The sequence below is a fragment of the Gorilla gorilla genome, chromosome 2, assembly GCF_029281585.2.
Source record: "Gorilla gorilla gorilla isolate KB3781 chromosome 2, NHGRI_mGorGor1-v2.1_pri, whole genome shotgun sequence".
Classification (NCBI taxonomy): Eukaryota; Metazoa; Chordata; class Mammalia; order Primates; family Hominidae; genus Gorilla; species Gorilla gorilla.
This window is the reverse complement of record NC_086017.1, coordinates 157,207,828-157,494,251: the sequence shown is the minus strand read 5'-3', so window position 1 is coordinate 157,494,251 and position 286,424 is coordinate 157,207,828. Positions and strand designations below refer to the sequence as shown.

Below are 286,424 nucleotides of genomic sequence, written 5' to 3'. Positions count from 1 at the left end.
CACTTATGAGTGAGAACATAGTGTTTGGTTTTCTGATCTTGTGATAACTTGCTGAGAATGATGGTTTCCAGCTTCATCCATGTCCCTGCAAAGGACATGAACTCATCCTTTTTATGGCTGCATAGTATTCTACAGTGTATATGTGCCACAATTTCTTAATCCAGTCTATCACTGATGGACATTTAGATTGGTTCCAAGTCTTTGCTATTGTGAATAGTGCCACAATAAACATACGTGTGCATGTGTCTTTATTGTAGAATGATTTATAGTCCTTTGGGTATATGCCCAGTAATGGGATTGCTGTGTTAAATGGTATTTCTAGTTCTAGATCCTTGAGGACTCACCACACAGTCTTCCACAATGGTTGAACTAATTTATACTCCCACCAACAGTGTAAAAGCACTCCTATTTTTCCACAACCTCTCCAGCATCTGTTGTTTCCTGACTTTTTAATGAACACCATTCCAGCTGGCATGAGATGATATGTAATTGTGGTTTTGATTTGCATTTCTCTAATGACCAGTGATGATGAGCATTTTTTCATATGTCTGTTGGCTGCATAAATGTCTTCTTTTGAGAAGCGTGTGTTCATATCCTTTGCCCATTTTTTGATGGGGTTGTTTTTTTCTGGTAAATTTGTTTAGGTTCTTTGTAGATTCTGGAAATTAGTCCTTTGTCAGATGGATAGATTGCAAAAATTTCCTCCCATTCTGTAGGTTGCCTGCTCACTCTGATGACAGTTTCTTTTCTTATGCAGAAGCTTTTTAGTTTAATTAGATCCCATTTGTCAATTTTGGCTTTTGTTGCCATTGTTTTTGGTGTTTTAGACATGAAGTCTTTGCCCATGCCTATGTCCTGAATGGTATTGTCCAGGTTTTCTTCTAGGATTTTTATGGTCCTATGTCTTACGTTTAAGTCTTTGATCCATCTTGAGTTGATTTTTGCATAAGGTGTAAGGAAGCGGTCCAGTTTCAGTTTTCTGCATATGGCTAGCCCTCTTAGCACAGCCGGCAGTGCATCAGTCTCATAATCCGAAGGAAAGAGATTTTATTGACTCACAGTTCTGCATGGCTGGTGAGGCCACAGGAAACTTACAATCATTGCAGAAGAAGAAACAAACACGTCCTTCTTCACATGATGGCAGCAAGGAGAAGTGCCAAGCAAAAGGAGAAAAAGTCCCTTATAAAACTACCAGATCTTGTGAGAACTCACTCACTATCATGAGAACATGAGGATAACCACCCTCATGATTAAATTACCTCCCACGGGGTGCCTCCCCCACAACTCATGGGGATTATGGGAACTACAATTCAAGATGAGATTTGGGTGGGGACACAGTCAATCCATATCATTACACCCTTGGCCCCTCCCAAATCTCATGTCCTCACATTTCAAAACACAGTCATCCCCTTCCAACAGTCCCCCAAAGTCTTAACTCATTCCAGCATTAACGAAAAGTCCAAGTCCAAAGTCTTATCTGAAATAAGGCAAGTTTATTCAGCCTATGAGCCTGTAAAATCAAAAGCAACTTAGTTACTTCCTAGATACAATGAGGGTACAGGCATTGGGTAAATATACCCATTCCACATGGGAGAAATTGGCCAAAACAAAGGGACTAGAGGTCCCATGCAAGTCTGAAATCCAATAGGGCAGTCATCAAACCTTAAAGTTCAAAAATGATCTCCTTTAACTCCATGACTCACATCCAGGTCACATTGATGAAAAAGGTTGGTTCCCATGGCCTTGGGCAGCTCTGCCTCATGGCTTTGCAGGGTACAGTCCCCCTCCTGGCTGCTTTCACCAGCCGGCATTGAGTGTCAGTGGCTTTTCCAGGCGCATGGTGCAAGCTGTCAATGGATCTACCATTCTGGGATCTGGAGGATGGTGGCATTCTTCTCACAGCTCCACTGTAAATTGACCCCTTTTAGCCACATCTGGATCTGAAGCAGCTGGGATGGAAGATACCATGTCCTGAGGCTTCATAGAGTTGGAGGGCCCCAGGCCTGGCCCACAAAACCATTTATCCCTCCTAGGGCCTGTGATGGGAGAGGCTGCTGTGAAGATCTCTGACTTGCCCTGAAGACATTTTCATCATTGTATTGGTAATTAACATTTGTCTTCTCATTACTTATGCCACTTCAGTAATTGGATTCCTGGATCAAGTGATAGTTCGGTTTTAAGTTATTTGAGAAATCTCCAAACTGCTTTCCACAGCAGCTGAACTAGTTTTCCATCTACCACCAGTGTATAAGCATTCCTTTTTCTCTGCAACCTTGCCAACATCTGTTATTTTTAGACTTTTTCATAATAGCCATTCTGACTGGTGTGAGATGGTATCTTATTGTAGTTTTGATTTACATCTGTCTATGATTAGTGATTTTGAGCATTTTTTATATGCATGTCAGTCACGTGTATCTCTATCTCATCTATGCATATGCTTGTTGACCACATGTATCTCTTCTATCTTGTTTGTTCATATATTTGGCCCATTTTTTAGTGTTTGTTTCTTTGCTTGTTAATTTGCTTAAGTTCCTTATACATTCTGGATATTGGACATTCATTGGGTGAACAGTTTGTGAATATTTTCTCCCATTCTGCAGGTTATTTGTTTACTCTGCTGATTGTTCCTTTTGCTGTGCAGAAGATCCTTAATATAATTGAGGCCCTTTCATTAATTTTTGGTTTTGTTGCAATTGCTTTTGGTGTCTTTGTCATGAGATCTTTGCCAGGGCTAATGTCCAGAATGGTATTTATTCAGTTTACTTCTAATGTTTTAATAGTTTTAGGTTTTACATTTAAGTTTTTCATCCATCTTGAGTTGAATTTTGTATATAGTAAAAGGAAGGGGTCCAATTTCAACCTTCTGCATATGGCCAGGCAATTATTTCAGCACCATTTATTGAATAAGACATATTTTCCACATTGCTTATTTTTGTTGAATTCATGAAAGATCAGATGTTTGTGGGTGTGTGGCTTTGTTTCTGGGTTCTCTAACCTGTTCCATTGGTCTCTTTGTCCATTTTGGGGCCAATATCATGCGGTTTTGGGTTACTATCACCTTGTAGTATAGTTTGAAGTTGGGTAGTGTGATGTCTCTGTCTTTGTTCTTTTTGCTTAGGATGGCTTTGGTGATTCTGGCTCTTTTTGGATTCCATCTGAATCTTAGAATAGTTTTTTCTAATTTGGTAAGAAATAACATCGGTATTTTGATAGAAATAGCACTAAATCTGTAAATTGCTTTGGGCAGTATGGCCATTTTAACAATATCAATTCTTCCTACCCATAAGCATGGAATATTTTTAGATTTGTTTGTATTTTCTCTGATGTCCTTCAGCAAAATTTTATAGATCTTGTTGTAGGTCTTTTACCTCCCTGGTAAGCTATTTTCCTAGGTATTTGTATATGGTGTGTGTGTGTGTGTGTGTGTGTGTGTGTGTGTGTGTGTGTGTGTGTATTGTATATGTGACTGCATTATTGATTCAGCTTTTAGCTTGGAAGTTATTGGTGTATATGAATGTTATTGATTTTTCTACATTGATTTTGTATTCTGAAACTTTGCTGAAGTCATTTGTTGGATTCAGGAGCTTTTTGCAGAGACTATGGGGTTTTTTAGGTATAAAATTACATCATCTACAAAGAGAGATAGCTTGAATCTCTCTCATTCTATTTGGATATATTTTATTACTTTTTCATGTTTGATTGCTCTGCCTAAGATTTTTCATACCATGTTAAATAGGGGTGGTGAGAGTAGACATTCTTCTCTTGTTCCAGTTCTCCAGGGGAATACTTCTAGTTTTTGCCCATCCAGTACAATGCTGGCTGTGGGTTTGTGATAGATGGCTCTTATTATTTTGAGGTACATTCTTTTGATTTCTACTTTGTTGAGGGTTTTTTAACATTAAGGGATGTTGAGTTTTAACAAAATATATTTTTTGCATTTGTTAAGATGATCATGTGTGGGTTTTTTAGTGGTTTATGTGATGATCTGATTAATCCCATCATTGATTTGATGTGATAATAAAGTTATCTTTTTTCCTAGGATGCAAGGTTTATTCAACATGCACCAATCAATAAATGTAATTTGATTCATCACATTTATTGATTGGTGCATGTTGAATGAACCTTCCATCCCAGGAATAAAGTCAACTTGTTTGTGGTAAATTAGCTTTCTGATGTGCTGCTGGATTCAGTTTGCTATTATTTCATTGAGGATTTTTGCATCTATATTCGATAAGGATATTGTTCTGAAGTTTTCTTATGGGATTTTCTTCATTGTGTCTCTGCCAGGTTTTGGTATAAGAATAATGTTGGCCTAATGGAATGAGTTATGCAGGAGACCCTCCTCCTCAACTTTTTGAAATAGTAACAGTGGAATTGATACCAGATCTTCTTTAAACATCTGATAGACTTCATCTGTGAACCCCTCTGGTCCAGTGTCTTTAGTGGTTGGAGGCTTTTTATTATAGAATCAATTTTGGAACTAATTATTGGTCTATTCAAGGTTTCTATTTCTTCCTGGCAAAACCTTGGGGAGATTCTGTTTCCAGGAATTTAGCTATTTCTTTTAGATTTCTAGTTTGTATGCATTCAGGTGTTCATACTAGTCTCTGGGTTTTTTTTTTTTTAATGTATTTCTGTGGGGCCAGTGATTTCTGATTGTGTTTATTTGTATCTTCTTTCCTTTTTTAAATTAGACTAGCTAATTGTATATAAATCTTATTTATTCTTTCAAAGAACCAAATTTTGGTTTTGTTTATATTTTGTGTGGATTTTTTGCATCTTAATTGCATTTAGTTCATCTCTAGTTATTTATTTTCTTCTGCTAGCTTCACAGTTGGTTTGCTCTTGTTTTTCTAGTTCCTCTAGGTGTGGTGTTAGGTTGTTAGTTTGAGTTCTTTCTAATTCGTTGATGTGGGTATTGAGTGCTATAAACTTTCCTCTTAATAAACTTAAGTTTATTATTATTAACTGCTTAATAAAGCAGTTAACTGTTTTAACTGTGTCCCAGAGATTCTGATCTTTGTTTTTATTAGTTTCAAAAAATTTCTTGATTTATACCGTAATTTTATTATTTACCCAAAAGTCATTCATGAGCCAGTTGTTTAATTTTTATGTAATAGTATAGTTTTGAGATATCTTCTTAGTATTTACTTCTATTTTTATTGTGCTGTGGTCCTAGATTGTGATAGGTATAATTTTAGTTTTGTTGAATATTTTGTGAATTATTTTATGGCCAATCATATGGTCAATTTTAGAGTATACTCCAAGTGCAGACGCAAAGAATGTATATTCTGTTGTTGTTGAGTGGACTGTTATGTAGATGTTTGTTATGTCAATTTGCTGAAATGTTGAGTTTAGGTCCTGAGTATCTTTGTTAGTTTTTCTGCTTCAAGGCATTCAAGTTCTTCTGTTTACTGTTTTGTTGTTTTTTTTCCCCAAACCAGGAAACAACAGCAGGGCAATGAGTTAGTTCTAGTGCCCTATTTTAGTTCTGGTACTCACTATAAATCTTTCTAGAAATAAATAGCAGATTAGACTCTAAGTTCTGATACTAAGTAGTGAAGGTTCAATGTCACCAAAGAACACTTGAAAGAACTGGAAGAGGTGGCTGTCTCCTTAGATGTGCGGCATCCACATAAAGATGCAAGGAATACAAAAACTTGGGGAAATATGACACCATCAAATATCCAGCATTGGAACCAGAAGAATTGAAGATCTATGAAATGTGAGACAGATAATTCAGAATCATCCTCTTAAAAAAGTTCATGGAGTCACAAGAAAATACAGATAGAAAACTAAGTAAAATTGAGAAAACAATCCAGGAACAATAAGAAATTTGCCCAAGTAAACTAGTTCAACCACTGTGGAACACAGTGTGGCTATTCCTCAGGGATCTAGAACTAGAAATACCATTTGACCCAGCCATCCCATTACTGGGTATGTACCCAAAGGATTATAAGTCATGCTGCTATAAAGACACATGCACACGTATGTTTATTGCAGCACTATTCACGATAGCAAAGTCTTGGAACCAAGCCAAATGTCCATCAATGATAGACTGGATTAAGAAAACATGGCACATATACATAATGGAATACTATGCAGCCATTAAAAATGATAAGTTCATGTCCTTTGTAGGGACATGGATGAAGCTGGAAACCATCATTCTCAGCAAACTATCGCAAGGACAAAAAAGCAAACACCGTGTGTTCTCACTCATAGGTGGGAATTGAACAATGAGAACACTTGGACACAGGAAGGGGAATATCACACACTGGGGCATGTTGTGGGGTTGGGGGAGGGGGGAGCGATAGCATTAGGAGATATACCTAATGTAAATGACAAGTTAATGGGTGCAGCACACCAACATGGCACATGTATACATATGTAACAAACCTGCACATTGTGCACATGTACCCTAGAACTTAAAGTATAATAATAAAAACATAAAATAAATGAATAAATAAAAATAAATCAAGAGAACAGTGAAAAAAAGAAAAAGAAATTTGCCCAATAGCTAAGTGCAATTTTCAAAAACCAAATAAAAATTTTAGGAACAAAAAATGCAATAACTGAACAGAAAGATTCATTAGAATTTCAACAGATGACTTGATAAAACAGAGAAAATAATTAACAAGCCTCAAAGTAAAATATAAAATTAATCAGAGGGGAAAAAAGAAAAAACATATAAAATAGAGTTAAGAAAACCTACAAGACTCATGGGACGCCATCAAGCAAACTGATAGGGTTTGGCTTTTGTCCCCAGCCAAATCTCATCTTGAATTGTAATTCCCAAATCCCCACATGTCATGGGAGGGATCTGGTGGGAAGTAATTGAATCATGGGGGTGGTTTTCACCATGTTATTCTTGTAACAGTGAGTGAGTTTTCACGAGATCTGATGGTTTTTTAACCAGCTTACCCCTTTGCTTGGCTTGCATTCTTCTCTCTTCTGACACCATGTGAAAAAGGATGTGTTTGCTTCCCCTCCTGCAATGATTGTAAGTTTCTTGAGGCTTCTCTAGCCATGCAGACCTGTGAGTTAATTAGACCTTTCTCCTTTATATATTACCTAGTCTCAGGTATGTCATTATAGCAGCATGAGAATGAACTAATACAATAAATTGGTACTGGTACCACAGAGAGTGGGGTGCTGCTGTAAAAATACAGGAAAATGTGGCAGTGACTTTGGAACTGGGTAACAGGCTCTGCCTCTGTTGGAACAGTTTGGAGGCCTCAGAAGAAGACAGGAAAATGTGGTAAAGTTTAGAACTTCCTAGAGACTTGTTGAATGGCTTTGACCAAAATGCCAATACTGATAGGAACAATCAAGTCCAGGCTGAGGTGATCTAGGATGCAAATGAGAAACTTGTTGAGAACTGGAGTAATGGTGACTCTTGCTATGCAAAGAGACTGGTGGCATTTTGACCCTACCCTAGAGATCCATGGAACTTTGAACTTGAGAGAGATAATTTAGGTGCATTCTGGTGAAAATTTCTAAGTGGCGTAGCATTCAAGAGGAAGTAGAGCGTTAAAGTTCGGAAAATTTGAAGCCTTATAATTTGATAGAAAACAAGACCACATTTTCTGGGGTTAAATTCAAGCCAGCTGCAGACATTTTTATAAGTAATGAGGAGCTGAATGCTAATTACCGAGACAATGGGGAAAATGTCTCAAGGCATGTCAGGGACCTTTACAGCAACCCCTCCCATCACATGCCCAGAGACTTAGAAGGGAAAAATGATTTTGTGGGCAGGCCCAGGATTCCCCAGCTCTATGCAGCCTTGGGACATGGTGCCCTGCATCCCAGCTGCTTCAGCTCCAGATGTGGCTAAAAGGGGCCAACATACAGCTCAGGTTGTTGCTTCAGAGGGTACAAGCTCCAAGCCTTGGCAGCTTACACGTGGTGTTGGGCCTGCAGGCACACAGAAGTCAAGAATTGAGGTTTGGAAACCTCCACTGTCCTCCAGAGCCCCAAATAGTAGATCCACTGACAGCTTGTACTGTGCCCCTGGAAAAGCCACAGACACTCAATGCCAGCACATGAAAGCAGCTGAGAGAGGGGCTATACTCTATAAAGCCAAAACGGTGGCACTGCCCAAGGCCATGGGAACCCACCTCTTGAATCAGTGTAACATGGAAGTGAGCCATGGAGACAAAGGAGATCATTTTGGAACTTTAAGATGTACTGACTACCCTTTAGGATTTCAGAATTGCATGGGGCATCTAGCCCCTTTGTTTTGTCCAATTTCTTCCGTTTGGATCAGGTGTATTTACCCAATGCCTGTAACCTCATTGTGTCTAGGAAGTAACTAAGTAGCTTTTGATTTTTTTTTTCTTTTTTTTTTTTTTTAGAAGGAGTCTCACTCTGTCACCAGGCTGGAGTGCAGTGGTGCGATCTCGGCTGACTGCAACCTCCCACTCCCTGGTTCAAGTGATTCTCCTGCCTCACCCTCCCGAGTAGCTGGGATTACAGGCATGTACCACCATGACCAGCTAATTTTTGTACTTTTAGTAGAGATGGAGTTTCACCATGTTGGCCAGGATGGTCTCCATCTCCTGACCTTGTGATCCACCCACCTTGGCCTCTCAAAGTGCTGGGATTACAGTCATGTGCCACCATGCCCAGTCAGTTGCTTTTGATTTTATAGGCTCATAGGTGGAAGGGACTTCCTCTGTCTCAGATGAGACTTTGGACTTGGAATTTTTGGTTAATGCTGGAATGGGCTAAGATTTTGGAGGATTGCTACAAATGGCATGATTGTGTTTTGAAATGTGAAGACATGAGATTAGCGATGGGCCAGGGTCAGAATACGGTTTGGCTGTGTCCCCACCCAGATCTCATCTTGATTCATAATTTCATAATTCCCACGTGTCATGGGAGGGATCTGGTAGAAGGTAATTTAATCATGGGGACAGTTTCCCCATGCTATTCTCATGATAGTAAGTTCTCACGAGATCCGATGGTTTTATAAGGGGATTCCCCCTTTGCTTGGCTCTCATTCTTTTCTTTCCTGCTGCCATGTGAAGAAGGACATATTTGCTTCCCATTCTGCCATGATTGCAAGTTTTCTGAAGCCTCACCAGCCATACAGAACTGTTTCCTTTATAAATTACCTAGTCCCAAGTATACCCTTATAGCAGCATGAGAATGGACCAATACACAGAATAACCTTCACATAATACAAATTTCTGAATGAGATGAGACAGAAAAGCATATTTAAGGAAATAATCGCTGAATATTTCCCAAATCTGGATAAAGATGACACTATTCGGGTACAGAAGGCTCGGAGGTCACCAATTAAATTCAACCCACACACAAATCTCTAAGACACATTATAATCAAATTAGCAAAAAATTAAAGACAAAAAAGAATACTTAAAGGAGCAAAGCAAAGGAACATCACATTTAATGGAACTCCAACAGAGTTTTCAGTGGATTTCTCAGAAGAAACCCAGTAGCTGAGAAGAAACTGTAATGTTATATTCAAAATATTAAAGAAAAAAAGTCAGTCAAAAATACTGTAGCCAGCAAAGCTAAGCTTCATACACAGACAGATAAAGCCTTTCCAAGACAAACAAAAGCTGAGGGAATTCATCAATACCAGACATGCCTTAGAAGAAATGCTAAAGGGAGTTCTTTAATCTGAAATAAATGGACACTAACATTTAGCAAGAAAACAACTGAAGGTATTAGATTTACTGACAAAAGAAAGAAGAAAGAAAAATTCAGAATATCTTATTATTGCAATTGGGTAAGTAAATCATATATATTTAAAGTATGAAGACTGAAAGAAAAACCCATCAAAATCAATAACTATACCAATTAGTCAAGAGAGAGGCAATATAAAAAGATATAAATTGAAATATCCATAAGTCAAAATGTTGGGGAGATAATGTTATAATGTACAGTTTGATTTTATTACTTTGATTTGTGATCAAAATTAAGCTGTTATCAGTTAAAAATAACCTGTTATAACTATATTTTTTGTAAGCCTTGTGTAACCACAAATCAAAAACTTCTAACAGATACACTTAAAATAAATAACATGAAATCAGAACATATGACTAGATGACATTGCTTAACACTAAAGAAGGTAGTAAGTGAGAAAAATAAAAGAAAGGATTTAAAAAACAAGTAACATAGTAGCAGTAGTACACCCTTACTTATCAATAACAACCTTGATTCTAAATCAAAGTTTGCTTGGATTAAATTTTCCAATTAACCGACAGAGTGACTGAATGAAAGTGAAAGACCAAATTAATGCTGTATTCAAGAAACTTGTAACACCAATAAAGATATGCATAAGCTGAAAGTGTAGAGATGTAAAAAGATATTGCATGCAAATTCAAACCAAAATAATCAGGCATAGCTATACTTAGAAAAAAGAGACTTTAAGTCAAGAATGGTAAAAAGAAAAGAAAAAGAATTCCATTACACAATTATAAAGAGATCAATATAGCAAGATAATATCACAATAGCTACAGAATACACATTTTTCTTAGCAGTACAATGAAACATTCTCCAAGACAGACCATATGTTCAGTGACAAAATAAGTCCTATCAAATTTGTTTTTTCTGAGATGAAGTCTCACTCTAATTATGACTCACTGCAGTCCTGAACTCCTGGACTCAAGCGAGCTTCCTGCTTCAGTTCCCAAGTAGCTGGGACTGCAGCATGCAGCACTACATGTGACTAATACATATTTTTAAAATTTTTGTACGGATGGGATCTCTCTTCATTGCCCAGGCTGGTCTCAAGCTTCTGACCTCAAGTGATTCTCCTAACTTGGCATCCCAAACTGTTGGGATTACAAGCATGAACCACCGCACCCAGCCCAAATTTCAAAGAACATTCCATCCAGTAGCTGCAGAATACACATTTTTCGTAACAGCACAATGGAACATACTCCAAGACAGATCAGATGTTCAGTCACAAAATAAGTCCTATTACATTTGTTTTTTTTTTTGTTCGTTTGTTTTGTTTTGTTTTGTTTGAGATGAGGTCTCACTCTGTTGTCCAGGCTGGAGCACAGTGGCATGATTATGGCTCATGGCAGTCCTGAATTACTGGGCTGGGATTACAAGCATGAGCTGCCACACCCAGCTCAAATTCTTTAAACATTGGAATTATGTCAAGTATCTGTTCTGACCACAATGGAATAAAACCAAAAATCAATAACAGAAGGAACGTTGGAAACTGTACAAATTCATAAAAATTAAATAACATGCTCCTGAACAATAAATGTGTCAACAAATAAATTAAAAATGAAATATAAAATTCTTTGAGACAAATGAAAGTGGAAATACAACATATCAAAACCTATGGGATAGAGCAAAGGTGATTCTAAGAGGAAAGTTTATAGCAAACAGAAACCTATATCAAAAAAGTAGAAAGACTTCAAATAAACAACATAACAATGCACTTCAAAGGATGAGAAAAGCAAGAATAAACCAAACCCAAAATTAGCAGAAGGAAAGCAAGTCTCAGTGGAACATATCTGTAGTCTCAGCTACTCAGGAGCCTGAGGCAGGAAGATTGTGAGTTCAAGCTAAGCCTAGGCAAAATAGCAAGAAACTGACTCAAAAAAAAAAAAAAAAAAAAAAAACAGATATCAGGATAGATATATAAATAAAAGAGAGACAAAAAAAGATAAATAAAACAAAGTTTATTTTTTAAAAGATAAACAAAATTGAAAACTTTTAGGTAGACTATGGAAAAAAAGAATAAATAAAATTAGACCCAAAAAAGGAGATATTACAACTGATACCCAGAAATACAAGGGATTTTTAGAGACTACTATGAACAACTATACACCAATGAATTGGAAAATCTAGAAAAAATGGACAAATTCCTGTATACCTACAACCTACCAAGACTCAATTATAAAATATAGAAAATCTGAATAGGCCAATAGTGAGAAGCAAGATTGGAATAGTAATAAAACATCTCTTCTCAGAGTAAAATACAGGAACTGATGGCTTCTGTATTAGTCTGTTTTCACACTGCTCTAAAGAACTACCTGAGACTGGGTAATTTATAAAGAAGAGTTTTAATTGAATCACAGTTCTGCATGACTGGGGATGCCTCAGGAAACTTACAATCATGGTGGAAGGCATAGGGGAAGCAAGGCACATCTTACATGGTGGCGGGAGAGAGAAAGAAATGGGAGAGCTACCATACACTTTTAAACCATCAGATCTCATGAGAACTCACTCACTATCATGAAAGTATCATGAGAAAAACTGCTGCCATAATCTAATCACCTCCGACCATGTCCCTCCTTTGATATGTGGGGATTACGATTCAAGAAGAGATTTGCAGTGGGGACAGACAACCAAACTATATAAGAGTCATTCATGAATGCTATCAAACATTTAAAGAACTAATATAAATTCTACTCAAACTATTTCAAAAAATTGAAGGAAGAGGAGAGAATATTTGCAAACTCATTCTACGAGGCCAATATTACCCTCATACCAAAACCAGATAAGGACACAACAACAACAACAACAAAAACTATGGGGAAAAATCTCTGATGAACATAAATGCAAAAATCATCAACAGAATACTAGAGAACTGAATTCAACAATACATTAAAAAGATCATTTCATCATAATCAAGTGGGGTACATCCCAGGGATGCAATATGTTTCAACAAATGCAAATCAATTAATGAAATACATCACATTAACTAATTAGAACCCAAAAACTATGTGATCATTTCAATAGATGCTGAAAATGTGTCCAATAAAATTCAACATATTTTTATGATAAAAACTCTCAACAGATTGCATATAGAAGGAACATACCTCAAAGCAACAAATGCCATACGTTACAAACCCACAGCTAACATCATATTGAATGGGGAAAAATTGAAAGCCTTTAAGATATGCAAAAAAATAAGGATGCCCACTTTTACCACTTTCATTCAGCATTGTGTGGGAAGTCTTAGCCAGAGCAATTGGGGAAGAGAAAGAAATAGAGGCATCCAAGTTGGAAAGAAGTCAAATTATCCCTATTTGCTGATGACATGATCCTATATTTAGAAAAACCTAAAGACTCCACCAAAAAAAAAGTTAGAATTGATAAACAAATTCAGTAAACATTCAGGATACAAAATCAACACGCAAAAATCAGCAGCATTTCTATATCCCAACAGTAAACAATCTGAACAACAAATCATGAAAGCGATTCCATTTATAACACTACAAAAATAAAATTAAATACCAAGGAATAAGCTTAACCAAAGAAATGAAAGAAATCTACAATAAAAAACTATAAAACAATAATGAAAAAAATTCAAGAGAACATAAAAAAGTGAAAAGATAAACTATGCTCATTGTTTAAAAGAATTAATATTGTTTAAATGTGCATAGTGCCCAAAGCAATCTACAGGTTTCATGCAATTCGTATCAAAATACAAATGGTATTTTTCACAGATGCAGGAAACAAATCCTAAAATTTTAATGGAACAAAAAGATCCTGAATAGCCAGAGGAAATCTTAGCAAAAAGAACAAATCTGGAGGAATCACACTACCAGACTTGAAATATACTACAGAGCTATAGTAACCAAAACAGCATGGTATTGGTACAGAAACAGACATATTGACTAATGGAGCAACATAGAGAACCCAGAAATAAATCCACAAATTTACAGCCAACTCATTTTCAACAAAGGCATCAAGAACATACATTGGGGAAAGGATAGTCTCTTTAATAAATGGTAGTGGGAAACTAGCTAGATATCTATATGCAGAAAAATGTAACTAGATCCCTATTTCTCACCATTTACAAAAATTAAATCAAAATGGATTAAAGACTTGAAATGAAACTCCTGGAAGAAAACATTAAGAAAGTATTTTAGGCAGTGGTCTGTTAAAAGACTATGTAAGTAAGGCTTCAAAAACACAGACAACAAAAGCAAAAATAGACAAATGGAATTATATCAAGTCAAAAATTTTCTATACAGCAAATGAAACAACTAACAGAATGAAGAGACAACCTACAGAATAGGAGAAAATATCTGCAAACTATTCTTCTGACAAGGCATTAATAAGAAGAATATATAACAAATTCAAACAACTCAATAGCAACAAAAATAAATAATCCAATAAAAATATGGTCAAGTAATCCAAATAGACATTTCACAAAAGAAAACATATATATTGCCAATGGGTATATGAAAAATGCTCAACATTACTAATCAGCAGAGAAATGAAAATCAAAACCACAATGAGATGTTGTCTCACACATGTTAAAATGGCTATTATCAAAAAGACAAGAGAAAAAGTACAAACAAGGATGTAGAATAAAGAAAACCTTATACACAATTGATGGGAAAGTAGATTGGTGCAGTCATTATAGAAATAAAATGGACACACTTACAAAAATTAAAAATAAAATTACTATATGTTCTAGCAACTCCACTTCTTGGTACATATCCAAGAAATGGAAGACAGAACTGCAAAAAGATATCTGCATTCCCCTGTTCTTTGCAGCATTATTCAGAGTACCCAACACATGGAAACAGCCTCAATGTCTTTTGATGAATGAATATATAAATAAATGTGGTAAATATACACAATGGAATGTTATTTAGCCTTTCAAAGGAAGAATATAGTGCCATTTGCAACAGCATGGATGGACATGTAGGACATTATGCTAAGTGAAATAAGCAAGATACAAAAAAGAATACAGCAAAATCTCACTTACATGTAGAATCTAAAATAGTTAAACTCATAATAGCATAGAGAAGAGTAGTAGTTTCCAGGGTCTGGGCGCAGGGAGAGGAAATGGGATAATGTTGATCAAAATGTACAAAGTTCCAGTTACGTAAGATTAGTAAGTTCTGGAGACCTAATGCACAGCATGATGACAATAGTTAATACAGTATTGTAAATTTGAAATTTGCTAAAAGAATAGATCTTAAATCTTGGCACACACAAATACACACACATATGGTAACTGTAGAGGTGACAGACACATTAATTAACTGGATTTTGGTGTTCATTTCACATTGTATCTGTATATCAAAGCATCAAGTTGTACATCTTAAATATATACAACTTTTTATATGTCAGTGATATCTCCATAGAGTTTTTTTTTTAAAATAATTTATTGGTCTATATGTTGATATTTGTTTAAAATGGATAAGTGGTACAAAGGGGTTCAGTACACAATTATCCAGATTTTGGTATATGCTTAACATTTTTCATAATAAAAAGATTGTTTGGAGATTTGCTTGGGATAGGAAAAGCATAGACCAAGATTTTAATAATAGATCTTCTGGAATGTAAAATTGAGTAAGTTCACCTTCATTTCAGAGGCATATGCATTGCTGGAATTTATTTCAATAAATGTTATCAATTTTATAGTTCAAAAAATGACAGATACACTTTAAATGTTGCCTATAATAGCTGGCTCCCTATAGGATGTGAGTTATTAGACTATAATTAAGGCTTTCTAACCCTGAGGACACACTTAAATTAATGAGGGCAACTTTCATACAACAGCAGTTCAAGTCCCCCTGACTTTCAAAGATTCATTTAATCGCTCTGGATGGAACTCAGACACGGCATTTTTTTAAGTCCCGGAGGTGTTCCTTATATGGAACATAGACTGGGAATCATTGGTTTGTGTTGTCAGTCACCAGCTCCTCATTGTACATTACAATCATGTGAAAAGCTTTGGAAAATCTCCATTCCCTGGCCCCAAAACAGAGCAGTGTCATGAGAAAGTTTGGAGTTCCTCCAGGAAAACTTTTGGTTTCCTGTGATTAAATAACTCAAATACTTTGCCTTCCAAATTTTTGCAATCTCACTTCCTGCAATGCATTCATTACTGTTTCCTGTGCTCCAGTTTAGATAAGGGATGATCCTTATTCCTGAACTTTCCTTCAGTTAGAATGTAGGACGACACATGGCCTGAGGGACAGAGGCCGCAAGAAGAAACAAGGTAAAATAGAGGCCGTGGGTGCAGAATTTAAAGCCCGAGTAAAATTAGGAAAAATAGCAAATGTAATGAGAGCTATTATTCCTGATCATTTACTATGTGCCAACACAGTTCTAAGTATGTTACATGTATTATGTTATTTCAACATATCAACAGTCTACAATGTAGGTATTTTTGTTATATCCATTTTAGAGATTAAAACACCAATGCATAAAGAAAGAAAAGTACTCATGATGGGGGTTGGACAGAGCTAGCAGTCTGGCTCTCGAATCCTGAGTCAAACTCTGAAGTTTGGCACCAGATCCTGCCTTCTTACCCACTAGACTACTATCTAGAGCAGAATCTGCAATGTCAGAACTGTACTCATAATAATATTAGCATGCTATTTGCCTTTTTCATTCTCATAAGTATACAGTGGAATTTTTCACTGTATATTTAGAAGGTTGACATAATTCAGTGAACCAATATATTCCCCATATCCAATGCACAATGTTACAAAATCACACTTGAGTGAAAGATGGATTCAAAGTGCAAGATAGACCAATGGATTTTATTGAAACAAAGTACAAAATTTCATTGATAAGAGTTGCAGATTCCACACTGCAATGAATCTTTAAGAATTTAGCATGCATTGAATTTTGGTGTGAGATTAAAGAATATCCACAATTAATTGAAACAACTATGGAAATGCTCTTTTCAATGTATTTAATTGTATGAGGAGATTTAATTTTTTTATCAAAAATATTCCCAGATATTATGCTGCATAGAGATAACAGAAGATTTTTAACTTGGACTTTCTTCTTTGGCCTTTAAAATAGCTAATGATAAAGATAAACATATTTTGCTACTTTGTTTATTCCAGGAGTACTTACTCTGAAAGTCTTGGAAATATATAAATCCTTCATCCTTTGTGATGATAAAACATAATTTATGCTGCATTCTTTAAGGGTTATACTTTATTCCTGCCCTTTGCTAGATTCCCTGTTAATGGGCTGATTGTGTGCTCCAGGTTCCTATGTGGAAGCCCTAAATTCCAGTATCTCAGAATGTGACTGCATTTGAAGATAGTGCCTTTAAAAAGGTGATTAATTTAAAATGAAGCCAGTAGAGTGGGCTCTAATCCAGTCCAACTGCTGAACTTATAAGCAGAGAAAATTTGGATGCAGAGATGAGGAGAGAGGCCTCAGAAGAAACCAAACCTGCCAAATCCTTGATCTTTGCTCCCAATCTCACCCATCACTGTAAGAAAAGAAATTCTGTTACTTAAGCCACCCAGTCTGTGGTATTTTGTTATGGCAGCCCTAGCAAATTAATATGCCAACCTAAAATATTTGATTGATATAAAATGTCTTATTTTCTAAAGAAAATTTGTGTGTGGTGGGGGGCGGGGTGGGGTGTACTTTCCACACTAGTATTCATGGCAGCTTTTATACTAGCATTTAATATCTCACAAGTTTACAACATGTTTTTATAAACACCCGGGTTCCCCATATCAGCTTAAAAGTTAAGATATTACAAATACAAATGAAGTGTTGAATGGCTTTGACCAAAATGCTGATAGTGATATGAATAATGAAGTCCAGGCTGAGGTGGTCTCAGATGGAAATGAGAAACTTGCTGGGAACTGAGGTGAAGGTCACTCTTGCTATGCAAAGAGACTGGCGACATTTTTCCCCTGCCCTAGAGATTTTTGGAACTTTGAACTTGAGAGAGATGATTTAGGGTATCTGGTGGAAGAAATTTCTAAGTGGCAAAGCATTCAAGAGAAAGCAGAGTATAAAAGTTTGGAAAATTTGAAACCTGATGATGTGATAGGAAAAAAAAAAAAAAAACGTTTTCTGGGGAGAAATTCAAGCTGGCTGCAGAAATTTGCGTAAGTAACAAGGAGCCAAATGTTAACCACCAAGACGATGGGTAAAATGTCTCCAGGGCATGTAAGAGACCTTTATGGCAACCCCTCCCATCACAGGCCCAGAGGCCTCGGAGTGAAAAATTGTTTCTTGGGCTGGGCCCAGGGCCCCCCTACTCTATGCAGCCTAGGCACATGGTTCCCTGCATCCCAGCTGCTTCAGCTCCAGCTGTGGATAAGAGGGGCCAATATACAGCTCAGGCCATTGCTTCAGCAGGAGCAAGTCCCAAACTTTGGTGGCGTACATGTGGTGCTGGGCCTGCAGGTACACGGAAGTCAAGAATTGAGATTTGGGTAACCTAGATTTCAGAGGGTGTGTGGAAATGCCTGAATGTCCAGGCAGAAGTTTGCTACAGAGGCAGGACCCTCATGGAGAACCTCTGCTATGGCAGTGTGCAAGGGAAAGGTAGGGTCAGAGTCCCCACGAAGAGCTCCCACTGGAGCACTGCCTACTGGGGCTGTGAGAAGAGGGCCACTGTCCTCCAGACCCCAGAATGGTAGATCCACTGATAGCTTGCACCATGCACCTGGAAAAGCTACAGTCAACGCCAGCCCATGAAAGCAGCTGAGAGGAAGGCTGTACCCTGCAAAGCAACAGGGGTAGAGCTGCCCAAGGCCATGAAAGTCCACCTCTTACATCAGTGTTACTTGGATGTGAGACATGGAGTCTAAAGAAATCATTTTGAAACTTTCAGGTTTAATGACTGCCCTATTGGATTTCAGACTTGCATAGGGCCGTAGCCTTTTTGTTTTTACCAATCTCTCCCATTTGGAACAGATGTATTTACCCAATGCCTGTAACCATTGTATCTAGGAAGTAATTAACTTACTCTTGATTTTACAGGCTCATAGGCCAAAGGGACTTGCTTTGTCTCAGATGAGACTTTGGACTTGGACTTTTGAGTTAATGCTGGAATGAGTTAAGGTTTTGGGGGACTGTTGGAAAGGCATGATTGTGTTTTGAAATGTGAAGACATGAGGTTTGGGAGGGTCCAGGGGCTGAATGATATGGTTTGACTATGTCCCCACCCAAATTTCATCTTGAATTGTAGTTCCCATAATCCCCACATGTCTTGGGAGGTACCCAGTGGGAGGTAATTTAATTATGGAGGTGATTACCCCCATGCTGTTCTCATGATAGTGACTGAGTTCTCACAAGATCTCATGGTGTTATAAGTGGCTTTCCCCCACCTTTGCTCGGCACTTCTCCTTCCTGCCATGATGTGAAAAACTACGTGTTTGCTTCCCATTCTGCCATTATTGTAAGTTTTCTGAGGCATCCCCAGCCATGCAGAACTGTGAGTCAATCAAACCTGTTTCCTTTATAAATTACCCAGTCTCGGGTAGTTCTTTACAGCAGCATGAGAACAGACTAATACAAATTTCCTGGAGTTTTTCCCAATGTTTTCTTGCAGCAGTTTCATAGTTTGAGGTGTTAGATTCAAGTCTTTACTCCATTTTGACTTGACTTTTGTATATGGTGGGAGATATGTGTCTAGTTTCATTTTTCTGCTATGAATATTCAGTTTTCCCAGCACCATTTATTGAAGGGACTATCTTTTCCCCAGTGTATATTCTTGGCACCTTTGTCAAAAATTAATTCACTGCAGGTGTGAAGATTTGCTTCTTGGTTCTTTATTGTGTTACATAAGTCTATGTATCTCTTTTTATGCCTCTACTGTGCTGTTTTGGTTACTATAACTCTGTAGTATAATTTGAAATCAGGTGATGTGATTCCTCCAATTTTTTTCTTTTTGCTCAAGATAGCTTTGGCTATTCTGGGTCTTTTGTCATTTCTGTAAACTTCAGGATTTCTTTTTTATATTTCTGCGAAGAATGTCATTGGTATTTTGATAGAGATTACATTGAATCTGTAGATTGATTGGGGTAGTATGAACATTTTAACAATATTTATTTTTCCAACTCATCAACATAAAATATTTTCTCATTTTTTCGTGTTTCTCTTCAGCTTCTTTCATCAGTGTTTTAGAGTTTTCATTGTTGAGATCTTTTACTTCTTTGGTTAACTCCTAGGTATTTAATTTTACATGTGGCTATTGTATATGGGATTACTTTTTGATTTCTTTTTCACATTGTACCCTGTTGCCATATAGAAATGCTACTGATTTTTGCACTTTGATTTTGTATCCTGCAACTTTACGCAGTTTGTTTATCAGTTCTAATAATTTTCCTGTGAAGTCTTATAGGTTTTTTCCTAAAATAAGATCATATCATCTGCAAACAAGGATAATTTGATCTTCCTTTCCATTTAGGATGCCCTTCCTGTCTTTATGTTGTCTGAATGCTCTAGCTAGGACTTTTATTGACTCTCTGGCCATTCAGAAGCATAGTTTAAAATTTCCATGTATTTGTATAGTTTCCAAAATTTCTCTTGCTATTAATTTCTAGTTTTATTCCATGGTGATCAGAGAAGTTGCTTGATATTATTTCATGTTTTTAAATGTTTTAAGACTTGCTTTGTGACCTGGTATACCATCTATCCTTGAAAATGATCCATGCGCTGAGGAAAATAATGTGTATTCTACAGGTCTTGGATGAAATGTTCCATAAATATCTATTAGATTCATTTGGTCTATAGTTCAGATCAAGTCTGATGTTTCTTTGTTGATTTTTTGTCTGGAAGATCTGTTCAATGTTAAATGTAAAATGTCTTCAGCTATTATTTTTGGGGGGCCTATGTTTCTCTTTAGCTCTAAAAATATTTCCTTTATATATCTGGGTGTTCCCATGTTGAGTGCATATATATTTAAAATTGCTATATCCTCTTGCTGAGTTGACCCCTTTGTCATTATATAGTGATGTTATTTGTATCTTCTTACATTTTTTGTCTTGAAATCTATTTTGTCCGATATATGTATAGTGACTCCTGCTCTCTTTTGGTTTCCATTGACATGGAATATGTTTTTCCATCCCTTTATTTTCAGTCTATGTGTGTCTTTATAGGTGAAGTGCTTTTCCTATAGGCAACAGATAAATAGGTCTTGTTTTTTCCATGCATTTAGCCAGTCTGTATCTTTTGTTTAAAGAGTTTAGTCCATTTACATTCCAGTTATTATTGATAAGAAGTACTCCTGCCATTTTGTTATTTGTTTTCTGGTTGTTGTGTGGTCTTCTCTTCCTTCTGTCTTTCCTTCGTATCTTCCTCTAGTGAAGGTAATTTTCTCTGGTAACATGATTTAGTTTCTTCCTCTTTATTTTTCCTGTATCCATTGTATGTTTTTTGGCTTTAGGTTACCATGAGACTTGCAAATACTATCTTATAACCCATTATTTTAATCTGATAACAACTTAATATTATTTGCATAAACAAGTAAAAAGAAAACTAATAAAAACTCTATGCCTTAACTTTATCCCCCAACTTTTTAACTTTTCATTATTTCTATTCATATCTTATTGTACTGACTATGTCTTGAAAAATGGTTGTAGCTCTTTATTACTATTGGTTCATGGTTTAGTCCTTCTACTTAGGATAAAAGTAGTTTATACACCACAGTTACAGTGTTATAATATGCTGTATTTTTCTGTGTACTTACTATTACTAATGAGTTTTGTAACTTCAGGTGATTGTTTATTGCTCATTAATATTCTTTTCTTTCTGTTTGAAATATTCCCTTTAGCATTTCTTGTAGGACAGGTCTGGCATTGATGAAATCCCTCAGCTTTTTGTCTGGAAAATTTTTATTTCTCCTTCATGTTTGAAGGATATTTTCACTGGATAAACTATTCTGGGGTAAAAGTTATTTTATTTTAATACTTTAAATATGTCATGCCACTCTCTCCTGGCCTGTAAGGTTCCCACTGAAAAGTCTGTTGTCAGACATATTGGAGCACCATCATATGTTATTTTTTTCTTCACTCTTGCTGTTTTTAGAACCCTTTCTTTATCCTTTACCTTTGGGAGTTTGATTATTAAATGCCTTGAGGTAGTCTTCTTCGAGTTTATTCTGCTCGGTGTTCTATAACCTTGTACTTGGATATTGATATCTTTTTCCATGTTTGGGAAGCTCTCTGTTGTTATCACTTTAAAGAAACTTTCCACCCCTGTCTCTTTCTCTACTTCCTCTTTTAGTCCAATAACTCTTAGATTTGCCCTTTTGAAGCTATTTTTTAGAAGCTGCAAGCAAACTTCATTGTTTTTCATTATTTTTTCTTTTGTCTTTGACTGTGTGTTTTCAGATAGCCTGTCTTCAAGCTCACTATTTTTTCTGCTTGATCCATTCTGCTAATAAAGGAATCTGAAGCATTTTTCAGTATGCCAGTTGTATTTTTCAGATCTAGAATTTATGATTGATTCTATTTCATTGTTTCAATCTCTTTGTTAAATTTATGTGATGGAATTCTGAATTCCTTCTCTATGTAATATTGAATTTCTTTGAGTTTCCTCAACACAGCTATTTTGAAATCTCTGTCTAAAAGGTGTCATATCTCTGTTTGTCCAGAATTGGTCCCTGGCAGCTTATTGAGTTCATTTGGTGAGGTCATGCTTTCCTGGGTGATGCTGATGCTAGTAGATGTTCTTCGGTGTCTGAGCATTGATGTTAGGTATTTACTGTAGCCTGCTCTATATGGGCTTATTTGTAGCCATCTTTCTTGGGAAGGCTTTCCAGATATTTAAAAGAACTTGGGTGTTATGATGTAAGCTGTGTCTTTAGGGAACACCACAAGCCCAGTAAAGTTGTGGTTCTTGCTGACTTGTGGAAGTACCACCCTGATGGTCTGGGAGATCCAGAAGAATTCCCTGGAAAATCAGGTAGAGACTCTTGTTCTCTTCTATTACTTTCTCCCAAACATATAGAGTCTCTACCTCTGTTCTCAGCCACCTAAGGCTGGGGATGGAGTGACACAAGCACCCCTGTGACCACCACTACTATGACTGTGCTGGGTCAGACTTGATGCCAGCACAGTGCTGGGCCTCACCCAAGGTCTGCTAAACTACTCTCTGACTAGGGCTCCACAATCCACAGGTGGGAATGTCAGTCAGGCCTGCGTTCTTCCCTTCAGGGCTGTGAGGTCCCCCAGGCTCTGGTTAGATTCAGAAGTGCTGCCCAGGAGTCAGGGACTATAGTCGAAATCCATATATGTAAGTCTACCTGGTGTTCTATTGTATTGCAGCTAAGCTGGCACTCAAACCACAAGACGCAGTCCTTCACACACTTCCCTTCCTTTTCCAAAGGCAGAGGAGACTTACCCCATAGCCACTGTGCTACCCCAGGCCCAGGACTACTGCCAGCCTACCACTAATGTTCTTTTAAGCCCCAAAGACTCTTAAGTCAGCTTGTCTTAAATGCTGCCTGGCCTGGGACTCACCCTTCAGGACAGTGGACTCCTCTCTGGCCCATGACTGGCCAGAAATGTCATCCAAGGGTCAAGTCCTGGAATTAGGGACCCCAAGTGCCCACTTGGCACTCTACCCTTCTGTGGCTGTGCTGGCACCTAACCCCCAAAAAACCTTTACTTTTTTTTTCTGCTTTTCTCAAGCAGAAGGAGTTTTTCCTCATAGCCACCACAGCTAGCAATGTGTGAGTCTCACCTGAAGCCAGCAAGTCTCAGAGGCTCACCCAAGGCCCTCGATGTAATACCTGGGCATAGCTACTGGTTATTCAGCATCCAAGGACCCTTCAGTTAGTAGGTGATTAATGCTGCCAGGACTGGGTCCTTTCCTTCATTGCAGTGGGTTCCCTTCTGGCCAGAGGGTGTCTACAAATGTCTAGGAGCTAGGGCCTGGAATCCGGGCTCATGACTCTGACTGGTACCCTATCCTGCTGTGGCTAGGCTGGTATCCTAGATGCAAGACAAAGCCCTCCACACTCTCTCCTCTGTTCTCCTCAAGCAGAAGGAAGGGGTCTGTTTTGGAGCCATGAGCTGTGCAGCCTGGGATTAGGGGAGGGGTGATGCCAGCACTCCCTTGGCTGCCCAAGCTGGTTAGTCACATGTCCCCTCAGTGCAGTCTCTCTGGGCCTAGTTCAGCACTGGGACTCACCTAAGAGTTGCAGTCCTTATGGCCTAGACTACCTTTCAAGTTTACTTGGAGGCACAGAGTGCTATAGTCCTTGGTGGTGAGGTCTGTGAGCACTCAAGTTCAGGCCATTGTGACTGGTAATTCCCATCTGACTAGGGCTGGTTTAAATGCTCCCTCCATGGGCCAGCATCAGCTGAGTTTAGTCTGGTTTTCCTTTCTGCTCTAACAAGACAACACTGAGTTCAATGCCTCACATTGCCATGTTCTCCCTCACCTGGAGCACAGAGATGCTCTCTGTACCACACCACTGCTGCCATGGGTAGGGGAAGAGGGTAGCACTGGAGATTTGGGGCTTTTTTCCTATCTCTTCAGTGCCTCTTTCAGCTATATGAAGTTAAAACCAGATACTGTGAATGCTCACCTGACTTTTGGTTCTTATGAAGATGTTGTTAACTTGGTGTCCTTGCAGCTGTGGATGATCTGTGGAGTTTTCTATTTTTCCATGTTGTTCTGCCTCTCCTGAGGCATATTTCTGTATCATTGAATATTCAAGCTTTTAGTAGAAAAAGGTTGGGAAAAAATTGGAGGAATTGATGAAGTATCTTTAATTTAAATAGGTCTAACAAATGTCTGATTCGTGGAACATGTTTTGTTTTAAAGTTATGTCCCATATAAACGGAGTCTAAAACATTAATATTTTACAAACAGTATTGGTATGCGGGTGAGATCTCTATTGTATAAGAGTTATTCATTTTCCTCAGGAGTAAAAAATATTAAATGAATTATTCACAAGAATGTAGAATGTGTTTGGTTAATGAAGGCTCCACCCTTATGAATGGATTAATGCCATTCTGAAAGGACTCGATTCTCCCAGCCTTTAGAAATGGAAGAAACAAATTTCTGATTATTATAAATTACCTTGTCTCAGGTATTGTATTATAGCAGTACAAATAGCCTGAGACAGGGGCAGAACCCAAGAAGGGTGTGTCCTAGATTTCATATCAGTTCAAGGTTAAGAATGTAGTGAGAGTATGGCCAATCTGGAGTAAGGTCTCAGTTATAGCTAAATCTATGCAAGCCCTGCTCCTACAGACCCTGCAATTGAGGCATCAACCACACCCTGCTGGTGTTATTATGGAAAATCTTTGAGAACTGAGACCAAGAGTATTTAGAGGTGTAGCCAAATATGAACTAATTGTTTCTCCTTGGGAGGAGTTTATTCCATGGATTAAGGGAGAAACAGCAAAGAAGGAATTTGCGATACATAAAGTTTTTTGACCTGCATACTCAAAAGAGTTTGTAAGCTTCTTGTTTCTCCTGCTGCTGACTCAAGTCGGAACCAGTGTAGTTAATAAATCATGTCATGCATGTTCATTCTAGCCTGTTCCACCAAGTGGGAAAAAGGAGACCTGGGAAAAGATGAAAGTTTATTTCCTGGTAACTGTGATTAGAGCAGCCATAGCAGCCTTTAATTAGATTGCTTTCCTTGTCCTTTCTGTTTACCAGGAGCTTCGGTCACCTATAGGTTAGGTGGAAGGGGAACAGAAGGTCTTAGTTAATGCAGGTCATTAAAGAGAAAAAAATAACTTGATTCTGATTTGGATAAATTGTGTTCATTGGGTCAATTTCCAATTTGAGGCTCAGTAGTAAGTATATACCCTGAAGATCTCATGTCTCAAGCAGCTCTGGCTGATTTCCTGCTTGTTTTTTAATTCACTATTATGTATACAATATCACCCTCTGCTTTCTTGAGAAAATAATATCAAGCTCCCACAGAGAAACTCCTCATGTGGGTAGGAGCCAAATTGGAATAAAGTAACCCCCATGCTAAATCTCCCATCTGTGTGCTTGTATATCTTTGAGAGCTTTGTTTTAGGACTCATATTAATTAGTGAACTGAACCAGTTAACTCAGGCTCATGACTTATCTGCCACCTGAGACTATGAAAGTAAGAAAAGTGCACAGGGCAGTGTAAGACATCAGGAAGTGATGGGGGAAGGCAGAGGAACTGACAGTGATGCCCAGTCTAATGTCTCTCAAAAACAATCAGACAAACAAACTACTTTGCTGGCCAAATCCTAAATTGTAGTTTGGCGTGATTAGACACAAAAGTCTCCATTTGCAGCCATATACAAATAGTGTTGTCTTCCCTATGCACTACTTTTTAGAGGCAAACATCTTCTTAATATAAATTAAGAACTTAAAACAATTTATTATAAGCAGAAGTATTTCACTGTGATCAAATTGGGGACTATGAAAACACTCAATTAGAGTTACATTCCAGCTCTGCCAATTATTAGCTCTGTACGTCATCTTTCTCTTACCAGGTCCATGTTTTGGGCAAGTTGTTTAACCTCCCTATACCGAGTTTTTCCATCTGTAAAATGGAAAAACTACTTACCTATATAAATTGTGAGAATTAAAAATTTATTATGTGTAAGGTGCTTAGAATTACACCTGGCATATAGAGAGCAAGCACTACAAATGTATTATTATTATATTACTTTTTCTTTTTAAATGAAAGTCTATTGTTAACTTGATATTTGAGATTTATATCAGACCTGTATGATTCAATTTTTCAGAAGCTATTCAATTGCATTGCCTTTTAAAAAAATACTTAAAACATAATTATATTTCAATTTTGAATTAACAGAAATAGAACAAACATATTCATTACAACTAACCCTTAAGCTAAGGATCTCCCACCGCAGTGATTGTCAAACTTAATTGTACATCAGAATCACCTGGAGCATTGTTCAACTACAAATTGCTGGGCCCATCCTCAGAGTTTCTCATGCAATATGCTGAGGGTAGAGCCCAAAATATTGTATTTCTAAGTATTTCAAATATAATATTAATGCTGCTGCTCTGAGGACCACTCTTGAAAACCATTGTCTTAGTAAATGAAATCTACTGTTTGTTGGGGAAATAATTTTGGAAATTTAAACAGTAAATTTATTCTGTGTATGCATGTCCATATACAAAGTGATTATTTAAAAGATGTGTAAAATTAATAATATGTAATTTGCTATATAGTTACAAGGTAAGATTTACCTTTACATAAATAAAAATTATGTAAATACAAATATGTAGGAGGTTGAATATCCATGTAACACTTTTAATTACATGTTAAGTGATTTTAAAGCAACCAACAGAAAAATGATTCAACAAGCAGTTACAAATTATCTTGAAACAGATGAAAAATAGCAAAACAGAAATAGAATTTAGTTAAAGGAAACAAATTGAAATGATAGATCTGAAAAATAACGTAAGATAAATTTTTAAAGCTTGCTAGATTGGCTCAGTCGTAGAACGCAGATGGCAGAGAATAGAATCGTTAAGTTCCAATCTGAATACTGATTTACAGATAGGAAGCAGTTATTCCAATCTGAATAAGAGAGAGAAAATAGACTGAAAAAAACAAATGAATGGAGCCTCAAGGGCCTGCAGAATAATAAACCATCCAACATTTATGTCATTAGAGAGGAGAAAGAGAGGTAGGTTGAAAAAGCATTAAAAAATAATGATGTTTAAAACTTTCCAAATCTGGCAAAATATATAAGCCCACAGATTCAAAACACTGACATGTGTCTACATGGAAAATCCCAAGAAATCTACAGACCAAATAAACAAAACTTCTAAAACTAGTAAATGAGGTTAGCCAGGCCACATGACACATATCAAGGCATGAAAATCAATAGCATTTCTACTAACAATGAGAATGTAGAAAACAAATTTTAAAGTGCCGTAACATTTATAATCACTCCAAAGAAAATTAAATACTTAGGTATTCATTAAAAAGTCTTAATTTTAGGTAGAATTGTTTCTCTTATTCACTTAAACATGTACAGAATCTGTACGCTGAAAATTATAAAATTCTGGTTAGAGGAATGAAGGAATAAAGGAATGAAGGAATAAAGGAATGAAGGAAGATAGAAATATAATAATAATTCTTCCCAAATTGATTTCTAAGTTTAATGTAATTCCTGTAAAATCCTCAAAATTGTTTTCTGTAGACCTAGAGCTTATCAGAAAATTTACTTATCATAGAATTATCATAAAATTTATTCTAGGGGCACAGGCCCTAGAATAATTTTAAAAAATGAAAAAAAAATTAAGAGAGATCTCAGTATACCCAACAGTAACATCTAAAAGTTACAATAATGAGCACTGTGTGATATTGATAGAGGCATAGACATAGAGGTCAATGGGAAAGAGTAGAAAAATAGACCTGCACAAACTTGTTCAACTGATTTTTGACAAAGGTACAAAAGCAATTCGATGAAGGAAAAATTGACTTTTCAACAAATGGTGTGGAAGTAATCAGACATCCAAGGCAAAATTATACATTGCTTAACCTCACACTTTACACAAAAAAGTTATATGCAAACACGTCAGATATATAAATGTAAAACATAAAATTATAACAATTTTAGAAAAAAATAGAAAATCTTCATGATCTAGGATTAAGCAAAGACTTTGTAAACTTGATAACAAAATCACAGTACATAAAAGGAAAAAATAATTTGACCTCAACAAAATTTAAAACTCTTTTTTACTCTGCAAAACGTCCTCTGATGTGAATGATAAGATAAGCTACAGATTAGGAGAAAATAATTGCCAATTGCATGTAAAAAGTACCCAGAATACAGAGATTATGGTCAAAATTCAATACCCAAACAAAGAACAACTGTGCATCTAGACTTCTTTACCAAGTGAAAATATGCTTAAACATTGAAGGTAATATAAAGATAATTTGAGGTAAATTAAAATAAAGAATTTGCCACCACCGTACCTGGACTACAAGTCATGCTAAAGAAAGCTTTTCAAGCTGAAGCAAAATTAAAGCAACTGCAAACTTGTATGCCTATGAAGAAATACTTTTTTTCTATCTTAATTCCTTTTAATTTTTAAAGCAAAAATTATAGTACAATTATAAACAACAGGGTTTATAACATGTAAAGATGTGCTATACATAAAAACTGTAACACAATGATTGTGCATAGAGTAAATGGACCCATATATTTCAGTCTTTCTACTTTTATAATAATTGGTATAATACTACCTCTAATATGCTGTAAAACATTAAGGATTTATACTATAATCCAGAAAAAAACCCGCTAAAAATTATGTAAGCAGTACTGTAGAACAAATGGACTCAATCAATATTTATATAACATTTTTTCCAAAGGCTGCAGAATACAGATTCTTCTCCTCAGCATATGGATTATTCTCAAGGATAGACTACATGTTACGTCACAAAACAGATCTTAAAACATTCAAAAAATTGAAATAATATCAAGCATCTTCTCTGAACACAATGCAATAAAACTAGAAATAGAAGAATACTGGAAACTATACGAACACAGGAAGATTAAATATGTTCCTGAATGACCAGTGGGTCAATGAATAAATTAAAAAGAAAACTGAAAAATTTCTTCAAACAAATAATAATGGAAACATACTATTCCAAACCTATGGGATACAGCAAAAGTAGTACCAAGAGGGAAATTTATAGCTATAAGTGACTACATAAAAAAGAAGAAAAACTTGATAAATAACGATGCATGTTAAAGAACTAGAAAAGCAAAAGCAAATTGATCATAAAATTAGTAGAAGAAAATAAATAATAAAGATTAGAGCAGAAATAAATGAATTTGAAATGAATAAAACAATACAAAATATCAGTGAAACAAAATAATTGTTTTTTTGAAAATATCAACAAAATTCACAAACCTTTTATAAGACTAATGAAGAAAATAAGGGAGAAGACCAAAATAAATAAAATAAGAGATGAAAAGGGAGACATTACATTTGATACTGCAGAAATACAAAGGATAATTGGTGGCTATTAAGAGCGACTATATGCCAATAAATTTGGAAAATGTGCAAGATATGGATACATTTCTAGACACATGCAACACACCAAGATTGAACCATGAAGAAATCCAAAACCTGAACAAACCAATAACAATTAATGAGATTAAAGCCATTAAATTAAAAAGTCTCTCAGTAAAGAAAAGCCTGAGACCCAACTGATTCACTGCTGAATTCTACCAAACATTTAAAGAACTAATACCAATCCTACCCAAACTATTTTTTAAAAAAAAGAGGATAAAAAAATACTTCCAAATTCATTTACAAGGCCATTGTTACCTTAATATTAAAACCAGACAGACATACCAAAAAAACAAAACTATAGGCTAATATATCTGATGAATATTAATGCAAAAGTTCTCAATAAAATACTAGCAAACCACATTGAACAATACATTATAAAGATCGTTCATCATGACCAAGTGGGATTTATCCCAGTGATGCAAGAATGGTTCAACAAAAACAAATCAATCAACATGATACATCATATCAGTAGAATGAAGGACAAAAGCCATATGATAATTTAAGTAGATGCTGAAAAGCATTTGATAAAATTCAACATCCCTTCATCATAAAAACCCTCAAAAAACTAGGTATAGAAGTGACATACCTCAACATAAAAAAAAAAAAAAAACCTGTATGACAGACCCACAGCTAGTATCATACTGAATGGGGGAAAACTGAAAACATTTCCTCTAAGCTCTTAGAAGATCTGAACATTATTAATGAACCTAAGCTAATAGATATTTATAGAACACCACACCCAAGAACTATAGAATACATTTTATTTTCAGTTACAAATGGTATGTTCACTAAGATAAACCACATACTAGGCATTAAAACAAGTTTTGATAAATTTAAAAGAATTTGAATCAAGAGGGAGGTTCCAAGATGGCCAAATAGGAAGAGCTCCAGTCTGCAGCTCCTAGCATGAGCAATGCAGAAGACGGGTGATTTCTGCATTTCCAACTGAGGTACTGGGTTCATCTCACCAGGACTTGTCAGGCAGTGGGTGCAGCCCACAGAGCAGGGCGGGGCATGACCTCACCTGGAAAGTGCAAGGGGTCAGGGAATTGCCTTTCCTAGTAAAGGGAAGCCATGACAGATGGTACCTGGAAAATCAGGACACTCCCACCCTAATATGCATTTTTCCAACAGCCTTAGAAAATGGCACACCAGGAGATTATATCCCATGCCTGGTTCAGAGGGTCCCATGCCCACAGAGCCTCACTCACTGCTGGCACAGCACTCTGAGATCGAACTGCAAGGTGGCAGCGAGGCTGGGGAAGGGGCGGCAGCGAGGCTGGGGAAGGGGTGGCAGCGAGGCTGGGGGAGGGGCGTCAGCCATTGCTGAGACTTGAGTAGGTAAACAAAGCAGCCAGGAAGCTCCAACTGGGTGGAACCTGGCGCAGCTCAAGGAGGCCTGCCTGCCTCTGTAGATGCCACCTCTGGGGTCAGGGCATAGCTGAACAAAATGCAGCAGAAACTTCTGCAAACTTAAACATCCCTGTCTGACAGCTTGGAAGAGAGTAGTGGTTCTGCCAGCACAGAGTTTGAGATCTGAGAACGGACAGACTGCCTCCTCAAATGGGTCCCTGACCCCCGAATAGCCTAATTGGGAGACACCTCCCAGTAGGGACTGACTGACACCTCATACAGCCGGGTGCCCCCTGAGAAGAAACTTCCAGAGGAAGGATCAGGCAGCAACATTTGCCGTTCTGCAATATTTGCTGTTCTGCAGCCTCTGCTGGTGATACCTAGGCAAACAGCATCTGGAGTGGACCTCCAGCAAACTCCGACAGACCTGCAGCTGAGGGTCCTGACTGTTAGAAGGAAAACTAACAAACAGAAAGGACATCCACACCAAAACCCCATCTGTATGTCACCATTATCAAAGATCAAAGGTAGATAAAACCACAAAGATGGGGAGAAAGCAGAGCAGAAAAGCTGAAAATTCTAAAAATCAGAACACCTCTTCACCTCCAAAGGAACGCAGCTCCTCGCCAGCAATGGAACAAAGCTGGATGGAGAATGACTTTGACAAGTTGGGAGAAGAAGGCTTCAGATGATCGGTAATAACAAACTTCTCCGAGCTAAAGGAGGATGTTCGAACCCATCGGAAAGAAGCTAAAATCCTTGAAAAAAGATTAGACGAATGGCTAACTAGAATAAACAGCATAGAGAAGTCCTTAAATGACCTGATGGGCTGAAAACCATGGCACAAGAACTATGTGACTCATGCACAAGCTTTGGTAGCCAATTTGATCAAGTGGAAGAAAAGGTATCAGTGATTGAAGATCAAATGAATGAAATGAAGCAAGAAGAGAGGTTTAGAGAAAAAAAGAGTAAAAAGAAATGAACAAAGCCTCCAAGAAATATGGGACTATGTGAAAAGACCAAATCTACATCTAATTGGTGTACCTGAAAGTGACGGGGGGAGTGGAACCAAGCTGAAAAACACTCTGCAGGATATTATCCAGGAGAACTTCCCCAACCTAGCAAGGCAGGCCAGCATTCAAATTCAGGAAATACAGAGAATTCCACAAAGATACTCCTCGAGAAGAGCAACTCCAAGATACATAGTTGTCAGATTCACCAAAGTTGAAATGAAGGAACAAAAGTTAAGGGCAGCCAGAGAGAAAGGTTAGGTTACCCACAAAGGGAAGCCCATCAGATTAACAGCAGATCTCTCGGCAGAAATTCTACAAGCCAGAAGAGAGTGGGGGCCAATATTCAACATTCTTAAAGAAAAGAATTTTCAACCCAGTAGTTCATATCCAGCCAAATTAAGCTTCATAAGTGAAGGAGAAATAAAATCCTTTACAGACAAACAAATGCTGAGAGATTTTGTCACCACCAGGCCTGCCTTACAAGAGCTCCTGCAGGAAGCACTAAACATGGAAAGGAACAACTGGTACCTGCCACTGCAAAAACATGACAAATTGTAAAGACCATCAATGCTAGGAAGAAACTGCATCAACTAACGAGCAAAATAACCAGCTAACATCATAATGACAGGATCAAATTCACACATAACAATATTAACCCTAAATGTAAATTGGCTAAATGCTCCAATTAAAAGACACAGACTGGCAAATTTGATAGAGAGTCAAGACCCATCAGTGTGCTGTATTCAGGAAACCCATCTCATGTGCAGGGACACACATAGGCTCAAAATAAAGGGATGGAGGAAGGTCTACCAAGCAAATGGAAAGCAAAACGAAGCAGGGGTTGGAATCCTACTCTCTGATAAAACAGACTTTAAACAAACAAAGATCAAAAGAGACAAAGAAGGCCATTATTAATGGTAAAGGGATCAATTCAACAAGAAGTGCTAACTATCCTAAATATATATGAACCCAATACAGGAGCACTCAGATGCATAGAGCAAGTCCTTGGAGACCTACAAAGAGACTTAGACTCCCACACAATAATAATGGGAGACTTTAACACCCCACTGTCAACATTAGACAGATCAACGAGACAGAAAGTTAACAAGCATACCCAGGAATTGAACTCAGCTCTGCACCAAGCAGACCTAATACACATCTACAGGACTCTCCACCCCAGATCAACAGAATATACTTTCTTCTCAGTACCACACCACACTTATTCCAAAATTGACCACATAGTTGGAAGTAAAGCACTCCTCAGCAAATGTAAAAGAACAGAAATTATAACAAACTGTCTCTCAGACCACAGTGCAATCAAACTAGAACACAGGATTAAGAAACACTCAAAACTGCTCAACTACATGGAAACTGAACAACCTGCTCCTGAATGACTACTGGGTACATAACGAAATGAAGGCAGAAATAAAGATGTTCTTTCAAACCAATGAGATCAAAGACACAACATACCAGAATCTCTGGGACACATTCAAAGCAGTGTGTAGAGGTAAATTTATAGCACTAAATGCCCACAAGAGAAAGCAGGAAAGATCTAAAATTGACACCCTAACATCACAATTAAAAGAACTAGAGAAGCAAGAGCAAACACATTCAATAGCTAGCAGAAGGCAAGAAATAATAAGATCAGAGAAGAAAAGAGAGAAGAATCAAATAGATGCAATAAAAAATGATAAAGGGGATATCACAATTGATCCCACAGAAATAAAAACTACCATCAGAAATACTGTAAACACCTCTGCGCAAATAAACTAGAAAATCTAGAAGAAATAGATTAATTCCTGGACACATACACCCTCCTAAGACTAAACCAGGAAGAAGTTGAATCCCTGAATAGAACGATAATAGGTTATGAAATTGAGGCAATAAGTAATAGCCTACCAACCAAAAAAAGTCCAGGACCAGATGGATTCACAGCCAAAGTCTACCACAGGTACAAAGAGGAGCTGCTACCATTCCTTCTGAAACTATTCCAATCAGTAGAGAAAGAGGGAATCCTCTCTAACTCATTTTATGAGGCCAACATCATCCTGATACCAAAGCCTGGCAGAGACACAACAAAAAAAGAGAATTTTACACCAATATCCCTGATGAACATCGATGCAAAAATCCTCAATAAAATACTGGCAAACCGAATCCAGCAGCACATCAAAAAGCTTATCCATCATGATCAAGTCAGCTTCATCCCTGGGATGCAAGGCTGGTTCAACATATGCAAATCAATAAACGTAATCCATCATATAAACAAAACCAAAGACAAAAACCACATGATTATCTCAATAGATGCAGAAAAGGCCTTTGACAAAATTCAACAGCGCTTCATGCTAAAAACTCTCAATAAACTAGATATTGATGGGACGTATCTCAAAATAATAAGAGCTATTTATGGTAAACCCACAGCCAATATCATACTGAATGGGCAAAAACTAGAAACATTCCCTTTGAAAACTGGCACAAGACAGGGATGTCCTCTCTCACCACTCCTATTCAACATAGTGTTGGAAGTTCTGGCCAGGGCAATCCAGCAAGAGAAAGAAATAAAGAGTATTAAATTAGGAAAAGAGGAAGTCAAATTGTCCGTGTTTGCAGATGACATGACTGTTCATTTAGAAAACCCCATGGTCTCAGCCCAAAATCTCCTTAAGCTGATAAGCAACTTCAGCAAAGTCTCAGAATACAAAATCAATGTGCAAAAATCACAAGCATTCCTATACACCAATAACAGACAAACAGAGAGCCAAATCATGGGTGAACTCCCATTCACAATTGCTTCAAAAAGAATAAAATACCTAGGAATTCAATTCACAAGAGATGTGAAGGACCTCTTCAAGGAGAACTACAAACCACTGCTCAACGAAATAAAAGAGGACACAAACAAATGGAAGAACATTCAATGCTCGTGGATAGGAAGAATCAATATCATGAAAATGGCCATACTGCCCAAGGTAATTTATAGATTAAATGCCATCCCCATCAAGCTACCAATGACTTTCTTCACAGAACTGGAAAAAACTACTTTAAAGTTCATATGGAACCAAAAAAGAGCCTGCATTGCCAAGACAATCCTAAGCCAAAAGAACAAAGCTGGAGGCATCACGCTACCTGTCTTCAAACTATACTACAAGGCTACAGTAACCAAAACAGCATGGTACTGGTACCAAAACAGACATATAGACCAATGGATCAGAATGGAGCCCTCGGAAATAATACCACACATCTACAACCATCTGCTCTTTGAGAAACCTGACAAAAACAAGAAATGGGGAAAGGATTCCCTATTAAATAAATGGTGCTGGGAAAACTGGCTAGCCGTATGTAGAAAGCTGAAACTGGATCCCTTCCTTACACCTTACACAAAAATTAATTAAAGATGCATTAAAGACATAAATGTTAGACCTAAAACCATAAAAACCCTAGAAGAAAACCTAGGCAATACCATTCAGGACATAGGCATGGGCAAGGACTTCATGACCAAAACACCAAAAGCAATGGCAACAAAAGCCAAAATTGACAAATGGGATCTAATTAAACTAAAGAGCTTCTGCACAACAAAAGAAACTACCATCAAAGTGAACAGGCAACCTACAGAATGGGAGAAAATTTTTACAATCTACTCATCTGACACAGGGCTAATATCCAGAATCTACAAAGAACTCAAACAAATTTACAAGAAAAAATCAAACAACCCCATCAAAAAATGGGCAAAGGATATGAACAGACACTTCTCAAAAGAAGACATTTATGCAGCCAACAGACATATGAAAAAATGCTCATAATCACTGGCCATCAGAGAAATGCAAATCAAAACCACAATGAGATACCATCTCACACCAGTTAGGAAGGCGATCATTAAAAAGTCAGGAAACAATAGGTGCTGGAGAGGATGTGGAGAAATAGGAACATTTTTACACTGTTGGTGGGACTGTAAACTAGTTCAACCATTGTGGAAGACAGTGTGGCGATTCCTCAAGGATCTAGAACTAGAAATACCATTTGACCCAACCATCCCATTACTGGGTATATACCCAAAGGATTATAAAAAAATCATGCTGCTATAAAGATACATGCACACGTATGTTTATTGCAGCACTCTTCACAATAGCAAAGACCTGGAACCAACCCAAATGTCCATCAACGATAGACTGGATTAAGAAAATGTGGCACATATACACCATGGAATACTATGCAGCCATAAAAAATGATGAGTTCCTGTCCTTTGAAGGGACATGGATGAAGCTAGAAACCATCATTCTGGGCAAACTATTGCAAGGATGGAAAACCAAACACATGTTCTCACTCATTGGTGGGAACTGAACAATTAGAACACTTGGACACAGGGTGGGGAACATCACACACCGGGGCCTGTCGTGGGTTGGGGTGGGGGGATGGAGGAGGGATAGCATTAAGAGATATACCTAATGTAAATGACGAGTTAATGGGTGCAGCACACCAACATGGCACATGTATACCTATGTACATATGTAACAAACCTGCACGTTGTACACATGTACCCTAAAACGTAAAGTATAAAAAAAAAAAAGAATTTGAATCATACAGAGTATGCTGTGTAATTACTATGGAATTAAGTTATAAATTAGTGATAATAAAATATTTTTAAATATTTGGAAATTAAACAACACATTTAATAATCTATGGACAAAATAAGATATCAAAAGAGAATTTGCAAAGAATAACAATGAAAGTACACAACATATCACAATTTGTGGCTGCATCTGAAGTAGTTCTTAAAGGAAAATTTCTTCCTTAAACCAAAGAAGAATAATGTTCTAAAATGAATCATTAGGGTTGCATCTAATAAATTATTAAAAAATCAAAATAAACCAAATGTATATATAAGAAAGAAAGTAAATATAAGCAAAGAACTCAATGAAATATAAACCTCTATACAAAACATCAATAAAATTAATAAGCCTAGCTAGACTTACCAAGAAGAAAAATGGAGAAAAAATAAATTATAGTTATTAGGAATTGAATAAATAAGATAAAATAAATAAATTTACTGAAAGCACAATATGCAACTTGCCAAAAATTGATGCAAGATAAAACAGAAAACTAAATGGTCCTGTATCTAACACACTATTCAGTTTGCTGTCAAAATCCTATCCATATGGAAATCTCCAGGCCAAGTTTATTAACTAACAAATGAAATAAATAAATAGTACCGATATTATGAAAACTCTTTGACAAAATATAGAAGGAAGATGCACTTTATAATTGGTTTTACGATGCCAGTATAACTTTAATTTCAAAACCTAACAAAGATATTACTAAAAAAGGAAAATTATATAAACAAAGGAACAAAAAAGACTTTAACACAATACTAGCAATTTTACTATATATAAAAGAAGAATACATCTCAATTAAAGGACTTATTCTAAGAATGCATGGCTGGTTTAACATTCACAAGCCAACCAATGTAAGTCACCATATTAACAAAATAAAAGACAGAAACAATGCAATCACTTAAAAAATTATGAAAATAACTTATAAAAATTTATTCATGATAACAATTCTCAGCAAACTAGGAATAGTAAGAAACTTTCTCAACCTGACAAAGGGCGTCTATGAAAAATCTGCTTAATGCAGAAACACTGAGAACTATTCCTCTGAGATCTGAAAAAAGCCAAGGATACCCACTTCTACCATTAAATTTTGAATATTCTACTGAAGGTCCTTGCTAATTGCAGTAAGGGATTAAAAATATTTAGAAGACTAAAGTTATAAAAGAAATGAATAAAACTATGTCTATATATAGATGACATAATTTTTAACAGAAAATTGTAAGGAAAATACAATAAAGATACTGAAAATAATAAATAAGTTCACAGGATACAAGATTAAAATTTAAAACTCAATTGTATTTTCATATATTGACAGAGAAAAATTTAAAACTCAAATTAGAGAAATAATTTTACTTATAATGGCATTAAAAACATAAAATATTTTGAAATAAATTTGACACAAAGATATAAACGACATTCACATTGAAAACTATAATATATTGATGAAATGTTAAATAAAAAAGACCTAAATACATGGGGTTCATTTGATAAAGTTCATCAATTTGAAGACCTAATATTTTTAAGACAAGAATCCACCCCAAATTGATCTACAGATACAATGCAATCCCAAACAGAATCCCAGCAGGCGATTTTGTAAAATTTGATTCTAAAATTTGTATGGAAATACAAAGGACCTAGAATATCTAAAGCAATTTTGAAAGAAAAAAAAGAACAAATTTGGAAGACTTACATTATCTAACCCTAATATTTACTGTAAAACTATAGTAATCAAGATAATATGGTACTGGCATAGGTATTGATAAACAGATCAGCACAATAGAATAAAGTCCAGAAATATAAGCACACATTGATGGTAAATCAAGTTTTGAAAAAGATGCCAAAGGAATCCAATGGAAATAGAAAGTTTTTTCAATAACAGTTCGAGAACAACTGGATAGCTTTATGGGAATCATTAACTTCAAACACTGTGTAATACTTTTAGCAAAATAAACATACAGACATAAACATTACAAACATACCTTTGTAATGAGGCTAAGCAAAAGTTTCCTAGACAGAATTAGAAAGCGGTAATCATAACAGAAAAAAGTCATAAATTGGACTTCACAAAATTAAAAATTTGTCATTGAAAGACAAAAAAAGAATGGAAAAACTAGCAAGAAGTATTTGCAAACATATATCTGACAAACGACTTCTATCCTCAGTATACATATAAAAACTTATCATAACCAAACAGTTAAAAGACAAAATTAATTAAAAGTGAGCAAAATATTTTTACAGATATCTGACAAAGGAAGAGATACAAATAGCCAATAAACTACACAAAAAACTGCTCAATGTCATTTGGTCAACACAAAAATTAAAGTTAGAAGAAGATACCCACATATGTCACCAGAATGGCTAAAATGAAAAACAATGACATCACTAAGCTTTGGGGAGAATGTAGACCAGTTCTAACTCTCCTACATTGCTGAAGGGAGTATAATATGGTACAACCACATTGGAAAAACTCTGGCAATTTCTTATCAAACCAAACATACATTAATTTTTGACATAGTAATTCAACTCCTAAGTATTCACTCAAGAGAAATGAAAATGCATATCCACAAAATCGTTTGTAGAAGAATGTTTATAGCCATTTTACACTCAAGAGAAATGAAAACACATTTCCACAAAATAACTTGTAGAAGAATGTTTATAGCCATTTTATTCATAATGGCAAAGCCTACAAACAGTTCATTTTTCTATCAACAGGACAATGGATTCTTTAAAACTGCAGTATGTCATTCAATGGAACATTTCATAGCAGTACAAGTTCTCCAAAGAGTTCCACAGCCTTCATAAGGATCATCATTCCTGATGCAAAGGGCAGTGCAATTGAACCAGTTGACATCTGTTTCACATGCAAAGCTTGCACGATAATTTTGAAAAATTGTCAATATTTCAAATAATATATAAACAGAGGAGTTTTCTTGTTTTGATTAGGTTCATTTAATTTAGATTCCATAGGTTTATAACCCACATGTCTCTTGAATCACTGTCCAAAGGTATTCCTTACTTCTAAGCAAGAGTCATCTTTGCTATTGTGCAGATGTTGGGAACACTAGAAAGGGAGTACTGCTTTCTTGGTTTTTATGCAAAAAAAAAAAAAAAAGAATGCTAAAATAAATGTGTTTACAACTGCACACACTTCCTGGTCGAATAGGTCCTGTTTACATATATTATCAGTGTGATAATGTATAGAGTGGTCTGGAATGTAATTTTGCCACCACATGAATAAATGTTGTAGATTATGACTTCATGACTATGTATGTATCAGATTTACTTGACCATTCTAGATCCCCAGTGTTAGCCTAAGATGTTTGAAATCATCTGTGCAGACCTTCCTTAACTTCCTGTTAATCCATCCACCAATAAACTTATTTGAATTTACATCCATACTTTCTTTTTTTACTTGTCACAAAGAAAAAAGTGTCTTCCTTTCTTCCTGTCACAAAGACAACCAAACCACTGGTGCACTGGTTGCTTCCAGCCTCCCAAAGGACATTGCCTATTCAATTATCCCCTTGTTTTCCTTTATCTCTTACCTCCCTTTCCAGAGCAGAGTGTTACTCAAATGTGGCTTTGAGTCAGTGACACTAACATCATCTGGGAACTTCTACAAAAGGCAAATTCATGGGTCCAACTCTAGACCTACTGGATCAGAAACTCTGGAAATGGGACATAGCAATCTGTGTTGGGAAAAAGGCTTATGGGGTACTTGTATAAACTGGCCATAAAAATATGGAACAATAAGTTGTGGTAAGCCACAGGAGGCCTCTGAGTAGGAAAGCCTCCTTATTGCCATCATGTTCCCATGATCAGAACGTGACCTGCTCTTATCTATAAACACTGTGCTCAAGGAGAAAGATACTCCTTTGAAGCATTGGAATGTGGCCAGACATACCAGCTCCTAGTTAAGCCCACTCCCCACAGCTGCTCTCCAATAAGTTAAAGAATAACCAACACCAATCTGTGTAATTTAAATTGTCACTGAAGTGTGAGAAACACTATAATTTAATGCAGTGATTCTCAAACTTAGCTGCACATTGGACCAGCTTTAAAAAAAACAATTGGGACATTTAAAAAACTATTGATGTTTTGTTGTAGGTGACAGGTGTATGGAGGTTAACTATAATGTATTTCAACTTTTCCATGTATTTGGGAAAAGTCAGTATATTGGTCTCATTAGTTATCATTTGCACATTTATTTCATTAGTCAAGTTGAGCACAATCTTCAAAGTAAATTTGATCAAAGAGAACACAGGAGATTTTATTTTTCTTGAGATTTCCAATTTTTTCTTTTTTTCAAACTTTTTCCCAAATTTTTAATATTGTCTCACTGAACTATAACTATATTTGTTGGCATTATAATTTGCTTAGTTCTGTTTGTTTTACAATGGTGGTTATTACATGTGAAATGCAGAGTTGGGAAGAGATATTTGTAATTGAATTTTGTTAGCCTGTGCAAACTGACTACAGCACACCCCTGTTCTGACCTCATAAAACAGGTTGGGAATCATGATTTTTCTTTGAAAATATTGGTGTAAGATTGGTATTACTGTTTCCTCTTTAAATTTTCTTTAGCATTCACAGGGTTTTCACTGATGGATTTGAACACTGGTGCTATTGCTCTTGAAACGTATATCCTCAACTAAAAAAAAAAAAAATCGTCTTTTTCTGTGAGAAGTAAGGCCCCAATCACATTGTCTTTCAAGAGACACTCTTATATAAAATGTGACATATTCCAGAAAAAATAAAATCCAACTAAAAAAAAAGAAAAAGAAAATCAAAAGGCAAAAAGAACCTCATGATTCTACTACCTGACAAGAATATTTGTAGTTGGCTAGATAATTAGCAGCAGTTTTGTCAAATGCTATTGAAGAAGGATTTATGCTAATAGTAGTTCACTTAATCTTCTACTAAAACATTAATTTAATCAGTGGCTTACTTTCTCTTTAGCTAAAACATTAGCTAAATTGCATTGGGAAAATAAAGCTTAGAGGCAGAAACTAATTGGAAACATTCCTTTTAGGTAATGAAGGACTTACGCATCTATTTTGGAGATTCATTTAGTTTTAGTTTTAGGAAGCTTCACGTAACTCACCTGAAAAGCACATAATTTTAATGGAAATGTATAAATGCCAAAGTCATTGAATATAGGCAGAGCTCTGTCATTTCACTTTGTTTAACTTCACCAAACACTTCATCAAAATTTTCCAAAATTTTGGTGGCCCAAGAAGATGATCAAGGCAATATTCCACTACTTAAAGAGGTTAGTAGAGGAGCAATACATATAAACCTCTACCAGGTGATGGGGAAATTAAACAACTTCATATACGCCATTATAGAAATGAAATGAGAGAGCAATACAATCTTTACAGGTAGGATATAAATACATTCTTTTTCTATAACAAAGTCTATAGACATTGTTATTCTCACTCCCTCTCCCTCTCTCTCTTTTTCTTCCTGGCTTCTTCATTCTCTCTCTTCTTCCCTTCTTCTATCAATTCCCACTTGTCTCTCATTTTGAAGATAAATTCTGAGAAGGTTCAAAGTATCCTTTCAGGATTTTAGAAGTCACATTTGTTCCATGTCCTGTGACTTGCTAGGAGGTGTGCTCAAGCCTAACAAAGAGCATTCTAGACAGCTACAGAAAGACCCAGTGGGGTATCTTCTTTTGAAGAACTCCAGAAGACATCACCATGGATGGAGAGCACTTCAGCAAGTGAGCATGCTGATCCCAGGGTTGTCCAGGAACAATTTTGCTAGTTGCTTACTCTATATTTTTATCACACTGATTACAAACACAGAGACTATTTAAAGAGTTGTCTGTATCTTTTCCAGAAACAGGACTGGCTACATAATTCAGTGAGCCCAGGGCAGACTAAAAATGCTGAGCCCCTTTTAAAAAAATATTAATATCTTCAAGATGATGTAACACATTAAGCCACATGCAACTGCACAACTCCTAGGCTCACAAAACCAGCCCTGTCCAGAAGGTAATGTCACTTTAAATATTGAAGCCAGCTAAATCTCTCCTATTCTGTCTAGTACTGGGTACCATAGGCATTAGAATATAGCAAGTTCAGGTCAGAATCCTAGCTCTATCACATATCAACTATTGGATTTGGGACAAGTTATTTTGAGTTTCATTACTGAAATATAGTTATGCAAATTAAACTTTCATTCACATGCCAACATCACATATAAATTATACCTGTAAGTTCTATTCTTATGAATTTACAAAAATGTTGTGTATTATAAAATAAGAATGTATAAAAATTTGTGGCTTTAAAATTTTGGTATTTGTTTTAGAGTATTAATTACAGATGGCCGTTCATATCCACGGGTTCCTCATCTGTGGATTCAACCAACCATGGATCGAAAATAATCAGAAAAATTAAAATGGATGATTGACTCTGTACTGAACATGTAGATTTTTTTGTCATGATTCCCTAATCAATACAGTAATACAACTATTTTTATATGGCATTTAAATTGTATTAGGCATTATAAATAATCTAGAGATGATTTAAAGTACATGGGAGGATGTGCATAGGTTATATGCAAGTACAGCATGAATGTTGTTTTGTTGTAACATTGAAGAGAAAAAAAATCAATTCTTGGCCTGGACCACGTCTGTGTTGAGTTTGCACGTTCTCTCCATGTCTGTGTGGGTTTTCTCCAGGCATTCTGATTTCCTCTCACATTCCAAAGATGTGCATGTTAGTTTAACTTGCATGTCAAAATGGTCCCATTCTAAGTGAGTGTGGGTGTGTGTGCCTAATTGCTCCCAGCAATGGAATGGTGTCAGCTTTGGCCCTGGGCTGCTGGGATAGGCTCCAGCTACCCGGGATCCTGAACTGGAATAGTTGGATAAACATTTATCTGATTTGTTTTTTTGAGCCTTTCTTAAAGGTATATATAGCTCACATTTATTTCACTGTTGAATATCAGAAGTGTTTTAGTCTTTAATTAGAAGTTTGGTGATGTTTTTATGACAAGAAATATGCCATAAGAACTTAATTCTTATTTATGTCAATTAGCCTATGATTAAATAGATTTTGTTATACATTGTTTTACTTAAAGTTGCAGTTTCCAAGAACTTATCAGTGATGATGAGAACTTATTGTGCTACAACTTTTTTATATGAGGAGCTTGAGCATCCATAGATTTTGGTAGGGATTCTGGAACCAATCACCCATGGATTCCAAGGGACAACTGTATACTAATTAAAACAGTCTTTTGGAGTTTTTTTTTCTTGCCCCCTTGGCTATCAATTTTATCGCATTCTCTGTTGTGAGCTACTAATCAAAAGTTTGATTCATGATTAAAAATATTTTTAGATGTTTTTAATATTTAAGTAAAAGTTATAAATTTAGGATTAAGAACATAATATAATGCATTATATATGTTGTATATTGTATTCTTCATTATAATCATTCAAAATTACTTTTTGATACTCACAGGTACATCCATTTAAATTACACCATGCTTAATAATTTTAAAGATTCATTTATTTATGTTTTGTCTTTTAGTCTTATACAGAAAAGCAGGAGTGCTAATTTTGGACTGTGAAGCTCTCTCTGGGTGGCTTGGCAACTTTTTTCATTGTCTCCCAGTGCTAGAGAACTGGCTTTTTAAAGTACATCATTAAGAAACTGGCCCCAAAACTGAAAGTGTCTATTTCCCTGAGCAAGATCATTGTTATGCTTATTCCATTAAAAAAAACAAAAAAGGCAGCGAGGGGCAGAATATCTTTGCCAGGACCCAGCTCCATGGTCCAATCACAATTCTCTAGCATATTACAAAAACAAGAGACCCTCATTCCTGCAGACCCTCTGCCTGTGAGTTCTTACCTACATTACGTGATGCTTGCTGCTGTGTGCTGCTCCCGGTCTTTGGAAGAGAAATCTTAGTAAGTCATTGTGGAATAACTGAGGCAAAATTGTAGCTTAAAAAAAAAAAAACTGTGGCAAGAATAGTTAATGAGATCTACCTTCTAAACAAATGTGTAAGTTTTAATACAGTATTGTTAACTTTAAGCACAATTTTGTACAGCAGATCTAACATCCATCTTACAAAATTGAAACGTTATGCCCATTGAATAGCAACTCCCTATTTCCCCCTCCATCTAGCCCCTGGCAACCATTCTAATCTCTGCTACTATGAGTTGACTATTTTAGTTACCTCATATAAGTGGAATCAAGTCATTGATCTTCTGTCACTGTCTTATTTCGCTTAGCAAAATGTCCTCAGGAATTCTTAATCTTATTTACCAGAGAGAAACATAAAGATGGGTGAAGTGAAATTACCAAGGTCACAAATCTAGTGATCAGCATTAATTGTCATTTGACTTTCCTATTCCAAGATAAATCATCAGTGATGCAGGCTTCTTGAGGGTGGAGGGGAAGCTAACATATCACTTACAGAGCCTCTCACAAGCACTTTTTATGTATTGACATATTTAATTCCATAACAAACCTCTAGGACAGGTACTAATATTACCCCTTTTTTACTGTAGGAGAAACTGAGGCAAAAGGAAGTTTGATAACTTCCTGGAAGTCATCTCCCCTTTAGTGAGTTGTGAAGCTCAAGTTCAAATCCAGATATCCTGGGGCCAGAGTCCGTTTTCTTACCCTCTAGCTGTATTGAAACTCACATATTGGCTCAGGAACCCTTTCCTACTGCTAGGAATGCTGTCCAAACATAGCCATTCTGGGTAAAATAACCAGTTCTTTCCCTGAGGCAGGGAAAGGGAAGAATCTCTCCACTGGGAGTCAGGTTGTTGTGCAGGGCATCCACAGGTAAGCAGAGCCAAGGTTGTGACCCAAGTCACTGGTTGGGGTAGGATAAGGCCAAAGGCAACAGAAATGCAGGGAGATGATGGGATAAATCAATAATCTTAAATCCATCAGATGACAGTTGATGACATATTTTTTCATGTCACCCATTAGGGATTCAAAATCATCAAAGTCACCAACACACTTTTTGTGCAGGACTGCTCTATGTATTGCAGGAGGCCTAATATCTCTGTACATTGTCCTTTCAATGCTAACAATGTCTGTATCAAAGTGGCACCTACAAATGCTCCCTCACACACATTCTCCCATTTCCAATATGAATTCTATGACTTGGTTTGTCCTATGCTGAGAATCGCCATGTGAAGCCCTGGGGGGCGATCTAGAATCAGGAGTCCCAGGCAAATTATCTGTACCCCACTGCTATGTACCTTGTCTTAATTTGCTTGGCTTTGCAGTAATTCCCAATTCCTGAGGACATGCCCTAAATTTCTCCCAAACGAGACCTCTACTTTTCCTTCATCTTCAAGAGAGAGTCTGAGTTCATCCATGTGTCTATAGCTTCATCAAGACTGAGTCCAAAGAAACAAAAATTGGAAGCAAAATGTTTGAATGACTTCCTGATGGGAAAACAATCATCTGACTAGAGTGGCAATATCCATGGGTAGATTCTTAGAGAACAAGTAAGGCAGAAGAACTTCCAGAGGTGACCAAAATGAAAGCTCTGGTGAACAACTCTAAGTCAAAGTCCTTAAAAGACTGTCATTAATTAGAGACAAGAGACAAATGCCAAGTCTCCAGGGCAGAAGCAAGTGTTAAATGAAAAATAAAAGATCAAAAGTCAGGGAACAGATGGAGATGGAATTTAAGAATTAGCAGGCCAGGAACATAAGAGTTGGAATGGTCTGGGATGACAGCCAGACTATTGTGTGTCTTGGGCCAGTTATTATTACTCAATGGTAAAGCTTGCACAATTCTGTGAATATAACAAAAACCACTGTATTTACAGTGTGAAAAGGTGAACTTTACACTATATAAATTATGTATCAATAAAGCTGTTATTTTTTACAAGTATATGGTTAGTTGAGATAAATGATAAATCAAGAAGACAGAATGTGGCAGTAATCTGTGAACCTAGTAGTCTCAAGACCTTTAAACTCAAAATCTTTGTGGATATATAGAACTGAGAGAAGCTGAAATACAAATCTCAGCCATGGCTATTAGCAGTCAAAAGCTGTGAGATTAAGATATCACAGATTTGAGAAAGTGACAGAGGGATTAAATTAGTTTTCTTGATCTGAACAGCATCCTCTGGTATGTGAATGTAAACTTATTTTCTATTCTGAGGTATTCGGAGTTACCGGGAATATAAAAGGCATTTCCAAAGTATTATATCTTATGAACTTATTAATAGGATTCATATAAAATATTTTCTTTAAACCTTTTTTTTTTTTTTTTTTTTAGAGACAAGATCTCAGTCTGTCTCTCAAGCCAGAGTGCAGTGGTACAATCATAGCAATCATAGCTCACTAAAACCTCAAACTCCTGGGCTAAAGCAATCCTCCTGTCTTAGCATCCCAAGTAACTGGGACTACAAACATGCGTAACCTTGCCTGGCTAATTTTTAACTTTTTTTTATATAGAGAGGGGTCTCCCTACATTGCCTAGGCTGGTCTCAAACTCTTGGCCTCAGGTGATACTTCTGCCTCAGACACCCAAAGCGCTGAGATTATAGGCATGAGCCACCATGTCAGGCCTTTCTTTAAATCTTTATTGAAAAGTATTCTTGTTTTATAATTATTTTTATATGTATATGTATTGTAGTTGACAATACATCTTTGTTTTCTTTTACCAATATGAAGCTCAGTCACATCTTGATTTATCCAAAGATTTAAATTAATCACTTAAGGCTTGGCTTACACCTAGCATAACAAAATAAATATTAAAATGTAAAATAAACATCTAATGGATATTATTAGACCATGTCTGGCTCATGGCTAATTTAGGGGTAGATGTAATAACATTTAACTTATTTGTTCCTATATCCAAAAACATTCTAATTTTGTTGAAAACCCCCTTAGTGCAAAGGATAGGAATGTATAAACATGGTTAAATAAAACAATAGTTTTACCTCCCTCTTTGGATGTGTACAATAGTAATGGGAAAAAAAATACTATACCAATTGCCACTGGAAGATTTAATTTAAGAAATATGTGTTTAGTGATTGTTAGCTTTCAGGATGTAATTAAAAATATTCTTGGATTTTAATATAATTAAAACAAGGTGAAAATTAGAAAAATGGAACAAACAATATGTCCTTGGCAACAATGTCTGTGCTACTTTTTATTTAATTAACACTTACTAAGTGAATCTTCCAGAATTCTAGTAAAAGATACAATGCCAAGATAGGTATTGAGGCTGGGCATGATTGCTCATGCCTGTAATCCCAGCACTTTGAGAGGCCGAGGTAGATCACTTGAGGCCAGGAGTTCAAGACCAGCCTGGGCAACACAGTGAGACCTTATCTTTATTTTCAAAAAGAAAAAGTTATATATTGAATTCAACCACTATATCTTAGCCATTATGCTAAGAACTGGGGTTTTATAGTTACCAACATAGATGTCATCTTTACTATAGTTTATAGGGAAGATAAACACATACATATACCTACAAAGCTGATTGTACATACCATGTGAGAATGATGATAGGGAGAGCCACTGGTGAACCCATAGAAATATTATTTAACCCAATGGGATGAAGGAAAGATAGTGTATTTATTGGTCCGTTTTCACACGGCTGATAAAGACATACTGAGATTGGGCAATTTACAAAAGAAAGGGGTTTAATTGGACTCACAGTTCCAGGTGGCTGGGAAGGCCTCACAATCATGGCGGAAGGCAAGCAGGAACAAGCCACATCTTACGTGGATGGTGGCAGGCTAAAAAAAAGAGTGTGCTTGTGCAGGGAAACTCCACCTTATAAAGTTATAAAACTCTGCCTTATGAGACTTATTCACGATCATGAGAACAGCACGGGAAAGACCTGCCTCCATGATTCAATTACCTCCCACCAGGTCCTTCCCACAACACGTGGGAATTCAAAATGAGATTTAGGTGGGGATATAGCCATACCATATCAGATAGTAAAAAAGAAAGGGTCAGAAAAGCTTTGGGAGCAAGGCCTAAGCCAAGTCTTATAATAGGAGTTACACAGGTAAAGGGCAGAAATAGGGACTACAAGTAGAAGGGGATTCGAGAAAGAGGAGATGACATGAGCAAAGAAAGAGATACGACAAACAGCATGGGGCATGGGGCATTTGCTAGCAACTGGGTTTTGATGAACACAGTATTAGGAAATGTTGAGAGAGAAGGTGACAGACAAGCAGAGGGGCCGCATAAACATTCTAAGAGGTTGGGCTTTATCCTGTAGGTGCCAGTGAGACACTGAAGGATTTATTCAGGGTACTAAGTGGTTAGAATTGTATTTTGATTATATCATTATGACTGTCTATAAGATGAAGACAGTTTAAATACCTTAGTGGTGTTAAGATGATAAAAGAGGAAAATAATTTGAGAAATATTTGGGAGACAAAATACATACATATATAATAATTGATTAGAAGTGGTTAGTAAAGTACAGAGAAGTTTTGGGGAAGAATCCTGGTTTCTAGCTAAGTGGATTACAGTGCTGCCAATCAAGACAAAGAACATACATTAATATATCTGGAATAAAATCAGTTTGTTTCTGAAACTGTTGAATTTAGAATGTCATGTGATAACCAGAAGGAAATGTCCAGTAGCTGGCTGGATTTGTGAGTCTGTAGCTGAGGACAGACATATATGTGGGAATGAGAGGTCTGGGAATTTTTAATATCTGGGTAATCACTGAAAACATTTAAAAAGATGAGATTATCCAGTAGGGGTTTGCCAAGTAATGCATCCTGGAGAACATAAACATTTAAGGGTTGTGTAGAAAAGATGTCATGAAAGAGGCAAAGAATTCCAAAAGTATGAGAACCAGAAGGGTATGATGTCAGGGAACAGAGAGCCAGGAAGAGTAAAATAAAGTCTGAATTGTTTCCACTGGGTTTGGAAATTTAGAGGTCACTGGAGAACTATGTCAGAATCATTTCCACAGAAAAATAAGAGAGCAAGCCAGACTGTAAATAGCTGAGAAATGAATGGGAGATTAAATACAATAATAATCTTAGTAGGGAAGAAGAGAAGAAATAAGATGAAATTTTGAATGTAGGGAGAAGTGGATACAATAGATGAATTATTTTGGATGGGAGAGACAGGCCTTAATTTTGGCTAAGGGAGGAAAACAAAAAAAAAAGGCAACAAGTTCAAGATACAGGAAGTAGACATTTCAAAGGGATAGAAGGGACAGAGGGACTGCCGGGACAAAAGAGAAGGGACATAGAAGGAAGCAGATACTTTCTTGTGCATGTTCTCAATCCACAAATGCAACATCTGTCTGCCCAGGGCCCAAAGGTTGGCACAATATGCTGGTACAGGGTGGTTAATTGAAATGGAGTCGACTCGACCAGGTTGTCATGTCCAACTTTCACATACTGCCAGAATGGACTTGTATGTTTTGTATTAGACAAATACAATCTTGAAATTAAGAAAAAACTGAACTTTCTATCATGTTCTATATTCAAGAAAAGGTTCAAGTGTGTGTGTTTTCACCTGGCAGACCAACTCCCTCTTTTCTGTGCTGTTTGAATTTTCATAAATCATTTTCACAATCAGGAAATATATTGAGTGCTTTGTTTAGTTGTGTTGTGTTTTTTGAGACAGAGTCTCACTCACTCTGTCGCTCATGCTAGAGTGCAGTGGCGCGATCTCAGCTTGCTGCAACCTCCGCCTCCCAGGCTCAATGAATTATCTTGCCTCACCCTCCCCAGCTGGGACTACAGGCGCATGCCACCACACTTGGCTAAATTTTTTTTGTAGTTTTAGTAGAGACGGAGTTTCACCATGTTGCCCAGACTGGTCTCAAATTCCTGACTTCAAGTGATCTGCCCTCCTTGGTCTCCCAAAATGCTGGGATTACAGGTGTGAACCATTATGCCCAGCTAGGAAAAATATTGATATTTTCATTGTGACCATAACAAGGTCAATGGGTTAGGTTAGGAAACAGCTGACTAAATTCAATGAATGGGAAATGAATGGAGGATTTTGTTTTGTTTTTTTGTTGTTTTTGTAACATTAGTCCAGAAATCATTACATTCAGAAGGTAATATTTATTTACTCAGAAAAAAAGATATACAAACATTGAAAACAAACTAATTCTATATATTCGCTGGAAGTAACAGACTTATTTTTTAAATGCTCTATAATTTTGCATTGTTTATTTTTGGGTCTGTAGACCAACAAATTTCTACTAGTCCTATTTCTCTAAGATTTTACATTCATCATAGTATAATTAGAAAAGGAAGAAATACTATGAAAGTCAGACGAGAAAAAGTAAAAAATAGTTTAACAAAACTTTTTTTTCACTCCTTATGTAGCTATTCATTACACAAATGTTTGAATTAAGAATATAGGTGTGTGGTACAAATAATTAATATTTAGGAAGAGGTTTCAAAACAACATACCTTGTTATATTTGTGATATTCTTCCATACCATTAATATTACATATCTACTCACTATAAATCTCCATTATTCTTATAGGGAGCTATGGACTATATGTGAAATAGAGGTAACAGCGGGAAACATCCTAATCATAGCAACGTGGATTAGCAAAACTTTTGATAATTTTCATATATTTGTAAGTATAGAGCACTAAGTTGCTGACAAAGAAATTAAGTTTTTAAAGCTAATGGACATGGTTTGCAAAATTATTTTTGTATTGAGTCATTGTAAAATAATATTTAGTGGCCCTGTTACTGTGTAAAAGGTAAAATTTTGTATGTAAAATTACACTTCCAATATTTTTTAATTATTCTTGGGCATTTATTTTCCCCCATACATTTGATGATCCTTTTAGTCAATTTTTTAAAAGTTAGGGGTTTTGCAGATTAAAGTAATATGTTAATTACTATGTATTGATTTTTAATATCTTGGGTATTCTCATCTAAAAGCATTGCCTACATGACCTAGATTTTACAGTATTCATTGATATTTTAGTCTCCTTCATGAAGGCCTAATACATTTTTTACTAAATTTATTTTTAAATTCTAAAATTGTCTCCGCTGTGGGTAGGTTTTTTTACTCTATTATTTTCTATGACTATTGAAGATAATATTGGTTGGGAGAAGCAGAAAATAAATTTAATAAATGCATTCATAAATATATGCATTTTAAATGAGAAAATCGCATATTATTTGAGAAAGAGGGTACAATAATTGCAGAGATCCTGAGATAGGTGAGTAGTCTTGAAGTTTAAGAAACAGAAAGATGCCAGTGTGGCTGGAGTAAAAGCAAGAGAATAAGAGAGGAATGGGAGATGAGGTCAGAGCTACCAAATCATGCAGGTTGATATGAGGACTTTGGGTTCTACTCTGAAAAGACTGATGATAGAATAAAAACAAGCAAGCCAGCTGTTTTTTTCAGAGATACCTGAAGAAAACTCCTCATGATGCAGTCAAATATGCAAATACTCCTATTCGCCTATGCTCTGTAGGAAGGATCTGTGTATGCTTCAGTTTCTTCTTGGCTTCAGTATGTGAATCCTGGCTTTCAGGGTCTCATCCAGTCTGAGTCCATGGTTCTGCATCAGTTGCTCACACCATAGCCACCAAAGAACACAGTGCCTCACTTGCACACAGACACCCATGGACATTAATATCCATTTTACTTAGGACTAGCGGACACATACGAGTTAGTGATGAAGGGCAGGGTGACCTTGCAGTCACCAGCTTTCTAAAGACTCCTGCTACAAAAACCAAAACTATACACACACAGACCTCTCCCTGCCCCACACACACATGTAAATATAGACATATATACATACACCTTGGTTTAATTCCACAGTGCTCTCTTCATTTCCACCTTCTCATATCTCAAAGAAAATAATAAAATAAAAAGTCACCAATTAAAATGAAGATATTTCTATATTCCAATGGATAACATTGATGATGTGTATTTATTTCATTTTTTTAAACAATGAACTTTGTGTGATGATGATATTCTTAAAGAAACCATAGTTTAATGTAGACAACTGGCAAAATAGCAATCCCGAAAGTCTTGACTGGGTACAAAGAAGCTGCAGTTGGGCTCTTTCACAGAGCTACCCTTGATTGTGGATTCACACTTGCTTGAAACAAGCAGCATACGTATAATTTTAAAAATCAACACTTAATATTTTTCCAGCACTTAATATTTACCATGTATTGTGCTAAACTCTTCATATATATATGGTTATCTCCATTCTCAGAACAACTGAGTGTAGTAAACGTTACTGATATTTTACTATTCCACAAGAGGACATATACAGGGGCACACACATGTCAAGGGAAAGAGCTGGTCTTGTCTGACTCCAAATCCAGGAGACCTAACATCTACTCTCTGTTTACAGAACCACCCCAAAGAGTGAAAATATCCAACCTAAAGAATATAAAGCCTTTGCAAAGATGTAAAGCTATGTTACAAAATCCCCAGTTCCAGTTGACCTGTTGAGCCATTGAAAATGTGCTTTAGTCAGCATCATAAGGGTTTCAGCAGAGAGAGTTGTGAATGAACAGCTGTCTATTCTAACCTGAATGCTGCAGGATAAGAGTTACAATTTTAGCTCCAGGTCACTCTCTCCCTTAAAGATGTGGCTTCTAAACTGAGGACATTAACTGAAAACTCTGCCTTTTAGACTGTCTCTTGAACACCAAAGGGTATTTTGAAATAACAAAATGTGTTATACTAATTTGAACTACTCAAAAAGAAGAGGGAGAAAGAGAATGAGAGTAAATGTACTGTACTCAGCCTCTCAAATGTGAAATTTCATGATTGATATAACTTACCTACATCATCATAACCATTTGTAGACAAGCTCTTTCCATGATTACGCTATAGGGTATGATCTCTTGCGCCAAAAACTGAACCCCTCCATTCTTCCCTTCTCCAGTTAAATTGCTGATGGCTGGGTAGGAACCATGCAGTCAGGAGCCTTCTGTACAATGCATTTCACAGGAGCACTTTGTGTCTGCATGAGGTAGCCATTTAAAGCTTCTGAAGAGTTCTAATAGTTAGAAAGTAGTATATTAAATGGAAACTGTTGTCCTCGCCTAAAAATGACATTCCTTGTTCTTAGCTCTGACACACTGACATGCAAAGTTACTTTCGAATAGTTCTTCAAGTACTTCATGACAACTAACCCACTCATCCTCCTTGCTGAATCTTTATTTTTCTGGGCTAAACATGTCCATATCCCCCGTTTCAGCTGTTTTTCAAATGAAGCCATATCCACATGCTCTCTTGCTAGAATCGCCATTCTTTAAGATATTTTTAACTTTTTACAACTTCATTTAAGACAAGGCCCAGGAACTAAATGATATTCCAGACACGTTCTTAGCATTGCAGAATATAGTAAAAATATGTGACCTTCTTTTCTTAGACACTAGACATTTACTAACATAGATTAAGTTGGCATCAATTTGTTTCACAGCTGCATGAGATAGCTGAATCATACTGGGCATGAAGCTAATGGACTCATTTTTATTTTTTTATTTATGTTTATTTTGCATGAACATTAGCAGTTTCCTATTTAAGGTGTTGTTCTTTTTAATGGACATCACATTATGTAGTGAAAAGGGAATTGGACTTAAAGTCAGAATATGTAGGTTGAATCTCTACAACAACATTCATAAATTCATTCAACAACATTCGACAAACTCATAAACTTATTTAACCTCTCACAATTTATGTTTACACATCTTTACTTGATAAAATTTGTTTACTTATGTTGGCCTTAATAAATATTAAAGATAAGTATGTCAAAAGGAGTCTGTAAAGGCCAGTGTGTTATCATTAATTATTGTTTTTTAATAAACCTAAATGAAAATGTTTTCATTAATTACTTTTAATAACATGTGAGATTTACCCAACTATTTCTGTGCCAAGACAGTTTTGCTAAGAAATAGAGTTAGAAATTTAATTTAAGATATACCAAATCAGTATGTGTGTGTATATACCAAATGGTTGGACTATATTAATTATGCTGATCACTAAAAAGTGATTGCGATGGTTAATACTGAGTGTCAACTTGATTGAATTGAGGGATGCAAAGTACTGATCCTGGGTGTGTCTGTGAGGGTGTTGCCAAAGGAGATTAACATTTGAGTCAGTGGTCTGGGGAAGGCAGACCCGCCCTTAATCTGGGTGGGCACCATCTAATCAGCTGCCAGCAAATATAAAGCACGCAGAAAAATGTGAAAAAGCTAGACTGGCCTAGACTCCTAGCCCACATCTTTCTCCCGTGCTGGATGCTTTCTGCTCTCAAACATTGGACTCCAAGTTCTTCAGTTTGGGACTCGGACTGGCTGTCCTTGCTCCTCAGCTTGCAGACAGCTCATTGTGGGACCTTGTGATCATGTGAGTTAATACTTAGTAAGCTCCCATTTATATATAATATATAAAATATATATATCCTGTTAATTCTGTCCCTCTAGAGAACCCTGACTAATACAGTGACTGATGTCTTTCTCATCAAGAAGTAAAGTTGCTTCTTTGTAAACTGTCATGATAATATAGTTTATTTCTATCCCAGTTGTGGAATAGAGCAATTATCCTGTTTTGGGGGGAAAGGTGGGACGGGTACCTGTTTTAATCTGGACTACTATAATACAGTACCATAGACTGAGAGGTTTAAAAAACCAACATTTATTTCTCACAACTCTTAAGGCTGGAAGTCCAAGATCAGGGTTTCGACATGGTCAGGTTCTTGGCGAAGGTTGTCTTCTTGGTTTACAGATGCTTGTCTTCTCTTTGTGTCCTCACATGGCAGAGAACAGAGGCAGAAGAAGTTTTCTTGTCTCTTCTTCTAAGGACACTAATCCCATTTCTGCGGCTCCACCCTCATGACCTCCCAAAGGCCCCAGCTCCTAACACCGCCATATTGGGAGTTGGAATTTCAACATATGAATTTGGGTGGGTTGAAAGGACACAAACATTAAGTCAATAACACTGACTTTTTAAACAAAAATGCTTCAAAAATAGTTGATGTTTCTTAAGTAAAAATTGATGGAGGGAGGAGTGAGTGAAGGTGTGCCAAACTTGCTCAAAGTTTCAAAGTGTTGTTATCTTCAAAGGGCTGTGATTCTTTTTACCAGTGCATACTGTTCATCATAGCGAAACCCAGTTGTTTTGAGAAGCAGGGACTTGCTGGGAGTGCTAATCTCCTGGGACATGACTACTGCTACCATATCTCAGCATAGGCCACACTGAAGCCAAGGTGAGCATTTTTCCAATGTTCTCAGGAAGCTGCAATTGTGAAAGGGATACTGCTAAAGCCCTCCCTTCTTTGACAAAGCCCGTTAGCAGCGGGATGAATGAAGAGATGTAGAGGACAAAGTTCTTGTGGTAGCAAAGAAAACCAGATTATTAATTTTTTCTAACTAGACAAGTTGTACCTTCAGAAGCCTTAAAAATAAAAACTTGACTGCATTTGTAATGATGGGTGAAAAATAAAGAAGAACTAGTTTCAAGAACATAGGGTGGAAGGGGATTAGATTCAGAGTCACAGAGACATCAATAACAAAGCTGATGAAATTCTTGCTTAAAAATTAGCAGGTCCACTCTTTGACCTTAGAAAAGATTTGGGCTTGGTCCATGCTGTACCAGGTCATCAGAAAAGAAAGTCATGTCTCTTTACCATCACCTAACACTCCCACGTCCCCTCCTCCCCACTCCTCTACTGCCTCCCCATGCCCTTCATCAGGCTATTCAACAGCCAAACAGGATCAGGAGCCTAATGCCTGGCACAGAGTGGTGGGTGTATGTGCATAGCAGAAGAAACAAATGTATTCATTAAAAATAATAAATACAATTTAGTCAGCTTAAAGATAAGAGTTTCATTAGTAAAAATTAGTAAAAATTCAGTTTACCTATCAAATCAAAAATGTAATTAGAGAAGTTTTGTTGAAGTGTTCTGTTTCACATGTCAACATAAGAAGTTAAAGATTCAAGATAGTTTCTCTATTACTGAACACTAATATTACCTTCTCTGAACCGTTTCTGGAAACTGGTGATCTACCATACCCTATATCTTTGTCTACATGTTACTACAAAAGCATTTATGCTTTTACAAGATGATCACCTTTTCTATACACAGTCAATTGGTTCATGGGTTCAGGGACTATTTTCTGTGATGTGAAATCCAAAGCAGAAAACAGGCTTTAATTAATGAACAAACAACAACAATAAAAAATGTGATATATAAAGGTAAGAGATGGAGAGAGATAATTAACTTGGTTGTTGCCAGATACTAGAGCTGGACCCAGTCTTTTGTTTTTGAGCCCCATGCTGTAGCAATTAAACCAGAATCTCTCAGTATGGAACTCACACACTAGTATTTTTCAAAATCTTGCCACATTAGTCTCCAGGACAGCCAGTTTTGAGAACCATGTTTCTAGATAGTTGCTGAGCCCCAAGTGCATTTGCAATGTGGGGCTTGAAAGACAATTTCAGTATCTATCCATTAAATTACTCTGGGTTAATGTAGTTTGTCTGCCAGAATTTTAGAACACATCATGAGTGTCACCCAGAGACATGGCAAAGCAAATCATATTTTAAAAAAGCAGAAATATACCAGTTTAATGCCATTTTACATTTTGATGAGATAGTTCAAAAAGAAATTCATAGCATATTCTTGAAATACAATTCTTTTTTACCAGAGTCGTCTTTAAAAAGAGGAAAAAAGGTAAAGGCCTTTAGTTCCACTGTTAAAATACGAAAGACCCTTGGTATCCATGGAAAATTGGTTCCAGAACCTCCTCCAGGTTTCACACATGCTCAAGTCCTTTATGTACAATGGCATAGTATTTGCACATAATGTACACACATCCTCCTGTGTACTTTAAATCATCTCTAAATTACTTATAATACCAAATACAATGTAATGCTATGTAAATAGTTATTATACTGTATTGTTTTGAGAATAATGACAATAGAAGAAAGTCTGTCCATGTTCAGTACAGATGCAATTTTTTAAAAGAATATTTTCAACCCAAAATTGGTTGATTCCACAGATGCAAAACCCATGGATACAGATGGCTGAGTGTATATGTAATGGCATGGGTTTAATAGCAGTGTCAGTTCCATGCTTTTCAACATTGAGTATAAGAAATTGAAATATTTCCCAGGCTTCTTCCATCAGAGATCAATGCCCACAGTTGCTTCCTAAATGGGATCAGCATTTCCAGATGTTCATGACATGATATTTCTAGCATCTCCATCTGTATTTTTAAAGTAGGAAAAACTGATAAATCTTCTATATTGGAAAGTAGACACGAGGAATTTATGAAATTTTTATCTTTTTTCTCATCAAAAGTACAATCTTCAAAGTGTTGATTTAGTCAGATTTTCTTGAAAACTTCTTTGGCTCCCTTCCCCCACATCCTTCAAACCCTGGGCCAAATTTGCATTGCTTTTCTCATTCTTGATGAGCTTTTGCATTTTTCTTCTGGCATTTGATCCAGATTTTTGACATACATTTCATAGCTAGAATATTCATCCTGGTTTTGACATAATTTATTTTTAATTTTATTTCTGTAAACCACCTTTATTTAACTTGTTACTTAATTCTCAATGTCCAAATTTAAAAAAAAAGCAGCTATATCACTCAGCTTTGTTATCTTATTGTCTTTCTAGATCTGCTGTTGAGGAAGAAATATATTTGTAAAAAGCATCTTCACATGGTTTAGATTGTGCTTGTTATGTCCAGAAATTTTCTTGGTCACAGAGTAAACATAGGTATAGGAAATCCAAATAATATAATCCAAACGATAATGAAATATCCAAACTATAATAAAATATCACTATGCTTCCATTCTGAGATGCTGTTGTCCATTTTCCTTATATTCACACAGGGTTCACTGTAGAGGCCCACTGTGACTGTGTTTCTGACCACCTGTGTAGCTTAGCAGGTGGTCAGATACACACTTACACATGCTTAGTACCTACTTAGCAGGTGGTCCTACATACTTGTTATACCTTGAAGTCAGAGTCACAGTTAGTGGCTTTCTTCTTGAAGTGTTATTTTTGCACTTCTTGTTGGTTTGCTAGATTGGTTGGTTGTTTTTGTACAGTATATATCAATTCTGTGTAATCTGCCATAATTATAGCAATCAAAATTTGTTCACTCAGATCCCAAGATTTGTTTAGAACTAAACAAGTATGGTTATACAAAATTTTACTTCTCTGACCAAAATGTTCTTTCAGTGTACCCTCCTTAGCCTTTGGGTTTTGCCAATATTGTGTCTATTTACCTCAACCTAATTGTTTGTATCACCACATTTATCTCATTTTTCTCTTCCCTCTCTCTTAACTCTGTCTTGCTCTCCATTAGCTGAAATTTTTCTTTTGATGCCATTTAATGTTACAGAAACTTTATAATTATTTGCAAAACTTTCGTTTTTTTTCTTCAAGAGATAGAGAACACGTTGTTGAAAAGGTGAATAATTCTTTCATTCTAGATTCACTGTTTACAAATAGCCTAGAAGAAGAATCTATTCAAAGTTTAGAGCAAAGAATGTTTTCATGTGCTTTCCTATTGGGAGAAATGTTTTGTGAAAATTTGCAGAAACTGTTGTTTCTATCAGTTCAGAAATGATGGCCAGGTATGAAAAAGTAAAACAAATCATTAATCAAACTGGCAAACTAGAAAGATCAAAGAAAAAAGTATTGTTTACAAAGTTATTAAGAAAGCTTCATTTGAATAAGTATTCACTTGCTCCATGTACAGTAAGTACTTATTAATCACCTACTGTGCCAGGACTGTAATAATCCTTGAGAATTCGGAAGTAAAGACTGCTACTCTCATGGAACTCAGTCTTATCTCTTTTGATCATCAAAAAGTTTCTTTGAAGCATTACAGTTGGCATTATTATGCCAACAGTAGATAAGAATGAAGATTCAATGCCTTGTCTTGGTTCAAACAGAAACTTGAATCTCTGTATTCCTTTTTTGTTTGTTTGTTTTTAAACTTGTAATAACTGTAATTTTAAAAAATATTATCAAGACAATACATAAAATTTAAGAGATAAATTTAAGAAAAAATTTAGGTAGTACCATTCACTTACTGTTCTTTTTAGCTCGAATACTTTATATAGTTGAAATTAATGTAACCTGGTTGCTTATTTCTTAGCAAACTCTACACAAACAAGAGGTCCCATTTTAGCTATGGCTGCTCCTCCTTACTTCTTTACTTGGATTCATTCCTTAATTCTGCACATAATTTAGGGCTAGTTATGTCTCAGGCACTATGCTTGGCTTTTCTCGAACTTCTTCCAAGTTAATGAAAAAAATCAGTACAGACTTTCTGGTGCACAATTTGTTATTTTTTCCATTAAACCTGCTGCCCTTGTTTTTATCTTTTGATGCATCTGACAGATGAAGTCCATTCTAACTGAGCTGAGTAGCATGAGCAATTTTGGATCTACTTTTACTAAACTGTTGTGTTTCTGCTTTTGTGGCATTGTTTTACTTCTCATGCATTAGAATATCTCAATTCTTTCTATTAATATACATTTCTTATCTCAGCTCCACTGTAAAATCATATTTTATTCCCTCCACAGTCTTTCTCACAAACTCCAATTAATACATCCATGCACTCACTTAAGTCTCATCAGTGAGACTTGCTTTCCTAAAATTGTGTTCTATAATTACATTTCTATGTAAACATAGCCCTGTAGACACTTAACAACTATATACAGCTGGAAAAACTTAAACATTCTTCAGGCTACCCTGTCTCACTCTGTCCCTCCATTCCTTGCCCTTCCTCTTTCCTTCTCTACCCAAAGTGTAGCAAGATTAAGGTATTACTGAGAAATGACAGGTAACAGTAATTACAACTCTTTTTTAGTTTTCCTTTCACAGGTCAAGGATCTCTTTGTTTCTAGTTATAATGTATTTTTTCAATTTCTGCATCCTAATAGGTAGGTGAAAAAGTATTAATATGGAAGAGATAAGATACTGGGACTGCTAATGAGTGTGAATAGCATCCTGTGATAGGTAGGCAGTAATTACATCATTAAGGTCATGAGGAGAATGTCTATCACCTGTACCCACCCCAGAGTTTCTTTTACACATGGCTTCACAGATATAAGACAGAGACCACAGGCTTCTGAGTCAGTTTATGTTATTCCTTTTGCTTTTTACAGATGCAAGTAAATAACATGTTTTTGGGGTTGTTTTGTGCTTTCAAATGGATGCTGTATTTCACTATTTGTTCCTTATTTTTATTCCCAAGGAATCCAAACAGATAGCTCAGGGTAGATAAGTACTTTAAAAATATCTGTTGAATGAAATAACATAATGCTGTTTTTGTGTGTGTTTCAACCCCCTCATCATGTTAAGCTCCAAAGCTAGAATTTACTAGCTTTCCAAATTATGAAAACTGGCTGATATTCTTCTCTGTATAAATTTAGCTTCAAACCTTATTCAAATTTGTTAGGTTTCTAGTTCTAGATTGTTCCTCCTTGCAAAACACCCTGCGGATGCAGCTGAAATTATTTGCATCTCTTATAATTGTATCATGGCCTTATTATGTGTAATAATAACATTTCAGAAAATATCTAGTTGAAATATATATTGAATATAAATCATTATATATCCAGACCCAGTTTAAATTTAAATATATAGGCCACAATTACAAAAGTAATCTGCAGAGAGTAATATCACTTTGGGAATTCCTATGCCAGCAATTAATTTTATGGGTAAATGCAACAGAATTAGGAAGGGCTGGGCAAGGAGTTGCATGGAGAAACATATAAAAGGGGTTGAAATAAAAATAAAATGAATTCATGAACTACATATTATTCTCATGCCACTCTCTCTCCTGCTCCAGCACCACCTATTTTTGTTTTGTATTGTTTTGTTCTGTCAGCATACAATATTCCTCCCTCAGGATCTCTATGCTAGTTGTTCTCTGTTTCTGGAATACTAGTAAACACCATATGTTTGCCTAGTTGTTTTTTTCTAATCATTTGGCATGAATGTCACTTTCTCCAGTGACCAAGATGCCTTTCCTGAACACTATTTGTAATGTAGTCCCACCTCACCATCTTCCATATCACCTTGCTTTATTACTTCCAAACTACTTTTCATGCTCTAAAATTATTTTGCAATCCACTTCCTTGTTTATTGGCTCTGATCTGACAAGAATGTAAGTTCTAGGAGGGCAGAAACCCTGTCTTATTTTCTACTGAATCTCCAGCACCCAGTATAGAACCAGCTCAAAGTACTCAGTAAATCAGAATGGACAGGTCATGGAAGGATTCCCAAAGTGGGTGATATTTAAAATGAGTCTGGGAGAATGAATGGAATGTAGCCAGATGGAGAAATGAGGATAAAGCAGTGGCAAAATATTTATGAAGTCATAAACCTCACAGTGTCATGAACCAACACAATACAATGGTGAATTTATATAGATATAGATATAGATATATGTATATAGATAGATAGATATAGTATCTAGCATATCACTAGAACATGGAAAACAGGGAAGTGCTACAAGGTGAAGGAAAAAAAAATTAAGCAAATGCAAGAAAATTAGGGCTTTATGTTCTACAATGCATATTAAGAGTTTTCTTGAAAACTGTAGGCTTTAAAATGAAAAGTCTTTCCTGAAAAATGAAAGACTTTAACCTGGAAGTGACATTATCAGCTTTGTATTTCAGAAGTCTTGAGCAATTCTGTAGAAAAAATAGACTCTTTTCATTACATGTTTAAGACTTTAGTAAATTTTTTAACATTCATTATTTTAAATCACTGACACATACTCGAATAACTCACATTCCTAAATATATACATAAAATGTCAGTAGATCTGATTCAGCCAAAATTCTTTAAATCAGCAAATAATTCACTTTGCATATGGACACTATACAAAAAGAATTCATTATTTATCGACATTTAAGGACAATGGCAAACTTGTATGTCTTTAATCACAACTTAAACATTCATACTATTGAATTAAATGCCCTGATGTTATAATAATTATGCAGATTGTGACATACGAGGCTGCTGTGTACAAAATTTGAATTTAAAATACTCTTTTCATCGATATATAGTTAAATTACTTGCCTGACTTCAAGAAATATTTCCTTTTTCTCATTTTTGCTTTTGGGAATGCCAGCCTCAAAAATTTTCTAGTTCCTCAAATTTTTGTTGAACTGCATTAACCATTTTAGGATTTTGTAAAAATATATAAATACGTAATGATCACATGGCCTAGCCATTAGTAAAGTAAGTATAAATACTCTAAATTTAAAATAGTTTTAGACATTTCACAGATATATTTGTATTAATCTGTCTGAAGTATACCTAAGATAAAATATTGTTAAATTAAAAAGTAAGATTTAAATATATCTCTATGAATAGACAGAAAAGTTGGTTAATATGCTTTGTGAAAGGAAAAAGGAGATACCCTATAATTAAATTTCAAGGAACAGAGCACGCTTTTGAAAAAGATTGTTTTACTGTCTCTTTCTACATTGAATTGAATATCATAACATTTTTAACAAAGTTTATGACAGTAAGCTTTAGATTCAATACAGACTTTGGTTCAGATCTCAGCTCCATCACTTGTTGGGTCAAGTTACTTATCCTCTCAAGCCACAGTTTTCTCATTTTTTTCCTCTTTCCACTACTGCCACACCCCTGATAACCCATATTTATAAAAGTAGTTTGTTCTTCCATTTTTCCCCATGCTTATGTAATCACATGTAAGCATATCTAGTGTATGCATACATATAAGCATGGCGTATATATCTATATCCATATATGTAAGTATGTATAAAGTTTTTTCCAACAAAATTTAACCATTGTGTTTTTAGAGCAATTTTACTTCAGAAAGATTTAAGATCCTTTTCCATTTTTAAGCAATCATTTCTAACTATGCTTCTCAATGTATTTAAATGATAATTGATAGAAGTTCCGTATGTTCCCCCAAATACTTCAGTTGCTCTTTTACATTCTTTATTCTTGTGTTCTTGGAGATGCAACTCACTTTCTACTCCATGTATCAAGGTCAATTTGACCCAGATAGCATAAATGAGTTCAAGCTTTTAAAATCATATAAACTATAGCCATGGGGACAAAAATCATGAAAATATTGTACTGAAATCACTCTCAATTTTCTTTTCAACATCACAGAATGTGTGAAGATTCAGAAAACTAGTAAAAAGCAAATTGTGTCCCAATTTTCAAGAAAAGAAAATATTGACTTGTAGAAATTACACACAGAAACACTCACACATTATGTAATAGTTTCCTAGTATTGCCTTAAAAAATTACCACACACGAGATCATTTAAAACAACGGAATTTTATTTTCTCTCAGTTGTGAAGGCCAGAAAACTGAAAATACATATATATATGTTGGTAGGGTTATTTCCTTCTTGCAGACTCAGAAAGAATTTGTGTCATGCCTCTCTCTTAGACTCTAGTGGTTGCTAGCAATCCTTGGTGCTCCTTATCTAGACGCATCACTCTAATCTCTGTCTTTATTGTCACATGGGTTCTCTCTGTGTGTCTGTCTCTGTATCCAAATTTCTCTCTTCTTATAAGGACACAGTTATTGGATTAGGGTGCACCCTAATATGGTATTGGTTTTCTTTTATTTTGATTACATCTATACAGACAATTTCTAAATAAAATCACATCAAAATATCTTTTTGGGGGACACAACTCAACTAACAACGCATTGTAATGTCAGTTTCAGGCAAATTTATAGTACAGAAGTTGTAAATAATAGCATTTGAGCATTTAACAAAGGCAATATTGTGTTCTCAATCAAAGCTTATAAAATGGACTCATTTCCCCTTCCCTCCTGACTGGTGGAGTAGAGAGATCATGAGCATGTCATAATAAACACTGTTTTTAACACATTAAGCAGAGATTTTAATATTCATTGCTGTGAGCAAGACATTTTAAAATGTGGATTATGTAAAAGGAAAGTCTAGATGGATTTTTAGCTGGTTGAACAATTACAGAAGGTATTGATTATTGAATTTCTGTCATCCTAGAGGTTAATCTCAGAAATGACCTAATGGATTCTTTATCTAACCCAACATTTGTTTCAGTGACATAAATTTAGACATAAAGAAAAAGATTATCAAATTCCATGTGACAAAATCTAAGAAAATGGCTAACATGATAGGTAAACATAATACAGATTCAATTATTAACCTTAATATGCTACATCTGATTTTAGTCACAAGGCTGAGAAGCCAAATGGGCTTAATAAGGAAGATAAAATTATATAGGCACAGTGTGAGTTTCTATTTCTAAAAAAAAAATCAGCTATCCACACAATAACCATATCTGCAGTTTTAAAAAGCTGGTTAGATGAGAGCCTCCTAAACATGGCTAATCTGATTGTGTTCTTAACTCCCTTAACATTTATGTCAAATCCATCTGTGAAGAGGATCTGATAATGAGAAACTATATCCTGAAACACATTGTTGCTGGTGTCCCGTTCCTATCTAATGCTGCACACAGATAGAAATGTTTCCCATTTTTCAAATATTTTTCTCACACTGATTGGTCAGAGGGCAAATTTATTATCTTGGCCTATGTGAAAAGGTATAAAAATTGTGAAACCAATGAAGCACTTTAAATCAAAAAATTATGAGGGTAGTATTGAAAACAGTGGACAATTTGCTTTATATTGTTTACTGGTAAAACCACCAAGCCGTTACTTCAGGTGCTAGAAAGAGCCTTTCTCTCACTATACTCCTCTACCCACAACATCAGCCGTGGGCTCATTTCTTAACACGTTTGCGTACTTTTTTATTAAAATTATTTGGTTTCCATATCTCTTATCCTTTGCATGTAGAACTTATTGGACTAAAGAATTGAGCTCAGGAAATAAAAGCTCATCTATCAGATATTAACAATGATAATATTCTTTCTAGTACACAATGAAAAGACTGACTCTAGGGTAATAATGTTAGGGTTTAATGAACCACAAATATAGTATTACTTATAATACTAGGAGTAAATAATATGCCAATAAAACTAATGCAATTAGGCCTCATTAATAGAGACCTATTGATATCTTATTGTATTATCTAAACATCAGATCAAATATTAGAAGGCAATGAATAAACCTAAGGAAGGTAGTCTCAATGTAAGGGATCTGCAATAATGACAAACAGACAGCAAAAGGAAATAAGGCTGTTTGGTCTTAGGAAGAAAATACTTAAGGAAAAGTTAATAGCTATTGACAACAATGTACAGTGTTATTATATTGAATAAGTAAGAAAAATATTCTGTTTTGGGATAAAGGATACATGTACATTTAGTTTAATAAAAAAATATCTAACAGTCTGGCATGTCTGAAAATAAATTGCTTTCAAAAGTTATGAATTTGTGAGAGTTGGAGCTCCAATGATGATAAGTTAGCTTGGATTGCAATAATCTTTCCCTAGATAACAATAATAAACTCTGGGAAAAATGTAAAATAAAAACTATTTGAAGGCACTGGAGAACAATCAAAAGCTGACAGAAATTGTAAGGCATCTGACTGGTAATATTGTCTGGATATCTGTCCTCTCCAAATCTCATGTTGAAATGCGATTCCCAATGTTGAAAGTAGGGCTTAGTCGGTGATGATTGGATCATGAGGGTGGGTCAAGGGTAGGTCTCACCTCCTCATGAATGGTTTAGCACCATCTCCTTGATAAGTGTGTACTTACTCAGTTATTTCACATGAGATCTGGTTGTTTAAAAGAGTACGGGACTTCCCCCTTCTCTCTCTTGTTCCCTCATTCACCATGTGATGTGTCTGCCCCTGCTTTGCCTTTTGCCATGAGAAAAGGCTCTGGAGGCCTCACCAGAAGCCAAGAAGATGCAGGCACCATGTTTCCTGTACAGCCTGCAGAACTATGAGCCAGTTAAATCTCTTTTCTTCATAATTCAGCCAGCTTCAGATATGTCTTTGGAGCAACACAAAAACATCATGTTGATACAGACTATTGGTCCCAGGAGTGCAGTGTTGCTATAAAGATACCTGAAAATGTGGAAATGGCTTTGGAACTAGGTAATGGGCAGACGCTGGAAGAGTTTAGAGGGTTCAGAACAAGACAGAAAGATGAGGGTGTTATGCCCAGACCGTTAGTTCCCCAAAGAAGACCACCAGAGTCCAGAGTCAAAGCCAAGCGGCAAGGATCTTTACTACAAGTTCGAACCTGGTCCCTCCATTCCACAGCATACAAGAGGGCCCTGAACAATGCCAGTGTTTGCTTTTTATAGCCTGAAAGTTACAGGGGAACAAAGGAATTCTTTTGGTTCCCGCTCTTTCAGTAAAACTTTGAACGGCTGTCCTCTTATCGGAGACTTTCCTGGTGGTGTTTGTACTGGGCTCAGGAAGTTTGAGAGATATATGGCGATATGTGGTGAGATGGGAGGATGGGATGTGTTTGTACTGGGCTTGTTTGTTTTGAGCCCGGGGCTGAGGAATGTGCCCAGCTCCTTTCATTCCCCCCCTTTCTTTTCAGGTATTTTTTAGAGCCAATCTTGGGTCTTATAAGTCTGATTCTGTTTCAGCGTTTACAGGTTGGTATTGGGCTCTGAGGACCATGAGTTGTACAGTGTTAAACCTTTCTTTAATGAACTGCAAAATTCTGTTAACAACACAAGGTCCTACGGTAAGCAGAAATAGTAGACTCAGCAGGGGACCAAGGAAGGGGGCTAACAGAGAAAACATAGATGAGTTCCACCATTGGTCTGCAGCTGAAGCAAACTGCCGTGTTCTTACTTCTGTGCTTAACTTGCGTAACTGTTGGACCCGGTCTTCCACGAGCCCTGATTCATTTATGTAGAAACAACAGTCTTCCTTTAGAAACATACACGTTCCCCCTTTTTCAGCAGTGAGTAGGTCTAAGGCCCTCCGGTTCTGCAAGGTTACCTGTGCTAGGGACGTGAGCTGTCGCTGGAGGGAGGCAAGGGACTCAGCTGACTCCTCCATAGCAACGGCAAATTGTTGGTACAGCTTGTTACTTTCTATGAGGGTGTGACCTAGGGCTCCCTCAGCCAGTCGGGCCGCCATGAAGGATGCGGTGAGGGAGATTCCTGCAATGAGGGGGAGAAATATGGCTCGTGCAGGTCTCGGTCTAGGGTCTGGGTGAATAACAGCACTAGTCCAGTTACCGGTATACCCTAGGAACTCGCCGGCAGTAAGTAGAGTTAACCGGGGAACTAATGTGACAGGAAGACACAGTAGGTTGGTAACAGAGGGGCTTGATAGGTTTTTAGATAATGTTCCATTACACCAGAAGAATATGCCTGACGGAGCCCTTAAGGTGATATTAGGGGGCGTTGCAGTGATGTTGCAGAGGCTGGAATTAGTTCCTGAGAAACAGTAGGGAAACTTTTCTTGACTGGGGTTTAGGTATAGTGGCACGTTAGGGATAGGGGCATATGAGAGGTTTCGGTGGTTGTTAGCTTGGGCAGAGGTGGAGGATCCCCATGGCAGGGGGACAGCGGTTAGCGTTGGACGCCCTAGAGTGGCACACAGAAAGCAGCCAGACAGGCTGTGAATTCCTGTAAGGTTGGCAAGTTCTAATCCTTCTTGCAATAATTTTAACCAGGAAAAAGGACGTAAATCTTGTGTCAGGCAGTTTTCTTGTCGCTGGATATTTCCATGGACGAGGGGCCGTACCTGCACTAGACCCCGCCACAGATAGAGGTGACTGCTAGGCCATGTGGAGGCGGAGGAGTAGTATACAGCCCCGTGTTGAGGCATGGTCCAGCGGGAGTTCCAGGGGTCTCTAACTATCCATGTATATGAAAGGTCTCTATCTCGTCTGCAATGGAAGGGCCATCTGGGATCTATCTGTTCTTCTCCACCCCACCATTGGTATTTATGGATGTTACAATAGTTATAAGGGCAGCCGGCACTTTGGTGCCACCAATAGTGCTTACAATTGTATTTAGTCTGATCATACTCGAAGCATATTATTGGTGCCACTGGTTTGGCTACTGGGAAATTGGTAAAATTTAGTAAAATTGGGCTATTGCACCCTGAGGAGGGGCAATCTGCACTGGCCACTAATTTCCCAGGCTTATGAGGTTGCCCAGGGTGGGTTTGGTTTTCATAAAGCCAGAATCTCCAGGCAAAGGGATTAGGAGCTGGCTTAATGTCTTCCCCAGCGGCCACTAGGGCGACTAATGTTAGAGTTAGACTACCTAACTGCATGTTTGCAGTGAGCTATGCTGCCGGTGCAGGGTGAGTTTTAAGGGGTTGTTCTTAGCTCTGTCCACAGTCCACGTGTCTGGTGCTTCAGCTGCCGCCGTGATTGGCCCCAGAAGGTCGGAGGTTGGGTCCACTGGCTTGACGTGGGTGTAGTGGATCCACGACGCAATGCCTTCTACCTTCAGGGCGGTGGGTGTGGTCAGGAGTACTTGGAGTGGTCCTTTCCACCTGGGCTCTAGGGTCTCTTGTCGGTGTCGCTTAACCAGGACCCAGTCTCCCGGCTGGTACGGATGGGGTGTCGGTGGGGGACTGGTCTCATATAGCTCTTTCAGCTTGGGCCAGATTTCTTGGTGAATTTTCTGTAAGGCTTGTAGGGAAAATAAGAATTCAGAGACATTTTCTGTTTCAGACTTAAGCAGGTCATCTTTTAAGCTAGGAACCAGGGGTGGAGGTCTGCCATACATGATTTCGTAAGGGGTAAGGCCCAGTTTGTAAGGGGTATTACGGGCCCAGAACAGAGCATAGGGGAGAAGGACTACCCAATTAGCGCCAGTCTCTATAGTCAATTTAGTTAAGGTCTCTTTTAAGGTCCGATTCATCCTTTCTACCTGTCCTGAACTCTGGGGCCTGTAAGTGCAATGTAGTTTCCAATTTGCCCCAAGGATGGAAGCCAAGTCCTGACTTACCTTAGCGACGAAAGCGGGCCCATTATCTGACCCTATCTGGATGGGGAAGCCATACCTGGGAAGGATATCTTCCAGAATTTTCTTTGCTACGACCTGAGCAGTTTCTCTTTTGGTTGGGAATGCTTCAGTCCACCCTGAAAAAGTATCTACAAAGACAAGTAAGTACCGGTACCCATACTTTCCTGGCTTTATTTCAGTAAAATCTACTTCCCAGTAGATACCGGGCCTGCTGCAGCTTGAGATTGGGGGTATGCGTTGTTAAGTTGGCAAACTTTGCAACTTGTCACGATACTGCTGGCCGTCTCAGCTATATGTCTGATTTTGAGCTTGGAGCGTCTGATCAGGTCTGTCATCCGCTGGGCCCCCAGGTGGGTGGTTCGGTGGATGTGTTCTAACACCTGTTGTCCTAATTTTTCTGGTAGGATGGTTTGGTCATTAGTATCAGTCCACCACCCATTCTGGATTTGTTTCAGGGGAAGTTTGTCAATACACTGGAGATCTTGTTCTGAATATTCAGGGAAATATGGCAAGTCCCCGGGGCCCGGGTCAGGGAGCTGGAGTGCAAGGAGTTGGCTGGGAGCCTTCGCCACATTCCTTGCAGTTTGGTCTGCCAGAAAGTTGCCTTGAGCAGTTGGAGTAGTTAGTTTCCGATGCCCTGGGCAATGTACAATGGCTAATTTTTCTGGCCTCCATAGGGCTGTTAGCAGGGCTAGGATCTCTCGCTTGTTTTTTATCTCTTTTCCTTCAGCCGTCAGTAACTCTCGCTCCCTGTAAATGGCCCCATGTATATGCGCCGTTGCAAAAGCATATCAGCTGTCTGTATATACTGTCAGCTTTTTCCCCGCCCCTAAGGTAAGAGCTTGGGTGAGCGCTATCAGTTCGGCCTTCTGGGCCGATGTCCCCGGGGGCAGGGGTTCCACCCAGATTACCTCAGTCTCTGAAGTTACTGCCGCTCCAGCGTACCTCTGGCCTTGATGCATGAAGCTGCTCCCATCAGTGAACCAGACGAGGTCGGCGTCAGGAAGTGGGTGGTCCTGCAGGTCTTCTCGAACTCCATGCACCTGAGCTAGTATCTTGGTGCAGTCATGGAGTGGGGCGTCCAGGTCCGGGTTGGGCAGCAGCGAGGCAGAGTTTAAGGTCGTTGGGGGCAGGAAAATTATCCTGAGAGGATTTAGTAGTAGTCCTTGGTAGTGGGTGAGCCAGGCGTTACTCATCTTCTAGGTTTATAGTCAGGACGGACACGGGTCGATTGTGGGAGTTGGTCACGACGGGCCCCTCAGGGAGGAAATGGATCTGTGCTCCCATTTTAGTTAGCAGGTCTCTCCCCAATAGGGGACAGGGGCTCTCAGCGATGACCAGGAAAGAGTGGGTTACATTCTTGGCTCCGAGGTTTACTGTTCTTTGTGTTGTCCATGGGTATTTCTTAACTCCTGTGGCCCCTTGTACCCACGAGGATTTGGAGGATAATTTCCCATTAGTTTTAACTAAGACCGAGTGCTGTGCTCCCGTATCGACTAAGAACTGGACTGGGGACCCCTCCACTTGCAAAGTTACCCTAGGTTCGGGGAGGGGGTCCAAACCCCATCTTCCCTAGTCTTCGTCTTGAGTGACTAGTACGGGTGTAGACCTAGGGGGTCCGGGTCCCTGTCCTCGTGGTTTCTTTTTGGGGCAGTCTCTTACCCAGTGGCCAGCCCCCTTACAGTAGGCACATTGGTCTTTGCTCAGATTATCATGCCGGGGGGGCCGCCTAGGTTGGGTGTACTCTGGCTGTAGATGCTCTTTCTGTACCACTGCTGCCAGGACCTTGGTCATTTTTTCAGTGGCCTTAAATTGCTTTTCCTCTGGAGTATCTCTGTTATTGTAAACCCGCTGGGCTATCTGAAGGAGGTCCTGAATCCGCTTTCCCTCCAAGTCTTCTAATTTCTGGAGTTTTCTCTTAATATCTGGGGCTGCCTGATTTACGAAAGACATTACAACAGCTGCCTGACTTCCTGGAGCCTCTGGATCTATGGGGGTGTACTGTCTAAAAGCTTCCATTAATCTTTCTAAGTAGGTAGCTGGGCTCTCTGTCTTCCCCTGCAGAATAGAATATACTTTAGCCAAATTAGTGGGCTTGCGAGCAGCTGCCCGGAGACCTGCCATTAGAGTCTGGCGATAAAGGTGTAGCCATCCCCTACCTTCTGCCGTGTTGTAGTCCCACGCCGGCCTGGTCAGAGGAAAGGTTGCGTTTATGAGGTCGGGGTTGGCAGTCGGTTGACCGTCGTCCCCCGGGACCAGCTTTCTAGCTTCTATCTGTATTCTCTCTCACTCTTCCGTGGTGAACAAGATTCGGAGGAGCTGCTGACAATCATCCCAAGTGGGCTGGTGGGTGAACATGACACTATCCAGTAAAGCCAGTAAATCTTTGGGGTTGTCTGAAAACCGAGCACTCTGAGTCTTCCAGTTATACAGATCACTGGTGGAGAATGGCCAGTACTGGAGCCTGGGGATTCCTGTGTCATCTGGGGGTCCTATTTCCTGAACGGGTAAAGCCACCGTGGAGTCAGGCGGCTGAGGGGGGCTAGTCCGCGAAGTGCACCCTCGCGTCTGCCCCGCTGGCCCTTCAAAGTTACTTTCCCTTTCAGCGGGCCCGTGTGTGCCGGCCACCTCCCGTCCGCCTGCTCCCTCCCGCAGCTCAGCCAGGGGGGCTGGGGCCTGGGGCCCGGAGGGGTACGGAGGGGGTTCTGTGAACAGTGGGTCCCCGCTGTCAGGTAGAACAGGATGGGGGGGCAGTTGGTTGCTTGGATTTTAGTGGTCGAGCAACCAGTGCCTTACAGGGTTCAGAGGCTAATTGGAAAGGGGACAGCCTAGGAGGCGGGTTCTCAACAAGGTCCTGCCATATGAGGATATATGGGATTTGATCTAAGTGGCCCGCACGCTCAGGTAGGAAAATCTTGGACTTTACCCTAGTGATGACAGCAAGTTGGAAGGTCCCTTCGGGCGGCCACCCCACATCAAAGGCAGGCCATTCAGAGTGACACAGAGTAATTAGCTTTCCTTTCCTGATTTCTATACCAAGATCATGGCCCCTTGCTCTAACTTCTTTGAAATTACTCATAAGGAGAGATAGAGGAGTGCTCTGGGTATTACCCATCCTGTAATAATTTGTAGTCTCTTCCTGTAAAGGAATGTGGGTTTGAATCCCTGTAAAGGAAATCTGATCTGACTTATTAATGATATCTAATCGCAGGCACACTTTGGCAGCCCTGGTCAGAGTTAGCTGCCTGGATCGCGATCGCGCTGGGGCAGCCCAGATCAGAGACAGCTGCTGCCCGCCAAACCGGGGCAGTTCAGATTGCAAGCGTGCACCAGAAGCCCGGGTCAGAGTTAGCTGCCTGGATCGCGATCGCGCTGGGGCAGCCCAGATCAGAGACAGCTGCTGCCCGCCAAACCGGGGCAGTTCAGATTGCAAGCACGCACCGGAAGCCCGGGTCAGAGTTAGCTGCCTGGATCGCGATCGCGCTGGGGCAGCCCAGATCAGAGACAGCTGCTGCCCGCCAAACCGGGGCAGTTCAGATTGCAAGCACGCACCGGAAGCCCGGGTCAGAGTTAGCTGCCTGGATTGCGATCGCGCTGGGGCAGCCCAGATCAGAGATAGCTGCTGCCCGCCAAACCGGGGCAGTTCAGATTGCAAGCGTGCACCGGAAGCCCGGGTCAGAGTTAGCTGCCTGGATTGCGATCACGCTGGGGCAGCCCAGATCAGAGACAGCTGCTGCCCGCCAAACCGGGGCAGCTCAGATTGCAATATAGATCAGATGAGAGCCAGGGGACGTCTCCCACCGGTCTCCGCTGGCCGTCCTATAGCGCGTCCGCCAGGACTGTGCCAGCTCCAGTTTCAGACCTCGCGAGTCACAGATTCAGATTCAGAACAGACACAGACAGACAAACGGAGACGAGCCAGCTCACCTATCAGTAGATCGATCCTAGCAGATCTGTTGACCAGGGGTCTGGTGGGCTTGGGGAATCCCGGACGAGCCCCCAGATGTTATGCCCAAACCGTTAGTTCCCCAAAGAACACCACCAGAGTCCAGAGTCAAAGCCAAGCGGCAAGGATCTTTACTACAAGTTCGAACCTTGTCCCTCCATTCCACAGCATACAAGAGGGCCCTGAACAATGCCAGTGTTTGCTTTTTATAGCCTGAAAGTTACAGGGGAACAAAGGAATTCTTTTGGTTCCCGCTCTTTCAGTAAAACTTTGAACGGCTGTCCTCTTATTGGAGACTTTCCTGGTGTGTTTGTACTGGGCTCAGGAAGTTTGAGAGATATATGGCGATATGTGGTGGGATGGGAGGATGGGATGTGTTTGTACTGGGCTTGTTTGTTTTGAGCCCGGGGCTGAGGAATGTGCCCGGCTCCTTTCAAGGGGAAGTTTGGAACTTCTTAAATGGTGAAATGGCTGTGATCAAAATGCTGATTAAAATATGGACAGTGAAGTCCAGACTGAGGAGGTCTCAGATGGAAATGAGGAATTTATTGGGAACAGGAGTGAAGGTAGCCCCTGTTATGCCCTCGCAAAGAATTTAGCTGCAGTGTGTCCATGACTTAGGGTTCGGTGGAAGTTTGAACTCAAGAGTAATGACCTAGGATACCTGGTGGAAGAAATTTCTAAGCAGCAAAGCATTCAAGATGTGGTCGGGCTGCTTCTAACAGTTTACCATCAGGTACTGGAGCAAAGAAGTGACTTAAAGTTGGAACTTAAATATAGAAGGGAAGCAAAGTTTAAAAATTTAGAAAATTCAGAACCTGGCCATGTGGCTAAAAAGGGAAACGCATTTTCAAGAGAGAAATATATGCAGGTTGCAGAGCAGCAACTTGTTAGAGAGATTAGCATGACTAAAAGGGAACCAAGTGCTAATATCCAAGACAATGAGGAAAAGATCTAGCAGGCATTTGAGAAATCTCTAAGGTAGACCCTCCCATCAACGGTTCAGAGGCCCAGGCAGAAAAAATTGTTTAGTGGAGCAGGCTCATGGCCCTGCTGCCCTGTGCAACCTCTGGACATTGTTCCCCAAATCCTGGCCTCTCCAGCTGCTGGAGTTCAAAGAGCCTCTGGCATAGCTTGAGCCACTGCTTTGGAGGGGATAAGCCATAAGTCTTGGCAGCATCCAAGTGGTGTTAAGTATGCAGGCCCATAGTATGCAAGTTTGAAGAAGACTTGGCAGCTTTCCACTCGATTTCAGAGGATGTATAAGAAAGCTTTGCTGCCCTGGCAGGAGACTGCTACAGGGGCAGAGTCCTCACAGAGAATCTCTACTAGGACAGCACAGAGGGGAAATGTGGGGTTGGAGCCCCAACACAGAGTCCCCATGAGGGCACTACCTAATGGAGCTGTGGGGAGGGGGCTGCCAGCCTTCAGACCCCAGAAAGGTAGAGCCACTGACAGCTTGCAACCTCATCCTGGAACCAAAACAAGCAACCAACTCCAACCTATGAGAGTAGCCATGGGGGCTACACCCTGGAATGCCACAGGGGTGGAGCTGCCCAAGGTGTTGGGAGTCCACTACTTGCATCAGTGTGCCCTGGATGTGGGACATGGAGTCAAAGGAGATTTTGGAGCTTTGAGATTCAATGACTGCTCTGTTGGGATGCAGACTTGTGTGGAGCCTATTGCCCCTTTCGTTTGGCCAATTTCTCCCTTTTGGAATGGGAATGTTTACCCAATGCCTGTACCACCACAGTATCTTGTAGGTAAATAACTTGATTTTAATCTCACTGTCATAGGTGGAAAAAAAAAAAAAAAACTCCGTATGAAACTTTGGACTTGTGACTGAATTTGGGACTTTTGAGTAATACTGGAAAAAGTTATAACTTTGGGGAACTATTGTGAAGGCAATATTGTATTTTAAAATTTGAAAAGGACATAAGTTTTGAGGGGCAAGGAGTAGAATGATATGGTTTGGATGTTTGTCCCCTCAAAATCTCCTGTTGAAATGTGATTCCCAATATTAGAGGTGGGGCCTGGTGGGAGGTGATTACATGATGAGGATGGATCCCTGATGAATGGTTTAGACCAGCCCCTTAGTGATAACTGAGTTTTTGCTCAATTAATTCATGTGAGATCTGAAAGACTTTAAGAGTCTGTGACCTTTCCCTTTTCCCTCTTGCTCTCTCTCTTCCCATGTGACATGCCTACTCCTCCTTTGCCTTCTTCCATGAGTAAGAACTCCCTGAGTCCTCCCCAGAAGCAGACCAGATTTAGGTGCTTCCTGTATAAGCTGCAGAACTGCGAGCCAACTAAATCACTATTGTTTTAAATTACCCAGCCTCAGGTATTTTTTTGTGGTGATGCAAAAATGTCTTAATTCAACTAGTAAAGAAGGGAATTACAATGACTGAGTGAGACCCATGCTTATAGACACTTTTCCGGTGGGTACTCCCAGTTCGCAGATGTAACATAGCTAGAACTCAAGTAGGATGCATCAGAATTACTGAGTTGTGATATCGGTGTAGAGATTTCAGGCTACCAGGGTGCTTATAAATGAAGAGTAATCCCAGAAAGTAGGGAGACACAGAGACAATAATATTAATATCTGCCAATTAAAAGTCCTCAAATCCTTGACTGACCGTGGAACTGTGTGTCTATTGGGGATGCTCCAATGATGCCAGCAGAAAGCAGAAGGCAGCAGCTGAAAGGACTGGACAGAGATTTCAATTGCTGTATACAGCAAGTGAAATACTGTTTGGAATCTGAGTAACACAAAGGATAGAGGAGCCTAGTAAAATCTTCAGGTATTCAATAGTCATGCCTTAAAGTATAAACCAATGGCTCCGGATGTTAAAGGTGATCAGCCCTCAAATGCCTGCCAGAGAATGCTTTCTCCTTAGAGGAAGAAGACATAACTCAGATATATTATTTGCAATGCCGTGTGCATAATAAAAAAGTAATATCCATTGTAAGAAAAAGAAAATCATGACTCATCATCCAAAAAAAAAAAAACCAGCCCATAGAAATACATGACAAGGTGAAACACATGTTGATATAAAGTAGTAAAACAGTATGTTAGGGTGTTCTTGCATTGCTATAAAGGAATACTTGAGACTGGGTAATTTATAAAGAAAAGAGGTTTAATTGGCTCTGCAGGCTGTACAGGAAGCACTTGAGACTGGGTAATTTATAAAGAAAAGAGGTTTAATTGGCTCTACAGGCTGTACAGGTTTAAATGGTTCTGCAGGCTGCACAGGAAGCACAGTGATACCATCTGCCTCTAGTGAGGCATCAAGAAGCTTACAATCATGGCAGAAAGCAAACGGGGAGCAGGTGTATTAATGGCAAGAGCTGGAGTGAGAGAGAGAGGGGAGAGGACACACTCTTTTAAATAACCAGATCTCACAGGAACTACCAGAGCAAGAACACACTCATTACTAAGGCAATGGCACTAAGCCATTCACAGGAGATTCTCCCTTATAATCCAAATACCTCCCAACAGGCCACCTTTAACACTGGGGATTACATTTCAACATGAAATTTGGGAGGGACACAGATCCAAACCTTATCAAACAGTTATTATAAGTTAAAAAGTTAAGAAAATGATGGTCTTAGTGAATGAACAGATGCGAAATCTCATCAAAAGACATGGAAGTTGCACAAATGAACCAAACAGAAATACTAGCACTGAAAAGTGTTAATACTGTAATGGACTTAACAGTAGATTGAAATAAGGGTCAGCATATTTTTGAGAGGGATCCATAGAAATTATTTAACTTAAAGAGAAAAAAATAAAAAAAATGTAAATAAAGTCTTGGTGAGCTGTGAGTCAGTATCATATGGTCCAACATACAATTAATTGAACTGAATTTCCAGAAGGAGAAGAGAGAGAAATGGGTATGGTGCAGTAAAGAAATAATGACTGAAAGTTTTTCAAATTTTGTGAATAATATCTACTTATGTATCTATGAAACTCAGAAAAGCACAGTAGAATACAGAAAGAAGCATACATCATAGACTAACTGCAGAAAAACCAATGATAAAAAGTTATTCTTAAAACCAACAATATGCATTCTGTCAGATAAAAATGGAGGTCAAAATTGTTGGGGAATAAAATAAAAAAAAATCTGTACACCCAGAATTCTATAACCAGTAAAAATATCATTACAAAATTCATACAAAATAAAAACATTTTTAGATTTAAAAATCTAAAAAGATTTTGTCTGTAGCTGTTCTGCACTACAAGAAATACTAAAGGGACTAGGTATAGTGGCTCACACCTGTATCCCAGCACTTTGGTAGGTCAAGGCAGGCAGACTGCTTGAATCCAGGAGTTTTAGACCAGTCCATGTAACAAAGCCAAATCTCGTCTCCCAGAAAAAAAAAAAAAAAAAAAATTAGCTGGGCATGGTGGCATGTGCCTGTAATCTCAGCTACTTGGGATGCTGAGGTGGAAGAATCACCTGAGCGCAGGAGTTCGAGGCTGCAGTGGGCTGAGGTTGTGCCACTGTACTCCAGCCTAGGCAACCAGAGTGAGACTCTGTCTCAAAAATAACAAGGACTACTAAAGGAAAGTCTCTAGCCTGAAGGTAAGTGATAATAGGTGAAACTAAGATCTACAAGAAAAAAAATGAGGAGCACAGGAAATTGTGTATATGTGGAAATATAGAAAAGCTATTTTCTTCTTTTAATTTCTGTAAAAGACAATGCACTAGTTAAGCAAAACTTAAAACATTTTGTTGTGTAAAGTCTATAATTAATGGGTGTGTAAAATCTGATAGCATTTGCACATACAATTGAGGAACTGTAAAGTAATTATAAATTTCTTAACTTTATGTGAAGTGGTACATTATTAACTCTAAGTAGACTGTGGTAACGTAAGAACAACCATTGAAAAGGAAGTAACACGAAGAAATACACTTGGAGCAACAGAGCAACTAAAATGGGATTAGTATAAAAAGTAGTTAATTTGTCATCCCTCGAAATGTCCAGGTTGGAAAGTCATCAGATCAGGAAATTTCAGAAAAACAGGAAATTGAGTTCTTCTTCTTCCCCTCGAAAGTTGTGATTTGGGGTATATGACATACTTGATTTTATTTTAATCCCTCAAAGCAATATGTTTCACAAGACATGTTTTGCTCTTGAAATTTTTGGTATCTTTCATGTGGCCACTGTGGATGTTTACATTCATAAGCTCAATTACTTGGCCTCTTTCATAAATTTTAAACAAAGGTAACATGCCGAGACCAGCTCAGTCGGGGAGACCCTAACCCAGCTGGGCTAGAGGAATTAACGACACCCACACAGAAATATAGAGGTGTGAAGTGGGAAATCAGGGGTGTCATAGCCTTCAGAGCTGACACCCCCCGAACAGAGATTTACCCACGTATTAACAGCAAAGCAGTCATTAGCATTGTTTCTATAGATGTTAAATTAACTAAAAGTATCCCTTAAGGGAAACAAAGGGATGGGCCGGATTAACTGCAGCAGGAACACGCCCTTAAGACACAGACAGCTCATGCTAATTGTTTGTGGCTTAACAATGCCTTTCAGCGGTTTTTGCCCTGAGCGGGCCAGGTGTTCCTCACCCTCATTCCCGTAAACCCACAACCTTCCAGCTTGGGCGTTAGGGCCATTATGAACACGTTACAGTGCTGCAGAGATTTTGTTTATGGCCAGTCTTGGGGCCAGTTTATGGCCAGATTTTGGGGGGCTTGCTCCCAACAGTAACACATGCTATTATAATTTAGTTTCACCACCAGTTTGTTTTATGCTTTCAGTAAAGCACTATGTCTGCATCTGAGAAATGTTCTGTGCAATTATTACTGAGAAGAACAGTATGAATTTTTTAATCTATTCTCACATGAATATTAACAAATAACACACATACAAAGAAAAATATAAAATTCTAGAACTCCACTCCCACATCCCTTCCCCTATCCAACCTTCTCCCACAATGGGGTTCTGCCAAGTACTCCTCAGAGCTTAATCAAACTTACTTCTGTCCAGTTCTGATTCTTTATAAGGTCAGAGGACCTTCAGTTCTCCCACTTCCTGTCAGTGTATCGTGCTTCTCTCCAAGCACCACCACAGAACTGAATCCCATTGGTCTGAAAGAAGTATTTGTGCCTAACAGTAATAAGCAAATGGCATTTTTCTCCCAATGTCAGAAAACATGGGCAACCTGCTCCCTTTCCCCTTTATTGGCGTCTCTCCCGCCTTCCCTCCAAGATCAAATTGGCCTCCCCCAATTCTGTGGAAAAGAAAACAGAATTTCTGGGCCCCATGCCCAAGTGTTACCAGCCAGCACGGCATTGCCAAGGCTAAATCACCAAGCCAAGGACCTGGGGGTGGGTGCAAATGCAAATCAAAAAGGCTCTTGAGGCCGGGTGCAGTGGCTCACGCCTGTAATCCCAGCACTTTTGGAGGCCGAGGCAGGCGGATCACGAGGTCAGGAGATCGAGACCATCCTGGCTAACACGGTGAAACCCCATCTCTAGTAAAAAATACAAAAAATTAGCCGGGCGTCGTGGCGGGCGCCTGTAGTCCCAGCTGCTAGGGAGGCTGAGGCAGGAGAATGGCGTGAACCTGGGAGGCAGAGCTTGCAGTGAGCCGAGATCGCGCCACTACACTCCAGCCTGGGCGACAGAGTGAGACTCCGTATCAAAAATAAAAATAAAAAAATAAAAAAGCCTCTTGAGAAAGAGGGGTTTCTTCATTTTCTCTCTAGGCGCAGTAATCTATGAACAAAGCTCCTTTTCCCAGGCCCTGCAACCTGCCCCTCTGATTGGAAGTGAGCGTGGGCTGGCTTTTATCTTTTCTTTCACCTCTTATTAGAGTAGTGACAACTTGTTTTCTTCATTTCTTCCTCCCCCTCGGCTTTTAGGTTTCAGCGGACTTCAGGGTGCCCCACCTCTTCCAGGAAGACGCTCCCCCGGGCTGGCGGCTCTCCCAGCGCGGGGCGGGGTCCGAGACGGGGCAGCCGCGAGCGGGGAAGGAGGGTCCAGGCGTGCCGGACCCGCCCCCAGACCCCGCGCCTAGCCCTCCCTTCCGCGCGCTTACTTTGTTTATAACTTGAAAAATCCTCTCCATCTCCCTTCCCTGCCTCCTCTCCTTTCCCTTTCCTCTGCCAGTACAACTAGACCCGGCGTCTGGCGTCGCCGGTGCCTAGCATTCTGCGGGGCAGGCGGTGAGTGGGGCTGGACAGGCGGGCGCAGAGCAGGACAGGGTGGCGCGGGCGCCCGGGCTGCGGGGCGGAGGGCGTCGTCAGGGAAGGCCCGAGGCCGCGGTGCCTGCGGGCAGGCGCGGAGGTTGCGCGGCGTCCTGCGCTAACAGTTCCCGGACACTGCGCTCGCGTCGCATCCTCAGGTGGTTGCAGAAGTTTGGTGGTGTCGGGCGCGCGTCAGCACTGCAGACGCAGAGGGTTTGGGAGCGAGCAGTTTCCTGCCCAGGGATGGGGGTCCTGGCTGCACTTCACGGGGGCGGCCCTTTCCTTTCGCTCTGCGTGACAGGTCTTGCTTGATTGGGTTTCTCATGGGTCTCTGACTGGCGTTTCTACGACGCGGCTCTCACGGACTCAGGCCAGGCCACTCGCAGGTAAAAACGCTATTTATAGTAACTTTTTAATTGCTCGGCGAGTGGAGGCGGTGACAGGAGAGAATCCCTCTCTCATGTTTTCAATTCTGGCAAACTGGGGCGATTTGGGGCTGTGCTTAATTTGTTTTTAAAAACGTTCGTATTTAAAGACTTAGGATTTTATTTTGTGGCCTTATCTTCTCTTAGGATCTACAATTTAGTTTTTAATTTTATACTGCATTTAGAATGGAGCCACCAAAATAAGTACTTGTGAAGATATAATGCACCAAACTTGATACTGCTTAAAGGGGAATAGATTGCCTAATTTAAATTGCATTCTCCTGTAATAGTAATAGAACACAACCTCCATCTGTCTATCTGCTCTCATGGATAGCTGTGAAATACTAGCAGCATTTCCATTAAATTTGAAAAAGACAAGAATGCTAATCATTACACTCTGTGACATGGTTGTGAATTCTATGGGCGAGTGACAACAGGTAGGGGAACATATTATCACTTTATGCATGATGTGAGTGTATACCGTAATGTCCATAGGAAACACTGAAATTTGATGGGAAGCATAAGTGAATTTATCAAAGTTTCCAATTGCATCATACTTAATTTATAGAAATCAATTGATGTTTATACATAAACTAGATAATACAGTAAAATAAAATTCAGTTTGGCATGAAATAACACACAATTGAGAAATTATTTTTAAGAAGATATAAAAAGGTATGTATGAGAATCCAATAAAATACATAACATTCTTCTAGGTAAAGATATCATTTCTCTAAAACAACGTGTAAGTAGAATCCTAACTGAATATTTTTGTTACTGTTTTTAACTGTACTGTTTAGCTCATGTGGAAGAACAAACATATTAATGTTATGTATAATATATTACAAATAATAAAATACAAAATATATAATTATGTCTTTTATATATTATATATGATTTTAACATTTAATATTATACATACACACATATATATAGTGGAGACTTCTTCATATAATAAAAGGTGTTACAAAACTGTGGTGATTAAAAGACAGTGCAGTAGACCTACTACCAGATGTGTAAATGAAACTGAAGAGACATGGAAGAATAAAAGGAAAGCTGGCATTTGATAAGCATACATTTTAAATCACTGGGTGGGAAGAAGAAATAATATTTAATTGAATGTGCTTGGACAAGCAGGAATTTGTTTGGGAAACCTAATAATAAAACTGGAACTTTTCCTCACTGTTAATAGACAAATGTAGTCTAGATGGCTTACTAGTTTAAATCTAAACATATGCAGCCTAAAAAGGGAAAAAGAAAGCCTGAATAGATATTTGTGCACATTGCATGTGGGAAAAGCATTTCTAAGCATAATACAAAAACCTAGACCCATTTAGGGACATGATTTTTATTAACATTTGCATCCCCCAAAAAAGATACAAACTGGGGACATTGTTAATAGAAAAAAAAAAAGATAATTTTGCTAATATACCTAGAAATCTTATTAATGACCTTCAAAATCAATGACCCAGTTAAGGATAAAAAGAGTCAACTCAAAGCAAAAGAAATGCAAATAATAAGCAGAGTGAATACTGTTAGCCACACTTATTATTCAAAACATATATGAAGTAAGACATCAATTTTTGCATTAATTTTACAAATTTTGGAAGTCTGATAACTTTAGGTGTTGTTGAAAATGCAATGAGGAAAATATAATTTTACAAACTTTTAGTGGAAATGTGAATTGGTGAAGCTGTTTTAGGGTTAAAGCTGTTCAAATTTACAAATGTTAATTTACTTAACTGGAATTTATCCAGCAAAACATGCTCCCAAGTGTACAAATAAAAATCTCTGTCAAAGATGTTTAAAGTAGGATTGTTTACAATGTAGAAAACATGGATACTGTTCTGTAGCCATTGATTGGGAATTGGTTACATAATGTATGGTATATTCAAAGGTGGAATAATATACAGTTTAAAACATTGTAGCTCTAAATGTTCTAACTTGGAAATATGTCCAAAACATAAGTTAAAGTTAAAACACAAAATGAAACAAGTTGAAACACTGTGTGTGTGTGTGTGTGTGTGTGTGTGTGTGTGTGTGTCTGTGTGTGTGTAGTGTAGTAATTATATTTTTGTAAATAATTTGGAATATAGGCTGAATTATATTATGAGTAGTGATGTTTTACACATGGCTGAATTATATTATTATGAGTAGTAATGTTGTTTTACACATTTCTATAATGTATGCGTGTGTATAAGGAAAAATTGATAGTGATTAGTAATTTATACAGAACATTGCCTTCTTGAATATATTAGCTGTCATTTACTACAGAAGAAATATATTTCACAAAACCTTTCATATTGTCTCATTTTTTTCTTTTATAAGTGTCCTCTTTCAGCTGCTTCCTTTAAAATCCCCTTCCTTAATATTGATGTTTATGATGTTTATTGCAAGCACAGCAGTGAAGAATTTTGCTTGAGGGATTTCACAACCAGTTAACTTTTATAAACAAAAAATACAGCAATGTTCATACTCATATGTTCACCAGCATTGTACTAAAATTCATTTTTATAGTACTCATTCTTCAGGATGAAAGAGATAGATATGCTAGTCCTTAAAAAGAAAAACATCTAAAGTTGGAAAAAAATTGTTTTTAATTGTATGGTAAGGCTGGGTGGCGGTGACTCATGCCCGTTATCACAGTACTTTGAGAGGCAGGGGTGGGCAGATTGTTTTAGCCCAGGAGTTTGAGAGCAGCCTGGGAAACATGGCGAAACCCCACCTCTAAAAATATTTAAAAATTAGCCAGGCATGGTGGCACCCACCTGTAGTGCCAGCTGCTCAGGAGGCTGAGGCAGGACAATTGATTGAGCCTGGGAGGTCAAGGCTGCAGTGAGCCATTATCATGCCATTGCACTCCAGCATGGGCAACAGAAAGAGACCCTGCCTCAAAAATAAAATTGCATGACAAAAATGCAGTGAAGACAAACGATAAGTTTTGAAAAGATAATTTTAATATAAAATGTTAATACCTTTCATATAAAGAAGACAAATGAAAAGCTAACAAAAATGAACAAATGACGAACAGGCAGTTCACAGAAAGAGAGTTGCAAATTGCTTTCAAACAAATAATAAAAGTGGCTCAGCCTCCTCATTATGAGATATATGGAAAATAAAACCAATTTTTTTTTTACATATCAGATTGACTACTACAAAAATGTTGATAAAATACTGTATTAGGAATGTAACTTTTTGTCTGGGGTCTAAATTGATTCAAATTCTTTAGAGCGCAGTTTGATAGTATCTTTAAAAATGTACAAAACTTTGATCCATCAATTCTGCTTCCAATAATTTAATGCACAGATCCACAGGAAGAAAATATTTTTTTCAGCATTTTTGGTAATAGCCTAAATTTGGAAACGATTTAACTTGTTGTCATTAGGCAGCCAGTTAAATACATTATGTTGCAGCCATTAAAAAGAATGAGGTTATATGGACTGAAATGTAATTAACATCAAGACATTTTAATAAATGAAAAGAAAAAGACACAGAAAAGTATATAGATGATTGCCATTTTATAAAAACTATGTGTATTAGTTTATATATGCTTAGAAAATCTCTTGGAAGAAAAAAATCTAATGTCTGTGGTTGCCTTTTCAAATGGGAAATGGGAATTGGAGTAGGTGGGATTTTTTTGTATAAATGTATTGTGTAAATGTATGCACTGCCGACTCCTTGAATTATATTTGTGTTTGTTTGCACATAACATCTGTTTTTTAAAAGTCTGTTTTCATAAATGTAAAGTTTCTGATCAAAGTGACTTAACTGTATGCAACATGACATCTTGTTTTACTACAATTTTAAATACTAAAAGACTAGCTGTAAAATGACACAATGAGGCGTTCTTGGTAATCATAGTTGGCGTGGTAATGTTTCCTTAATGTCTTATATAAACATCATGAGAATATTGTTCTGATATTTTTCTACTCTAAATAACAAAAACATTTCCCTCTTGAAAGCTAAAAAGGAGACAGCTGATATTCTCTTTAAACAATTTGAACTAAATTAATATATTTAATAAAGGTTATGTATGAACTGTGGCTATCAATTTGCTTTCATTTAATCTTATCTTTTATTTTATATTAAAGCCAAATAGCTAACCTCCAAGATCCTTCACACTTGCTAAAAAGAATGAAATATTCTACCGTACACTTTTTCTTTTGAAGGAGTCATGATGTTAATAAAATAATAAATATATTCATATAGGTTATAAAAACAACACAATAAAAATCTTAGGTTTTGCCCTTTTAATTTGTTGAACATTAATCACTCCCTAAGTTTCTTCTAGAATTGATTTTATGCAAAGATACAATTAAATACATATATGTTAACATGTAATTATAATGAAGATACTGTGTATCTATGGGGCATTCCTGCTGCAGCGTATTTTATCAACATGGACCTAGGTTTATCTTTTGTGCAAGCCTGGAATTCGTTTCTCTAATTTCAGCCCATGTGACAGAAACTTACTAAGTTTACAAGATGTCTACAGAAATGACTGAATCCTTCAGTCACTGGACTTTAATCCACTCATATTGAGCCCACTGAACTATCCAGTTCCCTATAGCCAAGAAACCCATAAAAGTAATTAACACAGTCCACCATAGGAGCCAAGAAATTTGGCTTAAAGTCTGTAAAGAGGATCGTACTTGGAAAGGTGTGCATAATATTTCATCTTTGATGAACATGCAGGTCTTTTTAGTTACAGATTCACTACAAGAGAGTACATTGTCAGGTTTTAAAAATTATTTTAAAAACTCAGTTTATGTAATCTATTCTACATTTATTGTAGAAAATTTAAAGAGGAAATGTTTATATCTTAGCATGTTTCCTCCAGTTTCCATATTTTTTAAAAACATTGCTATCATTATAATTATCCAGATTATATGTTTAACATTTGAATGTAAACATTTAATGATTTTTACAAAACTGTTACTATATTTTTAAAGGAAAATTATTTTATCATAATGTTTCACGATAATGTGTTTACTTAACAATTGTGCTTGATATTTATGTAGTTTACAATCACTACTATTTTCATTTTGCATTCCTTCTGTGAAAATGAGAATGTATCACTTAAAAATATTATATGGCATATTTTGGATTTATTTTGAATTTGGTATAGAGGAAATTTACTTGGGTTTACAAATGAGATTTGAGAAAAAATAGATATGTCTTGTATTGGTAAACTGAACATTTGATTGAATGTATTATGATTCCTACAGCAGATAGGTTTTTATCTGAATGGGGTAAAATTTCATAGATCTGTAACTGAGGGGGTGTGTGTTGGGGCCAGGAGGGGATATATTAAAATTATCTGGGAAATGGCTTCCATTTTCTTTCCTTATCCATAGAAGCAATGATCTTTTTAAGCTTTATCATGAGACTGCAACAATTCGGTAACGTCTTCATGCTTCACTTCTAACTCTTAGTTCTCTTGCTATTCTCTCACATCTGCAGGTACTTCATCCAATGAAGTCTTGAACCACGCAAAATCATCCAGGAGGGTTGGAATCAACTTCTTCCAAGCTCCTGTTAATATTTATATTTTGACTTCCTCCCATGAATAACAAAAGTTCTTAATGGTATCTAAAATGGTGAATCCTTTTTAGAAAGTTTTCAATTTACGTTGCCTAGATTCATCAGAGGAATCTAGGCCTAGCTTTTGGCCTGTCTTTGCTTTCAGCATGCCTTCCTCATTAAGCTTAATCTTTTCCAGCTTTTTGACTTAAAGTGAGAGATGCATGAACCTTCTTTTCACTTGAATATTTAGAGGCATTTGTAGGCTTATTAATTGGCCTAATTTCAATATTGTTTTATCTCAGGGAATAGGGAGGTCCTAGAATAAGGGGAGAGATGGGAGAATAGTTGCTCTGTGGAGCAGTCACAACAACACTTACTAAGTTCACCATCTTATATAGGCATGGTTCATGGGGTCCCAAAACAATTATAATAGTAACATCAAAGATCACTGATCATAGATCACCGTAACAGATTGTTATGAAAAAGTCTGAAATATTGTGAGAATTACCAAAATGTGACAGACAGAGAACTTGCTGTTCTACAAAATGGCACTGATAGACTCCTTGATACAAGGATGCCACAAACCCTCAATTTGTTTTAAAAAATGGAGTATCTGTGAATCACAGTATAGCAAAGCACAATAAAACAAGGCATGCATGTACATAATGAGGTATCTTGAGAATGGGACCCAAGTAAACATGAAATTCATGTTCCATTATGTTTTAAACACATAGCCTGAAGATAATTTTATACAATATTTTTGATAATGTTGTGTATGAAACATTTACGTACATTGAACCATCAGAAAGCAAAGGTATCAGTATCTCAATCACCCATGTGGACAATCTGTGGTTATTTGACGTCACCATCATTCCTGACTCTAAATTCATTATGCTACTGATAAGTAATCATTTTCTTACATTACTCACAAATAAGTGCTTAACAGTAAAAAATAGGATGTATCATTAGTACAGTGAAAAGAGAATGCGTTCAGGGTAACTAAGCAGCACAGTAGTATCTCCAGAATGCCTGTGTCAGAAAGCCACCAATAAGCAATGGCAGGCTTTCATTCTTTACCTACAATGCTGTATTTTGATTACAAGGTTATCGTTCACTGAATTTTATTATTTTAAGTGAGAAGAAATATCAGAAGTAGCCAAGTGACCAGCAAGTGTTTTCTCTACAAATGAGGAAGCATTCTGATGGATGACTTTTCAGAATGTTTCCTCTGGAGTCCTCTGTCTCATTAACAATGGTTTTTGTCTTAGAAGTCTCTGTTGATTTTACAAACTGACACAATTTCTTATTCTGTGATGAATGAATGCTCTTAGAGTCCTTCAGTAAACCCATCACATATTTTCACCATGTCATCTATAGGCACTTTGCAGTTTTAACAGTGTCCTCATCATCTTTCACTTGTGACATCATGTTGGTGCTGAAAGTTTTGGATTTTTGAGCATTTCAGATTTTGGACTTTTGGATTAGGGATGCTTAGTCTATACAGCATTTTATGTGCCTGAACTCTGCATGAATATTATAATCTTGTCTTAAAGTTAGAGATTGGTTCATCCTTTTTGTTCATTTCTTTGTTTTCAAGAATAAATGACAAAACAGTTTTTGTTTTGCTTTCTATTTTTTTGTTTTTCAAGAGTTTTGGAGCATAGTCAGGATCATGATGATAAGAAAGAGATGTATATATGTAACAAACCTGCATGTTGTGCACATGTACCCTAAAACTTAAAGTATAATAAAAAAAAAAAGAGATGTATACAGTTGGTAGAGCATATAGTTAGCAGGAGTTTGAGAAGAGGGGTTTCAGTCAATTGAGAGATTCCCGTGGAAGAAGCAGGATGAAATACAGATAACAGAACTAATTCTTACAAATTTTTTTTCTGAAGATGGTCCAAGTGTCAATTAGGAACTTTCCAGGTTTGATTTGAAACCCCCACCACAGAATTTGTTTTTCCTCCCTGAGAGATTGATGGGTTACTGTTTTGGGATTAAAGCCTTTGGGGGCTTCCTCTAGTGGATAAATAGTTCAGACAAAAGGTAGTGGATCCATTAGATGGCTAATATAAAAGTCGACAATGTATTTTCCAGTTGCATGAGTGTTTACCATAAAGGCAGACATCTTGGGGCATAGGGTTCTTTATTCTGGGGTCCTCTTGGGCCCTGTAGCCTTTACAACTGTAAAGACATAAACCTGTTTGCCTTTCGTAAGGAATTTTCCCACTGTAGCCATTCTAAGTTACTTTTGCTAAGGTTCTCCCATTCGTCTCGAAAAGCACAGGTTCTGGGTCTCTGGTTTTTATACATGAAGTTGGCTAGAATTCCAGAGGGTGAAGCTCTAGCAACCTTTGACCAGATAAACCCATGATTCCATGTCTTTTATTAACCTTTCCTACCTACTAACTGAGTTGAGTTTATGTCTGACCCAGTCAAATACCTGAGGCCTCCCTACTGGGCCCAGTCCCAGTCCTGTTTTTGTCATGACTTTGAAACCCAGTGTAGATCAAAAATGCTCAAACTCAGCTCAAATCAGAAGTTCATGAAGCTTAGATTCAAAAATCTCACCCATGACCCCAGTTGCTGCGAAAGAGCAGTGAGTACACTGGGCATGCTGGGTACCTTAACTTGGTCACTCAGTGCTCCTGGGATCACTGGAAGTTTGCTTCAAGATCTGACTTCTCATGTGAAACTCTTAAAAGAAAAACTTTAGGCAAATTCAGCAGAGTTTATCTGAGCGAAAAACGATTCATGAATCAGGCAGCCCTCAGAACCAGAAGAGTTTCAGAGAGCTCCACCGAGCAACATGGGCAGGCAGTATTCATAAACAGAGGAAAGAAGTGACGTACATAAATCAGTTGATTGGATCCAGCCTAGTATTTGCTTTATTTGGTCATGGTGTGATGAGGCATTTGCCTTCAACGGACATGGTCTGATCAGTTGACAGCCTGTGATTGGCTGAAGCTCCACTACCATCGTTGGCTGAGACTCAGCTACTTGTTACAAGAATACAACCTCAAATCAAGTTGCAGTCTGCTATTTACAGAGGCAGCTTTAGGCCCAATTTAATTTATCAGGTTATGATTTAGATTACTAGAAATGTGTTGTTTTATTTTTATGTGGTTAGAGAATTTCCTGTTATCTTGCGGTTAGTAATTCCTAGCTCATTACATTATGGTCGGAGAACAAGCTGTATGATTTTAATTTTTTTGTAATATTTTAAGATTTGTTTTATGAGCCAGAATGTGGTCTGTCTGGGTGAATGTTCTGTATGTTGAAAATAATGGTTATTCTAATGCTGTTGGGTGGGTGTCCTACAAATGTCAGTGTTGGTTGATGATGCTGTCTAGTTGTGCCAATATCATTGCTGATTTTTCCTCTGCTTGTTCTTGTAGATTACTAAGAATGGAGTGTAAAAGTCCTCAACTATAACTGTGGATTTCTCTTTATTTTTTTCAATTTTGCCAGTTTTTCCTTCACGTATTTTGAAGCTCCATTGTTAGGATCAGTCATGCTTAGGATTGCTGTATCTTGTTAAGAAATTGTCTCTTACTTTTAAGTGATAGCCCTTCTTATCTCTGGTAATTTTCTTTGCTCTGAAATCTACTTGTGATATATTAGTATAACCACTCCAGCTTTCTTTTTCTCTGTAATGACTTTGTTGAGACATAATGCACATACCATAAAATTCACCCATTCAAAGTGTACAGTTGAGTGAGTTTTAGTATATTCAGAGTTGTGAAGCTATCACCACAATCTAATGTTAGAATAATTTCATAATTCCAAAAAGAAACCCATGCCCAATAACAGTCATTTCCCATCTTCTTGAAACCACAAATCTACTTTATGCCTTTATAAACTTGCCTATTCTGGATAGTTCACATCAGTAGAATCATGTACTATATGGTTTTTTTGGTGACTGACTTCTTTCTAGTAGTGTAATGTTTTCAAGGTTCGTCCAGGATGTAGCATGTATAGCCATACAAAATTACTTTGTATGGCTGAGTCATATTTCATTGTAGGGATATTTAAAAATTGATCAGTTTACCAATTGATGGATATTTGAGTTGTTTCTATTTGTTGGCTATTATTTGTAATGCTATTATGAACATGTTTTTGTGAAGGCATTTATTTTCATTTCTCTTAGGTATATACCTAGAAAGAAATTACTAGAGGACATGGTTAACTGTATTAACCATAATGAAACTCTATGTTTAATCTTTTGAGGAACTGCCAGACTGATTTTCAAAACAGCTTTAACATTTTACATTCCTCAGCAACATATGAAGGTTTCGATATCTACATATCTTTCCTAAAACGTGTTGTTATATTTTTTATTATAGTCATCCTACTAGGTGTGAAGAGTATCTAATTGTAGTTTTGTTGTTATTTTTTAAGAGACAGGATCTTGCTCTGTCACCCAGGCCAGTGTGCAGACACAGTCATAGCTCAGTGCAGCCTCGAACTCCTGGTCTCAAGAAATCCTCCCACCTCAGCCTCTCCTGTAGCTGGGACTACGGGTACATGCCACCTTGCTCAGCTAATGTTTATTTTTTCATAGAGACGGGGTCTCATGATGTTAGCCAGGGTTTCTAACTCCTAACCTTAAGGAATCCTCCCACCTTGGCCTCCCAAAGTGTTGAGATTACAGGCATGAGCCACTATGCCCGGCCTTAATGCCTTAATTAGTTTTGATCCGCATTTTTTTAATGATCAGTAATATTGAGAATATTTTTATGTGCTTATTGGCTATTCATATATCTTTGGAGAAATGTGCAAATTCTTTGGCCACTTTTCAATTGAGATGTCTTTATTTTTGAGTTGGAGTATTCTTTATTCGGGACAAAAGTCTCTCAGATAAATGGTTTGAAAATATTTTATCTCATTCTGTGGGTTCTGTTTTCATTTTCTTGATGATGTCCTTTGAATTACAAACCTTTTAAATTTTTATGAGTCCAATTTATTTATTTATTTATTTTTGTTGCTTTTAGTATTGGTGTCATATCAATGAAACCATTGCCTAACCCAATGTCATGAAGATTTACTCCTGTGTTTTCTTCTAACATTTATTAGCTTTATCTTTTGCATTTAAGTATTTTTTTTTTCTTTTTTTGAGACAGAGTTTCACTTTTGTTGCCCAGGCTGGAGCGCAATGGTGCAATCTTGGCTCAGAGCAACCCCCACCTCCCGGGTTCAAGTGATTCTCCTGCCTCAGCCTCCCAAGTAGCTGGGATTACAGGCATGTGCCACCATGCCCTGCTGTTTTTGTATTTTTAGTAGAAGTGGGGTTTCTCCATGTTGGTCAGGCTGGTCTCGAACTCCCAACCTCAGGTGATCCTCCCGCCTTGGCCTCCCAAAGTGCTGGGATTACAGGCATTAGCCACCGCATCTGGCCTGCATTTAAGTTTATAATATACTTTGATTAATTATTTGTATTGGGTATTGTAGGTGTCCAAGTTTTTTTTTTTTTTTTTTTTTTTGGTATGTGGATGTACAGTTGTCTCAGCACTATTTGTTGAAAATACATTTCCTTCCCCTGTTGGTATCCTTGTCAAAAATCAATTACCCATAAATGCAAAGATTTGTTTCTGGATTCTCATTTCTGTTCCTTTGGTCTATATGTCTATTCTTTGGACCAATGCCATACTGTTTTGATTGCAGTACATTTCTAGTAAGTTTTGAAAGCAGGAAGTCTGAGTTTTCCATTTTTCATTTGCTTCCAAGATTGTTTTGGCCTTTCTGGGACCCTTTTATTTCTATAAGAACTTTGTATTCAGCTTGTTAGTTTCTGGAAAAAGGCAACTTGTATTTTGATAGTGATTTTGTTTCATCTGTAGATAAATTTGGGGAGTATTGCTATCTTAACAATATTAAGATGAACGGGATATCTTTTATTTAGATCTTCTTTAATTCTTTCAACGTTTCATGGTTTTCAGCGTACAAGTCTTGCACTTTTTAATTAAATTTATTTCTAGGTGTTTTATTATTTTTGATACTATTATAAATGTAATTGATTTCCTGCATTGTTCATTGCCAGGGTATAGAAATACAATTGATCTTTGTATAATGGTCTTGTATCCTGCTGCATTGATGAACTTGTTTATGCTTCCTTTTTAATGAATTCCTTAGAAGCTTTGATATGACTTTAAAAATGTCACATTTCTTTATTTCTATTTCAGATGGCTTTATTTCTTTTTTCTAACCTAATCACTCTGGCTAGAACATCCAGTACAATGTTGAAAAGAAATAGTAACAGCACATACTCTTGTCTTGTTTTGGTCTTAAGGGAAAGCATTTAGTCTTTCTCTGTTGAATATGACATTAGCTGTGGAGTGCTTCACAAGTTTCTTACCAGATTAAGAAAGTTCTATATTTCTAGATTGTTGAGTGTTTATTGTTTTTATCAATAAAGAGTACTGGATTCTTTTGAATATTTTTTCTGTCATCTATTGAGATTACATAGTTTTTGTCCTTTATTTTATTACCATGATATATTCATTGATTGAGGTTTTTTTTGTTTGATAAACCATTTTATTACTACAATAAATCCCACTTGGTCATGGTGTATTGTGGTATATTGTGGATTCAGTTTTCAGTATTTTGTTGAGAATTTTTGTGTCAGTATTCTTCATGGTTGTTAGTGTAGTTTTGTTGTGTTGTCTTTACCTGATTTTGATATAAGGGTCATACTGAAATAAAATAAGTTTTAGAAGAGTTTGCAAAGGGTTGATATTCATTCCTTATTAAGTATTTGGTAGAATGTACAAGTAAATCATCTGTACCTGGGTTTTTTTTTTTTTTTTGTGGGAAGTTTTTTTGGTTACTAATTTAGCCTCTTATTACAGTTCTATTCAGGTTTCCTGTTTCTTCTTGAGTCAGTTTTGGTAGTGTCTGTCTTCTAGGAATTTGTCCATTTCATCTACTGTATCTAATTGGCATATGGTAGTTTGTAGTATTCCCCTATAATCCTTTTTTCTTTTCAATGTAAGGTTAGTATTAATATGCCTCTTTTCATTCATTATTTTGGTAATTTGAATCTTTTCTCTTTTTCTTTATTAGTGTATCCAAAAGTTTGTCGGTTTTGATCTTTTCAAAGCAACAATTTTTAGCTTTTTTGATTTTCTTTTTTATTCTCTATTTTATTTATTCCTACTCTAATCTTTATTTCTTTCCTTTTTCTTGCTTTGGTTTTAATTTGCTCTTTAAGACATATTTTACAGAGGAAGATTACGTTATTTATTTAAGAGCTTTATTCTTTAAAATTATTTTTATTTACAACTATAAATTTGCCTCAAAACATTGCTTTGGCTGTACTCCATAAGTTTGTGGCCTTTTGTCTTTTCATTGTGAATTTTCATTGTGATTTTTTTGCCAACCCATTGCTTATTAAAGAGACTGTTGTTTATATTCACATATTTTGAATTTCCTCAACTTTTTTCTATTGTTGATTTATAATTTAGTTTTCCATTGTGTTCAGATAATATTTTATATGATTTCAGTTTTTAAAAATTTATTGAGGCTCATGTTATAGCCTAATGAATGTTATATCTTGGAGAATGTTTCATATGCACTGGAAAATAAGGTATTCTGCTATCGTCAGTTACAGTGTTACATAGATAATTATAGATCTAATTGGTTCATAATGTATGTGTATTTCCCATCAATTTCATCAGTTTTTGATTGTGTATTTTCAGGCTGTATTGTGATGTGCACATAAATGTATAATTGTTATATCTTCCTGATAGATTAATTTTTTCTTCTCTTTATGAAATATTCTTCTTAGTCTTCAGTAATAGTTTTTGTCTTAAAGTTTTATTTGTATAAGATTAGTATAGCCACTGCAGCTCTTCTTTGGTTAACACAAAGTACACCTCTTTCCTTTTTCGACCTGTTTGTCTTTATAAATTGTGTCTCTTGTATATGACATATAGTTGGATCATGTTTTCTCTCTTTTTTTTTCTTTTCTTTTTTCAATCCATTCTGCCAGTCTCTACCTTTTGATTGGATTGTTTAATCCATTTACATTTAAGGTAATTACTGGTAAGGTAGGAACTATATCAGATGTTTTGCTACTTGTTTTCTATATGTCTTACATTCTTTCTTCTTATTAGTGGATACATGGTATATCTTTCGTATCCTTTCTTCTTTAACCCTTTTCTCTTTCATCTTTTTCTACCTTATCATTTCATTTGAAGTTAGTTTCTTTTAGAGAGCATGTAATTGAGTCTGTATTAGTCCATTTTCATGCTGCTGATAAAGACATACCTGAGATGGGGCAATTTACAAAAGAAAGCGGTTTAACGGACTTACGGTTCCACATGACTGGGGAGACCTCACAATCATGGTGAAGGCAAGGAGGAGCAAGTCACATCTTATGTGGATGGTGGCAGGCGAAGAGAAGAGCTTGTGCAGGGAAACTTCCACTTATGAAACCATCAAATCTCATAAGACTTACTCATTATCAGAAAAGCAGCACAGAAAAGACCTGCCCCCACGATTTAGTTACCTCCCACTGGGTCCCTCCCACAACACCTGGGAATTCAAGATGAGATTTCGGTGGGGACACAGCCAAACAATATCAGAGTCATTTAAAAAAATATGCATTTAACTATTCTGTTAATCTCAGTCTCTTTGTTTATATGCTTAGTACATGATTTTAAATGTAAATATTGATATGTTTGAATTTTTGCATGCTTGCTCTCCTTTCTGTTCTTCTTTATCTCATTTTGATTTTATTGATGACTCTGGGGATCTCCTAAACCTCCAGTCCTATGATGGAAGGGGCTGCCTCAAAGGTCTCTGAGATGCCTTCAAGGCATTTTTTCCCATTGTCTTGGCTAGTAGCAATTTCCTTCCTTCTAGTTATGAAATTTCTCAAAATTGCTTGAATTCCTCCCCTGAAAATGGGGTTTTTTTTTTTCTATCACATGGCTGGGCTGCAAATTTTCCAAACTTTCATGCCCTGCTTCCCTTTTAAATATAAGTTCCAGTTTTAGGTCATTTCTTTGCTCACACATATGAGAACAGGTTATTACAAGCAGCCAGGCCACTTCATGATGTTTTGCTGCTTAGAAATTTCTTCTGCCAGTTACCCGAAATCATCATTCCCGAGTTCAAAGTCTCACAGATCTCTAGGGCAGGGGCACAGTGCAGCCAATTGCTTTGTTAAGGAACAGAAGTACCTTTGCTCTAGTTCCCAATTAGAAGTCTGTCATTTCCCTCTGAGACTGCATCATCCTGGACTTCATTGTCCATATCACTATCAACAATTTGGTCACAACAATTTAACAAGTCTCTAGGAAGTTTCAATATTTCCCTCATCTTCCTCTTTTCTTCTGAGCCCTCCAAGCTGTTTCAACCTCTGCCTGTTACCCAGTTCCAAAGCTGCTTACACATTTTCAGGTATCTTTATAGCAGTGCCCCACTCCTCGGTACCAATTTTCTGTATTAGTCCATTCTTGCACTGCTGTAAAAAAATACCGAGACTGGGTAATTTACAAAGAAAAAGAGTTTAATTGGTTCACACTTCCACAAGCTGTACAGGAAACATGATGCTGGCAATCTGCTTGTCTTCTGGGGAGGCCTCAGGAAACTTACAGGCATGGCAGAAGGCAAATGGGGAGCCAGAACTTCACATGGCTGGAGCAGGTGGAAAAGAGAGATGGGAGAGGTACCATACACTTTTAAACAACTAGATGTCACGAGAACTCATCACAAGAACAGCACTAGGGAGATGGTGCTAAACCATTAGAAAGCATCCCCATCACCCAATCACCTCCCACCAGGCCCAACCTCCAGCATTGAGGATGACATTTCAACATGAGATTTGGGTAGGGACACAGATCTGAACCATATCATCATCTTCGGATTTTCTTTTTCCACATCAGTGGAGGTTTTTCTGGTTCTTTTTGAACTATAATTTTATATTGTGTTGTAGTCATTTTGCATATTATTTTATGAGATTCTGAGTCTTACCGAAATGCCATGGAGCTAATTGATTTTCTTATTGTTTTGGCAGGCAGTTGATCCACTTGGATTGAGGCCAAAAGTTCTGGCCAGCCTTTTGTGAGTTATGATTTCAATGTCAGTTAGTTTAATATTCAAAGTCTTTGCCATGATATTTAGATCTCTTTAGTGTGTGCACAACCCTTGGCCAGTCTGAGACCTGAGCAGTCATCTCTTTTGTATCAGTTCTAAAGTCTTTGTTAGGATTAGATGCTTAGGATCAGATCCATGCATTCATTTCTCCTGGATTAGCTGAGGAGTTCATAAACAACTTTATAGGGAAAATCCCAAGCTGCATCTTCTCCATGACCTGCTTGCTACTTACCCATTTTCTGGGTCTCTCCTATTTTGTTTTTCAGCCAGAAAAAAAATGAGGTTTTATTTACCCTTTTCATCTCTGTGTGTCCCCCAAATTCATTTGCATTCAAGGCCAAGTCACAGGAAGGCAGAGAGAGAAAAAAGGGAACAGGGTGGACCCCATTCTTTTGGAGCCACAGCTCCTTGTGTCAAGAGGTAGATTTCTTTCCTTTAGTGTTTTCCACACCTGTGGGCCTTCTCTGATAAAATTACTGCTTTCTCCACAGTGAGACTTCCAGGATCTGGGACATGACAGAATGGAGAAAATAAAAAAAATTTTTAAAAAACTGTGAATTTTCCAACTGTTTTTGAGCTTTAGGGATGCTCATTCCCCTGCTCAAGCCAGAAGTAGGGGGCTTCTCCTGGAGCTGTCTCTGTATCTAGTGTCTACTACTATGTTTCAGGATGCCTTGAACCAGTATTGGGCCAGGGATACCAGAGAAAAATGTGAAGCTTACTCTGGTTTGATTGTACTTTCTCTGGTCTTCTGTTTCATGTTCTTTCTACTTTTTAATTTCCAGGGTCTTCAAATAGCTGTTCATTCATTCTGTTTAGGTTAATTAATTGTATTTAGTGGGAGAGACAAGTTGGTATCAGTTTACTGCATGTTATCCATAACTGGAACATATGACCTATTATGTTTTTTGGGTTTTTTAGTTCATGGGTAATTTCTCTTCAAACTATAAATATATTTCAAAACCCTTACCGCGTGGAATTTGAAAAAGAACACAGCAGAACAGCCTACTTTCCCATTATAGGGTATAGTAGTGAGGTGTGCTTGATAGTTTGAAAGCAACAGGAGGGTGATGGGGTATGAAGGAGAAGGCAGCAACTATATAGAAGGTAATTTTCAGTAGGGTTTGTTTTGTAGAATACTAAGTTGGCCTCTGATGCTGGTTTTTTGAACTGTAGTTTCCAGGTTATAGAGCTATAACCTTGAACAGGTTGCTTAAACTCTGTGGGCTTCTGTTTCCTGGCCTGTATAATGAAACCATAATATTCACCTCTGTCAGCATATATGAAGTTCCTGACACATCATAGATGTTTACTAATTCATATCTAAAACTTAAAGAAACTGAGAGTTTAAAATATAGCAGGTCATTTGGAGTCATAATCCATAGGTAATCCTTAACATCTTTATAGCCAGCTGCTCCTTTAAAAAATGCCTTAAAACTTCTCTAAAAAATATTAGAAATTTTCATTTATAAGAATCCCCATTTTCCGTTGGGCCCCATTCAAGTTAGCTTTAAATTGAAATGTAACAACAGTTATCTGTTCAAAAATTTTGAAATATGACTGTTTTACCTACCTTTTCTAGTGTTGTGGTTTGGTGATATGTTAAAAATAATTTAACATGCTAAATAACATTGTGATATGTTAAAAATAATTTAACATATCCAGTTGTTTCTACATAGCAGGGTTCCCAATATAGTATGTGCCTGAGAGAATTATATTTTGTAATCTGTATTATTAGCAGAACAATGAAATAATATAGATAAATGCAAAAGTGACAAAATTTGTAAATTCAAAGGAACTGTCTCCCATGTAAATTCACTAACGATAAAAAAGCTTTTAAATAATTGAAACTTAAAAATATAAAGCATTGTTTTTGTCAAAGAAATTGATGTATGTAAACTTCATCAGTCTTGTGGTACATCATCATCCAGAATTTATAGGTAGTCAAATACAGGGAAACAAAAGTATGTCCAGAGATGTGGAAGCATAATTCAAGCTTGTAATGTAGATTTTCTTAAAGGATGTAGCATAAGTTTGCACACAGTAAAAAACCTCATTAGGCAATGTTTATTGGGTACCTACCATATGCAGACATGACTCTATGTACTCCAGATTGGAAGAGAGGAAGTCAAACTATCTTCACAGATCATATGATTCTGTACCTAGAAACTGCCACGGTCTTTGCCCAAAGGCTCCTAGAACTGATAAACAACTTCAGTAAAGTTTCAGGATACAAAATCAGTGTAAAACAATCAGTAGCATTTCTATACACCAGTAATGGCCAAACCAGGAACCAAATCAAGAATGCAATACCATTCACAATAGCTACAAAAAGAACAAAATATCTAGGAATACAGCTAACCGCGGAGGTGAAAGATTTCTACAGTGAGAATTACAAAACACTGCTGAAAGAAATCAGAGATAACATAAAAACATGGAGAAACATTCCATACCCATGGATAGGAAGAATCAATACCATTAAAATGGCCCTACTGCCCAAAGCAATGTACAGATTCAATGGTATTCCTATCAAACTACCAATGTCATTTTTCACAGAATTAGAAAGATATGATTCTGAAATTCATATGGAACAAAAGGAGTGCAAATAGCCAAAGCGATCCTAAACAAAAAGAAGAAAGCCAGAGGCGTCACACTATCTGACTTCAAACTGTATTATAAAGCCACAGTAACTAAAACGACATGGTACTAGTACAAAAACAGACATATAGAACAACAGAATAGAAATAAAGCTGCACACTTACAACCATCTGATTTTTAACAAAGTCAACAATACCAAGCAATGGGGAAAGACTTCCTGTTCAATAAAAGGTGCAGGGATAACTGGCTAGCCATATGCAGAAGACTGTAACTGGACACCGTCCTTTCATCATATACAAAAATCAACTCAAAATGGATTAAAGACTTAAATGTAAGACCTAAAACTATAAAATCCCTAGAAGAAAACCTAGGACATACCATTCTGGACGTAGGCCTTGGCAAACATTTTGTGATCAAGTCTCCAAAAGCAATTGCAACTAAAACAAAAATAGACAAGTGGCACCTAATTAAACTAAAGAGCTTTCACAGAGTAAAATAAATTATCAACAGAGTAAATAGACAACCTACAGAATAGGAGAAAATATTCACAAACTGCACATCTGACAAAGGTTGAATATTTGGAATCTGTAAGGAATTTAAACAAATCAACAAGTGAAAAACAACCCCATTAAAAAATGGGCAAAGGTTATGAATAGACATTTTTTAAAAGAAGACATAAACGTGGTCAACAGGCATAAGAAAACAGGGTCAACATCAGTAATCATCAGAGAAATGCAAATCAAAACCACAATGATATACGATCTCATAGCAGTCAGAATGGCTATTATTAAAATGTCAGAAAATAATAGATGTTGGTGAAGTTACAGAGAAAAAGGAATGCTTATATACTGCTGGTGGGAATGTCAATTAGTTCATCCACTATGGAAAGCAGTTTGGAGATTCTAATAGAATTGAAAACAGAACTAGCATTTGACCCAGAAGTCCCATTACTGGGTACATACCAAAAGGAATGTAAATTGTTCTACCAAAAAGATACATACACTTCTATATTCATTGCAGCACAATAGCAACAACATGAAATCAACCTACTTGCCCATCAGTGATGTACTGGATAAAGAATATATGGTACATATACTCCATGGAATACTATGCAGCCTTAAAAAGGAAGGGAATCATGTCCTATATAGCAACATGGATGCAGTTGGAGGCCATCATCCTAAGGGAATTAACACAAGAACAGAAAACCAAATACTGTATCTTCTCATTTATAGTGGGAGCTAAACATTGAGTACACATGGATACAATGAGGAGAACAATAGACATCAATGCCTTCTTGAGGGCAGAAGGTGGGAGGAGGGTAAGGGTTAAAAAACTACCTGTCAGTTACTGTGCTCATTACACGGGTGATGAAGTCATTTGTACACCAAACCCTATTGACACGTAATTTAGCCATGTTACAAACCTGCACTTGTTCACCCTGAACCTAAAATAAAAGTTAAAAAAGGAAAAATAATAACAAAAGACTACACCATTAAAACATGTCTTAAATTTCTTCCTTTATGGAGCTTATCTTCTAGCTGAAGCGTCCATCCAATTTAATTCTCTTTAAGGTTCTTACCTCTTTAAAACTGTTTACTCTTTTACTGCTGCGAATTTTCTTCCTCCTGTCCCTCTCCTTTCCCTCTCTCATTGTCCTTACTAGGAGGCTCCCTCTCCACTTTCCCACCTCTTCTGCTCCTCCTCGCTCTCTCTGTTACACAGCAACATGTCCAAGCAACAAAGAGATAATAGTATTTCCTTTTTGGTCCAGTGACTTTGTTGCGCCATAGTAGGATGGCAAAGACCCCAACACTCCCTTTCATAAATATGATCTCCCATTGAGCCACTTTCCAGGGAGGAATGTGATCAGTTCACAATATGTTTTTAAGAATTTTTATTATCATCCCTGCATGCATACACATAGAAACGCAAACCTGCACAGACACACATAGGAAATCCACCAAAATTTTAAGAATAGTTATTTTGAGAAAGTTGAATTAAGGGTATAGTCACATTTTTATACTTTTATTTCTTGATTTTCTAAAAAGGAAAACATACTACTTTTGTAATCAGAAATATGTATGTATGTGTGTGTACCATTGTAACCATTACACAATTACTATTATTATTATTTTTTAGCAATCTAAGTACAGTATTGCAATTCAGTCTGACTCTAAACACCCAGAATTTGCAACTCCACAGGCTTAGGGGCCTACTTCCTAACAAGACTGCCTTCACTTCAGACAGGTTTGAGGATTTCCAGGCCACCCACGCTTCTGACCAACTAGCTGCAAATTCAGATGTTCTCATCAACCCCTCAGGTATGATCATTTCCTAGAATGACTCACAGAACTCAAGAAAGTGCTCTCCTTACAATTAACATTTTATTATAAAGGATAAAAATTGGCTAGGCGCAGTGGCTCATGCCTGTAATCCCAGCACTTTGGGAGGCTGAGGCGGGTGGATCATGAGGTCAGGAGATCGAGACCATCCTGGCTAACATGGTGAAACCCCATCTCTACTAAATATGCAAAAAATTAGCCGGGCATGGTGGCGGGCGCCTGTAGTCCCAGCTACTTGGGAGGCTGAGGCAGGAGAATGGTGTGGACCTGGGAGGCGGAGCTTGCAGTGAGCCAAGATTGCGCCACTGCACTCCAGCCTGGGTGACAGAGCGAGACTCCATCTCAAAAATAAATAAATAAATAAATGAAAAATAAAAATAAAATGATAAAAATCAGGACCAGTCAGTTGTGGAGATCCATGGGATGAGGCCTAGGAGGGTCATGAACACAAAGCTTTCATGCCTTCTCTCTGTGGGGTTAGGATTCATCACATTCCCCGCACATTGATGTGTTTACCAACCAGGAAGCTAACTAGAGTCAGGGTTTTTATTGGGATTTCATTACACTGGCATGACTACTTGAATTATTGGCTTCATGGATTGAACTCAGTCTCAAGGCCCCCACATCCCTGGAGGTCAGGCAAATATGATGTTACTCAAAGCTCCAATTCTCTAATCACATCATGATTCTTTCTGGCATGATCGGCCTCCCTATTATGTTGTCACCTTAGCAAAATCTCAGGTACAGTCCAAGGGCCCACCAAGGAAAACAGAAACACTGCTATTACTTGCAAATTCTAAGAGTTTAGAAATTGCTTTCCCGGAACCCAGGGCAAAGACCAGAATAATTCTCTTTTATGCAATACTAAGTTATATGTAACAACTAAAATTGATTAGCTTTCACTTTCTATGGAGATAGAAGAAAATAATTAATACATCAGACATTTAGGAACATCTAGTAGATAACTCTTTTTAAAGCAAGGTGTATATATTTTCTTAGACCTATTAGCACTTATATTCACCCAGCCTAGGTACTTGTGATATATTAGAGGGTTTATAAAATTTAAACATTTAAAGAATATTTATATTTTTATTTAATTTCATAAAGACTTTCTTATAAATAAAATGTTTTATTCTAATCACTTACACATATATTAGTTCAGTTGCATCTTATACCATGAAGTACTGTACTAATATAGACAAATAATTTTTGTAGTACAAAATTATGAAAAAACCTCAATATTTATGTTGATAGAATGAACACTATATTCTTTTAATTTTTGGAATATGTCATTAATATAATCTTAATTTTCTGATCTTTTTATTTTTTTATTTATTTATTTTTTTGAGACGGAGTCTCGCTCTGTCGCCCAGGCTGGAGTGCAGTGGTGCAATCTCGGCTCACTGCAAGCTCCGCCTCCCGGGTTCACGCCATTCTCCTGCCTCAGCCTCCCGAGTAGCTGGGACTACAGGCGCCCGCCACTGCGCCCGGCTAATTTTTTGTATTTTTAGTAGAGATGGGGTTTCACCGTGGTCTCGATCTCCTGACCTCGTGATCCACCCACCTCGGCCTCCCAAAGTGCTGGGATTACAGGCGTGAGCCACCGCGCCCGGCCTGATCTTTTTAAAGTTTACTACAAGATACATCCATCATCTGAATAATATAAGTAATGTCACTATCCTGAACTGAAAGCAAATTTTTTAGCCTCTTAAGGCGTACCCCAGCTTATTTGTCTTTCATTTAGCTGCAAATAGGAAAAGCCCTTTGGCGATGTCTCCATTTTTTTTTTCTCCCCACTCCTTCCACTTTGAAATTCATACAAACAATGCTCATGAAATCCCATTTGCTAGAACATTACTGGGTATAGAAGATGGGAATTAGTGGTGTCAGCTCAGAACCCAGAGTAGAATCTTACATATGGATGCTCAGTAATACATGCTGAGTTGCTGACTGGCAGACAGCTTTTTAAAAATATTGCTGTTAAACACACACATTTATTCTTGGTCTCTTCATCAGTTAGTATGTCTTACTAGTGAAATAGTAGTAATAATGCAAGTTTATTGAGGATTTTTTATATGGCAGGCACTGTTTTAAGTGCCATACAAATGTAATTGTTTTAGTCTTCACAGTATTTCTATGAGGTTGATCCAGCCATCATCATCCCCATGATTAACAGGATAACCTAAGAACAGACCAGTCATTCAGGATTACACAGCCATCAGAGAAAGACCTGAGATTTGAACCCACACTCTGGACCACTGTCCATACTGTCTGAAGTGTGTCAGAATACACTATTTAATAGTCACACAATCTTATGCTTTTCTCCAGGTATTCTTAAAGGAAGATTAAGATGGACAAAGAATATAATCTCCTATCAGTTACATAATAAACACAAAAGGGATATCATGGTAGCTGGTATAGGACTTTGCAGGAGCGAGCTATTTTTCTTGTCCCTGCTAAGAAGCAGAAGGAATTGTTCATTGACCTGCTTTCTGTTCTCTTCTCTCAGGGTTAAAGGCACTGGAGACAGACAGGACCCAGATTTTAGAATGCATATGCTGCTTCCAAGCCTTGTGCTTGGAGATTCTCACTGCCCAGAGCCTCCCTTGTGGAGAGGCCAGGATAGCTTCCAGTAAATACTCTACTGTAAGGAGCTAATCCTCTTGAGTTTTGTGATTGAATATCCAAATATCCCTGGTGTGAGTTCTAGAATTTATGGTTTTATCAGGTTCTGAGAGTTTGTCACTGTTTACAGTGGTGAAATTGAAAAGCTTGCATATAACACAGCTGCGCTTGTTGGGTGCTGTGGTGATATCCATATAATAGCATATAATAAGATACAGCACTCTTGCTGTAGGATGCAATTTAAGATAACAGGGCTGCCTTGCAAGGCAGCAAACCTCAATCTCAGCAACCTTGTCCTGTCTAGCCCATGTCTCCTTTCTCTCTTAATTATATTCCAGGCAGCCCAGATTCCCCTGTATGCATGTCATGCCCCCAAAATACCAAGGCCTCTGCAATTAACAGCTCTCCAGACTTTGTAATACTAACCTGTTATGGAGACACAGCTCAGTTTTCCAATCTGGTTTCTGACAGATATGAAGCCAAAAATCAATTTTTTCAAGATAAGGCACTTTTTGCTGTTGCTAAGTGATAGGGAAATCTGAAGCAGTTCACTGAATATTAAAGGAGGATTAAGTTAACAACATTCATGCTTCTACTAACTGGAAATTATCCTGCCTTGCACAATATTTTGGCTAAAACTGTATTGTAAAATTTTATAAGAAAGGGAATAGAATATAGGGTGGTGAGAAAAAAATACTAGCAGCTCAAAGGAGATGGAAGGTAAACAGACTTCGAGTATCTGAAACTTGTGAGGCAATATGTAGCTAGTTTTCTTTAAACTCATTGAGATTAGTTGCTTTGTAATACTTTAAATATTTCTAAAATTTTATTTATTTATTTTTTCAAGTTATCATTCAATTACTTGAATTAGATTTGAACACTTAATAATGCCTGGCATGGTTGAGAACTGTTACTTTTCTTTACATTGAATTAGTCTCAGACATGCCTGATCATAAGGATCACCTGGAACTGTGTTAAAAGTAGAGATTTCCAGGCCTGGACCCCAGAGGTGCTACTTCAGGTTTGGAGTCCAGAATTCTGTATTTTTTCCAAGTTTTATTTTGAAATTAAATATTTAAAAATTAATATTCAAATTTATTTCTGCACTGAGATTCAGCAGTTGTTAAAAGTTTGCCACTATAGATAGCTAGATAGATGATAGGTGGACAGACAGATAGATATAATAATTTGGCCTCTTTTCACTAAGACATTTAATAATCTGTTGTAATTAGTTTCCACTGTGGCTCCTTGATAGTTTGCAATCCCGAGAACTTAACATATAGTCTAACAACAGACCATTAGTTAGAAGAAGGTCACACTCAACATATAACTGTCAAATGGTTCTTGTTTATTGTGAAATAATGCCATGCATATAAATATGCATATTTAAACATGTACATACCCTTTAAAAACTAATGACAAGACATTAGCCTTGTTCTTATCACCCTAATAGAATTTTAATGTTGGCAGGAACTTAGGGTTCCTTGTGGGCCATAGCTAAACAGCCACCCCTCATCACTTCTTTACACGTAACCCTTTTCTGAAATTTTGTGTTTTTAATTCCCTAGCATTTCTTTAAAGCTTTCCTCTGTATATTTATCAGATAAAGTATTTTGTTTAGAATTCCTGCTACTGAACATTCTTACGTGGAATCATACCGAGAGGTGACAGCGTGCTGGCAGTCGTCAGAGCCCTCGCTTGCTCTCGGCACCTCCTCTGCCTGGGCTCCCACTTTGGCGGCATTTGAGGAGCCCTTCAGCCCACCACTGCACTGTGGGAGCCCCTTTCTGGGCTGGCCAAGGCTGGAGCCCACTCCCTCAGCTTGCAGGGAGGTGTGGAGGGAGAGGCGCCAGCGGCAACCGCGTGCAGCGCTTGCGGGCCAGCTGGAGTTCCCGGTGGGCGTTGGCTTGGCGGGCCCCGCACTCGGAGCAGTCGGCCAGCCCTGCTGGCCCCAGGCAATGAGGGACTTAGCACCCGGGCCAGTGGCTGCGGAGGGTGTACTGAGTCCTCCAGCAGTGCCAGCCCACCGGCGCTGCGCTCGATTTCTCACCGAGCCTTAGCTGCCTTCCCGCGGGGTAGGGCTCGGAACCCGCCATGCCTGAGCCTCCCACCCCCTCCATGGGCTCCTGTGCCGCCGGAGCCTCCCCGAGGAGCACCACCCCCTGCTCCACGGCGCCCAGTCCCATCGACCACCCAAGGGCTGAGGAGTGCGAGCGCGAGCGCATGGCGCGGGACTGGCAGGCAGCTCCACCTGCAGCCCTGCTGCGGGATCCACTAGGTGAAGCCAGCTGGGTTCCTGAGTCTGGTGGGGAGGTGGAGAGTCTTTATGTCTAGCTCAGGGATTATAAATACACCCATCAGCACCCTGTGTTTAGCTCAAGGTTTGTGAGTGCACCAATCTACACTGTATCTAGCTGCTCTGGTGGGGCCTTGGATAACCTTTATGTCTAGCTCAGGGATTGTAAATACACCAATCGGCACTCTGTATCTAGCTCAAGGTTTGTAAATACACCAATCAGCACCCTGTGTTTAGCTCAAGGTTTGTGACTGCACCAATCGACACTCTGTATCTAGCTGCTCTGGTGGGGCCTTGGAGAACCTTTGTGTGGATACTCTGTATCTAACTAATCTGATGGGGACAGAGAACCTTTGTATCTAGCTCAGGGATTGTAAATGCACCAATCAGTACCCTGTCAAAACAGGCCACTGGGCTCTACCAATCAGCAGGGTGTGGGTGGGGCCAGATAAGAGAATAAAAGCAGGCTGCCCGAGCCAGCATTGGCAACGTGTTCGGGTCCCCTTCCACATTGTGGAAGCTTTGTTCTTTCGCTGTTTGCAATAAATCTTGCTGCTGCTCACTGTTTGGGTCCACACTGCTTTTATGAGCTGTAACACTCACCGCGAAAGTCTGCAGCCTCACTCCTGAGCCAGCTAGCCCATGAGCACACTGGGAAGAATGAAGAACTCCAGACGTGCCGCCTTAAGAGCTGTAACATCGCGAAGGTCTGCAGCTTCATTCCTGAGCCAGCGAGACCACGAACCCACCAGAAGGAAGAAACTCTGAATACATCGGAACATAAGAAGGAAAAATACTCCAGATGCGCCACCTTAAGAGCTGTAACACTCACCGTGAGGGTCCGCGGCTTCATTCTTGAAGTCAGTGAGACCAAGAACCCACCAATTCTGGACACAATACTACATGTATTCTCCAGTGATTTGCTTTTTCTGTTGTGCTGTAATTTTGAGATACATCTCTGTCCACGTGCACAGCTATAATTTGTTTTCACTACGGGATATTATTGTATCATGTGAATGTACCAGAATTTATTGATTCAGTGTACCATTGATGGACATTAGGCAAGTTTTCATTCTTTTTAATATGAATAGTGTTATCAAGAACATTCTTGTCTATATCCTGTGTGCATGTGTAAGAGTCACTTCCAGGTGTATAACTAGGAGTGTCTAAAGTTCTAGAAAGCTGTAGTCATTTTCCTTAACAACAGGGATTACCATCATTAAGGAATATGACTAATCCCTTGAACTCCTTTGACTGGCCTAGAATTGGGTCTGACTTTTTGGTATGCCCCAGAATAAATAAATAAATATATATTTATTATTTATAATTATTATATATTTGTATTTTATATTTAAATATTAATATATTTAAAATATAAATGTAAAAATATATTATATATTAAATATATAAAACATTTTTACATAATATATATTATATAAAAATATATATGTTTTAAAATATATATATTTTTTAAGCTTCGAGACACATAGGGCACCGTACAACAAACTCCAGCTCCAGAGGTGAGTGGAGATGGTCCAAGACTGGTTAAACTTTCACCCGTCTTGGCAAGACAATCATTTCAGCTGGGAATCTGCATACTGGCTCGTACCATGGCAGTTTTCATTGAGTCAGCTCAGTGTCCATATTGATGACTCACTAATACATTGTTTGAATGCTTTTTTGACCTACTCTACCTTGATACTTTTTTACTCCACTTGGACAACGCAAATGACTGTATTCTTATGAACATGATCACATATTGAAAAGTACATAGGCTTAGGATTTAGAAGCACTTGCCTTTAGCAGGGTTGGCCATTTACACATTAGAGAGTTGTTATAATCAGAGATATATGAAAAGCATTGGGCCCTTTGCCTAACACTTGATAAGCATTCAGTAAATTATAGCCTTTGTTGATACTCTTTTTGTTATTTGTCATTACTCAGAACTCAGAAATTCAGATATATTGAAATTCCCTTCTCAAATAATAGCCTTTTCTTTGCCTGACTGAATTCAGAAAATTTTACCTTCACCCTCATTCCTTGTTTCAAATCTCATCTCAACTTCTAGTCTCCTTCTCTGAGTTATTCTCATAATGTTCCCTTACATATTTTTAATTTAAATATTTAACTTCTTTTAGTCTCTTCTTAAACATAACATGCCCCAGTCTAAACTTTCAATTCTTACCCTCCTTCATCCCCACTATTCCCCCACTATCCTCCTCTCTAGTTTTGTTAATAGGATCACCATCAACTCAGTTACCTTGGGCTATGACTCAGAACCCTCTTCCACTCCTCTCTTTACCTTAGTCCATCAGCGACTCCTGGAGGCCCTGCTTCCAACCCGTATCATGCCTCTGAACACTCCTAACCTGCAGTGTCACCTCTCCCATCTAAGCTGGTGTCAGCTCTCACCTGGATTGCTGCTGCCATCCCTCACTGTTCCCTGCTTCTACTCTTGCTCTCATTGTGTGATGTCGGTCAGATCTGATCACTCCACCGACTGAATCCTCCAGACTTCCCAGTTGCAAATACCAAAAATGCCAAACCCCTTGCCATGGCCTTCAGATGAGATCAGACCTTTATCTGCATGTCTTACCTCAGTTCACTTCACTCACTGTGGCCCAGTCACTCCTAAACCACTTTCTCTTTTCCTCCCTTCAGTATCCCAAGCTCACTGCCATCTCTGACCCTTTGCACTAATTTCCTACCTTCCTGGAACTCTCTTCCCACAATTGTAGTATGATGTTTATTTTTCATAGTTCAAACAGCTCAAAGGTCACTTCCCGAGACAGGCTTTCCCTGACTCTCCTAGAACTTACCATCCGTGTTTCTCTTAAGCTTGTTACATTGTTTTCCTCATAACTGTACTATCTAAAGTTAAACTTTAACATTTCTTGACTTTTTTTAAATCTCATTCTACTACAATATAAACTGCAGCACAGTAGGTGGCAGAGTGTCTGTCTGCTTCATTGCTGTACTCTCAACATCTGTATTAGTGCCTCGTACATAATAGGTGCTCAATAAGTATTTTTTTTAGTTAATGAAGGGACAAATGTAAGGTAACTGGAGGTTAAAAAATTACAGAAATCCTTACCTGTGTCACTGAGTACTAATACTATTTATTATGTATGTATTTTAAAGGCATTAATATTTTTTATTTTTCAGGATTAATTGGAATTCTTCAAAATGTCGGGTAAGTTTTTGTGAATAAATTTGAATATGCTTTATTTTCAAATGTGAATTTTGTGATTATTTTCCCTAAAGGGGGACTTTATTTCATTTTGATTTTTTTTTGTTTAACATTTGGCAAATATAAATATGTGTGTGTGTTTGCGTATATATATGTATGTATATATTTATTATTTATGTATATAGACATTCCTATCATTGTCAGAAAAAGATTAAAGAGGGACTTACAGTGGGACACATATCTACTGAATAATCTTTGAAGTTTGTGGGGAAAATTAGGTAATAAAAAAAGCAAGATTAGCAAAGCAGTTCTGCAAAGAGAGGTTGTAGTAATAAAGAGCCTGTGGCAAGGTCCTGCCTTGGTAGAGGAGGATGAAAGTAGGCCTTGTATTTTCTAGTAACTTACATAAAGAGAGAAAAACCACATTTATGGGATTTTTGTTTGCTAGGAGATAAAAGTCAACTGGTTGTTTAGGAAACTCAGCTTTTTTTTGTAGTAAGCACAGAGAGAAATTAGTCTCTAATCTCAATAAGAAGACAAGGTACAACATCATGAAACTGACTTCAGTACCTCCCTTGCAGCAATTACTGTGACCTAGATTGCTTTTAGAAAGAATACAGTGAAAATGTGAGTCACTGGAGATGTAGACTAAACTATTGCTAATTCAGTTGTGTGTGACACCACTGTTTATTAAACCATTATGTCTTTATGGTGTTATGTTGTGAATCCTTTAGACAGCACTTTCCAAAAATAATGAGGAAAAAAAATCAACTTCACTCTATAAATGCTTGTGTTCTCCATATTATGTAATGGGAAAAATAATTTTTGCTATTATGCCAGGAATTTACTTTGTAGATAAGAGTTAGCATCGGGGCAGTTGAACCACTAGTATGAAAGCTCATTACTTTGATCGCAAGCATAATATAATTGTTTAGTTCTATTTTTAAATCTATGTTCAGTTTGAAAATTCATGAAATTTATTAATAGTGTCTAATATATGATGAATTCTTTCTTTAAAAAATATAGGAGTGTATTTTCCAGTTGATTATATTTCTTGATGCATTCCAATAAGAAAGAAAAAAGAATACATTTTGTCATATTATTGTTTCCTTTGTAAGTCATGTTCCCTGTCTTCCCCTGAAGGTGTGGTACCCACAGCCCCTGAACAGCCTGCAGGTGAAATGGAAAATCAAACAAAACCACCAGATCCAAGGCCTGATGCTCCTCCTGAATACAATTCTCATTTTTTACCAGGTGGGTTAAATATTCATAAAAGATATTCTCCTTTCCTAAAAACCATACTAATGATTAAAATTGCTTTTTAAGTTAACAAATTAATTGACCAATTTAATAAGTAAATAAATATTGGATGCCGATAGGGTGCCACATAGTTTACTATATGTCAGTTAGAATATATTCCTGTAGCCATAGGATTTACAGGCTTTTAGATGGAAGTTGTGCAAATATTGATGACATTCTCTCCATTCTATATGGAGATATGAAGAGAGTGTTGTAAGGACACAGAAGACAGTATTTGACATTGCCAGGGATTTGAGGAAAGCCCTGACTAAGGTTAAGGTCAAGTTTTGCTGTCATGATAAAAATTTCACAAGCAAAGAAAAGGGGGAAAGGACTATCCTTAGCAGAAAGAATCATATGTCCATAAGTACAGGGTCATGAAAATCTGGTATGAGGCATGCATGAGACACATGGCAGATGTGCAGAGAAATGGAAGTGAATGGCCATGGGTGCTGATTAAGGAGCTTATCTTTCTGGCAAATATTTTTGTAAGTCTGAGTGCACTACTGGTGATGTCTTGGGAGAATGAATACTTTATACAGTGCTAGTGTGAATTTGAGATATGAAAACAATTTGGTCAAGTTTAAAATTTTAAAAATTAAAAGTGCCCTTACTTTTGGCCAAGGAAATAGTTAGTATTGTCTTTAAACACATTTTAATGACTTACATAATGATGTAGACACTGTAGTAATATTTTTTAAAAATACATATTTAAGCATATATTTAGAAGTAGAAACCATTGCGTTATGCTCTGAAGGGGGAAAAGAAACCCTGCTATGTACAAGATAATGGCAAAAGTTTTTTTTTTTTTTTTTTTTTTTGAGATGGAGTTTCGGTCTTGTTGCCCAGGCTGGAGTGCAATGGTGCGATCTCGGCTCACCACAACCTCCACCTCCCAGGTTCAAGTGATTCTCCTGCATCAGCTTTCGGAGTAGCTGGGATCACAGGCATGCACCACCACGCCCGGCTAATTTTTGTTTTTTATTTTTTGTTTTTTGTTTTTTTCAGTAGAGACAGGGTTTTTCCATGTTGGTCAGGCTGGTCTCGAAGTGCCGACCTCAGGTGATCCACCTGCCTCAGCCTCCCAAAGTGCTGGGATTATAGGTGTGAGCCACCGTGCCCGGCCAAAGGTTTTGTTTGGCTCTAGGCATATGATCCATACAGCTCAGGTGGCTTCTGCACCTACAGTGTTTTCTGAAAGCATCAGGATTTCCTTTTTTCTCTTTTCCTCATGTGTATGTGTGTTATGAGGATAAAATGCATTATAACATACTGCATTAATAGCGCAACCTTTCCTAAATCCAAGGTATTAAAAATTAAATTATTAAATATAATCATGCTTTATCTATAGTTTCTTTATATGTCACTTCAGTGACTTCCAACATGATATACAAGATCTATCTTATATTTCCAATTACTCTATATCCAAAAACCTAGACCCTACTAGAACAGAAACTTCACCATTTCTGAGAAAAACCTTGGTTATACATCATGTTCTCATCTGATAAAGCATGTGTCTATTCTTCTCTATATCAATAATTCAGCAAGAGAGTAGGCTACATCCTTCAAATTAAATGACAAGGTAAGTTGTAAAAATATTACAGTGCAGACCACACAACTAATGAATTTTCAGTTATAAAATATAGCAAAATTTCGCTCTGATCGCCACCTGGTGGCTGGACTATAAACTTACGCAGACTGACAAAAATTGTCGCTGTGAGTCAAATTAAGAATCTTGAAATCTGTACTTGAATTATGTAGTGTTAATGAATTTATCCAAATTTCTTTACATAATTTCAATTTGCATTATAGTGTTGGATATGTGTTCCCACAAAAAATAATTTTATCCACTATTCTTGTTTAAGAGAATAGTTAATAAAGAAACTTTTGTTATATTTAGTATATTTAAAGAGAAAATGGCATGATTTCCTGATGTTCAAAATAACTAAGAAAACTCAAATCCTATCAGACAGTGTTTCTTACAGCAGTATTGGTAGGACAACGCTCCATAACAGAGGTCTTTATTTACGTAAGTCTGAGATGCTATAGTTACACAAAGTTAAACATATTTTGTTTTGTTTTGCTTTGTTTTCCTGCAGAAGCAATCAGAACTCTTATGAAAACTTCAAAGCTTAGAAGAAAGTATAATATACCAATTTCCCACATATAATTTCATCATATGTTTTCCTTCTTTTATCTCTGGATAATACATACTTATAACAAAAATCGTTCAATTACATAAATATGTATTTAATTTTAAAATAAATATAAATTTAATTTTAAATAATATAATCTCTATAGGAATAGCCTCAAAATCTAAGTGGCAATTTTTTTCTGATTTATTGATCTTCAAGTTTTATAACATGAGGTGCTTTTATATTAAAAGTACATGGTAATAAATTAATCATTAACTCATTGAAGTGATATAATGATTAATATTCTTAAGATAATTCATATGATTTTTAGTTACATTGTTATTTTTAATAATAGTTAAAAAAAGAAGGTATGGATATCTGATTTCTAGTCCAATTCGGGTACTCTTAAATACAATTCTTAAAGGAATTAAAGTATATTCTTCATAACAAACTTAAATACATACTTACCTTCACTTTTTTCCAAATACGCTATACTTTTTTTCTCACTTAACTCTCATTTGACATTGCTTCCTGTTACCATTATTTTCCCTTTAGTCTGCTTACTCTCAGTTTCTGTCAAAAACTGTGTCCCTACTCTTAAAAAGTGCTGTTCTCAAAATTATTTGGTCTACTCCCCTGGTTTTCCCTGCCCTTCCCCATCTCCTTCTCTCTCCTCTCCCAGTCACCCTTCCTTTTACACACTCTTCTAAGTGATCTTGTTAATACTAAAGGTTTCCTTTTCCTTCATCACTTATGAAATACATATCCACAGATCATGTCAGTCTGATAGTCTCTAAACTTGCACTTCCAACCACCTATAGACTGCTTCTCATGAAAGACCATTGAATCTCAAACTCAGTGATCACCAGCCCAACTTTGTTATCTTGCTTCTAAACTCTATTTTCTTTCTCCATTCTTCCCATACACTGGAGGCCTGCCAAGCCAGAAACTTGAGAATCTTTTCTCATATCCAGTCCACTTCAAAGTCAATGTTGTATCTTAAATGTCAATTACCATTTCTCCACTCTCTGCTCCTTTCATCAAAATCAGCCTTCCTTGCCTTCTAGCCAGACCCTTGCAAGTACTTCCTGCCTAATCGGACCGCATATATAAAGAATTCTAAATGTAAAACGAATCACTTTACTTTCCATTTGATTGGCATAAAGTTCAAGGTCTTTCATAATCTTCATCCTATCTTTCTAGCCTTGTCTGCTAAATCTCCACACACAGCAGTTTGTCCTGCAGTAGTGAGCCTCCTCTATGCACCTGCTTGTTCTTGTCCGTTTGCCTGTAAAACCTTTCCCCATCATGGAGATGCTGGCTAGGTCTAGTGTGTTAGCATCTATATCGTAGTATACCTTCTCTGCATAGGTTAGGTACCCCTCCTGTCTAATCCCTTAACATGCTATGCATCTACCTATGATTATGTCAATTACTTGCTTCGTGACAACCATTCACCTTTTCTTATACATCTTTGTAGCCTCCACAGAACTTGCTGCCCTTGGAGACAGGCATGCATTTGAATGTCTTTCTGTCTTATATTTCTAGCAGCAAGCACAGAAGCTGGTCCTTGAAATGGGCTTGAGGAATATTTCATAGATAAAAGAATCTTTGATTTATCTCGTGGCCTTGTTTTCGGATAGTATTAGGAGAATTTCATGATTCATGACTATTATGAGTGGCATTTTTATGAGTAACCAAAATGTCTTAGACTTCATCACCTTCAAAGGCGACTGGCTTTTGCAGTATTGGTTGACCCCAGACCACTGCATTGTCCCATGATGTCCCATGGAGGTGAAAGGGTAGAACTTAAGGACTTAAAAATAGCTGCTAGCTAGAGATGCCAATCCAGTGTATAGGCCCAAAGCCCTCCATAGAGTCACGCCTGGGGTGCTCTTCTTCCTTGTCTCTGATCTAGGGGGAGTATTAGCATGATGTATTTAAGGACATTTCTGCAGTCAGAATGCTGGAATTCTAATTCTACTCCTGATACGTCAGCTAATGACTTTCACCAAGTTACTTAACCTCCTTATGCCTCAGTTTTCTTCTCTATAAATTAAGGATAATAATAGTATCTACTATATATGGTTGATGTAAAGATTATAAGATTTAGTACTTGTAACGTTGTTAGAGTAAGGGCTGGAATATGATGAGAGCTCAATAAGTTTTAGTTATTATCTTTCTTTTTTTTTTTTTTAATCAACATAGCTTTCTCTAACAGGACTTTCTTCCAGATCTGGGTGGTATCCAGGACCCGGTTATTTGGGGGCTCTGAGAAAGACCATAATCTCCACCTTATCAGATTTAAGTGAATTTTTCATTATGCAAGAGTGACCTTTTCAAAAACTGGCTGCCTATGGGACTGTCTACGTTTTTGTTTGTTTGTTTGTTTGTTTGTTTTTGAGACAGAATGCTGCTGTGTTGCCAGGCTGGAGTACAGTGGTGCAATCTCGGCTAACCGTAACCTCCGCTTCCCGGGTTCTAAATGATTCTCCTGCATCAGCCTTCAGAGTAGCTGGGATTACAGGCATGCACCACCACGCCCGGATAATTTTGTATTTTCGGTAGAGACGGGGTTTCACCATGTTGGCCAGGCTGGTCTCAAACTCCTGACCTCAGGTGATCCACTCACCTCAGCCTCCTAAAATGCTGGGATTACAGGCGTGAGCCACGGCGCCCAGCCGGGACTGTCTACATTTTTCAGGAGATGTCAATCCCTTCCCTACAAAGCTATGTGGCATTGCTCTTTGATTACAAAAGACAGAAAATTCGCTAGTCCTGTAGACCTAGAGTTCCCAAAACTGAGTTTACTTAGGGAGACATAACACCATTTGTGGAGCTTTAACAGCACAGCCCAAATTGGGCTTCTACTGTTCTAGCCTTGTTCATTTTTGCACACTTATGTGGACATGAGGTGAATCTCAGCTTCTAACATCTTTCAGCTGTCATCTGAACTGAAAATCCAACAATTTTTGGGCAGAGACACAAAAAAACACATATACATACATATACACACATTGCAAGGAAAAGCAGTAATTTCCAGAAAGAAACTACAGTTTAACCTATATTTAGGTAAAAATTATTTTTTTCTTCAAGGTGGAAATCTACAGAGAAAAATCTCCAACCATAGTAAAAACAAGAATTTATATGATTATACATTGCAGTGTTGCAACATTGATTCCATCTTTTTCATTTCAGAATAGAATCTTTGCTGTCCTTATATTAGTTAAATAAAAGGATCTTTAAATCATTGGCTTTCAAATATTCTTGATGATAATCTAATCTAACACATAGTGAATAATACATACATATATATTCAATATATTTATATATAAGTAACACGAGTTTCACCAGACAATACTGAATATAAAGTGAGTAGATGGTATACTAATAATACAGTTTCATATTTTCTATTTTATTCTTCTCTAGTTGACTATATTTTCTAAAATTAATATTTGAATTATTAAATTGATTTTAATACTCTATGAATATGTGTTCAGTTTGTAAAATGCTGTATCAAAACAGAGTTTCTCAAACTTAGTAGTTGATAAGAATTGATGAAATATCAGACAAAACATACTTTGAGGAAAAAATTATTACTAGAGATAATGGTCATTTTATAATAATAAAAATGTCAGTCATCAAGAAGACAGAATGAGTATATTCATATATACACATAAAAACAATGCTCCAAAATATATGAAGTAAAACTGGTAGAATTGAAGGGTGAAATAGATAATACAGTAAATAATAGTTGGAGACTGTTATACCCCACTTACAATAATAGATAGAACAACTAAGCAGAAGATCAAAAAGGAAGGATCTGAACAACACTATAAACCAAACTGGGCACAACAGACAATCTACAACAGACACTCTAGACATAATAGCATAATAGAACACTCTACCCAACAACAGCATAATACACATTCTTCTTGAAACATATGGCATTCTACAGTATTGTGGTTAGGTCATGAAACAAGTCTCAACAAATTTAAAACAATTAAAATCATGTAGAGTATATTTTTCTACCCCAGTGGTAGAAGAATACTTTTAAATGACAGTAGGGGCAAAAAAAAAATACACACAGGGAAATTAGAACATACTTTGAGATGAATGAAAACGAAACACAGTATGCCAAAACATATGAGCTAAAGAAGTGCTTAGAGGAAAATTTATAGCTATAAACACCTCCATTAAAAAAAAAGGAAGATATCAAATCAGTAATCAAACTTTCCACCTTAAGGGAAAACCAAGCCAAGAGGTAGGAAATAATAAAGATTAGAGCAGAAATAAATGAAATAGAAAAAAGAACAATAAACAAAATCAACAAAACCAAAAATTTGTTATTTGAGAGGATCAACAAAATTAAGAAACCTTAAGTCAAACTAACCAAAAATAAAAATAAAAATAAAACACCTCATATTACTAAAATCAGGAATGAAAGTGATTTTCAATTTCATAGAGAAATTGAAAAGTATCTTAAGGGAATAATATGAACAATTGTGTGTACAATTTATTGTATGCCAATAGGAAACCTAGACGAATGGACAAGTTCCTAGAAAGATACAAACAATTGAAATTGACTCAAGAAGAAACAGAAACCTTAACAGACTTATATAACAAGTAAAGAGATTAAATTCATCATTTAAAACTTTTCCACAAAATAAAGCTAAGGCCCAAATGGCTTCAATAGTGAATTTTGGCCGGGTGCTGTGGTTCACGCCTGTAATCCCAGCACTTTGGGAATCCGAGGTGGGTGGATCACCTGAGGTCAGGAATTTGAGACCAGCCTGACCAACAAGGCAAAATCCCATCTCTACTAAAAATACAAAAATTAGCTGACAGGTGCCTGTAATCCCAGCTACTTGGGAGGCTGAGACAGGAGAATGGCTTGATCCCAGGATGCAGAAGTTGCAGTAAGCAAAGATCACACCACGGTGCTCCAGCCTGGGTGACAGTTGAGACTACATCACAAAAAAAAAAAAAAAAAAGGAAATTTTACTAAATGCTGCATGAAGGTTTTAATACCAGTCATTTACAATGTCTTCCATAGAAATGAAAGAAGAGTGAATTCTTCCTAGCTAATTCTAGAGGCCAGTATTACCCAATTAGCAAAATCTGACATAGATGTTACAAGAAAAGAAAACTAAAGATCATATCCCTAATAAATATAGAATCAGACTTTCTCAAGAAATTACTAGCAAACCAGATTTAGGAACATAAAAAAGGATTAAACACCATGACCAAGTGGGATTTATCCCATGGATAAAAGATTGGTTTATCACATTAAATATCATATTAAAACACATCAATGTATGTACTTTATTAATAAAATATAGTACAAACACCACATGACCACATCAGTAAGCACAGAAATCACACTTGACAAAATACAACATCCTCCATGATAAAAACACTTAAGAAACTAGAAATAGGAGGAACTCCCTCAATCTGATAAAAGAGTACCTATGAAAAACTCACACCAAGCATTATGTTGAGGAGTAAAGACTGAAAACGTTCATTTCATCTAAGATCAAGAGTGAGACAGGGTATCTTTCTTGCCACTTCTATTCAGCATTGTACTGGAAGTTCTAGCCAGAGCAATTAGTCAAGAAAAAGAAAGAAAATTCATCCAGATTGAAAGAAAGAAACAAAACCATCTCCATTTGCAGAAGACATGATCCTACATATGTAAAAAGTCTAAGCTGGGTGCAGTGGTACACTCCTGTACTCCTGTAGTCCCAGTTACTTGGAGGCTAGGGTAGAAGGATCGATTGAGTCCAGGGATTTGAGACTGCAGTGAACTGTGATCATACTACTGCACTTCAGCCTGGGTGACAGACTGAGACCCTGTCTAAAAAAAAAAACCCAAAAAACAAAACAACAACAAAAAAACCCATATATACCCACAAACAGCACAATAAACAAGTTCAGCAGTGTGTTAGGATATAAGATCATAATACAGAAATCCAAAAGTATTTCTATATATTAACAATGAACAATGTAAAAAGAAATTAAAATTATAATTCCACATACAATAACATTAAAAATAACATACCCAGAAGTAACTTTAATAAAAGGAGTAAAATATCTTTCATATTGAAAACTATAAAACATTGTTGAAAGAAATTAAAGAAGACTACGTAAGTGGAAAGGCATTTTACAGATTTGAAAAGTAAATATTGTTAAATGGAAATGCTCCTTAAATTGATCTACAGATTCAACACAATTCTTATCACAGTGGAATTTTTAAATTGACAGGCTATTCCTCAAATACATATGGAAATGTAAAGGATTCAGAATAGCCTAAACAATCTTGAAAAAAAAATTGGAGGACTCACAATTCCCAATTTCCAATTTACTATAAAGCTACAGAAGTCAATACCGCAGTACTGGCATAAAGGTAGACATATAGACCAATGAAATAGAATTGAGAGTCCAAGAAATAAACCCAAACATGTGTGGCCAACTGATTTTTTACAAGCATGTCAAAATAATTCAATAGGGAAAGAATACTCTTTTCAACAAAGGATCTGAGACAAATGAATATCAACATACAAAAGAATGATTTGAAACTGTCTCACCCTAAACACAAAAACTGTAAATGAATCAAAGATCTATGTGTTTGAAAGACCTATGTCTAAGAGTGAAAACTATAAAACTTTTACAAGATATAGATGTAAGTATTTATGTCCTTGGATTAGGCAATAGTTTCTTAGATATGATATGACACTCTAAAGCACAAACAACCAACAAAAAATAAATTGGACTTCATAACAATTAAAAAGTTTTGTATATCTAAGGACACTATCAAAGAGAAAAGACCACCTACACAATGAGAGAAAACACTTGCAAACTATCTGGCAAGAGACTTTTATCTTGAATATATAAAGAACATTTATAATGCAACAATAAAAAGACAAATGATTCAGTTTTAAAGTAGGCAAAAATTTAATAGATAGTTCTCCAAAGGACATATACAAATGGCCAATAAGCACATGAAAAGATGCTGAACATCATTAGTAATCAGAAAAATGCAAATAAAAATCACAATAAGATACAACTTCATGCCCACTAAGATGACTAAAATAAAAACAGACAATAACAAGTATTGGTGGAGGATGTGGAGAAAGTAGAACTCTCATATTTGCAAGTGGACATGAAATTGTAAAGCCACTTTGGAAAACAGTTTGGCAGTTAATAATGGAGTTACCAAATATTTCAGCTAATTTCACTCTTAGCTAGAGAACTGAAAACATATGTCCACACTAAAACTTGTACATGGAGGATCACAGCAGTGTTATTTATAATAGCCCAGAGTGTAAACAACCTAAATGTCCATTGACTGATTAAAGAATACCTAAAATGTGATATATCCACAGAATAGAATACTACTCAGCCATAAAATGGAATTAAGTACTTATATGTGCTACAACATGGATGAACCTTGAAAACATGCCAAGTGTAAAAAAAAACAGACATAAAGGCCTATTGTATGTATTCATTTACATGAAAAGTGTAGATTAGGCAAATCCACAGATAGTAGTGGTTTTCAGGGACTGTGGGGAAGAGGAGATGGAGATTGCTGCTAATGGGTATGGGTGTTCTTTCTGGTATGATGAAAATTCTGGGTTTAGGTAGCAGTGATGGTTGCACAACTTTGAGAGTATACTTAAAACCACTACATTGTACATTTTAAAAAAGGATCAATGAAATAAAATGTTTTGTTAATCTGAAGTTTTGCCATAGAGATCCTGTTGCAATAGATTGGAATGAGGCCCAGAATCTGGAATTTTACTAAGAACTCCAGATTATTTTGAAGGACTTGGTATATTGAGCCACAATTTAAGAAACAATATGTTGAGGTGATTTTTTTCTCTAAATTTAAACATCTGCCTTTGAAAATCTGAAAAATCTAGTTCCGTTTTTAAAAATTGCCTTCATGTCTTGTCACTAAGGCTTCAGATTTTACAGTTCAAGTCTTAGCTGGTATTCCCTGCTCATAAAAAGTTGTTTTTATTTAATTTAAACTAAAATAGATCCACAGTTGGACCCCTATATTTGTGAATTCTTCATCCATGGATTCAAAAAAGTGTGGATTAAAAATATTTTAAAAGCACAATTAAAAATGACAATAAAAATTATACAATAAAAATAACACAAAAAATTTATATTAGCATTTACATTGTATTAGCTATTGTAAGTAATCTAGACATCATTTAAAGTATATGGGAGGCTGTGAGTAGGTTACATGTAAATACTACACCATTTTATATAAGGGACTTAAGCATTTGTAGGTTTTGGTATTTGAGGGAGTCCTGGAACCAATCCTTTATGAATATCAAGGGACGACTATACTGAAATCTTAACATAAAATATCTTGACTTACGTAATTTATTTTGTTTTCAACCACAGGACATTATTCCTTAAATTCTCTCTTAAAGGAGAAAAACCTTTCTTTATCTGAGCCTGGCCTTCCTGACAGTTCAGACAACATCACTTGTGGGCTGCTTGTGGCTCTACTACTCACAGGATTTCAGTTCGAGCTACAAGACCTTAGCAATAAGTTAGGGTCTGTTGCATATTTCTGGGTAGACAACCAAGACCCAGTTATTTATAAATTTTAATTAATTAATCTTAAAATCTTGGAAAGTGAAACAAAAATAAATTAGTAATGATCAAAGTTATTCAAAAAATTCCTGGTAACCAGACCTAGATAGATATGCAGTAATGGCATTTTCATACTTATTGTTGGCAATTCTTTGACTTTAAAAAAACATAGTGAAATGCAAAGTTACCACTGCTTATCTTAAGAGACCTTGATAAAAAAATTCCTAAAGTCAAACATTAGCTGTTGTGTACTTATTCATTTTTATGAGTACTCTTTTTTAAAAATATTTTATTTCCATAGGATTTTGGGGAACAGGTGGTATTTGGTTATATGAGTAAGTTCTTTAGTGGTGATTTTTTGTGAGATTCTAGTGCACCCACCACCCAAGCCATATACACTGAATCCAATTTGTAGCCTTTTGTCCCTCACCCCCTTCCCACCATTACCCCTGAGCCCCCAAAGTCCATTCCATTGTATCATTTCTATGCCTTTGCATCCTCATAGCTTAGCTCCCACTTACGTGTGAGAACATACAATGTTTGGTTTTCCATTCCTGAATTACTTCCCTTAGAATAATAGTCTCCAGTCGCTTCCAGGTTGCTGTGAATGCCATTAATTCATTCCTTTTCATGGCTGGGTAGTATTCCATCATATATATATGTAATCTCACATTTTTCTTTATCCATTCGTTGATTGATGGGCATTTGGGCTAGTTCCGTATTATAGCAGTGAATTGTGCTGCTATAAACATGCATATGCAAGTATCTTTTTTTGACTTCTTTTCCCCTGGATAAATACCCCAGTATTGGGATTGCTGGATCAAATGGTAGTTCTACTTTTAGTTCTTTAAGGAATTTCCACACTGTTTTCCATAGTGGCTATACTAGTTTACATTCCCACCAGCAGTGTAGAAGTGTTCCCTGTTCTCCGTATCCATGTCAACATCTGTTATTTTTTGAGTTTTTGATTATGGCCATTCTTGCAGGAATAAGGTGTTATTACATTGCGGTTTTGATTTACATTTCCCTGATCATTAGTGATGCTGAGTATTTTTTCATACGATCGTTGGCCATTTGTGTATCTTCTTTTGAGAATTGTCTATTCATGTCCTTATCCCACTTTTTGATGGGATTGTTTGTATTTTCTTGCTAATTTGTTTGAGTTCGTTACAGATTCTGGATATTAGTCCTTTGTCAGATGTATAGATTGTGAAGATTTTCTCACACTTTGGGTTGTCTGTTTACTCTGCTGACTGTTGTTTTTGCTGTGCAAAAGCTCTTTAGTTTAATTAAGTCCCACCTACTTATCATTGCTTTTGTTGCATTTGCTTTTGGGTTTTTGGTCATGAAGTCTTTGCCTAAGCCAATATCTAGAAGTGTTTTTCTGATATTATCTTCTAGAATTTTTATAGTTTCAGGTCTTAGATTTAAGTCCTTGATCCATCTTGCGTTGATTTTTGTATAAGGTGAGAGATGAGCATCCAGTTTCATTCTCATACATGTGGCTAGCCAATTATCCCAGTACCATTTGTTGAATAGGGTGTCCTTTCCCCACTTTGTGTTTTGTTTGCTTTGTCAAAGATCAGTTGGCTGTATTTGGGTTTATTTTTGGGTTCCCTATTCTGTTCCATTGGTCTATGTGCCTATTTTTATACCAGTACCATCTTGTTTTGGTGACTATGTCCTTATAGTATCATTTGAAATCAAGTAATGTGATGCCTCCAGATTTGTTCTTTTCACTTACTTAGTTTTGCTTTGGCTATGCAGGCTCTTTTTTGGTTGCATATGAATTTTAGGATTGTTTTTTCTAGTTCTGTGAAGAACGGTGATAGTATTTTGATGGGAATTGCATTGAATATGTAGACTGCTCTTAAAGCATGATAAAATCTTGTATCCATTTAAGGAAATCTAGGTTCCTTGATGGACTTATAATGACAAAGATAATTCATCAGATCTCTGATTGAAGGTGGAATGGGGAGAAATGATAGAGGGATAAGTGCTGTGGGCTGAATGTTTATATCCCTCCCAAATTCACATATTGAAGTCCCATTTCCCAATGTGATGTTACTTGGAAGTGGGGCCTTTCAGAGAAAATTAAATCAAAAGAGTGGAGCCCTCATGATGGCACTCATACCCTATAAGAGGAGACATGAGAGGGATTCTGTCTTTCTGTCTCTCTCTCTCCTCCTTCACTCTGTGAGCATATAGCAAGAAGGTGAACATCTGCAAACCAGGAAAGGCTCTCACGAGGTTTGACCATGCTAACATTTATCTTTGAACTTCCCAGCCTCCAGAACTATAAGAAAGAAATGCTTGTTGTTTAAGCCACTCAGTTTGTGGTATTTTGTTATAGCAGCACAACTACTAAGAAAATAACTTTAAGAAATTGAATCTAAAAGAGGTCAGGATTGGGGACCAGTCTGAGAACTCGATGATGAAGATATGTACAAGTGATTGGATCAAGGCAACCTAAAATATTCATTAAAAGCACTCCTTTGAAATGAAGTAGACATTATTTATATAACCATAAACAATAGCAATAGACATAATAACAAAAATTTTCAGGAGTAATTATATGTTAGTAATTAATACATTAGTAATTAATCCCACTACAACCTCATTAGGTAAGTTTATTATCTCCAAGGAGGAACCTAATTTATTAAGAAGCTAACATGTTTCTTCTAATGTTTCAAAACTTATTTTTGTACCATTGAAATGGGAATAATTATCTTATAAGGTTTAAGAGGATTAAATGAATTAATATGTAAATAAGTCTCCCTAATACATCATTGGGTCATATGCAACCATGATCTGCATAAAGTGTGAATCAAAAATGGAACAAGTTGTTATATTTAAGTGGATGTCATGTGATCTATTTCATCGCATGTAAAAAGTTATGCTAACTTATAGTGTTAATAATATATAACACTTTGATTTCTTTTGAACACAGGACCCCCTGGAACAGCTGTCCCTCCACCTACTGGCTACCCAGGAGGCTTCCCTATGGGATACTACAGTCCACAGCAACCCAGTACCTTCCCTTTGTACCAGCCAGTTGGTGGTACCCATCCTGTCCGTTATCAGCCTGGCAAATATCCTATGCCAAATCAGTCTGTTCCAATAACATGGATGCCAGGGCCAACTCCTATGGCAAACTGCCCTCCTGGTCTGGAATACTTAGTTCAGGTACTCCATGAAAATACAAATTATTTTCTTATGAAATGTGACCATAGGGATCCAACAAAAAGAGAAAAAAAGCAGAACAGAGTGAATAAAGGAGATGGGTCAGTGATGACAGATGCCATTTGTGAAACTATAAGAACAGTGATACCAGTTTCAGAAATATGAAGGGGAAACAGCAAGTACAAGGATGTTTATAGTGGGATGAGTATGTTTTTCGTAAGGATTTATGTTGAACTTCAAGGCATTCAAGATGTTTTCTTGAAAGAATTGTACAAATGGAAATAGAAAAACTATCATAGAGGATAGTTGTGTTATTTGCTTAGAAGTAAACAGTTAGCATCAAAAAAAGCACAAAAGAGAACAAAACACAATACAGTGGGTAAATTGCTGAGTGCCTTAGCCCATTGCTTTTTACCACCACCCATCATTTTCATTAGCTACTCTTGTCACCCCCAGAAACAAACAATATAAATAAAAATAATGGACCCTACAAAGAATATTGCTTCAGGCCAAGTTCCGGAGACCCCCTTCATACAACACAATAACTCCCTAATTAACATCTATATAGATATTCTGCTGCCACCAGGACATCCAGATCAAAAACTGGGGTAATATGGGAAGTTTGTGCACAAATAGTTTTGTTTAAAAACCCATGTCTGAAACTAAAAAACCTGCTTAATGAAAATAAGATAAAACTGGCAGAGTAGACGCCTTTTATTTGTGGCGTTGATTCCTACGGTTTCAGTTACCAATGGTCAACCAGGTTCCAAAAATATTAAATGGAAAATTCCAGAAATAAACCATTCATAAATTTTAAATTTATTCTGAGTAGCATGATGAAATCTTGCACAGTCCTGCTGTGTTCTGCCTGGCACATGTATCATTCCTTTGTCCAGTGTATCCACGCTGTAGATGTTATCCATAGTATACAGACCCAGAGTCACATAGTAGCCATCTTAGTTATCAGACTGACTTACAGTATCACAGTGCTTGCATTGAAGTAACTTATTTTATTTAATTATGTCTCCAAAGCACAAGAGTAGTAATGCTGGGAATTTGGATATGTCAAGGAAAGACCAAAGAGAGGCCATAAGGTCTTCCTTTCCATGTAAAGGTGAAGGTTTTTTACTTAATAATAAAAAAATTCCTATGCTAAGGTTACTAAGATCTATAGTAAAATTAATATGTCCATGAAATTGTAAAGAAGAAAAGAAAAATTTGTGCATAGTATATACAGGATTTGGTACAATCTGTGGTTTCAGGTATCCACTGGGGGCTTGGAAAGTATCCCCTGAGGATAAGAGGGAGACTACTTTATTGGAGATTCCATAGAACCTTCTGAATCTTTTTTGTTGTTGTTTATAGAAAAAGGGAGTGCTGAAATACATTATAAAGAAGAAACTTCCCAATTTAATACTTACCTCCCCAGGTCAACAGCCAAGCATTTCCTGGAGTTCTGTCATTTCTCTTTTCAATTCTGTATATTGACAGGGACCCTGATAATCTTGTGTGCTGAAAACTATTTGTATAATATTATAACATTGGTGTATAGAAGTCAATACAGTTGGATCAGGAAAATTTGGATTTTACAAAAGCCAACATTTATCCTAAATTATTATTTGGACAAAATTTTGACAAAATGCAAAGCCACTCATTCAGGTGAAGTGCTAGACTAAACATCTACATTATTTCAGAAGATAATAAAATGTTTGTAGCTTATCAAGTTTAGAAAGTCTCATTTCTATACTTGGTGATAAATACAGAAGTTGTTCTTGGGAATCTAACATCTTCTACAGTCAATTCTCTTTTCAAATTGTATAGCTTTGTTTATTTAAATATTAAAAACTTGTTTCTTAATTTCTTTTATGATTCTGACAGAGGTTAATTTAACGTATTTTATGAGTTTTCCCTTTTAGGAATATTTAGAGTTAAAGAAATAAGTGAAAAAATAAACAAAACACAGGTTTGGACCCAGGCAAACCTGGTTTTTTAATTCTGTCCTACTCTCTAGTAACTCAAAAACTTTGATAAAATTTCTAACCTCTTGCTGCTTGAATTTTATCATCTATAAAATAGTATTATCAATACCTACCTTATCAGATTGTTAGGAGAATTTTTAATGAGATAAGGGTCACAATGTGCCTAATATTTTTGACATAAAGGGCCGTCCCAATGGATGAAAGCTATGTGGCTGTTATTAGCTTAAATACCTTCTTATGTGTGAATGCAAGACATAGAGCCAATCTTTTTCCTCTATCTACCCTAGTCTTTTTGAGATCTCACATGAAGATTACATGAATCTTTATCAAGGTTACCAAGAGTCCTAAAACATCCAAATTAGCACGATTATATTATTTCCAGAGTCTTGGCTTTGCCAGTGACTTTACCAATTTGTCAAAGAACTGCCCCTTAACAGACACATATTATTGAGTTCCAGGGAGGGACACAATAACATTGAAATTAGGCCAGTTAATAATCCTGTGATGGCCTCTGAGTGTTCAAGTGAAATAAACAATTGCACATCTCTCACTGTAAATAAGAAAGCTGGAAATGATTTAGCTTAATGAGGAAGGCATGTTGAAAGTTGAGATAGGCCAAAAGCTAGTCTTCTAGCACCAGTTAGCCAAGCTGTGAATGCAAAGGAAAAGTTCTTGAAGGAAATTGAAAGTGATATTACTCCAATGAACATATGAATGGTGAAAAGTAAAAGAGCCTAATTGCTGATATGGAGAAAGTTTTAGTGGTCTAGAAAGAAGATCAAACCAGTCACAACATTTCCTTAAGCCAAAGCATAATTCAGAGCAAAGCCCTATCTCTCCTAAATTCTATGTAGGCTGAGAAAGGTGAGGAAGCTACAGAAAAAAAAAAGTTTGAAGCTGGCAGAGGTTGGCTCACAAGGCTTAAGGGGGGAAAAAAGGCACTTTTGTAACATAGAAGTGCAAGGTGAAGCAGCAAGTCCTGATGGAGAAGCTGCAGTAAGTTTTTCAGAAGATCCTAACTATAACAAGATCATTGATGAAGGTGACTCTACTAAACAACAGATTTTGAATATAGATGCAACAGCCTTCTGTTGGAAGAAGATGCCTTCTAGGACTTTCATAGCTAAAAAGTAGAAGTCAACGCCTGACGTGAGAACTTCAAAGGACAGACTGACTTCCCTGTTAGGGTCTCTTGCAAAACATTACTACTCACTGACAACACATCTGGTCACCCAAGAGCTCTGATGGAGATGTATAAGGAGATTAATGTTGTTTTAATGCCTGCTAACACAACATCCATTCTGCAGCCCATGGGTCAAAGTATAATTTCGACTTACAAGTCTTATTGTTAAAAAAATGAATTTTGTTAGGCTATAGTTGCCATAGATGGTGTCATTTATCAGACAGATCTGGGCAAAATAAATTGAAAACCATGTGGAAAGGATTCACCATTCTAGATGCCAATAAGGACATTCATGATTCATGGGAAGAGGTCAAAATATCAGCATTAACAGGTGTTTGGGAGAAGCTGATTGCCTCTTTTATGATGATTTTGAAGGGTTCAAGATTTCAGTGGAGGAAGTAATTTCAGATATGATGGAAACAGCAAGAGAACTAGAATTTGAAGTGGAACCTGCAGATGTGACTGAATTACTGCAACTCATGATACAACTTTAACAGATGAGCACTTGCTTCTTATGTATAAGCAAAGAAAGTGCTTCCTTGAGATGAAATTTACTCCTGATGAGAATTCTGTGAACACTGTTGAAATGACAAAGGTTTTAGAATACTACACAAATATAATTGATAAAGCAGTGGCAGTTTTTAGGTGGATTGACTCCAATTTTGAAGGAAGTTCTAGTGCGGTAAAATACTAAAAAGAACATCATGTGCTACAAGGAAATCTTTCATGCAGAGAAGAGTCAGTCAATTGATATGGCAAACTTCATTATCTTTTGTTAAGAAATTGCTGCCACCAACCTGGGCTTCAGCAATCACCACGCTGACCATTTAGCAGTCATTAACATAGAGACAAGACCCTCTACCAGCAAGAGGATTGTGACTAGCTGAAGTCTCAGATGATTGTTAGCGGTTTTTAGCAATAAAGTTTTTTAAAATTAAGATATATACTTCTTTTAGATTAATACTCTTACACACACTGTAGACTACATTATAGTGTAAACATAATTTTAGATTCAATAAGAAAATAAAACATTCATGTCACTCACTTTCTTACAATAATTGCTTTATTGCATTGGTCTGGAACCAAACTTGTAGTATCTTCAGAGTATGCCTGTAGTTTATATTTTTACTTTTCACTTCTAGATTTTAATACCCTACTTTTCTAAAATGGACTATAAACCATTTTAGTAGCCACTTTTGGTATTTTATGAGGCATATTTATGTCTCCTTATGTCATTGTGTTTTTATATAAGAAAAAGGTTTTAATTAAGCATGGATTGTGCCCTTTGTACCCTCCTGTAATTAATCACACCATAAAACATTCATGTTTAGGTACATTATTTTAATTTCGTGTATTACTGCATTCATATATTGTTCATTAATTAATGTACTTAACCAGTGTTTGGTGAAATATGGCACTTCAGGCAGTGTTCTGGGCTCAGGGATTAGGAATGGTCTAATGGTCTAAATGATGTAAGATTATACAAATATAATCAGGGTGTCCTCAAGAAGGTTTCTTTTCTTCTGCTAGAATGTTCTCACATGTAACAGATAATGTGCCCATCAAACTGCTCATCTTTAGAATGATTCCTAAGATAGAAATTTCTCTAATGGTATATACCCAGCCGTCCTTTTCATGGGTTGCCATCTAACAATGTTTCCTTTCTCTTCCCCTAATCCTATTCACATGCTTCCTGGTGTCATAGACCCTTCCCTTATTAAAGTGTGCACTTGGGGAAGACCCTGGCATTTGTAGATCAAGTGAATGCGAGTCAGTTTATACACCTCTGCTGGAGGTACCTGTAAAATAATATAAAATGGGGACACTCCATGTGAGGTTCACCCTGGCTTGTTTGTTCTCCTTAAGCCACTGAGAGACTTCCCTTCTCTATGGCTGGTCCATGTTAATCGTTCTGAACTTAACTAAACAACTACAGGCTATGGATGACATGTAGAGAGACCAGTGAATAGGGACTTATCTGGGAACAATCTATAAGCACAGCTTCTTCTGATGTGATTACTACAGCAAGTAGATGTTTTGTTTTTCTGATATAGCAGACAACTTTTTAAAAGTGGTACTGAAAGAAAGTGTTTTTCTAATATGGACAACTCTGCTAATATCCATCCGATCAGATGCAGATAAGCTAATTTCAGTTGGTAAAATTTTTTTGATTCTATTGACTTTCAAAAATATATTTTGGTGTCAATTGATGCATTTTAATATCTATTTCATCAGTTTATTTTACAGTGGTATTTTAGTTCTGTTATTTCTGTCTTCTAATTGCTTTGTTTTATCTCAACAGTTGGACAACATACATGTTCTTCAGCATTTTGAGCCTCTGGAAAGTATGTATAATTTTTATAGTGCTCAGCAGTATTTTAATCAGATGGAAATTTGCATTATCCAATATCTAGTTCCTTCTTTATATTGATCATGTTTTAGTGGCTCAAAGAAAAAAACCTGCTCTATTACCCTATCTTCAAGAAAGTAATAAAGTGAATTATTTTGTATAATTTTATCCTTCTATACATCATATAATCATAAGCTCTTAGATTTGAAAAGGGCTTACATTTTATGTGGTCAATAGCCCTACACTTTACCCATTGTTCCTACTCCACATTTACCTTTCAAAGATGAGTAAGAAAAGGAGCCAAGAGACTAAATGAGTTAGCCAGGGACACCACAGTCAGCTAATCACCTCCAGATCAGGAAATAGCATTTAAACCACAGTCAGCTAATCAGTGGCAGAGCTGGAAATAGAATCCAAATCTGCCAAATCATAGTCCAGTACCCTTTCTTTGGAATTAAGAAGAAAAGATCTCAGTGAAAATGATGCCTGTTCTCAGTTCATCCTACAAGAGTACTGACGCTCACTAAACCAGCTGTGCACATTCATTTGGCCACCACATAGGGCCTTTGACTTTTCTTGGTTTGTTCTCTTGTTTGTAATTAGTAATGACCCTACTCCTCCAAGCATGTTTCGTGAACTGATTAATTAATGGTCAAATGTATAATTTTTTAAAATGGTTTTATAATTAAAGTTTTCTGAATTCAGATACTCCAGGAATTGAAACAAAAGGGTTGTTTCAATCTTTTCTTTTATGTAAAATTTTTTTAATGTTTACACTGAACTTCTTAAAAGAAATGTTTTAAATTTTCACAATTGCTTAAATACTTTTAGATAATATGATTTTTGGAGTACTCTAATCAATTCTACATATTTCACCTGAAACTTTAAAAAAGCTATGTTGCTTTAAGCCCTTAAGAAATACTAAACAAGGACTTTCTGAGGCCCATTTTAAATGTTTCTAATATAGACTTACTCATTTTATTTTTTAGTGATGACACGTTTTGAAACTAATAATAGATATGATATTAAAAACAACTCAGACCAGATGGTTTACATTGTAACCGAAGACACAGATGACTTTACCAGGAATGCCTATCGGACACTAAGGCCGTTCGTCCTCCGGGTCACTGATTGTATGGGCCGAGAAATTATGACAATGCAGAGACCCTTCAGATGCACCTGCTGTTGCTTCTGTTGCCCCTCTGCCAGACAAGAGGTCAGAGAATGGAAGTCTGATCCACAGTTTGCTTCTGATCCAACTCTTCATGGCATAGTCTGCTCCTTCCACTACATAGGGAGGATATTCCCTGGCCCTGCCAGCCAGAATGGAAGACGATAGCGGGGAGGGAGGAAACCAAATTGTCTCGCCTAAGGAAAATCATAGAGGATTTTTTCTTTTTGGTTACTACTTTTTAGTGCTTAAATAAGTGGGTCAAGCACAATTGACATATGTGTAGTCAATAATTATGATTCCATCAGTTGCATCTACTTAATTAGAAATTTACCTACCACATTTATCTAAATGTACGTACCTATCACTAGATAAAGCAACGCTAAATGTAAACATATGCTTTTAGAATTGGAAGGGACTTAAATATGTTTAGAGTACCCATCACAACCCATACCTTGCCACAGATAAAGAGTGGCTCAAAATTACTAAATGGCTGAGGTGTTACATTTGGCTAAGGACAGGGCTGGAACTAGAATACAGATGTGCTGAGTTACAATGTGGTTACTCATTATCTTGCATTTCTAAGCAAGTTATTTTCTGTAGGGAAAAGAGAAACGGTTTTGGAGGGAAACCAAACAGAGTCTGAATTCTAGATATGTCACCTACTTAAATCTGTAAAATTTAATTACCCTGTTTGAGCCTTAGTGTTCTTATACATAAACTGGGTAGTATAATACATCATAGGATTACTGGAATACTTAAATGATCTGTTAAATAACATCCTTTACTAAATATTAATTTTTTACAACCATCTCCAGGCCTTATTTACCTGTAAAATGGAAATATTAATAGTACCTATCGAATAGGATGATCATTTTAGGGATTAAGTCAATTCCTCTGCACAGTTCCTAGGAAATAGTATAGTACTCAATGAATATTTTCTCTTTTCAGAAATCTTACTCCTTTGTTATTATTGTCTTTGTGATAACAGCCTTATATCTGAAGTGAATACCTATTATCCTTGATCCTTTTGGATATAGTAGGCATTTATCTTCATATTTATGAGTTAGATTTTTTTTTAATCAAAGCCTATAGATACAGCCTTCTGAAATTATAGGAAGACAGAATAAAGGAAAGCAAATCAAAATTACAGCTGGGCAGGATGGTTTACACCTGTAATTCCAACACTTTGAGAGGCTGAGGTGGGAGGATCACTTGAGGCCAGGAGGTTGAGATCAGCCTGGGCAACATGGTAAAACCCCATCTCTACAAAAATAAAAAATAAAAAAATTAGCCAGGCCTGGTGATGTGTGTCTGTGGTCCCAGCTACTTGGGTGACTAAGGTAGGAGGATCACTTGAGCCCAGGATATCGAGGCTGCAGTGACCTGTGATTACACCACTTCACTCCAGCCTGGGTGACAGAGAAAGACCCTTACTCCTAAAAAAAATTACAAGCCTAGTCCAATTTATGACACTTTTGTCTCATAACTTTACCCAGGTTTTTCTTCAGATTTCTCCAGTTTTACTTGTATTAATTTGTGTGTGTGTGTGTGTGTGTATACATTTAGTTTATGCAGTTTTATCATTTGTGTAGATTCCTGTTTCCATCAGCACAATACAAATCCCAAACAGTTCCATCATCACCAAAGTCCTCTTTTATTACCATATCCACCTTCCTCCCTCCTCTTTGTCCCTAGCCCTTCATAACCACTAATCTGTTCTCTATGTTTATAATCTTGTCATTTCGAGAGTGTTATTTTAACAGAATCATATAGTATGTAACTTTTCAGGATTGGTCTTTTTCATCCACAGTAATTAACTGGAGATTCATACAAGCTGTTACCACTAGTTCATTCCCTTTTATGGCTGAGTAGTATACCATGGTATGAATTTTTAAGGAATTTATTTTTGTACATTTTTATTTTTATCTCATAGGTTTAAACTTATATGAGAGCTCTATGATACTCTCAAATTTATATATTTGTATATAGGTGCGAATTTATACATATGAACAATAATACCTTAATTTAATAATTTATGAAGCTGTGCAGTCCTGTTCCATGTCCTGGGTAATCCTTTCCCCAAATTCTTATGAAAGTACATGTAACACCAGAGAAATAGTCAATAAAATTTTCCCTTTGGGCTTTTACCAAATAATTTAATCTTTATGACTCATTATTATTAAACAGGAAGATCTTAATTATTCACAAAATAATATTGTTGAAGATAAATAGCTAAAAACAAGGTAGTGGACAATATTTTAAAACTTTTAAAAAATGGCTTTATAAACCCATGTACACATTTTGTTGTTTTCACAATATATAATTTTCAAAATGCCTCTTTTTTGTTTTCTGTTATAATTTTCATGTCTGAGATTTGATTTTACCCAATTTCAAATCTAAAAAGTCAGCTTAACTGTTTAATAGACTGAGTCAGAAGAAATGAGACTCCCAGGAAGGAGACAGAGGACCGTTTTACAGCACAGCAAGCAGCATAAGTGTGTAGGTTCCCCTCATCTCCAAGTTCTGAGGTTGACTTGGAGAAGCCCATTGCTTCCTCATTGTAAGCCTTTTATTTTTTACTTATCCTGAGAAAATTGTTCTTTCTGATGGAGAAGCAGTGTAGTGTAGTATCAACAATAAGCCTTGAAACCAAGCCAACTTATCTCTGTGCCACTTCCTAGTTCCATGTTTTAGAAAGTGTTTAACACTTGCAAGCCTCAGTTTCCTCATCTGTAAAATGGAGATTAAAATACTTATATTTTTCAGAGTTATAAATATCAGCTGTTTATGCAGCTTGCCAACACTGAACTTGGACAACTGGCCATTATGTAACAAGCCCTAATTAAGCCTGCTGTCTATCCCAGAGGCAAACATGACCTCATCCGTTAAAGCTTTTCACTGAAATCCAACCTGAAGAATGGCCTGGGTGAGATGGAAGGCTGTCACTCCCAACAATAATTTCCCTAGTCTTTGAATGAGTGAGGACACATCTAGGTTGTGTATGTGCGTATGTGTAAGTGTATGTGTATGCATGTAGCATCCTAACTTCTGTCACTGTTTTGTTTGCAGCTGGAGGTGCAGTGTCCTCCTGGTGTCACCATTGGCTTTGTTGCGGAACATTGGAACCTGTGCAGGGCGGTGTACAGCATCCAAAATGAGAAGAAAGAAAATGTGATGAGAGTTCGTGGGCCATGCTCAACCTATGGCTGTGGTTCAGATTCTGTTTTTGAGGTGAAACTATGTAAAAATAGTGTTTCTGATATTTTTCCTACTCATATTAACAGACCATGGAAAGATCTGGTTGTAGACTTTTTTTAATGTGAATGAATAACATAGTGTTAGGAAAGAGTTAATTAACCAGTTGACATCAAAAGATTTTAAAGTTATTGTGAGTAGATTGAGGTTTTCCAAAATGAAAGCTTTTTTTATGACTTCAGTGCTTGATAAAAATAAAAAGAAATCATTTAATACATTAAATATTCTGAGAGTAAATAGCTTGACCTAATTCATCTATTCTATTGTTGGCTATATGTAATTAACCATTTTTTTCCCTAGATTTCTAGGCTGGGAATATAGGCTCTAAGTAATGCAAGTGCCCAACATATCACAGAACATACCAAGTACTCCTTAGGCTGTGGAAATACTTATTTGCAGGATACAAGTCTGTCAGCATCCTCAAGAAATCGGATAACACTAACAATATGGATAAAACTTATAATAGTTTTAACATTTTTTTCAATAAAAAGAAAAATTATTTTGTTTTGCCTTTATCTCACTGGCTACAAAATGCTGGTTCATTACCCTACGAGTCTGACACAGGAAATTCCTAGAAATATTTCCTAGGCTTCTTAAAGAATATTTTTTGAATGCCTTGCAATTAGGCAAGATTCATCATCTTCAAAACTGCTTGCTCATATGTTTCCTATGATACTCAAGAAACTTTCCTTAGTTCTTATTTTCTATTACTGTATCGTTAAGCATTGCTTATTTATTAAAAGAGCAATGTAGATAAGCCAGATTGCTAGGGCAGGGTGTGTGTGATCATTCCCATTGCCAAGTGACATTAGAAGTTAGTATTTGGATATTTTCCTGTGACAAGTGCCAGGTTTTCCCTTTTAGAAACTGAAGCTCGTTGGTATCTGGCCGTATATTAAGAAGGCAAGGTGAATTTCGCTCACAAAAACTTAAGTGATGTGAAGTGCACAGTACTTGTTTCCCGGTTTTTGCTCATAGGTTTCCCTAGATTGGAAGTGACTCTCTCCCAATTCCCACCCTTTACTATGTTGAGAAGAATTTCATAATCAGTTCAAATCATACCTCTTCTTAAAAGGTCCCTTAATAACTCATTTGAAGATGAAGAAAGAGCAGCAGTCTGAGACTTTTAAGAATACCCTAGCTCAGTTATTAACCAGTTGCAAGGCAGTTAACCCTTTTTGGCCATTATTTTCTCATTTCAAATTATATAATTACATAGTCTTTTTCTGCATTGTATTTATGTTATCTGAACATAAGCAGAACATTAAAACGTGCTTCAATGCGTTTCAATCATCATAAAGGCACATTCTCATCATTCCAGGTCAAATCCCTTGATGGTGTATCCAACATCGGCAGTATTATCCGGAAGTGGAATGGTTTGTTATCAGCAATGGCAGATGCTGACCATTTTGACATTCACTTCCCACTAGACCTGGATGTGAAGATGAAAGCCATGATTTTTGGAGCTTGCTTCCTCATTGTAAGCCTTCTATTTTTGAGTTATCCTGAGAGAGTTGTTCTTTCTGATGGAGAAGCAGTATAGTGTAGTATAAAGAATAAGCCTTGAAACCAATCCAACTTATCTCTGTGCCACTTACTAGTTACATGTTTTAGAAAGTGTTTACACTTGAAAGCCTCAGTTTCCTCATCTGTAAAGTGGAGATTAAAATACTTATAATTTTCAGGGTTATGAATGTTAGCTATCATGGTAAAATGACCAGGGGAGTACTTAGATAACATTAGATATCCATTGGGTATAATTATCATCATTTCATGTTATTTGTCATTGTCACTACTTAAAAATGCCTAGCCTATGATTTCTTAGTGAAATAACTCTAAAGTAGATGTCCCATTCCTCCTTCCTTTCTGCCTGTCACTGTACTCTTTGGGGTTGTCCAATCCTGAGATTATGAAGTTTTTCCTCTTTTTAATGATGAGATTCAGTTAATTGGCACTTCAAATGGAAAACTAACAGTTCCAAATTTGTAACTGCTGCTCTTCACAGTAGGTGCTCTTCATAAATATTTCCCTAAATTTATGTATTTTAACTGGAATGGGGGAATCCCCTAATAAATTACAAAGGATAATACCGCATGCATTATACCTAATTATCTATATATCTACATATAATTCTTTTTCCAATTTCAGGACTTCATGTATTTTGAAAGATCTCCACCACAACGTTCACGATAGAGAGACACAGCAAGCCATCAACTATGGTTAATTTTGAAAAATGGAAAAGTTGGATTGGGCTTACAGTCAGCACTCAGTTATTTGCAAGTGTATTTCTTTGCTTTGTAGAGTATTTTTATTGGGTGTTAACTTTGACAGCTGAGAGTGGGCTTGCAAGAACACAATCTAAAAGTGTGTTTCAATTGAGTATCTCTCTAGTAGAATAGGAGTTCATCCTGAAAAGCTGTGACTCATTAACCCAGTAAACATATACAAAATAAGCTTAAAACACTGTAAACATGAGATAAGGGAAAATGAATCCAGAGTTCTCATATTAATAGGTAGTGAAACAATAAGGCTTTTTAGAGCAGACTTTGTTGGCATAAAATAACCTGGCTTCTATCCCTAACCCTTTCCTACCTTTCCTCTCCATCAACATGTCCTCATACTGAAGACAAACTTGTTTCAATGATAGTCTTCATTTTTAAAAACAAAAAGGCAGGCAGACAGAAATAATGATGTTTTCTTGCACTAAGAAGGTACTACTTGTACACATATATCAAAACCTCATTCTGCAAAGTTTTTGAAGGTTTCAATGGGAAATTTGATTTTATTACAAAATAAAACATTTTTTAATGTTAAAGTTTATATATTCCATGCTTGTTTTCTCATTCACTGGCATGGATGATCAGGAGCTGCCTATATATGAAGGCAGAATCAGACTATCAGGAAAGGAGCTGGCCAGGGCCACAGCCAGTCAAGATCTCTGAGCAACTTAGAGACATTGGTGTCATTATATGAAGCTTGCATTTAATACATTTATACATAATACATTTGTACATTTAATTCATAACGTCTCTTGGTCACAGATGCCTTATATATAAAATAAGTTGCCAGATCTCTAAGATTGCCTAGTACACCTTTGTATCTCATTTGATGTGATACCCAGAAGAGATCATTGTTTTTTGTTTTTGTTTTTGTTTTTTTCAAGAAGATCCTTCGTGATCACCATGCTGTTCTCATGGTAAGAACTGGAGTTATGTTTTTAAATTTGGAAATATGACATTTTATGTAGCACTTTATAAAAAGTGAAAGCGACAAATTCCACCGCTGCTTAATACTGCTTTGCTTCTTTTTATTGACATGATAGATAAATATGTATCTACACAGAGTAATAATAATAAAACACAGTAAACATTCTATTTCTCTATGGTCTACAGCATGCCAGTAAATAATATGTAGGACCAATAATAAATTATCAATTACACATTTTTTTTTAACTAATTAAAAGCATAGTGTATAAGTGAGTACACCCTAATTAATTTGCTTCTGTTGCACTTTAGTTTTCTACCTGCATATGGACTGCATTTTTTTTTAACACAGTCAGTATGTAGAATGGGATGTATTCTGCTGCTGCTGCTTATTAAATAAAGAAAGCCTGAGTGTTCTTAGATGGGGTTATTCTGAGATGAGGGTCTTAGCCTACAGTTCTTTTTGAAATGAAAGGTGCTTTGTTTTTTAATTATATTCATCTTTTCAGGGTAAATTTGTTTTTCTGAGTTTCTCATAATGCTCATTTTTACATGCTGCTACTAGCTTTTTTTTTTTTAAAAAGTAAAAGTTGCTGCTTTCTAAAATATTAATTGCCTTATATTTGAAAGTGCGATTGCAATCGTAAGTAGACTATGTATTTCCTATAATGATGTCTGATATTTAAATAGGAAATCAGACAAACAATATTCAGAAAGTTTAAGCATATAAACTTTTTATTTTTAACTTGCCTAAATCCCTGTATTCCAAAACCTGCTGCATCATAATAAATATATCTATATATATTTAGCATAAGACGTGATATTTTTAATTTCTTTTTTAAAAAATTATATTTGTGTCTCTTAGAGTTAAAATTTTCTTTATATAATATTGTCATATGTCATAGTTTTAATACAATTCACATGATTTCTATGTTTCTTAATGATATTTTGTTGTGTAAAATTGATCGGCTTGATTAAAAAACAAATTCTCTGGAATTTGTGCGTTCATGCTTTTTCGTATTCTTTATGGCTTTTAAATAAGTATACAATGGTTAATAGTAAAACACTGTTTTATTTTTTGACTTTGAATCTTCAAATACTTTTTTCACAAGGATTTTGAAGTAATTTTTATTGATTATTAGGTTTATTCAAGGCCCTTGCTTTCTAATATAAATTTTAAATTATTTTTAATTTATATATTTATATATATATATAATTTATATATATCTATATATTTTTATAACATATAAAAATATATAAAAATATAATTTATATATTTTTAATTTAATAAATTTTAAATTATTAAAGTCAGCCGGGCACGGTGGCTCACACCTGTAATCCCAGCACTTTGGGAGGCCGAGGCGGGCGGATCACGAGGGCAGGAGATCGAGACCACGGTGAAACCCCGTCTCTACTAAAAAAATACAAAAAAAAAATTAGCCGGGCGCGGTGGCGGGCGCCTGTAGTCCCAGCTACTCGGGAGGCTGAGGCAGGAGAATGGCGTGAACCCAGGAGGCGGAGCTTGCAGTGAGCCGAGATCGCGCCACTGCACTCCAGCCTGGGCGACAGAGCAAGACTCCGTCTCAAAAAAAAAAAAATATATATATATATATACATATATATATATATATTATTAAAGTCATTTCTGTAGTGTTGCTTAGTGGTAACTAGCTTTCTTATATGACCAAGTTATTTGTAAATGCTTATTTCTAATCCTCCTAAGATACATTTAAATTTCAAGTATAATTTCAATGTCAGTATATCATGAAGGAAAATTGCTAGAATTTGTAACCATCAGTGAAGAATGCATTTTAAACATTTTTTCTAAATGACCATTTTTTCCAGAAATTATACAAAAATCAGGTTACAAGACTTATTTTTTCTGACCAACTAGATATTAAATCAAATTCAGGTATAGAATAATCAGAGTGATTCTAGAGTATGGTATATTGATCCTGTTGGAGCGGCTGGCTGCTTTTCAGTCTTTTTTTTCCCCACTGTTCAAAGTCGGATTTAATATATATTGAAAGAAGCAAGCTTGGAAAACCCATAAGAAGTCTGGATTTAATAAACTAATATCAAACTCATCTGTTTGGCTAGTGATAGCTAATGTTAAAAATGGATCTTTTTCCATAACTTCACAGAATGCATTTCCCATTTTCCTCTAGGCCTCTTAAACTGTAAATCTCAAAAAAGAGAAAAGCAGAGTGATACACTCCAAATCAGTCCAAGTGAGGCAGAATAATATACTATGTGATAATACGTGGCATGGTTAATAATAGCACATGGTAGGTATTTACTCAGTGTCTGCTAAATGAATTAAAATATAGTAAGTAGATATATATTTGAAATATTTGCTATAGTTGTCAGTAAAACTTCTTGTCATCCTTACCACTATTTCATTCCATCAATACTTTACTGAACATTTACTAAATTCAGACACTGAGCTATTTCTTAAGGCAGAGAGAAATACAAAGGTTAAAATATATAATTAATACTCTCAGGGGCTCACAGGCTAGTGGGCAAGATAGACTTTTAACTTTTTTTTTTTTTTTTAGACGAAATCTAGCTCTCGTCCCCCAGGCTGGAGTGCAATGGTGCAATCTCAGCTCACTGCAACCTCCGCCTCCCGGGTTCAAGCGATTCTCCTGCCTCAGCCTCCTGAGTAGCTGGTATTACAAGGGCCCGCCCCACGCCCAGCTAATTTTTGTATTTTTAGTACAGACAGGGTTTCACCATGTTGGCCAGGCTGGTCTCGAACTCCTGACCTCAGGTGGTCTTCCCGCTTCGGCCTCCCAAAGTGTTGGGATTACAGGCGTGAGCCACCGCGCCGGGCCAGGATAGGCTTTAAAACAAACAAAACACACACTTTTTAGGACAACAATGAACACATACTCAGTGGAATGTTGGCACACTCAATAAAGGCCATGTCATTAGCACCATCTCAAGTGCTGCATAATATATTTTTGTCCCATTTAATGAGACAGTTAAGGCAGGCTGTTTGTGCCATATGCCCAGCGGAACTTCCTGTTCCTGCTGGAGGTAAGTAAGATGCACTTTATAGCTATGTCTGCAAGCTGAATGCATGGTGGGTGTAACTGAAAATGTCAGTCTTTCTAATTTCATCAAGCAAAGCAGGGATCGATTGCTTATTATGGTAAACCATGAGTACAGGGCAGTGTCTGGTATATCTAAGATGCTCAATAAATATTGGTGAATGAATGAAAAAAATTCAAATATGTGTATGACACGGTGCTAGGTGTTCAGGAAGATAGAAAGGAACATGCAGTCTATCCCTCAGCGAGGATAAAGCAAGTAGATAAATAATTGTAGCACAAAGCTAAGTAATTATTACATAAAATAAATAGTGTTTTTTTTTAAATGTGTATTACTGGATTCTCACAACTGTATCATGAGGTAAATATCAATCTCATTTTTCAGAGGAAGAGCAAACCTCATCAAGAGGTGATAGTACCAAGAAGATGAAATGCTATAAGGAGTCCCTGCTATAATTGTAATGAAAGAAAACCAAAGGGTTGGATAAAAGGTGAGATACACGAAATCTCCTAGAGCTAGAGGAGCTACTTCCACCTAGCGGTGGAACTTAGTTAATGCAAGAATTTCTAGAGCTGCGCAGTCTCAAGGTTCCAACCAGAAATCTGATGAGGCCAATCGTCCTAATCCTGTGTCCCAGCTGCCCAGAGCAGTTTCGTGGTGAATGTTCACTAGTGTGTGTAATGAGGGTGGGGAAGGTGCTAGAGCTGGGGAGATGGTAATGCCTTTGCACATAGTATCTAAACAAAAAACTTAAATTGCAAATTCTGAAAACATGTACTGCCATTAGCTAGCTTAATAGTTGCCTATTACATTTCTTGCCGTTCTTACTTGTACTGCTCCTCAGCAAAGAAGCCAGTTGTGAAATCATGTAATTTGGGGATATATAATTGCTATCTTTACCCAAAGATTTAATTCTAGGCCAGATGTTGGACATTCATCTGGGGCACATGGAGAAAAAGCAACCTAATCATGAGATAGGTGGGATGATGCAACTACCTATAATAACAATAGTGAAAATGATGAAGACTATGAAGCCAGCCAGCTCTATTTAATGCTTCCTACAAACCAGACACTGTTCTAGTTCTAAAGACTTTCCATATATTAACCCATTTAATTCTCGTAACCCTATGAGTTAGATTACTATAATGATTCCCATTTTAGAAAATAGAAAATGAAGATTTAGGTATCTTGCACAAGGCCACTCAGCTAGCTGTATATCCACAAAGCCGTTATTTGACTGCCCAAAGCACTGAGAAACAAAAAGAATAAAGCTGGAGGCATTACATAACCTGACTTCAAATATTACAAAGCGTAGTAACCAAAACATCATAGTACCGGTATAAACATCCAGAGGCTACACTCCAAATTTTTATGCCCTGTTTTTCTTTCATCTCTGTGTAATATTTGGTTTCTTTGTCTGTTAACCCAGAAATACAGGGAAACAGAAATAGAGGAGAAAGGTGGCATGCTACTTCATGTGTTTTAAAATTTAGGACTATGACCGGGAAACGCAAGAGACTCAGAAGTCTTGTCTGAGGGTAGCTGTCTCCAGAGAGGCTTACCTTTGCTCCTGTTGGTGCCTCAGTGGTGTTGCCAGCTGGTGACCATTTTTTTATATTATTTCTTCAGTTTGATGTTTCCCAAGTCAAGTATGTATTTCAAATATGAACCCCTAAATGATGTGGACATATCCTGGTTTATGAATTCTCAGGGAACAAATTTTCCCTACCTGTAGCAGAGGTCAAAACAATCAAGCTTTCTCTTAATTTCTATTTGCCAATTTTTCTATTTCACTTTTTACACTGGAGTGTGTCCCTTTGAGACTTTCCACTTTACTGGGGGTCTCTCTTCTAATATCAACCCTTGCCTAAGCCCAAGACCTCACTTCCAGCCTCACGGTGGTGGGTAAAATTAAAGCCCCTTCCTAATAAACATTGGTGACTCCTTCCATTTGAGAAGCCAAAGAAAATGCCAGACTAAGCTTAATAGTCAGACGTTTCCAATTATTCTTTATTTTTAACTTCTGCTAAAATCTTGCACTCTCCCAAAATCTACACTTTGCATCTAAATGCCCTTTGGTTATATTTCAGCCACACTTTATATATTCTATGGAAAGAGGGGTTTTAAGATTATCTAGTTTGCAACATTGCTAGCAATGTGAGTGACCTATTTTTTTAAACTGCACATGATTTTTACGTGAAATATTCAGAGGAAAATTCTTTAACATAAATATAATCATATAATATTGAAACTTGCAACTTATTACTATTTGTTATACCTAACTTACAACTAAATATTTTCTCTTTGAGATGAGTTATCTATCATCATATTATTGAGTTCCAGATTCTCTTAAAATGTTTAATATTTCTAGTACTACTGTTAAGTAAAAGACATTTATTTAAAATTGTGTCAGCTCTTCTATGACCCAGGCTTAGGCAAATTTATTTTAGGAAATTATAGGAGCAATCTTTTCCTTAAACAGTTTTGAAAACATGTTGCTCAAATTGTCTTAGTTAACAATCACTAAACATAGTTTACATGAGTTTTAACTTTTTTCATTATAACAGATAAAAGATAACATAGTTAGAAATCAAACCATTTTAAAACCTCTTGATTTTACAGAAATAAACAAGTAGAGAGTGCCAGGGAGAAGCAAGTAGAGTGACAAAATATTTATCTGGCTTTGCTGCCTTTCCCCGCTCCATGTCAGAAAGCTGAATAAAACAAGCTACAATAGGGGGCAGCACCAGCTCATGGATTTTTTTGTTAAACTATGCTCATTTTTTAATCCAAGAATTTATCAGTACCAATCTATAAATTTTAATGAATAGTATCAGTGGATTTTAAAATCAGAAGAAGTATTAAGGACCATCTGCTCTACATTCTAATATACAAATGAAGGAAGTGGGAGAGGCCCAGATTATGTGTCTAAAATTACATTGAGAATTAACTAGTAATCAAACCAGAACTAAAAACACAGATCGCCATTTTTATTCCAGTTTCCGTGCCGCCACAGCAAAAATTTAGCAGAGATTTAAAACATTTTAAAGCAACATCTTTCATAACACTGAGATTTTAAGCATGAAAAAAATAAAACCCAGTTTCAAATTATTCTAATGTTCAAAATCTTTTTTAAGCACATACTCATGGTGTCTACCTCAATAAATCAGATTAATTTCAGAGGTTTTCTAACTGTAAAGGAGAAATGAAATTACTACGTTATGAAAACAACAACAAAACATTTAAAATGTGTATGTCCTAGGTAACATAGAGTATTTTTTATTTATTCCTCCACTCATACACTGATATACCTTTATCTTCTTCCGTAGTCACCGTGCACATCTGAGTTCAATTTCTTTATTAAAATATGTATTTTTACATTTTTTGTTAAAAACTATTGATAGATTTTCCTGCTTTGAAGAGATGTAATTGTTAGTTAAAATGAGAATGTCAGATGGGCACAGACAGAATCAAGCCATTATTTGAATAGGAAAAGGAAAATATGGCTAATGGGCATGGAATACAATCTGCCCACATAAGACCCAGGCTGCCTACTGGCCTGATAGATGATATCGAATGGACAATATGGCTGGGGATGTGGGGATATTTTTTCAAAAGTCTGGCAAATCAGATGACAGCCATGAAGATTTTTCCTGGCCATGTTCAGGGTTCATTTTATTCCTTTGAATTACTTAGATATTACTGTTTTTTCTAATATTTATAACATTTCTATTTTTTTTTCTGTTTGTTGTGTTTGTGTATCTCTCTTAATTCTATATGGCTTTACGCATTTCTGTTTACAAAGTATTCATGCTACCTGTTTGAGTTACAATCAGAGGGCCTGCCTGGACATAGAAATCAGGGAGAGATTATATCGTTTACTTCAATGATAGCTCTGTAACTTTCAAAAGGAAACTATGTTTATATTGCTGGTATTTTGAGAGATTACTTTGTCAGTGAAATCCATTGAGAAATAGGTATCGGAGGAAAACAGATCATTTTTATCCTGATAAGGCTGTTTTAAGGATATGCCATATATTCTGGCAACAATAGGTTTGCAGAATGATATAGAATCAGTTACCCTCCCTGTCTCAGGCAGAGGTGGAAAAACAGAGGGGTTCCTGGTAGAGGCTTGTCTCTCTAATACTACCCCATGGAGTAGGTAGTACTATGTGTGCCCTTCAGACAGGCTGCCTCCCCAAAGAGAGACAAAAAGAAGGAATTGAACTACTCATGCTCAGTTTTTTCTTTCAGAGGGCAGAGAATGGTCAGGAGTGTTCTGTAATGTCACTATCTCACATGGGAATGTCAGGAGTGGGGAATGATTGTGGGAGAGGTGTGCTTGTCTGTTGAAGTCTTCCCTAATGTTATAGCTTCTGATTTCATTGATTCGCATTGAAGCCTGGAATAAACACAGTATTTCCTTTCAGCTAGGTGTGGAAACATGGCAAAGTTCTGGCCCATTAAAAGTGAAGTGTGGCAACTTCTTTAAAAGATAAGTGGTGTGTATCTTTTGCTGCTATTTATTCCTTCCTGCTTCTTGTGGACTCCAGTGTCAATGTGAAGGCTGGCAGCAAAACACCTTTCTTGGACCATGAGCTGATCTTGGGAATGTGAACCATGAATAGTAGAACAACAAGATAGAAGAAACTTGGGTTGCTGAGGATTTCTTAGATAAAGTAATGTCACTACAGAGCTGCCGTATGATTCCTAGACTGTTTTCACTTAAGAAATAAAATGTTTAAATAAAATTTTTTGGAGGGGCCTCTTATCTGCATCTAAACCCAATAATAAAATACTTATCTCCCAACATACAAGCTTTTGAAATATGTAAGCCCTAAGTCAGATGTTCATTTTAAAAAATATATCTAAGGGTTGATAAATTTAACCTAATTGATTGTTACAATTTTTCTATCTATGACACATTCTTTTCAGAGTATAAGCATATAATTCTCCATATTTTGGTAAATGATTAAAAATTTTGGTAAATGATTAAAAATAATTAAAAAGTTAAAAATAGATCAAGGTTTTAATAGCAGATACCTCTAGAAAGTAGATTTGGGAGTTCATATTTATTTTAGATTTTTCCACGTTGCTTGAATTTATAAGAAAAATATTAATTTCATAATTTAAAAAATTAAGCTTTTTGAGATATATTATAACTAGAAATGACATTTCTATACCTGGAAAGGGCATGGGATGCCATTTTTAGGCTACAATTTAGGTCTCTCTAGTGAAGAAACATTAAAATTTACTGAAAACTTTATAGTAATAGCAATACGAGGGTCTTGCCTGTAGACATTGATTTAATTGTTCTTGGTGGGATCTGGGCATGGGTATACTTAAAAGTTCCCAAGATGTTTGTTACATGTAGGGAAAGTGAAGAAGCACTGGACATCAGTCACCAGCTCCTCACTGTTGTACATGAGTCACCTGGAATACTTTGAAAAAAATCCCACACCCTGGCAGAATTCCAGAGCCACTGCACTGGCATCTGGAGTTCTTCAGGTGATTCTGATGTTGAGACAAGTTTGGGAACAGCTGTTACTGCCTGAAAGCCTCCAGGAAACTTTCCCTCAATTTGCATGTAAGCCAATAAAATAAACTCCCTTGCTTTTATCTGTGTGTTTAGCCAAGTTGCTAGATAAAATACAGGTCCTATTAAATGTGAATTTCAGACATCAATTTTTAGTAAAAGAATGTCATATTTTTAAGACACACAGAATTTAAGACACACAGAAAAATTATTCATTGTTTATCTGAATGTCCTTGAATGCGATCAAATTTAATTGGGGTGGGTACTTCCTGTATTTCCCAATATTTTTATGTGTCAAATCTGGCAACCCTACAAACAAAACACAGCAGTACTCTAAAAATCACTAAAGATCAATGTAAATTTTCTCTGTATGTAAAGGAGTGTTAAGGAGACTGAACACTGAGGAGAAAGCAAAGAGGAATCACCTTGCTAATGCCCAGTAACACCTCCTAGAAGTCTTCATTCATCTCCTTTCCTGAATAGTCTTAAGCTTTATAACAACTGGCTTAGTTTCTTTGCTGTATGCCCTCACTCAACTCAATAAGTAGGCAACTCCCAAACTCCACTTTTATTACTTCCATCCCTACCTTCACACCTTCCTCCTTTTGATCAATTCAACCTATTACAGTTTTTGCTAATATTTTTTTCCTGAACCACTCAAAAAGGTTGCAAATCAAGAAAATGCACATATAGGCTAGCTGGTATGGGTTTGCAGAACTATTGTGACCCCTTTTCCATGTATCATACCACTTTTATTGATGTGGAAATGTAAGCTTTAGAGGATAGTGAAATTCAAGTAAATTTATCTCCTATGCAGAAGCTCTTTAGTTTAATTAGATCCCATTTGTCAATTTTGGCTTTTGTTGCCATTGCTTTTGGTGTTTTAGACATGAAGTCCTTGCCCATGCCTATGTCCTGAATGGTATTGCCTAGGTTTTCTTCTAGGGTTTTTATGGTTTTAGGTCTAACATGTAAGTCTTTAATCCATCTTGAATTAATTTTTGTATAAGGAGTAAGGAAGGGATCCAGTTTCAGCTTTCTACATATGGCTAGCCAGTTTTCTCAGCACCATTTATTAAATAGGGAATCCTTTCCCCATTTCTTGTGTTTGTCAGGTTTGTCAAAGATCAGATGGTCGTAGATAAGCGGCATTATTTCTGAGGGCTCTGTTCTGTTCCATTGATCTATATCTCTGTTTTGGTACCAGTACCATGCTGTTTTGGTTACTGTAGCCTTGTAATATAGTTTGAAGTCAGGTAGCATGATGCCTCCGGCTTTGTTCTTTGGGCTTAGGATTGACTTGGTGATGTGGGCTCTGTTTTGGTTCCATATGAACTTTAGTTTTTTCCAATTCTGTGAAGAAAGTCATTGGTAGCTTGATGGGGATGGCATTGAATCTACAAATTACCTTGGGCAGTATGGCCATTTTCACGATATTGATTCTTCCTACCCATGAGCATGGAATGTTCTTCCATTTGTTTGTATCCTCTTTTATTTCATTGAGCAGTGGTTTGTAGTTCTCCTTGAAGAGGTCCTTCACATGCCTTATAAGTTGGATTCCTAGGTAAGAGCTTCTGCACAGCAAAAGAAACTACCATCAGAGTGAACAGGCAACCTACAAGATGGGAGAAAATGTTTGCAACCTACTCATCTGACAAAGGGCTAATAACCAGAATCTACAATGAACTCAAACAAATTTACAAGAAAAAAACAACCCCATCAAAAAGTGGGCGAAGGATATGAACAGACACTTCTCAAAAGAAGACATTTATGCAGCCAAAAGACACAGGAAAAAATGTTCATCATCACTGGCCATCAGAGAAATGCAAATCAAAACCACAATGAGATACCATCTCACACCAGTTAGAATGGTGATCATTAAAAAGTCAGGAAACAACAGGTGCTGGAGAGGATGTGGAGAAATAGGAACATTTTTACACTGTTGGTGGGACTGTAAACTAGTTCAACCATTGTGGAAGTCAGTGTGGCGATTCCTCAGGGATCTAGGACTAGAAATACCATTTGACCCAGCCATCCCGTTACTGGGTATATACCCAAAGGATTATAAATCATGCTGCTATAAAGACACATGCACACGTATGTTTATTGCGGCACTATTCACAATAGCAAAGACTTGGAACCAACCCAAATGTCCAGCAACGATAGACTGCATTAAGAAAATGTGGCACATATACACCATGGAATACTATGCAGCCATAAAAAATGATGACTTCATGTCCTTTGTAGGGACATGGATGAAACTGGAAATCATCATTCTCAGCAAACTATCGCAAGGACAAAAAACCAAACACTGCATGTTCTCAGTCATAGGTGGGAATTGAACAATGAGAACACATGGACACAGGAAGGGGAACATCACACTCTGGGGACTGTTGTGGGGTCGGGGGAGGGGGGAGGGATAGCATTAGGAGATATGCCTAATGCTAAATGATGAGTTAATGGGTGCAGCACACCAACATGGCACATGTATACATATGTAACAAACCTGCACATTGTGCACATGTACCCTTAAAGTATAATAATAATAAAATAAAATAAATTTATCTCCTGACTGCTGTTTTCAGTGCCATTTTCAAATATGAACCACAGAGTCTCTTTCCATAATGGTCTAGAGAGAAAAGGAAGGACTATTATCTCCAACAACTGTTACACTTCATTTTCTGGAATTCTCTATCAACCACACAAACTGTGATGATAGATAACAAATATACAATAAGAGCACGTCAAACTCTTAAGTTATAGGTGTCTAATACTCATCTGGGGGTAGGAAATAATATATAAAGTTTGGGATGTGTTCTACGGAAACATTGTGATGTATTAAACTGTACTAAATTTTGTGGGGCCCAGACGTTGGCTTGAGTATAGCAGCCAGCCTTACTAATAACCTTAGGCAGGACACGAAGCTCTGTGCTCTTCCACTTTTGCATCTGTAAATTAAAGCCATAATGCCTGAATTGTTTTGATAACAGTGTGATTGTGAGAACTAAAATGAGACAATATATGTGGATAAGGCTGGCCCTTGGAAACATTAGCATTTTTACTAAGTAAAAGCAAAGAAGGAAGTGTAGGAACTGGTCTAGTTTTCCTCTATACAAGGTACCTTAGGCTCTTGGATAGGCTTTTATGAGCTATCAAGGCAAATGGACCCAGAAATATCCTCAAGGGATAAAAGAAATGTTTGGTTAGCAGGCCACATGTAAGCAATAATGTTTTTTTTTTTTAAGTAAAAAGAAAAGATGAAAAATGCCAGGCCACAAGATTAGCCCTCTTAGAGGCTCCTGGCATCCTAACTGGGGATCATGGATATGTTAAATAATCATGTTCGCTTCCCTTGATTAGATGGAAGCATTAAGTCATCTGAAACTAAAACTGAGTCACAGACAAACTTACGGGAAGATACCCAAAGTCGGAGTGGTAAAGTAAGGTAAATGAAATGGTGAAAAAAATGTGTATGGATTCTATGTTTTCGTATGTCCATGTTAGCAAGACTTCCCCTAGTGAATCATGACTCATTTCTGTTTTTAGAGTTCAGGTGACTGCCTTACCTTGGGCCCCTCTGTTCGAATGTGATCATTTGGACAAACTCTAGACTCTATATGCCATTAAAGTTTTCATGAGGAATTTTTTAAAAAATCAAACATCATATTTAACCCTCCAAGAAAGAAAAGAAAAGCAATGTGAGTAGCCAAGTTATCTAGCTACAGATAACTCATTTGTTTGGTTTTTAAACACACTAAATTGTTTGCAAACCTATCTGCCCTCGTGTGTGTGTAACAAAATATTCTTTGTCAGGACTTTAGTTGTGGTGAGAGCCTGGTGAGCATAATTTCCTAAGGTCTCTTTTGTTAACACAGTTTTGGAAATCATCTTTTAGAAATGACCCCCTATTCTGCAAACTACAAAACTGAATTCGTGTCATAAACTCTATGCTTCAGTTGAAAGACTCACCATATTCACTCACTTATGTTAAAGCCATCTTTACCAAAATAAATTACTCCCTTCTGAAAACCACCAGTGGCTTTCCATTTACTCACAAAGCTTTGTTTCCCAGAAGGGTCCTAGATCATTCTTATGTCTTAAGGTAGCTTACCCCTTTTCTTCGTGTCACCACCTCTGGAAGACATGCCCAGACCCATCCAGTCCCTCACGTCATTCTCTCTTCTTAGCAGGTAACACCATCAGAAATATTCTTGTTCTACTTTTAGTTCTTTAAGGAATTGCCAAACTGTTTTCCGCAGTGGCTGTACTAGTTTACATTCCCACCAGCAGTAACGTGTTCCCTGTTGGCTGTCTCCACGCCAATATCTACTGTTTTTTATTTTTTGATTATGGCCATTCTTGCAAGAGTAAGGTGGTATCACATTGTGGTTTGATTTGCATTTCCCTGATCATTAGTGATGTTGAGCATTTTTTCATATGTTTGTCAGCCATTTGTATATCTTATTTTCAGAATTGTCTATTTATGTCCTTAGTCAACTTTTTGATGGGATTGCTTCTTTCTTTCTTACTGATTTGTTTGATCCAGCAATCCCACTACTGGGTATCTACCCAGAAGAAAGTAAGTCATTATTCAAAAAAGATACTTGCACATGCATGTTTATAGCAGCACAATTCACAATTGCAAAATTGTGGAACCAACCCAAATACCCATCAGTCAACGAGTGGATAAAGAAACCATGGTATGTATATACCATGGAATACTACACAGCCATAAAAAGAATGAATTAACAGCATTCGTGGTGACCTGGGTGAGATTGGAGACTATTATTCTAAGTGATGTAACTCAGGAATGGGAAGCCAAATATCGTATATTCTCACTGATATGTGGGAGCTAAGCTATAAGGACACAAAGGCATAAGAATGATACGATGGACTTTAGGGACTTGGGGGGAAGAGTGGGAGGGGACGAGGGATAAAAGACTGCAAATATGGTACACTGTACACTGCTTGGGTGATGGGTGCACCAAAATCTCACAAATCACCAATAAAGAATTTACTCATGTAACCAAATGCCACCTGTACCCCAATAACTTATGGAAAAAAAGAAATATAATTTGTTCGCTTGTTTATAAGTTCTGAAAAGGCAGAGATACTGTGTGTTATGTTTACCCTATATCCTCACTGCCTATAACAGTAACTAACAAGAAGTAGGGACTAAATAAATGTTGAATAAATCCCATTGAGTATAAGCAAAATAATATGATCATCTCTACAAAGATAACTTCACATGACACATTTAAAAGGCTGTGGATAAGAATAGCATCATTAGAATTATTTTAAAGCAGACACTAGTTATTTGGAAATATCCATTGGCCAAAAGAAAAAAAAGGCATTTTTGTTTAAAAATGCAACACGTTCTATATTCAGCTTGACTCTCTCTTCTTATGCTCTTCTAAGCCTTTTAGCAAGAGACATTTAACACCTGGCTAAAGTGTTGTCCTCTGATAAAAATCTAGGAATAATTTTTCTCCTCACTAAATTGCTCTGCAGTTCCTGCTTTCAGAAGGGGTTAGGAGGTTAGGGATGGAGCAAGTGTTAGGAATAGAGCAGGGGGTTCGGAGGTTAGGAATGGAGCGAGTGTCTCAGAAGTCAACACAGGAAGCTTGGGAGCTGTTAATTGGCCTTGTTTCTATCTCATAACAACCGGTTGCTGGTAAATGAGGGTACCAGTTGAGGGGATGGGAGTCAATTATATTGTTTTAGGCATTTGTTACAAGAAGAAAACCACCTAAGACCTTAGGTGGCCAAATATGTAACCTGGGTTCTTCTCAATATTTCTGGAAGCGATGAGCAATGGTTGTAGTAGCAGTTTGGTTTGTGTTTGTTTATTTGTTTGTAATCTTTGCTGTTGCTGTTGCTTCTGCACCAGGAATGGTGCATTGGTGCAAGATGGCAGAGTCTGCTTTATAGGGCAGGAACTTTGTTATTTAATATATTAGAGGCTTTGGCCCTTAGGTTTATGGACAGGAGTAATTAATGACTTTGTTCCTTTCTTGGTTGGAAAGTCTTTTTCAAATTGGTAAATACTTACAACACCAATAACAACAAAAACTCAGTGGCAAGTTGTTGGCAATGGACAGAGAAACTTAGGCACACAGGAACTCTATCAAGACGAACTTAGCTGATTTAGCAGAAGTGAACAGAACTGAAATGTAAATCTGTTCAGGGTGGGATGCGAATGAGAAGTAAGCCAAATCTTGAGTTGAAAGATGGGACATAAAATTGTTTATATGGTATGATTGCAATGTTGCTTCACATGCATGTTCTTTCTTGCTTACATACACACAACATAAATCATAAATATACATATATTGCAGACACAACACTAAAAGAAACACATCAGAATGTAAAGACCAGTTACTTCTGGGGAGTTGGATTCTGAGTGATTTTGTTTTCTTTATTCTCTGTTCTCCCATTTTCCTTGCCAAGCTTCCACATTCGGTCTCTTCATATCCAGCTCTGCTACCAAAGAAACTCTGATGCTTCTCCAGCCCAAGCCAGCCAAGTCCTGAAGTATCCAAGCTAACCTCTGACTTCCTGGGCTCAGAAATGTTTTGTTGCTTCTGTTTCTTCTCCGTCCCTGGGTCCACGCTCACAGGATTAAATTGTTCTTCACATTAAACTCCACTTAATAGTTTCCTTGTCTAGCACTCAGGTAGTTTTAAAACGTGGCCAAAAATTATTTGACACTACTCCTAGCGAGAGATGGGGTCTTTGTCCCCTCCCCTTGAATATGGGTAGTCTTGTGATTGTGAATGTTTCAACCAGGTGAGTGTGGTGGGAATGACACTGTGTGGCTTATGAAGCTGGGACATGAGGGGAAGTGCAGTTTCGAGCTTGTTTCTGGAACACTCACTCTTGGAGGTCTAAGCCACCATATAAAGTCTGACTACCTTGAAGCTGTCTGCTGTGAATTAGCTCAGGCTCCCTGGAGAGACTGTGCGTAGGCACTGAGCCCAATAGTGAGTGAATGAGCCTTCAGATGATTCCAGCTCTTTCAGTTTTCTCTCAGCCTTTGAATCTTCCTGGCTGACACCACAGACAAGGAGAAGCAGGGTGAAGCTGTTTTTACTGTGCATTTTCTGAATTTCTGAGGCCAGAATCTGTGAGCTTAATAAAATGGTGGTTGTAAGTGGCACTGCCAGATTTTGGGGTGATTTGTTACACAGCAATTGTAACCAGAACAGGGAATTTGAATCCAACTTGAGCCAGACTTCTTACAAAGGACTGAAGTCAGCTATTTTCTTTCTATGGCCCAGGAGCTAAATGCAACTATTCTCCCATGCTAACATCATGCTCTTCCCAAATGTTCCATTAACTCAAGCAGCCTGAAAGAGAAACTCTGCTTCCTATCACAAATATGTCCAGGGAGCCCCTATACATAGTTAGAGATTTCTCTTAATAAGTCATATCCTTCCCTTAGTAAGTCATATCCTTCACCTGTGAAACTTCTGGATCCTGGGATTAAATGACTCAATTTGCTTTGCTTTCCACGTTCTAGAAATTGTCTCACTTCCTAAAAAGCATGAATGAAGTTGTCTTCTGGTCCAATTTGGATTTAGCTGAAGATTCTAACCTGAACGTTTTCTTCAGTCAGGACCTAAGGACACATTTACCCTGAATGTCAGATCCCAGAAGAGAGGACAAAGTAAAGGTATAGAGAACATGAATATAAATTGAAAGCACAGGAGAAAATCAGAACTAAAAGGACATTTTAAAAAACAAAGCAAAACTGTCATTCTTGGTCATTTACTGTGTGCCATTATGTTACATGTATTATGTCATCTCAACATAACAACAGTTCTAATGATGTAGATATTTTATTATACCCATGATAAATGGAGGCATGTATCTTTCCTAAGGTGGGCAGAGCTTATAGTTGTACATATTAGTCTGACACCAGATCCTGCTCTCTTAATCACTAGGCCCTACAGTCTGGAAACAATCAACTTTATTTTTATACTAATATTAAAGTGTTATTTGCCTTTTTTCACTTTCATTATCTCATGAGTATGTGGGGGAATTTTCCAATGTATATTTGGAAGCTCTGTATAACTAAGTGAGCCAATATATTGGAAACATTTGATGCACAAAGTTACAAAATCATACATGGGTAAAAGATCCATTCAAATAGCAAGATACATGAATTGATTTTAATTTTTAATATAACAGAATACCAAACAAAGATTTCACATCACAACCAACCTTTCAGAAATTGCCATTTTTCAAATTTTGGTAAGTCATCAAAGAAGACTATCCACACTTATCTGAAAAGGCTATTAAGATAATCTTGTCTTTTTTTTTTTTTGCTACATATTTGTATGAGGCTAGATTTCTTCATGTACTTCAAAAACCCCATGAGGAATTAAATGCAGAAGATATGAGTATAGCTGTGTCCTCTTAACCCAAGTATTAAAGAAATTTGCCATTCTTTTAACTAAATGTTTTGTTATAAAATATAGTTATTTTTGATATGTTATTGATGTTACCTAGTTAACATTGTTATTTTAAAATGAATAAATATTATTTAAATATCTGTTTTAACTTTGAATACAGTACTTTGAATACAGTAACTTTGAATACAGTAAATATCAATGAATATAACCCTTACAAATAAAAGGTCTTTGGGGCCTTTAATAATTTTTAGGGATGGAAAGTATTTCTGAGACCAAAATGTTTGAGAATCTCTGGCCTAGAAATTTGGTAGATGAATATGTAGGGCCAAAGAAATGAACCTATTACTTTTATTATGATAGAGTCTGTATTGTATTTAAGTGCTTCTAAATGTAAAGAGAGAGAGGTGAGTGTGTAGGAGAGAGGGCCACTGATAAGGTACAGTGTGTGAGGAAGTGAGTGGATCCAGAGCAAAATTGGAGAGACTTTCCCGGGAGAGTCAGCAATGACAATAAATGCAAGTCCATCTATGGTTGGAGCAACAGAAGTAGGAGGGGAAGTTAGTTCAAAATCTTTATACTGATGGCCTCTGCTTTTTCTGTAAAGTAAACGGTAAGAATTATTTTAAGAATGACACTGTGGGTTGGATGCTGAGGAAAGAGGTAGATAGTTGTACAAGCCATTCAATTAACAGAGAAAGCTTCCAAGGATCAGATAGCCTTACGTTGGCAAATGATCAAAAATGAATTCTTGCATTCCTGAAATGCCTCATGGAAAAAGTTAATGGTTTTCTGTTGTTATTTAATATTGTTTACTCAGATTGTACTTAGCTCTTGCAAAGAGCAAAAATTGAGAAAAAGGTTATCTTATAAAAAAGATAATAATAACAACTTGGAGTTAGGCATCTTAGGTACATCTCATTAAATTGAACAGCAAATTAAACAGTTTTTAAAATTTTATTTTAGGAAAGGTTGTTACATTCTTCTTTATGCCCACTACAGAGTAAAAACAATGTGACTATTTCTAATGTAGTATATGGCTTGCAAGTACAGAGCAAGAGTTATTTCATTTGTGAGGTTGGAAACTAATACTTGATCAAAAATCATTTGTCAAACTAACTTCCAAAGTTTCCTAAAACAGAATCGCATTGATGTAACTTTAAAAATAAATATTGGGCTTTACCCTGTTTCTGATTCAACCAAAGAAGACATAACCCTCTCAAGCAATTCGATGAAAATATCAAACAATGCTATATCAAATTAATTCATAATTCAGGTTGATAAGACATATTTTCCTGGGAGTTCACACTGTGAGGTTGGTAGAAAGCCTTGGTGTAGCTCTGGGCCTGCTATCTGTCAGGGGCCCAGGAGGTAAGAGAAGGCACTTTCTGATAAGAACTCATTGGAGAAGCAGAAGATCTCCATGCATAGCGACCTTACACAACATCTTCCTTTTTACAATTACTACATTCCTTTGAAAGAGGCTAAATGTTTTATCTCTGAAATGCACACAGTGATTACTGGCACTATGAATGATGCCAAATTGTATTAGCAGATCCTTGTGGCAACTCAGGGAAATGTAAAACCTATGCCTCATGTTCCATAGCTACCTCTTCACACTGTCATGAGACCAAGACCAAACTTTCTTCAAATGATGCACTAAAAAAGTCAATAAAGTTCCTTTTGTAGGTGGGCATATGAAAGCCTCAGCAACATTTGATATAAAGGGAACAATGTTGATTTAGATTGTCTTGATGGTGACCTTAGTATCTATGAGTACTTGATTCTCAGAGTTATGTTACTCTAGTACTGCAGATCATCCACAGATTTATTTTATAATTTGAATACAATTGGTTTCTTAGTTACGTTGAAAACTGAACTTTGTTTAATTTTTGAATGTATTTTCTCAAATTACTGCAAAGAACAAATTAATGCAAAATAAAATAGCAGATGTTTTGTGGACCTTCTCTCTTGCATTAGTGCTTAAAATCATTACAGGAAAAACACTGGATTGAGTTTAGAAAAATGAAAACTAATTTGTCTTGGTTGTAAAGATTATATGTTTTGAGAGTTTTTATTAAAACTGATATTGAATTTGAACTACTTTGATAGTTTTACCTTTCGTTTAAATTTTTTTGACTTAATGCTAAACTGAATTTATATTTAAAATAATTTAAATATACTACAAAGGTTTCAGAATATACAAATGCAGTTACAAATCATGTGCTGTCTAGAAAGCTTGCTAGGCATATTGCTTTACATGTTTACATATTGTTCATGTTTTACATGAACAATTGGAGGTTCCAGTTTGTTTATGGAAGTTTTTGAAAGGATTTAAATTATTTCATAATCAAGCTTTTAAATTTTACTTTATGCAAAATCTTATTAAAAGCAATCTTAACAGGGCTATAGTTCAATTTAAAATCTTTCTAGTTTTTATGTGTATAATACTTAATTATTTCTTTTTTGTTTTGTTTTTTTGAGACAGAGTATGGCTGTGTTGACCAGGCTAGAATGAAGTGGCACGATCTTGGCTCACTGCAACCTCCACCTTCTGGATTCAAGTGATTCTCCTGTCTCAGCCTCCCAAGTAGCTGGGATTACAGGTGCCTGCAATCACGCCCAGCTAATTTTTGTATTTTTAGTAGAGACAGGGTTTTGCCATGTTGGCCAGGCTGGTCTCGAACTCCTGACCTCAGGTGTTATTTTAATTCTATTCGCTTTATGGAAAAAAAAAAAGGATGAAATTGAGCTCTCTTTGGACCATACCCAAAAGGTAGAGTCGCCTCCAATCCATTTTTTACATGGCAGTTGGAAAGATATTTTTCAACAGCAAATCTGATTATGTTTCCCTTGCATTTCAAACTCTTCAACAACTTCCAATTGACATTCCCATAAAAGCCAACTCTCTTCCACCAAACGTTCTTCCAACTCCACCCTGCCTCTTTAGTTCCACCTCCTCTCACACACCTTGCTCACTACTGGTGAGCAATTTGTGTTTGTCTTCATGCTTTATGATTTTCAAATCCCTAGAATACTCTCTCCCTAACTCCTCCTTCATCTAGTGAGTCTTACAATTTCGGTCTTCATTTAAACATTTTCTTATGAAACCCTTCCCTGACTATGTTAACCCTCCGTACCAGCCCACATCCACACACTTTGTACTTCTTCCTTTCATCACATTTACAACACTTTTAATTATTTTTTCATCATCATTCCCTATGATAGATTGCAGGTTCCCAAAGGACTGGAAATGCTTCTGTTCCCAACACACTCTATTCCCAGTGCACATGATGTACACGGTGCCCAAAGTTCTACAGATGAATCAATACATTTTTTATTTAATAAAGCATCAAGATAGTTTCATAAAAGACATTTTCATCCAGTCCCTGAGAGCTGCATCTATTGATTTAAAGCACCTAACTTAGCACATTTTATTTCTTCAAACAGAAGCATGAATAAAGCAGAGTAGTTTAGTTGGAATCACAAGTATGTCCTTATCAGCAGATGAAACAAACACAGACTTTCTACAAAGAACCCTTAAAACATTTTCCTCCAGATCACCTCATTCCCACAGGTCAAGTTCAAATTTTATTGAGGTGTAATTATATAGATACAGTAAAATAAATATATGTTATGGAATGTTGACACCATCAAGCTCACTCTTTAGTGATTAAGTTCATTTTGATGATACAGTTTTTAAAGAATATATGTTTAATATGTTGATCATTCAGACTTTATATACAAGTTTCAAGAAGCTGAAATTTGTATGCCTTCAGATGAAAATTTCAGTAAGAAACAGAGCAGTTCTTGTTAGAAAAAGATTCATAATTTGGAGCCAGTATGTATGTTGGAATGTGAAGTTATGTGATAGGGCCACAAGCCAAATATAAAGTCTTTATAGGAAGTCTCTGCACCTCAGATCTTCTGTCTCTCCTGGCATAGACAGAAAACTATTCCTCCTTTGACTCCACCTCTTCAGTGAAATGGGGAATTATTGTCTGCAGTATGTAGAATAGAGGGAATTGACTAAGGAACTCACCTAAGATGATTATAACATAAAGTAACACACTAAAATTATGGCAGCTAAATGAATCTCTACATTCTGAGTAGTAAGACCCACATGATTATTTTAGCCCACCCTATTCAAGAACTAGAATATAACAGCCAAACTTAAAGGCCATACCTCCCCTACATTCAGGAGATCGAAGTTTTCTTCTATAGAGAAGTTGCATCAAGGCCGGGCGCAGTGGCTCATGCCTGTAATCCCAGCACTTTGGGAGGCCAAGGTGGGCAGATCACCTGAGGTCAGGAGTTCAAGACCAGCCTGGCCAACATGGTGTAACCCCCTTCTACTAAAAATACAAAAATTAGCTGGGTGTGGTGGTGCATGCTTGTAGTCCCAGCTACTAAGGAGGCTGAGACAGGAGGACTGCTTGAACCCAGGAAGCAGAGGTTGCAGTGAGCTGAGATCACGCCACTGCACTCCAGCCTGAGTGACAGAGACTCTGACTCAAAAAAAAAAAAAAAAAAAAAAAGGTAGCATCAAAAGATACTGACATTGGGAGCCTTCCCCAAACAAAATGTTTAGATGTTCTCTTCTCTCATCACCTTACAAAATGTATGCCAGTTGACAAACCCCACCTTTGCACATAGAGCTGTCATCTTTTAAACACCTTTTCTGACTAGAAAGTCAAGGATAAGTGGACCATATGAAGCAAGCTTTCACATAAATATAGTGGCCAAAACAAATGAACTGAAGAAAACAGAGCGCAGGCATGAAATTGAAGAAAACGATTAAAAAAACCACTCTATTTGAAGAATTAAAAGACAGTGTATTCATAAAACAATAATGGACTGACATTTAAAGATGAACATTCAGAAAATAAGAAACGCCTTCTAAAATTTAAATTATGAAATAAAAATTTGAAAGAGGCAAATACATTTAAATAATACTCTAAATAGAATAAAAAGGCAAATAAATGAAAAATCAGAGAAGGTAAGGAAATTAGAGGATCAATATAGGAGAGAGAATAGAGAAAATGGAGTGGAAAATTTTTCAAAAAATGGTTCACTGAATACACAAAACAATGAATGACAGAAGATTTACCCCAAAATGCATCATTATGTCACTGTGAATTTTAGAACACTGTGAATACAAAAGATTATAGAGGGAGGGAGGGAGACAGAGAGAGAGAGAAGAGATACAGGTTGTAAACACAAGCTTGACCAGAAGTCATTGTAACAATGAAACAATCTGAAATACTGAAGGAAAGTGAAAACCAATCTAAAGTTCTATATTCGCTGAAACTAGCATTTAACTTATAGAGTGGAATGAGTAGATTTTTAGGCATGAAAAGTTTCAAAACATTTACATTTCATGAACTTTTTCTCAGAAAGTTACTGGAGGATGTGTTCCACCAAAACAATGGAATGAATCACAGGAATGAGGATCCAATAAAGGAGAGAAGTTAAGGGATTCCAATGATTACAATGATGAGAAATCCCATGGGAATTTCAGCTCCATCAATCCAGGTAGGAGAAGGATGAAGGTTTCCTCTAGGAGAGTCATCTCTAAGAAAAAAGACAAAGAAATTCCTGGATGTGACTGACCACATTGGTTGAAGTTTTACAGCTCATCCCAAAGAATTAAAATGTAGTGATGGCACATAGAAAACTAAGCAACTGAATAAAGAATTTAATGATAGTTTATTACACAGTAAATAAATTTAAAAGGCAATTATTAATTCCAGGAAAAGCAGAAAACATACAAGAAAGGAAATTGAATTATGGTAGATTACTTAGCTTAACAATAAATATTATTTATACAACCACAATGATGCAAACACTAAATATTAATCTAAAATTGTGACACACATGCAGAGGATTGGCGATGGTATGTTTGTGAGTGCGAATGTGTGTATGTATGTGTGTGTGTGTGTGTGTGTGCGTGTGTGTGTGAGGGGGAGAGAGAGACAGAGAGAGAGAGATAGAGAAACAGAAAGAGACAGAGAGAGAAGAGAGACTTCTACCAATCTACCATCTTCCTTGGTAGGCAGTCAACTAATAATAGGTAATGGACTATGTTGGTTACCCAACCATTCATAATTCTTGCTCATGGGGCCTAAATTTTGTTTAAGTTTCCAAATCAAACTGTCTCCTGTGTGATTCAGAGAGAGCTGACATCATCTACAGCTCTAGGGATAGATATGAAGCTAAACATGAATGGCAATCATTTTCCTCTGGCACGATTGGCCACATGACCTAATTCTGGCCAGTGACACAAGGGGATGTCTTCTAGGCAGTTTCTGGGTAAAGACAGAAATAACAGCACTTCTTTTTCTTTTTCTGGGTAACTTCCTGTCAACATAATGCCCAGGACTTCTGCAAACATGTTGTTACCAGTACAAGAACCATAGGAGGGCAGGCCAATAACATCAGAGAGAAAGAGAGGCAGAGACCTAATAGACTGTGCCTGGGGACTTCCCTGTCTCTGGACAACTTCATATGTGCAATAATAAGTTTTATTTAATTTCAGCCAAATCAAGAGGCTAAGAAACAGCCCAGGGTTTCATAGATGATAAGTGGCAAAATCAGGATTGGAACCCAGATTGGCCTGAGTCAAAGACTTGAGGTCAACATAATTTCATACTGTCATTGTTGAGCAGTCTTTAAAGCATCCTCTTAAAAATGGAAATCAAATTTGTGATAGAGAAAGAAATTAGTGCGTGTGAAAGTGAGGGGATGTGCCCTATTGTCAACAATAAAGACTACAAATAAACTCTAATAACTTACCTTCTATTGATTTATTCTCACAATAAAAGTGGCATTTTTGGTTTTAGGTGGCTGCAATATCAAAATTGATTAGTTTCTTGACTATGAAATAATTATGTAACTTTAATTACTTAATTATAGACCATTGTCAAATACACCTTAGCAATATCAACAACAAATGACAACAAACTATTACCTTAAAAAGATAATTCAAATTATTATTTTATCTGGGACACTGTAATATATTCAAAATAATCCTGTTTCCCAAATTCAGAAAATTTATTTTTCCTTAATACGTTTTAATTTTGATATATTACAGACTAAATCAAGTTATAACAATTTATTATTTAGCAGAGTGATTTGCTTTTGTATGTAGGTATTCAAAGAGAAAGCAGGATCTAATTCATTTTGAAAGCCGAAAGACAAAGAGCAGTGTCTGGAATGTGGTCCCTGCACTAAAACTATTTGTTGAATGAAAAACTGCATCTACTTTAAGAAAATCATGAGTGGAATAAAGATAAAATGAGATTTTTTACTTTTGGGATTGATTTTGGCCAAATTTGCTGTGTGGCTACTAATCGTATCATTTATTTATTTTGATTTAGGCAATAAATTATAATTATTGAAAAACTGAAGAATTCAAAGAAGGCATTAAAGTAGTTGATTTGATAATATTTCTCATTTCTTGAAATTTAAAATGTTTAAGGAAAAAATTTTTATTTAATAACTTGTTCAAATAAGTATTTGTCTTTTATTATAGCTAAAATCTTTTTTGGTAAATACTGATAATCCTTTGCACTTACATAATGTTTTTAGGATAAAATTGGTGTCAATAGTCTCTGAATTCCAATTTTTAAGAACCATATTAACAGCTGGAAAAAAAAAAAAGAGGGCCTGCAGACATTAACAAAGTAACACTGCAACAGTAATTAAGAAAAATACTGTGGTTGAAGTAAAAGATAAATTAGAGGGCAGTAACCAAATGGTTACCTTTCAATATCAGAGTGGCGTGATGTAATGTTAGAGAACTTTGCAAAATAAGATGTCTGCAGGGAGTTCACCGACCATTTCACATGCATTCAGCAAATGGGCTGCATGATCATTATAGTGATCTTCAAAAAGGATGAAGTGGCTCTGTGCATTGTGATCTGTGCCTATAATACAGAAAATTATACCTGATGTAAACCATCCCTTTTAGAAATGTGTAATGAAAAAATACTCTTAAAGAAGACAACACTTATAATTCTAAGGTGCTGCAGTGAGACTGGGCATGGTGTGGCACACTGGCCAATGCCATGCTTTTCTCTATTGGTATATGCTTTAAAGTAAATTCTCCTTTCAGTTCTATTGCAAAAATGTTTCCTTTTTTGGAAAAAAAAAGCCACATAATGCATTACCCAGATTTTAAGAATGGCAGATTAGGAATACCATTTGTACTTGTATGCCATATTTCTGAAGGATATCCACTTCCCTAAGACCAAAGTTTTATAATTTTCTATGATTTTATCCTCTCTGTTCTTTATATAACATCTAATATTAGAGTTATTTACATCTTTAACAAAATAACATCTAATATTAGAGTGTTAACAACTGTTTCTATTACATAATAGATCTCAATATTTTCTTAGGTACACTATACTTCATTTCAAGATAGCATCTTTAGAGATCTCACCAAGTAGAATTATAATACAATTATTCAACTGAAAGTTTCTGGTTGAATCAAACACTTGTAATCAATGTATGTTAATCTCATGTCTGTCATAAAAAGCCTTGCCAGAATAGGGATGATCAGAACCAGCAGACTAAGAGCCATGGGAAAGACAGGTAAAGAAATACCTAATAGCAGATGGTAAGACAATGCAGGCAGGAGGCCTTGAGGAGGTTCAGAGATTCAATTAAGTGACAGAACTCCATTTTCTGGAAAACTTAGAAGAAGATCAGGAAAGATCTCAGTCTGAGATGAATTAGGCAATCAGACAGGGATCCAAAATAGTGACTAAAATACTTGAACCAAGGTATATAAGGGCATGCTTAATCATAGAGGAATAAAGTAACAATATCATTATCAGAAATTGAGTATAGCATACAATCAGAACTGACTTAGAAAGATTCAATTGCAGGCTGAGCCCAAGAATTATTGATCATAGACTCCTTGTATTCTCAATTCTTATGGAAAGGGTTGGTTTTAGATTCTAGGGGTAGGACAAGAAGCCAGTCAAAATTTATGGGGGTCTAAAACATTAGAGATCTTTTTAAAAAAGATTATGTGAGTTACAAGTATAAAATAAAATAAAGAAGTGAGTACTTATTTAGAATAAGAAAAGAAAGCCCAATAATTTAGAGAATCCTTGGAGCTCAGGGCCCTTTTTTCTAAGATTTCCCCAGGCAGTTTCCAAGAAGTGTTTTCTTAGTGAGTGTTCCTGATTACAGCCTGGCTTCCCTTCCAGCCTAGCATATCGTACAACTCCCAGACACTCCTAGCACTTACAGGGGCCTTTGCAAGTGAGGGGCATTGACATTTAAGCTTCAATAGTTTCAGGGTAAATCTGCCTCTGGGCAGAGCAGATGTCAGAGAAAGGAGCTAAATGGTCCCGAGAAGCAGGAGAATGAGAGATTATAAGGGCAGAGAGTCAGTTAAAAAAAAAAAAAAATCATTATAAACTACTGTTGAACAAGAAAATGTTGACTATACACGGTGATTGATCATAATTAATGCTAATCTGGTGTTACCTATGCCAACACGCAGGTCATCGTGTGGAACTTTGGTCAAACATATTTGGAAGACTGAATGTGAATGCCACAATGATTGCTGACCCTGAAGGATGATTCATGGCCTAGACAGTTCTGCCCAATCATTTTGACTAGTCACAAACATCTGCTAGAATCATCTTCAAAATACTTGTGTTTGCTGGCATTCTTTCCTATCCTGGCATGCTCTTCTTACTTTGAACTTGGCTGAGCTTAGTTTTACATCTGACATCATTTTGCTAGGTACAAGGGTTTCACAACTCATATCCACAGAAAGAAGATTCCAGATAAGCACACTAAGATGACTAAAATGTAGAATTAGTGTTATTTAAAAAATATACTTTAAAGTGTCCTTATCTTCTCTTGAAGACAAATAAGAAATGAAAGAAATAAAACACCTCAGAAAGTAAACCATGCTCATTTTCCCTGTGATAAATTACTGTTTTTGTTGCACGAGGAAACCTGTTTTACTTTTGTGTTAAGCAGGTCATTTATTGTTTAAGTCTAGCTCCTAGGAAATTCTTCCCTTTACTATTTTTGTTTGGTTCTTTTTATTTTTAACTTCTTAAAATGTAGTTGGTCTCATATAGGCTTTGTTTGAAAGGACGTTCAGCCTTGAAAAAGTCACCTGGTAAATCATTCCTGTCAAATTACAGCTTAAAGAATTAAAAGGGAAAACTGCTGGGGCCCACGGACTATACTGCAAACCTCTCATATATAAAGGGGAGCTTCAGATTTGTGGCAACTTGATCATCCTAAAATTAGAGAGGTCATCCCCTGACATCTGCAGCAGAGACCTGATTTAGAATGAAGAGTCACAGCACAAAAGTTCTGCTTCATGGTGTTCTCTAAGCCCTCATCTCCAGTTTATATCTTATATTCACTGTAGTTTCTACTCCCATCTAAGTTCTGATCTTAAACTTGTGTTTCCCAATGCTATAATCAATGACCTCTCTGAGGCTTCCTCCTATTCCCCAGTGTCTCTTCTGTAATACTTTTCCTATTTATCTGACTTTAACAGTCTCCTTTGCTGATTTCTTTTTTTCCTCTTTCCTCAAAAGGGTCCGCCTTCTCTGAGTTTCAGCTCTTGGATGTCTGGTGGTTTTTCTTTGTCCTCTAATTCATTTAACATCCCCCTTCCTCTGTACCTCCAGGGTTATTACGCGAATTCCCAAAGCTTTACTTCTTATTCACTCCACAAATATTCATTGAATAAATATTCGTTGACTCCTTTTTCTCTCTTATGTCCACATTCAGACATCAAATTTTGTTGACTCTACATTCAAATCTATCTGGAAATTGACCTTCATTTACTGCTACTGACTTGCTTAAAGCCTCCGTCATCTCTCTCCTGGACCACTGCATTAGCTTTCAAGTTGGTCTACAGGTCTACAGACTTTCTGTTTTATTTCTCCACTCACTCTCCCTTATCTTCCTCTAATGTGGCAGCTGTGGACTCTGTGATCCTTTTTAAATCCTACTTCAGATCATGTCACTGCTCTGCTTAGAACCATCCAAATGGCTTTTCAATTCATCCAGGGTAAAGGACAAAGCTGTTACTAGGTTCTACCCTTATCACACTGACTGTTTATCTGCTTGCCTCCACCCTGCTTGTTACCTTCTCAGGCTTCATCTCCTACTATTCTTATGCACAGTCACTGAACATTCAATTGCCCTCTTGCTTCCTCACAACACTCCAGGTATTTCTGGTCTCACAGTCCTTGCACTTCCTGTTTCTTCTGCCTGGAACACAGGTCCCCTGTACATCCTGGCCCCCTCTTTTTCTCACCACTTTCAGATCTTTGCTCAAGAATCGTCTTCTCGGTGGGGCTTTCCCAGGATCCCTTACTAAGGTTTTGGTATACCTCCCCTCCTTATTGGTCCTTCCCAGTTACCTTTCCTGATTTACTTTCTACCACTTATTACCTTATATGTTTATCTCTGTTTCACCTGAAACTAAAGCACAGTAGATTTTTGTTTTTTCTGTCACTAATAAATTTGTTTTTACCAATATCTATCTAGAACAATGCCTGAGATATAGTAGTCATGGAATATTTTTTGAATGAATCAATGAATAAACAAATGTGCTACTATGGTACTTACTCTTCGATGATGAAAAATAATTGAATCCTGACCTTAACAGATACACTGTCTAATAATAATTCTAAGAAAAGACCCTGTCACAAATGAGAGAGGTTTGCTTCAGAAGTTAGAAATCATGGAACAGGGACATCTAAACCCATCCTGAGGTAGGGTAAGGTACCCCAGTTGGGCTTCCTGTAGGAGGTGGCACTTGAGCTTGACAGACGTTAGCCCAATGAAGGAAGGAGGACAGGTTTTGTCATCCTTTTTTTTTAGATATAGGGATAACATGAACAAAGGTATGGTTGCTGAGCAAATGCTGCTTCTCTCATTTCTCCTCAAATTTCCTTACCATTTCTGAGCATGTCACCCTGACTTCTTATGATCAAGAGTTACATCATCAGAGTGGCTGCTACCATAGCAGGTTGGGAATGCCTGGGAATTAATGAGTGTCCCTCAGCCCTTAAGTCAATGACTGATAGGTGTTGGGAATATATATCCCAGTTCTCTGACCCATTGACCAGGATATTTTTGAGTGATATATAGTACATCAATTTTGTGGGATTAAGCTCCCATTACCCACTGTGGTTGATTTAATTGGATATTTTCCCTTTCCTGTGTCATTTTAGCTTCATCTATCTGGTTTTCTCAAAACTCTCCACAAACCGCTAGTCACTGAATTTGGGCTCATGCTTGGGCTTCAGAGGAACCCAAATGATTCCTACCTAAACTTTAGAGAATTAAAGTGACAAAGTATTTGGTCTGCTTTAGGAGATAATAAAGCAAACTACGTTGGTTGGGTTTAGTTTGGCATGAAGGAATCTGAATACTAGGTTAGGGAATGTGGATTGTTTCCAAATCTGTTATGAAATCTGTTTGGGGATGAGGCAATCAAAAGGATATCTGAGTATGATTAATCTAGTTGTGGTATATAGTGGTATTACACTGGTGGTAGGGAAAGTCTACGGGAAATGGCATAGGATACACTCAAGAGTGCATTAGTGAGGTAGTAGTGAGAATGGAAAGGAATAGATGAAGAGAGAACATGAAGGGAAAAAATGACAAGATTTGGAGTCCAGCTCTGTGAGTTGGCAGGTGTGGGGGATGGAAAGAGAGAAGTAAAAATGTCTGAGGCCATATGAGTTAGAGAGCAGTAGTATCAACAGAGATGAGGGAGCTGAGTGGGATCTGGATTTGATGAGTTAAAAGACATATCGGGCCGGGCTTGGTGACTCACACCTGTAATCCCAACACTTTGGGAGGCCGAGGCGGGCGGATCACGAGGTCAGGAGATCGAGACCATCCTGGCTAACATGGTGAAACCCCGTTTCTACTAAAAATACAAAAAAAAAAAAAAATTAGCCAGGCCTGGTGGCGAGCGCCTGTAGTCCCAGCTACTCAGGAGGCTGAGGCAGGAGAATGGTGTGAACCCGGGAGGCAGAGGGAGCTTGCAGTGAGGGGATATCGCACCACCGCACTCCAGCCTAGGCAACAGAGCGAGACTGTCTCAAAAAAAAAAAAGACATATCGAGTTTTTGCCAATGGAACATCCAAGTAGAAATGTTCAGCAGATGGCTGGAAATGTAAGAAAGCAGGAAGGATTTGGTTTGAGAATTGGGGCTCTTTCAGACTGTTAGAAATGTCTAGGTATTTGAAAATCCCAACACTTGCTTTATACGAGTCTCACAGCACAGACGTTGTGACTCTTAACAGAGAAGGAAGAATGTCAATATAACCTGAAATTATTAGTGGACTTTTGGAGTTTAAACACACACACACACCTGTGATGCAGAGAAGCCGTTAAGCATTCATGAGGGGAACGGGGGTTTGGGAGGGCAGGAAGCCAGGTTGTAGCTCTCCAAGTTCTTAAAGATACTGGAGAACCAAGGAAGCAAGAAGTCAGATTCAAGGAGTTTGGCAATTGCAGGTTTGGCTTTCTGGAGACAGATCTGGCCAAAACACCAGCCATTCCTAGTAGAGTCCTTGGACTCAGAGGACTGATGCTGTTTGCTTTGTGCCTAGTTTTATGAAGCTGTACTTGCCACACATGAAAGGCTGTTATTAAGGAATCCATCTTTTAGCTTTTTTTTCCCCTTCAGACTAAATAAACCTTATTTCATTCTTCTCACAGGTCATAGTTTCCACTTCTTTAATTATTTGTTACTCTTCTCAGAACTTTCTCCAGTTTTCCTCTTCTTTTAAAAAACTGAGACAAAACCTTCAAAACAGAGTAATAACTGGCTTAGTTCTGGGCACAGGAAATGATTCTTTCTAAAATGTCACATCCCAGGCAAGATTTCTTTGCAGGGTTTTCCACCTGTTTTTAATACTATCAAGATAAGATGAAAGCATTAAGTTCATGTTATCTTGATATGTTAATTTTAGACAAAACGTGATCATAATGGAACACATTTTTCCATAATTTTCTGTCTTAATTTCAAAGGCCCAGATTTATAACGGGTGTTGTCTCGATTCTGTTTTTTTCTAATTTCATGAAAATTTAGGCAGGAGATTCCAGAATGGTAGCAGTTTGGTTCTCTTTCTCCTATAAAATAGCTTATGTCATTAAATGTATGAGGCAAAACTGTCAAGCTTTTTTCTTAATTGTGCTTTTGCTCCCACTCATTCCAACAAGTTAAACCCTTGGCTAGTTAAAATGTGAGAACAGAAAAAAGGGAATTTTCTTAGACAACAGTCAAAAGTGGAAGCAGTGGGGGCCAAGGCTCAGAGATCTCGACCTCTCCGACCACGTCTTTGGGAGTAATTTTCCATGCGGACTGGAGCACGATCTTGTAAGGACAGCCCCGGCATTACACACGTTGGGCTCCGATTCCGCAGGATTTACAAGCCTCATTACTGGAAAGAGTCTAAGGCTCTCTTGGCACAAGCGGCGGAGCAAGAAATGTTCACTGGACAATAAAACTTTCGGTTTACGGAGTAAAATAAAAGCACGGCCTTCCTTTTACAGGGTGATGAACCTGCCCCTGAATTAATGAGGGGCGATCCATTTCCATGGCTTAAGAGTCTGGCGAGGTCCCAGTCAGCCAAGATTGCCGCAGATTTGCAGTCACTTCAGACTGGGTGGAGTATCCAAGTCCATAGAAGAGCAAATTCTCACCCTTCGAGGCTGCTGTGGAAGCTACCGGGGCTGGGACAGCAGAGAGGAACCCAGACGGGAACACCGCCCTCCCGCCAGACTCCCGGCGGCTCCTCCTCCCTCTCCCAAACCCACTCCCAAAGCTAAGTGCAGGCTTCCCCGTTCCAGCCAGAAGCGCTGCGTGAGCCTCCACACGTAGCCGCAGGCAGCTCCTTAAATAGCGTCCGCGCTGAGCAAACAGTCCAGACGTGGGGCCCAGGAGGGCGAGCTGAGGCGACCGCACCGGGCGCGCAGCGGCGGCGGGTCAGCGGGCGGCCAATAGCCAGGGCGCGGCCCGCCCCGTCGCCTCCCCTCGGGGAGCCTATAAGGCCTCCGCAGCGCCCCGGGCGCCTGCTGCTCCGTGCCTCCACCGACGACCTCACTCTGCTGCGTTACGCGCCGCTCCGGCTGCCGGCCGCGCGCCTTGCCAGCCCGCTCCCGCCCGCAATCGGCGGCCCAGGGCGGACCCGGGTCTCTGCGTTCTCGCGAGAAGCGCGGCGCTGCGGGGCCGTGGGCGCCTGAGCCCGCGCGGCCCTCGAGGGCCGAATATGGGGGGATGCACGGTGAAGCCTCAGCTGCTGCTCCTGGCGCTCGTCCTCCACCCCTGGAATCCCTGTCTGGGTGCGGACTCGGAGAAGCCCTCGAGCATCCCCACAGGTGAGCACCCCGCGGTCCGCCGCTGTCCCGCGAGGCTCGGCCGGCGGGGGGGCAGTTCATTCATCCACCAGCCCTTCCGCGGGGCTGGCCAGGTGAGTAGTGGGGGCCTGTCCCTCCTCTCCAGGACCGCCGGGGTCTTCCCCAGAATTGCGGTCGGGCGGCGCTGGTCCCTGGGGAAGTGTACGGGCACCCGCCCTCGTTGACTCCTCGGAGTTCTCGGTGAACTCAGCGTGCCCGAATTTCCCTGCAGAACAAGTTGGAGTTTCCTTTTGGACTTGCAGGTCATGGGCACCAACACCTTTCCTGCAGCTCTCCTTTCCCCTCCTTTCCGAGAGTTGGCATGGATTTATCCTTGATGGACGAGGCAGTACTCCTTCTGTGACCTAAACACGGGGCTTAGTGTACTTTCTAATTGATGGTGACACATTCCTTCCAGCACCCCAGGAAGCAGCCGGTAACACCTCCCTCTTGCCAAAAACAACGCTCGTTCGAAAACCTGAGTTGTTTTCAGTAAGGCTGCCTGGCTACCCAGTACCTCCAGGCGGCAGCTTTCTTCCTTTGGGATCTGAAGGGGAAGCTGTGGACACACAGCTGCTCCCCTTACCTACCCTTTTCTTGAGCCCGGTGCTGTTTCTCGTTTTCAGAAGCTGTGTAAAACAAAACGTTTTATATTTAGCCAGATTAAAGAGAGTTTCACCACGTCTGTCTAAACATGCTTTGCTGCCTTTTGTGGCACATGAAAAATCCTTTGAGTTTTCCACATTTGTGCTCTTTGTGCTCAACTCTCTGAAATTAGATCTTGCATTTAAATGACCTTCTAATGTCCTTTTTGTTTTGTTTTGTTTTTTGTTAAGTCATCTTGGCACCATTTTTTCCCCCAAGTTTATAATAGAGTGCTTTTCTACTTGAACTTTTCTTAAGCCTAAGGACAGAAATTTCTATTTCAGAGTTACATTCAGAAAGTGACATTTGGTTTGCAGGCCAGCTAATCCATGTAGCGATAGTTTTGTCTTCATCTTTAAGTGTTTCAGAAAGCGTCAGCAGGCTGAACTGCCTATCTTTCTACAAAACAGTGCTTGCTTTGTTAGCTTGAGAAACCAGCATTCAGATGGATTTCTGTCAGTTACAGGATGCTTTTCTTTCTGTTAGGTATATGTGACCATTTAAAAATGGATTTCTGAACCCGTGTGATTCCTCTAAATTTGAACTAAACTTTTGCATAATTTAAAAATATTTCTTCTAACATAATATCTAGAAAGTAGAAAGTAAATACTTTCAGCAAATTTGGAAGTAGAGAAATTTAAAACGGAAAAACAGAACAAAAAGCCTTCCCCAGAAAAATGTCTTTCTTTGTTGAAACACCCAAGGAAACTTTAACTGGGAAATAAAATAACCTCTAAGGACTTTGTAATATTTAGAGAGGCCTCTTTGGCCTTTGTATATTTTATTCCACTTCATTGCCAACACCCCTAACTTTTTAATAGAGGACATCCCTTTGTATCTGCCTTTATATTTATAGTCAAAATCAAATTCCCTTCTCACTCTGGATTTTAAATTTCATGGAACTGGACAGTAAACTTTTAATGGATTGTGATATCAGAGAAAGAGAATTTTAGGTATGAAAGTTTCCTCAGGAAACGACCACATGAAACCCACTGTTTAAATCTGAGGACTGGTCACTTGGTAAGCAGGCATGGAGAATTCGGTTAGGGTCGAAATGTGGGAAAATACTAATTTGTGATAGGTGAAGCCAGCAGTAGTCAGTTTGATTACAAATTTTGGTGTAGGTAGGTGTTCTCATAGGTTATGTGATAAACTAATACATGTAGAGGTAAACTGCTTGATAAAGTGGGCAGAATCGTGGACTGTGGTCTATTTTATTCTTTACATATTTCAACTGAAAATTACTAAATAGAAGCTTATTCGTTGACATAAATATCAAGATCTTCTATAGGACCCTAAATTGTCTAGCTTAATAGTTCTTTAAGAAGAGTGCTTATCATCTCTAACCCTGTATATTTGTCAACATGTCCCAGCTAACCAAGAAGAAATGGTTTAGATCACAATTTCTTGGCCCTATTGACATTTTGAGCCAGATACTTCTTTGCTTTGAGGGACTATCCTGTGCATTGATGTTTAGCAGTATCCTTAACCTCTGTGCACTAGATGCCAGTAGTATAACCTTTCTAATCTGAGCACCAAAAAAAAAAAAAAAAGGCCTAATGTCCCCAGAGGGACAAAATTGCCCAGGGTTAAGAATCACTGGATTAGACTAATCTATTTGTATTTGAGGCAATATGGCATTATAGTGTTACTGGAATGATAACAGCAAATTATTTTTGAAAACAAATATTTATAGTGATTTTCAGTTTACCCACTGTAGTTGGGAATGTGATACACATTCATCAATTTTTGGAGTGTAATTTTTCCTAGCTCTGGTGCTTTGTTGACCAGAGTTGAGAACATAGATTTTTGTTAAATTTTTGAGAGTTCTGTGTGCTGTATTGATTCCTTTTGGTTGCCACTTTATTCTTAGCATGGAAAGACTAAATAAGATTTTGGCTAAAATAATCATTTTCTCTGAAAATAACGTATAGGAATTGTTACCTGAAAATTATATCCTTATGGGAGCTTTCAGAGGCAGAACCTTCTTAATCAGTGCCAGTAAATCAGGTTCACACCCAGATTTATCTTTCCTGCCCTTTCTGCCTTCTAGATGGGATAAGGAGAAGGTGGATGTATTCCTGCCAAGTCTTTGCCGTCATGTCTCCAGACCTGGATCAAATTTGTGTGTGTTTTCTGAGGCACCTTACTATTCTATGATCCAAACTGGGCAGAAACCAAGTTTTGGGCAAAAATAAAGGAAATGGTTTCAAATGTTTCTGTCAAGACCAGTATTTTTCTACCACATTCATTCATTTATAAACTCTCTAATTTACTGTGGTACATTCAAGGAAAAAAGGAAAGGTTTGTCCCTATCTACTGATGCAAACCAGCAATTTATGGGGTGGAGAGGAAAAGAGCAAGGGCCTGGAGAAACCTCTGGAAGAGAGAGGGTCTTGTCCTCTGTACTTTCTGTATTCTGTGCTTCAGCCACACAGAATGACATATCATCCGTAAACAGACTGTGCCTTTTATTTCACATGACAACAGACATATAAAACTACTATAGAGAATGTGAAGACAAGAAATGAAAATTAAATTGAGCTACCCTTTTCTGTCCATCACATGGGACAAAGCATCTTAAAATAAACTCTCATTGTACCAAATGTCAGGATGGGAATTGACCGTTGATGGAAGCACAGTGTCTTTGGAGAGCAATTTAATAATATCTACTGGAATTGAGAATCCGCATGTCCTGTAATCCTAGATATGTGCATGAATAGCACTCTCAAATTTCTGTTCCTTCCTTTTTAGTTTTTTGAAATCCTGTTTATTGTTTAAGTCTAGCTCCTAGGAAATTCTTCTCCTGGCTATTTTTGTTTGGTTCTTTTTATTTTTAACTTCTTAATGTAGTTGGTTTATACAAATCATATTTACTTTGTACTATAGGTCCTTATGTTTAATAAATTATAAACTCTTTAAAGTGAAGGGCTGAGTTTTATTCATTTTTATGCTCCTCAGTATCTACACTGTTGTTTTGCCACAGACATTCTCAGGTTTTGCTTACTGAGTTTCTGGCCTGTTCAGAGAATTATGAAAAGTAGCGTGCAGTCAATGAGGTTGCTAGTTTCTTCTTCCCCCAGAACTTTATCTGAATTCACGGAGCTTCCTTTCTCTGCTTGGGAACCCATACGCTACATGATTTAACAGCTTAGAAGTGAAATATCTGCTGCCTTGTTTCTGAACCATGTTTGGCAACCCTTCTCCACAGGTTGTATTTCCCACTTTACCTGCTTTACTCAGTACAAAGTGGCACCTTCACTATTACTTTCAGGTAGTTGGGTGCCATAATTTTTTTTATTGGTGGTGAAATGGAGATTTGGGATGGTTACATACCTTGCACAAGCTCACATAGCTGGAAAGCAGTAGAAGAGGGGCCTGTGCCCCTTCTTCAGGCTGTGCTTGTCTTTCCTGACCTCATAATTGTTCTCTTGGACTTTTGGGACCTATGAGAAAGAAACAGAAACTGGCCATCAGTGACTTAGAGAAACAAAAGGAAAGCTTTGCTAAAAGGGAAAAGACATAATTTGCAGGTTATGTAAAAGGAGGAGAAAGGAGTAGGCACAGGCTGAAGGAAAACTGGGCCCTAGGCCAGAGTGGTAAATTATGGCCCATAGGCCAAATCTAGCAGATCCCAAACAGCTACCTGTGTTTGTGTGGTCTGTGAACTAACAGAGATGTTTACATTTTTAAATGGTTGAAAAATATCAAAAGGAGAATAATATATTATGAAACATGAAAATTATATGAAATTAAAGTTTTATTGGCTCTCAGCCACATTCATTCGTTTACTTATTGTCTGGCTGCTTTGGTGCTACAAGGCAGAGCTGAGTAGTAGTTACAGAGACTATGAGGCCTGCAAAGTCTGAAATATTTACTAGCTGGTCCTGTACAGAAAAACTTTGTCGAACCTTGCCTTAGGAGATGACATTCCCACTTAAGTTGTGGCTCATGCCAATCTGCTGCTCTGTGGGAAGGAGCTGGCTTCTGGACAGTAGCAGCTGGCTCTGGGCATTTCAGAGACCTGTTTTTCATTTTAGAATTTGCCGGTGATTCCTGTGGTGTTTTGCGTTCAAACATAGGGTTTCTCTGTTACATCTTTTTAAACACAGCACTTGAAGCTATCAAGACATGTTCTTTGGTGTAAGTAGTGTTCTCATGATCAAAAATGAATAAAAACACTGATGGCTAGTTGGAAAGGAGATGCATATTTCTTCTTCAGAGCTTGAGTATATTCTAGAAATTTGTTCTAAAAACCTGGTTATGAATTTGTGGCTGAGCTCCTGGGAGGAAATAATTAGCATGTTTATCAATGAGTATTTTTATTTTTCTTTAATCATTGCTATAAATTAGGCTAAACTGAGAATTTGGTGGCTTTTAAAATGACATATTCTTTTTAATTTACATCTTACTCATTTGCATTTGCTGTAGAATGCTTGCCTCCCCAAACTGAACTGAACAGAACTAATTTTCTTTCTTTTTTTTTTTTTTTTTTTTTTTTTTGAGACGGAGTCTCGCTCTGTCGCCCAGGCTGGAGTGCAGTGGCGTGATCTCGGCTCACTGCAACCTCTGCCTCCCGGGTTCAAGCAATTGTCTGCCTCAGCCTCCTGAGAAGCTGGGATTACAGGCGCCCGCCACCATGCCCGGCGAATTTCTGTATTTTTTTTTTTTAGTAGAGATGGGGTTTCACCATCTTGGCTAGGCTGGTCTTGAACTCCTGACCTCGTGATCCAACCCCCTCGGCTTCCCAAACTGCTGAGATTACAGGTGTGAGCCACCGCGTCTGGCCAATGAAACTAATTTTCAAAGCTATTGAGGTTGCAGTTAAAAATAATTATCTAGAATAGTAGAATTATAGAGACTGTGTTATTTTGTTTATTTATTCATTTATTTATAGACAGGGTCTCACTCTGTAGGTCAGGCTAGAATGCAGTGATGCTATCATAGCTCACTACAGCCTGAAACTGCTGGGCTCAGATGATCCTGCTTATCACCTCAGCCTCCCAAGTAGCTGGGACTGCAACTCTGTTGTTGTTATCTTTATTCTGCTTACCACCTTAAAGCCTACATGTTGCAACCCATATTTGGTAATTACACTACTAAAGATGGTGCAGCAGTACAGAATTGATTACTGCTCGACTGTGTCACAAAGATACCTCTTCAAAAAATACTGTTTATAATTTAAAAATGTAGTATCTTCAAATAAGTTTTTGTTTTCAGAGTAACTTTACAAGCAATTCAAAGAGCAAAGATACATTGTTTTTATACACAAAGGAAGATTTTCATTACAGATTTTCTTTTGTGTATTAAAAGAGGGAAGTGTACTTTTGTTAATTTTAATTTGGTTTTCTTCAAAACAATACAATCAGGTTTATGCATTTACATACTTAGTTACTGATTGACTCATGCATTTTTTTCAGGCCTTGATTGTTTTAGTAGCACATTGTGGCAGATTTAGGAAAATAAAAATCATTTTAAAATTTCTATTACAATATGGATATACTCCCCCTTTCTTGAATTTATTTCTTAAAGGAGATGTGATTAAGTGAGAAAATGCTTAATTTGTTAGTGTGGAAATATGCTTCATGTTTACAATTTCTTTTCCGCTATAAGAAATTAGGTTTAAAGTTTAGTTTGTATAGGTTTGTAATTAAATTTTAACCAGGAAAAAATCTATAAATAGCAACTGGATAACCTTTGCTCTTCATTTCAAGAGCAATTAACACTAACTTTTTCTTTTATTTGCTGTTCTTTTTTATTATTAGTCTTCTCACAAGGGAGTATCAGTTTCTGTGCAAGTTCATGAGTGATGGGGATACTCCCCAGGCATTATCAATACAGAAGTGACAAGGTATACTACATTGGAGTGTCCTTTCCTTTTTTGGCTGAAGAACTACTGTATTTATAATAAAAATCTACACCAGAAGTTTAAAGAAAAAACCATATTTCAAGTTTGAATACAATAAAGAACATGATTATTACTGTAAATATACTCAATAGACTTTTAATACAAATAAAAGTCTTGGTGAACATATGGCTAAAATGAGGGGCTACTTGAGGCAGGGAAGTGGTCAGGAAAAGTGTTTCATATAAACATTGGTGAATTTTCAAAAATGGGCCAGAGTTGAAATTAAATATCATTTGTTATACTGATAGTTTATTGATTTTAATATTGCTTTTATTATCTTGTGTGCATAAGACATCCTGGTGCATTAACTAATCATCTGCTCATGTAATTTGGGGTTATATTCTCAAATTTTTACAAAGAACTTTCTCATTTGCTTTCTAGTTACTGCTAACCTATTTTAGGGTTCTTTCCAAACGGTAGGTGAGAGATAGGACTTTCCTCTGATTTAAATGCTGTTTTTCTTTTCTTTTTTTTTTTTGTGCTGTGGACAGGTAAAAATTCTTTATGGGACAAAGGAATTTTCAAGTACGCATAGTTTTTATTGTTCTTGACAGTACTCCTGGTCAGTCTCGGACACTCAAGTGCAGTAAGGAGATATTGAATATGCATCATGCTCCACAGCTTGACCCTCCCACAGGCACAGCAACAAGCGAAATAGATATGTGGATTTTGGCAACCTTGGCTTTCTGATGCTAGGGCATCGATCTGGCCTGGGAGAAGAAAAGCTCCAGAAGCTATACTTTATTCCAGAGCCCCAGCACACAGTGTCTCATAGGCAAGGCTGCTCTGTCATTGACTATTCTGTTTTAAATGGTTTGAAGCCACAACTTTTGTGGGCTTTCAGGTGCGAAATACTTAACAGATGCTGCACACAGGGCTAAGAAGGGGGCCAGTAACATTTAGGTCTTTTAAAATGCATTCTCTAACAGGTTCTTTAAACATTTAAATCTTTCCTTCCTGTTTCTAGCAATGTACTAAACACCAACAGCTATCTCATCTTTAAAAATTCTGCAAATACAGAATTTAAATTATTTCTTTTTGAAAAAAGGAACCAGCTAACAGTTTGCTGGTAGACTAAAATGATCTCCATAATGTGATCACCTGGGGAAGTCTTAGAGCACTGTTGTTATGAAGAGGGCGGATGGGTTCTTTGATGGGATTTTCCAGTCTTGTCCAAGCCAGCTCTGAGGCACCTTGTCTTCAGAGGCCTCTTCTCCTGCTCTGGCTATGCTGGTTCTTTCCTGGCCTCCAGCTGGCACCACAGTGGTGAGCAGAATGCCCTGCTGGTCCAGGGCCTCTGGAATTCCTGCCGGCCACGTCTAGAGAAGGACAATCCTCCTTTTCTTCTTAGTTTAGTTTAGACAAGGTTGGAATTTTTTAAACAGTGACTTTACTAAGTAACCAAGGGCAAAACAAAACAAAACCTCACACTGGAAAATCACTGAAGCAAAGAAATGAACAGACTTACGAAGTAGAGATTCAGAGTTCTTACTCTTCTCTGACTTTGGTATAGTTCTGTATTGAAATTCTAAGATTCTTGCAGGGAAAATAATGTATATATAAAACTGAGCAAATCAAAGAAGCACTTATGGGTAAGCAACCTGGATACCTGCACACCCAGCACATTTTGAGGGTTCATGAATTCTGTGTCGTTGCCCAGCGTTTCTTTCTCCCCTCTTCACTCTCATTCCTCACTTCTTCCTACCACTTTCTTTTACACAGACGACTCTTCTCCATGGTTGGAGTCCATGAGATCCATGGGTAGACAAGTGGTAATAGATGGTCTAGGTATATTTGTCATTTCTTAGGGACATATTACATTACATATTAGCATAACTGTAGACATTGGACACTTAATTTTCTTCACTAGGTAGAATTTTTTTTTTTTTTTTTTGAGACGGAGTCTTGCTCTGTCATCCAGACTGGAGTGGAGTGGTGCGATCTTGGCTCACTGCAACCTCTGCCTCCCGGGTTCAAGTGATGCTCCTGCCTCAGCCTCCTGAGTAGCTGGGATTACAGGTGCGTGCCACCGTGCCCAGGTAATTTTTGTATTTTTAGTAGAAACAGGGGTTTCACCATATTGGTCAGGCTGGTCTTGAACTCCTGACCTCAGATGATCCACCTGCCTCAGCCTCCCAAAGTGCTGGGATTACAGGCATGAGCCACTGCACCCGGCCAATAGGTAGAAATTTTTTATGCTGTTGCCCATGACTATTTTTGTATTGCTTTAATTCTTGATTTTAGTAGCAATTTGTGTATGCTTTTATAAACCTATATAATTTAGTAAATCTACATTAGTTTATTTAGCTAAGCTTTACAAATTCTCTCATAATACAACTTTTTTAGAGGTAACTAACAGCATTGTAAATTTTTAGATGCAAATGTATGCCAACAATAATTCCCATTGTGTAATACTGTGAAATTTGGGTAATTAATATTTTAAAAAATAATTGGAGTATTTATTGACTGGCTAGTCTGTGTTCTGTTGCTTTGTGTGAAGGAAAAACAGAAAAAACAAACCAGAATGAACAAACAAAAACCACACAAGGCTCAGTCCCTGTTCTGTATTGAAATTCTAAGATTCTTACAGGGAAAATAATGTATATATAAAATGGAGGAAATCAGAGAAGCACTTACGGGTAAGCAACCTGGGCTGCAGGGAAGAACACACACATCTGGCATCAGGAAACCTACATCTAAGTTCTCATCCTTCCACTCACCAACCTTGAGCCGATTCTTGAGCCTCGTCAGATTTTACTTGTAATTTGTGATCCTTATAGTGCTGTGATTTGATGTCTCTTGACTTTTTTTTTTTTTGAAACGGAGTTTCGTTCTTCTTGTCCAGGCTGGAGTGCAATGGTGCGATCTTGGCTCACTGCAACCTCCGCCTCTCGGGTTCAAGCGATTCTTCTGCCTCAGCCTCCTCAGTTGCTGGGATTACAGGCATGCGCTACTATGCCCTGCTAATTTTGTATTTTTAGAAGAGACCGGGTTTCTCCATGTTTGTCAGGCTGGCCTTGAACTCCCAACCTCAGGTGATCCGCCCACCTCAGCCTCTTGAAGTGCCGGGATTACAGGCGTGAGCCACCATGCTTGGCCAATGTCTCTTGACTTTTAAGTGTCAGAATGGTGGTAGAGACAGAGTGCTGCAGGAATCAGAAAAGAGGTCTCAAGAAAACTTACTATTATTTGTTAGGCCAAAGAAGGCATAGATATAAGGTTGTTTTGTGTTTTAAATTCTACTTTTTCTACTAGTTGTTGTATCAAGATCTGGACTTGGCCAGGACTTGGTGTTGCTTTTTTCTCTTAATTAGCTTTTGATTTAGATGCAGGACAGTAGGCCAAGAATTACTAGAATTAAATTTACATTTAAAAGGTTCCAAGTGTTTTTATATGAGAAGAGAAAACAAGTCTGGTGTTTTTATGAAGCTATTTTCTGTTTTCAGAGAGGAACCGTATCCTCTTCAGTACATTTAAATATTGTATGCTGTTAAAAAAATAAACTTATATTCATCTGTTTCAGTCCTGACCTTTAAGTCAAATAAATTAATAACAATTATGCTGGTAACTTTTTTTTTTAACTTTTATTTTGGGTTCAGGGGTACATGTGAAGGTTTGTTACACAGGTGAACTCATGTAATGGGAGTTTGTTGTACAGACTATTTCATCACCCAGGTATTAAGCCCAGTACCCAGTAGTTATCTTCTTTGCTCCTCTGTCTCCTCCCACTGTCACCCTTAAGTTGAACCCAGTATCTGTTGTTCCTTTCTTTGTGTTCATGAGTTCTCATCATTTAGCTTCCACATATAAGTGAGAATATTCGGTATTTGGATTTCTGTTCCTGTGTTAGTTTGCTAAGGATAATAGCCTCCAGCTCCATCCATATTCTCGCAAAAAACATGATCTCATTTTTTTTTAATGGCTACGTAGAAGTTAAAGCGAAGTTTTACGATATGTGCTACTTAAAAATTGGGGACCCTTTTCTAACTTGTTACATAAATAGTCATCAGAATACCTAGATTCAACTTTTAGATTCATTAATTATCTTTAAAATATGATTGCATTTAGTGAACTGAAAACATGGCAAATAAAAATGAAATCAGTTTGTGGGAGCAAAGTATTTATGTGCATACGTATATGTGTATATGTGTATGTACACATTTGTGTTTACTAGCCATGGAGGTTATTGTTGAGCCTTAAGAAAGGAATAGAAAGTATGAATACATTTTAATCTGGACTTCTTTGATATCTTGCTAGGTCATTGTCACAGCAGCATTTGTTCTACATGTCTTTGCATCTTTAGAATGGAGCATATCTAGTGAGTGGTACACTCTGAGACTTAATCCTTGGAGAAGATGGTGGTGTGCAGTGCTTTTTTTTCTGGCTATTTTTCCTACTGTTTCCAGGTGGATTTTATGTAAATTGAAGGAAGCAGTTCAAGCAGAACAATTGGAAGGGAAAGAGGGTGACTTAATTTTAAAAACATATATATAGTTACTTATACAGTTGTTTTTTAAGTGTAAGATTAGCAAATATTAACAGAAGTATTTAGCCTGGGTGTTGGTTTTGGAAATTAACTGTTATTTATTGAATAAGCAAATAAATACCAGTAGCTGAGTCTTTAGTACAGTATATTAGGTTGAAGAAAAATTTGGTTTATTAAAATGATTAACTTTTATCTTATTAATATCACTTGATATTTTATGTTCCTCAAGCATAAACATGTTTTTTTAAAAAATGAAGTATTACATTTTAAACAGCAAGTAAATATCCTAAAAAACCGGGCTCCTTCTCACTGAATGGCTGTGTTACACCAGTACTGTCAGCTCCATGGGTTATGGCAGAGTGGATAAGTGAGTTTTTTTTTCATGTTGAGATAAAAGATAAACTAAGAAGTCTACTTTTGAACCATAGACACAAACTTAAAAAATAACTATAATTGATAATTATATCTGATTTTCTATAACCAGATTTAAATTCTTTATTGATGCAAGGCGTGAATTTTTCTTAATAATTCTCAGAATATCCCACACTTAAATTAGTTTAAAAGCATATTGGGTTTGTAGAAACTTCTTTCGAAAAAGAGTCCTATTCAGTTTGAAGAGGTGATGGGAGTGAGAGGGTAAGTGAAATACAGGAAGGGAAGTTGCTTTTAAGTGTGGTACAAAATTACAAAATATGTGACTTGAATAAGTTCACAATTAATTCAGAAAAATCTGAACTAGAAGCCACTGCTGAGTGCTGGCAAGGGAAATTATGCTTATGTAAAATGTGACACTGAATTCTTCCCTGAACAGAAATATGGTTTGGGTAGTTTCATCCTTGGGATTTATTTATGTGGATTATGCTTATTGCGGTTGTAGCATTTCATATTAACTGTAACAAATGGAATATCCCAGCCATTCTTTGCATGCTGTGACTTTCAGCCTATGGTCCAGTGTGCATGGACCCTCTTGCAACATATACACTGAGACAGTGTATAGTGCTGAATTTGTTTTTTATTTGGTTTCAGGAAGTCAGCTGGTTACTTCAGTAATCAGCAGAGATTCAGAAATATAGATGTTGTAATATTATGATGCAACCATGGATGTGTTTCATATCACTTGGTATTTCTGATAAATTGAGGTACAAGTCTGTTGTGCTTTGAATTATTGGAGAGTTGTGTTATTTCCTCTTTTATTACGATTAAGTGTATTACAAAGAATTTGAGGATGGTGTTTTTAAAATACTAGGGTAAATGCAGAAACAGTACAGAGGAGTGTTTGCTTTCTTGATATAGCCAGAGGGCGCTCACTATACAAGGAGACTAGAGACCTCTAACTTTGAACTTCAAAACTTTGAAGTCATTTTTTTCTCATTCCTCTGATTTATTCTTGGTATTTAGGTATAGTGCTTTGCTCATTATTTTGTCTCTGTCTTTTTTTGTTTGTTTCATCTGTAGTGAAAAGTGTGTGTGTGTGTGTGTGTGTGTGTGTGTGTGTGTGTGCGTGCCTGCCTGCCTGCCTGTATAAATAATTAGATATCTATTAGATATTTGAAACGGGTAAAGATTATTTTTAACATGATCTTAATATTGTTATTGCATTCAACAGTGATTCCTTAATGTTATTTAATACCTATCCAAATTCACCTTTGCCTCTTTTTCTCAAATATGTCTTTTTATAGTTGGTTTGTTTGATCCAGATCCATAAATTTATCTTCCTAAACACCTTCCAAGCTGTCACTTATCTTAGTCTACACTGCAGGACTCTGGTAGCTTCAGGGTCAAATCTAGCCTAAATATTGTTTTTCAAAAGTCTCAAATTAAGTTCTATGTTTCAGGAAATTTTACTTAAAAATCAGAATCTTTCTTGTTTTGGAGGAGAAAAAAGGAAAAGAAGGCCTGGAAACCCTGGGTTTTCCTTCCCGTATGGCAACAACAGCTGGCTGACTCTGAGAAGTCCTCTCCTTGGATGGGGTGCTTGTACACTCCAGTCACCATAGCAGGTGGCTGGCCTCTTCACTGACGTGTTTGCAGCCCCCTCTCAGTATACATCACTGAATTAGATAATTATCATTGTTTCTGAAATTATTTTTCTTGTCTCATCTTTCTTAAGTCCAGTGACTCTTCGCATGCTATGACTTTCAGCCTATGGTCCAGTGGTTTTGTCCTCCCTGGAATATTTGGTAACGTCTAGAGACATTTTGTTTTGAGCAGTGGGTGCTACTTGCATCCTGTCAGTTGAGTCCAGGGACCCTGCCAAAGCGTCCTGCATTACACAGCATGACCCCATCACTCTCTCCCACCCCCACCCCAAGAAAGAATTATCTGGCCCCAAATGTCAATAGTGCTGAAGTTGGGAAACTCTGCTACAGTCTGATGGCACACTTCTAATTTCACTGCCCCGCTTCTAGTGTCTTCTCTATTTCCAAATGTATTTATTATCATTTCCCAATTTGCACTCTGTTCATACTGGATTCCTCACTATCCAGTCAAGAGATCATGCTTTTACACATCTTTTGGAGGAGGGGGGATTATATTTCCAGGTTCCTTGACTGTCAAAATACTGTCTGTCATTTTTTAAGGCCTGAACATAGATATATTAAGTCTTATATTCTAGTTTTTTTTGTAGATTTTTATTGTTCCTTCAATGTTGAACTCCTACAGTATTCTCTGCAAATATATAATCTGTGATTTAAATTAGTATTTAGTATGTTATTCTCAGTCTTTTCATATGAACTAACTTTACATTCTTAGTTGGATTTTAACCTGCAAGAGGATAGAGATCGTATCTCTTGAATTGCTGTGCCTTAGAACTCCCAACCTCGGAAGCTTCTCTGCCTATAGGCCTTACAGAGGGATAGTCCATTAACCCATGGCTTGCCCTAGTCACAACTAACAAGATAAGCAGGAAACCTATGTTGGTCAGGGTTCTATTCAAACGAAGAACCCATTTTAGATATCTTGAGCAAAAACAGATTCAACAAAAGCAATTACAGGCTTATACAATTACTGGAAAGCCTGGAAGAATGGGCTTTAGCAAAGCTTTCAGCAGTGACTTCTAGAATAGCAGAAATAGCTGACCAAACTAGGAGGCTACTACCTCTGTCCCAGCAGGGAATCAGGAGCCCACCATTGGAAGTATTGAATTCAGAAATAGGCTTCCATAAATGTAACCCAGGGATGGAGAAGCTGTCTCTGTTGATTCCTTATGCCCATGAGGCAGTGACTATACCAACAATGCAGAATTCAGCCACAGCCTTTGCTGCTGTCAATATGTCTGTCTATCTCTCTGCCTCTCTCTCTCTTTCTCTCCTCTCCGTCCACCCGCCCTCCTCCCCAGTTCCCACAAAGTGTGAGATTGACCCTAGAACACTGGTGTAGGGTAAACCGTATCCTTCTGACCATGCTTACCAATGGAAATGGCCAAAAGTGATAGGGATAGGACCATCTGTTTTTCAAATCTCACAGGAATACATCTTAGAGGAGGGGTATAATTTACATCCAAATGTTTAGCTCCAAAGAACTTGGAGAAATGCACCTTTAATATTTGATTTTCTCATGACTTTCTTCAGTAATTGTTCTTCTTGAAGCTTGGCAAAGCATTAAATTATTTTAAATTTTTATGGATGTTTTTGACAATAGGGAACCAAGTAAGGGCTTAGCATTACATGAAATACATGCTTTTTAACGTGGAGCTGTATTATAAAGTTCTAAGCACGTTGAATACTTTGTCAGCTTTTAAGAAGAGCAATTTCTAATAAAGTCATGGGAAAAAAAGAAACTTATGAAATAGAGGCAACTAAGTAATAGAAATTTATGTCCCCTCACCATCCTTATTGTTTTAAGGCCAGTGGATCGTAACTTTTATGGAAGAGACAGCATGGTACAACTTAATCCTAATTACAATTTTATGATATTTGTTTGACTTATTCATTCATTTCTTATTTACTAGTGCTCTTATTTTATACAGCACCCTATAACTTTCAGTAAATTCTTAGCTGACTAATGTCACTTTTCTGAGATAAAACCAGTGGGGCTTACTCACAGCTTCTGGATTTTGAGACTGTCAGTAATAAAATTCTGGCTCATTAAGGAAGGAAGGATTTAATTTGACTCAGCCTTTTAAAAATTCATGATAACAAAAGTACAAAAGAAAACTTTGTGGACTACCATAACTATACTTTCTAATTGTAAATTTATGTTTCACAATTTTTATTTGAAAGTTTGGTTTTTATGTAATTGTTTTTTACTTTTGTAGTTTCTTTGCTTGTAACAGTAACTGTAGTTAAGCTTATGGCTGAAACTCCTGCTGAACAAATCTACAGAGGAGTATCTTGCATTCAAATTAGAATGTTGATCTTCCTCACATTATTTGGAGTTGGGACACCCCAACTACACATGGTATTTATTTATTTTAAAATTTCATTTGTTTTGCTTATTGTGATAATTTCAGGTGGTAGGTAGATGTACCTTAGTGTTCAAATTAACACATAGACAAAACTAGATTGGGAATGGCTGGATTAGATTAATACATGCCTATCTAGGTTTATTATGTCACCATGGCAGTTTTAGTTTTTGGTTTTGTATGTGTGTGTTTAAAATGATACAGCTAAAAACATTTGCTTTTATTTTGATGAAGACAACAATATTTGGGGAATCTGGATTTATTTTGGTGATATGCCTAGGATGTAGTCAGTTTAGCCCTTTAAATGGCGTTTGTCATCTAAATTATTCTGAAAGCTCTAGTAAGAAATGACAGAGCTCCTATAAGAAATGTTGAAGCACCAGTAGAAATCAGTAAGAACTAGGATATGGTAGATCTAATGAAGATGGCATAACTTCGTTTAAGAGTTGTATTTTCGGTTACAATGACAATAAATGCTTGTAACTGAAAACAGATAGTTAAGAATAAATTTAAATTTGTCCATGAACACACTATCAATTAGTAAACAATGTAAAACACTGTGATAGTATTCATTTTTTTCTGTTTGTATATCTTCATGTATTTTCTTTATAAAATCAAGATATACATACATATTGATAAGCAATAAAGCCACAGTTTTGTATTTGTCTTATTTACAAAATAGTATATTTTAAGCATTTCCCATGGCATTGAATATTCTTCAAGCCATGATTTTTAAGTAACATTTTTATATCTGTCACGGGATTATACCGTAAGTTTTATAACCATTACCTTATTCGATATATAGCTTGTTTGCCATTTGACACTAACAAAAATAATATTGTAAGGGTATTATTGAAAATAAGTTTTGGTTTCCATTTTTACCTATTTTTATAGGAAAAGTTCAAGAAACAAAATATTTAAATAAAAAGATATGTACTCTTTCTGTCTCTTGTTACATATTGTGGAGTTGATTTCCAGAAGGTTTTATGGATTTTCACTTCCACGAGCAGTGTACAAAAGGGTATGGAAATCTTGGCAAGCATTACTTTTCAAAATACTTTCTTCAAGGTTTTAGGGGAAAATAGTCTCTGATTCTCTTTATCCTCCTTTTTTATTTCTTAAATTTATAGTGATTTATTTACTTGCTAAAATATTTTTTGCTACTTCTGTTTCTTATGTGAGTTGCATATTCGTATCAGTGGTGTGTACATTCTAGTGGAGTTAGAAAGGACGGTAAACAAATGTATTGGGAAGGTATAAATCTTAAAAAGAAAAATAAAATGAGATTAGAGTGATTAGATTGAAGAATACCATTATAAGTACTGTTTTCAGGAGATGCTTTTTATCTTTGGTTACATTTGAGCATAGAAGGGTGGAGGCTTTCTGAGAGAGGAGGATTACAGGCAGCAGGGACCACAGTATAAACGCTCTTAGCTGAGGATGTGTTTGATGTGTCTGCAGAGCAGCCAGGAGAACAGTGTGCCTGCATTAGGGACAAGGAGGGGATAGTGATGGAAGAGATCAGATTGACAGTCAAGACCAGATCTCTTAGGTACTTGGAGTGTGGACTAGGGTAAGGAGTTTGGATTTTATTGAGAACAAGAGGTAAACCCTTAAAAAAATTTGGAGAGAAACGCAAGATATGTGTGTGAATTAGAATAGGTTATCTTATCTGGACTTTTGGTTGGTGAATGTAGTACAGGCTGATTTCAGCCCCATTTTCCCCTTTAGCCTCTCTAAAGGGTGGCTGTATTATATAGTACGGTTGCTAAACTATATACATTGTGGCCCTGAATTGATAGAGTTACAGCTATATCATTCTGGCCAGTAGAAAGAAGAGATTGACAATGGCCAGGGTAGATACAGGGAAATTCTTTAAGAGATGATTTCAGTAGTCTAGAGAGAAGAGGATGGTGCCTAGATTTAGACTACTCACAGAAAAGATGGTTAGGAGAGGCTGGATCCTGTAATGCTGATAGAATTTGTGGTCAACTTAGATGGGGAATGTGAGAGAAAAACAGGAGTTAAGGATGACTCCAAATTTTATTCTTAAAATTTTGCATCTTAGAAGTTTTAATTTGTTTAAGTCTTAACACCGATTGAGTATATACTCTACATGCTTTTTTTTAATATTCTCACTCATGTTTACATAGATTGTAAACACGAGTTACTCTGGTGACTGCTTTACTCTTATTTTAATAATTACTATTAAAACTTACAGTCTTCTTTGTGTCTGTAATGTTATCTAAATGTTTATTCAGTAGAATGCTAGTGGTGGAGAACAGGACCCTAAAAATATTTTTACACGGGCGGTCGGAGTGTTTAACTCTAGGAAGTAGGCCAAAATAGCTGCTGTGATTCACTGAGCTGTGAGTTTGGGAAAAAGCATTCTGCAAAATGTCAGCCGATAGCGTTGAAAAATAGCAGAGCTGCTTGAAGCAGATTTTTCAGTTTACAGAAATTGTGTTATAACCAAAGCATGGAAGATGGGAACAAATGGCAGGGGAAATCTGGCTACATGACTCTGAGATCAGTGCTGCTGCAGAGAGTCCCTGAGTCAGCTTTGGTTTGTACCAAGGCATCAAGTGTATTTGGTTTGACAAGAGATTGGAATGTGCTGACAATGCCCCTTTCTTATAATCTTAGGCAGTATATTACAAAGCTTTATTTTGAATGTAGCTTTTATTGTTTGTTATTTATTGTACTGAAATTATGTTTAAAGGCAAGCACTGGGATATTTGTGTGCTTAAACTTTGTTTAAGGGCAAGAACTGGAGATCTGTGTGCCTGGAACAGACCCTACTCTGCCTCCACTTTCCATTTAGGTCAGTGGGCAATTAATCTTGTAATATGAAAGGTTTCAGGTTTGTAGTGTTTTTATTGACCAACCTTTACATAAAAGTACATCTACCATGTAGCTGGAAAAAGATCCCTGATAACTTTTCTATGTACCACCCTTAGTTTTCGGAAATAGGTAAAGGAAGAAAAACTGACAGACTGAGAATGAATAGGCAGAGAGATGGAAAAAACAGTAGAGAGAAGCACCAGGAGGGGTAGATTCATACAGCTGGATGGTGAATTTGGCACTGATTTGTTTTGCTAACTTAAAACTTGTTGGATTACATAAATTTCTATTAAAAAAGAAAACACTGCATTCATATTAATTTAGGCATTATTTTTCTTGATGACAAAAATCTGAATTAAAAAACTAGTTCCTTTTAATAAAGGACATTAAATATCAGTAGATAATAGCTTTACTTGTAGTTTATTTAGAAATACTTTCAAGGGATAAATACTTTTCTCATCTTTTTGAAAGTTATAATTTGGCAATTGTTTTCTGACAGGAACATTTGGTTAATGATACAGTAAATGATGTTTTTACCTATTTTCTAACTCTCTGGGAACAGAAATGGAGGATGTTGAATCCCATTCCCCTATTACACACATTTCTTCACCTGGTGAACTCATTTGTCCTCAGTTTTAGTGCGAATTCCTCACAATTTTTTTCATAAACTTCCAATTTAAAATAACTTTCTCTCTTAAAACCTTTCATCCTCTTCGTGTTGTTGAACTTAGTATTTACTGCAGTTTCCATTTTAAATTGTTTGTGGAATTATTTGCCACTGTCTCCCCTCACAACTGTATTGTAAGACCCATGAAGACAGGGATTGATTTTTCCAAAAAAGTTTATTGAGTGACTTCCTTCCAAAAATATTTATTGAGTGCCTACTGTGTATCAACTAGGATTTGGGGATCTATTAGGTTTACATTCTCTTCAATTCCAGCATTTACTTCGTTTACCATTATGTCTCCAACATGTAGCACAGTGCCTGATAAACAGTGAATGTCAATATCTGTTGAAAGAATAAAGATGAAAGCCCTTTGAGGAGTATTTGCAGGGCTCAAATGTGATGTGGAGTCAGGGGTTAAATCTGTAGTTGAGGAACATGAACTTCTCCTGAGGTTGGGGATTTCTTTCCCCATCTCAATCTGAAATTTCCAACTGTCCCTGTTCTAACTTTTCTTTCAATAAAAACGAGAACTTCCTTAGTGTTAGATCCATTTTGTAAACTGCGTCTGGGGAATGTATGCAGTTTAAGTAAACTGCAAGATAAATCACAGAAGAGTTAATGCAGTAGTGATCATTTTATTAGCGGTCCACATTAATAGAATACAGCAATTTAAATTGTAATGTCGTTAACTTTGTCTTTTTTTTGGGTTGTAATTAATCTAAACATCCAGCTATTTATGTTACTTTTAATTAAAGGTAGGAAAAGCCATTAGATAACTCATTTGTTCATACTGTGTATTAAATTATCTGATTTATTATTTATCTAGTTTATTATGTACTGAGAGTACATAATAAAACTTAATAAAACCTCATAATAAAACTTACTGGGGGCAGTAAATGAAGAAACATGTTGTGTTCTTGACAGAGCAGGTACATGGACACTCAGACATTAAAATGGAGACCAAGAAATTAAAGGTCAGAAGCAGCATGTGAAAAACATTCTGTCTGGGGCCACTTATTATAGGTATAAACAGCTCTGTAGATTTAGATGTTCTGGGGAAGTACCCTATCATTGGAAAATATGGTAAGTGATCATGAGTCCTCAAGAAGAGGTTATATTTGTTTGGTATGCTTTGCTTAATTATCACATTTGATAGAATGATTTGCATTATTAACATTATTAATAGAAAGTGTTTAGAGAAAGTTGAAAGGCACCATGGTTTAATTGACTGGAATGCTTTATGACTAAAAATGCAGAGAGTAGTTTGTGAATTTTCAGAAACTGATCCTATTCTTTATTAAAGCGTATCGTGTATTTCTGAAGAAGCACACATAGTATAGTTTAATTCAGACTCTTTGAGCTGTATATACTTCTAATTATATACTAGTTTATGAAATTATTGAGTTCCTTCTACTTTGAGAAATTCTGGAATTAAGAATGAGTGAGGATTGTTGGGGAGAGGTCATTGAAGCTGACAAAACACTGAATGCTTACCCTCGTTTCTAGGTCACAGTGAAATCAGACTTCACTGGGGAGCAGTTTTCTGATGAGGAATGTCATGAATCCTTTCAGAAATGGGAATGTCTCTGTGTTTGTCTCTGTAATGTAGAGGCATCTTGAAAGGCTGGACTTTTGATGAATTGTCATAAGAACTGGCCCCATATAGCATTGGCTCAGCTTTCTAACAAGGGGACTAACAAGGGGATTCTTATTTCCTGCTACATAAATTCCCCAAATGAAACATTGACTCTTTCAGACATAACCTGACCCAGTGCACTGGGTCATACTGGAGCATCCTGACCCTGTATGGATTTATACTGCTGAGAAAATTTAAATTGCATTCAAAAGAGAGCTATTTTATGAACATCTACCTTAAATATGCATCTTGCTTATGACTAATTAATGCCTTGCTATGTTTTTGTGGAGCAGTCTTGAAGAACCAGGTGGTGAACCATTCATTTCTAATGTGTTGTAGCTAGGAATTAGTTGAATTTGACTGTATACGAGGTGGGGAAAGAGAAAGGGAGGAAGGCAGGGAAGGACCAGCTTTTCCACAGTGACATTCTTCAACAATATTTTTTGCCAGCAGCTGATATTTCTTCCCTAGTGCTCTTTCAACGTATATATTCTAAGCCTTGTAATAAATTTCTTGCTAATGACTTATAAAGTGATGGCATTTGTACAGGAATGTGTAACTGTTGGCTTGATTTTATTTTACAAACTGGTTTGAAAAAGAGAGAAAATCCTCTGAATATTCATTTCTGCTTAAGTCCAGTGGAAATCTCAGTAAAATATTGGATGTGCAGAAAAGCTTTACACTTTAGGATGAGCTGCATTATTATCTTTTTCCTGCATCATAATAAAACCCTTAATCCAACATTTAGGTGTTTGATAGTTGGCATTTATAACGCTACCGGGGTGAGCATTTATCAAGATAAATTGTAGAGATTTGTGTTCCTTCAGGATAGGGAATGTGGCATTTAGAATTCTTATTGTTTAGAAAGTCACAGAAGATACTTTAAACATTTTCTTAAAATTTTATTTATGTAACAGACTCATCTTTTCAGGTTAGTTTTATGAGATAATTTGGAGTCCTTCACTACTTTAAACGTTTTCTTAAAATTTTATTGATGCAGGAGACTCATCTTTTAAGATTAGTCTTATGAAATAACTTGGAATCCTTCACTGCTCTTTTTCACAAACTCCGTTTAATCTGTCCATCAATGTTGTTTAGTCTGCCTTAGAAACATATTCAAATGGATGACTTTTTACCTCCTTTACTACCGTTCCTTGTCTGTATCACCGTGGTCTCTAACCTAGAACACTGTTCAAAACACTCTTCAACAGACTTCCTAATTTTGTCCTTGGCCTCTCTGTGATAGCAACCAGGGTAATCCTGTTAAACTTGAGTCAGATTATGAGATGCAGTATTGCATAGCAGTTAAGAGCACAGCCTCTGGAGCTAGTCTTTCTCGGTTCAAATATGAGCTCTGCCACTTACCATATATTTAAAGTTGGGCAACACAGTTAAATGTAATATTGGAAGAGCACTAATACTTGGATTAAATGAATTAATAATATCTATATGGTAGACATTGTTATTATTGTATTGTTATTACTGTTATTTTAGTAGCTATTATATCATCTCTTTACTCAGAATCCTCTACTAGCTTGCTATTACATTTGAAGTGAAAACCAGAATCTTTACAATGACCTCCTAGGCCCTGCACAATCTATTCATTCTGACTTCTGAACTCATCTCATTTTCCCTTGCATAGTCTCTTCTGGCCATTCTGGATGCCTGCTGTCCTCCCTTTTCTTCCACTGCCAATATATGAGGCCTGAACCCAGCTCAGTCATATTCTCTGTATTTGTTGTTTCCTTTTACTGGAAAGATGTCCCTCAAATATCTGCATAGCTCACTTCCTTTGCTTCAGGTCACCGTCTCAGTGAAACTTGGTTATGTCATCCAAGATAGCAACCCATTCAAGACTCCCTGCGACACTCTATGACACTTCGTTCTTTATCTTTAGCCCTGAAAGTTAAATGCAAATTTTTGTTTGTTTTTTTTTTTTGGTTCCCTGTATTGGAATATAAACTCCATGATGGCAGAGGCTTATTTTTGGTCTCTTGTCCTGTCTTGAATGCTGAGTCTCTAGAACAGTGGCACATAGTAGGCACACAGTAACATTGAAAGAATTAGTGAACTTATGGCACCTGGTTAATTCTCTGCTCAAAACCTCATGTGGTATCATCTTTCCCATGTATACCCAGTATTCTCTTAGCTGTGCCCTCTATGGCCTGTGATCTGCTCCATCTTGGCTTCCAGCTGTCCACTCTTAATTCTAAATGGTAATTTGCAATTAACCATTTCCTGTCTTTTGAATAATGAAAACACAAATCCTTCTCCATTTCTGACTAGCAAAATATTCTCATGTCTTCGAGACCCACTTAACTGTTTCTTCCCCCTGCGGTATTACCTCAACTTGTCTTGATTTCTTCCTCCTCTGATTTATCGTTGCCCTTCATTGTTTAACCTCCTCATAGGGCTGTTATCTAGAATCAGAAATACCAATTTTTTTTTATTATTTGGCATACCTAGGATGGTATTTTTTTTAGTGTGATCCCTGTTGAGCGTCATCCGCATCTCTTCATGATGATGCCTGGTACTCGGAATTTATTCCCCAGGAGCTCCCCATACAAACTGAATCAGAAACTCTTGGGGTGTGACCCAACAATCTCTTGTTTTTACAAGTCTTTGGGTAGTTGTTCTAGTCCATGCTAATGCTTGAAAAGCACTGAGCAAGGACATTGCCATGATGGTCCAGTTTCCAGACTGGGAATATCTGAGATTAAGGGTCCAGCTGGGGCCAGTGCTGTGGCTCATGTCTGTAATCCCAGCACTTGGGGAGCCCAAGGCAGGCAGATCACTTGAGACCAGGAGTTATAGACCAGCCTGATCAACATAGTAAAACCCTATGTCTACCAGAAATACAAATTTATTAGCGGGGTTTGGTGGTGAGCACCTGTAGTCCCAGCTACTCAGGAGGCTGAGGTGGGAGTATCACACTTAAACAGTGGGAGCTAATTGAATCAGAGGTCATTACATCTTAGGAGAGTTTTTGTGAATGTGGCAGATAGAGCTTCTTACTGAATCAAAATGGTGCTATAAAGCCAATTATTTAGAAGCAACATTATGGAGCTGTATTCCTGTTATTTTCAGAATTTTTATGCTTTGATATATAGAAAATACCTTTTAGTCAATTCCATCTTTTTTAAACAATTGCAGGTCATCTTGGAATCATAGTTGAAATAAATAGTATTTCTCATTAAAGCATTAACATGTCAGTTCATCATAAGTTTGGTAATTCAGAATGGAACCAAAGAACTTCATTGTTTGGAATACAGGTTGGATATCCCTTATGCAAAATGCTTGGGACCAGAGGTGTTTCAGATTTCCAGTTTTTACAGATTTTGGAATACAATCATCTGTTGCATAACGACAAAGATACCTTCTGAGAATTGAGTCATTAGGCGATTTCGTCATTGTAGAAACATCATAGAGTGTACCTATGTAAACCTAGATGGTGTAGCTTACCACACCTAGACAATACAGTTTACACTACTGTTTCTACACTACAAACCTGTAAGGAATGTTACTGTACCAAATATTTAGGTAGTTGTCACACAATGGTATTTGTGTATCTAAATATATCTAAACATAAAAAAGGCAACCCATTGTGCTATGACTGCTACTATATCACTAGACGACAGGAATTTTTCAGCTCCATTGTAATATTATGGGACCAGTGTTGTATATGTGGCTCATCATTGATGGGAACATCATGTGGCACATTGCTGTATTTATATACACATAATGAGATATCTTGGGGATGGGACCCAAGTCTCAACATGAAATTCGTGTATGTTTCATATATACCTTTTACATATAATGCAATATTATATAATGTTTTAAATAATTTTATGCAAGAAGTAAAGTTTTCGCTGTCCTCCTCACATTAGGTCAGGTGTGGAATTTTACACTTGTGGTCTTTCAGCACTCAAAAAGTTTTAGTTTGAATTTTGGATTTCTGGGCTAGGAATACTCAACCTGTAATATGAATTGGTAAAGTCTCATCAGGTTCAGTATTTCATTTATTCAGCACTATGCATATGACAAGATATCAGTGTAAAAAATGAAACTATAAAAGTACTGGAAGAAAATATGAATAATTATTTTATAATTGCAACATGTAGAAGGCATTTCTGAAGTGTGAGAAACAAAACCCAGAAGATGTAAGAATTAATGGCCGATTTTAAAAAGTCATAGAAAAATAAAAATTCTATCTGGAAAAAAAATCATACAGTCAAAACAAAGTTCAAAGATAAATGGTAAGTAGGGAGAAAATGTTCAACCCACAAGGTTTACTTGGAATTTATTGTAGAGATACAATCTTACATGTAAGAAATTACTTGTGACCATCTTTATCAATTGCAGTTTTTTAATATTTAATTTTTTTTTTTGGACAGCAGTGGAATGGAAACAGCTTAAATTTTTACCAGCACGCTGGTTAAATAATGGTTCATTCATACAACAGAATATTATATGTCTGTACTCTATTTGGAAATATCTCAAAGAAATACAAAAATTTTAAAAAGATGCAGAGTGGAATAGAGAGTATGCACATGTATGAGAAGTATTCACTTGTGCATGCATTAAAATATCTCTTAAAGCATACATCAGAACCAGTATTATTGATATTTTCTGAAGGGAAGTCAGTTAAATATCTGGTAAAGATTATCACTTTCTACATCACCTAGTCCAAAAGTTAAATTACAAATAAGGAAAGATCAGTCACATATATAAATATATTTTTTAGATCTCCAACTTGGCACGGTGAATGCTAGAATGTTTCTTGTATTTTCTGGGATATACTCCATAAAAAGATACCTCCTTACATAAAGATGAGAATTTATGACAGTTTTCAACACAGAGTGAATAATAAACTTTTTTGGAGTCTTGTGGTAATTCCATAGAAGATGATATTTGTAGTTGTCTTCATCAAATCATCATTTAATTTTATGTACTGAAAATACATAATATACAGATTCAATTTTCTAGTAATATATAGCAACTTCAACTCGTAGAACAATGTGGAGAACTTCAGCAACTTGTTAGGGGAGGATTCTGAGCTGCCAAAACTGATGCCATAAAACTTTCAAGACAGTATGAGGATGGGCTGCTCCTCAATTTAAATGTATTAATTTTATGCAAGGTAGATGCAATGGAAGATATAAAATCAATTATAAAAATCATATTATTATGTGTTCATGGCAATGTGGAGTAAAGTAAGCAAATATTTCACTATAATTGAAGACGGTAAATGAAAGTTATGACTTCTGTCCATTTTTGTTCCTGTTTCAGTCACACCACACTTTATCAGGTCTGCTTTTAATTTTGTGTAACTGATTCATTTATTTTCATTGCTTTAATTTCGGCAGACTTGTACATAAAGGCTGTTTTTTTTCCGTTATGAAGAATAAAATGTTATCTTGATTCAGGCACCTCACCCTTACAACTTTCTCTTAGAGCATGGCTTGCCTAAGCATAAGCCTAACTCAAGCTTTCTGCTCCAGGGCAACTCTCCTTATTCATATGTGAATTGGCAGGAATATATTACCTCAGCCTGCGCTGGTTTGTCCTGGTTCCTAACTTTACTATTGATCCCCTTTTCATATAAGCATTGGAAATATTTTTAGTGTCTGTGTAAAATATGAAATAAACAGTAACAGATCATATGTGTTTCAGCAAGCTACATAACCTTGGTATCAGATTTCTGGCAGGCAGTTCATATTCTCTAATAAAGCATTTGGCTAGCAGATGGGTTACCCCATCCCACTCAAAGAAGGTTTCTCATTCATTTGTGGAGGTTGCTGAAACCTTTGAACCCTTGGAATTCAGCAGATTAAAGTCCTCTCTATTTGTGAAGGGGCAGATCCATTTTCCTTTGACATTAAAATTATATCTAGTATATACATTTTTATAACATTTGAAGGGATCAGATGTGTTTTCCAAGTCATAAATTCTGGAAAATGGTCCTATACTCTTTGTTTTAATTTTTATAAAGATAGGAAACATATTGCTTTTCCAAGATAATCTTTTCATTTTGGATATTGTTTATTGTACTTTGTATGGATATGTAATCCACACTCCTCATTAATTCCCTTCTCTATTTCCACCCCAGCCAGTTCTTTCCACTAAAATCATATAGAGAAAATCTAGTATTGTTTTCTCTTCAAATGTAATGAGTTGGTGGGGAGGTAGTGCATCTTTCTTCTTTTTTTCATGTAGAAAAATTCTCAATCCCTCAACTATTCAGTAATGATGTGATTGCTAGACCCCTGAACCTACTGGTTAAACTCCTTATTTGTCAAAATTCTCCTTAATTTAGCATCCCAAGCTCTTATAATTTTCCACAGATGGGCTATACAGATTACAGTGTAATCATCACTTCTCTTGTTAAGATAGCTTTTGTTTTTGTTTGTTTGGTTTGGTCAGCCATCTCACATTTTGGCTCATTTTTGAGTTTGTATTCAAGTAAGGCCCATAACACACTTTTTTCCCCCAACTTTTTAAAGTCAAGTTTTACTCTGATTGAACCTCCTCCCCGCCATGTGTGATCATTCTTTGCTGTTTGAATTTTACTTTTCCCTTCTGAACTCTGGAAAGAATTTGCTGAAACTCAGTGTATAGTCCTTGGCTGCAATCCAGCCCTTTCATTTCATCTCTCTGTTTCTGGGAAGGGATTGGCATACATGTGGAGGAGCAGCTCCCCCCTTTTTTAATTGCTTATCATGTTTAGGTTGAGTTCTTAACATTTAGGTCATGGACAATTGTTGAGACGCAGAAGTAGAGAGGTATAGGGGTGATGAGGGCCTGTGGGATTTACTGAAGGGAGTTATTGCAAGCAGTTCTAAGTAAAGTGTTTTTTTGTACAGATTGGAAAAATTATATGGTTCATATGTATGTATTAATGACTTTCTGAAGTATATGGATACTTTTGAGATTGTGAGAATGTAAATTTATTTAAATGTCACTGTATTTATTTCAAGGTTTTCTCATAATTTTCTTGATCAGTTGTTGCTATAACATGGTTATAGAGTAGCCCACAATATTTTATATTAAAAATTACACCTCATACTAGGAAAATGGAGCTTTTTATTTTTATTTTTTTGAGACGGAGTCTCGCTCTGTCGCCCAGGCCGGAATGCAGTGGCGTGATCTCCGCTCACTGCAAGCTCCGCCTCCTGGGTTCACGCCATTCTCCTGCCTCAGCTTCCCAAGTAGCTGGGACTACAGGTGCCAGCCACCACACCCGGCTAATTTTTTTGTATTTTTAGTAGAGACCGGGTTTCACCATAGCCAGGATGGTCTCGATCTCCTGACCTCATGATCCGCCCACCTTGGCCTCCCAAAGTGCTGGGATTACAGGCATCAGCTACCGGATCCAGCCAGGCTTTTATTTTAAAATTCAAATCTTTATCTAATATTTATTCAAGTTTTATTGACCATAAATATACAAATTTTGATTTTTTTTTTGCAGTATAATCTGTATGTTTTAAAAAATGTCTTGAAGCCTTCATAGCATTTTGAAAGTAACTAGCTACTAGAAATTCTTGATCATAATATTCCTTTGAGTTCTGTCTTGAAATTTGTCAAACATTCACTATTGGGTTACCTAACAGACCAAAGCACACATGTGGGTATATCACTGGAAGAAATGAGTATCCAAAGGGATGATCAGGAAACTTAAAAAAAAAGTTCTTAATGTTGGCATGTATAAAATTTTTATTTGAAAAGAATGATAAAGATATATCATGGTTTGGTTTGAAGTATCTATAAAGGATGGGGATGGTCTCGGTGCACCTTGGTCTTTCACATATCTATTATCTCTGGAAGTCTTGATCTATCCTTCTACATTTGGTATCTAGTTAGTATTGGACCTTATGGTTCTAGAAGAGTTTATTTTTAACTTCATGACTCCTATCCAGGACCATTTGTCTTACAGCCTTTCTGTAAATAACTGGCGATACTTGCCCTCTCCATCCCACTGCACATACTGCTATGGTGACCAACTCATTCCAGTTTGCCTAGGACTTTTCCAGTTTTAAAACTGAAAGCCCTGTATTTCTGGAATCTCCTCAGCCCTGGGCATACTGGGATGGTGAGTCATTCTGCATACTACCCTCCACTTTTCAGCACTTCTCTTAATTTGTGGTTTGTCTGTTCATTGTCCAGAGTGGGCTGTGGAAGCCCAGGCATCCATCTGAAAGCTAATGTGTGTGAAGATGCCCTCTATGTAGCATTAGAGGTTGGAAGTGACTTTTTTCTGTAAGAATACCATTGCCCCTCTTTTTCTACAAAAATGGTAGGAAATCATTGGATGTCTCTTGACACATCCTTTTTAGGTTTTTTTTTTTCTTGTTGAAATTGTGACGTGAATTACTCTTGAGGAATTTTTGTCTTGAATTTTTTTCAACAGTTCTGCAAAATAAAATTAATTCTCTTCAACAATTCCACAAAATAAAATTAGACTTCGTGCCTTCAGTTTGTCATAGTTTTTGGTGACTCAGTACTTAACAAAGCAGCAAAATTGTGTGCAATGAAACCTAGGAAAACCAAGTTTTTTAGTAACTGTGAATCCTGAGTTGTCTTAGATTGGTTACCACTTAACTGCAGGGTCCTGGATAAGTCTTGTTTTCTCTTTAGATTATGGTTTCCTCCTTTATGAAAGAAGTGGGCTTTGCTAGACTGACCCTGAGGTCATAATTCACATTAAAGGAAATGACTTTCAGTCAGTGGAAGAGCAGGGTATGATTACTTTATGTACCAAATACTTATTTTCTGGAATCCATTTGGAGTCATTTTTATATCTCTCTAGCTTTGCCTCTGAGTACAGAACACAGCATAATGCACTATCCCCATAGTACCTCTTTCAGATAAGACTTTCTGACTGTAGCTAGGATAATCCCCAAGACCACCTGCGGGTTCAGTGATTCACCAGGAGGACCTACAGGATTCAGCATATGGTTGTACTCATGTCTATGACTTATTATTGTGAAAGGATACAAAGCAAAATCAGCAATGAGAAAAAACACGTGGGTGAGGTCCAGGGAAACCAGGAATAAGCTTCTAACAGTTCTTTTCCAGTGAAGTCACACAAGATCTGCTTAATTCTCCAAGCAACTAACTGGTTGTGACAACATGTGTGAAATGTTTACCTACCATGGAAGCTCATTAGAGATTCAGTGCCCATAACTTTTCTGGAGAATGGTCACATAGGCAGCCTCTGTACCAAAATTTCAAGCACCCAGAAGGAAGGCAGGTGTTCAGCATAAACTGCATTGTTTGTATAATTTAGCCACAGTGAGCCATCTTATCTAGGAATGATGGGAACCCTTCCCATTGGAAGACCATCTGGAAACCATATGGAATCCAACTTTTCAGATGCCTGCCAAGGACCAACCTTACAAGCAGACCTTTCTAAGGATAGAAGTCTTAAGTTGCTATCTCTTTTCTGAACATAATAAAACTCAATGATTGCTTCAGCCCTTAACCTGTTGTCACCAGGGGAGGCCACATGACATTGAGGAATAACTCTGAAGTTCTACTTCTGGCCCTACTAGTAATTTGTTAGGTGACTTTGGCTAAGTCGATTACTTTACTGGAGTTTAACCACCTGTGAATTTGAGATGATTATGCTAACTACATAGGGATTTTGTTAAATTATTTTATTCACACGTACATGCAAGACATATGATATTACTTGCCCCTGAGTCCACTCATTCTGAAATGTTTTTTAAGAACCTGCTGTGTGCTTAATATTGTGATAAGCTCTGGAGGTCTAATTGTGAGCAAAAGAATGTTCTCTGCCTTCCTGTAACTTACAGTCTCATTGGAGAGAGAGACTTTAATCTCACATAATTTGAGATTATTCATAATTTGAGATTATGCAAATTAATATGTAATTACAATTTGTGGTGAGTGCCCTGAAAGAGAGGTAGAAAGTGCGGTGAAAACATGGGTACTGGCCTATTCTAGTAGGTCAGAGAGGGTCTCTCTAAGGAAATAGCATATGGGTAAGAATCTCAAGTTTACCTAGGCAGTGGCCACATCAAGATGTCAGGGAGGAATATTAGATAATGGTCTTGAAAAGGCTCTTCTCTTTGAATGGGAGGGTGCAGGCATTATTAGAAAATAAAAAACAGGCCAATGTGGTTGGAGAAGAGAGAACAAAGGGGAGAGAGAAAGTGGATGAGATTGGAGAGGAGAGAAGTAACCTAGGACCACATTGTGGTAATGGAGTTTCTCTACTATCCTAAGAGGGTATTTACCAATGAAGTGACATGGTCAGATATCTAACTGTTTTGAAATGATCACTCTAGCTGCTTTGTAAACAGAGGTTTAGAGTGTACAAAGTTGGCCTAAGAGGCGATTGCAGAAGCCTGAGCTAGTGCTGATTATAACTTGAGTTAGAGTTATTATAGCTTGCTGGGAGATGGAGAGGAATGTAAAGATTTGAGAAGGCGTATCTAGAGTTACTTGCTAAACTGTTTGAATAAACAGCTTCACGACTATTTTTCCATAATTTTTAAAAACAATCTGTATAGCATCTCTGGTAGAGAAAGGGATGGGAGTTATAACTCGCTGAGTTTTGCACATCAGCTACAATCTGTCTTGCACATGCATCCTTTGAATATATGTGTAAGATGCTGCCTAACACATATGTAGGAGTTTGTGTCGACTGCTTTATATATACTAACTCATTTTACTCTCATGGAAATACTGTCAGGTAGATGCTATTATTACAGACATATTACAGTTGAGACACAGAGTTTAAATAACTGACCAAGTCAAAACCAAGAAGAAATAGTAGAGCTGGGATTTAAGCTTAACTACTTTGCCTTCAGATCCATATGGCCAGCTATATGGATAAGTAGCAAACTTATGACCCTTAGGCCAATTCTGGCCCTTGGCTGTTTTTGCACAGCCAGCCAGACAACTACAAATGTTTTTTACATTTTTAAAAGGTTGTAAAAAAATAAGGAAAAAATCAAATTGTATTAGACAGTGTATGTGGCCCATAAGGCCTGAAATATTTACTATTTGACCTTTTGCAGAAGTTTCTCAACATCTCTATTATGCTAACTTTTACTATGAAAACAATTTTTCTTTAGTAGAAAGTTGAGAAACAGTAATCTTTACAGATAAAAGACATGTCTGGTCATAAAATCAGTTAGTTGTAGAATGAGAACAGTGTACTCACAGTTACTTCTGTGGCACAATAATTTTTTTTTATTGTTGCCAGTTTAAAATTAAGAACTGTGTTTAAAGTTACTTGAGAAGATATGGATAAAAGGCAGCTGGGCTAGTGCTGAGTTATTTAACTGTGATGCCCTCATTAAGAAAATTGATTTCAGTGCCACTGAGACTCTGTCTCAAAAAAAAAAAAAAAAAGGATTTCAGATGGACTTCATAAGCTGCTTTAGCATTTGGTGACAGGATATATTAGCAAAAACACTTTCTGTTTTAAAACCATGGTTTGTTTTTGAATAGAAAAATTGTGTCACCACTGAATATTGGTAAATTGTGTTCAGATATCAACAGCTATTTGGAGAAAAAAATGACTCCAACAATGCATTTTTTTTTCTTCTAGAGCTTTGAGGACGTAGCATGTTTTGGCCTTTCTAAACAAATTGACATCTTGATTTTTGGGGAAATTATGAAATTCATCTGAATTTTCAGACAGAGCAAAATATTCAGCCATTTAACAAATATTTATTAAATCTTACTGTAGTGATAGACATTTTGGAGGATTATGTAAAGATGATTACATAGTCTGCCACTGATTTTCATTTGGTAAGTTGTTGTTCAAATCTACCACACTGTATAGATGCATCACCTGTTTCTTATTCATGGAAACTGTATTAATCTGTTATCTAATAGAGTCCGAAGGTGGCAATAGAGGTTACATTTGGCTACTGATGAGCTTCCATTTGCTTGTTTTTTTTAACCTCATGGTGCCAGGTATCTTGCTGAAACGAAGAAAATGAGATAGCTTTTGCTATTATAGATTGGTGGTATTAGTGGTTGGCAGGTGCCTGTTATTGAAGCACCATTCCTTAGTCATCTCACTGTATCATTCATTTGGCTTGTGGAGGGTGGATTGGAAAAGGTATTAATTATAGTTATTTAAATTATAATATTGTTTGGTTAAAGAACTCTGTATATTTTATCTTTCCTTATCCTTAGATGTGTCAGTCTGCTAAAAGATTTACATTGCATAATTTTCTATCTTTCTTTTGATTGGAAGTTTAGAGATTTTACATAAAGTTGTACTCTGTCTTTATAGGAATTCTATATTTTTAGTTATTTGATAACTTTCCATACTATTTTCCACAGAGGTTGAACTAATTTACATTCCCACAAGCAATGTGTAAGTGTTCCCTTTTCTTTGCATCCATGCCAACATCTGTTGTTTTTTGACCTGTTAACAATAGCCGTTCTGACTGGTGTGAAATGGCATCTCATTGTGGCTTTGATTTTCACTTCTCTGATGATTAGTGATGTTGAGCATTTGTTCATATATTTCTTGGCCACTCGTATTTCTTTGAGAAATATCTCTTCAGCCATCCCAGTACTGGGTATCTACTCAAAGGGAAAGAAGTCATTACATAAAAAAGACGCCTATACTCATAAGTTTATTGCAGCACTCTTCACAACAACAAAGTCATGGAACCAACCTAAAAGTCCATCAGTGGTTGACTGGATAAAGAAAATGTGATATATATATATATATATATAGACGATGGGATACGACACAGCTATAAAAAAGAATGAAATCCTGTCCTTTGCAGCAGGATGAATGGAGCTGGAGGCCATTATCCTATGTGAGCTAACTTGGAAAACCAAATACCACGTGTTCTCACTTATAAGTGGGAGCTAAACAATGGGTACACATGGACATAAAGATGGAAAAAATAGACACTGGGGACTCCAAAAAGCAGGAGTTTGGGAGAGGGTTGAAAAGGGTTGAAAAGTTACCTGTTGGGTACAGTGTTCACTATGTGGGTAATGGATATACTAGAAGCCAAATCCCCACCAATATGCAATATACCTATGTAACAAACACGCACCTGTATCGTCTGAATCTAAAATGAAATTTAAATAAATAATAAAAAGAACTATTCAGCTGAGCTCATATTGCTGAACCATACGAAAATAAAGTTTTATGTTTTTTAACACTGAATTTTGTGTTTGTATGCAACAATGAGTAACTGAACGAGGGACTTGGAAAATATGTGTTGACTCAATAAGTGAATGAATAGATGGAAAAATAGTAATTATAGGGATTTTTAAACATACAAAAAATGCAGTTTCAGTATTTATCACATATGGCCAGTCTTGTTTTAATCTATCTACCCCAATTAACTTTAAAACAGATTGCATGATATCATTTGATTGGGTATTACTTCAGTATGTGTCTCTAAATTATAAGGACTCGTTTTTAAAAAAAGTAAATGAAATTAGCATGCTAAAAAATTAACTAATTTCTCAACATCACCAAATACCTAATTAGTGTTTAAATTTCTCTAATTTTCTCACAAATGCTTTTTTATAGCTTTTACAAATCAGGTCCCAACTCAGGTCCATGACTAACATTTGTTTGAAATGTCTCTTATGTTAATATTCTATATATTTCCCTTCCCTTTTGTGCCTTTTGCCATCGATTACATAAATCATTTGTCCTATAGAATTTCTCATGTTCTGAATTTTATTGCTGACATCTCTTTCCTGTCACCATATCTTTGTCTCTTTATTTCTGGTAAATTTGTAGCATAAATGGTAGTGAAATCTGAAAAGTACGTATCCAGTTTAGGTTACATTTTCTAACAGTAATACTTCATAAATGGTGAGATGGTTGAATTCTTGAATTGGTTAAAAAAAAGCATGTGGGTGATACATGTCAACACTATTTTTTTTTCTCCAACTAAGATTTTTTTCTTATCATAGTCATGATACTGAATAGCAACTTAGAGGAAACAGCTGTTCATGTGTAATATTACTAACCAGACCTTTCTTTAACAAAATTACGTATTTGTGATTTGGTTGAGGTTATTTATAAAGAGCAACAGTACTGAAACAGTAGGAGTTCTTATTTGGCATAGGATTGCTGGACGTGGTCAGACTACACATGATTAAGCTTTGCCTTCTGAGTCATTGGATTTGGTAACATTTTTGTCTACTCAAGGGTCTGGCCAACTTTACTTTTCCTATTAAGGATGATGAAATCCTTGCTGTTAACTTTATACTGGAATTGTAAGTGTGAAAATCCATCCAGTAAAAACTGAAACTTGTAGTTAATTCTTATGATTTATATAGAAAAATTTAAGAAATGTAACTTTAAATAGAGTAATTTTATTACAGATAGACTTTAAAAAGCTCTTTGTTCTTATAAAATAAAATGTGGTATTCCCTATTTTGAAATTTACTCTGAATAATGTTAAATTTTCATAATCAGTTAAGCTTTGTTTGAAACTTTATAAATGAAAACTTTTTTAAATAGTTAATTTTAAAAAGTATTCTTAAAATACATTTACTAGGGCCTCATCACCTAGGCTGGAGTGCAGCCGTGTGATCTTGGCTCACTACCATCTCCACCTCCCGAGTTCAAGCGATTCTCCTGTCTCAGCCTCTTGAGTAGCTGGGATTACAAGCGTGTGCCACCATACCCGACTAATTTTTGTATTTTCAGTAGAGATGAGGTTTCACCATGTTGACCAGGCTGGTCTCAAACTGCTGCTCTCAAGTGATCTGCTCACCTCGGCCTCCCAAAGTGCTGGGATTAAAAGCATGACCTACCGTGCCTGGCCAAGAAATACCTTTTTCTTAGAAAAAAATCTAAGAATGTTGATGTTTATCTTCATGGAAATTATTTTTTTTTGGTTGACTATTGAATGTTTGAATTTAGTATTTCTTTGTATATTGTACTTACTTATATTTTATTGTAGTTACTTTCAAAATTTGACAGATAGATACATTGGTTCATCTGCTATAATTTTTAACTGATTCCTATAATGCATTATTGCCATGTTTGGTGATTGTTGCTTAGGGGATACTCAAAACCTGAATTCTTTTCTTATAAATAGAGGGCAGGTGAGAAACAAATGATGTTACTCAGAGAATATTGAAAAGATGTTAGTTTTGCTTTCTTAGTGTGAAGGTCCTTCTAAATCTTCAGTTAAAAAAAAAAATGTTCCAGCCCTTTTGGCATTTGTTGATGCACTTGTTTCTTTTGTGCATTTTCCAACATGCCTTTTCCTATTAAAAATGATCATTATCTGTAGTAGCTTATGTAGGTGTTTTGAGACAATTCCTTAAATCTATCTAATTTTACTAAAAAGAAGTGTTATGTTGGATTGAAAGTAATATTTCATTATAAAATGGTAGCTAATAGTTGTATATTTACTAGGGCAGTGATTATTTTGATTCCATTTATTCTTTAAAGAGAAACCAAAACACAGTAAATAATGTTGTTGCTTATAAGAATTTTCATGAAAAAGCAATCCCGGATAGGAGAAAAAAATTAAAATTTTGTTTTAAATATTTGCTCCCAGTTGTCACAATTTATTTTAGAAAATTAGAATCAGATTTAATGATTGTATCTGTTTTTTTGTGTATGTCATTATTTTGATGAATGTAATTTGCTGATCTCCTCACTGATGATGTCATAAATCAGGAATGATTTATAGATGATGGTGAAGTTTGTTGATTAGATAATGTCAGAGAATCTTAATCATGGATTATAAAAAAGTTCATTTTATGGAAGTTTTTCTCAATATTGAAATACTTTATTGATGGCATGATTTTTCTTAATCATCAATGTACTTTTTTGCATTGAAATAATTGTCATTTGAAGGTTCATCATTTGGCAGTAATACAACCAATTTGAGTCATCTGTTTTTTCGACAGCTCTTTGTTTAGTCTTGTGTAGATCGGTAAACCAAAATATTCCCACGGGTTTAGTGAGGTCTCAATTACTGTAGTGAGTTGTAAAATGTGAGCATTTGATATCTTGGTAAACCTTCTTTTGTTTCCTTTTGTCTTTGCAGATAAATTATTAGTTATAACTGTAGCAACAAAAGAAAGTGATGGATTCCATAGATTTATGCAGTCAGCCAAATATTTCAATTATACTGTGAAGGTATGGTATATCCTTTAACCTATGAAGATCCTATAATGTGTGCCTAAAGTATGTTTTTCATAACAGCAGTACAATCTGTAATCCTCACAAGGAAGATAGCATTTGGTTACATAATTGCTGTTAGTTCATGTAGTTTTTGGCTTTATTAATATTTCCTAACACAAAGAAATGGTGGTAAATGCTTGAGGTGAGGGGATAGCCAAAGTATTCTGATTTGATCATTACACATTATATGCCCGTATCAAAATATCACATGTACCCCATAAATATGCAACTATTATGCACCTGTAATAATTAAGATAAAATAATGCTGTGCCACTCAATAATTTCTGAATTTTTGCCAATGCTTTGTATAAATATACTCTATAAAACAGCAAAAAAAGTTAGTATGTATTTGCATATATATATATAATTTCTTTCTGGCAGGTCATGTACAAATACAATGTAAATAAGATTTGGCAGGGATTTTTTTCACTGATTGCATAATTTTTTCTGTAATGGGTTTTGCTATCGTAGGAAGATTCTTTGTTTACAGGGAATTAGAAACAAATGTGAAGAGGGTGCCTTTTCTGTCTATTATTGAGAATTGCTTTTGTTTTTGCTTTTTTTGTTTGTTTGTTTGTTTTCATTTAGAGGAATTTGGGAGGATTGTTAATGTATTTTTAACCAAAGCATTTTAGAAAACTTATCTCCAGGTGAACATCTCATTGACAAGTGATCAGAGGAAACTTGGGGAAATTGATAGAACTATTAAACTCAGCTATGAGAGGCCTGCCATTTTATTTACTTACTTGTTTTTTTTAATAGAAAGAAGGATCTGTCAGCCAAGTCTTTTCTACAAATAAGAGGAGAACAAGGAGATACCTAGGTAGGAACACAAAAAGCAAAAAACTTTTTTTAAAAAAAGAAGAAAGATTACTTTTTGGAGAAAAACTGATCCATTCGAGTATGTAGTATATTAAAAAGGTAGTTTTTATTAAATAACTACTGGAATACTAAGTATAGATGTAAATATAGAACAGCTAAGTGTTAATATAGAACAGCTAATAAACAGCTAAACTTTGCTGAAAAAGAGATGTAGTGGTAACAACTAGATGTTTAATATAGGATAAATGAAAAACATGTTAGAAATATGTTACTATGATAGATGGAAAATGTAGCAGTATGCACTGATAGGAGACACTGTGGAAATAAAATTAGGATAAAATAATGCTGAAATCTAGTTGGGGAATCATTAGGGTTCAGACTGGAGAGAGAGTAGAATGTTTCTTATGTGCAAGGCACCTTGTAAGGAACTTTATATATGATATGCTGTTAAGTCACTATATGAACCATGTAAGGTAGATACTACTTTATTTCTGGATGAGGAAAACTTGTCCCAAGGCAAATAACTATATAAAGTATAATATCACATCTTGGACCCCATCCCCACTTAACTTACTGGAGTTTATGATCCTTTTGCTCTCTCCTCATGTAATGCAGTGGTTCCCAAAGTGTGGACCCCAGACCACCAACATCTGCATTGCCTGGCTACTGATTAGAAAGAAAAAATAATCAGTCTCCACCTCAGACCGACTGAATTACAAATCCTGGGAGTGATAACCTGAATTCTGTGTTTGAACAAGGCTTCCATGAGATTCAGATGCACACTGAAATTTGACAACCACTAGTGTAGTGGAAAGAACATAGAGGGTGGTGTTTAACATGGTGTATTGCACAGAGTAGACTCTCAGATGTCGTTGGGTCCAATGTTGCTTTAGGATTAGGGATTCCAGATGGGTTGTGGAACAAATCTCAGGGCCAGAGGAGGCCAATTTTTAGAGCAAGTACTATTAATGCTTCTAGATTAGCCTAGTTTGAATCCAGATCCAAAACAGCTTGAGTTTTCTTGGGTTGTGTTTTTCCCTCAACCTGCCACATAGGAAGTGATAAGTTATAACAGGACATTTGAGGCTGGGAGCCCCACAGGCTTTGCCGGCAAGATTTATCTCCAGCTCAGTATTAAGTAAAGTTAGAACTAGTGGTATTTATTATTAAATTTTATTTTATCCTTTTCTTGTGTGTTTATTTTTAATTTCATTCTCCATTAATTTCCCAGATCTCTTAGTAGATCATTATAATGGCAACTTCAGACTTTGTTTTGATGAAATGAAGAGAAAAGGTGTGTGTTGTGTGGGGGAAGGGACGTGTATTGTACTTTCTGTTCCCTTAGAGTCAGTGTATCATCATGCATTTCCAATTCAGGGAGCAGCTGCTGAGGCTCAAGCAAATAGTGAAGAGAAAGGGTACAGGGTAATTAAAATCAAATTTAAATTAATCGTACTTAGGCAATATCTTGCATTGAAAAATCCTTATTAAGCTTTAGACAATTACATAAGTTTAAGATGTGTAAGGTAAAGGAGGTGATTTTTTTCTTGATGCCCTCTGCAATTCCCTGAAAAACCCATTTTGGTTCAGTAGGAAAATCACTTAAAGGCCCCTCATCAAGGAGTCACTGAGCGTCAATGTTGATCATAAAGATTTCCTGCCAGATTGAAAAAAAAGTGATATGGGAAATTTATTCATTTTTCTTCTTTATGGTCTAAACAAATAGGAATAAAATGATGCAATGTGAGAAATACTTTCTGGGTCTACTTCCTTGGATTAGACTCACAACTTTTGAGATGGTAAAAATTGAGAAGGGCATTTTGGGGATGGATAACATTGAAGAATTATGATCTGATTTAGGCACCTAGATTTTTTTTTTCTAGAATCATGATTTCATGAAACATTAGAAGAGTGGTTACGGTACAGTACTGTTCAAGTTGATGATATCTTTAAGTTTTTCATAGTACTTTCATAATTTGAGTTTTGCTCAGGAATGAAATGTTGATTTTGTTTATAGGTCCTTGGTCAAGGAGAAGAATGGAGAGGTGGTGATGGAATTAATAGTATTGGAGGGGGCCAGAAAGTGAGATTAATGAAAGAAGTCATGGAACACTATGCTGATCAAGATGATCTGGTTGTCATGTTTACTGAATGGTAAGAGAAACACCCTGTGGATTTTAAAATCTATATTCAATTACTTTTTAAAGAGCTGAGATTTATATTTGTAGATGATGTATTAAAATATGGTTGGGCACGGTGGCTCACGCCTGTAATCCTAGCACTTTGGGAGGCCTAGGCAGCTGGATCACAAGGTCAGGAGTTCAAGACCAGCCTGGCCAAGATGGTGAAACCCCGTCTCTACTAAAAATACAAAAAATTAGCCGGGCATGGTGGCAGGTGCCTGTAATCCCAGCTACTTGGGAGGCTGAGGCAGAGAATTGCTTGAACCCAGGAGGCAAGGTTGCAGTGAGCCGAGATTGCGCCACTGCACTCCATCCTGGCAACAGAGTGAGACTCCATTTCAAAAAAAAATTATTGACAAGGAATTATTGTTTTAAAAAGTAGACATTACTATTCTGTAGGTTGCCTGTTCACTCTGATGGTAGTTTCTTTTGCTGTGCAGAAGCTCTTTAGCTTAATTAGATCCCATTTGTCAATTTTGGCTTTTGTTGACATTACTTTTGGTGTTTTAGACATGAAGTCCTTGCCCATGCCTATGTCCTGAATGGTATTGCCTAGGTTTTCTTCTAGGGCTTTTATGGTTTCAGGTCTAACATTTAAGTCTTTAATCCATCCTGAATTAATTTTTGTATAAGGTGTAAGGAAGGGATCAAGTTTCAGCTTTCTACATATGGGTAGCCAGTTTTCCCAGCACCATACAGAATGGGAGAAAATTTTTGCAATCTACTTATCTGACAAAGGGCTAATATCCAGAATCTACAATGAACTCAAACAGATTTACAAGAAAAAAACAAACAAGGCCATCAAAAAGTGTGTGAAGGATGTGAACAGACACTTCTCAAAAGAAGACATTTATGCAGCCAAAAGACACATGAAAAAATGCTCATCATCACTGGCCATCAGAGAAATGCAAATCAAAACCACAATGAGATACCATCTCACACCAGTTAGAATGGCAGTCATTAAAAAGTCAGGAAACAACAGGTGCTGGAGAGGATGTGGAGAAATAGGAACACTTTTACACTGTTGATGGGACTGTAAACTAGTTCAACCATTGTGGAAGTCAGTGTGGCGATTCCTCAGGGATCTAGAACTAGAAATACCATTTGACCCAGCCATCCCGTTACTGGGTATATACCCAAAGGATTATAAATCATGCTGCTATAAAGACACATGCACACGTATGTTTATTGCGGCACTATTCACAATAGCAAAGACTTGGAACCAACCCAAATGTCCAACAATGATAGACTGGATTAAGAAAATGTGGCACATATACACCATGGAATACTATGCAGCCATAAAAAATGATGAGTTCCTGTCCTTTGTGGGGACATGGATGAAGCTGGAAACCATCATTCTCAGCAAACTATCACAAGGACAAAAAACCAAACACCGCATGTTCTCACTCATAGGTGGGAATTGAACAATGAGATCACATGGACACAGGAAGGGGAACATCACACACCGCGGCCTGTTGTGGAGTTGGGGAACGGTGGGGGGATAGCATTAGGAGATATACCTAATGTTAAATGACAAGTTACTGGGTGCAGCACACCAACATGGCACATGTATACATATATAACTAACCTGCACGTTGTGCACATGTACCCTAAAACTTAAGGTATAATAAAAAAAAAAGAGGCAAAAGTAGATATTACTAGTTATAAAACTATTGTAATAATCAGTTCTCGTGCTGCTACAAATTCCTGAGACTGCATAATTTATAAAGAAAAGAGGTTTAATTGGCTCACAATTTCACAGGCTGTACAGGAAACGTGATGCTGGCCAGCTGCTTGGCTTGTGGAGAGGCCTCAGGAAACTTAGGATCATGGCAGAAGGCAAAGGAGGAATGAAGGTCTCACATGATTGGAGCAGGAGGAAGTGAGGGGATGTGCTACATGCTTTTAAACAATCAGATCTCATGAGAACTCTATAATGAGAACATCACTAGGGGGATGGTGCTAAACCATTAGAAACTGCCCTCATGATCCAATCACCTCCCACCCAACCCCACCTCCAGCACTGAGGGTTACATTTCAACATGAGATGTGGGTGGGGACGTAGATTCAAATTATATCAACTATGGTCTGAGATGATGTAATGCCATTAAAGATGATGAATTAACATAAACACTAATGAGACAACATGGCAAGAGCTAACATTTTTGTGAAATTCATACTTTAGTCTTGAGTTAAGAATAAAGATCATAGTCAGCTTTACTATTGAGACGGGTAACTTAATGTATTCTGGTTAAACAGAAGAAAAAAGACCACGCAAAGTTACAAATACAAGTGAGACATTAGAAAGCCTGTGTTACTAAGAAAGAAGAACCTTTTTAATGTAAATGTATTTTGTGTAATATTTCCCTCTCCTAATTAAAATATCCACTCTTTTTTGCCATCTTCTTATAATTTTATAATAAAATCAAATTGTCATGAGTTATTAGTTACTACTTCCTTTCTTTTATTTTCTGTGTCTTATTTGTTTTTGTTATTGATTGCTCATTTTAAGTCCCCATGAATTTTCCCCTCTAACTTAGGAAAGTCTTTTTACATATTTTTTCTCAATTTGAAAATATAAAGACACAAATTGTTTGCAGATGAAAATAAGAGTAATATTTTTATGCATTAGTATAAATAAGAAAGTTGTAAATTATGAAATGAAAATAGATATTAATATAATGAAGTCCCAGTGCCGTACACACTTAAAAATTTTCAAAAGATACATAACACTTGCATCTGTAAAATTTTCCTGTTATATTTTACACAAAAAATTAAGTTCTGCTTGTGGTTACCTATTTTGCAAGATGAAGTATGGTAAGTCAAGTGTTAGCCATAGTGTCCTGGGAATTTTTCTACAGCATTTGTTATTTTTTTTACACTTAGAAAAAGAATACCAAGTTCATTAAAATAGCTCTGTAGAATAAATACTGAGTATGTTTTGGTTTAAAATTACCATGGATTTCAAACAACCATATTAGTCAGCTTAAACTTGCCACATGTACATTTTCACTTTGGCTCTGAGGCAGATTCTCCTTGTAGAGTTACTACATGTGAGTCAGAAATGATTTTACATCCTCAAGCTTCCTTTTGGGTTTTAGGAAGAACTTTTCTTTACCATCACTCTCGCATCACCATCCCCCACCTCCGGCCCCCTATCTAACATTTGTCCTTGTGGACAACTGGTATAGTGAGGGACCTATTTTTTTCTCATGAGAAGAAGGACACTGTAATATACCTAAAGCCTGCTTGAGGTTGAGTTTGTTGATTTAGATGATACTTTAGGACCCAGCTTGACAGAAAAGATAATAAAATTTTAATGGAAGACACAGTGTCTTCCAGGCACTGTTAGTGTTTGGGATATATCACGGAAACAAACAGAGAAAATTTCTGACATCTCCTGTGAGAACAGCCAGCTAACTGAAAACATGGGTGCCCACTCAGCCAAGTTGTTGTCTAAGAAGAGTCATTAACATTTTCTCCATCATTACCTACCATGACTATCCTGTGGAAAAAACCTAGGGGTCATGAGAAAGTAACCAGGAGGGTAAAGAGGGATGAGCAATTGAAGCCACATAAGAAATTTTTTTTACCCTTCTTATTTTTTAAAAACAACACCCTTTTTAAAAAGTTTATACAGAGTGATGAATCTAGTTGAAAATTGTAATCTAGGGCCTGGGAGAATGAATTAAACTGTTTGTAAATGGTTTGAAATATGATGCCCATTCTGTAACACAATTCCTAAACTCTTAATTAAGGTTAGCTCTGGTAAAGGGCCAGAATTCAGGATATATTCATTTTAATAAAGCAAGACATTCTTATTTTTTATGTGGTATTTTTAAGGACAACTCAACTTTTATGGAAGCATAGGTCACTAACATATGAAAATATACACAGATTTATATACTTAGTGGTTTAGATGAGCCTTTTAAGAAACACAGCTTTGTTAGGGCATAATTTATATAACATGCCATAAACATTTGTAAGTGTAAAATTCAATGAATTTAATTAAATTTACAGAGTCGTGCAGTCATCCCCATTATTCAATTTTAGAATGTTTCCAATACCCCATAATTATCCCGTATGCCATTTAGACATGCTAAAAAGCCTGAATTAATTTAGAAACAATTTTGTCGCATTCATTCCATGGAATATGTATTCTAAACTTACTTTTGGATGAACGTTTAAAATTAGAAACTGGCTTTTTATAATCTGTGGGGTAAGATTTACTATATTTAATTCAGATAAAAATAAATATTTGGCAAGGTTTTGGGTTATTCTCAGAACAAAAGGAAAACTGAAGATATCCATATATGAGTGAGACCATCTGATACTGCCTTTTTGTGCATGGCTTATATCATTAACCTAATAACCTCCAGTTCTAACCATTTTGTTGTTGCAAATAACAGGATTTCCTTCTTTTTTATGGGTGAATAATATTCCATTATGTATGTACTCCATATTTCCTTTATCCATTCATCTGTTGATACATACTTAGATTTGTTCCATATATTTACTATTATAAGTAGTGTTGCAGTAAACATGGAAGTATAGGTATCCTGTTGATATACTTATTTTCTTTCCAACAGCACAACAAAAATATCCCCCATGATCAAGTGGGATTTATCCCAGGAATGCCAGGATGGTTCAATATTTATCTGTTAAAATTGTATTCATTTTATGCCAACTAACTCCCTTTCCCTCCCTCCAAAATTTATAAAATAATTTTAATCATTTTATTGTGATTTTATCATAATCTGTTGTGCAAAGTCAACTGGGTATGTGGGTGTTTTTAACTGTGTGTGTGCGTGTGTGTGTGTGTGTGTGTGTGTGTGTGTGTGTCTGTGTCTGTGTGTTTTGAGGGTGGGTGGTTAAGAGTGGATCCATAGTATTGGTTTGTGATGTTAATTATCTCTGGAAATATAGACATATACTTCAGGTGAAGGTATGATGAAAGAATTATCAGGTGTGAAGCTACTTCTGTGCTGCTAATAGTTTGGATGATTATAATTTTTTGCTGAAGTTTATGCCAATAATGATAAAGGATTGGGGCTAAATGACAAGGTTAGGGAACACTTCTGTGGCTTTCTTTTTTGGCTATATGGGAGCTTTTGCTTCTTGTTGAGACTCAAGATGATGGATTCTGTGGCTTATACCACTGCCTGTTTTTGTAAAAAGTTTTATTGAAATGCAGCTGTGCTCATTTGTTTACATATTGTCTGTGGTGGCTTTTGCAACACAGTGACAGAGTTCAGTCACTGTGACAGACAATATGGTCATCAAGACCTAAAATATTTTCTGTAAAAGGCCAGAGAGTAAATATTTACTGACTCCCGCTTTAGGCCATAGTTGAGAACCATTGATACAGTCTGGGAACTGGCACAGAATCATTTTTAAAATAGTTTGTCAGACAGTCTTATTTATGAGTGAGGAAGAGATGGGTAATGTGGAGGTCTCTAGGGTTTTAAAATTAATCTAGCCTTGTGCCTTCTAGTGGGAGTGGAGAGGATTTGAATGCAAAATAAATTAAGTAGACGGAAACGATAGGATTAAGGAAAAGATTCCATGACATAGGCCATGGAAAGAGAGGAGTGAAGGGTGAATGAAAGATTTTCAACCTAGGTGACTATGTGGTTGATGGTGTCACAGAAGTAGGGAACACAGAAGGACAAAAAGGAAAAACATTTAGAAAATCTCAATCATCTATTGAGATAGAACACTGACATTTCTGGCAGGGGACTCAGTATGACCACATCAGGTAGAATCTTACAGTTTTTTCAGGACCCAGGCATACTTACCACAGTTATATGTGGAAAATTTTATTTTCTTCACATGTAGATGGACTCAATTTCTGTGAGAATAGTTTTATGACCTGTGTATCAGGGGAACCACCCCCAATATTTCAACGTAGGTTCTTTCCTATTTCCCTAAGTGTTGGCCGGTCTGAGAAAGAAAGGGAAAGAGTACAAAAGAGAGAAATTTTAAAGCTGGGTGTCCGGGGGAGACATCACATGTTGGCAGGTTCCGTGATGCCCCCCAAGCCGCAAAACCAGCAAGTTTTTATTAGTGATTTTCAAAGGGGAGGCAGTGTACGAATAGGGTGTGTGTCACAGAGATCACATGCTTCATAAGGCAATAAAATATCACAAGGCAAATGGGGGCAAAGCGAGATCACAGGACCGGGGCGAAATTAAAATTGCTAATGAAATTTCGGGTACGCATTGTCATTGATAACGTCTTATCAGGAGACAGGGTTTGAGAGCAGACAACTGGTCTGACTAAAATTTACTAGGCAGGAATTTCCTCGTCCTAATAGGCCTGGGAGTGCTACCGGAGACTGGGGCTTATTTCATCCCTTATCTGCAACCGTGTAAGACAGACATTCCTAGAGCGGCCATTTTAGAGACCTACCCCTAGGAAAGCATTTTCTTTCTCAGGGCTGTTCCTTACTGAGAAAAAGAATTCAGCGATATTTCTGCTATTCGCTTCTGTAAGAAGAGAAATATGGCTCTGTTCCGCCCGGCTCTCAGGCAGTCAGACCTGATGGTTATCTCCCTTGTTCCCTGAACATCGCTGTTATCCTGTTCTTTTTTCAAGGTGCCCAGATTTCATATTGTTTAAACACACATGATTTACTAACGATTTGCACAGTTAATGCAATCATCACAGGGTCCTAAGGCTACGCACATCCTCAGCTTATGAAGATGACGGGATTAAGAGATTAAAGTAAAGACAGGCATAGGAAATCATGAGTATTGATTAGGGAAGTGATAAATGTCCATGAAATCTTCACAATTTATGTTCAGAGATTGCAGTAAAGACAGGCATAAGAAATTATAAAAGTATTAATTTGGGGAACTAATAAATGTCCATGAAATCTTCACAATTTATGTTCTTCTGCCATGGCTTCAGCCGGTCCCTCCGTTCGGGGTCCCTGACTTCCCGCAACACCTGTGTGCATTTTTTTAAATTTGACAATTTTGACTTTTTACAGCCAAAATAAATTTAAGTAGGAAACCTTCCTTGCCCTTTGAGAAGTTTTAAGTAAGTTCAAATAACTTTTCTAAAGTATTTAAACACAGAAATAGCAGTGCTACTAGAATGAGATAGGAAAGGTTTCAGCAACGTGAAATTTTTCTTCAAAGGCAATTATGTGATAACTTTTGTCTTGACTTTTTGCTTTAAAATAATTGTGTTTTGTTATAAAGATAATACAGGCTTATAAAACGCTAAATTATAAAAGTTGCCATAACTCCTTTTCAAACAACTGACATTTATTAATAGTTTGAGCTATACTATTTATCCTATATAATCTGTATCCATCATTAGGGTTTCAAAGACAAAAAATATTCACTCACATTCCAAAAGTGCATTTATAACTTTTTTTAATTTTTAAATTTGATTATTATTTTACTTCAAGTTCTGGGATATATGTGCAGAACGTGCAGGTTTGTTACATAGGTATACATGTGCCATGGTGGTTTGCTGCACCTATTACCCCATCATCTAGAGTTTTTTTTTTTTTTTTTTGAGACCAAGTCTCACTCTGTCACCAGGCTGGAGTGCAGTGGCATGATCTCAGCTCACTGCAACCTCCACCTCTCGGGTTCAAGCAATTCTCCTGCCTTAGCCTCCCAAGTAGCTGGGATTACAGGCGCACATCACCACGCACAGCTAATTTTTGTATTTTTAGTAGAGATGGGTTTTCACTATGTTGGCCAGGATGGTCTTGATCTCTTGACCTCATGATCCGCCCGCCTTGACCTCCCAAAGTGCTGGGATTGCAGGTGTGAGCCACTGTGCCCGGCCTCATCTAGGTTTTAAGCCCTGCATGAATTAGGTATTTGTCCTAATGCTCTCCCTCTCCTTGCCCCCCCGCCCACCGACAAACTCCACTGTGTGATGTTCCCCTCTCTGTGTCCATGTATTCTCATTGTTCAGCTCCCACTTATGAGTGAGAACACGTGGTTTTTGGTTTTCTGTTTCTGTGCTAGTTTGCTGAGAATTATGGGATTCCGCCTTCATCCATGTCCCTGCAAAGGACATGAACTCATTCTTTTTATGGCTGAATAGTATTCCATGTTGTATATGTGTCACATTTTCTTTTTCCAGTTTATCATTGATGGGCATTTGGGTTGGTTCCAAGTCTTTGCTATTGTAAATAATGCTGCAGTAAACATATGTGTGCATGTAACTTTATAGAAGAATGATTTGTAATTGTTTGGGTTTATACCCAGCAATGGGATTTCTGGGTCAAATGGCATTTCTGATTCTAGATCCTTGAGGAATTGCCACACTGTATGCATGCTGCTACCTGCAAAATTTCAGACTCAGTTTAGTCAGAGTCTCCAATCGTAAGATGCTCTGACATCACAAGCTATTTTTCCCCATCTCCAGGCAATGCACAAAGGGTCTGTTTATCACTCGCGTGGTAGTCGCTCTTTCAGAGATTTTGGTTTATTTGCCTCACTTCTCATGGCCCAATTACCCATAAAACTGGTCTTATTTCCCAGTCTTCATTATTAAAAAAAATTATCAACAACTTATAGTCTTGAGGAAAATACCACCGTTAAATCAGGTTGAGGAAATCAGTTGTACTTAGCAGAAAAAGTACAGTGTTATATTTTGTAATGTCAGATTAATCAGTTTTTTTTTAATAAACAGGGCAAAGTTTGAGGTTTCAGTCAGAAAAATTTTATTGTAACTTAAAGTTCAGTTTCAAAAGTACAAGTATTTGGCTAAAAATAAAATTTTTTAACATACACATTTGTAAAAACTTTGAAGTGAGTTTTCCTCTGTCTCTCCCTTCACTGTAGTCCCTTTCATGTTAATTTTTAACTTTGTTCAGTGTTTACAGTGTGCCAGGAGTTATTTTTAATTTTTTTAAATTATAACTTGAGGATATAGATACTACTTTTCCCTCCATTTTATACTTTACACTTAAGTGTAAAGAGGTTAAGTGACTTGTCCTAAGGTTATTCTCATATCAAGTGGCAGAGGTGGGATTAGAAACCCACCTGGCAGACTTCAAATTGTATGCTGTGAGTGACTTTACAGTTATGCTGTTAGCTACCTGGGATGGCAAGTCATTAATTTATCATCATTGGAAACCTTTGGTCTTAAGGTGCACTGATGTAAAAAAATGCAAAATAATTTGTGATTGTAATGAATAAAGAACTTATTGCAGAGTAGAAACATTTTAGATAGTGGCTGTTATACTTCACATTTTGTTAAGTCATTGTGATTCTGTGAATGAACCATGAGGAAGAAAGTCATCAGAAAAATCAATGAAATTATAGATATTAAATTATAGTGTCAGTTTTTAGAAAAATTTTCTCCCAAGTGTATTGAGCTTTAAAAACCTGCAGTTGTCTGAACGCACTTATTTTAAGATTCCATGCTAAACAGTCATTCAGATATTAAACTACATTGATGACATTTAGCAGTTAAACACATTTTGTCAAAAATAATTCTTCAGAAACTAATGGACTGGTACAAATTTACTTGAAATATTAGGCAGTTATGGCAACTTCCGTAAATGATTCTATCTGTATTATAAAGTTATACAACAAGTAACTGCATTTCTAACATTTCAATACTGTTTTAGAATTTCAATTTGGGAATAAGTGATTATTGAAAAAAAAATTAAGGCTAACACTAAAAAAGCTGACTTTTATTTGGACTTCATTTGCTAATGTAAACTAATAATTCAATACAATTCATATAATTTTAAGTTGAGAGAAATTTTGTTTGGTGTTCTGTGTGAATAGTTGGCACAGGTATTAATCTTGCATTGTATTCTTGATTCTGACTTTTGTTAGAGAACTTTTCATGGTTTATGTGCCTAGATTCTGACAAGTGTATTTTAAAACACATTTTTCCTCATTGAACAGCTTTGATGTCATATTTGCTGGTGGTCCAGAAGAAGTTCTAAAAAAATTCCAAAAGGCAAACCACAAAGTGGTCTTTGCAGCAGATGGAATTTTGTGGCCAGATAAAAGACTAGCAGACAAGTATCCTGTTGTGCACATTGGGAAACGCTATCTGAATTCAGGAGGTGAGTTAGATACTGGAAGAAAAGTTTAATGCAAGTTATAAAGACTAATGAAACAACCATTTTTGTAGATGTAGTAACTTTAGATATGAAGTTTTAAATAACCCTTATTTTATTATTAGTATACTGACAAAGCATTTTCCCATGTATTATGTGAATTGGTGTTCCTAAAAACACTAGTTAATATAAATATTATAATTTCCAAATTATAAGTGAGGAAACTCATGTTTTTCAAATTTAAGTGACTTCTAGAGATATTCTGTTGTTAAAAGAAGAAAAGTATGGATCCAGTTCCTTTAATTATGACACATTGAGAATTTTCTTGCTCTAGGATAACAAGTTTAGTAAGCTTCCTTACTTGAAAAAAAATTATTCTCAGTCCGCAATCAAGTATCTTTTAAGAATAGGTATTACTTAATATTATCTGATTTTAAACATTATGGGATTAAATAAATGATTTGTCTTGAACCCAGTAGTGAAAAATATCTAACATTGAGTGACTGGGTATACTTAAAATATTGCATTAGCTGTGCTACCACGGATTAAAGGAACGAATTACCACATTCCTCAGTCCAGCCTTTAGAAAATTAAATAAAATTTGACTTTGGACATTATGATGGCTACAAATTTATTTTTACTAGTTTGAGATTAATGTAAACATAGGGACAAAAGACATAACCAAATAGGATGAAGGACATGTTAGAGAAACAAATTGGGTACAAATTGCAAACCACATTGGAAAAATGGATTTTGGGGGTGATCTGCGTGTATATAACCAGTACTATCCAGGCTAGTTAAAATAAGTGCTTCTTCAGGTAGGAGCATATCTGGGTTCTAGGCTTTGCTTAGCCACTAGGAAGTGATTTAGTTTCTTGGTAATGCCTCAATTTCAGCTCTTTGCACCTGCACTTCATTTTATCAACGTATTCCCACAGTTGTACCTTGGAACTTTGATAGCTCATATAGATTTTGTACTTTTGAAACCTTAAATTCCAATTTGCACTGCCTGGCTTGAAATCTCTTTTCCTCTTCGTCTCAATATTTCTACAGATAATGCTTTCTGGGATCTCTTGACCATTTTCTTTTCTCCAAATCTATCTACCACCTTTGGATTTAACTTCCATATTCAAGTGAGAACCCAAGGTTTATCATATTGGTTACTCTGTGCTTCTTGCCTTAGCAGTCTTTCTCTGTTGGATTTCCAGTTTGTGAACCGTCAAAGCCTGTCCCTAATACGGCTACCCACCTTCACTTCTCTGCTTGAGCATTCGGCTCATGGATGGGTGCTGCTTTCACATCATGGCCTCCATACTGTCAAGACCTCAGTAACATATGGCTAATCTTGCAACTTATTCTAAGTCCTCCATTGTTTAAAACCAATTTTTTAAAGGAAGTATGTAGCTATGGGACTCTGAGACATGTTTTATTTTATACTTGTTGAAATTTTTCTGAAGATGACTTGCATAGTGAAATCTCGTAAATTTATTTCAAATAGTGATGTATGTACTCAGGTGGTTAGGTTTCAGACAGACTCACAGTGCTTTGGAAGCAGCAAGAAATTAGCAAGCAAGTGCAGTTGTAAGTCAGTTTAATTAAGGAAAAGGTGTTTTAAGTGGGAAAGTAATCATAAAAGGACATCGAAGCATCATCCTTATGCTTTCTGTAGTCAAAATAATTAGAGAAGGGCAGAAAATATAAATATGTTTAATAAAAGTTTGAATAATTTCATAGATCACATATTTACAGTTATTTAAGGGACGTGAGTTGTTTGTGGGCATACTATTTAGTTTTTAAAAATAGTTTTTGGCCAGGCATGGTGTCTCAAACCTGTAATCCCAGCACTTTGGGAGGCCTAGACAGGAAGGTGACTTGAGCCCAGGAGTTAAGGCCAGGCTGTGCAACGTAGGGAAATCCCATTTCTACTAAAATTTTTTTTTTAATTATCTGGGCATGGTGGCACATGGCTGTGGTCCTAGCTCCTTTGGAGACTGAGGTGAGGAGATTGTTTGAGCCCAGGAGGTCGAGGCTGCAGTGAGCCATGAGTGCACCATTACACTCTAGCCTGGGTGGCAGAGTGAGAGCCCCATCTCCAAAAACAACAACAAAAAGAGTTTTTAATAGAAAAATATAAATCACATAAAATATGTAATGTGAAAATAGATTTTTTTTTCATTTATTGAGGACATTTGGGGTCTGTAAAATAAGGAAACAATTTTTGAAGAACAGTAATATAAACCATTGGAAAATGTTGAGTGTCTCTGTGTGGTACATTTTTCATCATAGAAAATTGGCCATGAGATTTAAAAAATGTATTGTCTCCTCCCTAGAATTTTTTTATTTGATGCCGGGCATGGTGCTCATGCCTGTAATCTCAGCACTTTGGGAGGCTGAGGCGGGCAGATCACCTGAGGTCAGGAGTTCGAGACCAGTCTGACCAACATGGTGAAACCCCATCTCTACTAAAAATACAAAAATTAGCCGGGCATGGTGATGGGTGCCTGTAATCCCAACTACTTGAGAGGCTGAGGCAGGAGGTGGAAGGCGGAGGGGAACTCGGGAGGCAGAGGTTGCAGTGAGCCAAGATTGTGCCTTTGCACTCCAGCCTGGGTGACAGAGCGAGACTCTGTCTCCAAAAAAAAAAAAAAAAAAATATATATATATATATATATGGCAAGAACCAAAAAATGAGCAACCATTGATTGGTTTTGGTCATGTTTTCATTTTGTCTTTTTTCTCCAGTAACAGTAATTTCCCTGGACCTATTTTTTTAATTCTTTTAAGAAAATTTTAATTTTGACAGTTAAAAAATGGATTTTTCTTCAACTCACAGGAGTAACATTGGTTCCTTTTTAAAAGTATTGAATGTCAATGAAACATAGCAGCTTGGCTGCGTTTCCATAATTCAGAGGAAGATTCAGACAGGAAAAATGATTCCGTTTGTGTCTTTAATAGACAAATGTTATTGGCGGTCTTAATGCTTATGCTTTAAGGCCAAGGAGAACAATCCAATTTTAGACTTCCTTTTTCCAGACTATGACACAAAAAACCTAGCCAGAAAATGGTTTAGCAGGCACAATAATGACTGGCCAAAGTAATGGAAACATTTCCAAAATGTCTTAGATATAAAATTTCTTTGGGATGTTTGCAGTTAGTGACAAATCCAGCGTTCCTTTGATTGCATTAGCATCTCTGGCACTGACAGTAAAAACCACTGTAGTAGAGATTTTATTCTGTAAGAAAGAGTGAGTTCTCCACAGAGAATCCAAGAAGAGCTTTTTAGAAGGTCAGAGAAAAGATTCTTGTCTCAGTCTATTCTTTTCCTAGTAAATCTGTTTCCCTTAGGAGCCTTGGAAAACATTAGTTCTCCCTCTTCTGTCAATTACTTTTGGAGACACATTTATTTAAAAAGAGTTTGGTTATTTTCTGTTTTGCAGTTGGTAGCAAACACTCTATTGGAGTTTATATATAAAACAAGGGGCACTCAATAATTCATATTTCTTTCATGGTGAGCTGTGAAATTCCAACCTAAGAATTAGGCTTCATGACTTCACAACTCTGTTTAACTTTAAGGTCAGTGAAATTAACATGACACCAGTTTTGGTCTTTGAATCCTAAATTATCTACTTTCTCTCTGCTGTGTTGCAGGATTTATTGGCTATGCTCCGTATGTCAACCGTATAGTTCAACAATGGAATCTCCAGGATAATGATGATGATCAGCTTTTTTACACTAAAATTTACATTGATCCACTGAAAAGGGTGTGTAACAGCTGCAATTTTTTTGTTTTATTGATTTGGTTGTTTTGTGTGTTATATTGTGTTAATGTGGAGTGGTCAGAAACAAAGGTTTTATGATAGTATGGCAAATGGTAAACTGAATTTCAAAATGTTGAAAACATATTTTTAATAGGTGAGATTGGTTTATGTCACCTGGCTGGATATCAGCACTAGCTTAGTGTGTCTTTATGGCTTCTCTTTTGTGGCCAAGTTGGCAAACTTGCCAGACTTGGTTGGATCAGGCAGAAGGAAAGAAGAACTATGTAATACAGTGCTATATGTATTGAAACACATATTGAAATGACTTGATACTAAAATGAAATGGCAGCCCTCACACCACTGTCATGGCCCTACCTCCACTGCATACTCACTTAGGCTGCCTTAAAATAACAGAATAGGTTACATTATCAAAACTTCTGAGCTTGGAGATTTAAAGAGACAATAATGAAATCCTAAAGGTTCTAGAGAATGTCTTCTTTCATATTCTTGAATAAATAGCTGTCATTTATTAACATAGAGCATTAGAAATGTGTATTCTTGTATTCACTCCATCTTGGCAGTTATAATTGTTTTCTCAAAAGCTACACCAAAGCCATTTGATACCAGAGTGAACTTTTGCAGTTTAAAAAAATGCAGTGTATTCTCATTTGTAGTCTTTAGCCTTGCAAAGCCCTTTGTACCTCTCTGAGCTTCTTTGATCCTAGATAGGCTAGAGGCTAGACTCTGTATCCACACTTTATCAGTAGAGAAACTGAGACCACATAGTCAGTGACATTGTAGGGACTGGATCCTTCGTTCCCTGAAAACCAAAATCTGGACTTTTTTTCTGTTTCATATGATGATAACATAGACTTTATGTGTTTAATTGGCTACAATTGTAAAAGAACACATTTTCTGGTATTTTGAAATGACATGTGAATAAAGCCACTCAAAAGACAGTTTTTAATTTGAAAATTACCTGTGATACCCTTGAGGACAGAGACCTTCCTCTGAGATTTGGAGCCTGGAGATTATGGGTGTTGAGAAAACATTGAAGCCAAAAGCCCTGGTCATTGTTCAAGTGTTTGGTGGCCCAGAGTGGATAGAGCCTGTAAGGATGGGTGTGATCCTTTTTAGGAGACTTTATACCCAATTTGTGGATTTCAAATATTTGAGAATATGGAGCCTGAAGATTCGAAGAGATGATAATGAAATCCCTAAGAGGTTAGAGCCTGAGGATCCACGGGACTGTGCTATAGACACAGGCTTTTGTCTTTTATTCATAAGAATACTTAAACTGTAATAAATAAAGCAACTCAAAATAGCAGTGGTCTAAATAAGAAAGATGTTTTATTTAAGTTTTTTTTTTTCCTTCTGTCACATTGAAAGTAATTAAGAAGTAGGGAGCACAAGGCTGTTAGGGAGGCTTTATGCTGTCAAGAGGGATAGCTCTTTTGTTGCTCTACCATTGGTCCATAGCTCCCAGTTTTAATCTTACTTCCTTGTCCAAAATTGCTACTTGAGTTTCAGTCGTTGCATTCATATTCTGGGCAGCTAAGAGAGGCACGGTAGTAAAAACAGGCCATCTCAGTTTCATCACTCTCTTTAAGTTGCCTTTCTAGAAGTCTTACCAAATAGTTTCTGGTACTTTGATCAGAACATATGTATGTGCCCACTCATAATACCCAAAGGAAAATCTGTTTTTTTATTTTAAGCAGATATATGCTTCTGAAATCTGAGTTCCCTTATTGGGGAGTTGAGGGAATGTTGGGTACAATAGGCAGTCTTCCATAGGCCCTAGAGAGAATATTCCTGAAATTGATGTGAGTGAAACTCTGGAGTACAGTAAAGCAAGATTTTCTAATTTGAGAATACTTTTATCATATTTACCAATATAAGTTGATATTTAATAAATTTACTGTATATATTGGATACAGATATAAAAGTTACTTGTGTGTTTGTAGTTGCTGTCATTAGGAAACAAGATTTTCTTTAAGTGTATTTTGCAATGAGTTGCAACTATCGCAGTTTCTACCTTTTAGCTAAATACTTTAGTCATCTAAATATTTTGATTAGACACTTAAGATATAAGAATATTAAACTTTAAATTCCCTCAAAGAACAAACTATATTAATATGATAGGAATGTTTGCTGTTTTTGTTGTCATTTTCAATATCATTTCTATTCTTATGTTTTAGGAAGCTATTAACATCACATTGGATCACAAATGCAAAATTTTCCAGACCTTAAATGGAGCTGTAGGTATGCTTCCTAAATACCAGATTGCTTAAGTATACAAATAAACACCTGTGTTTTCAACTATCTTTCCTTTGTTATGTCCATTTGGGGGCTGTGACTAAGGTCGACAGTGTAAATATTGTAATTATTGTAACTTAACAAAAATACTAGACTTGAACTTAACATCAGTACATTAAATTAAAATCATTTCCTATGACTAGTGTGAAAAAGATAAGCTTCTGGCTTTAGTTAACTTAAAATTTAGTGTCTCACCATTTGGGAACTTTAGATAAGTTTATAAATTAATTACACTTTATTATTACACATTTTCTAGTGAAATTCTTTGTATTACGAATTACCCAGAGTATTAGAGTAGATCCTTTTGACCCAGCTGAAAGATAACTGGTGACAACTAGACAGGTAGACTGGGGAAGAGTGTGCGTGTGTGTGTGTGTGTGTGTGTGTACACGCTCATGTGGATATGCATATGTGCCTGTGTATTATAGATACATATATCTTGATAAAACACATTAAAACTAATCAATACAGTAAAATTTAAAATATAATTTATTAACACATAAATACTTTAAAATATACATATAAAAATTGAGAATATATTGCAATTCAATCAATACTTCAAGTCAGTCCATTTAGTAAAAAGATTCTTAAAATCTAGTCAGGCATGGTGGTGCGTGCCTATAGTCCCAGCTATATGAGAGGCTGAGGATTGATTTGATCCCAGGAGTTCGAGGCTGCAATGACCTGTGATTGTGTCCTTGCACTCCAGCCTGGGCCAGAAAGTGAGACCCAGTCTCTAAAAAAAAAAAAAAATTCCCACAATGCAAAATGTTTAGTTTGGAATGCTCAGGAAATTTTAAGAAGATGGCTCTGCTCCCCTCTGACTTGAGTTTTATCTTGCTTAATGTGCTAAGTCTGATTTTTAAGAACTGGAAATATTATCATTGGTAGTCAATTGTAGAACCCTTGCTTATGCCAGACAATATTCTACTCACCATGCATATATTGTTATTATCTTCATAATAACCCTAAAAGACAGACGTGGATACCATTTGATAGATGACTAAACTGAGTTACTAATTTAACTTGGCAAGAATAACATTACTATGAAGGGGCAAAGGCAGGATTGCAAGATGAATTATTCTGACAGACAGCTCACTGGCTTAGCACCTCAATCACTTTACTGGTGCCAGGTTGGAGTGAGTTTGGTATCTGTATCTGTTGTCACTGTCATCCTTCATTTTGGGTATCTGCTGGCTTGGAGTAGATGAAGTTACTAGAAGTGTTGTAGCACTTGGAATATTACATCCATGAGAAATTTTGTAATGATGATACACACACATACACACACAGACACACGAATACAGACACACACACATGTATTTTAAATTACTAAAGCCTATTTTCTCTTTTTAACCCAGATGAAGTTGTTTTAAAATTTGAAAATGGCAAAGCCAGAGCTAAGAATACATTTTATGAAACATTACCAGTGGCAATTAATGGAAATGGACCCACCAAGGTAAGTAACAGTTACTTTTATTTGGCTATTTCTTGGAGATAGACTATGGACTGATATGTGGAATGTCATCTATTTTATTTTTAAAAATTTCTTTCAAAGACTTTATTTTGGTGCTAAAATAAAGACTTCACCTTTTACACAGTATATCATCTGGTTTTATACTAATTAATTAATCAAACTGATTTTTCCTCAGCAGAGTGGTAGCCTTTTATTTTATTTATAGCACATTTGGTGTTTTATTAAATAATAACTAACTTGGGAGTGAGCCACATTTCTCTCATACTGGGTATCCTTTCTCATTAGGAATTGCTCGGGACATTAAGAGATCATTTGTTTCACCTGACTTGCCGTTTTCTAAGTTAACAACACTGTTAAGATTGGGGTATTACAATATGGCCAGAAAGCTTCCTCTTTCTCTTATTTCATTAACTACAGTTAATGAAAGTGACATAATTTGACCAATAAAATTTTGGATGCCTTTCTGTTTCAAATGTATATAATTGAGCTTGCTAAAAATGTTATTGACTGCAAAATTTATAGATGAAAAGTTTGTTTTGCTTGGGTCCAATCAAGCTGGAACATAAATTGCATTGAAAAAATATAGTAATACTGTGCTTACAACAACCTTCTGACATGCTGAAATGCCTGGTTTAAGTACCTAGAAAAGGGATTAACAGATTTTTGTTGTGGGAAGAAAATACTGGGGGATGTGGGCTTCTGTTCCAGAGGAGTGAGTGATCTGAATTCCAGGAAAAGCTATGTGAATGGAAAGAAATGCAAGGAAAACCCATGCTGGCAACTTCTGCTCCATCAAACTGAAAGAAGTAGATTCCCGTCTCTTCTAGTTAATCTTTCCCCTTTGGTTTTCATCCCATTCCAGCCTTCCTACAAAGCAATCTCTATCTTGTGCCCTCCTTCAGTCTCGATAATCAGTTTCCCCAGCTCTGTCATCTCCTCATTAGCATTTTAAAGGCCAGTAAGTCTCCTCCATCTTACAAACGAAACCAAACCAAGCCAGCACAAGGGAGAACATCCTCTTCAATCCACACTGCCTTCCAGGCTGCACCTGGCTTTTCTCCTCCCCTTCACAGCCAAACTTTCTTAAAATATAGATTAACTCGCTGTCACTACTCCACCTCTTCCCATCACAGTAAGAAATGCTTCTGTTAAGGTCCGTTATGAAATCTTTGTTGAGTAGTGGACATTGTTCAGCCCTTATTTTTATTTCACCTAAAGACAGCATCTGACAATTTGTTGATCTCGTTTGGTCCTACTTGAATGCTCCTTCCCTTTGCTTCCACGATGCTCTGCTGCTTTGTCTGTTTATTTTCTGGGCTTTCCTCTTCAATCTCTATTGTTCTTCAAAATATTTATTTTTAAAATTTTACAGCTCAGTTTGTGTGCATGTAGTGACCCTCATCCTTACTGTTTTAGTAAATGTTCACAGGGGCCTGTCTGAGGCCTCTTCCTTTTCTTTTCCATATACATTGTTGGGTAATTTGAGTCATTTCCTCATCAATGAATTCTCTCAATGCTGGTGGTTTTCAAATCCTTGCTCTAACTCCTGTGTCTTTCTTAAGCTCCAGGTCAGAATACTCAAGTGGTAGATTTCTGTGTTACATATACCCAGAGATTAAGACTTGCAGCATTACCTCCCCTTATAACCCAGTGGTTAACCAGAACCTGGGTTTTGTTTTGGCTCTAGGCACTTCCCACTCCAAAAGCCCTCTGTTCTAACTCCTGTGCATGCTGGTTTTATCTGATTTTCTCAGTGGCCATAGCAACTTTCTTAGTTCAGGCCACCTGCAACCTCCTTCTAGTAGCAATCACACCCCCAGCAGCCTGGAACTAGAGTATTCTGCCAAAGCAGAAACCCTGTCACTCTACTCACCTATATAATGATTTTCTGTGAACTTAGGTATGAAGTTGAAAATCCTCAACTTGTCTTACAAGCCTCTTTATGTTGCTCCTGCTTTAGTGGCCACCAGTCTACCACCCCATTCACTCTCGCACTCCCAACCGTACACATGCACACCCTCTTCACATTCAATTTCTTCTCCTTTCTCCCTCTCCGCTCAGCAATACTACATTACTTTCAACTTTGCAGAAGTTTCATGTTGCTGTGTCTGCAAGTCTTCTGTACATACATGCTTTTTATATATCCTGGAATCCTCTCCTCCTAATTCCCACCTGCTGCATCTCTACCTGCTAAGTCCTTCTTATCTTTTAGGTGTCAGTGTAGTCTTTACTTTTCGGGTCTCTTGTATGCTTTTGTAATATCTGGAGCTACTTCTGTTACAGTATGTATCACACACTGGACAGGAATGGTATTTGCCTGTTTTCTGGTCTCTCTTACTAGGCCTTTGGTCTAGGAATTACAGAAATCTTATCTGTCTTGTTTACTTTTGTTTCCCTAGGGTCCAGCACATGTGTAGCGAATACTACGCTTTCAACAAATCTTAATTGAATGTTAGAGTCAATAATCTAATGACCTAGCATTATTCTTGGGAGTGGTAAGGCAGATTATTTTCTGGCAGGGCAAAAGCATTATCAAATTACTATTGGTTGGCTGGGCATGGTGGCTCACACCTGTAATCCCAGCACTTTGCAAGGCTTAGGTGGGTGGATCACTTGAGGGCAGGAGTTCAAGACCAGCCTGACCAACATGGTGAAACCCCGTCTCTACTAAAAATACAAAATTAGCCGGGGGTGGTGGCACATGCCTTTAATCCCAGCTACTGTAGAGGGCTGAGGCAGGAGAATCGCGTCAACCCGGGAGACAGAGGTTGCAGTGAGCCAAGATCACGCCATTACTCTCCGGCCTGGGCAACAAGAGCAAAACTCTGTCTCAAAAAAAAAATTGGTCACTATAACTTTCCCTAGGCAAATTTAATAGATGAATCCCTTTACTATGTGTGTGTAGTCACTGTTTTAGCTGTGTGTGATACTGTCAGTGCCAGTTAGTCAAGAGCTGGTAGAACCCCACTTTTCCCATAACTACATAGTGTTCTGTTCCTCCTTGGTAATATAATATTTTAATCAAATTTAGGCCAGTGCGGTGGTTCACACCTCATGTCACGTTAGGAGGCTGAGGCAGGCAGATCACTTGAGGCCAGGAGTTCGAGACTGGCCAGCATGGTGAAACCCTGTCTCTACTAAAAATACAAAGAGAAAAAAAAAAGAAAAAAAATTAGGCAGCTGCTTGTAATCTCAGCTACTTGGCAGGCTGAGGCACGAGAATCGCTTAAACCTGGGAGGCAGAGGTTGCAGTCGGCCAAGATCGGGCCATTGCACTCCAGCCTGGGCAACAAGCGAGATTGTGTCTCAAAAATTTAAATGTCTTTGAGGAGTGATTTTGGTCCTGAGAATTTAGTGATTATGGATAAGGCCTTATGTTCAGTGATTTCAACGTGATCACCAATTCCTTCCAAATTTCCAGGATGATGCTGACTGGAGCTTTAAAAAGTGACTAAAGGACATATCACAAGAAAAGGAGCACTAATCCTTAATCATTTAGAAAGACCTAGGTGTGCTAAGAAATATTAAGTCTTCTTGGAAACATTTTCAGTTTGCGCTATCACTGTTTCTGGCATTTCAAGCTATGTGATGCTCCTATTATGTTTTCTCTGATATGATCGTATCTAGTTCATTTTGTTATTCTATTAGACAATAAAATATGAAGTTTTATTATAGATATTATATTTGGTATAATACAAAAACTTGAGAAAATTTGAATATGTAAATATTTAACACTAGTACTTTATAATATTAGGTTAAAGTTAAATAAATTCAAATGAGTATGTCACATATTCTTCTTATCCAGGCTGATGGAGAAAGAAAGCTGATTATTACAAACATTTTTTAACCTTTATAAAAGGTGGAAGGATTTTTTGGTATGATTTTTTGTAAGTTAGTTTTACTTATTATTTTGTTTAGTAATGGATGTTTATAATGATAGTGGTTTTGAGCCATAATATTGAACTAAACATTTAAGCAATTTTTTCATTAAAAATATATATAATCTATAAGTGGTGAAGTGATTATAGTATGTTGATGATACTAAAGTATAAAAAATGAGCTTATTTCCTACTTTCTCCAAATTTTATGCCATTGGAAAAAATATTAACAATTTTAAGTAATTTTGAAAATCATTTATACTGCCCTCCCATATGGTTTTAATTTATAGCTGTTTTCAGTTTTTATGTCTCCTCAGTATATATCTGTGAACATTTATATTTTCCTTTGTTTTCATAGTAGTATATAAACAATTTTGTGTTTCTTAATTAACGTTTTATTTAAAACATATTTAGGTATTTTAAATAATTATTTTCATACTTGGTCTGTATAAATCTAATATGAATCAATTTTTAGATAGAAACTGGTTTCTAATTTGAAGGTTTACTTTTTCTTGAAACCCATTTATTGTTAGTAATGTATAAGATGCATATTTTAATGTTCAGCCTTTTCTTTTAAATATCAAACAATATACATCTTAATTATGAATTTGGTAGCTTTTTAAAATTTTACTTTAAGTTCGTGGATACATGTGCTGAACGTGCAGGTTTGTTGTACATAGGTATGCATGTGCTGTGGTGGTTTGCTGCACCTGTCAATCCGTCATCTAGGTTTTTAACTCTGCATGCATTATGTATTTGTCCTAATGCCCTCCCTCCCCTTTCCCTCCACCCCTCAACAGGCCCCAGTGTGTGATGTTCCCCTCCCTGTGTCCACGAGTTCTCATTGTTCAGCTCCCACTTATGAGTGAGAACATGCAGTGTTTGTTTCCCGTTTCTGTGTTAGTTTGGTGAGGATGATGGTTTCCAGCTTCATCCTTGTCCCTGCAAAGGACATGAACTCATTCTTTTTCATGGCTGCATAGTATTTCATGGTGTATATATGCCACATTTTCTTTATCCAGTCTATCACTGATGGGCATTTGGGTTGTTTCCAAGTCTTTGCTATTGTAAATAGTGCTGCAGTAAACATACATGTGCATATGTCTTTATAGTAGAATGACTTACAATCCTTTGGATATATACCCTGTAATGAGATTACTGGGTCAAATGGTATTTCTGGTTCTAGATCCTTGAGGAATCACTACACTGTCTTCCACAATGGTTGAAATAATTTACACTCCCACCAGCAGCGTAAAAGCGTTCCTATTTCTCCGTATCCTCACCAGCATCCGTTATTTCCAGACTTTAGTGATTGCCATTCTAACTGGCATGAGATGGTATCTCATTGTGGTTTTGATTTGCATTTCTCTGATGACCAGTGATGATGAGCTCTTTTTCATATGTTTGTTGGCCACATAAATGTCTTCTTTTGAGAAGTATCTGTTCATATCCTTCGACCACTTTTTGATGGAGTGGTTTGTTTTTTTTCTTGTAAATTTGTTTAAGTTCCTTGTAGATTCTGGATATTGGATGGATAGATAGCAAAATTTTTTTCCCATTCTGTAGGTTGCCTGTTCACTCTGATGATGGTTTCTTTTGCAGAGCAGAAGTTCTTTAGTTTAATTAGATCCCATTTGCCAATTTTGGCTTTTGTTGCAATTGCTTCTGGTGTTTTAGTCATGAAGTCTTTGCCCATGCCTATGTCCTGAATGATATTGCCTAGGTTTTCATGTAGGGTTTTTATAGTTTTAGGTTTATAAGGTGTAAGGAAGAGGTCCAGTTTCTGTTTTCTGCATATGGCTAGCCAGTTTTCCCAGCACTACTTATTAAATAGGGAATCCTTCCCCCATTGCTTGTTTTTGTCAGGTTTGTCGAAGATCAGATGGTTGTAGATGTGTGGTGTTATTTCTGAGGCCTCTGTTCTGTTCCATTGGTCTATATATCTGTATTGTTACCAGTACCTTGCTGTTTTGGTTACTCTAGCCTTGTAGTATAGTTTGAAGTCAGGTAGCATGATGCCTCCAGCTTTGTTCTTTTTACTTAGGATTGTCTTGGCTATACGGGCTCTTTTTTGGTTCCATATGAAATTTAAAGTAGTTTTTTCTAGTTTTGTGAATAAAGTCAATGGTAGCTTGATGGGAATAGCATTGAATCTATAAATTACTTTGGACAGTTTGGCCATTTTCACGATATTATGAGCATGGAATGTTTTTCCATTCGTTTGTGTTCTCTCTTATTTCCTTGAGCAGTGGTTTGTAATTCTCCTTGAAGAGATCCTTCACGTCCCTTGTACGTTGTATTCCTAGGTATTTTATTTTCTTTGTAGCAGTTGTGAATGGAAGTTCACTCATAATTTGGCTCTCTGTCTATTATTGGTATATAGAAATGCTTGCAATTTTTGCACATTGATTACAAAAGATAAACAGGGGAAGAGCTAATCACCTGATCTACACATGAACATAACTCATTTCTGAAACTAATTTGATTTGTAATAAAAATAGAGATGTGAATTTTGTGCATAAAAACTGTAGTACTTGGGTCACTGTGACCTTGAATAATTGGATATAATTTTTAAAAGGAAGAAAGAGGAAAGGATTTGGGCGGAAAAGTTTCTCTGTCAATGAAAATGACATCATACTTGGAAACATTTTGATATTGTGAAAGAAGAATCAGGAAAATACTATCACCTAGTAGTAGCCCAGGAGTGCCCAGAGCAGCCTAACTGCATAAACAGCCTTCTGCACCGTCTAGAGCTGCCAGCAAAAATGTCTCTAGTTTTCATGAGGAAAACAGATGTAAATGGGGGGTGATGATGGTGGATAACCTCTGCCTGTGTGGTGAGAGGTCCAAAAGAGGGAAGTTTCTAGTCAAAAGTAATGTTTCTAAAATATCTTAGTTATCTAGGAAACAAATTGAGATAAAAAGCAGAGGGTAGGAGAGTGACAAGTTTAATTCCGAAAACTAAAAGTGCTGTCTTTTATGCTCTAACATTTTAAAACTAGTGATCATTTTAATATTCATATAGGGATTCTAGTGGACTGATCAATAACTCATGAAATAAATTTTACATTTTTAATAAGATTTCTGAGATGGTGGAAATACCAGTCTTTATATATAATGGAGATTTTAGACATTGCCAAATATTTGGGAAATTTTTTCTGTCTTTTAAAAAAACTTTTTCTCAGGATATTTTAAATAAAACTATGCTTTTCACCCTTGCATATTCTTTATCTTTTTAAGAAATAATGCTAAATAGGGGATACATTTCCACATAGATATTTTTCCTTCAAAACCATATTTTTTAGAACACAAATGATTAACGTTTGCCTTTGTCATTTGACAACAGTAAAATATTTATTTCTGTTTTTTATTATCAAGACACATTAAAATGACCACATCGACTCTTGAAATGTCGTTAATATCATGACTACATCTTTCCTGCCTTGTAATTTGTTTCCTGAATTATCCTGTAGTCCAGAAGAAATGTGAATGGCTTACTTGTCCATGTCTTCTAATTTTGCTGTAGAGATTAAATGTAGCTATATCTATAATATCTGTACAACACAAAGTTTTTCCCATTTTAAAGTTCTTGTTTCAGCAGTATTTGTTTCAGTGTTTCAGTACAATAAGAATATTTGAACAGGATCCCAAATATTTGAGAGGAATCTGGCAAAATGGTACCCAACTACTTCATGTATTCCACACTTTAACATCCCCTTTAGGACTTTAAGAAGCTAGAAAACTCTAGTTGACACTTTTGTACATTTTTTGATCCTCATGTTTAACATGGACTTTTTTCTTTTGATTTCATTTTACCTTTCCAATGAAAAATTATTGATCATATAATGATAATAGGGATTTTAGGTGCTTTTAAATATCATGAGGCAAAATTATAGTTTGTGGAAAGAAAATTTAAAAAACCTATTAATATGAATGCTCATACCACTACTGGGTATTAAAATTGCAGAAGATGTAGTAATTTCACTTGCTATTTACTCAGCAGGATTTTCCCTAACATGTTCAAATTCTAGGGATATTAAAAATTTTGTTTGAGGGTTCAGAGCAAATCTAAGTGTGTCTACCTCCATCACCTATCCTTCTTCCCTCACACCACCCCTCCCCAAAACACACAGAAGAGCACAGAATTTTATTTTTTTACAGTTAAAATGAATGCCAATAGCTGTTTAAGAACAGATACCTCACAAAGGGGATACTCAGAGAGATCTGAAAGAAAATGGGTAGAGAAATAATATTGTACTTTAGCTTACTGTCACTAGGATTTGTCAGGTGACTGTTATTAGTGGTTGCCCTAGATCTATTTTGATCTGCAAGCTCTCTTTTCCTGAATCAGTACCCCTGAATCACTGCCCAGAAGCTTAGCTTATAGTAGCATAGTTTCCTGGAAGAGCTTAGTGTCTTTTGGTGACAAAGCTTACTTAGTATTTATTTTGTGTGGCGTTGTGTTAGTTAGAGGTCACATTACTACTGCCCCATTTACTGTAGGTGTCTGTGCTCAGCCTTTAAACAGGTTTATCTTATTACTAAATTACTATTCATGTGACTCTTATTTGTATTTTTCCTAATAAATCTCACTAGCCCATTTAAAACTCTATTTCATTGTTTGCTTTTTCTTTTTTGATCATCCTTTCCGGTATTATATCTAATATAATATGAAATAAAATGACCTTTATGATTTATAAGACTTTTTTTTGACATTTCTAGACATACTTTGTCCTGCTTTACAATTCGTATTCTGGAGAAAACTATTCAGTGTGCACCTACAGATGATATATTAGTAGAATTACTAAAGGAATATACCTGCTGCAGAAAACATGCTTTTAAATTAGATGATTATAGAATGAAACCACACCGATGAGAGGCCTGCTTTCATTAATAACCTTTTCCTTCATTTACAAGATTCTCCTGAATTATTTTGGAAACTATGTACCCAATTCATGGACACAGGATAATGGCTGCACTCTTTGTGAATTCGATACAGTCGACTTGTCTGCAGTAGATGTAAGTGGAATTGATTATGTGTGAAATGTAGTAATAGAAAGTACATTGTCATGAAATACTGTAATTTATAGGAAAAAAGGCAAAATGTTTTATAGTTTTGATTTTATGATAATGGGGATATAGTGTTAAAACATGATGATTCAGCCATTTGCTAGATTTGTGTTTCAGAACTGTTTTTTGACAGAAAAACCAGCTAATAATTGAACCTAATGAAAGAGTCCTGTGGTTAATATTTAATAGCTTACTACGATTGGGTGCTCTTGTGTTTATTCTGTTAGCTTAGTCAAAGCATTGAGAAAAAATCATTACAAGGCTTCAGCATTTTTACTGACTAATTTTATCTGTGCTGGATTTTCAAAATTGATATGTAAAAATTACTACTACCTGATTATATAACAAACGACTGTTCTAACTACTTTACATATAATAACTCATTTAAACTTCACAAAACTCCTAAAATAGGTAGTACAATTGACTCAGTTTTACAGACGAGAAAACTGAGGTGCATAAATGTAAGTAACGTGTTTAAGGGCACACAGTTTTAAGTGTTGGAGTTGGGATTTGAATATAGGGAGTCTGGCTCCAGACTACTGTATGTTCTTGACACTGTGCATTTTTACCTCTGTGATGTGTATATTCTAGGCATGTTGCTACTTGTATGTATTTCATAGATAGTTATATTTTATCATTCATGTTTTGAGGGTGAACAAAGAGTTGAAAATATTCATTATTAATCTATAAAACATTTTTATGTATCTTTGTTCTAACATCAGCCAGAGCTGATATCTTACAACAACATTTTTCTTCCAAAAAATTGCTGACATAACATGGAAGGTTATATGTATGAAGCATTGATTCTAGGGAGTTTTGTCATTAAGACTGATTTTTTCCTTCATTCACCGTAAGTTCATTGAGTATCTACAGCAGCCAGAAACGTAGAAGCAATATAGGCAAAAATAAAGCTCTTAGGAATATAGTACTACTAACTCCTGAACCCATGCAAATGCAAAATACTTTTACTGTAATACGTTCAAGCTCCTGAATTAAATAGTTTCTATTCTTATCATTGTCTGAAAGGAGTATAAAGAGTAACTTGTGTACATGTAGGAGCTTATGAATAGAGCCCTATTTTACTTGAAAGTAAGGTTTTTGGCCAGTCTCTCAGATAGCAAACTGTTTCCTATCTGCAAAGAATGCCAGAATATTTCTGAATGAAGCTGCATCATGAAGATGTTTAAAAATTTATCCTGATCTTTTTTTGCCGAAAGTAGTGTTGTCTTCTGGAGGGCGAGTTAATACTTTTTATCTGTTTCGTTTCCTTTTGTATAAACTTTCTGGTGCAAAGATAGAAAAATATTTATATTAACATTTTTTCTTTTTGCATGTAGGAGTATGTAATTTAATACTTAAGCTGTTTTGTCTTACAGCTTGTTAAAATGTGATAGAAAGGAAAACTATTCATTCCATTATGGACAATAAAATTACGTGCTATACACAGCTGTTTTTCAATAGGGATATAAAAATTAAAATTGTGTAGGTAGTTAAATCCCAAGCCTATCATAATGTTAGATGTGGGCCATAGGCAAGTTTCTTTATATGTAAAGTCATAGTGATTATCTCAGAGTGTTGGTAGGAATGTTAAATGAAATTTTACCCACATATATATATGAATATATATAACAAATATATAAATGATATTCTATTTGTATAAATTTAATATACGTATACAAACTGGTCAGTCTTCAATAAATGTTAACTGTTATAATGTTGTTGTTATATAAACATGAACTTAGGTTAATAATGGTGATGTAGTGGATTGAAACCCAGCACTTCACCCTCAAATATATGTGTTCTGGGTTACTTAAATTTCTCTAAATCTCGTTTTCCTCTTGTGCATATTTGGGAAAATAACCTCCAAGGCTTTTATGAAAATTAAATGAAATGCATCATCTCATTTGATAAAGGAGAGTTGTGACCTACTTTTAAAATTATTTTTCCTATTAAATCGAGAACTACTGGAGAGTAGATATGTTGTGTTCTTTGTATTTGTTTATTCATTTAATGATAAATATTTGGGCAAGTGAATGAATAGATGAAGAAATATGATAGTGTACAAGGTGTACTTTTATGTGAGCGTATGTTATTATACAGATAATGGAGGAATGTGTGAGGTACCATGTATGAAAAAATGGAAGAAGGTTGCTAATTCAGCACTTAATGTATAAGGTATTTAAAAATATTTGTAATTCTTTTGTTCAGACTTTAAGACATGGCTTTAGTAAGACATTATAAACAAGTCTTCCATAGATTTCTGGTCATGACACTGTTACATGGGTGTTTGCTTATGTTCCTGTCTTCCCCATCTACTTGTAAGTCTTTCAAGCCAGGAACTTTCATTCCTTTTGCCAAATATTGCCCATCATGTGGATTGGAATGTATAATGGCTATTTCAGAATTGTTTGTGCAATTAATGAAGGATAAACTCCACACCAAAACATATCTAAAGAGAACTTAAGAAAATATATTAAAATATATACATAAAGATATATTAATATTAATGAAAGAAAATAGCTCTCCTTATACATAATATAATAATGAAAGGAAATAAAAGGATAAAGTCTCAGGTCTCCCATGATTGCTTTTTATGTGCTCAAAATTAAGCCCTGAACTTTAAGCTGAGGAAACAAAAAGAGAAACACGATTAGTATTTGGTTTCTTAGACGAAACTTTCAAAATAGCTTTCAGATGTGAAGAAGTTTCTGCAAGGGCTATTTTAAAGGAAGCACTGACTAGTAGTGTAGGCAGTACCATGAATTACATTCATGTAATAAATAGGATAATTTCATCTTTAAACCTAACTCATAACCAAGATGGGATTCAGTAAAATCACTTTGATGGGGGGGGGGGGCCACAAAAATTTGTTTCAAGTGTTAGAGAACTGCCATGGAGCAATTCAAATTTAGCAGATTATGTTGAATTGATATTCTAGTATTTTTTATGTCATGCTGATTAACATTTGAATAAAATTTAAAACAAAAGCATACTAATGATAATTTTATTTTTATGTTTGGTGTAAAACAAAGGTCCATCCAAACGTATCAATAGGTGTTTTTATTGAGCAACCAACCCCTTTTCTACCTCGGTTTCTGGACATATTGTTGACACTGGATTACCCAAAAGAAGCACTTAAACTTTTTATTCATAACAAAGTAAGTATTTGAGAAATGAATATTTTATGTCAAAACTATTTTTGGTCTTTTTGGGAACTATTTGTTATTTATGTCTAATAAAATTCACTGGGTTAAGTTCAGTGGAGGATTTTTGGAGTAATTACAGCCCTGCCTTTTTAGGACCTAAGGATTTTAGATTCTAGAGACTAGCACCACAATATTGATATGAGCCACATGAAACTGCCAGTTTCTGTAGATCAAAAGTGGCTGAATATTAGCCATCATCATATAGCTTAAATTAATATATAATCAAGGAGATTCAAAGGGCCTTAAATCCCTTTGCCTTTGGGTTAGTTCTGGTACTTTCTTCTATAGAATTGGTCATTAAATTGTTTGTGATTTAAGACAATAACATATAAGAACTTGAAACAGTTTCCAGATAGAGTACTGTTTTGATTAATCACACAAGGGCATGCCATTCCCCAAAGGATTTTGATACTGTCATTTTCTTCAAAAATATTCAGAGCCCCCTACATACCTCCTACATATTATCCAAACTTGAAAATATTTTTCCTCAGTATTTTTACAGTTATTTCTTGTCTACTAAAACCACTGGTATTTAACATTGTCTAGAAAAACTCAATAGCTATGAAGTGTGCGATTTTCTCTCTTCTGTCCTAATACTGTTTGTTTACCATTGTTCTTTTTTCCTAATGTAAATGTCAGCTAACCATTCACATTGTCCAGAGAATATTTTAACTGCAGAAAACTAGCTTAAATGGATTTAAAATGGTGAAAAATTGAGCATTTGCTTTGTAAAATATGTTGTAATATATATACTTTCACTAAGGTATTTTGTTTTTATGTATTGTCTTTTATTTATATTTTCCCTGCTTTCATGGGGCCTTAAAATCCTTGATGGCGGAAGTTTTTGTCTTATCTTCGGTTATTTAGTATTAACTCTATGTTGCTTTTATGTGATAAGTTATTTTAAAAATCTGCAAAAAGCAACAGCTTTTCAGAAAACTTAGAGACTTGACAAATAAAAATCTCTGAAATGCTCTAATGATGGAGACAGATAATCTTATCTGAATTTTAGCACAGTCGAATCACACTAAAATTGGTAACTTTTATGTTGATGGTTTTCCCATTAATCTGTCCATAGAATTTTGTTAACTTTTTCCTTTTTTTGTTAAATAAAATTTTTATTATATATGACCATTTATTTTACTCTCTGGTTTCAAAGGGTATTTTGTAAAATGTGATTATTTAAGTTTATAACTCAGATTGGTGGCTATTATGCTTAGTAGACATTTTTTCTAGATATTTCACAACATATATCTAAGATTTCCAGGCTACAGGCCATGTTTTTCTTCTCCAGTTGGAAACATTTTATATTACTAAGGATTTAAGTATTTATGCAAACACCTATTAAAGATTTAAGTATTTATACAAAGACTTGTCTAGCAGTAGATATTGACAAAATTTTGAAGCATCTTCTCTTTAAGAATATTGATATATATGTATTTAAGATTATTCATGTGACATTTAAGTGATATTTAAATATACCATGTTTAATAGGGTTATTATTTTATATGTAATTGAATATCTGAATTGTAGAATTCATGACCTTGAATGTGAAGCACTCTCTAATATGAATACTTCAGTCATCTGATTGTCTTATTCTCTAATTTTTGATTTTTAAAATATGTTACAGGAAGTTTATCATGAAAAGGACATCAAGGTATTTTTTGATAAAGCTAAGCATGAAATCAAAACTATAAAAATAGTAGGACCAGAAGAAAATCTAAGTCAAGCAGAAGCCAGAAACATGGGAATGTATGTTTCAATAAATTAAAATTAAATTAAATTATTTTACTAAGGAAACTTTAAGAAAAAATAAACTTTTAAATTAAAATTGTTATGCCAAATTTGGGTGTCTCAAACTGTTTGTTTGCGTATGCCGTAGCCAACTTAGACTGTGTCTATGTTTGTACATATTTATACATAAAGGGCTGTAGAAGTTACTTATGTTTTTCTTTTAATGGCTACGAGTCAACATATTTAATCAAATGATGAATCAAGGTAAGATCAATTTTTTTTAAATGCGGATAAATGAATAGTATGACTTTCATAGCAGTGACTTAAATTTAAATGTACACTCTGAAGGTTGTATGTGGTAAAAGTGTGTTTTTAGACTGTGGGGGAAACAGGTGCTCTTACTCTCCAGTTACTCACTGAGCTAGATAATACTGTAATCCCAAGAAGGGGTATTGTAGGCCTTTTGTTTAGCCCTGTTGATGCTTCATTCTACTAATAAAACTCTAGTAATAGTAAAAAAAAAATCGTGTATTCAATGAATATTAATTGAATATGCCAGGAACTGTGTTAAGAGTAGCTGATAAAAAGGCGAAGACATGATCCATTCTCATCAGGAAATAATCTTATCTACTACGAACCCTCATGCCTGTGCTGCAGAAGCTGAGGTCCCAGAGGGATGGATTCTGACTAGATTAGGGGTCTAGGGATAGAGAGAAAAGAGGCCTCTGAAAAACCAAACTGATGTTATTACTAATGATTCCATAATGTATTCACTGGAGAATCCTCTGGGTCCACATTCAGAACATATTTTCTTTAATATTTTTCATGATTGTACCTAGTGCTCCTGTCTGGTATTTTGTTTGATAGTTGCTTCGAACAAATATGGTGTGGAGACACACACTGACAACAGCAAAAAGTGCTGACTGGGACCGACAGTGAGGGAGGGGAGCCCAGAGGGAAGTTGATAACCCAAATGTCATCTGGTATCTCCAGTTGTTCATTCCTTGATATTGCTGATGATAATGTTACAAACTGTACCAGGGAAAGCAAACATAGTCACTGCCCCTGGTAAGAAGGCAGGGGAATAACTATCTTAGAAAACTTGATGCAAATCAAGTTTGTAAAATATTAATACCTGAAAAGTCATATACTTACATCTCCAACATTCATTTAAAACTGAGTTTCGGGATATGTAAGTTGCATTTGTGTGCATGTGTACGTATGTATGTATGTATGCAGAAACATTTTGATTTGTGGATGTTTTATGCCTTAAAATATTTACTGGCTTGAAAATATATTTTAACTGGCCTAAAATTTTAGAGGTGAGCTCCCTGTGAATATCCGTGTTAAATTGACCATTTTGAAATTTAAGACAATATATATATCGTTTCAGATATTGTTTCACTATTTTGATCAGAAAAGTATGCTAGAGAACCATATTTTACGTATAAGAATATATATGTTAACATTTTTCAGTCAGCAGATATTTATTTTATCTCATGCCCATTTCATTTTCTTTTTCACTGTTAGGGACTTTTGCCGTCAGGATGAAAAGTGTGATTATTACTTTAGTGTGGATGCAGATGTTGTTTTGACAAATCCAAGGACTTTAAAAATTTTGATTGAACAAAACAGGTACTTTCTAAAATTTGATATCAATTTATTGTTAAAATGATTATATTTCATATTGATGTGAACATACTATAGTAATTGTGTATTTAGTAAATTGAGGGAACTTAGTTGTGTTCTACAGCTAATAAACTTTCAATTCAAGTTAATTATTTTTCATTTAAAGGAGTCATAGAAAACAACCTGAATACATCTGGAATTATTTAATATTAGTTATAATCACAAATACAGTTACTTGGTCCATTTTTCTGTTTAAAGCTAGGTGAAATTATGATATATCTGATACTAAAATTTAGAGTTGTTTTATTCTCTATAGATATTTTTAAAGTAGAATTTCACAAAACTTCTGACCAAAATAGTTATTGCATACAGAGTTGTAGTCCTTAGTATCAGAAGGAAATTTCAGAGGTACAAATCATCCCACAGACATATGTGTAGCTTTATTTACTGTTGAACTAGTTATCACTTCACAGTGTCTGTTTGCTCATTTAACTCAATTGAAATGGGAAAAAGACACCATGTATATCAGCTTACAATGATATTAAGTTTGTTTGTCAATACTACTGCTAATACTAATAATACCATTTTTACTACTCCTGCTAAGACCTCACCTTTAACAAGTGCTTATTAAGTGCCAGGTATTGTTGTAAGTACATGTATTAACACAATTATTTCTCATAATAAATAGAATGTTTAGCGGATGAAATGTTAGAATGATTGTTTTTATTTTGTTAAGTAAGATACATGGGAAATGTAGTATGCTTTATTAACCCACCCTATATATAATATCTATCTATATATATATATATCACTAGAATTTGTAAATTTCAGAATTTAGTTCTTACTTCAAAAATCTAAGACCTCTCTGTAGCAACCTGTATATACAGCCCAACTGTATAGCTGTGTTATAGATACTCAATATCTAAGTTAACGATCTATATACATTGTAGGTAATTTTCCAAAGCATATGAATGAGGTTTTGATCAGTTGGCAAGGAAAAACTGTTGTGATATCCTAGAGATATGAAATAGTGTATGATTTGTAACTCTTAAAACCTAGTTTAATTCAGTACTATTTTCTTGAATTTGCATTGTTTTCTCTTAATTTGATTGAAATGCTATAGTGTGTAATATCCATATGCTTTTTAATATTTAGATATTTTCATTTTATGAGTATAATTTATATATTTATTAATTATTCTCTTAGTGAACTATTTAATGAATTTACACTATGTATTTGATATATGTCCCTCTTAATATTAAACATTTTAAATCTTCTAAAAGAAAAAAAATTCCCGGCTGGGTGCGGTGGCTCACGCCTGTAATCCCAGCACTTTGGGAGGCCAAGGTGGGTGGATCACGAGGTCAGGAGATCGAGATCATCCTGGCTAACACAGTGAAACGCCGTCTCTACTAAAAATACAAAAAATTAGCCGGGCGTGGTGGCGGGCACCTGTAGTCCCAGCTACTTGGGAAGCTGAGGCAGGAGAATGGAGTGAACCCAGGAGGCGGAGCTGGCAGTGAGCCAAGATTGCGCCACTGCACTCTAGCCTGGGCAACACAGCGAGACTCCGTCTCAAAAAAAAAAAAGAAAGAAAAAAAACTTACCTGCCATCTGGGGCCCTTGCCCCTTAAAGAGTAAAACTCAGGCTATGTCTCCATGGAATTCTGTTAGTTAATCAAAGGTTTAAGTTTATGTAATACGTATGGTTCTTGCTTCTGTATCTAGACATGTGGTTTCTATAGTCTATTGACATATGCCAGGAATGTTGCAAGATTTAGTAGATTGGACTGAAGGGTAGAGAAAGAGATTTGACACATCTTGGGCATGTGGCTTTCTAGCTTCTCATCAGCTCTCTTTTTTCCTCTTCTCTCCCTATCTCTATTTGCTCCCTTGCTCTAAATTTTACTCCTTAAATTGTATAATAATATGAATCATTCCTCAGCTGCCATCCTTACATTTTTATTCACAAAAACATTGAGGTATACAGCAGATGAATTTTGGTTTCCCAAATTTGTTGGTTTAAACCTTTTCAGGAGGCAGCTGGGATTATAAATTACAAGTTCTTTTTAAATTAAATGTTTGATATTCATATTGAATTATTTCCCAAATTAATGTATGTAGATTCTAATTCATGTTATTATTTCCAATATTGTAGGTATTCAAAACAAAACAAAACATGTGTTTCTGATTAATAGTTTAGTAGGAATTTGGAAGAATAAACCAAAATTTATTATTTTGCATGATGTGTATTTATTTTTATTTATTTATTTTTTTTGAGATGGAGTCTTGCTCTGTCGCCCAGGCTGGAGTGCAGTGGCATGATCTTGGCTCACTGCAACCTCCGCCTCCCGGGTTCAAGCGATTCTCCTGTGTCAGCCTCTTGATTAGCTGGGATTATAGGTGCGTGCCACCATGCCTGGCTAACTTTTTTTGGTATTATTAGTAGAGATGGGATTTCACCATGTTGGTCAGGCTGGTCTCAAATTCCTGACCTTGTGATCCGCCCGCCTCGGCTTCCCAAAGTGCTGGGATTACAGGCATGAGCCACTGCGCCGGGCCCGATGTGTGTTTATTTATTTCACTTTTGTGCATGTAATAGAAAGGGCCTGGCTGGTCTTCACAAGATAGAGGTGAAATAGGTTTCCTTTTTTCATATAAAGAATAGTTGTTCCATAAATTTGCTTTCTAAAATAGTTAAAGGAAAGTGTTGCCAGGACTAGCTTACTGTAATCACAAGTCATTTTTTAAAGTCATGGAAAACTGGAAACATACTTAAGTAATTTGAGACTTAATTACAGGAAAACTTTGCCTGTTTACAAACATCTCAGTTCATCTTCATTCATTTTTTACAAATTCGACAAATATTAATTTAATATCTTAAATGCACCAGGGGTTGTTGTTCACCCAGTGACAATGAAAATATTTGGTTTCATTTAGTATAGGTTCCGAAATACTTTAATTAAACTTAAATATAATTAAATAACTAAAGTAGTTTCCCTCTGTTGGATGTAAGCAAGGCATTTTTAAAAGTCATTTTTATGTATTCATTAGCACTTTCAATTACTTTTTCCTTCTTTATTACTCTTTTTAAGAAATATGATTGAAAATTAGCAATATACTTAAGAAAAGATGTTGGGAAAGAAGATCCTTATTTTATTTTTATTAACTACAGGTTTGTTGAATGAGCTTTCTTGTGTTATATGTCATGCTAAGCCCAAAATACATAATTCTGTGGTAATTTAAAAATAAATAATTATATACGTTTCTCTCTCTCTCACACACTCTCTCTCTGTCTTTAGAAAGATCATTGCTCCTCTTGTAACTCGTCATGGAAAGCTGTGGTCCAATTTCTGGGGAGCATTGAGTCCTGATGGATACTATGCACGATCTGAAGATTATGTGGATATTGTTCAAGGGAATAGAGTGTAAGTTACTTGGTTTAATATTTTAATGTGAAATACCATAATCTAAAGATGTAGTCTTGTTAGTATTACTTGAAATTTTTTTTTGCATTTATCTCTTTTCTTTATAGTTAATGGGAATTTGAGAACCCAAGACCACTTGGAATCCTGAAATACCAGTATAAAACTAATATTTTTAAAAAATGTTTTTAAAGTCCCAAATCTTCAAAGGAACAAGCTCATTGCTGTGGGGAATACTAAGAGATAATATATGTTTACCATACTCACATTATGGTTGATAGAAGAGTAATACTCTTTATTTAAAAGTTTGGAAAGGGGATTTAGTTTACTAACTTTTTAATGGTTATAATTAAGGGTTGTTTTGATAGGTTTTAAAATTTATAATTAAGCCAACAATAACACTAACAGCCAGAACATTCCAGTATTCCTGATTGCATGAGTTTTTTTGTGTGAAATAGCTATTATTCTGCTTTAAATACAAGTTTTTTTCACCAATATTAGATTTTCACTTCTAGAGGTTGAAAAGAATATATTTGCTGAAAAGTGTGTGCATGATTTATATTTATTTCAGAGACAATGGTTGATTACTAAAAATAATCACAATTGAAATAGTTTTGCTAAGGTAATATTGGAGAAGAATGTCATTCTTTTTTTCATACATATGATGGACCAGAGTGACTAAGACATTACATGCTTTGCCTTAGTTCTCAAACATGTCAGCCTGATTAAAAAGGGGCAGTACACTCTCAGGACTAAAAGGATGTGCCCTTACATTTAGAAAAAAAAAAGGCACACGTTTCTGTTCAAACAGTTGAGTGGTAAAAAGATGTATTGCTTGTGGAAATAGTAATTGGTGTGGAAAGCTTCAATCTGAATGATGTAAATACAATAAAGGTTTTTGTTAGCTGCAATTAAAATGCACAGTGGAGGAGAAAAGACTATTAAGATCGTATTCTGTTGTTTCTATGCAGTTGTATTGACTCTGGGTGAGTTGTATGGACAGTATACCTGATTGTATCTTTGGGCACATCACAAATGAGGGTTTGTGAAAGTAGAATGGAAAATTCGTTTCAAGTTGCTTTAGGCATTGGTGATTTTCTGTCCAACCTCCTGTCATTCTTGTCTAAAGTATAAGGAAAAAAAATATGGCAGAAGCTTTTGATCTGGAATACACTTCATGTCCAAAAGCTACACGAAGGAGCAACTGCGTATGTGTGTGTGTGTGTGTGTGTATAAGTTGAAACACTGAATAATTCCCCAGAGATTAATTTCTGAATTTAGCTGACACGTTGTATACAGTAATTCCCCCTTATCTATGGTTTTGCTTTCCATGGTTTCAAGTCCACTGTGGATTGAAAATACGAAGATATGTTGAGATAGAGAAAGTGTAAACATTCATGTAACTTTTATTACAGCATATTGTTATAGTTGTTCTATTATTGTTGTTAGTCTTACTGTACTTTATGTATAAATTAAACTTTATTATAAGTATATATGTGTAGGAAAAAACGTAGTGTATGTGTAGTGTTTGTTACTATCTGCTTTCAAGCATCCACTGGGGTCATGGAATGTATCACCCTCACATAAGGCGGGGACTGCTGTACTCCTTAAGGCATTTTTCTTTGAGGCTAGTCTAGTAAGACATAATATCATATTTCCTTTACTATCTAACTACATTTCTTGGTCAAGATCTTGCCTTGATGTTCTCTAAAAGAAAGGCGCACAGTCTTAGGGGCAAAACTTGTTTTGCAGTTTTTATGAAATCAGTCATGTTCAGAGTGAGAATATAGATGTGGGAAAGGATGCAACGTTCATGTGCTGCCAGCTGTATTGCTTCATGTTTTCCTTTTTCTATAAAATATTTAAGATGGCTTAATGAATGGTAAGAGAATATAATTTTGGAGAATTTTAGGCTATATTCAGTGGTATGCTGGTAAATGTGTAACAACTGGCTTTTGGAGGTGGAGGATTCCCTGATTTAAAGTGCTTGCCCATTTGTTTGGTGTAAATACTTCTACCATGGCTGATTTCAAGTTTCCAGTGTGAAATTACTGAACGTGGACTTGGCAGAAAAAGTTAACTTTGGGGAGCCAGTATGAGCTGGGTCTAGTGCACCACTGGTTGTATGTTATGATTCATGCTATCAAATTCTTTAATTTTAAATAGAAACACCTTCTATACAATAGATTATAATAGTCTAATTGTAACAACTGATTGAGATATGATAGCTATAATACAAATGCCAAACAGATACCAACCCAAAATTGAAATGTATCCAAAGGGACAGTGGTTTATCTCCTAAATCTCATTAAATATAGTGTATACAATGTGATCTTATGTATATATCATTGAATATATTTGTATGTTGATTCAATAATTTATGTATACAAAATCTAAACACAAAGCATTTATTTTAAAAAGGTAAAAATGAAACTTAAAATTGTTTGTATTTGTGGCATATAAGAATATCTTCTCTTTACTTTCAGAGGAGTATGGAATGTCCCATATATGGCTAATGTGTACTTAATTAAAGGAAAGACGCTCCGATCAGAGATGAATGAAAGGAACTATTTTGTTCGTGATAAACTGGATCCTGATATGGCTCTTTGCCGAAATGCTAGAGAAATGGTAAGATATGCAGTGATGGCTTGCTTGAATGTTCTTATAAGATGGCTTGCTTTACCAGTTGGTGTGTCACTGTGTTTTGATACCCTTTGTCTTGCTAATTTGTAAGTACTAGCCAATTTTTTTGGTTCTGTGTTAAAAATTTGGGAGTAATTTTGGAGATAATTTAACATTTACGGTATGAAAAATGTTAGTTTTTGTGCTCGGGCTAATTCATAGGCAACCGAGTTGGATTTCAGTAATAAAGATGTATTTGTTACAAATCAGCTTTGCTCTTTTAAGAATACATCTTTAATTTGAAATTCTATAGTGAAAACTTGACCTAATTAAAATTAATTAGATAAGCTTCGATGAAACAGTATTTCCAGATTTAAGAATATTTTTGTTCTAAAATTAATGTCCACATTTTCTCTAACTAGGTAAAATTTTAAAATTATTATTAACTTCACATTCTTAGAAAGCAGGATTATTACCACCAAACTAGTAGAAGTGTTGAGATACATAGTGTATTTACTCTAAATAAAATACTAATGATACCTTGCTGCACTACAAATATACTTTTATTATAAAACTTAAAATGACTAGAAAATAATTTTTAAAAATGCATAAATATGGCTTAGAATATATTGATATGATTTTTGGTTTTAGAAATGATGGGGCTATTTTATTTCCGATTTCCAAATTTATAGCAATTGTGATTTGATGAAAAGTCAGAAAAGTTGGCAAGTATTTTTTTCTTAGTTTAACAAAGCATGTATTGTTTGAATATGTTTGTTTTCTCTACAAACCTGTGTGCATTATTATTGAATATCCTCAGTACTTGTGATTGTATTTTGTGCTCATGTTTGGCTAATTTGACTCAACAGCGCATCATGGAATGGCCTCTCTTACTCATTTTTTCCATTGTCTTATGTGTCTAATGAAAGTTCTGCTAAGGAATGAGCTTAGACTTATGTTTGACCCCACCACACCTCCCAAAAAGAAAAGAAAAGAAGGGCTGAAAGAGCTGGAGATGTTTCTTTGTGTGCGCTATAAGCTTTGCTTGTTCTGCATGTTGTCTATGAAGGACATTTCAGAATGTTAGCTTTTGATCAACAGCTGCTATTATTTTTATTTACCAAAGAATACCTGAGAGAGCGGGTGTACAGGTCAACTTACCCAATGCTTCTCTTCATTTTAGACTTTACAAAGGGAAAAAGACTCCCCTACTCCGGAAACATTCCAAATGCTCAGCCCCCCAAAGGTGTTATTTTTACTTATTTTATTTATTTTTGTTTATTTAATATTTGATATAGTATATTGCCTAGTAGTAAAGTTTCTTTAAGGGCCTTATTTGCGTTTAGCTTGGTAAAATGTTGATTTTCATCAGTCATCTGTGTATGTGTTTGCGTGTTTTGTGTGACTGGGGCATGGGTCTTGTGTGATAGTCAACTCTTGGTTCTTTGAGCTGATTTATATTTTATGGTTGACAGGTGAGAAAGTTAAACCTAAGTCCCTTTCATTCTTTTTTTAGGTTTTTATTTCTTTTTAAAGGGAGAGAAGAGGATAGAAGTAGGTATAAAATAGAATTTGATTACAGTAAGGTTTAGGTGCACCTTATTGAGTTATTAATCACTAACTCTTTTACTATTAAAACAGGTCCAAAAAGAAACACATTACCTCGTGGTGTTTGCCACATTTGTCTGGTTTGGGGCAAGAATATGAGACTGGTTTTCTTTATCTGCCTTTATAATGTATGACTCATTTGCATGTTAGCCTTTAAACGTTAGAAAAAGAAAGGAATGAAACAGACTGGTGAAATATGACTGGCAGTGAATTCTTGATTAAAAATGTGATGCTTTCTTTGAAAGAGAAAGAAGCCAAAAGAGGTATAATTCATTGCACTGTGTCTCAAAAATATTTCTGCTTTCAAACAGGAATTTTTTCCCCGATGTCTACATCTAGGATCAATGAGAAAGGGACAAAAACAGTCCATTCTTCTTTTTTTCAGTTGAGTGTCAGTGCTATCTACTAGTTTTGTGTGGTGTCTGAATTCATAATCAAAATTTGAGTTTTTTATTTTAAACTATGCACATTTTATATGAATACTAAAAATGCATGTTCATAAATGAAATATAAAGATAGAAATTAATATCTTCTATATATTTTTTCCTATGATTAAATTTACTTTTGTACCTACCTCTAAGATTAATACTGTTATTTTCTGGCATATAGGGTGTATTTATGTACATTTCTAATAGACATGAATTTGGAAGGCTATTATCCACTGCTAATTACAATACTTCTCATTATAACAATGACCTCTGGCAGATTTTTGAAAATCCTGTGGTATGTATTTCATACTCAACTTTATTATTTTTCTATAACTGTAAGTGGTTATAAATCAGTTGGTTAATAATATGAGATGTGGTTAGAGGCTTTTTAAAATGACATAAGGTGAAATGCACATCAAAACCACAATGAGATACTGTCTCACACCAGTCAGAATGGCTATTATTAAAAAGTCAAAAACAACAGATATGGGTGAGGCTACGGAGAAAAGGGAATGCTTGTACATTGTTGGTCGGAATGTAAATTAGTTTAGCAATTTGGAAAGCAGTTTGAAGATTTCTCAAAGATCTTAAAACAGAGCTACCATTTGACCCAGCAATTCCATTACTGGGTATATAGCCAAAAGAAAGTAAGTCATTTGACCAAAAACACACATGAACTTGTATCTGTTCGTTGCAGCACTATTCACAGTAGCAAAGACATGGACTCAAACTAGGTGTTCATTAATGGTGGATTGGATAAAGAAAATGTGTTACATGCACACCATAGAATACTATACAGCCATTAAAAAGAACAATATTATGTCATTTTCAGCAACATGGAGAGAGCTGGAGGCCATTACCCTAAGTGAATTAATGGAACAGAAAACCAAATACTGCATGTTCTCACTTATGAGTGGGAGCTAAACGTTGGGTACTTGTGAACATAAATATAGGAGCAGTAGACCCTGGGGATCACTAGAGGAGTGAGGGAGTAGGGAGGGGGACAAGGGTTGAAAAACCAACTAATGGGTACTGTGCTCACTACCTTGGTGATGGGATCAGTCATACCCTAAACCTTAGCATCATGCATTATACACTTGTAACAAACCTGCACATATACTCCCTGAATCCAAAAGCTGAAATTGTTTTTAAAAAGTAAATAAAAAGAAAAAAATTAAAACGACATAATTAATTGTATTTCATGATCTATAGAGTAGATCTAAACTTGACCAATAACTTGTTTTTATTAAGACACTTATTAGCTTTGGGGAAGGGAATTATCAATTTGTTCTCTTCCAATATTCTATTATTTTTGTTTTGTGTATTCAAAAGCACCATCCAGTTTTAATCATAATTTTAGAAACATGTTTACAAATAGCTCACATATTATAATAGTTTGATTTTTTAGAAGAAAATTCAAAAATTTTGTTTAGGAAAATACATTTTTAAAAATTATTTTTTGACAATTTTGTGAATGTACATCAAAGATAGCCAGAGAGAATTGCAGAGAAAGCTGATTCAGCATATGAAGAGTCTTAACTTGAAGAAACAATTTCCTCTTAAAATCTGTTTTCTTCTTCTTCTTCTTTTTTTTTTTTTTTTTTTACAGATTTGAGTGGTACAATAATTAGCTCCTTTTGTGTTTTACAGGGACATCTTTTCGTTAGGCAGGTGGCACACTTATTCAAGGGAAAATGCTGTCTTCAACAATCAAACCTGTAACTCTGCTGTAATGATTTTCCCCTTGCCAATAGTAAAAGTTTTAAATTGCAGACTCAATCCACCTGATGAGAATTGTCCTTTATTTTGTAGGAATAGTTGAGATTTGGGGATAGTAAATGTAGTAGTCTCTGAATATTCTGAATAGGAAAATATTATCTTTTGACATTTTGTTATTTTAAAAGTACTTTTGTTCCATTTTAGCCACATACCTTCCTCTTTCACAGAAATAAAGCTGAAAAGAGGTGTTTTCTAGTCGTGAGGGTAGAATTCCATATTTCATTTCACAATTGAATCTCTTGGTGTCTTGAGGGATAGAATTATTTGATTTCTTGGGTGACATTAGGTTCCTGGTCAAATATCCTGAATTATATCCTGAATTGTAGATATTTGTGTAAGAATTCAAGTCTTTGGAAAGTAAGCAATGAAAATATCAGAACTGAGTAGGAACAACTTTTCTTTCCATGGCTTTCTTTGTTCTCTGTTAAATCGGCCTGATTAATATGCCTTGTGAGGGATACCCCATAGCAAAATGCTTATTGATTATCCCATTATCAGAATTTCTAAGAAATGAATAAAGTCACAGTTTGCTCAGTGATTTGAAAGGTGATCTAAAATGAAATGTGAATACTAATGCCCTAAAATAAAATCTTAGGGGATTTTTTTTTTACTTGAAGAAAAATCAGTATTGATGCACAGGAAAAATGCTATAGGTAAAAGTTCTTAAATCTTATGGATGATTATTCAATTTCTTGCCATATTTTAGAATCAGAAAGCTAATTAATATTAGAGGGAATAATGAGATAATATAGAAATCTGATCCATATATACTATATAAACATGAAATTTATTAAAATTTTGAAGATACCTTTGTTTCCTCCACATAAAAAATGTTTGAGTTACATATAAACAGATATGCAAAACCAATGACATAAATTATGGTATAAATATTCAGCCCCTAAAATCTAGCCTCAAAAGATGTATTTAAGGCAAATATCTTTTAAAACATCTTTTGATTGGAATTATTTTGAGTCTGTGTCTCACTTCCTCCCTGCTGGCTCTCTGTATTTGCACTTTGTAAAGAGAAAATTAATAATTTCTAGAAATATTCTAAATTTCAGAAGAGATCTTTTTGGATATTTATATTACTCCATGTATTAATAATATTTTAGTAAATATCCACATTTGAATAAAGAACTTGTCCCAATAAAATAATTCTTTAGCTTTTGTTGAAAAAAGTTGAGATATCTTTGTGTGTGGATTTTATGCCAGAGATTGGTCAAAAAGAATCAAATTCATGGATTAGAATAAAGAGAAACCATTTTTCAATATAGAGCCCTAACCCTTAATTTTAGTAACTGAAAGAAGTGCAAGCGCTAGTAAACTCATGATTATTCCTTGATAAATATTAATAACTGAAGTGAAGGCAGAAATTTTAAAAACTCATTGAAAAAATCAAATTTAGAATAATTTACTATAGACATATAAGACAGACCCTAGTTAATTAGTTCACTAATTCATTTTTACAAATATTTGTTGGTAGAATTTTGCTCCTTGTCTTTTACCTTTAAGCACACATTTATTTACCTACTCTGTGTATATATTAAAATACTGATGGTCCCCAACTTATGGTGGCTTTACTTAGGAATTTTCAGCTTTATGTTGGATTTATCGGGGTACTGTGTGTTTTTAACCTCCCATGGGTTTATTGGGACATAACCCCATCGTGAGTCAAGGAGCATCTGTAAAATGTGTAAATCTATTCACTGTAAGATTACTTAAGTTTTAAAATCCTGAGGTACAATATTTCATAAGTAAAAATTTTGTATTTCATAATGACATAAGCATATTCAGAACCAGGCAAAGATTAAGCTATATACTGTGATTTCTGAAAATTACTATTTTGTCCACTATACATAATCATTTATAAGTTGAATAATTTCTAAAATGCATATGCTTTATACTTTTCAGTGAAGTATTTATAAAGATATTTGTTTTAATATGTACTTCTTTTTATAGGACTGGAAGGAAAAGTATATAAACCGTGATTATTCAAAGATTTTCACTGAAAATATAGTTGAACAGGTTTGTATTAATGATTACAAAGTATAGAAAATTTTGCTGTTAATTTTCCAGAAGAAATATTATTAATACAATACTACTTTCACAGAAGATGTGAAAGTGGAGAAACTACCTTTTAGGTAAAATTTATTTGACTCAATTACTGATTAAATAGCATTAAGGAACATACAGTTGTAAAATGTAGAACATAGAAATTAACATTTTAAAAGCATGCCTTTTTAAAAAGCATGCTCCTATGTGTCATAGCTTTCTGAAACCACTAAAAATAGAAACTGTTGACAGATCTCTGATGTAGAACTCTTGCAGTGAAAGCTTATCTTTGGAAGAAACTGGGCTGTCTTTCTGAAAGAGTCTTTTCTCAGAGACATCTTTGAAACATGAATTCTCTTTTAGCTTAGTGTTCAAAACTATTGTTAATACCTAATTTTTGAGAATGTAAGATGTCATCAATTCTGAGGTGCACCATTATTTATGTACCATGAGAAAAAAAATTCTGTCAATAAACCATGACAGAAAACTATGTTTCCTAGTTATACAGGATTTTTTATTTTACACATATTAAAATAACTATTTTAGACTATTAAGACACAGAAGTTATTATGTCTTCTAATGATGATGCATATTTTATAGCCCTGTCCAGATGTCTTTTGGTTCCCCATATTTTCTGAAAAAGCCTGTGATGAATTGGTAGAAGAAATGGAACATTACGGCAAATGGTCTGGCGGAAAACATCATGTAAGTTGTAATTTCACACTAAGAACTAAAATGTATGTGGGGGTTAAGTAGATACTCAGAGAATTCGGAGGGGTTATATACTTTTTCTCATATGTCTCTGAGTTCTAGACTTAGATAAATTGGCTAGCCAAGGCTCTGATTTCAGTCTACTTCTCCCACCAACCAATTTTTTAACACTTAAGTAATTTCATTAGTTTGGGCGGGTTTCTCATTTATGCATGTAATTACACTGGATGTTCCCTAAGGGTCGATGTCCTCAGGCCAGTTTGTTAGGTAACACATGTCTTTACAGAGTGATATCACTCTTTTCCAAGGCCACTTTTTATTCCTTGCATTTTCACAGTGAGCTGTGGTGAAAATTCTAAGGCAAATGTTATCTGGCTCTGAAAACTGTGTTTTTGTGTGTAAAGATAGGAAGGAGGGATCTGAGTGCCTTAGGTGTAATTCAGTTTTGCATTTGCATTCAGTGTCAAAGACTTGGCAGGAAATACTACTGCCAGTGGTTAGATGTGTTTCTTTTCCTCTGAGAACAGACATGCCATTTTAGCAGAATATTCTGGAATATTACTGCCTCTGCACAGTTATGTCCCCCAGGTAATGAGCTGATAAGGGAGAGGGAAGCTTAAAGTATAAGGAAGAACTTAAGTCAGTAGGTGTTGAAATAATGAAAAGCAATCATTCAAAAACTTTTGAGTGATAAAAATAGAAGTGAGGAAGGGTGGGGAAAGCTTGTTTTGGGTGTTTGGTAATACAGACAGCAGATATGCCAAGTGTATGCTCATCAAGCAGCTAAGACTGCCTAAAGGGTCACTGTAAAAAAAGACCCATTTTTAAGAAAGGATGTGAGGGCTTAGGAAGTCAATTTTATTTACTTTATAGCTAAACTTCACATATGCATTTAAGAAGTAGGAAAGGAGTCTACTGACCTTACATTACTTTGTTTCGTCATTGTATCATTGACAAAGCTGTTACCTAAGTTATTTTGATAATTTTACAGTTAAAGCAGATGATATACCACATTGGAACAACTGGTATTTTTATTGTCTATTATGATCTGTGGTTGAAAAAAAATACTATAATATAAATGGGAATTGCACGTGGAGTACAGTTTATTATGTCATTAATGTTGTTTCTAGGATAGCCGTATATCTGGTGGTTATGAAAATGTCCCAACTGATGATATCCACATGAAGCAAGTTGATCTGGAGAATGTATGGCTTCATTTTATCCGGGAGTTCATTGCACCAGTTACACTGAAGGTCTTTGCAGGCTATTATACGAAGGTAGTTATCCTCTCACCCCTCCAGCCTATTTCTTACCCATTTTTACACAGGTGTTCTTTTTTAATGTTTTTATTAATAAGCAAATCCACTGGCTTACTTTGCTTTTTCAGGGATTTGCACTACTGAATTTTGTAGTAAAATACTCCCCTGAACGACAGCGTTCTCTTCGTCCTCATCATGATGCTTCTACATTTACCATAAACATTGCACTTAATAACGTGGGAGAAGACTTTCAGGTAATTATGACTCTTGTGTTTTTAGATTTTTCAAAAGAAATATATCATTATGAAAAGGACTTTGCCTTAGGCCTTAGTTTCTTTTTTAAATTTTGCTCAAATGACATAATTTGAATTTTGCCACTGGTTAAATATAATCTGATGTATTTCTTCATTTTAACTTTTTTAGGGAGGTGGTTGCAAATTTCTAAGGTACAATTGCTCTATTGAGTCACCACGAAAAGGCTGGAGCTTCATGCATCCTGGGAGACTCACACATTTGCATGAAGGACTTCCTGTTAAAAATGGAACAAGATATATTGCAGTGTCATTTATAGATCCCTAAGTTATTTACTTTTCATTGAATTGAAATTTATTTTGGATGAATGACTGGCATGAACACGTCTTTGAAGTTGTGGCTGAGAAGATGAGAGGATATTTAAATAACATCAACAGAACAACTTCACTTTGGGCCAAACATTTGAAAAACTTTTTATAAAAAATTGTTTGATATTTCTTAATGTCTGCTCTGAGCCTTAAAACACAGATTGAAGAAGAAAAGAAAGAAAAAACTTAAATATTTATTTCTATGCTTTGTTGCCTCTGAGAATAATGACAATTTATGAATTTGTGTTTCAAATTGATAAAATATTTAGGTACAAATAACAAGACTAATAATATTTTCTTATTTAAAAAAGCATGGGAAGATTTTTATTTATCAAAATATAGAGGAAATGGAGACAAAATGGATATAAATGAAAATTACCATGTTTTAAAACCTTGAAAATCAGATTCTAACTGGATTTGTATGAAACTAAGTATTTTTCTGAACACCTATGCAGGTCTTATTTACAGTAGTTACTAAGGGAACACACAAAGAATTACACAATATTTTCCTCAAGAAAATGGTACAAAACACAACCGAGGAGCGTATACAGTTGAAAACATTTTTGTTTTGATTGTAAGGCAGATTATTTTATATTTGTATTAAAAATCAAACCCTATGTTTCTTTCAGATGAATCTTCCAAAGTGGATTATATTAAGCAGGTATTAGATTTAGGAAAACCTTTCCATTTCTTAAAGTATTATCAAGTGTCAAGATCAGCAAGTGTCCTTAAGTCAAACAGGTTTTTTTTTGTTGTTGTTTTTGCTTTGTTTCCTTTTTTAGAAAGTTCTAGAAAATAGGAAAATGAAAAATTTCATTGAGATGAGTAGTGCATTTAATTATTTTTTAAAAAACTTTTTAAGTACTTGAATTTTATATCAGGAAAACAAAGTTGTTGAGCCTTGCTTCTTCCGTTTTGCCCTTTGTCTCGCTCCTTATTCTTTTTTTGGGGGGAGGGTTATTTGCTTTTTTATCTTCCTGGCATAATTTCCATTTTATTCTTCTGAGTGTCTATGTTAACTTCCCTCTATCCCGCTTATAAAAAAATTCTCCAACAAAAATATTTGTTGACTTGATGTTTTATCACTTCTCTAAGTAAGGTTGAAATATCCTTATTGTAGCTACTGTTTTTAATGTAAAGGTTAAACTTGAAAAGAAATTCTTAATCACGGTGCCAAAATTCATTTTCTAACACCATGTGTTAGAAAATTATAAAAAATAAAATAATTTTAGAAAGTTTTGTTGTTCTGTTATTGGTGTTTATCTTCCAAAGTGAATACATGATGGAATTGTCTGAAAGAATGAAGCCTTTGATTTTTCATTTTGCTTAGTAGATTTAATGATATAAGAAACTATTGAATTATAAATGAAATTATAAAATCTTCAATTTTAGGATGACTAGGGATTTGATCTAACTCGTTTTCCAAGTGAGAAAATAGAAGCCAAATGTTATTCAATATAGGTTTATTTGTTTATTAATATTTTCTGGGTCTCTATTATGGGTCAGGCACTGTTCCAGGCACCAAGGATATGTTGATGAAGAAGACATTATAGTCACTGTGAGATGGACTTAAAGAGATAAGGAAGTTGGTTCTACTCCTGTTCTCTTCTTTGGCGACACTTAATACCCAAAGAAAATTTCTACTATCCATCAACTAGGATGAGGAGACATTTTAGGAATGATTTGTGAATTATGTTACTGTACATCAGGAATGGTTTTCAAAATATGTAACACCTGGTATGATGTAGATGCCAACTCATCGGAACAGACTCTGGTTATAAAAGCAGATCAGTTTGTTCCTACCAGTGCAAGCCAGCTTAATATCTCTTGTGGTACAGTTCAAAGACATCTCCCAGGTACTAGTTATTTTCCATTTTGGTATCCATGGGTGGTTACTGAGCATAACTATTTCAGTCTCATGCCATGTTTTCAGAAATGGGATCCAGGTAGTCTATTGAGCACATTTTTTTTGTCTTTCCTCTTATCCTACATTCCATGAAATAATATAAAATGTAGCTTTAAAAAGATGATTCATAATTAGTGAGAGAAAATTAGAAAAATTCCCATAAGTAGATTAAAAAATTTGAAAAACGGAAAACGAGTAGAATTGGATGGATGGAGAAAAATACAGCTTGAAACACACAGAGCAGAAGATACAGAAAGTACATCTGTTGTTTGATTCATTCATTTTATGCAATATAATAAAGGCTTTTTAAAAAAAATACACACACACACCCATATATATAAACAATTATCCCCTGAATAATATGGGCGTTAGAGGCACTGATCCCCGTGCAGTCGAAAATCCACATGTACCTTTTGACTCCCTCAACACTTATCAACTAATAACCTGCTGTTGACTGGAAGCCTCACTGATAACATAAACAACTGATGAACATTTATTTTATATGTTATATGCATTATACACTGTATTGTTACAATAAGCTAGAGAAAACGTTATTTAAACAATTATAAAGGAAGATAAAATATATTTACTATTCATTAAGTGGAAGTGGATCATCATGAAGGTTTTCATCCTTGTTGTCTTCGCGCTGAGTAGGCTGAGAAGGAAGGGGAAGAGGAAGGGTGTCTCATGGGTGGCAGAGACAGAAAAAACCGGCATACACATGAGCCCGCATAGTTTAAACACATGTAGTCCAAGGGCTTATTGTGTATCTGCAACAATCAGATATCTCTGACAGATGAACCTGATAAAGTCACACTATTTAGAGTATGATACCATTTATGTTAAAAACAAAATACTATATATGTGTGCATAAACCTACAGAAAATTTCCTAGAGAGGAACAACTCTGGAGAGTGGTATGAGATCATGGAGGAGTAAATAGGATTTATGCCTTTTACCTTTTACACTTGTGTTTTTGAAATATTATAGAAATATATTTGTATATTGATTGTTTAAAGAAAAAAAGACTAGAAAGGAGACATTCACGTAACTAATTTGAATAAATGGAAGCATATGGATGTCAATAGTAACCATGTGTGTGTGCACATGTGTGTGCACAAGTGTGCATGTGTGTGTATGTGTATACATACATTACCAAGGTGCTTTAAATGCTCACCGTGGTAGAATTTTTTCTAATTCTTAATGTGCATAGGAATCAATATGAATATTTTCCTTAATATAGATACTTCAATAGTCATCCAGTGCATTAATCTTCATTCTGCTTCATCTTTGAAAACACTAGTAATTTATCTGTATTGGTAACTTAACTAAGAGGTCAAATATCCTTCTATGGAATAGAAATGTGGAAAACAATGAACATATGAGTTGAGTGGTCCATCCTCGTCACATAATCTCTTTATATACTCACTTCTGTTTTCCTGTCTGACATACGTATGTCTTGATTTATTTGCTTTTTATGCCCTAAAGCCCATTTTACATGACATGCTGGTAACTTGTCATTCATTTGGAATTTGGAATGGTTATTCAACAGATGTCTTAAAGTTGCAGAAGAGCCCAGTTGAATTTTTAGTCATAATTGAGTCTGTGTAAATAACTCCCTCTAACTAGATGTTAACTGTTGTGGAATATTGAAGTCTTCAAGACTTCATGAAAGCAGTGTATCAAACAGAACTGTTTGTTTTGTGGTCTTTTAGAATAGCAAGCCACAGCATTATTTAAGAATAATTATTAAGAAAAAGCCATTGGGAAGAAAAATAGGGAAATGTATAAAACTTTTTAATGCAATGAGTTTTGGATTAAAATGGAAGAGAAGTACACTAAGAAATAATGAGAAGAGAAAATTGTACATGTAGAAATGCTTTAAAAACGTGAAGTACTGCATAATTACATTATTTTGATAAAAGAAATTAGACTGGGAAGGTAAGTAAACAGGCTAGGGATTTGTGAACTTTATAAGTCTTAAATCTTTCTAATAGCATTTAAAAACGTACTCAACATCACTGTTCATCAGAGAAATGCCAATCAAAACTACAATGAGATATTATCTCACCCTAATTAGAATGTCTTATATTCAAAAGACAGGCAATAACAAATGCTTGAGAGGATGTGGAGAAAAGGGACCCCTCACACACTGCTGTTGAGAATGTAATTAATTACAACCACTATGGAGTGCAGTTTGGAGGTTCCTCAAAAAAACTAAAAATGGAGCTGCCATATGATACAGCAATTCCAGTGCTTGATATATACCCAGAAGAAAAAGAAATCAGTATACCGAAGCAATATCTGCACTCCTGTGTTTGTTGCAGCACTGTTCACAATAGGTAAGATTTGGAGACAGCCTAAATGTCCATCCACAGATGTATGGATATATTTTTGTTTTATTCTTAATATATTAAAATAGATCAGGAAACATTCATTTGGAAAAGTGGTTTCATTCCTGACAGATATTATTGAAGTGGTGGTAATGTTTGTTTATTTAATAATTCAAGAGACAATTGATGAGTTTAGCATGCTAGTCTGTCTTCACTGAAATTTGGTTGACTCAAAATCTGAATACTCTCTTTTGAAAATTAGAAGTTTCTGCCTGTTTAACAATACAAAACACAAATAATCAACTGAAAGAATTATTTTAGAAGATAAAATGGATGATCCTGAAGTCAATATTGGATAACAAAATAAGGATGTAATGTAACCATTACATTTTGTAATGGTTAATGAATTAGTCTGTGATTAATTACAAAATAATTTTGAAAGACATTATTTTAACACTGGTTTAAAGTCACTAAATCTGGGTTCGTGATGTGAAATGACAGAATAATTCTGCATCTACTGAAGACAATTTTATATATGATAAAGCTCAATAACTGCTAAGTGAAAACTGGACAAATTAAGTGATAGTTTTCTTCTGATAATTAATGTTTGGAGAATTGATTAATTTTAAACAGTGCATATTTGCAAGATGAGATTATCCTATTTTATTAAATTATTTTCGTCTGTATTTACATAGTTTTTGTATCGTACAAATCTTGCCAAATTGTGACATCACAGCTCCACCTTGTGGTCAAAATAGTTAGCTAAATTTAAAGCAAATGCAAGAGCTTTATAAAATCATGCTATCAAATTTTTTCCCAAAGGCTAATACTAATAAAATGATAAATATTGGATGCTTTCATCAGGAATTATTTATATATTTTTAAGTATGATACAATACAACATTTTAAAAGGAAGAATTGTGACACCTTATTCTGAAATAAGGAGTAGCTAGCATATTTCTAGTTAATACTGTTGAAGTGATTTGTTTTCTATTTTTATCTAATTTGTAAACTGCTGATCTATGTTCAATAGAGAATATTTACTTGGATTAATAATAAAAGAAGCATAAGAGTAGTCAGATTCGACTACAACTGATAAAGCAATTTGTTTAGAGTAGATAAAATTAGTTAATTTACATAATATTAAAACAACAGCTCCATAGGGTCCTATTGTAAAAACAAAATTTTAAAAATTGCTGTTTGTTACGAAAAGGTAAATCGTAATTTTTCTTTATTATTAGTACGGAACTGGTAAGTGCAACAATGAGGACAAGAGTCTTGTGGTAGTAAAATTTGGGTGATTCAGATACTGTGAAAGTTACAATCCTTGTTTTGACTTTTTGAAGATTAACAAAATTTATTCCTGCTGAAGTTATGCACTAAAGTAGTTCTAATTTACTCCAGCTGTTGCACATTTACTTACTGACCACACAGCCTCGTTGATCACCCTTTTCTTCCTTTGGGTCACTTAGTGTCTTGGCTGCTGGACGAAATCAAGGGGATCTTCGGCTAATGCTAGAGTGGCATCATTGATTTTCATATATTGTCTCAGACAGCTTTCCCATTGACCTATGAGCCAAGAGGAGAGGGAATTTTAAAAATATGTGTTTTTGAAATGATTTTGTGCCTGTGATAGCAAGTCGACAAAGATGGTCCTCAATGAACCATGCCTCCCAGTACTCATACCATTGTGAACCCAGGTGGGTCCTTTGTAACCAATAGAATGCGGTAGAAGTGACTGCCTAATTTCCAAATTGAGTTATGAGAAGCTTTGTGGTTTTGAGCTCTTGGAACATTTACTGTTAGGGCATTCTCTGTAGAATCCAGGTACCATGCTGTGCCCATGCCACATGGCAAGGCCATGTGCAAGCACTCTGGCCAACAGCTGAAACCAAGCTCCTGCATCAACTTCTACCACATGAGTGAATTATTTGGACATCAGTCCCAGACAAATCCCAGTTCAGATGAGTATAGCTCCTGTCAACATCTGCCTGCAACCACATGTGAGACCCCTCAGCCAAGAAACACCCAGCTGAGCTAAGCAAACCCATACAGAACTATAAAAGATGATAATTTATTGAGTCACTAAGTTTCCACATGGTTTGTTACACAGAAATGGATAACTGAAACAGGATTAATTGCCTATAGTGTATCTCTAATAGGCTTTCCTTCTCAGAGCACTTTGCATACTGGATTGTTTACTTACCTTTCATTCTCCTCAATAAGGCCGTGGGCTCCTTGAGGGCAAGGACTGGGTCTTATTCCACCTTTTCAGTTTTAGCATACAGTCTGGCATATAGTAGGTATTTGTGTGTTAACTGGAAGTTGGTTTTATGTCTGAAATTTTATTGTATTTGAATCAAAATGATCCCTGAGGGGGAATAGGTGTTTTGAATTTAAGAGGTAGCCAAAAAATAAACCTATGTGTACTGTAGTTGTGTGAAGTAAAGATGTGTGAAATATTGTACAGTTTGTCCCTGAATAAAGGAATATGTAGGTGGCCTCAAGTTGGATACAGTGATGCACTAAGACAGTATAAAAGGAAACTGCTATCACTGTTATCCTCAGCATTCTGGGCCAAAGGACTGAGAGAGGGAGGGTTCAGTTTATGAGTAATTTGCTTAGTGTGTGCTTACTGTGTGTATTTGTATTAAACATTCAAGAAGTGTTTCAAATTGAATTTGCTTTTATACATCTTAAAGCAGTTTTCTAAAAGGTGCTTTAAAAAGTGTTATTTTATATAGTGACTACAAATTCTATATTTTATCCTCTAAGTTTAAACTAGAAAATAGTTCTAAAATAGAAATATGTGAAGACAGTGGATTTTCAAATGCCAAGGAAAGTGTAGCTTTGATATGTACTGACTCTGGAACTAGTGTTGTTACCCCAGTAACAGATTCGATTGCCCATTGGGTGTGGCCTTTCTTGGTTTTGACCAAGTGTCATTTTAACATCTATTCAGTCTGGTCTTACAAATGTGATAAATAATGGAATGAAAACTTAATAATTTCAGAATTATGGACCTGTAGGACTCTGTTCAAAATATGACTTATTTAGGAAAGTTATAACTGTGATGATGTCAGAAAAAATAGAACTTAGAACCTCTCTTGAGGTTCTTGTGAAGTCCTATTTTTTAATCAATATAGAGGAGCTATTTTTAAAATTGGTAAGTGAATTGCCCGATCTGAGATATTTAAAAGGTACCAAAGAGCAAATTTAAGCACATAAAGTAATAAGAATTAAGAGGGAGCAATGAGATTCAGGAGTTATGATTAATTATATTTCAAGTAGGTATGTGGAGAATGAACATAAACACATCTAACTTGCTGTCTAACTTGCCATTGATTAGAGGGGTTTCATCTAATTTGGGACATTTGTTTTGACATTAAATTTTCTAATGTATTATTTTTGGACAGAATATCATCTACACTGTATTCTAGACAGTTTCATCCTCCAATAGATTTTCTTGCAAATTTTTAATCCAATGTTACATTATTCTTTTAAGTTCTAAAATGAAGACAGAACAAGAATTACAGAACATGTACTTGTCTATATGACATAATTAATTTGTGTCCTCTCTCAGATGCTTGTAGCCCTGAATCTTAATCTTCATTGATGGGTTACTTTTGTGACAGTTACATGTATAGCTAGCTGAATATACATGGGCTTCCCAGATTTCCTACCCACCAATAGTTAGGTGGGATTATGGAACTGCTTTTGGCCAGTGGCCAATGAATGGAAGTTGTGTGGATTACTTGCAAAGCCACGCATTTATGAGCCCATTTTAGAGACCTTGAAGCATATGTATTGAGATGCCTGGATCTCTGAATCACTATTTGGAAGTAAGTTGTCCTTAATAGCTGCCAGGACCACAACAGATTTATACGAGAGAGAAATGAAGTTTTCTATGTTAAGCCACTGAAGTTTCAAGGCTTGCAAGACCGCTTATTTTAACCTGACTGAAACAACAATCACATTGTGAGAAAAAGATATACACTTTATTGGAAGATGAATTTAGGTTTATGTTGATTTACAAATAATAAAAATCTAGAGTTATCTTAGGATTTTGTGATTTAATTTGTGTCATCTAACAATAGAATCTGAGGACTGGAAGTAGTGTTAAAAGCTATATAGTCCAAAGTCTGTCCTACCTCTACCCTAAACAAATCATCTTTCAAGCTTTCCTGGTTGTTGATCACCCAGGTTTACTTGAAAACTTCATTTAGTGAATGTTTGTGAGTATCTGTTACAAGCCCATCAATGTACCTGAAATTACAAACATGATTTAGATATCAACCCTGCATTACAATCTGGTGACAGGCAATTTACTGCATTCTAACACAGAAACAGCAAAGCTTTTCTCATAACTGTAATGAAGACGGTCTTTTGTAACTTCTTTGTAAAGTTTATATGGGTACACTTGGAAATTATATGAAAAACCTAATACCTTTTAATATGGGTTCATAAAATATTTGACAGCAGTAATCACAACAGTTGCCTCCCACCTACCACTCCTCTGTGCCTCACCTTATTACCTTTTCCACATTTAAAAATACCAGATTCTTCACTAGTCTTTTTCTGACCACCCTCACTGCTCCTCCTAGCTGACTGGCTTGCTGATTTTACAAAGTCCTAGTATCAGTATCACTCTCCTCTACATTTGGAATGGTTTATCAACATAGCTGTGGAAGGGTGGTGGCCAGATCTGAACTTAATATGCTAGGTAGTACTAGGTATAAGTGGTATAGAAGCAAAGAGAAGACTCATTCATGTTTTGTATTTTTTGTTAATAAAATTAAGTATCAAATTACTTTTGGTGAGGGATGGGCAACTGTATTGTACTGCTGATAATTTGCAGTCAGGAAAAATTTTGTTTTCCTTCTCATAACAACACTGTTAAGCCATGACTTCAGTTTACTTTCACGTTTTTCTTGAGCCAAGTATAGAATGCTATTAAATTAAATTTTATTGGTTTTAAATTATAATTTTAGCCTGTTTCAATCTTTGTGAAAGCTAATTCTATCACTCAACATAATTAAGTTATTCTCCTCTTGGGCTCATGCCACCCAAAATGATGAGCTAGTTTTCGACAACTGAGTCTTGGTAATTTACAAAACTGTTCAGAAAGACGAACCAAAATTCGAATGGCTTGCTGTGTTCTGTATAAATTTATAATTGAAAGTCTGATCATGGCTACAGGTCTTTTTTTTAACTTGTTCTGTTTTTCAACAAACAATATACTTATTTGCAATTAAATGAAAATAAAGCATTGAATTCTGAAGTTTTAGAGAACGACCTTAGAAATTTTTAGTGGTTGTCAGCCTTAGCCTCCTATTAAAATCATCTGGGAACTATTAAAAGCATTTAATGTTGTGACCCTACCTAGACCTATTAAATTCCATTCTCTGGGGTGAAGCCAGGCCATCAGTTATTTTAAAAGTTCTCCAAGTGCTTCTAATGTGCAGCACAGGTTGGGAGAATCTGATCTAGCTTAGCACTTAAAGGTTATAGTGCTACCACTACATAACACTTCTATATTGAGTTTACTATAGTATATTAATGGAACTATCTTAAGTGGAAAATGTCTGATCAATCATTAAATAGCAATCTAAGTGAAATCTATAACTAAAATTTCTATCTGGAAAGACAAAAAGAAAAACCAACTTCTCTTTGAGGGTATGCTATACCCAGAGACTTGGCTAGTGCTAAGGAGGGCATGGTAGACTTCCCGAGGTCACACAAAAAACAAGCAGCTCATGCTTGGTTCTACCCAATAGTCTGAGTCCCCTCAGTCATTCTGTTTTAGCCTCTAAACCACTAGGACATGATTTGAGAAATTTCATGAAGCCTCAAGGTGTTCTTTCAGGTTATTTGTACAATGGGGAAGAAAATATCTATTGTTCAACTTCTTTCCCATATTCATGACAGATCACCTGGCCTGTGCTTGAGTATTTTACAGATTGTTCATCTGTGGCTGAAAAGCTCTTATCAAAATGCTCTTACTTTTATTGAGCTGATAAAGTTGCCATCCTAACTTCTGTCCATTGCTTCTGGCTCTGCCTCCTGGAGGAACACAGACTATGTTGATTGTCTTTTCCCTGTGTTAGCAATGCAGATGGATTGTAATTTTCCTAAATCTGCTCTCAAGAAAAGATTTCAAGTTTTCAAAACCACATCATCATCCTGTCCTCGGTGACACCTGTTTCTCTCCTTTGTCAACATCACCTTTCACAATGTGTCACCTGGATAGCAGATCGAACAAACTGGCTATAATACTGGTTCTGATAGTCTCCTTTGATCTCGTCATTGTATTCTAGAAATGAAGCCCAAGATTTTATGAATTTTTACCGCAGTCATACCACGTTGATTTAAAAGATCAATGATCTTCAAGCCAGGCTGGACATTAAAATCACTTGGGAGAGCTTTGAAAAAATATAGCGATATCCTGTTTTACCCTTGATCAATTAAATCAGAATCTCTGGGGATAAGGCCCAGGTACAGTGATTTTTAAAAGTACTTCAATGACCCTAATATGCATCTAAGTGAGTTCTATCCTTAAATGTGGTTTCTCTCAATTTGTAGGTAAATACAATATTTTGTTGTTGTTTGAATGTAAATATCAGGCTTTTGATCTGTTCTAGTTTAATTTTCTGATAATAGTAGTCCCAGAATTTTCAAATGCAATTCTTTAAGACTGCAATGAAGTTAGAACTCTTACGTTACTGTTTATGTCCACAAAATGTTTAGAAAAGTTTGAAAAGGATTTTGAAAAAGTAAAGATTAACAGTGTTAATATTTCTTATATTGTTGGGTTTATGCATAATATAATTTGGTTAATATGTATCATAAATAAAAGTATTTTAAGATCACATTGTGAACTTGTATCATCATTGATAGCAAATGACATAGCTCATAAGCATGGGATCCAAAATTGGTTTTCCAAATTTAAGGACTTTCCAAGTAAAACAAATTTTAATGCTATGCTCATTGCTTCTCTTTTTATTTAAAACATTGGGTTTTAAGACATAACCAAAATAAACTACTTTTTATTCCTTTGACTTTAGATATCTTTCAGCTGTTAAAAGGAGTGTTGTTTCATAAAGCCTGACAGAAAACTTTCAGTCTCTCTCATCTGAAATTAATCACAGTATTGAATAAGAGTTACCCGGAACAACTGCAATGATTTAAATTTGTGACCCTGGATCATTTGGCAAAGGCATTTTTCCCCCAAAGTTTTTAAGATTGCCTGAGTATTTCAGCATAGTGAATAGAATTTTATAAAAATCAGTGTTATTAGCCATTTGCATAAAAGGCAAGTAGCAACCTTCATGGTATCCCCCATTATTCTTGAAATATTGCATACATTGTTGGTGAGATGATGTACAATTCTAAAGGCACTGGTTCATAGGCTAAAGTATCATACATTGATATTTATACTATCTGTCACACTCAAAATGAATTAGAGATAGTCCAAAGGAATAATGTAAATACTATTAAAACGAAGACAAGAAAGGTCAGAAAACACTGAGACAAAGCAGTGAGAGGCTTATTGTAATTGCACACACACACACAAAACTATCATTAAGCTCTTTTGATGCCAGCTCAAAAGAAGCACAGTGGGTTATGTATTTGAGGCCTCCTTATATTTTCATAAAGGCATTCCTCTTAGTTAACCATCATCTATTCTATGTATACATTAGAACTTCACCAAGAGATTCAGTCTTGTTTTCAACTCTGAGTTCTAATCTTATCTGTGCTTAAGGGCCTCCAGTAGGTCAAGTAACAAGTTAACACCGATGCCTGCATTGCTTTGACTTTTTCTTTCAAATCTGTTAACATCTATTTTGAGCCAATGGATAAACTGTGTACTCCACTTACTAGAACTGGATTTGTTTTGTTCCTTTTGTTGGAACACTTTCCTAGATATCTTGATTCTCATAGCTGTTACCATAAGACTGAAGTCCTATTAGGGATTTAAAAAGGTCAGTTTTTGCTTTGCGAAGATTTCCATTAGCCTTTGACACGCAAAAGATTACATAACAAACCACCTCCAAACACAGCGCTTTAACATGCTGATAATTAATCTTACTGATCTGTGGGTTAGTTAGGTTTAGTTTAGCGGGATTTTCTCCACTATACATCTCTCATCTCCCTCCCAGGGCAAGTGGGCTAACCCCAGCAATGTTTTCCTCATGACAACCTCAGAGGTAAAAGGGGGGCAAATAGAAACATACAAGGCCTCTTAAGGTCTAGGCTTGACTGGCACATGATCACTTCTACTTTATTCTTTTGCTAAAACAAGTTATATAGCTGAACCCAAATTGAGTGATGGAGAAATACTCTTGGAACTTTTACTAGGAGAAACTGTAAATTCATATGGCAGAAAATATTGAACCTGGGAGTGTTTTTGGAGGATATAAAGTGTTATTTAAATACATTAAAATTTGTGATTTCAATTTAAAAATTAATGTGTTGGCCGGGTGCGGTGGCTCATGCCTGTAATCCCAACATTTTGGGAGGCTGAGTGGGTGGATCATGAGGTCAAGAGATCAAGACCATTCTGGCCAACATGGTGAAACTCTGTCTCTACTAAAAATACAAAAATTAGCTGGGCATGGTGGTGCACGCCTGTAGTCCCAGCTACTCAGGAAGCTGAGGCAGGAGATTTGCTTGAACCCGGGAGGCAGAGGTTGCAGTTTGCCGAGATGGTACCACTGTACTCCAGCCTGGCGACAGAGCAAGACTCTGTTCCAAAAAAAATAAAAAAATAAAAAATAGAAAATAATGTGTTAATGTATTACCAAATTACCATTGTGACATCTACCAGTAAAATGATTTTTCCTTTAGCAATTCATTTCTTTCAAGAAATGCTTGAGGGCCCAGTCAGAAGACTACCTTTTCTTCTGACATAAAACTCACATAATTTTGGGCAATTAAGATTTTTTTCTCAACAAAACTTTTCTTTTTTTTTTTTGGTGTACAGTTTTAACATAAAGGTAGATTTGTGTAACAATCACTATAATCAGAATATAAACAGCCAAATCACACCAAACAATTTTTTTTGTTGCCCCTTTGTAGTTAAAACTTCCCCTTCCTCATAACACCAACTAAACTGATCTTCTATGTAGTTTTACCTTTTCTAGATTGGCATATAAATGGAATCATACAGTATGTAACCTTTTGAAAATGCTTCTTTCACTCAGTATAATACCTTTGGGAATCAACAGTGCTATTGCATCGAAAAATTTTTCCTTTTTATTGCAGAGTAGTAATCCATTACATGGATAAATTACAGATTTAACCCATTTACCTACCAAAGGACATTTGAGTTGTTTCCAGTTTTGAGTAATTACTACAAACAAAATTTTTAGAAACATTCATGTACATGTTTATTGTGACTATAGATTTTCATTACTCTAAAATAGATAGCTAAGAATGATATACTATCCTATGGTAAGTAGCTTCTGTTTTAATTCCACTGTTTGTGCCTTTTTGGATTATTCAAATGTTTTAAGAATTCCACTTTATCTATTAGATTTTTGAATATCTTCCCAGTGGCTACTCTAGAGATTCTCTCTCTCCCTCTCTCTCTCTCTATATATATATACTTAACTTTTCACAGTTTACTTAGAATTAATATTCCCCTTCATGTTTTAATTGTAATACTTATTAACTCTGTATATTAAACAACCATCCAAAATGTTATAATTTTTGCTTTTAACAATTATACATCTTTTTAAAACTTGGGCATAAAACAGTCTATAATATTCATGTGGATGTTACCATTTGTGTTGCTCTTCTTTCAGGTTTCCCTCTAGTACATTTTCCCTTCCACCTGAAAAAATTATGCATTTCTTTCATAGTAGATTTGCTGGTGATGAATTCTATTAGTTTTCATTCATCCAAAACCATCTTTATTTCATCTTTGTTTTTTATTGTTGCTATTGTTTTAATTTTTGTGGGTACATAATAGATGTATATATTTATGAGGTATGTGAGATTTTTTGATACAGACATACAATGCATAATAATCACATCAGGATAAATGGAGTATCTATCACCTTGAACATTTATCCTTTATTTGTGTTACAAACAATCCAATTATACTCTTAGTTATTTTAAAGTGCACAAATTTGTGTAAATTCTTGTTCACTATAGTCATGCTGTTGTGCTATAAAACACTGGATCTTATTTATTGTATCTATCTATATTTTTGTTCCCATTGACTAATCTCCCTGAGCCCCCATAACCCTTCCCAGCTTCTGGTAACCATGATTCTACTCCCTATGTCTATGAATTCAATTGTTTTAATGAATGTTTAAATCTCCTACAAAATAAATGAGAATATGTGAACTTTGTTTTTTTGTGTCTGGCTTATTTCAGTTAACATAAGCACCTACACTTCCATCTATATTGTTGCTAATGACAGGATCTCATTCTTTTTTTATGGCTGAATAGTATTTTATTGTGTGTATGTACCACAGTTTCTTTATCCATTCATCTGCTGATGGACACTTAACGTTACTTCCAAATCTTGGCTATTGTGAATACTGCTGCAATAAATGTGGAAGTGCAGATATTGCTTCAATATACTAATTTCCTTTCTTTCGAGTATATTTCTAGTAGTGAGATAGCTGGATCATAAGGGTAGCTTTATTTTCAGTTTTTTGAGGAACCTCCAAACTGTTCTCCACAGTGGTTGTACTAATTTACATTTCTACCAATGGTGTACAAATGTTTCCTTTTCTCCACACCCTCACCAGCATTTTGTTATTGCCTGCCTTTTGGATAAAAGCCATTTTAACTGTGGTGAGATGATAGCTCATTGTAGATTTGATTTGCTTTTTCTGATGATCAGTGATGTTGAACACTTTTTCATATTACTTTTTCTATTTGTATGTCTTCTTTTAAGAAATGTCTATTAGATCCTTTGCCCATTTTAAAATCAGATTATTAGATTATTTCTATTGATTTGTTTGAGCTCTTTATATATTCTGGTTATTAATCCCTTTTCAGGTATATAGCTCGCAAATATTTTCTCCTGTGTGCTGTTTCTTCACTTTGTTGGTTGTTCTCTTCGCTGTGTAGAAGCATTTTAACTTTATGTGATCCCATTTGTCCATTTTTGCTTTGGTTACCTGTGTTTGTGAAATACTACTCAAGAAATCTTTGTCCAGGCCAGTGTCCTGGAGAGTTTCCCCAATGTTTCCTTGTAGTGGTTTCACAGTACAAAATCTTGGGTTAAAGTATTTCATTCATTTTGATTTGATTGTCATATATAGCAAGACATAAGGGTCTATTTTCATTCTTCTGCATATGGACATCCAGTTTTCCCAGTACCATTTATAGAAGATATTGTTCTTCCTCAACTTATGTCCTTGGCACCTTTGTTGGAACTGAGCTCACTGTAGATGTATGGATTTATTTCTGGGTTCTCTATTCTGTTCTATTGGTCTGTGTACTTGTTCACATGCCATGAACATGCTGTTTTGGTTACTATAGCTCTGTACAATAACTTGAAGACAAGTGATGTGGTTCCTCCAGTTTTATACTTTTTGCTAAGGATAGCTTTGGCTGTTCTGGATCTTTTGTGGTTCCATATAAATTTTAAGATTCTTTTTTTTTCTGTGAAGAATGTTATTGGTATTTTGTCAGGGATTACGCTGAATTTGTAGATTGCTTTGAGTAGTACAAAAATTTTAACAATATTGATTGTTCCAATCCATAAACATGAAAATATTTTCTGTTTTTGGTGTCCTCTTTAATTTCTTTCAATATTTTATAGTTTTCATTGTAAGGATCATTTACTTCTTTAATTAATTTCTTTATGTTATTTTTAGCTACTGTAAATTGGATTATTTTTTTATTTCTTTTTCAGATTGTTTAATGTTGAGATATAGAAATGCTACTGATTTTTGTATGTTGATTATGTATCCTGCAACTTTACTGAATTTGTTTATCAGTTCTAATAGTTTTTGGTAGAGTTTTTAGGTTTTTCCAAAAGTAAGATCATATCATCAGCAAACAAGGATAATTTGACTTCTTCCTTTCTAATTTGAGTACCCTTTATTTTTTATCTTCATTTGTAAATGAAGGTTATTTTTACTGAATAATAATTCTAGGCTGACAACTCCTTTCTTTCAATACAGTAAAATTTCACTCCACTGTGTTCTTTCTGATGAGAAATGTACAATAATTTGAATAGTTATTCTCCTATATGGAATGTATTATTTTGCTTTGGCTCCTTTAAACACTTTTTCTTTGTTTTTGGTTTCTATCAGCTTGATTACAATGTATATGGGCATGTATTTCTTTGAGTTCATTATCTTTTGGGTTTGATGAACTTTAATTTGTAGGTTTATGTCTTTACGCAAATTTGGGAAGTTTTCCACCATTATTTCTTCAAAATTTTTTTCTGTACCACCATCTTCCTCTTATCTTTCTGGAATTCTGATGATACAAATGTTAGACTTTTTGATATTGCCCTCAAGTTCCCAAGACTGTTCTTTTTTTTTCAATATTTTTATTCCATTATTCAAATTTAATACTTTCTATTGATTTATCTACAAAATTACTTTCCTCTATTGTCTTCCTTCTGCTATTGAAACCATCTACTGAATTTTTTTTTAATTAACGGATTTAAAAGAACATTCGTGGTTTTATTTTTCAGTTGTAAAATTTCCATTTGGTTCTCCTTTATAAGTTCATCTCTCTGATGAGACATTTTTTTCTTCCCATTTTTTAAAGAATGTTTGTTGTGACTTATTTGAGCATGCTAAAAAAGCTTTTTAAACTTTGATAATTCTACGTCTGTTTCGTGTTGGGTTGGTGTCTGTTGGTTTTAATTTCTCTTGGTAATTTGTCAGACTTTTCTAGTTCTTTTATATGTTGAGTAATTTTGGATTGGATGCTGGACATTTTGAGTATTAAATTATGAGGGTCTGGATCTACATTAAATCATATGGATAACATTTCATTGTTGTTAGGTTTGTTTTAGTAGAGAATTGATTCAGTTGGGTGCTGGCTGCAATTTCTTACACACTTTATGTGTACTGTAGTTCAAATATCAGTATATTTTCAAAGCCTTTTCAATGTTGTTCAGCTCTTCTGCATGTGTGCCACCCATGGAGCAGGCAGGTCTCAGATGTGTGTGGTAGTCTCCCTCATATTTTTTGTTCTCAAAGCAGGTTAGGCATACCGTTTAGGATCAGATCCACCATTCAACTCAGATGTGAGAGCAAGGGTTCGTATAAAACTTTTGGGATTCCTTTCTTGAAACCCCTTGTCTCCACAGTCTCCACCAGATTGCCTCACTCCCAGAGTCCTTCCTTCTTGGTTGCCTGGCTAAGTCTCCTCACCCTGCTTTGTACATTATTTGACTCATTCTGCCTCCAGATCCAAGTGGCAGGAAGAAGAGGTGAAAAGGGAGGGTTTTCTTTTCCATAGCTTTTTTTTTTTTTTTTTTTTTTTTTTTTTTTTTGGTTAGAGAGACGAACTCTCCTCTCTCAGAGTTTTCGGTACCTGCCAAGGCTTGCCATGACTACCACCACAAAGTTGGAGATTCAGGAGTGAGGGTTGCTGTAGGCAAAGTTGAGGAAACAAGAGAAGCTCAGGGAATTCCCCCAACTTTTTCTGCTTCATAGAGACTCTACTTCCCATGCACAAAACCAAAATAAATAAAATCATAATTTTAAAAAAGTGTATCTTGGAGCTCTTCCTGTCTATGCCTGGTACATTATCTATTCTGGGATATTATCCTCTAAGGCAAGGAGATATGGGTGGAAAAAGAGGAAAACAAGAAAACTCCCCACTGGATTGCTTGTACTTTGGGTTCTGGATTTCTTGCTCAATCCCCCTGCTATCATTTACTTTTCAGAGTTCTCAAGTAGCTGCTTCATGCATTCTGTGAAGGGCTCTTGATTTCATTCAGTTGAGACAGAATTCAGTTACTTTATCTCCTTTGGATCTGAAACTGTCACTTAAGTTGAAGTTACTTCATCTTCAAAATGAATGTGATTAATACTTGCCCTTTCTAACTCACAACATATTTATGGAAGTAAAATAAAATGGCATATTTGGAAGTATCTCATAAATTGATTGTGCGATAGTGGTAATATATTGACCTTTTAATATATATACACATAGTTTGAATGTATTTTTTCCATTTCAACTTTATCATTCTTGGCAATTTCCCAAGCAGAAACTGCCATGTTATGTAACTGCCATTATGTTGTCTGAAAAGTTGGGAAACCCTACGATAAACAAAGCTAAACAGATTTACTTACTGCAAGACTTCTTGAAGTCTCTGATAGGTTAATGTACATTTTGAATTCCCAAGATATAATTGAACAGATTTCAGAATTTATCTCTCAGCTGTTTTATCTTCTATTGGTCTCTTAAACAGAAATAAATGCAGAATGATTATTTTGTAAGCATTCTAGAAAATTCTTCATATTTAACATCAATAAGAGTGTTGTAGGCTTTGGCAGAACCTTTACTCCCCCTTGAAGTCACCTTTCAAGCCTTGCTCATAGATAGAAATATGGCTAAAGAAAGAAAAGATATTTCGGAGGTAACACAGGGTTTTAAAGAAACACAGATGCAAATCAAAATATTATATATCTGCATATCTTCCTGATGTTTCATTCAAATAAATATGTTCTGTGGCTTCATTTTTCAAACCATGGCTTATTAGTGTGATAGTAGTTAAGAGATATTCTTAAAATTTGGTACTACAGTAAAAATCCAGGCTGCACACTTGTGCTACAGTATATTTCTTATACTAGAGATAAAACTTATGTCTTTAGAAAAGTTTTATCTAAATCCTGATATATTTGTACTTCCTGCTTCTTTCAGTTAAAAATAATTTTTAGAATTTAGAAACATAACACAATAAGTTTCACAAATCTAACCTCACTTTCTTTGTTGGACTTCTAATTATTTCCTGTCTTTAAAAGTTAAAATGGGAAACATTTAAAATGATTTATCTCTTCTAGACATTTGTGTAAATAAGTTTGTACCAAGAAAAAGTGCAAGTAGAATCTATACTTCATAGACAAGAAAATGAAGACAATATAACTTTAGACAATGAATTTAACATCTTGAAAATTAAGTATTGACATTATCTCATAAATCAGTTTAAAATTTCAAATTCACCAAGTAAGACAAATAATTATGGAAAAGAGTCACTGAATTGTCAACATGTTGATCTATATGTATGCTCTAAAAGGTGGTAAGCAAAGAGAGGAATTTACATTCACTAAAGTCCTGGACTTTGACCAAGAATCAACTTAAAAATAATTATTATGAATTTAATCACATTATAATCCAATTCTAATTGTGACCCTTATTTGCAACTACTTCTTCCTGGAGAAACTTATCAGCCCCTAAATGCTTGTGGTCTTATGCCACGCAGACAGTCCTAGGGTTTTCCATTCATGCATTTTTGAGAGTACAGACTACCGTTTCTTGCAAATTTACACATTTTGGTTAAATAAAGCATAAAGAGTAGTAATTCAAGCTTAACCACAGTAACATGTCACATTTGGGGTCAAGTCTGGATATATCTAGCATCTGACCAACATCTGTCCTGTGTTATTGAGAGATCAACTGTACTTTCTGAAGAACAACATTTTATGGACAGTATGTTAAGGCATTGCGCAAACACTCCAGGTTTTTTTCCCTAATTTAAACAGTTTACATAGTTCGTTTTTTTTCTTTTATTGTAAACAGGGGTTAAAACATTTATGAAAGGCTGCATTAGAAAAGGCTAATATTCTCCCTATTTGTAAAGAATATTTTTATTTCTAGATAATAAGTTGTGGTGTATTATTTATCTCCTCATCAAGTCATCTAAATGTCAAAGTTTATGGGCAGATGTAGGCCTCTGGCTGCCTGTAAGCCATTTAAATTTCTCACCTACTTCCACTATTAAGGCTGAAAAGTGAAAATATTCATTTTCCAGTCTTCCTTGGGCAAGACATCATATCAGCCCTGAATTTAAAGTCTATATTTTTGAAAAATGGAATTTTAAAAGATTGTGGAGATGTCCTAGATTATGTGCTATGGAAAAAAAGAGAATATGATGTTTTTAATTCTCAAGATTAAAGCAATCAAGAAAAAGTTGTATTTTTTAGATAAAAAATATAACAAAAATTTTTACTATAAAGCCACTTTTATCTGTTTTTAAAATCTAATTCAGTTTTAGTTTGAAACTGTTGTTCAAAGGTAATCATCTGTGATAAGAGACACAAGCTGTTTCAGAAAGTGGCTGCATCAGAAAGCAAGCTGTTAAGAGTTGCAGGTTGTTAAATTCACTCTGCAGGGCAGTAGATAAAAAGTGTTGTTGCACTTCAGCTTTAGTTTATTTCAGAAGCTTCCTAAGAAATCAGATCTGAGGCTATGGTAGGCTAGGCACTAAAAACAACAACAGCAACAACAACAACAAAAAACAAACAAAAAAAACAAGAAATCAAACAAAAAAATACACAGCAAAACCTCAGGGAAATCTCCACCTGGGGGAAGTTTACTTTGTTGGCTTTTTATACAGAGGGCCACTGAGTGATCCTAATCTGTTCTGTCATTTTCTGCCAATTGGGAAGAAAGGGTATGGGAGTTGAGAACTGGAAATACTAATGAGGAAGAATTTCTGATGTTTAGCAGAAGTATGTGATATCTCTTGCATCTTGGGGCTTCTTTGAAGCCTGGTATTGCTGGCTTATATACCTGGACCTGTCAGAGTTTGATTTTCTCACACAGCTAAAATGTACAAAGTATAAGCTCATTAAAACAACATAATGGCTTAATGAAAATTTGCTGAGGTTTATTAAAATAAATTGCTAACCAAGGCAATGATAAAAAGTGAAAAAAAAAACTGCATTATTTTCTTTAAAAGTTTGCTAACTGGGATTCGTGTTTTATTTAGTGCATGGTAAAGGTAATTAATGGCATTTAGCGATTTTAATAGCATATTTTTGGCAATAAAAATATTTTAATAGAGGAATAACTAATATGCAGTGAAATGCATACATTTTAAATGCAAAATTTGTAGAGTTTTAATATTTGCATACATCCAAATAATCCATAATCTATCAAGATATAAAACATTCTTAGCATCCTAGAAATTCTTCTTAGGTTAATCCTTGTCACTGCCTTTACCTCAAGCAACCACTCATGATTTATTTCTCCATTGCTTAGTTATCTTGCTCTAGAACTTTATACAAGTAAAATCATACAAGATATACTCCTTTGTGCCTGTTTTCTTTCGCAGCATAATATTTTTAAGATTCTTCCATGCTGTTACTGTGTATGAGCAGGTTTTTTATTTGTCTATTTACTACTAATACTATTTCATTGTATAAAACACAATTTATCCATTCACGGTTGATGAACATTTGATTAATTTTAGTTTTTGGCTACTATGAATAAAGTGACTGAACATTCTTGCATACTTTTTTGTTAATATATATTTTTCATTTCTATTTAGTAAATAACTAGGGGTGAATTTTGTGGGTTATAAAGTCAGCACAGCTTGAATTTTATAAAACATTTCAAAACCAATTTTCAAGCTAACTTTACCAATTTATATTTCAGTAATGTGTGAGATTTCCAGTTGTTCCACATTCTTGCCAACATTTGGTGTTGTCAGTCTTTTTTATTTTTTAATTTTAGCCATGCTAGTGGGTGTGTAATGGCATTTCATTGTGACTTTAATTGGCATTTACCAGGAAACAAATGGTATTGAATATCTTTAATGTGTTCATTAGTCATTTGTATTTCTTCCTCAGTGAAGTGCCTATGTAAGTCTTTTGCCAATTTTTAAATTAGGTGTTTTTTTCTTATTATTGAGTTATTGAAATTGCTTATATATACAGTCGTCTCTGACTATCCATGGATGAATAGATCCAGGACTTCCCACAGATACCAAAATCCACAAATGCTCAAGTCCTTCAAATAAAATGGCATAGTATTTGCATATAACCTATGTACATCTTCATGTATACTTTAAATCATCTCAGGATTACTTACAATATCTAATAGAGAGTAAATGCTGTGAAATAGTTGTTATACTGTATTTTATAGGGAATAATGATAAGAAAAAAATCTGTACATGTTTAGTAAACATACAATTAAAAAATTCTTTTGGCTTGTGGTTGGTTGATTCCATGAATGTAGAACCGATGAATAAAGAGGTCTGACTGTAGTGTAAATGTTTTCTTCTACTCTACGGCTTTCCCATTCAATTTCTCAGTAGTACCTTTTAATGAGCAGAAATGTGAACCTTGATGACATCAATTGTATCAATTATTTTAATGCTTAATAGTCAATAGTTAAAAATGTTAATTTTTAATAGTTTAGGATAATTAATTCTAGATCTTGTTTTAGAAATCTTTGCCTACCCAAAGTTTATGACGACATTCTGTTATGCTTTCTACTAGCAACTCTATAGTTTTATTTTTTTTACATTTAAATCTATAATGTATCCCAAATTAATTTTACTGTATGGTGTGAGGGATGGGTGGAGGCAAATTGTTTTCCTCATATAATACTGATTTTTTTAACTACTGAAGGAATTTCTTGGTTATCTGCAATCTTTGCCTAACATAATACTAATTAGATTACTTAACAATGGTGGCAGGAGAGTGCACAGTTACCCTAAGGTCACAGTAGCCCTTCAGTGTCAGCCAGTTGGGGCCTTGCCTGAAGGCTGGTGCAGGGTTGCTTAATATTATATTTTTTTAATTATTTTTTAAAGAAGCAGAAATTCAAATACAAGTAAAATTATTTCGTTATTTGCTGATAGTTACTTTTCTTTCTTCAGGCCAACACTGAAGAAACTCAGATTTATATTATGAGGGCAATTTTCAAATTTCTGCTTAGACTATTGACTCAAGGCAATTGTCACTATTTCTTTATGGTTACAAAGAAGAAATGATTAGGCCATCATAAGGGGACTCTAGAAACAAAGCCTATTAAGTATGTCTTGGATATAAGTTTATAGACACCCACATCTTAGCTGGACACAAAATTTGTTTAACTAAACAGTTATCCAAATGGTTTTCCCAGTGGAAAATAATTGTTTTTCGTTTGTTGTTGTTTTAGAGATAACTTGGCCAGAGTCAACATTTCCTCATATTCCCTATTCGCATTGATTTGTGTTTGAAAATTTAAATTATAGAGTCATTGGTGGTAATTCAGAAATCATCAGAAATACCCAAGGCCCTGTTCAAACCATGAAACTAGAAATTAATTTGTACATTCATTCACCAAATATCAATTATTGAATACCTTCTCTGTGTCAGGCACATGCTAGGCATAGACATTTAACAGTTAAGCAAAACCAAAACAAAAAAACAGGATCTGTGATCACACAGATTGATTTTTAAGTTGTGATTAAGAGATGATATGGTTTGGTTCTATGTCCTCACCCAAATCTCATGTCAAATTGTAACTCCCATGTGTTGGAGGAGGGGTCTGATGAGAGGTGATTGAATCTTGGTGGTAGATTTCCCTCTTGCTGTTCTTGTGATAGTGAGTGAGTTCTTATGAGATCTGCTTGCTTAAAAGTATGTTGCACGCCAGACGTGATGGCTCACGCCTGTAATCCCAGCACTTTGGGAGGCCGAGGCTGGTGGATCACCTGAGGTTGAGAGCTCGAGACCAGCCTGACCAACATGGAGAAACCCCGTCTCTACTAAAAATACAAAGTTAGCAGGGCGTGGTGGGGCATACCTGTAATCCCAGCTATTTGGGAGGCTGACGCAGGAGAATCACTTGAACCCGGGAGGCAGAGGTTGTGGTGAGCTGAGATCGTGCCATTGCACTCCAGCCTGGGCAACAAGCATGAAACTCCATCTCAAATAAATAAATAAATAAATAAATAAATAAATAAATAAATAAATAATTTATTTGCTCTCTCTCCTGCCCTCCCATGAGAAGACATGCTTGCTTCCGCTTCTCTTTTCCTGTAAGTTTTCTGAGGCCTCCCAGCCATGCTTCTTGCATAGCCTGCAGAATTGTGAGTCAATTAAACCTCTTTTCTTTATAAACTACCCAGTCTCAGACAGTTCTTTTAGCAAGGTGAGTAAGAACTATTACAGAAAATTTGTACCAAGAGTGGAGTATAAAGACACCTGAAAATGTAGAAGTGATGTTGGAACTGGATAATGGGGAAGTGTTGGAACATTTCAGAGGGATAAGAAAAAGACAGGAAGATGAGGAAAAGTTTGGAACTTCCTGGAGACTTGTTGAATGGCTGTGACCATAATGCTAATAGTGATATGGACAGTGAAGTCTAGGCTGAGGTGGTCTTAGGTAGAGATGGGGAACTTATTGGGAACTTGAGTAAAGGTCACTCTTGCTATGCTTTAGCAAAGAGACTGGCAGCATTGTACCCCTGCTTTAGGGATCTATGGAACTTTGAACTTAAAGAGAAGATTTAAGGTATCTGGTAGAAGACATTTCTAAGCAGCAAAGCATTCAAGAGTTGACCTGGTTGATGCTGAAAGCATTCAGTTATATGTGCTCACAAACAGATAGTTTGAAATTGGAAGTTATGTTTAAAGGGGAAGTAGAGGATAAAACTATGGAAAATTTGCAGCCTGACCATGTGGTAGAAAAGAAAATCCCATTTTCTGGGGCCAGGCCCAAGGCCCCGTTGCTCTGTACAGCCTTGGGACATGGCACCCTGTGTCCCAGCCACTCCAACTCCAGCCATGGCTAATAGGGACCAAGGTACAGCTTGGGTCATGACTTCAGAGGGTGCAAGTCCCAAGCCTTGGCAGCTTCCACATGGTATTGGGCCTGTGGTGTGCAGAAGGCAAGAGTTGGAGTTTGGGAGCCTTTGCCTAGATTTCATAGGATGTACAGAAACACCTGCATATCCAGGTAGAAATCTGCTGCAAGGGTGGAGACCTCATGAAGAACCTCTACTAGGGCAGTGCAGAGGGGAAATGTGAGGTTGGAGCCTCCATGCAGACTCCCCACTGGGGCAGTGCCTAGTAGAGCTGTGAGAAGAGGGCCACTGTCCTTCAGATTCCTGAATGATGGTTCAACCAACAGCTTGCACTATGTGTCTGGAAAAGCCATACGCACCGAACGCCATCCTGTGAAAGCAGCTGTGGTGGCTGTACCCTGAAGAGCCACAGGGGAAGAGCTGCCCAAGGCCGTAGGAGCCCACCCCTTACATAAGCATGCCCTGGATGTAAGACATGGACTGAAAGGAGATTATTTTGGAGCTTTAAGATTTAATGAGTTTCCTGCTTGGTTTTGGACTTGTATGGGGCCTGTAACCCCTTTGTTTTGGCCAATTTCTCCCTTTTGGAATGGGAGAAATTTACCCAATGCCTCTACCCCCCTTGTATCTTTGAAGTAACTAACTTTTTTTTTATTTTACAGGCTCATAGGCAGAAGAGACTTGCTTTGTCTCAGATGAGACTTTGGACTTGGATTTTGAGTTAATGCTGAAATGAGTTAAGACCTGGGGGACTATTGGGAAGGCATGATTCTGTTTTGAAATGTGAGAAGGACATGAGATTTGGGAGGAGCCATGGTGGAATGATATGGTTTGGTTCTGTGTCCCCACGCAATTCTCATGTCAAATTGTCATTCCCATGTTTTAGAGGAGGGGGTCTCATGGGAGGTGATTGAATCATGGGGGCAGATTTTCCTCTTGTTGTTCTCAAGATACTGAGTGAGTTTTCACAAGATCTTGTGGTTTAAAAGTGTGTAGCCTTTCCCCCTTTGTTCTCTCTCCTGCTTTGCCACTGTAAGACATACTTGCCTCTCCTTCTCCTTCTGCTGTAACTGTTAAGTTTCCTGAGGTCTCCCAGCCATGTCTCCTTTACAATCTGCAGAACTGTAAGTCAATTAAACCTCTTTTCTTTATAAACTACCCAGTCTCAGGTATTTCTTTATAGCCATTTGAGAATGGAGTAATGCAAGAGATTACACCTAGCTCAAATTTCAGTTTATATACTCAACTGTTACTCCACATCTCCACTTAGATCTACAATGGGCATCTCAAACCTATCATATCCCCAATTGAATTCTTGATATTCTGCTTCTAAATCTGGCCTTTTGATAATCATCCTTGTCTCATAATACAGTAGTATCTCTTATCCATAGCCTCACTTTCAGTGGTTTCAGATACCTTCAGCAAACTGTGCTCTGAAAATATTAAATGGAAAATGCTAATAATACCACTTCATAAGTTTTAAATTGCACACAGTTCTGAATAGTGTGATAAAATCTCAAACCATCCCACTCTGTCCTAACTGGAATGTGAATCATTGCTTTGTTCAGCATATTCTTGCTGTGCACACCACCTGCCTATTAGTCACTTACTGGCCAGCTTGTTGAGTATCACTGTATCACTGTGCTCTGTTCAATTAGCCCTTATTTTAATTAATAATGGCCTCAAAGCACAAGAGTAATGATGCTGACAACTTGGATGCACTAAAGAGAAACTGTAATGTGCTTCCTTTAAGTAAAAAGGTGAAGTCTCTTGAATTAAGGAAAGCAAAAAAGAAAAAAAAAAAGAAAAAAGTTGTATGCTGAGGTTGGTAAGATCTAAGGTAATTGACATGGCTTGGCTGTGTCCCCACCCAAATCTCATCTTGAATTGTAACTCCCACAATTCTCACATGTTGTGGGAGGAACTTGGTGGGAGGTGATTGAATTATGGGAGTGGGTCTTTCCTGAGCTGTTCTCATGAAAGTGAATGAGTCTCATGAGATCTGATGGTTTTAAATACAGGAGTTTCCCTGCACAAGCTCTCTCTTTGTCTGCTGCCAACCACGTAAGATATGACTTGCTCCTCCTTGCTTTCCCCCAAGATTGTGTGGCCTCCTCAGCCATGTGGAACTCTAAGTCCATTAAAACTCTTTTTCTTCCCAGTCTTGGGAATGTCTTTATCAGCAGCATGAGAACAGACTAATACAGTAAATTGGTACCAGTAGAGTGGGGCATTGCTGTAAAGATACCAGAAAATGTGGAAGTGACTTTGGAACTGGGTAACAGGCAGAGGTTGGAAGAGTTTGGAGGGCTCAGAAGAAGACAGAAAAATATGGGAAACTTTGGAACTTCCTAGAGACTTGTTGAATGGCTTTGCCCAAAATGCTGATAGTGATATGGACAATAAAGTCCAGGCTAAGGTGGTCTCAGATAGAAATGAGGAACTTGTTGGAACTGGAACAATGGTGATTCTCATTATGTTTTGGCAAAGAGACTGGCAGCATTTTGCCCCTATCCTAGAGATTTGTGGAATTTTGAGCTTGAGAAAGATGATTTAGGGTGTCTGGTGGAAGAAGTTTCTAAGCAGCAATGTATTCAAAATATTATTTGGGTGCTGGTAAAGGCATTCAGTTTTAAAAGGGAAACAGAGCATAAATATTTGGAAAATCTGTAGCCTCATAATGCAATAGAAAAGAAAATTCCATTTTCTGAGGAGAAATTCAAGCCAGTTGCAGAAATTTGCAGAAGTAACGAGGAGATGAATGATAATCCCAAAGACAAAGGAGGAAATGTCTCCAGGGTATGTCAGAGGTCTTCACAGCAGCCCCTCCCATCACAAGCCCAGAGGCCTAGGAAGAAAAAGTGGTTTTATGGGCCAGGCCCAGAGTCCCCATGCTGTGTGCAGCCTAGGGACTTTGTGTCCTGCTTCCCAGTTGCTCCGGCCGTGACTGAAAGGAGCTGATGTAGAGCTTTTGCCATGGCTTCAGAGGCTGCTAGTCTCAAGCCTTGGCAGCTTCCACATGGTTTTGAGCCTGTGGGTGGACAGAGGTCAAGAATTGAGGTTTGGGAACCTCTGCCTAGATTTCAGAGAATATATAGAAATGCCTGAATATAAAGACATTTATATAAAGACAGAAGGTTGCTGCAGGGCCAGGGATCTCCTGGAGAACCTCTGCTAGGGCAGTGTGGAAGGAAAATACATGGTTGGAGCCTCCACATAGAGTTCCTACTGGGGCACCACCTAGTGGAGCTGTGAGAGAAGGGCCACTATCCTCCAGACCCCAGAATGGTAGATCCACTGATAGCTTGCACTATGCGCCTGGAGAAGCCACACACAGCCACACACCCTGTGAAAGCAGCTGGGAGGGAGGCTGTATCCTGGAAAGCTACAGGGGCAGAGCTGCCCAAGACCATGGGCACTCACCTCTTGCATCA

At 36.4% G+C, this 286,424-nt stretch overlaps 3 protein-coding genes across 32 annotated transcripts; 2 read left to right on the top strand and 1 right to left on the bottom strand.

Annotated features, from left to right (window-relative positions):
- Window positions 1-66,820: 66,820 nt before the first annotated feature.
- On the bottom strand, window positions 66,821-80,430 carry LOC134758102 (ERV-BabFcenv provirus ancestral Env polyprotein-like). Of its 2 annotated transcripts, none has more exons than XM_063704283.1 (2): window positions 80,344-80,430; window positions 66,821-69,233 (listed from the first exon to the last, which is right to left on the bottom strand). In XM_063704283.1, the coding sequence occupies exon 2, from the start codon at window positions 68,867-68,869 to the stop codon at window positions 67,196-67,198; it is 1,674 nt and encodes a 557-aa protein (XP_063560353.1). In that variant the 5' UTR covers window positions 68,870-69,233; window positions 80,344-80,430; the 3' UTR covers window positions 66,821-67,195. The 2 variants fall into 2 exon arrangements, with proteins under 2 accessions (XP_063560353.1, XP_063560354.1); XM_063704284.1 differs by lacking the exon at window positions 80,344-80,430 and adding an exon at window positions 79,516-79,550.
- Window positions 80,431-80,448: 18 nt separating this feature from the next.
- Window positions 80,449-166,759, top strand: PLSCR4 (phospholipid scramblase 4). 27 transcript variants are annotated; one of them, XR_010132970.1, is made up of 15 exons: window positions 80,449-80,705; window positions 109,808-109,835; window positions 110,976-111,086; window positions 124,830-125,065; window positions 130,527-130,569; window positions 131,564-131,790; window positions 134,818-134,979; window positions 136,325-136,483; window positions 137,152-138,199; window positions 140,375-140,494; window positions 141,648-141,753; window positions 154,414-154,474; window positions 157,702-157,819; window positions 160,610-160,748; window positions 164,734-166,759. XR_010132970.1 is itself a non-coding variant. In XM_019024773.4 (10 exons), exons 3-10 carry the CDS (start codon window positions 109,829-109,831, stop codon window positions 137,194-137,196), a joined length of 990 nt encoding a protein of 329 aa, XP_018880318.1. In that variant the 5' UTR covers window positions 80,449-80,705; window positions 81,028-81,112; window positions 109,808-109,828; the 3' UTR covers window positions 137,197-139,202. The 27 variants fall into 27 exon arrangements, 3 of the variants coding, with proteins under 3 accessions (XP_018880318.1, XP_004037849.1, XP_063560355.1); XR_010132953.1 differs by having other exon boundaries at window positions 154,322-154,474; XR_010132962.1 differs by lacking the exon at window positions 154,414-154,474 and adding an exon at window positions 81,028-81,112.
- A 2,197-nt stretch (window positions 166,760-168,956) lies between these two features.
- On the top strand, window positions 168,957-259,253 carry PLOD2 (procollagen-lysine,2-oxoglutarate 5-dioxygenase 2). Of its 3 annotated transcripts, none has more exons than XM_019024661.4 (20): window positions 168,957-170,610; window positions 207,254-207,345; window positions 210,230-210,366; window positions 220,289-220,452; window positions 224,095-224,207; window positions 226,403-226,466; window positions 227,882-227,979; window positions 236,793-236,894; window positions 239,978-240,103; window positions 241,782-241,903; window positions 243,416-243,520; window positions 246,817-246,942; window positions 249,426-249,567; window positions 250,745-250,807; window positions 251,779-251,892; window positions 255,336-255,401; window positions 256,029-256,133; window positions 257,270-257,416; window positions 257,527-257,652; window positions 257,822-259,253. In XM_019024661.4, the coding sequence occupies exons 1-20, from the start codon at window positions 170,502-170,504 to the stop codon at window positions 257,975-257,977; spliced, it is 2,277 nt and encodes a 758-aa protein (XP_018880206.1). In that variant the 5' UTR covers window positions 168,957-170,501; the 3' UTR covers window positions 257,978-259,253. The 3 variants fall into 3 exon arrangements, with proteins under 3 accessions (XP_018880206.1, XP_018880207.1, XP_055239659.1); XM_055383684.2 differs by lacking the exon at window positions 168,957-170,610 and adding an exon at window positions 208,153-208,213 and having other exon boundaries at window positions 207,308-207,345; XM_019024662.4 differs by lacking the exon at window positions 250,745-250,807.
- The last annotated feature ends 27,171 nt before the right edge of the window (window positions 259,254-286,424 follow it).

Excerpts from the sequence above, each read along its gene's own strand:
- PLSCR4 (XM_063704285.1), top strand. Across the intron at positions 111,087-124,829 it reads CAATTCTCATTTTTTACCAG|GACCCCCTGGAACAGCTGTC; the intron begins GTGGGTTAAATA and ends TTTTGAACACAG. Across the intron at positions 130,570-131,563 it reads GCATTTTGAGCCTCTGGAAA|TGATGACACGTTTTGAAACT; the intron begins GTATGTATAATT and ends TTTATTTTTTAG.
- PLOD2 (XM_019024661.4), top strand. The coding sequence starts at position 170,502 with ATGGGGGGATGCACGGTGAAGCCTCAGCTGCTGCTCCTGGCGCTCGTC. Across the intron at positions 224,208-226,402 it reads ACATTGATCCACTGAAAAGG|GAAGCTATTAACATCACATT; the intron begins GTGTGTAACAGC and ends CTTATGTTTTAG. Across the intron at positions 240,104-241,781 it reads AACTTTTTATTCATAACAAA|GAAGTTTATCATGAAAAGGA; the intron begins GTAAGTATTTGA and ends AATATGTTACAG.
- LOC134758102 (XM_063704283.1), bottom strand. The coding sequence starts at position 68,869 with ATGCAGTTAGGTAGTCTAACTCTAACATTAGTCGCCCTAGTGGCCGCT.